This window comes from Accipiter gentilis, chromosome 1 (genome assembly GCF_929443795.1).
Source record: "Accipiter gentilis chromosome 1, bAccGen1.1, whole genome shotgun sequence".
In the NCBI taxonomy this organism is placed as follows: domain Eukaryota; kingdom Metazoa; phylum Chordata; class Aves; order Accipitriformes; family Accipitridae; genus Astur; species Astur gentilis.
Window position 1 is genome coordinate 35882855 of NC_064880.1, and position 286221 is coordinate 36169075.

At 38.1% G+C, this 286221-nt stretch overlaps 3 protein-coding genes across 8 annotated transcripts; all 3 read right to left on the minus strand.

Moving 5' to 3' along the window:
• Positions 1–823: 823 nt before the first annotated feature.
• SLC4A10 (solute carrier family 4 member 10) lies at positions 824–161250 on the minus strand. 6 transcript variants are annotated; one of them, XM_049798929.1, is made up of 26 exons: positions 123764–124087; positions 99748–99829; positions 86929–87075; positions 77079–77217; positions 69029–69189; positions 57247–57435; positions 45875–45966; positions 41215–41372; positions 39331–39418; positions 38672–38818; positions 37962–38062; positions 36417–36591; positions 36104–36237; positions 34671–34916; positions 22899–23004; positions 19858–20019; positions 19511–19624; positions 18838–18999; positions 15795–16046; positions 14432–14500; positions 11888–12061; positions 11115–11237; positions 7620–7687; positions 5831–5947; positions 2210–2235; positions 824–1287 (listed from the first exon to the last, which is right to left on the minus strand). In XM_049798929.1, exons 1-25 carry the CDS (start codon positions 123842–123844, stop codon positions 2232–2234), a joined length of 3291 nt encoding a protein of 1096 aa, XP_049654886.1. In that variant the 5' UTR covers positions 123845–124087; the 3' UTR covers positions 824–1287; positions 2210–2231. The 6 variants fall into 6 exon arrangements, with proteins under 6 accessions (XP_049654886.1, XP_049654880.1, XP_049654875.1 ...); XM_049798923.1 differs by lacking the exon at positions 2210–2235 and adding an exon at positions 102693–102882 and having other exon boundaries at positions 123764–124086; XM_049798918.1 differs by lacking the exons at positions 2210–2235; positions 123764–124087 and adding an exon at positions 161141–161250.
• A 40378-nt stretch (positions 161251–201628) lies between these two features.
• TBR1 (T-box brain transcription factor 1) lies at positions 201629–207978 on the minus strand. Its single transcript, XM_049804890.1, has 6 exons — positions 207287–207978; positions 206711–206865; positions 206237–206358; positions 205723–205881; positions 204746–204807; positions 201629–202472 (listed from the first exon to the last, which is right to left on the minus strand). The coding sequence occupies exons 1-6, from the start codon at positions 207976–207978 to the stop codon at positions 201629–201631; spliced, it is 2034 nt and encodes a 677-aa protein (XP_049660847.1).
• Positions 207979–212043: 4065 nt separating this feature from the next.
• PSMD14 (proteasome 26S subunit, non-ATPase 14) lies at positions 212044–260628 on the minus strand. Its single transcript, XM_049834598.1, has 12 exons — positions 260396–260628; positions 255109–255196; positions 252580–252631; positions 237485–237556; positions 237036–237155; positions 235831–235901; positions 234712–234862; positions 222113–222220; positions 218696–218770; positions 216235–216360; positions 214864–214926; positions 212044–212664 (listed from the first exon to the last, which is right to left on the minus strand). Exons 3-12 carry the CDS (start codon positions 252625–252627, stop codon positions 212566–212568), a joined length of 933 nt encoding a protein of 310 aa, XP_049690555.1. The 5' UTR covers positions 252628–252631; positions 255109–255196; positions 260396–260628; the 3' UTR covers positions 212044–212565.
• Between the last annotated feature and the right edge of the window lie 25593 nt (positions 260629–286221).

The window sequence follows — 286221 nt, forward strand, 5'->3', positions numbered from 1 at the left end:
TGAAGGATCAGGCAGTAACAAAATCCATTATGAAAAATGTCTCTGTAATGGCTTTAAAGCCCCATTTTACTTTGCAATGTTGTTTTTATCTTTCAGTCAATATGTATGTGATGGAATAATGAAGAGCTGTAACTAAACCAACAGCAAGATACCCATTCAAGTATTATACACAACTAATCTCTGAAATTAAGAGGTTGATAGTTGCTATTAGAGAGAAGACAATACAAATATGCCCTTTATGTGGCTGTATTTTAGCTAATAAAGAGGAAAATCATTGGGCAGGTGATATAACTGCATGTGGGGTAGTTTGTATCTACAAAATTTTCCCCTATTATAAAATAATGGATTGATTAATGACATAATGCAGTTGTTTGGCCTACCATGGCAACATTCATACAATACAAGATAAAATACTGTAATCACAGATTGCATTTTAAGAAATACTGTACCCCTGTTTCACATCAAAGGATGTGGTGGTGTTTTTCAACTAAGGTAAGAGAATGTTTTAATATATATTTTTAATATATATGTATATATATATATGACTATGTTCCAGTTACATACAAATTTGAATATTAAATACACTGTATTAAATCAAGGAAAACTTCACAAATACAGAATCTGACCCTGCAATCCTCATTGCAAGAGTAATCCATAACTGCAAAAGGACAGCTTGAGGAAGAAAGGATTATCCTTGTTAGTTTGTTCACAGGGTCAGATCAGTTGTTGCCTTAAAAACTTCTTTAATGTTTGCTTGTCAGTTTGGGTCTCCTGAAATCATTTACTCAAGTTCGGTGATTTTTTTTTTTAAAAAAAAAAAAAAAAAAAAGAAAAGAAAAAAAAAAAAGAAATTGGAACAAGTGGTTTCAAGTTCATCTTGAATGAAGATTATTAAGTATTCTCACACAGAAAAAGTAGCAAAATACAGTACAAACCTATTAACAGGAAATTTGAAATAAACTTTGCTTGTTGAATTTATGATACGAATACTAATAAATGGCGAATATCAGCAAAGAACATGAAGATTTTTTGCATTGGCTACTGCAGACTTTTACACAGGTACTAGACAATGTAGACAAGGTGAAATGAGACAAATATTGCACTACATTACCTGTGCTAGTTTGAGATGAAAGACAAAAAGTTACAAGGTCAAATCATTTATATTTAGTCATTGTGGCACTCCTTTCATTTGTTTGTAAAAAAATTAATTGAAGAACAAGTCATAGACAAGTCTCCCGGTCAACACCTTTCCCTGAGTCAGCTTTCTTCTCTTTTCTGATTTCAGCACTAGGAAAAGAAGGAAAAAAAAGTGTTACAGCAGCACTATCATACATATTAATCATCTGCCCGAAAACCAACATTGCACTGGTATTTTAATTAATTTTTCATGCTGCGTAGCACAAACTGGGAAGCAAGTGAAAGTTGCTGTGCTGAATGGTGCAGAGGACATCAGCCAGCATTTTAGTAACAAGGTAGGTACAGAACTTAAGATGTACAGACAGACAAGTCAGCCAGCATGCAAGCAAAGATAGCCACTTTTTTTTTTTTTCTTGTTTTTTGGCAAATACAACTGTTAATTGATTAAATAATGGTAATGGTACAGTTCTCAGACAATACCAGCATTTTCTTAAATGGCGCAAACAAGAGGTCACAATAAGTATTTCTTGTCTTTAAAATGTACATTTAGAAGGAATGTTTCTGAACTAGAGCAGTGCAAGCCAATTTCCAACTGTAATATTTGGCTTTCAGTCTTGACTGGGGAGAGCAGGAGAAGGCCACGGTGGTGAGGAATGACAATATTCCCCATTTGGAGCTTGATATATACTTCTTCATGTATACGTTATAAGGAAATAACTTTTTTTTTTTTTTTTTTAAAGCCTGAAAGATCATAAAAAAGCCGTATCACTAAGAACTCTGAAGCAGAGTTCAAATTTGGATTCAGCATTTTTCCACTTAAAACACTGTTGATTTGCCTACAGAAAGCAATATATGTGCAAAGCAGATGATTTTTTTTATTTTAGTGAAGAGGGTCCTAATTTACAACAGCGTAAATAAATAAAAAGTCATGTTCTTGCAATGAATTTCAATCACACTAGGAAAATGCAGAGGCTTCCACAACACAGGCAAATCAAGCCTTCAACAAAGAGTGGCAGGGTATCTAAAAAAAAGATGGTTCTGAAAACAAACCTGTATCAAGCACATAACCTACCAGGTTTCATGGGAATAATTCCTTAACTAGAATGAATGAGAAATAGGCTGTTACACAAGGCTTAAAGAAAGCAAGAGCAATTCTCAAATTCTTAAGGTGATTCATGCACAATTTTACAATCATCTGACATTTTTCTTCACATAAAAATTGCTTTAAGGATACAATTCAGTTCAGCCAAAGCTTACTTCTAACCCTGTGGCAGCTTCCAGAGGTGTTAATGGAAATAGCTAAAGAATACCAACTTCTGCCACTTCAACTGCCAAATCTGTCACCTGCTGTAGAACAGTGATAGAATTGGGTATGTTACACTTTTTGCACACAAAGGGTATGCAAACAAATTCCTGGGGGGTGAATTTAAAGTGCAGCAGTACAGCAGGCAGTTACCTGTGCTTAATAAAAGCAAACACTGAGGATGTGTTGTGTGCCTTACAGTCTATAATATTTCCACATTTCACATGCCTCTGTGATACCAGGCAAGTCTTCCTTCTATTTAGGATTCACATCTCTGAGCATCTCCTGTGGATGTGGGCTTTAATGCCTCAAGAAATTTGAAAAAAAAGAGGACAAGTCCAGTCTTCTACCAGTAAAACACACATAACTGGTGGATCTGTAAGGGACTTAGAGCCCTCTTCCTCCCTGCCACGGGAGCAGTCTAATAAGCCTGAGAAGGAGGGTTTGGGATGTGGGATTTGCATATCTTCAGGTAGAAAGGGGAACCCATACCATCTACAAAGTGACAGATGCCTCTTTCTCCAACATTTTAAAAGACCAGCTAGGACTACCTTCTACACATCGTCAGATCTTCCGCATATGTTTTGGAATTGCTATCTGAAGGGCTTAATATTATAAGCAAAGACAGAGGAATACTGAATTACATGTACCAAAGAGGGCTATGTTTCAGATAGGTGCCTTGGTGTTCAATTCTACGAAAGCAGACCTTTAGGTAGGTCCCTAGGACTTTTAATAATGAAAAATTAAGGTTGGAAAATTGTAAAGTTCACGTGCCTCTATGGTTAGACAACAGCTCACTAAAATTAAGTCCCCTCTTCGGACCCTTAAATCCTGTTAAGAGTCTGGGATGTAAGAACTGTCACACGCTACACTACTACACAGAGCCAGGGCAGGGCAGAGCTTACGATAGATACTATCCATGCATCAGGCTAAGAAGGCGTTTGTATAACTGGTTAGCCTTTCATTGGCCAAGTCAACTCAGTATTTAATTAGTACGAAGAACTTCCAGATTTTATGTATTCCAAAATCACTCTATGTATGTTGTTAATCGATCAGTGCCTTACATAAACGGCATTACATGAAATCATAGTACAGTATCATTTAATTATCCCCATTAAATAATATTTTGAGATATTTGTATATGAGAAGAGATGTGACAACAGGAAAAGGAGTACTAAACACGGCTGTAGTTGAACTTGAAAAGGCATCAGTAAAATTAATTTCAAAACAACGTGATTTTTTTTTCCCCCTATGGTAAGATACCCTTCACTGCAGGCAATTGTGTAATGTGATACTGGTGATCTTGATCATTTGGGAAAATTATCCTTATGACTGCTACCATTCCAAGCTTTCCTTTTTCTTAGTACTTACTTAGGATTGAATTATATCTTCATGTAATGATACATGCATTTAGGAATATAATGTTTCTTTAGCTCTGTCTCTAATATGATTTAAGATTAGTATTGTCTATGGTTTTGCTTATCAGAAAGCAAGCCTTCCAGGTTTAAAGTTCTTTGAATCTACTTCTATCTGGCAATCTGAGACAAGTTATACCACACGAAAAAGCAGGATTTCAGATTCTTTAAGAGCTTGTTTCCTTTACAACTCACACCTAAAACCATAAACCTGTGATCCCGTAGTTCCTTTTCACCCGAGTCTTTGTTTTCATGAGCAAAGATACAAGAACAGATTGAAAATGAGTTCATTAGAGAATAAGTTTCTATTTTACTGCAGTGGAAATGCCAAATCACCTTTTACCAATGTTGTCTGAACCAGAGTCTATGAGGATGCTCTTTGCTCAAAGCATCTTTGAAAATTTCAGGGAACACCAGTACATGTTTACATAATCTATCATAAAATCAAAGCATGCAACATCCCCCGAAGAACTACAACTACTGCACAGCCAGTGGCTGTGAATGTACTGCATCAGTTTCTTCTCTTTGTCCAGGCTGTGAAAGCCCGGACAACAGAGGCACAGAAGGTAAGAAAACCCTACTGTACATCCTTCTCCCATGCCCCACACTGATTTCACTGTGACAGGATCCTTTTCAGCCCATGTTTAGGGTGGAACACCAATCAGAACTACACTGCTATTTTGATCGTCGGTGGAATAGCATTAACATGATCACATAAGTGGGCTGCTCCATGGGTGTCTGAAATGAAGATTCTCTGGTCATCAACTGTTCCATCTCATTTACGCTGTTTCGGGAAAGGAACAACACTGACGGGCAGCATGCCATTTTAGGGTAACAAAATTAAAAAAATGTATTTCACTACAAAATTTTTTCTCTTACTCTATCTTTTCACCATAAAACAATGACTAGCTGTTTCAAACATGGAGCTTGTTTTGAAAACTAGATTTAGAAATGGGCAGAATATAATTTTATATTTTTAAAAAGTCAAAGAATTCATGAAAAAGGATTCTAGGAATAAATTCAATTTAACATTTAAATGCACTACATCTACAGTTTCTATTTTTAATACACAATAAAATACAAATTTCATATTAAGGACTTTAATGAAGACATTTTACATTCCTATTTGAAATTTCTTTTCATTCTATCCCCCCAAACTACACAAGGTCAAGTCATTTGGGTTGCTAGGTGACACCATTTCGAATTGCAAGATACAATCAAGGAAAAGGTTGGGGGACAGCGTCTTACCTTTGGGCAATCAGCTTCTAGAGTGATTAGGAAGGGGGAGCTTATGACAAAAATGTGATATGAAACAGTTTAGGTAGAAAATAGTTAAATTTAAAATTTATGGGAACAGAGGAAATTTCTCTGACAATCACACTTGTGCTTATATATAATATTTTCTTATTCCCACAATAATTCTGTAGCACAGATAAAACGTCGTTGCTTCATTTTACATTTGTCTAGACGAAATTTTAAAAGTATTTAACTGTTTTGAGGACAAGTGAAGTAGGCAGAAAAATGAAAAGTGATGCAATCTTAAAATTATTTTCATTCCAAATATTAGTAGATTGCACTCAGAGTACTGGGTTCTTCATACAGATATTTCCAGGGCAGTGATGACCACTTCTTTTTCAGGAGGAAAGAACAAAAGCAAGCAGATCAAACACAACAGCTGTTGTGCAATATCCAGGTGTAGGCTGGTGCTTCATTACACAAACATCAGGCATGCCCAACTTCATTTTCCACTGTAGCATAACTAAGTAGCATGCAAATATTTGTGATTTTTTTTTGCCCCCATAAATAGTGCGTTTGTGTTTTGAGCTCAGAATATTATGACTGGACATAAATAAAAGGAAACCTCAAGAAATAAAACTGCAAGATGCTAAAAATCTTTCTAATCCCTAGCAAAATATTCTAATGCTGGTTTGACACCAATATATAAAGTATAATGCAATAAAAAAAAAATTAAAACCTTTTAGAAGGAAAGCTTGACTCCTTATCTTTTGCATTCTCTGAGGATATCAACAATGTCTTCCACACAGCAGTTTTTGCCATTTCATCAGAAATGTTTATCACAGATGGGTCATCTCTAAGCAAGAATAAAAGTAAATACACAAGAAAACAATGAGAAATCAGTCTTTGTTACTTATTAACTCTATAAAAGTCCTTGAAAACTGATAGTGATGACAATAAATAAGTGCAATATAAGTTAAGAAATTGTTAAACCTCAAAAATCCTGAACAATGACTTAAATATTCTCTTAAAACATCTTAGCACTTTAGTATTTTCCTCATCCAACAGCAATTCATTACAGTAACATCAATAAAATATATCGTGTCACTTCCAACTAACAGACAGAGAAAAATGAAGAACTGTGAAATTAAATATTGCCCAAGATCTCACAGCATGCCAGTGGCGTAGTTGGATTAAACAAGAATCGTAAGAGCTCCTAACAGTTCTTAAAATACTTACGCTCTGAAACTCCACCTGCTTTTAAAACAACTGTAAAAGCAATCAAAAAACCTTGACAAAGTCAAAGATTTCAGAGATCTAATAAAAATGCCCAAATAAACAAGCTAATAAGTAGCTTTAAGCAGCACTTTGTAGCCATTATGCCCTTAGCTTTACCTAGACTGCTCCAAATATGTATTCATACACTTAAGAATGATAAAGTCTTAAATGTTTTAAGGGCCTGCCTGTACATTGTTCCTGACTTCATGGTTTACATATGGCTTGACATTCAGTAAGCCGCCAGTAAACTTGTTTTCACAATGTTTTGGGGAACCTCTTTATCAACCAATGTCCTGACTCTTCTTTTTAGCTGTAGGACTGTGACCCTTACAGTACAGAAAGCCAGATATTATCCGGGCAACTGTACCTAAGTAAACACACTATAGATCAATATAAGATAAACGAAGCTAAGTATTGCTAATATAAAACAGAACAAAAGCTGTGGACAAAAGGAGAAAAAAACCGAGACCATTAGAAGTGTGATGAATCAAAAGTAAGAAATAGGCTGGGATTTTTCAGAGACACAGTTAGTTGTTTGCCTTAGGAGACATTAGGGTAACTTCATGTTCAAATGTAAGAAAGGAGGCCACTCTGAGACAGTGTTCCTATGAACTCACATTAATGCAGAGGTTACTATTACCAGATATTTCAAATCTTTATTAAGAACTTTATTTCTGAAAACTGTAAATGACAGTAAGTGCTTACGGGCTGGCTACATGTTACTACTATCTATAACATAGGTTTTCAGGCTTTTTAAGTTTTGTCAACCCTGCATTATGCCTTATCTGCCCTGGACAGCTCTTGATTCACTTACTATCTCACATAGATAGGATCTTAATTAGAATGTTTTAAAATGTTACACTGTAAGAACCTAGTTTTTCTGTTGTGTCTTCAAAACCTTTCCTGGCTCCCCGTTAGCATCAGGGTGAAGGGTTTGACCTGCTCTACATCTTTGTTTCATACTGTGCATGTCAGGGGCCAAGGTTCATTATGAACAACCTGATCCTGCAGTCCTGCCCAAGGGAAAACCTCAACTAGTAGGTCCTTTTCCTAGGCACTGTGAGAGCACGTGGAAACACTAGAAAAGGGCTGAGCTTATTAAATGCTGCAGTATATGGTTCAGTTCACCTATCTGTACTCTACTACCAGACAAACATCCTCCTGACATGCAGTAAGCATTAAGAATAAATATTGTGGCATGTTTATTTGTTTAATTGCAACTCACCTAAAAGAGGAAAGGTATATTTTACCTGTAATGTCCTTCTAGTGGTAACTGAACAGTCCCTTCCTCTTCCATTGCTAACATACTTTGCTCTTCCTAGAAGGAAGAAATTTAGACGTGAGACAGGATATGATGTTGTGAAAAGTGAAATTTATGTACTTTAATCCTCTTCCCCCTTCTCTTTAAGTATTTATCTGAAGTTCTTAAAGTAAGGTACTTCTCAACTCTTAATTTAAATATTTGACATTTAAAACCCTGTATTTTAAAAGACATATCTTCACTTAATGTTATTTTTCAATGTCAAATAGAGGTGACACTTGTAACAATAAAGAAAGAGAAAAATTAGTAACACTGAGTGAGCAACTGTATGGTGAATTTTAAATATCATGCATAACAGCATATATACATTACAATGTTAACACGCAAAATTAGGGAAGTCAAGTTTGCACACACACAGTTTTAATACTGATAAAAGTTTTATTGCGACAAAAGGTAGTGAAACAAGACACCAAAAATAGTTTTCACTTGAACAGGGGAAAAACTTCTGTGAGCAACAGGAAGTGAAGAGAACTAGGAGACGTATCTACCAAAAATCTTTTTGTTAAATAATTACAACTTTAGAAAATCTATTTTAGTGGGAGGGGAGAACAAAACAATACCCCTCAAGCACCACATCCTGCCTGCAAGAACAAAGGAAAACAAGTCTCTGTCTTTCAGACATCAACTCAAGGCTCCACAGGAGGATTCTTAAAGCTTACACCCCTGTTAGGTCACAAAAACCACAGACAGGAGGTTAAAGTGCCTTCACATGAATGTAACCATCAAATCCTGCCCTAAACTGTTGCACTGTGTGTGTGTCTGAGCGTTAGCAGACACCCAGAGACCTCCACATCTTTCTTCCCTTTATTAGATGGCTTTGTAACAGTTTACCCTGATGCCTGTTTGAAAGTGTGAGTTGGCTCTCCCAAAAAGAGAGCTCACCATTTTTCTGGTAGACCACCCAAAACCCTACATGCATCACACACACTGGTAAGTTGGTATTAGCTGGAAGAGCCAGTACAATTTTCCAAAATAGTAGAATTTAAGTCCTCTCTGCACAGAAATTTGTTTCTTCTATGTTTTCCTATTATAACTATTTCAAAAGTCACAACATTTTTTTCTCCAAATGGGAGAAGCCACTTCGTTCATTCCTGTCTCAGGAAAACTTAATTGATTAACATCAAAGTGGCTTCCAAAGGAGGTCTGCGAGGAGAAGGCATGTATAAGATCCACTAGAAATGTACAAAGCCTTGCAAAAACATGGCCTAAAAATATAAAACAACTTAAGTGATGAAATTAGGATCCAATCAAGTAAGTTCCAGATCTTGTCAACTATATTTCTGAATATTCTTGTGGGTAGCAAAACTTCTATTTTTAAAAGCCGTGTGATAGCAACTCTCCAATTAATTCCCTAGGCTACATGTCAGAAGTTTTATTACTAGTTAATTTTGTCATTTCCAGGCTTCACAGCTTCATAAGTTTTTGACAGTTGAACAGTTTTAATAATAGCTCCAAATATTTAGAAATGCCAAAATATGTAAAAATACCCTCTCAAAATAGACAGTGAATGAAATAAAGTAACACGAGTACATTTTCCCAGTTTTGTTTTCTGATGCCATCCTATCAAGCATGGGAAGGAAAGTGACATATAACCAAAACATAAGGATAACAAGGAATCTTTCCAATAACCAGACCCACAAGAAGAGAGCTACCTTGGTTACTTTTGGTTACTCTGAATTGAGATGACAACAGACAGTGTGCTGAAACAACTCTCTGGTCTGCTTCAATTCAAGGGAGAAAACAATGAGTCATGTATTTTAATTTCAGCCTGATAGTTTTAAAGGCACATACTAAATAGTAAATAATCATCATGATGTTTATGACCTAGGTAAAACCTTTTCCCCAAAACATATTCTATGAAAGTATGTTGAATGTGTCAAGGAAAGCGCAGTTGTAGTTCTCCAGGTTTCAGATGAGGCAGTGAGTTGTCAAAGGTCACAGAAGAATCCTAAAGGCAGAGATCTAGTTTTCCTAGTTACCTGTTCAAATTATTGGCTCATGTTCTCTTTCTGCAAATAGACTTACCAGTGGGAATCCTTACACACACCATTTCACTGGTCTCAGATCACATCTCAGGGCATCCCTAAGGATGAATTACTGATTTATCCATTCACATTGTCTAGTTTCTGCAGTACCCTTGTACTACCCAAAGGTTATGTCTTACAAGTCCTGGACTTTTGCAGAGGTCTGCAGGGCATCTTAGAGGTCCTATGCACAACTGTCCCCAGAGCACGCCCACCTACAAGTGACCACAGCCTGCCAAGACCATGTGGCTTCACCTCCCACTGCCACCACAGCCTCACACCATGCTACTATTCAAAAGTGCTGACACAGGACACATGACTCTTATTTAAAATAACCTGGCACCAACATATTCTGCCTGCTGCTCCTGCAGTTAGTGTTTCCCCATCGATACTTGTCCCTCATTCATTTGGGCCCAGTACTGAGGTTCCCTAACAGGTGACATTGATCAGGTGGGTAATAACAGGGACAAAGGACAGAGACGTCCGTCCCTTACCCATACAGTTACTTTATGTTCCAACAGTTTTACATCATATGCAAACAAGCAATTCATGAAGCAGCAGCTAGATGAAAATACTATCAAATAGATGCAAAACTGTTAGAAAGCTACAATCAGGAAAAAATAAGTGTTTCACTGTCAAAATATAGGAACATTCTGAGTAGAAATGTGTAAGAATCTGTCCTGTATCAAGTTTATAAGAAATGACCTGAAATGCATATTCTTTGAAAGGAGATGAGGAGTCCAGATCTGAAACAGTCAACTGGGAGGTAATGCCACAGGCTGTACGTAAAAGTCAGGATTTGGTTAACAGGGGGTAAGCAGCGTCACTGACCTTTTCTTTAGGAAGTGGAAGTAAATTGTTTCTGCAGCAGCAGAAGGAAAATGCTGGCCCACAGTGTAACAGGGATACTGCAGAGGATTACGACACTGCTGAGCAGAGAGGGCACAGGGTGATGGTGTGTGACCTATGCATGGCTCAGATGTAGCTGGACATGCCATGCCCCTCAAATTCTGCAGTGCTCTCCTCAGCATCTCCAGCTGGGACGAGACCAGTCCCAACACAGCATCAAAGTGTCCCAGGCATCTGAGGGCTTTCCTACAGACACAGGTTCATCCCTGCACATCATCTGAGTGGGTCTCAGGAGCAATCCCCAGGAGCTCTGTAGATACTATGTAATATGACAGTATGGCAGCATAAGAATCTACATCTCATAGACATCCCCACCTAAGCCTATTAGATTTGTAACCTTAAAAGGACTTATGTAAAATATGACAATATTACACTTTGGATACTGTTAACAAGTCTGCCTGTTGGCCTTATTTACAGAATTTTCTCTAACTGTCTGAAGGAGAAATTGATAAAGTGCTACACAGCAAAAAAAACCTGAAACCATGACCCACCTCTTTCTCAGCATCTTCCAGTTTCTTTTTCTTGCTCTCAGGCATCAAATCATCTAACCAACTGAGCTCCCGCTTAGTAAAAAAAAAATCCATGAGTTTTCGGACAAATACCAAAGCTAGGACCTGTAAAGATGTTAATTCCAAGAATTAGGAAATTAAGTAAGTAAAACTGACAAATATGCTTGTAGAGGAATACTTTCAAAAGTGACCACAGGTTACAGCTAGAATTTTATTCTTTAATTTGGATATGCCAACAACTGGTCTTCCTTTGTTCAGATGAAATATGGCTTTAAGCATTTAACAGTCACTGAGATCAGTAGATATCTTTTATTTTCAACGAGTGAAATGATCAGAGAGAGATCACTTAAGAAGCAGAACAGATTTGTCTTTTATTTCCAGCAAGACACAGAACTATCAGTAAAAAGTTCCTCAGTGCATTGAACGATCTTCCTTAATGAATGAATGTTATTTCTATAAAATGATTAAGCACTACTCCTTAAATAAAAACATCAAATAATTTTTTAAGAGAAGAATTTTCCCTAAGAGAATATACAGTTGGGCTATCCACACATATAAACAGTGCAACCTAGACTACATGTTATAAGACTATAGGTTATATGTAGAATTTTTCCTTACTTAATCAATTGTCCTTAAACATTGAATCAAAGCAATACTGTAATTACCTGCCCACATTTAATTTTTTTCTTCAATAATAATGATCCACAAGTGCAAAGAAAATGGATTTTTAGAGGAAATAAAAAAATATTTCATACCATCATAGGAAAGACAATGGCAGCTCTTGAAACCTTTATAATCCACAGAAGCACAAGACAACTCAGCTGAATTACAGTGAAGAGATGGACCTTTCTAAGAGGAACATGCCTCAGATAAATAAAATCTGGCTGATGCTTTGCAGGCATCCAGAATAACTTTATCCTGTCAAAAAGCTGAAAGAGAAATTTTTAAAAGTTTGCATCAAAATGAGCTGTAGGATCATCTATGCTGACATTCACACACTGCCTAAGAGATCCTGAATATCTAAGAATTTGGCTTGTTATTCCAAAGGCAAAAACTATGTGGAACTTCAGGAGCACAGAAAAAGACTACCTCAGTTACAATCATAAGCCATGAATCTATACTAGTCCAATGGTGTTAAAGGACTCATCTCTCTGGCTGAGCCACCAGAGTAAGAATGAGAATTGTATTATTTAAGTAAAGTTTAATTATTTGGTTAGTCATACTTCTTAAGTTCCTTTCAACTTTAATACACATTTGTCTCCCTAGGTATTTCTATAGCAGATGTGCTGAGATATTGGATTCTGCTGAATTACATTCTGTATACTCATACTCCAGGAAACATCCTGCTCATAACTGCATAATATGTTATACACAAAGGAAATAGTTACTTTAAAATAGTACTGCTAAGATTTCAAGTCAAGAACCCTTAAAGTTAGGCAAAGTCAGACTTCAAAGTATACGTGAATCAATCGTGAATCAAACTGAATCGAAGCTGGTTGATCCTGTTGGTCATATGCACTATTACACCGCCTTTCCAATAGATTCTAAACTTCTGTTTTTTCAACAACTGAGCTCTGCTTCCTTTAGCACACAAAAAGCTGATCATGGAGGGATCTCATCAGTCTTTTATCTCCTGTGGATGAAACTTTTTCTTTCCCCCCAGCTTACTTCACCAGACACTTTATCCCAGGCTGTTTTCTTTTCCCTATTGCACTTTCTTCACACAACCAGGAACAAAACCAAGAGAAAAAAAAAAGGAAGGAATGCCAGAAAGCCAAGTGCCATGCCATCAGGAACGTACATGAGAGGTTCTTGTTTTTCAGACCTATTTGGCACACTGACCCGAGGCTTTGTGTCAGCTGCTATGGCACAGTGATGATGGTGATGCACCATTTCTCCCTGCATGGATGAGCCATGCTATATTCACACAATCTTCAGGAATTTCAAGTTTCAGGAATTTTTATTGAGCATGTGCAAACTGCATTTTTTTAAAGGCTTATAATTTGGCCAGATTTGAGCAGATTTCATTTTCACAGAAACAGCAAAAAGCACATCCTCCCACAAAAGCCATCTTATCAAATCTCCATTCCTTGTCCCAGCCTGGGGGAGGGAAAAACGGAGGGGGATGCTATCACTTTTCCAAGTAAAGATAGCCAAATTTTAGCATGCCTTAAAAACACTCCTCAATAGTGTACTTTCTCATAGCCTTGTTCTGAGAAACTGCTGAACCATATTAAGTTGAAATTATCTAAACCTCAGTAAAAGCCAAACTATCAACCCAAATGATAAGAGCTAGGTAAAGTTACAAAAGAAGTCTCTGAATAGAAAACAGCAGTCAAAAACCAAGAGATGTTGCCAGCTTTGCCTATAAATAATACAAGAGGTAAAAAAAAAAGCAAGACATTTTTAACTTGCAATCAAAAATTTAAATACAATGAAGGAAACAATCAGGCATTTTCTTTGCTCTTTGTACTTAACAACCTTTTGCACGGTGAAATTCATGTTTTCATCATGTGACTGTTCTTTCTCAATTGTCTTGGAAGATGTTTCAATACCTCAACTTTCAATAACAAAGGCACACTTGAAAATTTGAGTCTTTGTGTCAGATGGGCTAAAAGATTTGACACCATGACATTTAATGCTGCAGTCATCCAGGAGAAATGGTACACAGGATACCATAACCAACCCTGACCTGAATGCTGGAGCACCTGGCTTCTGCCAGGGGCTCCTACTTAAGGCCACTGCAGGAATGCTGCCCTTCCACTAGACTTGCCTTTCGTCCTTGAGGCCAGAAATTAAGTAGCATGGGACTTGCAACAGTTCCCCCCTGCCTGGGGCATTTATTTTCACAGGAAAAACTTTCAAAGTCTTGCCTATGTTCGTTTTAGGGCAAGTTAGCCAAAAGCCTCATATAGGCAAAGTTCAAGATCAAGTGTACCCCTACAAAGGCACTTACTTAGAAGCTGAAAAGGCAGCAGGCAAGCAAGTGAACGGCGAGGCAGGGGAGAGGTAAGATAGTTGCTGCTCAGCTTTTAGGCTCAGCCAAAATTCCCTTGATAAGAAGGGAGAACAGAAAAATCGGCACATAAAAAATAAAAAATTGGAGCACACTACCTAAGGGGAATAGTCTATTTAGAGAGAATTCATTTTCCTTTTTAAGTGAGTCACTTTCAAGAATTTAAGGTTGGCAACATTCTTTTAAGATTATACACAAAAGACAATAAAATAATATCATAAGAATAGCTACAGATTTTATAGAAAGCATCATCAGTAACACATTCTTCATAAACCCATTTTACCTGAATTCCCTTTAGAGATGAAGCACCCATGTAAAGAAATACTCCATAAAGTACTGGCATAGGAATAAACTGCACAAACAAACAGAGAAAGGGAAGAGCATATTAAATACCATTTAACAATTTTAAATGCTTCTAGAAAGACATTCTACACAGTTGAAATTCAACGTGCCATATGCCTGCATTAATCAGACAAGTTGTAAATTCAGAGTCACTCAATTACAAATTAATAATGTTTCTCAGAGTATAAAGCAAAATAAGAATCTGGCTCTATAGTTTTATTTTCCTCTCACAGCCAGTTACCACAATATACTTTATTCACTATTAATAAAATTAACAGAACTACACAAAAAAAATAGAAGTGTTTGATACATACTTAAATTCTTTACTTAAAAAACGCGCAGGAGAGCATCTGAATAGTAAAGCTATAATCCTCAGAAAAATATTCAAGACACACACAAAATACTTCATACTGCTAAAGAAATGTTCTGTGCTGCAAGCATTCAAAAATGGGTGAATGACTTTTATAGAATGACTTTGTAAGAGCCTATTTTAAATGTTCAGACTCTCAGTATACAGTGTGTAGGTAAAGGAATATTTCCACAGATAAGTATCTATTTTAAATACTAAATACACAAAACACATGTTCTGTGTGTTTTCAAAGTGAAGGTTTTTGATATACTTAATAAAATACTGCTGGGAAGTACAAGTTCTAAGGGCTTATTGCCTTCATTGCAACAACGTGCAAGTCTAAATTCTGGTCTTACTGAAGCCAGTGGCAAAACTCTCACTGATTTCACAGAGGCCAGATAATTCTTAAAACCAGTAAGTATTATGTATATAGATTGTATTATACATGCATATAACTAGACACCCAGTTTCAGGACACTGGTGAGCTGTGTTGAGTATACAGGGAGCATGAGACAATTTTCATGTTCATTTCCAAGAAATGAACACAGAAGTTCTCTTGTAACTGTGAAAATATTTTTAAGTTATCCAGAAATCACAAAATGTTTTTAAATTTTCTAAATAGATTCACTTACTGGTATAACTTAGCAAGACTGTTTCATGATAATTTGCCACAGGCCCAAAATATAGACAAAGGGTGAATCTTCATATACAGGTCAATGGCAGAATTCCCTTTGACTTCAGTCAGGCCAGATTTTCATTACAAGGTTTTTGTTTTAAACATGTTAGATGTCCCATTTTATTACGCAAAATCAGAATTCCACTTTAGATTATCATTGTGTAACATTATGCTAGTTAGTAACGTGCCTGGAAAGGGCACTCATTAACCAATACCGTAACAGTGAAATGTTCAGTGCAGTGTGGTATTTATTAACTTTTCCTTACTTCCCCAAATTACCTTCAGGATACTTGTCAAAAAGACAGATGAGCCCATAAGGATAAAAATCATGAGCCCTGTGACTCTTTGCTCCCGGATTCCAAGAAACTTTGGCTGCTCCCCTGGAGCGGAGCACTCTGATTCCAGTTTTAAGCTATTCACATGGGAAATAGAGAGGACAGTGGCTGCAACAAACCATGGCAATCCCATAATAGAGCACACTCCAAGCATGACTGCCACCATGAGTAGGTCGAGATGGTATCCACATCCTTTCTGTTAAAAAAAGTAAGGACAGCAAGAAGATATAAAATGACATCTGAATTAAGAACACTCCTGGCAAGCATTCCTAATGAACACTTAGAGACAATTATAAAAATTGTGACTTGTAGGAAAAAATAGCTTTCTTCTATGTGTTATCCAGGTTGGGTCAGTAATGATGGTAAACTGGTTATCTAAGGGGAATTCCTACTAGTTCACAAGAAATGCTTAATGTTATTAGACTCATTCCAGTTATGAGTTAAGTGTACATATCATAAATCCACTTTACAGTAGGCAGCAAATACCCTTCCTGCTAATAAAAGAGATACTAGTAAGACAATGGAAAATACATAAGTTTTCTGTTTTAACTAACTCTCTCCTGTGGATAACAGGAAGCAAACATCCAGCTGCACTGCCAACTTTCCACTGCACTAATCTTAATAGGCCCTATAATCCATCCTTACAGAGGAGGCAGAAAATTTTGATTCTTTCCTACACAAAAAATCTTAAGTTAATATTTGCAGTCAGTTTATGCTATAAAAGACCATAAACCCACAATGATCCTTTTAAAGTTTTTATAGATGGTAAGCACGGGATAGTAGTAAGTTTTCACTAATGTACTTGCATCTTATCTAAGAACAGATAGCTAGAAATGAAGAGAAATTAAACTATAATTAAGCTATACATGAAATTAAATTATAAAATAATATTCATTATCAGGTATTGTTTTACTGGTTTCCTTATGCAATACTTAAAAAGTAGCACCATAAACACTCATATGAGAAGTCGGTACAAAACCGTTAGTGTTGGAACATCTCTGTAGTAGTCAAATACTCTGTAAATTTACCCACAGGAGGATGTTGTTTTGCTTTTGTAGTAGTGGATAAAACTCTTTGGTCAAATCTCAGATGCATTTAAAAACCTGCAAATACAACCTGCACTTGAAAATGACCAATGATCTGCATCAAGCTTGGTTGCATACATATCTGTTACCATAGCTGAGAGGGATACTTCTTTTCAATTTTAGTAAGTATCCAGGACCACCAGACAGCTGCAAGCATGAGCTCAAGCTATTTTCCTTTAAAAAGTCAGGTATTTAGTTATCTCCATAAAATTGTGCAATATGGCAACAAATCCAGCATCATGGTCTGATGAAACAGTGATGTTCATGCAAACAATGTGAATATGTTGAACCATAATTTTGCCTGTAAACCCATGCAAATGCCTTTTGACATAAAAAAAGTAACTAAACTAAACTTGGAAAGGTTTGCTACAGAGACTGCCAAAAGCTGAAATGTGCACTATTCAGAATTTGCTATGGGAAGTATAAAAAAAGAGGGGAAAACGAGTTGGAAGCAAACAAATCATTTCTTTCTGAAGACAACTTTTACTTCTAAAATGGGAAGCGTCTGGGTTTATGAAAATGTAATCCACATATCGAAATGAAAATGCCATCTTATTTGCTTACATTCTTTAAAAAGGGGAATTCATATAAAGTAAAGAAAATGAAAAGAATCAACTCTAGCAACCTTCCCTCACTCCCCAAAAGTGTTTATGAGTCTTATCTCCAAGACACATCTTGACAAACTCAGAGATGTGTCAAACACAGATATTAGTTAGATGCACAATGCACTCAAAGAAAGAGTTTCATTCTAAATCCTAACAGAGACACCTTTTTTTACCTTCTGACACATTTATGAGGAATGTATCTGCTAATGCATACAGAATCCGAGAGCATTTCCTCACATTCATACATGATCTGAGGAACCTGACATATGGGAAGAAAAGGAAGCATAGCAACAGGTGATGCTACACCAGACCCCAGCAAAACTAAAACGCAGCAAGACAAGGGGGCAGCCAGGAGGACCATCTGACTCCCAGATGCCAGTGCTGAAAAAACACATTCCAAAGCTTGGCAGCAAATTCCTGCATCTGTCAAGTTAACCACATGCAATGCTATGGATTGACATGAAGAGCCAGGCTGACAAAGAGGGCAAAAAAAGAACATATCAAATGTCACAATCATCCAAGAAGAGGCAGTGCAAAGTGAAGGTTGCAAATGCATTTGCTAAAGCAACTTGGGATTGGATTGCTGCTTATTAAAAGTATGTCAAAAAAAGCCTAAGCTCGCTGCATATACATGTACAGAAACCTGCTGCTAGATTTTGCCCAACAGTTTTTCAGAGGGGTGATGTCCCTTTTTCTCTCTCCATCTGTAGGCAACTAAAGTGTTAGAGAACAGAGCAGGAAGTTGTCCTATGTTGTTTTAAGAACCCATTGTGCCTCTAAAGCTCAGTTTTATTCTTCTCCCTTCTTTAAGATAGGAAGGCCATTAAAAAAAAAAATAAATAAAAAAAGATGGGTAGAACCACACAGAAGGATAAAGAGGGGGGGGGGGGGGGGGCGGAAATCTTCTATTACAAAATAGCCCCTGAATAGTTTTTCAAAATCCAATCCAGTAGAACAACACTGTCAATATCTGATGAGGCAATTAATATTATGGTACCTCAGGAAATTATTAAATTCCAGATCTTTTTCTTTAGGTGAATGGGTATCATACTTCCAATACAGCACAGAGGATAGCACTTTTTTGATTCAGAATCTCTGTTCCAAATTACATTCATAAAGTCTTCTGTAAGGCAGCAAATCACTGACACAGGGCACAGTGTCCAACAGAGAAAAAGTATAACAATTTAAAGGGGTGCTATATAACATATAATAAACTAGCATACTCAAGTAGATGAAGGTACATTACATAACCTGAAGCAGAAAACAACAGTGAAAATACAACTATTTGACTGAATACCTTTAGTTTGTGTTCTTTTCTATTGATAATGACAGCTGTGATCTGCTGGTCCATAAAGATAAGGATAGTGCAAAGCAGGGCTGGAATTACAGCAGCTATCACTGTCCACCAAGGATTTGGCCCCAAAGGAGTAATAAACCAGCCACGATCATCTCTGGTGGGCTATAAAAAGAGAGTCATGCATGACCAGTCAGAACTCTAAGGATTCCTTACATTTTAACTTCATAAGAATACACACAAAAACATTACTAGGATATGATTTCCTTTAAAATCAATCTATGTATGTAAGAGCACAGAAAAATGCTAAGCTTCCTGTGATACCAAAAAGAGAAATTACATATAATAAAATCATCTGGTATATTACAGACTTGGTTGTATTTGATACAATGAGCCCAGAATTTGGAAGGCACCCCAGAACATTTCAGTAGTCTAGGATTTGGGTAATTTGAGCCATGTTGGTCCTCACACAGAAGACATTAGGAAGCATGGAGGGGCCTGATGGGAAAGGCTCACTTACACGGGCCACTAATCAGAGAGGTTGCATAGTACTTGGTGAACATGAAAAATTCAGAGTAGCATCACTACTCCCTGATGAGAAAAAAAATATAATAAACCCACGATAGCACACTACTTTGTGAAAATAATAAGGCAGTGCAATTTATCAACAAATTACCTTGAAAGCGTTTGGAACCTGAAGTTTTGGTGATGGAATCCCAATGGCATAGTCAATTAAAACCATGGACAAAATAGTGAGAAAGACAGCAAAATCGCTGACAACAGATCGTACCTAAGATTATTGAAAGAAACGACAATTCATGTATGGGTTAGGATTTATTTTTCTTCCCTGTTTTAAGCCAATTTGTGCTTACAGCTAAAACTGTGCTTATTCTGATACAATTTTCTAACAGAGAAAAGATGCAGTGTCCATTTCACCAGCAGTTAATTGAATTTGCAATGCAGATAGCATTCATGCTTACGCCTGACTAATGACAACTTTTGAATTAAAAAAAAGGCACATACCTTTGTTGGGAAGTATCGGCTAGTTTTGAACTGCTTCAGTGTGGATGACAGTGTTACCGTAGAAAAGAATAAGATGACAGACCAAAAGAGGACATCTGGAACATAAGGGCCATGATGACCACAGGCTCGTCCAACAAACTCTCCATGAAACTTTTTACATTCCTATCAGGGAGAGCAAAGTAGTGCTGTTCTGAAAAATATCCATGCTTACACTGATATTTTCTTTCCAATTACCTTCCAAAATTGCAAGCAGATTGTATTACTAGAAATAGTAAAATAACTTTTAGACATTTATTCTTTTTAAAATTAAAACTCGTAATGTTTGTGTCTAGTCTGCATGGAAAACTCTCAAACCTTCAAAAGAATCTCTTTTTTAACCAGTATTAAATGATGAAGTCACTAAGAGATACCATAAATAAAGTCATTAATATAAAACCAGATTTATTTCAAATTGAACAAGTATACTTATTTATTTTCTGTTTACAAACGCAGATTTGCACTTCTTAATTCCTTCCAAGAGAGGAAAGTGAAGGTCAAAAGCTACTATGAGGAAGGCTGCTCGTGGTGCATTCTCAAGAACTGATTTTTTGTTTTAACTTCACAGGCCAAGCAATTCAATAAAAACTTACTTAGAATGTACAGTTTAGCCTAAAATGAGATCAATAAATTTAATACCACATGGGGGCAGCACATTCCACAAATTATCTTTCTTAAAAAACCTGATCTGCTAAAATGCAGCAAAACCCAAAATCTGTAACATTACTTCTATCCAATATATGATCAAATATGCAGATACAGTAAAAAACATGTCTAGTAATTCTCCAATACCATCCTTAGTTGTCTAAAATGATACTTGTTCCAAGTTAACAAGCACAGAATTAAAGAGTAGTTCTAAAAATGTGAGTTACAAGCTCTAGACTCACAATCCTTTCCTTCTCCTTCCCAAATCCCTCCACACTTACTAAGCAAAAAGAAACACAGCACCCAGAATCAGAGATTTCAGGCAGCAATATTCTGCCAGATCAGGATCTTTTAGTATCAAATGAACTGGGTCATTGACTCATCAGATTCACGTCACAATACTGTGGTTTGACATGTTATGAGAAACCTTGGCTTTGAACAAAGGCTGGCAAAAAAACCCAAAACAAAAACGACAGTTGCTATTTGATGACTGCGAGACAAAGGAGCAGAAAACTTTTTATACTTTTAGAGCAGTAAACCTGGCATAAATATAATGTACTTCTGACTGATGAAATAAAGGTTTCAGGTGGGGAAAAAATTTTTCAGGAAATCCAGAAGAAATTCTCAAGATTCTGGGACATCAAATAGAAAACTTGTCCTGGCCTGAGCTAGACCTTGATGTTGGCACAGCAAAGGGATGAATTTCATCACATACCTACTGAAAAGGATTTTGTCACAATCAGAATAAACATTTTGCTCACTCTCATTTTGTCCTAGATAGCAAAAAAAATTGTTGGTCCTACTGTTGTTTTTAAAAGAGCCAATCTAGATCTTCAGAAACCTGAAACTTAAATCAGACACAAGAAACAACAGGAAGAAATAAGCAGTAAGAAAGACAGTGGGGTGAGACTGACCAAATATTTATAGACAACTAGGTCTAATCTTTTACCGCAATTCTCTAGAACAGGAGAACTGAAGTTTCCTGATGATGCTTGCAAGAAATAAATACATGAAAGTATGAAAAATATCAATCTCTTTGACAACTATAGGGACTCATGGGGAAAGTCGGTCAGTTATACTGCTACCCGTGTAAATTCAAGTTTCAGTAATAAGCTTTTACAGAAGTTTTAAAGGGTTTTATATAATGCAGCCGGTCTTTTACATTTATAGTTAAAACAAAATCTGTTATTTTAAATCTCCTCAGCTGCAAATGTACTCTGAAAAACACTGTCAGAGATCTGAGAAAGTGAGAGGAGGAGTCTGCCCCTGCACAGATGCTCTTAAGAGTGTGCTGCAATTTTGAGAATATTCATTCTGGATTGCTGGAATCCCTCAGGCCAGCAGTTCTCAACTTTCTCTCTGCTGTTGCCACACCAACAGAGTTGAGGAGCAGTCCTTGCTACCAAGACAGGGCAGCCATGGAAGGCAGCTCTTGCTTAACTCATGATAGGAGGACACCAGTTCTTCTGCTTTCCTGCCTTTAGAAGAAAAAACAATATCTGCAGGAGACAATCCACTAGATTGGCTTTTAAGCATTTCATTTGGTTATGCCTACAGAGGTTAATTCAGTTACATTTTTGAGAGAACCCTCCAGCTTTGTGTCTTTTGCACTCAATTCTCTTTGACTGTGTAATGAAATGATCTATTTGTGAGAAAAAGTGGTGGCCTGGTCTCAATATGACATTTTAATCAAGTTGTAAATGCTGCTTTGAAGAAGGCAAACCTGAAGTAATAAATCTTTTAAACCTAGAGAAGTATACCATTTAGAAACAAGTTACATATATATCCATGCAAGCTCCCCAAACTGCTTGTAGCTTGTTCCCCCACTCTGGAAAAAAAAAATTACACAACCAAGATATAATTAACACTTAAGGCCTATATAAAGAGAGAAATTTGGTCACTGAACAGAAAAGGTTACAAAATTTCTCCCCTTCCTCTCCTTTATAGCCTGAAAAGCTCTAAGAATGTTTTAGGAGAAATAAATGCTTTTGAGTCTTTCCACACAAGGGAACTTTGGTTTTGCCATCTGGCAGAATTTAGGACAAATCCGTTGTCATTTGACATGTTTAGACTTAATCTCAGTCAAACTCTTGTGCTAGTGTATCAAGAAGTTTCCAAAGCAGGGCACAAAATGCACATACTTGCTTTAATGTGTACCACCAAAGGCTACAAAATGCTTACAAAAGGAGATAATGCTACACAGTCTATGTTAATCTTTGTTCAGTTAAATATATTTTATGCTTTATCTAAACAAATATCAGAAGAAACATGGCATTTTTTCCAATATATTTGCTGCAGTAGGAGAGACAAAATTATTTATGCTTATGCCTTTATTTATTAAGTTCCAATATTTCACTTACTGACACAGTTAGATTCCCCCATGGCACATCAGATGCAGATATATTGTAGTCCTGCCAGTATTGTAAGGTTTTATTGCTAGGATGTTCTGGTTCCACACAATTGCATCTGAAAAGACAAAGTAATTTTTTTTTCCTTAATAATAAAAATTTGGATTAATATCTGATACATCTATCAACTTTATGACATATTGAAATTATGCTCTACTCTGCCAGATAATTTTAGTTCAAATTAATTCAGTAAACGCATGCTTTGAAGCAGTCTGTAGCTCAGTAGCTAGTGCTATTACTAGAGTATAAATTGCCGTGAGGTGCGTGTGCATATATAGTACGTAACGTGACATATTTAAACCACTGTCCACAGCAAGTTTTTCCACCTATTTTCTTCCTATTTTATTGATACTTCAAGCACAGTTTGTAACACTGAGAATGTGCCAGTCCTGTTCCACCCCCTTATACCTAACACTTCCCTACATGGGGATTAGATGCTATGCACAGTTCCAGGCTGATCCGTTTCTCAAATGCAAACTGTATGTATCCTCTTTCTTTCTCTTTACCAGAACGCCTTTGCATGCAAAACTGCCAAACTGCCCGGTCAACCATCAGGGCTCTGCAAGACTGCCAGCGCCAAAGGCTCTGTGAACTTCTGTGTCCGTTGTTTTTCCTTTCCCCGCAGCAGCTTTAACAGCATGCTTTTCATTTTAAATGGTGTATTTTAAGATACAAAACATGATTAGGTAGTGTAGGCAATTTAAAATCAAAATTAAGTTCTTAAAGCCTCTGAAGCAACCGTGGGAGGCTACTCCTTTGACAAAGGCTTCAAAATACGCAGGATACTCTGTAGGTTCCAAGATGTCAAGTGTGCTTTGCAGTTCCCTTTAAATTAATCCTACTTTTAAAATGTATAGTACTATCTATCCTGATAGTATTTTAATGTACTTATGATGGCTGTAAATAAATTCTGTACTCTCCTTTATGATGAAGTTTTCACGAGTAGCTGGGGACAGGGTAACATCTGACTTATAGAGTGGAGAGCCATTAAGCATACATTTGCATTCCAGTTCTAGAAAAGTATCGGTTTATTCACTTACCTACACCATGTATTTTCTCTGTGGCTGTTTGTTTCCACAAAATGACAATTCTCATCCAGATTTGTAATATTTTCTAAATAAGAAATTCTACCACCTACACTATGAGTACAGAATAGTGCCACTGTATTTCAATTACAATACTATACATGTGACAACAGCTGCATTTTATATATACACAGAGAGAGATGCAGGTTGTCTTTGTGCAATTCCTTGCTTTTATTTTAAATGCAGCTATTTATAAAAGAAAAAATACCAACCCTTACAGCCCATGAACAAAAAAGAAAAGAAAGAAAAAAAAATAGCAACAGCATTCAGAGAAATAGAGGGCCTGAGCCAAAAGTCCTTGATGTAGACTGGACCTTTCAAACATATCCGATATGCTTTTGATCAGGCCCCAAGTGCAGAATGAATGCGTGTTCAATGAGTAGTTTAAAATACTACAAAATGGGTTAAATGAAGCACATCACTACTAGTGAGCTACGGTAGCATAAAAAAGTCAACAAACGGTATGTCTATGTTATCGCAAGGGAGTATTTGATGTTCATGCAACAATACAGAGGTGGCTATTTCAGGTTACTACTGTTTCCTGTGAGCACAGGAGCTCCCTGCCCCCCGATGTCCATCGCCGATCGCAGACTGGCCAGATGCTGGGCGATGGCCCACTGGGGTTTGATTACAGTAGGCCAAGGTGACGTGGGCTGTTCAATCACAGTCACTTTCTCACTAGAAGGGAAGACTGTGCATGTCACCAACACTACATGGTACAGTTACACTTGCTGCAAACTGCAAAATCAGATTTAAAAGTTAGAGAAGCCAAAATGTCTATTCGTTAGTCAGAAACGTGACAATTGAAGCTATAGTTTAATACAGCTCAAGTAGTTCACCTTCAGATGAGATCATCACCTTGTTTATTTCTATATCAATACCACCTTCCTCCTTCACAGCATTCCAGTATGGCCTTTACCAAGTTTCACAGGCATTTACCAATGGCAGATACTTCATCAGCAAGTAAGCAACTTGTGCAAACTCCACCCATGCAGACCAAAATCACGCTGCACCCAGCTTTTGTCACTCAACAGGTGCAGAATTAGGCCCTAACTGTAAAGATCAGATCCTGCTTTCTACCAGAACATCATTCAAACAACAATCTCAGTGTTTCGATATATATAACATTACATTGTTTTCAATATTATACGTCTTTTGGCAACACTGACGTTTTGATGTGAGGCTGTATCATAGTAAAACTGTCTTCCAGCATCACACTAATTGCTTAACATTATAGAAACAAGAGATAGTAAGACACTCCCTGTCCAGCCCAGAAAACACAACTGGAGGTACTGTTCAGTGCCAGAACATAGAAGATTATCTACTAAAATGTGACATTTCATGACAGATGTAATTGCTTCAATGATGACTATTTCCCAACACAACTGACCTGCAAGGAGAAACTCACGTTAGTGAAATAAGGCTTTCTACTTTAATCTTTTAAAACTTTTAGTCTCTTTCACTGTCATTTTTTACTCTGAGAAGTCAGGTCTCAGAAGAAAAAGTAAAATACACTGAATCGTTAACAACTAACACATCTTTCTATTTTCTTGATAAAATATTACTCAGAAGGTTGGAATAAGTAAAAATGTATTGCCTCTTGGAGGTTCAAATGCTCTTAAATTCTCGTAAAGTTGTTTAAAGTGCTGAGCACTTGCCCACTACAAGAGATCTATATGGAGTTTATGCTATTACCAATGAGCAAGAGACTCTACATACACCTGTAAGTATATTTTCTAAGCAACATATTCAGCTCCAAATACAGTACCAACTTAGCAACGTACTCCCATGCTTTTTAGTGATAAGGAGTCAGCAATCATCTTCATTATGCTAAAAGATACAGAATGATTCATTTGATTCTCTTTCATCATGGCTAGCAAGAAACAGCTGTTTTTCATGACTAGAATACAGGCAGGGAAGAATCTGACATTGGTTGTAGTGGCAAAAGTATAGGTGTCACTATAGTGGAAAAAAAAAAAATCTCTGCTGCCAATCTCACAATATACCCATGTCATCACACTGATGACAGAACAATTCTTATTGCATCTTTACACTTTTGGCTACTGCAAGATGTTCTGATCTCCTGGGAGCAATTCAGATGTCAAAACATGGGTGCCTACACACCCCATGGTATCTGTGACATCCATGATGGGGTTGGCACTTATGTGAGAGGGTCTATAGTGACTCATGCCTTTGTTTTCACAGCAGCTGGAGGCTGAGAGATCTAAAATGGCACTAGATACCCAGTCACAGGTCACGCCCTTCTGTATTTAAAATGTCCATATTTTGCGACTAGGCAGAAAACAGTGGAGCTTGCTTTCTCCTAGGGTATTTAAACATCTAATACAGCCTATTACAAAATGGCTTATAAATCTGAGGTAGACTAATAAGCCATTTCGGATGAGACAGTCTTCAGGAAATTGCTGCAGAACTGTCGTAAGATTAGAACTGACAAAAGGGGAAAGTAACAGAAAAACAATGGCCTGAAGCTGCTAGCTAGAAAAATAACCAGAGCGAGGAGTCCTTATTGTCTTCACATCTTCCAAGGTACTCAAGAAATCTCCGGCAAATCAGGATGGGGAACAAAGGTAGATTAGAAATAATGAATTTTAGAACTGGCTAACAAACTGGTATCCTCTAGAGCTTGTACCTCTCTCCCTTTTACAGGAGGATCAAGACTTCAGCTAAGTCTTCAGCACCAATCCAACTGTAACAATATAGGCACTATAGGTCACTGATGGCACCTCCCTTCCCTTCCTTGTCCTCCCAACCTCCTCACATTTTTCCTAGCTCTTTTTGCTTTTCTTTTGTAAGTCTCAATTTCATAAATCTTTCTTTGGACAATGGGAAAGGGAACATGGGTTAGTAAATTAGAAATGTGTTATTTTATATGTAAAGCTGGGGAATAGTTTTCCCCTCCTTTGTAGATCAGCAATAAAAGATAAACATCATTGTTGCTCAACTATCAGTCAGGTGAAAGGTTCTGTACTAAAAAAACTTTCATCCTGACTGTAACTTTCTGTTTACTGCAAAACAAGAAACATGTTTCCTAGGCCTATTTGTTCAACTGAAATTAACCTGGGTCTGCCGGAAGAATTCCTCTGATCTCCACTTCTTACCCTCCATTCTTCAGGCCTGTTCTTCACCATTTTCTTCTCTTTAACCTGTCTTGCACGCTCTCCTCTTTACACAGACTTCAAACATGCAGCATGGTGCTAGCCCATTCTGCTGCCATTACAGCCAGAATAAAAGCTTCGAACAAGAGCTTTGCACAGTGTTTTTGTTAGTAAATAAAACACACCTAAATGGTGCAGCTCCTTTGAAAGCCTCATGGTCATTCATCCCTAGGCAGTTGCCATTTTTCAGTATGTGCTTTCAAGAATAGGAGGCACTTACTATTGATGATTTTATCCAGTTCACAAGGCACCGTTTTGGAGCTCCTGTTTTTCCAGCATGTACATGTTGCAAGCTACACCTATTTATACTAGGTAAGGATCTGATCTATAAAAGATGCAACTGCAGCTTCTTCATGATTAGCCAACATACCATTTCCCCTTCCTAGAAAGGAAAAATCTCTTTCTGGCTCATTTAAGGTAGAGAATGAGATTTGCTCTATATGAATATTTATATTATTTAAAAAACAACAGACAAGTATGACAAATAAGTTACAAAATGTGCTTGTTTAAACAATGTGTCTCACGGAATATCAGAGAACATATTTGGTAATATGAGTAGGAAGTTTTTCCCCTAAGACACAGAGTATGCTCTATGAGAGTGCTGTACACTGATCACATAACAGAGACAGAATAAGAAGATGGTAAGAAATGGAAGGCAACATCACCAATTTTCTTTTGAAAGTAAGGTATTAGAATATATGCATAAGTATTCTTTATGTTGCATTTACAAGGTTGAAGGAAAGTACATCAATAGCAGAATGCTATGCATGTTTAGGTTGTCTCCAAATACACCATCTTCATGTGAATTATGGACACTCGCAGAGTCTTTCATTTTGTCTAACCACTTGTATGGGAAGGGGATGAAAAAATATCATAGATGACTTTTCTCTGCTGTCCCATACCTACAACACCTGTATATCCCTGGCATTATATTTACCATATTCCTTGTCATGTCAACATTCATAATGATGAAATCAAAGTCTCAGTGGAGAAGAAACTGGAAACAAAATAATTAATCCTGATGGGAAATGGACTTGTCAGATAAGTTCTATTCTCAGTATCACAAAACCCTTTCAAAGCACAGCTGTCATGGCAAGACAAGATTTTTTATTCATTTATTCATGAGATCTGCCACCCTGAATTAGACCATTGAGTCAAGTAGCCCATCTCTGACAATCACAAACATCAGTAGGCATCCATGTATATTCTCTTAAGTTGGAAGTCTATGCAGATTAGTTGGTGAAGTTGAGGAGGAAAACAGAAAAGCCTATAAAAGTATCTAAGCAGCACAACAATTTCACACACACATAGAGAGATATAAATCTGAGAGGGGGAAACTGATATTAGAATGAAGACATCTCAAAGAATCAGGTTTCTTTGGATAGCACATCAGGAGGAGAATGTTGTTCTGTCAAGGGGAAAGTCTAGAAAACAGATTTATAATCCCATCGTACTTTTGTTAACCTTGCCTGTCACTCATAAAGGTTGGTTTTTATTAGCTGCCTGGTGCAATATGCAGTCCATGCATTCTTAGCAGCATTATGGTATGCAACTGCCATAAACAGAAGTTAAAGTGCAGAAAAGTAGTGTAATTACGTGGGATATTGACAATTCATCTGAAAGCTTTCACTGAGAAATTGTCTAGGATGTCACTTTACCCTGCTTCCAAAGTTAAAAAATCATGCACCTGAAGAGAAGAGATTCGGTATATGCTGGTTCAGAAATAATATATTGTAATATACTATAATGCTATATACGGTCAGCTTAAGTTTCTTTTGTTCAGGTGTAGTGTATCAATACACATAAATGTCCTGTAACAAAACCACCCAAGGATTTTATCTAGGTCTTTCTGGATTTTGAAGGCATTGTGTAGACCAGCAATCAACTACAGACTGAATGCTGTGGAGAATTGCTTAACGAGAAGATCTCTTTCTAAAGTGGAGGGGAGGAGTAGTAGGAAAGAATGGAGCAAGGTGGGCACTCCCTGGCCTCAAAAGAGAGAGAAAGAGAAAAATGAGTCAATTGGGTTGGGCAGACAATAGGATAAATGGAATAAAGAAAAATAATTTTTGGATTCCAGGGTTTATCAAGAAGCAAAAGGGAACCAGCAGTTAAACTCAATAATGGCAGTTGCATAATTCTCGGAAGAGGGACAGTCTTAGGGAAAAACACACACGATACAGCACAGTTACTTAACTGCTAAAAAAAACCCAACACCCTATGGAGAAGGGAAAAGAAAAACTATATTCATATCTAAGTTCAAAGAAATCATTACAGGAATTGGAATTCAATTGTATGCCTGGGATCCTAATGAGAAATTCTGTGCTTATCATCACTGACTCTTCTCATTCCACCTGCAGCTTTATACAGGGTATAAACCAACATAATTTGCATCCAGTAATAATGTATTTAGATTAAGTTATATAGATAATTAAAGATTTAAAACTTGCTTGTGTAAACAGTGGTATGCACAAAACAATCTTCACAGTGGCTTCTAGAAGCAATGCTTTCTATACCCTGCAAAAGATACTGAGATTGACATGAACTTGGCTCCTTAATTACATCAGAGTGGGATTTTCTACTTCTAATGCTTAAGTGCATGTCAATACCAAGACAGATTGCAATATGCATATTACTATGCCAAGAAATCACTTTAAAATTATTCAATGTAATCTGTTAATAATTGAGTAACTTCTGGTAAAGAATTATTAAAAACAACATGAATTCATCACTCTGAAAAAAGAATTAATAAAAAACAAAATATAAAGTCCCAAGATCTAAGCAACCTCACACTGAGAAAGAATTGATCTTCTGTATTCTAGGATAACTATCTTAAAATGCTTGTTTTTTTAAAGAATACTGGATTGCTTTCTAAATCATGTTCCTTTCATCCACAATGCTTATTTTGGTTTCCTTTTGAGAACCTCTGTTTCTAATCCATCCAGTTGTAGGGGTCTCCTTTCCTAGCAAAAATGGTATCCTAATGTTTTATATACACATTAAAACTGATATGTATCAGTGTTCCAGACAGGATTCACTAACTGAAGATATATTTGCTACAGAGTAGGAAAAAGCAGGAGGAGGAGAGTACAGAAATAAGAGAGTTGCTATGCCAACCTACAAATGCTAATGGCATGACAAATACAAAAAGGTCACAGTAAAAAAAAAAAAAATAAATAAAAAATCAAAAAGTATGTGTATTTTATGTAATAAACAATGCAGCTACTGTATTTAAATTCCTTCAAAACAGTGCAGTTTAAAAAGAAAAAAACTGCAGCACAGTAGCACACTGAAAATCAGGTTGTCTTTTTCCTTCTTTTGATTTAGCTCTTAAAAGCCTTATTCTTTACTGTCCATATCATAAAGTTGGTGTTTTAAGAAAAAGTTACATATGAACACTGAACGGGTTTGCCTGCAGGTAGATCACCTGATGATTAGGGCCAATATTTCAAGAGAGTAACAAACAAGTATAATAAAGAAAATGAGTAAAAAGTGCATCAGGACTAGTTCTACATTAATTAGATCATGCAACAAAAGATATTTTTGTCTTTTTGAGATACATTTCTGTAACAAACTCAAACTCTTATATTCTACCTAAAATGGTAAATACAAATTTTTAAGAAATCTTTTAGGAGGACTTTCAGGTGATTTTCAAATATTTGGGTCTGCTTGATTTAAACAAAAAATAATCATCCCAACTGTTCTGAATGTTCTTTCTATAGTCTTCTAAGGTTTGTTATGGCAGATACTAGTAATGATTTGTATACTCTTAAATATAAGAGGAGATGCATGCAGTACAGCCTTTTACATCAAACTCCTGCAACAGAGACTGTTTATGACAGAATTCAAACCCACCCAAAATACAGAATGGGTTTTCTTTCTCACTTGGAATATGGTTCCAATCTGGTTGAAATACCAACCATTTTAAATTACTATTTTCTTTGTCTCTCAAGTACTCCAAAGGACAGTACTAACAGCATGCCAATGACTTTTCCTGAGTCAAACTCAAGTCTTCACCAGGGCAAAGGCAACAGTACTGGGATGCAGACGCAGCTGTGGACATCAGAGCATCCTCGGAAAGCCCATGGCAGAAGAGATGAGGGCTGGGCCACAGCATACACTGGAAGCTTCAAATATATACAGCGTCCTGACCTATTTATCATCAACTTTTCAAGTGAGCAACAGACGGAAAACAGAAAACACAGAAATTTTACAGTATAACCTGAGTTTTCTAGCATAGAATTGCAGATCCAAGATAAAGTTTTCCATAAGCTTCGGCTGAGCATTCAAAGAGAAATGAGTTGCTCAACCTTTTGAAGTTCACCCATTGCTAATTAAAGAACTGCCAAGGCTTTACTAACAATTAAAAACTTGTCTTTAAAATCCCCAAAGAGGAAAATGCAAACAGCTGTTTTAATTAGCAAAACAGCAGATACTAATTAGCTTCTGTAACAGAGTATGCTGGTCCTTTAAGGACAGGACCATTTTCAGCCCAAGTTTGTTACCGATTTAAACTGGAAGTAGAAGGACTGGAGTCAGATGCTGCAGAAAAAGCTTCTTATTCCTTGTGAAAGGAATATTCCCTAACTTCAAGTACAAAAACAAACAAGATTTTTTTTTTTTTTCAAGTGAGCTTTTATGCTTATTTGTCTTCTAGTTTCTGATTTTTCTGGTACTGAGATATGTGCAGACATTTGAGCAGGGACCAAGGGTTATTTGAAATGTCTTGTCTTGTGGTGATCCCATGGGGATGATAATTGTGATACCTTCATGTTCTGGGCAAATAGTTACTGTGTCTAGACAGAGTAGTATGTGCATATCTGCACAGCACACCTATGGAGTTCAGGCTTCACCAAGCCTGCTGTGAAAGCATTGGTCATTTGGGCAGCTGATGTAGAGCTGCTCCAACAGAGCACATCTTTCCATTCTCCCAACTGTTGGGGCGGTCTTGAAGAACTAAGAAAAACTCAGATGAAGGAGAAGGGAAGGGAGAGAACAGAAGAGGCTGGAATTACTGCTTTGCTGTGTTCAGAGCACAAATCCTTGGAATCAGCAGATGTACTCTTACAAGATAATCGGTACGCATAGTGGTGTTTCCAACAATCAGTTTTAAGGTTAAAAAAATATAAGCCACATCCCATAAGAGCTATGCTGCCTATAACTATGTCTACAGCTAGTCAGTTTGGTATTAGTGGGGTCAGTTCCCATGGACATGATTTCGATAATAAACAGGATATTGCTGAAAGTAGAAGATATAACATAAATGTCAAAAGTGAAATGTAATGCAAGAGTTTAAAAGTCAATTTATTTGTACTATCTACACAGAGTGAAAGAATAACTGAGAATATAGGTATGAAATGATGACCCCATAAATAACTACAAAACTATTATATCAAATAATTTTGATAGCTATATATGTGTTTGAAACCACCAGGCAGTGGTCAATCTTTCTTCCGAAGACACTTGTCCTTCAGGAATTGTGTTTGGAAAATCTAACTCATGTGCTGGTATTCCAACACTGTAGGACAGGACAGGTCAATAGCTGTAACTGGAGGACAACAATTGCTGCTCTTATACCATTCTGTGTGCTCTGCACATTCTACATTCAATGAAGACAATTACGAAGGGCACGCAGCAAGTAAACAACACCCTTCAAAAATCAATTTGGGATTCTGATTAATGAATGGAATTTTAAATAAAACCAAAACCATTTATTTGCAAACATAAGGACTATGATAAAACACTTCCATAAAATACAGAGATACCTATCACTGTACCCCTGTACAATTAAGACTGTTAATCTTATTTCTCCAAAATCTCAAGCAATATCACAGGATTCAGCTAACCATGAATAAAGCTAACTACCCAGGAATCAGTATTTCTATTTGTGTTTATGCTTTTCATTACATATTGTAACATCTCAGCTCTACCTGCTAAATGGTTTCTGAATATTTTTTTGTCTTTGTATAGTATTTCAACATCTGTTTTTCAAAATCATATGAGAACACTGCATTCCCTTTCCCTTTGAGACAACTACTTTGAAGTGGCAAAGGAAACAAAAATAATCCACAAACACTGTGCTATACGAGGCTCTTTAGGGTAAAATAATGACTTTATAGAAGTTAAGTGAAGTTAAATAAGACCAGAATATAACTTCAACAGCATGCATGGTCTATTCTTGATGTTTATTGCTCTCTCTTCAAATTAATAGTCCTTTGTCTACTGATTAAACTATTAGAGAGAAATAGTATTTTTTTTCAGCATGATGAGAGAGTATGTCATAGCAGAACTATAGTTTCTATAATTTAACTTGTTCTGTATATTAAGGTATATAATGTGCATTCACATTCAGGATTTGCTAACTATTTTCCTAGTGATAACATATACAAAGCTCAAATGTTTTCTCTGTTGCTGCATTTTGTTTTTCCCAGCTTAAAATGCAAATGAGACATTTGGTTGAGACACTCCTGTTTTTCCAGTGAACAGAAGATGTGGCACTGTTCAGGCATTGTTCCTTTTGGGGCCCACCCTGCTCATGCAGAGGGTTCAAACGGGTTCAATGAAATAAAAAAGACATTTCTGGAGGGGGTTCTTCTCTGAAAATGCTTTTTAATGACATTTGAGTTGCTGAGGTGATCAGGCTTAACTGGCCTCAGGACAGACTAGGATCTTGTCCTTTACTAGAAGAACATTTTTGTTCTCATATCAGAGAAACAAGTCTATGAGTTTTTATTTCTAAATGAAACTATACTGATTAAATCCATTCATGTTTTTATTCCCCAGGTAGAATACTACCTGTCAAAACTCCACAATAAAGTAAAGCTGCTTAAAAGGAGTCATATTAAAAAATCTTGTTATTATGAACAAATTGATTATGACAAAATCAATCACTGCTGGGAAGCACCTAACAATTCCAAATCCACTTCAGTTCTTGGAGCTTGAACTTTAACTGCCAGAGAGGTTAAAATAAAGGAGGTACATCAAATTATATCCTTTTTAGACAGGTCAATATTTCAATTTGGGAAAAAAAACCAACAGATAAATATGATATAAAAGTGTTGCCTGAACACCCAATAAAATATTATAAATCATCAGTACAAGGTTATAGTAAGAGATCACCGAGTTACACTTCACTAAATAAATATGTGAATAAAGACCTAAAGCTGAGGTCCCTCCAAGTCCTATGTTTTATTCTAGGACTTCCAAGTTGCATGTGTGTAAGCTTTTCCAAACTCCAAGTCAAGATATTTTTACTTATCTTAAGTAAATGTGTACTGCTTGTACACATACCTCCAGCAACTACTGTGTCCATATGCCAGCATCATGCCTAACTCAATAGCTTCCACATGTTAAGTTTGCAACTACTGCAAACCTTTCCTGCTGTGCACTGGTTTGCATCCCTCCCAGAGAAAACATAACCTATGAAAAAAAACCCCAGTGTTAACAGAAGAAATCTTACTTACGAGTACTTAGTCAGCAGATCCAAATCATTATGCATGTTGATTGGATATGTCTCACTGAGATGAAATAGCTTCTCTAAGGCCTCATAAATGAAAATGATGCAGATAAGAGAAGCAAAAGCTTCTTCAGTAAACCGGGTAATGTAGCAGACTAGGGAGCTTGCATCAGTTGCAACAAGGATGATGCACAGGATTGCAGTCCACAGTCCAATGCTAGCTCTCAGAGAAAGGTACGACAACCCATATTCTCTAAAAAAAAAAAAAAAGAAAACAAATTAAACACACTTTATCTTTTGTCCAGCCACAGTAAATGGAGAAGAGGCAGCTCCAAAATTTCCTTTGCCTAGGGATGGGAGATTCTGGGGACAGTCTGAATCAGAAATTATTTACCTATTGTGAACTGAAGATACGGTCAAGTCACCTCTTGACCTGAGCTCTCCTCCCAATTAACAGGACACAAAGAGCTTGCTCTCTCTCCTAGAGTGAGCAAGCGGCTTTGAGAGTAGTCACACACATGAAGGGTACAAGCACCACTCATTTTTTATCCCATATCCTGCCTTATGAAGAGGCAACACCTGCCAATTTCTTCTTAAGCTGCAAGAACAGCTAAAACAACAACTTTCATCAAAATCCTGTATGCTTATTGCATATGATAATAGAGCTCCAAACACAATGGGTGACATTATCACAGAGAACTGAAAGGTCTACCTGAAGGTGATAAAATAGCTTTTGGAGTGCTAAGCAAGATCTCCTACTCTATGTTGTTCAGGAGATCTTGGTGCAGAAGTCCCCATCACAGCAATAAGGCAGAAAAGCAGAAAGGATCAGAGAAGCATGATGGTTGCCAAGATGCAGACATAATTTTTACCCACACTGTGGTAGAGGTATGTCACGTACAGCACATTAATATAAATGTGGGAATATGCTGTTCTGGCATGACTCTTCACCCCTTCTCTGTTCAGGTGGAAGAAGGGCAGGGTCTATATTAGTGACTATTGAAAGATGGCACCACTGCCACTGCACTTGCTTCCTGGGTGCGAGGTAACACCTTCTGCATGAGTTAGGGATGAGATAAACCACAGATTTAAATGTATTGTTTCAGAGTAGAAAATGATACAATTAAAAAATTAAAACAACCAAACCACCATTCTGAAGCTTGCATTCCCTTCAAAACAGGTTAGGGTTTGTTTTTTTTAAAAAACAAACAAAAAAACAACAATTAAAAAAAACCCCACAACCCAAACATCAACCTTTCTGCATTACCACCAATTCACTTGTCTCAGTCACTGCATAATTTTCAGACTCTGAAAGCTTAAGCAATGCACTCCAAAACAAACTGCTGATCTTACTCTGCAGATGTTGGAACTTTGGGATCACTGTCTCTACTTTTACCTAACAACACCCGAGGGATGATGCATATCATGATCTTCACTTACTTGCAAAATTTGAATAAGATCTTCTCAAATACTAAAACTGGTCCTGTGCTGCCAAGTATAGTGAGAGGCTGTCCACCAAAGAGAGAGTAGGCAATTCCAGTCATGGATGCTCCAAACAGCGATTCTATTGCACTCTGAATATGATACAAAGAGAAGTGTCCATAAATTTTCAAACAGGTTATTTTTGCAATGTCTGTAGCGTTCTAAACATTGAAACACCAATATTTAAAGGTGATTCATGCAACAGTAAGAAAATACTAACCACAAACGTAGGAATTTAAGTTTGTTTTAAAAGTTCAGATTTAACACATACTATACGACCTTCAGTTGCTTCTCCAAGCAGACCACCAAATGTGATGACAGGAGACATGCAAGCACAGTAGAGAAACAAAAATGATGCCAGACACTGCAGACTGAGAGCATCCCTGAAGTCACTCCAGAAGAAGGGAGCTTTTCTCTTTATATCTAAAATCAATCCTCCAAAAAATCTAAAAAACATAGAACAGATCAAATTAATGAAAAAGGCATACTAAACTTTGTTCCACAGTACTGCCTTAAATATACTGCAGAGAAGCTATCATTCCTCGATCAAATGATACATACTCTTATAATTCACCCTTCCCAGCAAGAGTTTCTGGGAACCCTTTCTTGATAACTTTCATCAGGAAATTGTGCTTTTAAAACAAACTAATTTGCATATTTCTTTTATAAAATCTCCATCTAATCATCCAGACCCAAAACTTCTGAACAGTTGTTAGCTCCCACACATAAAACCCTATTATTTATTATGTGAAGTGATTCTTTACATTTGTTTAATCAGAGAGCTACCACAGTGCCCATTTGCCGACACGTCTACATATGGAGCTTCACATTCTTTATTTGAGAACCTGTTCCTAAATACACTTGAGGATAGAATTGAATATAGGCCACAATTTTCTAAGAACAAGAAATGTCACCTTTTGTCATTTACACTGTGCTAACTACAATCAAGTATTTAGGAACAGACTCTCCCTTACACTATACCATACAGTTAAAGTAAATATCCCCACAATGCTCTTTTTCTCACAGGCACCCAATATATCAGATGTTGCTGAGGTAAAGAGGAAGATGAAGAGCCACCACCTTCTAAATATTAGCACAATCATTTGAGCTGTCAATCACCAGGTTCACCACTGAGGGAACGGCTTACAGCCAGACTGGCCATCATCTCTTCTGCCCCACTGTGTACACTAACACTGCACCTCAATCTTTAGCCTTATGCAGGTAGGAACGATATTTTAATATCAAGAGGCAGAAAGGTAAAAGAAAAGTCTGTCACACAACTACACTGCACTAAAGCAACCACTAACAGCTGAAGCACTTACAGCACACCACATTAGACCAGAGAACAAAGAATTCCTTGGGGCAGATTTTTCCTTCCAATGTATGTATACTGCAGCCACCATCGTAATCATAGCCTCGTGTACTGGGACACATCATGGCTTACTGAGGTAAAAAAGAAATGCTAGAGCTGCACAACCCTTACAAAACAGTTGTAAGCATTCATAATATATGGCATAAGACTATTCTCAACTTTTCCTTCATGCTGTACAAAAATAAGAAATGTTGAAGTTTAACAGAGGTCTGACCTTTATAAATAATAGAGAAAGGAGCTTGCAATAAATACAATGTGAAAACTCAAATCCTCTTGCCCTCTCCTCCTCTCTGCATATTAGCATGTATGTGGTATGCAAATCAGCAAAAATGCCTGAAAAAATTCATATGCCAAGGCAGTCACTTGAGAGAGAACCAGACCATCATGGTTCCTTTGGAAGTGCATCACTAGAACAATTGAGATTTTGCACATGTTTTCACTAACTTTCCAGTGCGTTGCAGTTCTGGTCCAGAGTGTCCTCCAGGTTGTTCTGCATCCCCATGGGCTGCAGTTCCATTTGGCACTCCCGGGATCTTACGTTTCTCCTACCAGAAGGAAAAGATACTTCTCATGTGTCTTAGTAATTAAAACATAGTTTTAGCAGAGGAAACAGGCTTTGAGAGTTGAAAGGCTAAACATGTAAATTTTATTGTAAGATTCATCAACATAACCTCTTCATAAGCTGTAGAGGAGTTCTGCAAAAAGGAAATAGTAGAAGGAATTGTGGTCTAAGAAATTTAAAGAATGGATCACAGAAAATCTTGTATCAGAAAACATTTTAAAGAGTAGCAAGCCAGGTTGCTTTGACCAATTCTTGCAATAAGCTTAGAACAAAAGCAAACCATAGCTGTTCAGAATAATCAAAGATGTTTATGACCAACTACCCCTGAATTTAAGATCTTTAGATGCAACTGTCTATGTTTATTCAGGAGAGAACTAGTATTGAGCTACACAAAATGTCACCACTATACCGTATGCTTGCAAGACAAGGGTTCTCTTAAAGCAAATTAACAAAAAAAAAAAAAAAAAAAAAAAAAGGCACGCAAAATGTCTATATAGTGACTCTGCTAAATGCTAAATTAATGAGACTTAATTCTACCTAGCAAAAATTCATCACAACATTTAAAAGTGTCTGAATTTTGCAGCGTACAAACCTGAGAGGGAACATTTTTAGGTGGTTCTATTCGAATTGTTGGGTCCCACTCTCCAGGAGGGAGAACAGTAACCTGATCAAGAAACTCATCAATTCCAGACACCAAGTCATTGCGGTCCTTTGCTTTGTAAGCAACATCATGGAACACCTGTGAAAAATGGAGAAGTGTACGTTGGAGGAAAAAGAGATGGAGAAAGGAATACTTTCATAACATTTTTTTACAATGACCCCTTTTCTCTGAAATAGAACACACTTCCTGCAGTACCCACCAAACAAACAAACTCAGCTTCAAATGACTAGAGTTTCTGGTACGTAGTTTTCAAAGAAGCTCAAGCTGCTATGGAAAAAAATGCTTATGGGTGCTAAATGTTCCAGAGATTTTACAGTTTAAAACACAATTAATTCCACTGGGAAGTAACTGTGTAAAATGGAATCTTCTCTGTGAAGATATCCTTGCATGTGAATATTGTTTCTCATTTTGTTAACTCCTTATGGCAGCATAATCTGGGCTGTTACAGGATCATGAAAAGAACTAGAATGCTATTTGTGCATCATCAGAATGATTAGCCACATTTAATCTGGATGATTCCACACTGGAGATTCCCTATTACACACCTCTTCAGTCAGTACAAAATGAATAAAAGCCATTAATAAAAATACCTCATCTGTCATTAGTGTTGCAATTGACCTTCCAATCTCATGGTATTGTTGCCCTTTACCCAGTGGTCCAAGAAGAATAAACAAAAATCTACAAATAAAAGATAAATTAAAAAAAAAGTGAAAGATAGATGGTTGAAAGTAACTATACATACTACAGAAATACTTATTTAAAAATTGGACTAGAAGAACCTCCAAGACAAATATTATATATAATCTCTTTCAAGATCCTCACACATGCATTTAAACATGAAGATCTGGTTAGAAAAAATGTGAAAATAACTTCCAAAAATATATTGTAAGCTTCAGTCAGACTTGATTGAGACTATCAAAACCTTGTTATATAACAAACCTTATCTTACATAATAAATATATGCAATTATAATCTACGTACAGAACACATTATTTAATTCTGTTAATTCAGCAAAATCAACTATTTTATCATAATAGTATTATTGCAATATTGGGGAAGTTAAATTACCCCGAACAAAAATCATTTAAAAATCATTCTTATTCCCATTAAGGCTCTAGACAGCCTCTATCTAGGCTTGGGGCTAGAAGGGTTCTATAAAATGCAGAGGACAGGTTCAAATGAAATAACTGAAGTTCTCAGTTTTGCTAAAATGCAAAAGACAATTTTTTGACTAACATTATTACCTTTTTTTTTAAATAAACATTTTTGCAGAAATTCTTAATTATCCTAATTTTTAATTATTTAATTTTCTTTTGGCCAAAAATCAAGAAATCTGTTGTATTCCTTTTGGTGGGAGGTTTTTTGTGGAAAGTTGGGAAATGTTACAAGGAAAGGCTTCAGAAGATTTTTTCAAAGCCAGCTCAGCCCCTCAATGTTCCTTATACACAGGCAAAAATTATAGAAGACCAAAAAAGTCATATCCAAAGTAACTACAACTTAAAGCAAATTTTGTACTGTTTATCTGACTGGGAGCAAAGATCTGAGTCTCAGCATTGCATTTCATAGCATAACACTCCTTCCTGAGTGTCACAAACAACTGGAATACACTACTGCCTTCTGTCGGAATTCTACTTTTACAGAAACTAAAAGAGGGAAGGTGAAAGAGAGACAGAATAGGTGTACAAACATATGCACAAATACAAAAAAAGTGAGAGACTGCAATAATAGTTAAAGCAGTGAATTCAGATATGGGAGAATCACTTCGGAGTTTTGATCGGAATCAACCCCCGCAGGAAACCATGTATCTGCAGATCTATTTAAATGCTTTCTATCTGACTACAAAGTCTATTTTAGATATTGTTTAAAAATTCCTCATAATTTGTTCTCAGAACCAAAGTACTTCATCAGAAAAAGTTTCAACTTAGAAAAAAATTAATCTAATAAAAATGTATGGTTAAAAGTCACATTCACTACCATGCAAGCATCTACAAAGTAACTTTTAGAGGAGCATGATATTTACAGCATGTTCTTCATCCATTCACTGTCCTTAGTGAATCAAATCACAGTTTGTTTCTTCCCTTTACTCAATTCCTTCTTCATTTTTTTCTTCTGGATATACTTATGCAGTATCACACAAGTAGCTTCAGCAGATGAAATATTCTAAGAAGCTGAATATTTCACTTCAGTATTTCATCTGCAGTATTACCAGTTTGTATAGGATAAACTGTGTATTGTAACCTAACAAGCTATCAATTCTAATTCTGCAAAGAATGATTATCTGCACACACAAATGGCATGTCTCTGAATATACCCATACATAATTTAAAGGGTAAGTGGAAAGATGTCTCTAAGAGATATCTTTGTTAAAGAATGAACCAAATTCATAACTCAATAAATGACAAAGTTGAAGGTCACATCACCCTGTCTCCACAAGTTACTCAGAAAAGCATGAAGAGAAATAAATCCAACTGTACCTTGTTGGAATCGGAACTTCAGCTAGTCCTGTAAGCAGCACTGCAGGAGATAACCTAACAAAAGCAACAACCGCACGGTCCAGGAACTCTAGTTCACCAACTAAGATGTTTGATGCTTCAGCTCCAGGTGGTATCTTTTTCATGAAGTGTAGGTCAACCTGGGAAAGTATATTAAATAACAACCTGAAAGTTATTCACAGGGATTTTTTTCCACCTGATTTGTTGACAGAAACTTTCTGGTCACTGCACTATAATCTTAGTTATTTCAATTACACGGTTTCTACTATTTTTGTCTGTTGAGTAACCTTTTTTAAATAAAAATGTTTCTCAAAACCAAGTAACTGCTCTTTCTAATTTTTCTTGTAAACATAGTTAAAGTACTGCAAAATTAATTTATGAGGACAAAAAATCACATTCAAAGTCTTGTTAAGAATATAGTATTAATTTCCTAGTAATACTTTTTATCAATAATCGTAACAGCATCAATAATTTGTAACAGAATCAGTAAGTCATAACAGTAGAAGAAACGAAGACACTTTATTTTTCCATAATTAACAATTCTGGTGATCATAAATCCATAGTTGCTGTATCATAATTTCAATGAGAAGAACAGGTTCCACTACATGTAATTTTCCTTCTACTACACTAAGTGGGATGTATTTTGGGCTTTGGATTTAATGGAAGACAGTCGCCCATCTGCTGAAAATAACAGAAAATAAGCTACGACCGTGACCGTCTCAAGAGTAAACTGAAAGAACAAAGCAGAATAAAAACCTTAGAGTTTTAAGGCAGTGATGTTGACTTTTGCAGGGACAGTAGGAAAAAAACAGAGAAACAGCTTCATCATGACATTGCTATACAAGCTCCAGGTATTTGCCTAGGAATGTGTTAATTTGTATTTATTTCCTCAGTAGCAGTCTAGAGCTTACTCTGTAACAAAGATCGACATGGAGCAATAGAGTATATAATGTATGTTTGATTTCATTATGCACGAGTATTGTCTACATTTCAAAATGCATGAATTTTGTCATTTGCTTTCCTTTTATTAATCTAAACACAACAACAGCAACCAAATCCAATATAAACTGTTAAAGTGGACCATTTTAATGTCTATCTTACAGCCATCTGTCAGTACTAGTTTGCATAGTTTTTGGTAATATTTAGAAAATTGTTTTCTTGCAAATGGCTCTGGCACTAAATCAGAATTCAGATATAACACAGTTGCCTGTGTAATGAAATCTTATTTCGCTGAGATCACAAAGAGATGTCTAATGCTACCCTAAGCTAATCTAGAACAATGACCAAACACCTCACAAAGTTAAACAAGCATCAAATCAACCTGGAAGATTGGAGACCAAGTACCTTTTCAAGGTAAAGTATCAGCGAGATAAATTCTATCCCCCATTCAAATCACAAAATAACTCGTCAGGGTTCAGTACAAAACCCAAACAGATTCACTTCGCACCTATTTTGGTGTCATAGGTCATTTATAGTTGAGAGAAAGGAAATAGTCTTTCAGGCACATAGCAATGTGCATTCTGTGCCGATTTTACCTTGTGAATGGATTTAACATTTAATAACTAGTGTCTCACGTACGTGCTACATTTGTCACCTTAATGTCCCACTAACATACCAATCACAGGATCAAGATTCAGATCTGAAAGAAATATTCAGTCTCCTGCCTACCAGAAAGTATTTCCAGATATGTTTCCTGTACTATTTATCAGCTTGAGATTCCAAAATCTTTTAGGTAGTGAACAGAGCCCCAGTTAAAAGAAAAATAGCTGGCAGAGAAGCATCAAACTGGGCAAATACACCCGAACCCTGGGTGTTGCTTCCACTGCACAGTGAGAGCAGAGGTGGCCCTGGAGTGAATCTGGGGCAATGGCAGAAGCTACATCCTTCAAATGCTTCATCTAACCTATCCATCATACGTATCTTATCCCAAGAGGTCTTTAGCTGGAGAGAGCTCACATGCATCTTAATCTGCACCCTAACCTGAGCCACATTCATGACCTGGCACTAAATAGTCCCAGTAAGCTCCGATTAAACATAAATTAAATAACTAATGTGGAGGTCATTCCCCTCCAGGGCAACTCAAGGACTGAAAAGAGTAGTGGAGACCTCCCCCAGAAGCAAACAAATTGACATGAGGACAGACAGAAGATACCCAACATCACTTCTTAAGAAAGCCGTGACATACATTAATCAAATTTATTTATAAGCAGGGCCAACCAGTATTCAAAAACAAGTCAATTATTTCACATGGTATTTGAAAGACCAAACTCTGTCAGTATGGAACCAGGGTTTGATTCAGAAATACTGTTTCCACGTGGAGCATAGGAACGTTGCCATGAGAACGGATGCGGGTGCAGTCTCTTTATAAATTTCGTATTTCAAGACAACTAGGGTTCCCTTCAGCCTCTGGCATAAGAAGCAGAGACCAGGCAGATGCAGGTGTTAAACTGCCATGCCCATCCTGCTCAGACATGGGATGAAGTGGTGCTGCGACAGATCATATCCGTATCACCCCCCAAATACAAAGTCCTCACCGTGTCCCCAGAGACAGAGGAGTGACACATTTACAAGTACAAGCATCAGAAATGATGTCTCCCTCTCTGTGCTACTGAAGTAATATTCAAGACAGCTTTTAGTGCCATGTCTCACATTATTCATAAACAGATACCAATACAATCAACACAGTCTCAGTGCTGTACTCAGATTAAGTCAGCTTTTTGAATCAACTCCAAAATTTGGAGTATTAGAAGTAGCCCATGGGAGACAGATTAGCAAGAAGATAATATGTGAGGTAGTCAAAGGTGCTTTTTTGTAGAAGATAAATGAAATTAATATGTGGAACAAAATTGGAGCAAGAAATCACAATACTCAAGAGAAAATTAGTGCACTGCTCTACTTTTCTCTCAATCTGTGCCCATAATTCCAATTATAACCATTGGGAGTTACTGCAATAGCACATTTCAAGGGGAAAGTACTTTACTTAAGCATCTTCAAAAGGATAAATGGATCTTTTTAAAGGCAGTCAAAGAAGGTATTTAGATTACAATCCTTTACTGTTATTTCATTCCTGCAACCAAAAGTTGTTCCCTTCATGTTCATGACAATCTTGTTGGTATCTAACACTGCCAAGCTAGCCAAAAGAAGACATGTTGATCTCTGCTCAGGCCAGTTTAATTAGAAGAGCTCTTTTGATCAGCAAAGCTGCAGCACTACAAAAATAGTGAGTGAAAGATCAAATGATGCAGCCCTCATTCTTGTTTAATACAAACATCATGCAGCTAGATAACAGACTGGGATTTTAATCCTACAACACTCAAAGCAATTGGGGAAAAGTCCAAGAAAAGCACTACCGAAAATCATGTCATTCCCTTTGGGTTGTTATGAGCTTCACCTCTGCACAGCTTAATTTTGAATAGATAGCTTTATTTATATTTGATATCCTTTACAAAATTTTACATCTTGATATTAGAACACTTGCCAAAACAATCAGTTTTAGTTAACACTTTTAATATAAATATCAGGAAACCAAAATCATACTTGACTTTTTAAAAGCATTATAATCTTAGTTTTAAATATTATTAAAGTATTAGCATTAAATTTTTAACAACTTGTCACTGTTTATGTATCTCCTTCCTACCTCTGCAGAACTGTGGTCCATAACACATCCCCAGCCAGCCTCCTTTCTTCTCACTCTCTTTGACAAAAAGATCTGTTTCCCATCTTTATTTCAGCCATATACCATTCCTAGTCTAGCATGTTCAGTCAAGAATTCAAATGGTGCAAATAGCTACTGCTGCTAGGAAATAAGTCTGGCACCAGATGGAGCAATCGCATAACTCTACTTTTAGCTCAGTTGCACTAACATTAAGATTTAACAGACTCAAAGTGCTGTTCTTCAGAATTTTGGTTTAAATCACCTTTCTTCACTTACTCAACCTTTGTTGTATTAATGTGTCAGCTGAAGTCATCTATTCCTGTCAGGTCTGTCATCTGTATCTAATGTGACAGTTTGTTTTAGGTACATACAGACTCCTTAAACAAATTAGGATTCTCCTTTACATTAAAGCTGAGAAGCTGTTTGCTTTTCTTTGCTATCTAACATTGAACTGTCATTGCAATCTCCACTACTGAACAGTTAACATCTTTTGTGAAGTGTACTGAAATATCTTGGCTTGCCAGAAGAATTAAGTTATAGGTTTACAGAAACACATTCTGTTTGAGACATCTGGAATCCACGAGTTCAGGTTATAAAAAGCGTAGTTTGCATTCATGCATTACTTCTACAAAAAGTAAAAATCTGAGAGGTAAATCTGAATTATAAGAATTCTGAATTACTTTCCTACTTAGATAATTTTCTGTTAATTTGTAAAAATTCCCCCTACAAATATACACCTATGACATTGTCATGCAATAAATTCATCTATGTTCCTAAACTGTGATTTCCTGTTACCAGTAATTTATCAAGAAAAAGAAGAATTCTTTTTTGTTATATACAAACTGTGTTGCAGTGCACACAAAACTTTAATGCTGAAGTAAAATTTGCACTTCACAGCTTTTCCTGATACACATGGATTCATTTTATTTAATTTTGAAAATCTATTTGGTAGTCAGGAAGCTCTCTTTACCATTAGTGAACACTTACCTTGCTAAAGTCAACAGTGCTGTTTTCTCTGCTCACATCATTTTTGTTTTCAATACAGGCTGGAGCAGACTGTGGGGAAACAATCTGACCTGCTAAAAAAAGTACCGTTATTACAGAATACTAACAACTACTTCTATAAATAAAGCAACATCTAATGAAATAGCTGTTAAAGAACTACATACATTTCATATCATATGTGTATGAAGCATCTATACATGGCATTTTAATTAAGGACTTATTTAGAATAACACATTCTCAAAAGACAGAACATTTATCACATGCAGTTAGGAATGGGAGAACATAATTTAGAAAATGAGAAAGATACTCTTGAATACTGGAAGACAAACCTTCTATGCCAACCAAACCTTACAATTTTTAAGATACTACATTTGAGGAAAGTCCTGCATTCATATAGTTTTTCCAAGTGGAAAGTCCTGCATTCATATAGTTTTTCTAAGTAATTTGAGGAGCTGCCAATTTTGGGCAACACCTGTCTACAAGAATACTCCTCACTGAGTAAAACAGGATTACTAATTTTCATAAATTTACTCATAAGAATGTCCTGATTATAACAACAGCTATAAACCCGAGCATGAAAGTGGGCTGCTATAAAAATAAGATGTGTTTGAAATTAAAATGATTTAAAAATTCAGTATTAAACAATGTGATTATTGACACCTGTAAAACAAATGTTTCACCAGACACATTTTCAAAGAATTCCAGTGAGGATTTAGTATTTTATAGAAGTTTTAAAAATATCTCAAGATGAGAAGAAGTGTTTAAACATGCCTCAGTCTTGTGTAAGCAAACAGTAAGCCTTGTGACCAACAAAATTTTGCCAACAAAAGCTCAAAAAGAAAAACAGGATTAAGTAACAAGTATATGTCACATAAAGCACATTTTTACTTAATGCGAACATTGTCCCTGTGCACGGCCAGAGGCTGCCACGCACACACCGAGGCTGTGGGGCTGGCAGTAGGGCAGCACACAAACCCCACAGGGTGTCAAGCCATTCCCTGCTTGCCTTCACTCTTCCACCCTCCCTGGCATGGCAGGAGCTGTGCACAGCTCTGAGCACCACAACAAAGTACAGGAAAAAGTACCAAACATATGAGCCAACTATCTCTGACTGCCCTAACACATACCCAGGAATAACTACAGAGTCCAACTGGCCCAGAGTCAGCATCTTGTGCCCAGCATATATTTGTTTCCATAGCAAATAAAGTCTCTCATATGACTGAGAAATGATGATGTGAAAACATTGGTTCTGGTGAAAATCAACCTAAACTTGCACAGTAACAAAGACCATATGTTCACGGTACTTGAAGATGAAGACAGTCAGAAAGTCCTAAGCTAGGCACATCGTCTGGGCAAGTCAAAGAGCCACGGTGTGTCCCCTTCACACCGCTGTCACACACACTTGCAGTCCAAGCATGTCCTCAGCCACAGCCAGGAAACAGAGCGCTTCACGGGATCCAGTCTGGACAGGACAGGGGACTTGCAAGAGTATCTCAACCATTGCCAAAATACTGAAGTATCCAGCTTCTGTCGCAGCTGAGCACTACAGTATCCCCAGTTGAAACACTTGCTCAAGGAAAAGGTTGGTTTTCATGAAAATCAACATCTCATTTTCCACTAGACAAATCTCCCATGACACAAAACAATTTTTAGACTCTTGTGCTGCATCCTGGTAGCATAGCCAGAGAGATTTCACTTTGATTAGGAAGTACAGGAACAGAATGTTTTGAATGTATTGCTAGAAATCTTATTATTAAATGTATCACTTAAAAATGTAAATGTTTCCATTTTCTATTGACAGATCAAAACAAGAATAGAAATTAGGGCTTTTGTTCAGCACTACAGTGAAATAAACAGAGAATGGCAAAAAAACAGACATGACAAGCATGTTCACCCAACGAAGTAGATAAAAATAAATCAGGATTAGAATTTACATATGACAAGAATAAAGGCTTGATTTCAGAAAGCAACATATTAATGTAACATAAAGGAATTCACATTAAAAAAGACTTAATTCCTAAATGTCACAGGAGAGAACTTTTGCAAACTGGAAGCCAGAAATTACTAAGTATGCGAGATGCTTATAAATGGTCATTCAATTTGTCTGTTTTAATTAGAATCTAAAGGAAAAACAGAGTTCCATCATTGTTACACCACCACCTTTACACTATGTATCCCCATACACTACTTCGCACTGTAATTTTTCTCTGTATTGTTTATTTAGCAGTCTTAGATTATTTTACAAGAATCATCCTGTAGTATTAGAACTATTAAAAATAATATATACATTTTATTTCTGTACTATAAGGGGAATTACTTGTAATAATTACTCATACTAATATACATATGTTATGAAGATGTTACAGGAAAGCAACAGAAGTAGTAGTTCATTATCTTTCTGTTGCTAATTAGGGATTTAGGTTTTTTTTTTTTTCCTGGACCCAAAAATTCAAGAAAATGAGAGCAGGGATATCTGCCAGGGAGATAAAAATATTGACCAACAAAGGAGTTGGAGCATGGACCACCTGTTATAAATACTGAAGTTTTAACATCATAATCAGAGGTGTCAAATCCTCTAAACAATTAGCATAACAGTCCAAAGGCTAACTTTTAAACATTGTGTCCACTTTTCTTTTAGGAGAAAAATATGTAAAAATATACATAGTAAGAAATAAAAGCCACAACCAGTAAGTATGTGAAGTTTATAAGAATAGCATATGTTCTTTTTCTGTGCCAACAGAAGACCTCAAACTTTGATATACCCATATGCTGGAGTAATCTGAAAGAACACAAGTTTTACCTTGAGGCAGTAAGAGATGTTTAAATAGCTCTGCAACTTAAGACAGCTTTCTGGATCTTGGAACAAGAAGTTTGCTTTTTTACTGTATCAAATAACAATCAAAAATACAAGGTAGGGAAGACAGGTAATTTCACTTTTCACATGGCAGTCATGGGGAAAGTTTTTTAAAGAGCATCTTAAACACACTGCAGGAATGCATGTTTCTTACGCACCAATACAGTCAGTAAAATGCAAATCTGGAACTTGGTCCCTGTGTGGCCCTTCAGCAGAAACATAAGACAAGGAGTACCGGGTTGGAGAGATTTTTGCTCCTATATACATTTAGTTTGTAAAATGCCTGTATATTTTGCACTAGATAGTAGGCAGATGCAGTGCTATGGTGGCCCTCTCCATAGGAGCAGGACTACAATGCTACATGGTTATTTTTGTATTTGGTAGCTTCCTCTACTTCTGAGCTATGAAGCCACAAAAATTCATAAATTAATTTACTTTTGTGTATAATTTCATGCTGACTTAAAGGACATGTCTTTGGGGTGAATACTGTTAAGTACATGAGCAATTCCCAATGGGGTAGGACCAAAAGCATACTGATGGCAACACCTAGTGAACACTGGCATCGCCACGCTACGCTGGTTTTCCAACGTCATTAAAAATACTCAGTTTGCTAAAGCATGTTGGCAACTATACACATGCTTTATCCTCAAGCCACTTTTGATTTCAGCAACTGATTGTTTCCTCTGAGTGAAGGATGCAGTTATTGGCACAATGATGATCCCATGAAGCAATAATCAATTAAAGAGCTACGTGAATGAAGAGGGGAGCTGTCACATCATACCTAAACTAAAACAAAAAAACCAAACCAAACCAAACCAAAAAAAAACCAAAACCAAACAAAAAAAAACATTTCCTTTCTGATTTCCACCAAAACGTCAACAGTCACCAATGCATCAAACTGCCTCTGGGATACAGGTAGATTAAATCCAAGTTTTCTCCAAATTTTACCTTTATGATATGGGAGCCTTCATAGCATTATGAGCAAAAGAAAAAAAAAACAAAACACAACCACCACCAAACAAACAAAAACTAACACCAAACAAAAACTAACACCAAACCCTAGCTAGGCTTTAAACATTTGGTCTGAGAAAAAACACTTGCGATGGTTTATTACTCTTTGAGTTGGCAATATGGGGTTTAGGCTGGTAGGAATGGTGAAGGCATAAACCACCAACTGCCTATAAGAGGGAATAAGAGCAGCAACAGCCTTGTCACTTATTCAGCTCTTCCATGCCCTGTCCTTGACAGTTCCATTTCAGCGCTCTCAAGCAAAATGTTTATTTACACATTGTATGGGGTAAATACAGCATTTTATTTTTTAAGAGTGCAATGTATTACTTTGAGTCTTTATAAATCTAAAGTTTAAAAGCCTTGATTTATCCTGCAGTCCATCTACATTAAGCATCTGAAGAGCTACATTCTTGGAGAATTTATCACAGAGCCATTCAGATTTTTTAAAGTATCAAACAAATGCACAATGTAGTGTCATTGAAATACCCAGCCCACATACAAAGGAACTTACACCTAAGAGATAAAACCACACTAAAATGGGTGTTAAGGCTTATCTATCTATGTATTAAAACACCAGTATCAGCACACTTTTTAAAATCTTATTTTAAATTGTTGTACATAAAAAAATAGTGGGTTTTTGAGATAATGTGAAATTTCCAGAGCTTTGAATAGAGCAAGAATTCACACCAAAATTATTATGTCATGCAAAGCCAAGCCATTTAAAAATCAAAATCCATCAAAATAAGGTCCGTATTTGTTACACTAATAGAAGTTTGCATTTGAAGATAGAGCTCAGCATTTTGAGACTATTAGTCCTGCCAAATTAAAAAAAAATTAATCCCAGTAAATTAATGTCACATGCAACATACTCTTACTCTGTAAAATTTAAAGCTCAAGACCTTTAACTATGTGTATTGTACTTATTAATCAAAAATCCAAGAGGTCTCCAGAATGCCAATGACAAAAACCAAGAACAATGTATTCAGGTACAAATCACAGTTAATGGAAACAAATGGATGCAAATGACACATCAAACGAAATTCAATCAGAAAAGAATTTGCTTATATTTCTAGACCATATAGGTTTCTTCTCATTCAGAAAAAAAAAAAAAAATCTGATTTGCAAGCCAGCTATAACAATCTCCAGAATTTTCACTGCAACTAATCACCAATTTTCCAAATCTAAATGAATACACTGTCCAGATCAAAAATCAAGGACTGAAAACCAGTAAGTCTTCCTAACTATATGGTAAAATTCTAATATAACAGAGCAGTGATACCATCTTTGCAGGCTGAACTGTATATGCACCTTTAGGCCTCTTGGTGCATAACATTTTAAAACGGTAGAGAACCATGTCACACCCATTGTACCTGTGTAACTGCAAGCAGATTTGGTGCTTACTAATGATACATAATTTAAGAGAATGAGGAAGAAGTCACTTTACCTGTTTTTCTAATGCTACGCCTGAATCTCAAGCATAATTCACATGAAGTCATGCAGTTTTAACTAAAATGCTATGATATGCAGTTTTACAAACTGATGTAAGAAAATGAACTTATAAAGAAATTGCGCTTTTTTTTCCCCAAAACCAATATAATTCCACACAAGCTTCTCTTAAGTGTGCCACAGCTGCTGACAAAGGCCTGAGGTATTTTTTAATCATTATAGCAAGAAGTTGCATGCTGTCAAGAAACTGAGATGAAGACATGGGTGTACATTTGAAATGATCTGAAGCCCAAGCAAGAATAGGTATTTATACTACCTCTGAACCTTCAGGGAGTTTACAGAACCCAAAGGATAGGAGATGAGGAAGATACAGAGATGAGATGAGCCTGTTAGAGACAGACACAACAAAGAGCAAAATAAAGAAATACAAAGATGAATGATACAGTTTTATACATATAGATTACACATTTTATCATGGGTACAAGGAAGTGTGGAGAAAGAAAGAATAAATATCAGATGAAAATGTTCATAAATACAAGTTATATTTCAGTAATATAAAAACCTGGGGATAATACAAGTTGATTAAAATATATACATTTGAGAAGAACACAAAACAAGAAATACAGCATTAGCTAATCTAAGCTAGAATTAACTATCTTTGAGTTTGCCTTCTCTTCAATGAAAGCTGGAGCAATCCACCTGATCCAGATCCAATACTGCCAGAAAACTTGGGTATATATATGGCATTCACTGTGACTTATTCCCAAAATGAAGGAACACGGTCATGCACCTAGGAATGCCTCCCTACCCTTTTCGTATGGCTCCAAGTACTGTCAGTCTCTCTCCACGTTGTAGCATTGACGTCAGAGTTTCACATGCTGTAAGCTAGCTCTGACTTATGGCATAAATGCTTGAACTGATGTTTAGGAGAGATTGGGAAAATGAGGAAAGTAACGAACAACGTCACATAACTGGTAATTTAGACTTACTGGGATACTAAAGCATACTGTCCTAAATTAGACACCCAAGCATAGTCTTAAACCCCTCTGTGTGTGGTCATACTAGCATAAAACAATCAAGAAGTCCAAACCAGCCCATCATACTAACTGAAATAACTGGAAAAAGGCTTGAAAAAGAACATGTCAAAATGAACTGCTCCAGCAACTCATGCTGTTAACTCTGAAGATCCCCAATTTAATATGCCATTGCTTTTCTTCAAGCTCTTTGGCATATTGATAAACTTCTCCTTGGAATTTCAGAATTTCTCAAAATCAGACATGATGTATAGCATAATGCAATTTTTACACTAAAAACATGTCTGCTCTGACATCAAGGGAGAAGAAGCGGTTATAAATGGCATACGTATGGCACAGAAAACAGGCACAAGATCATGTTATTATGGATAAAGAACACTTCAGGAAGGTGCATGGAAATACAATTTACAAGTCACTCAACCGGCCATGCTCCCTTACTTCCTTCCTCTTCAACTTTTATCAGTAAAAGGTCTATTAGATCTCATTACCTATATATATATATATATATATACACACACACACATGTGCTCATACTCTGAAGCCTAGATTAAAAGTGAAACAGCCAGTCAAAAAACTTAAAATGTTTACATGATGAAAACTTCTTTTCTGAACTACATTTTCAACAGATCAGCTACTTTTCCATGCCACAGTTGCTTAAATTCTGAATTGCAGAACCCTTTATAAAAGGGGAGAGGCTTATGTAATTATTTCAGCATTCCTCTAACAATAGAAAGGTATTATGTATTTGCAACTGTCATTAGCTTTTTAGACCATGTCATAGGAATTTACAGGCACAGCTCTCAGGCGTCAGAGTGAAAAACCTATTGATCTCAATAAAAATAAGTTAAATTGCTTTACAAACCAAACTTTCTAAAGATGATTTACTAAGGACAAAGATTCATATTTTTACCTGCCTTTTACAGTATTTATACTATAATTACTTGCCACCCTCTACTTTGGGTATTTGGTGTCAAATTAGATTTTAAAAAAAAAAAATCATTTTTCCTGCTCTTATGCCAAATTTGACTGTCGGTTTTTATTGGAACATCAAAAGCAGGCTTTTAATTCTCACAGTTTTGATGCTTAATGAAAAGTGAAAGTTAAACACAGCATGGCAGCATAAAAAATGCATGGTAAATCCATAGCACCCTGACATCTTAGCCCTGCAGAGGATGTGAAGAAAAGCCATTGTAAACAAAAGATAATACTACTAAATACAAAGCAAATTAATTAGATGGTCTGACGGACTCTTAAACAAAGAAAAGATGGAGGGAGAACATATGTACAACTATCTTCCAGCAAAGATATCGCAGTGGTCTGTCAGCAGCACAGCCATATATTGAATTTAAGTTTTTGTCTTCATTTTCAGACTTTGCTCCTGAATATCTGGAAATTGATACATTAATAAGCTAGCATAGTCAAGAACTTGGACAAAGAAGGGGGTTTGCAACCTCAGCTGTACCACACAACCCAGATGGCAAGGACTTACTGCTCTGAACCACCTATTTTACTTTAAACTACAGACTGCTGAGGATTGTTATCAGTTAAACTATCTACACTAAACCCCAATTTAACCAAACTAAGAATTTCCTTTTGTGCAGAAAAAGTGTCCATGTTCCCCTGCCTCATTTCAACAGGGGCAAATAAGTGGCCCTTCTAAAGCTCTGGCACTTGCAGTTTCTGAAAACTGATCTCTGACAGGGGTGAACTGAGCTGTATGCTCATCAGTAGTACCTGACACGATTTGGTTTTCTCCCTGCAGTTTTCTAGGAATTAAGCTTCTCATCCAGAAAGTAAAAGCAATAACAAAATATTTTACTATTTTAATGTGGTTTTTTGTATTAAAAAGAGAGAACAATATTGCTACTGTTGGCAATATACAGCACATTTTATGCTTATACATTCTACACAATGTTTGTGCACAAATGAGAATAAGCAGACTAAAATGATGTCTTGATTGCATTTTACTAGTTTGTCCTCGGGAAACAAATATGTGTCTCACAGCACATTCTTGACAATAATATAAGGTATTTACATCCCTTAATTTTACTTTCTTTTACACATATTCAGCTGATTTTTCTTTCTAACCTGATCCAGTTATTTTTTAACAACTCATTTTTGTATTGTTATGAGAAGCTTGTACAGACGCTCCATGGCAATCGAAAAAGAAATATATAGCTGCACTGAGCATAACACTGTAACTGAACCCTAGCATTTGGGTCATAAGGCAACGGCAGAAGAAAATGATCAGAAACCCCACTGCTACACCTGGTCAAGCTTCTAAGGACAGCAGAGTTCCTGAAAGCTGAGCATTTCAGTGTAGATTCCTGCATAATTTACACACCATGTACTATGCCAACTAAGAGTATGCCAGAAGAGGTAGCAGTCAGTGTGCCTGAAATTTGGCAGCTCTCCAGAATCATCTCTTTCCCCATTCCTTTAATCCTGGAGTATTGGGGCAATAGTTGCCACTCAAGCCCATGAGCTGCTTATTTGCTGTTGTCTTGAAAAGGGAAAAAATTGTGATTCCTTTTAAAACCAAAAACTTCAGACTAATTTTTCCTCTTCTAAAGCTAATACTAATTTTAGTACAGTTCAGGCAATAAAATAAGATTCAGACTTTTTAATGTAACAGGGTAATGGATGGTAAGAGAGAAACTTAGAATAAACAAATACCTCTTTGCTTTATCACAGCACCATCATCTATTTGAAGAGGTCAATGCAGGAGACTGCCAAATGTGCATTAGCACTTAAAGGATGCAAGTAGAAGAGCAATGCTTCAAACTGATTAAAAGACATCTGTGTCCAAAAAGATTGAGTTTGGAACTCTTCACTGTAATTTAGATAAAAAGCTGATTTACTTTTGTATAAATGGTCCTAAAATTATTTAGATTTGTATTGCTTATGGTGCATTTAACTTAATTAAATTACCATAGTGAAAGTGACTAAGTGTTTTTTTCAACCAGGGCTTAGAGTGCTCTGAGGCATCTCTACATACGCATGTGAACTGGAATTCAGTAGTTTTTCATCTTGCAAAGTAAGCACGGACAAATGAAAACCTTTAAGAATGTGTCTCCCTACTTACAGAATCGCTTAACCACTGAGTATATAAAATTAGTGTGTTTAATATGGACTTAGACGCTGTGCTGATCAGAATCTGTTTGGCGGGGGGATTAGATAGAGAAACTTAGGCAAAAGTGAGATGTTTCTGGAGTGTATTACTGCATCAGTTCTACTAACAGACACAGAAAGTTACTGAAATTGAGCTTATGACACTTTCACAGCTTGCCCTGAGGGGTCTTTTTAAGGACACCTACTGCTTATTTGTTACATAAGATCTAGAGCAAAAAGCTTACAGAATGCAAGCTGACATCTTGCATCCTGTGGAAACTGAGGAATAGAAACATTATAGCATTAACTTTCTTAAGTGTCTCCTTAATATTTGTTTGAAGTCATCAGCAAGAGTTGCACAAATCAACAGGAAAGTTGCCTTAAAAAGGATGGACAATCATCCTACTTACTTTTACTCTTGTGCATCCATATGCATAATCACACACATCTTAATAAATATTATTTTTTCCTTACTCTTAAAATGATATTTTGGCATAATTAATATGCTTCTATTTAATATCCTTTTCAGATGAAATCATATGTTGCCTTGTAGGTCTAAGAGTCTTCCCCAGTGAAGCGGCTAGATTTAGAACTACCTATTAAAACTACAGAGCAAACAGTGAAACAAAAGGTCCTTCTTTGAAACCAAAGTTAATCTTTATACCAACAGCCCCATCTTTCCAGATCAGCTGCACTACTACTCTTTCCCCCTCTGCTCTATGCCTCACAGCACGCAGGTGCCTCTTGCACCCTGCACCTTCCCTGTGCTATGGCTGTTTCTTCACTCCCCACCTCTCCGGGAGCTTCCCAGGGGAGCTCGGTAGGGCCCTGAACCAGAGAGACAGCAGAAGGGACTAAGATTTCACTAAAACTAAGGTGATTTCTGGAATAAGAGCCACTATAGTCCAACGGTGTTAGGACAAAAACATTGTGGGTATCGTGATGATATGGGATACAGAGGCTCAGTAACTCTGCAATGTATAACTAGTGAATTAATTGTAAATATTTGCAAAATTTGGCTGCAAGTTTCATAACACAGGCCTGTGTTTATGTAAATAAGGAAGGGGCAACAAGAAATATCTTTCATTATGATTAACCTATAACAACAGCACAACTTATAAAGGCTTCTGTAAAAGCAAAAAAGAAAAAAGTTAAGCTAATATTTTACTGTAGAACCGCTCTGCAAACGTGCTCTCTCATTTTCATGAACATGATTTTCCAAAAAGTGATTTTCTGAAAAAACAAGGTACAGTTCTTGCAGCATCTCTCCAACAGTGCCATCTTGAAAATGTTTTTCTCATTTTCCAACCCCTCAAACTCAACTCTGAAGTCTGAAGCACCAGCGGAACAATAGTTAATGCATACACTGTCATAGACTTCGAAACTATTCCAACAATCCATGACATTTTAACTAAATAGGTCCTGGGTAGTCAACAGAAGTCAAAAATAGACGTATCACATTTCTGACACTCATGGAGCATGTCCGCAGTTCAGAGCCATACTGTGCGAAGACGTTCGAGCTCCGTCCAAAGGATCGCACAGAGTGCCTAAAGGACAAGTGTTCTCGCGCTGTGCTGCACAGGGATAATGTGCCATGGCAATTACCCAGGACAGAATGGCACTCTAACACAGCTAGCCTGCTTCCAACACCTGAGCCAGTTCCCTTGAATAGCTCTGCACAGCCCTGAATTGTGCAGCATACCTGAATTTCAAATTTAAACAGGTATGTTACTGAATGCATAAGAGGAACCACTCTCATGTAAAAGGTACCACTTTTACACAGTAGCTTTTCAGAGCAGAATCACACTGAGTTCTAGCTGTGGGGTACAAAGCACATGCAGTACTGAACAGGCAGATGTTATTGAAAACTCAAAATGCAAAATAAAGCAACGCATTACCATTTTTATCCATGGAATGGGGCTCAGACTGCTTCTTTCCAATATCAGCAAAGGATCTCACAATTGGGATCCTGTTGCTCAGCTTCTTCTGGTTCTGATGGTGATGCTGTTTCAGTAATGCCTCATGCACTCTGTGACGAACATCCTCACTGAGCTGCCCAGAACCCACCTGCTGGTCCAGAATCATATCTGAAAATATATACAGAAAAATAATAGAAGAGGGGAAAGAGGAAATACTTCATTTTTTTTAATTGCAATAATAAGAATTAGTACCCTACAGGATTACAAATGAAAGGTATCAGTTCCTTTAACACAACAGAATTAAATTGTGAGTTTTATCTAGAAGTGTTTCACCCTTGGGAAAAAAAAAAAAATCAAAAAGGATGCTATTAATGCAAAAAAGTCAATCCCTCAAAAGATATGCAGTTCCCAAATTAAGGTCACCTATGTAACTTTGCAGTCAGTTCCTAAGCACTCACATACATAATGTATTTAAACCCAGTATTATGATGTGTATAAGCTGTCTTCTTCTTTCCAAATAACCCCTACCCCATTTGCTACAAAGGACTGGCATGCTGTGAGGGAACAACTTTTTTATTCCCTTTATACTTACCACAGGAGATCACAGCCTAGCTCTTTATTTCTCATAACTATAATTACAATACTTTCAGTACAATATAAAGAAATCTCAGTTAAGACAATACAGGAAAATTTGCTGCATTATTTGCAAATACTTAATAGGATCTCATTCTACTGCCAGATGTACATGTTCCTGCAAGAGAATCATTACATGGAGGTGTCAGTGAAACTGATCCCCCTGCCAAGAAATTACAACAATTTTTGCAGTCCACTGGCAGAAAATATTCTTACATATTCATACTCAAAACTATTTGTAAATACGTGCATTATATATGTTTCAAATGGGAAAGAATTGTTGAGAATTTTGTGGGATTTTTTAAATTATTATTTTTTTAAATCCTGCTAGCAACAGTAATAAAACTTTAGAGAAAAAGAAAGGAAAAAAAGAAATTCTGCATCAAAGCAAGTAAAACAGCATTTAAGTACACATTGTCCTTATATAGCCATCGGAAGAAACTGTACTGCACAAAAATAGTGATATAATAAGCTGAGTCAAAAACTCTTTGTACTGAAAATTCAGACAGCTAATGATTCTGTGCTGCAGTCAGATTCATGTCTACCAGTAAACTCAGTGGCAAAGCAAGCAGATGAGAAAAAACTAAAAAGCAGATGCATCATCAGTAGAGACGTAATTTGTCAGGTCTTTGATTATTGCCAAGAGCAAGAGAAAAGAAGAGAGATAATAAAAGGCATTAAATAGTTATGCTGGTTAAAAGCAGAGTTTAATTGCTAACAGTCAACTGTGCACTGTATATACATTTAAAAAACACAACAGTTTTTCTGAAGTTCCCAATATCCACCTAACAAGCCAATGTATCGTATACATAATGGCTTTAAGAGCTGAACAACAAATTACCTGCATGTTTCTCTTACTATGAAGAGGCTACCAACAAATCTACATCTCTATGACAGCACACACACAAAGAGACAAGGCTCAGTCCACATATAAATGCAGCTGCCAACAGATGCAAACATGAGCAGTATATCTGCATCTCACAACCGAGTGATGCAGAGGTTTTCGACGTTGCCTTTGACCCTCTCCAGCAATTACATTCTGCACAGTATTAACAACAGTGTTGACCGAACGGCCCATACCAAAGAGTAATACTGCCTGGTGGTGTGCCTAATCTAATAAAATCTGTCTTTGGGGTGTTTCGCCTGACTCTGAAGGGAACTTTTATCTCCAGGGTTAACTCAAACGCCACCAGGTCAGTTATCTCTGCACTCCCAGTCTAGACAAACACAGTTTTTCTATTACTCTCAATTCTGATAGAAGAGAGAGAGAGAGGCATAGCAGCAGGGTGAGTGACAAAAAGGCAAAAAAGAAAGTAACACAAGTTCAAGAGAAAGTCTTCAGTAGAATTTTTCAGAAGGAGCTAAAAATTTGTAACACATGAGAAAAAGAAAAGAAAGCTCCAGCTCGAATAAAAATTTCCTACTGAACTCTACTGCCTTTTGAGGAACTGCCTCTGCCCTGAGGATAAGATTATCTTCTTTCTAGATAGCCTTAGTACATGAATTCACATGTCACAGTTCCCAAAACAGGCCAGTACTTTCTGTAATGTGACAGGGTTCTTTAGAGGAAAAAAACAAATAATAAATATATAACTTAGGGCATCTGTGCTAAAGCAGAATTGAAATTATCCTCTCCCCACTCCTTTATAATTCTGCCAACCAAAAGAAAAATTGTAGAAGATGCAAAAACAAAGATTACCTTCTTTGAGTTGCTCTAAGACAGAAATCAAAAGGAAGAGCTGAAAAAAAAAGTACTCCTCTAGAACAGGCAAATTTAGGGTTGTGGTCATCACCTTGCTTACAGATTAGTGGAACTCCACTTGTATGGTGTCATTCCTGGAATTACATTATTTTCCATATTAAATATTAAAATATATTAACTGCTGAGGATATTAATATTTAAGATGATCCACATGATGAGACAAAATGCCAGGAAAAAGAAAATCATATCCTTATCCTCTTCCTTGTGTAAATGCTCCACTAGACTAGTTAACAGTCACACAAGCCATGGTAGCACCAGCGTGGTGACTAATGATTTTTATTTCCTGCCAAACTGAGAAGAAAGTGGCTTGAGTTTTCTTTTTTTTACAACAACTTCCCCTTTACTGTAGCACCTCTGCCACATGTAAAAAGGGAAGATGCATTCAGATTTGGGAAGAGTGAAGACGTGTTTTCTTGCCTTGATACTCCCCCTCCAGTTGTCGTTCTTTTAATACAGACCCACTTGCAGTAGCAGCTACAGGAGTTTAAATGCAGTCGAACTACTGCCATATTGCTGTACTTTGACCTCTTTTTCCAAGACCTGAACAGATTTGAACAGTAGTAAGAAAGACTGTCTCCATCAGCACCTATCATTATGGGATCCCACTTCAGTTTCTTCCCAAGTTTTTCAATTATCTTTTAAAAGCAAACAGGAGCATTTTAAACATCTCATTTTCAAAAGACTTTATCTCCTTAATTCTGTGAGAAGATGATCCTACATGTTCCCACCCGTTGAAGCTGCACCTACTTTTCTCTGCTGGTTTTGGCTGGGATAGAGTTAGTCTTCTTCATAGTAGCTGGCACGAGGCTATGTTTTGGATTTGTGCTGGAAACAGTGCTGATAATGCCAAGATGCTGTCATTATTGCTGAGCAGTGCTTACCCAGACTCAAGGCCCTTTCTGCTCCTCACCCCAGCCCACCAGCGAGCAGGCTGGGGGGGCACAAGGAGTTGGGAGGGGACCCAGCTGGGACAGCTGACCCCAACTGACCAGAGGGATATTCCAGACCGTCCGATGTCATGCTCAGCATGTAAAGCTGGGGGAAGAAGGGTGGGGGTGACGTTGGGACTGATGCCGTTTGTCTCCCCAAGGAACCGTTATGTGTGATGCAGCCCTGATTTCCTGGAGATGGCCTGCCAACGGGAAGTAGTGAATGAACTCCTTGTTTTTCTTTCCTTGCGTGCATAGCTTATTTAAACTTTTATCTCAACCCATGAGTTTTCTCACTTTTACCCTTCTGATTCTCTCCCCCATCCCACTGTGATGGAGGCAAGCGAGCAGCTGCATGGCACTTGGTTGCCAGCTGGGGTTAAACCACAACATTTTCAAAGCCTGTTTTTCACTCTTGTATCTACAGCATATGGCCATTTCTCCAAACTCCATATGACAAAACAGAGTAAAGAATATGGACCTGAAACTTCACAGCACTGTATCCCAGCTACAATCCTGTGTAACAACAGAGACTCTCCAGGGTTTCTATGCTCAGCAGCAAAGGTTTCGGCATAGTTTTCATTTTTTGTTTTAAAGAATTTTCCTCTTGAACGACCTTTTAAATTCTGCAGAGCCCCCTTCTAGCCAGACACAGCTTACCATTAGATTTTTACAAGGATGCTTCACAACCATATGGAGCTTTCAGCAAGATGCAATGTGTGGAATACCCACCAGCATAGTGTTACGCATTCCATTAATTGCTCACACCATACCACTTCTGCTGACATCAGGAACACTGAAGTAGGATGTGTCTTCTGTAAGGAATCTTGAGTTATACTGGAACCATGAAATCATTTTTTCAAGACAGACATTCTTCCTGCCCTGGTCATTTAAAAAGATTCAAAGAAACTTGGCATTTCATATAATTTCAAGAATGTTTTCTCCATTCAGAGTCAAGTTACAATACATCATTTACATAAAATTGATTATGTGAGTAAATGTGAGCAATGCGAGTACTCAAACAAGCTACTGTAGTAACTCACATGTAACTCCTGATCACCTGTGAATAATTTACCCAGGCTGTGAATTAGAACATCAGGGGTGCAGACACTTCAAATCAGTTCAAATGCAGTGTGGCTCATGCGTTGCCCAACACAGCAAACTGCATCTGTCCCACCTTTAGGGTCAGCAAGGATGCAAAAGCAGGTTGGCTGCTTCCACTCACTCTGGAGACATCTATTACATACTGCAGCTTTGTACAGGGACATGCAGCCAGATCCACTTGGAGTCATCCCAGGTCCAAGCAAATGAGCAATAAGGAGACACTCAAGTGTGGCCACAGCTCATTCCCCATTGCTCCAGCTTCACAGTGTGCCCATCACCTCACATGCAATACTACATGAAACTCCCAGGTGAAACACTGCATAAATTTACAGAAGGCATACTGCATTTGCATCAAAATACCTGTGAAGTCCAAAAAAATATTTTTAACAGATAAACAGGCCAAACTGGGCCTGGCGTTTGCAGTGGTGAGTAAAGAAACAAGATCCAGAGCGCTTTTTTTGTTTTGTTTTGGTTTGGTTTTTAGCTGTGCACCAGATGAAATATAAGTTTTGAATTGCTGGGCTCACATTCTCCTGATATAGATTGACATTGACAGTTTACAGCAGAAGAAACTGAGCCCAGCATATACCAGCAAAGTTGCCAGTATTTACACCTCTCAATCTTCCAAATTTTGTAACTGTGCAGTTGCAGGACAAAATGAGAGATTAATGACAAAAAATATAACACACGGGCTTTTGTGTGCATCATAATTGCAGTGACAGCTGACTACAAAACCTAATTTAAAAGCCAAGGTTTGTTTGGTTTGTGGTGGTTTTCTTTCCCTTAAAGACACAGAAGAAGAAAACACAAGCAACCCTAAAACAGTGCTTTATGGAAGACATTCAGTTGAAACGCTGTCCTTCATCTTAACCTGTCTCTAATAGGAACCTGAATATACACTTCCCTAGTGAGTTAGGCACTAGAAGCAATAGAAAACTAACAATTAGGATTCTTGGGCTGCGTTTGTGAACCAAGACCCGTTTACAGTGTTTACAAGGGTGATTATAAACAAGCTATCTAAGCCAGCAGATTTAGCCCGCTCATCCAAGGAGGCAGAGTGTTCCAGTGCACTGAGAGACAGATTCTATTTCCAGCTCCACCTGAAATTACTTTGTTCAACTCCTCAGCTGAATGACTTGAAAAGGAAAGACGGAGAGTGAAAGAGGTCTGCTTTTTAAAGAGCAAGTATTTCACAAAACTGTCAATACTAGAGACGAGGCTAAAATTCCCAACTTAACAGCTTAGAGAGCAACCACAGTTGCCACAGTGAATGCTACCAAAAGAAGAACAGAGACCTCATAAAACAATATATTTTGCACCTCTAAACAGAACAAGAGCCATGAGTGACATTGGTTTTGTCTCTAGACACAGAATGAAAGCTGAAGTTGGCTTGTGCAATCTAAAAAATTCCCAGATTTGTGGTTAACATGGGAAGATACCAAAAAAACCCACCATGCTACTTAGAAGTTGGTATGAGATTTACAATTTACCCACAGACAAAGGCACAAAACCTCAAAGAGATTTCTCTGTAGAGGTAATCACCACATGGTAAGCTGTAAATAAAGAAAACAAATGCAAAAACCTGGGTAAGTAAGAAGGTGAAAGCTGAACAAAAGACAGGTGTTGGGTCAAACAGAGAAACAGACTGCTCACAGGCAACCCCACGCTTTGTTACAGTGTTTGTAATAAAAGTTAAATTTACCATAAAAGCACTGTCATAAACATAACACAACATGGGTGTTGCAGCTGAAACAAAAGGCTCCAGTGAAATAAAATCTAAACTGGAGCCAGTTTAAATATATCATTATTATGGAGTAATATAGCTTAAAGCAAACAAAGGCTTGTTCAGATTGAAAGCTTAACATGATATTACCGAAATCAATAAAATTGCACACTTGGGATGTAATGCCCTGAGTTGTTGAGCACAGACTCCAGTGACCTCAATCACAAGATTAAGCTGTTACACAGATTGAAAATTCAATCGTGAGGAACATACGAAAAACTGACTGCTTGGGAAAAAACAGTCAGCTCTCTGGATTGGAAAGCATGGGAATATTTAAAATTTAATTTAAAAAATAAACTATTACTACATTTAAGCTATTTAAAATAAATGGGACTATCTAATATTTCAAATGTGCAAGTTGCCAAAGCACCACTGTGCAACACTGAGGCCACATTTTGTATCTGACAAGGTTTGACATTTGTTCACAGTACACTCTGCACAACTACAAGAAAATGCGAGATCTGTGATTCATGTTGTAAAGAAAGTATTGCCATTAAAGGCTGGACCGAACAGTTTTTGAACCAAACAACAGAAAATGGCATCATATGTTAAGTAGAAGAACCTTTTGGGTTCATTCAGTGGTTACAATCAAAAAACCAGATGGTAATCTGAGAAACTACATGGCTTCAAAGGAACTAAATGAAAATATCAAAAGAGAACATTTTCATCTGCCAACTTGAACAACACAGTGAAGCTGCTCTCTAATGGTGCAGCCAGATTCTGGCAAATACCTCCTCGAGAGACAAGTTCCAAAATAAATTGTTTTGATTACATAGATTTTTCAGACTTCCTTTTAGCATATGTTCTATACAGAAGTGATCGATAAAAATATTACTACATCAAATGTTCAAAGGAATTCCTTGTGCATGGAGTGCTAGCTTACCGATATAGGAGCCTCTGCAAAGACATACGAAAAAAGAATGTCACATACTAAAAATAGCAATAAAAAACCCTAAAATATGTTTAATTAAAAAAAAAAAAATTAAACAGGATAAAGTACAGCAGAGGAATTGAGCTCTTTTCAAGAGAAAAGTAAAAGCCATCTTGCAAAAATTTAAGAACAACTTGAGAAACTTCAGGAATAAACATGCTGTTTTGCTGCATGATGACAACATTGGAAATTAATTTCAGAAGTCTCTATTATGGTAAGATATTGTCTGTGAATTCAGCATCACGGCTACCAATAAGCTTTTTATCAACAAAGAAAACTGGGTGGCTGTCCAAAGAAATTTACAGTCTTTTAGATCAAGTCATGTTTTAATAAGACAGTTGGAATGAAAAAGAAACTAATAAAGAATGGACATGCTGGAAGGTAGGATGATTTAAAAATTCTCACCACATCACTGGTGCCAAAATATTTTTACAGCGAACCGTCAGAGTTTCCAGGGATGGAATATAAAATGTTCTGAAAGCCATGCAAGCAGTATAAAAGACGTTTTTCATCTGTAGATTTTACCACAAGCCCATTCAGGTCTAAAACATAGACTTTAATAACAGAAATTTTCAAGGGCTAAGTGCTAAGAGTTTAATGCCCTAGTGAATAAGTGTTTATAGATTAAAAGCCTTGACTAAAACAAATAGGAAGTCTTTGTCTCAATTTAGCAACAAAGATTAAGTATACCTCTTTCAAGGATATGAAATCACTGCATTTACAGAAATACAATTTGATATTGGATTATAGCCCAGATAGCAACACATTACCAACAAATACACACAATACATTTCTCCCTAACAAAGTGTTAGGGCAAGTAAAAAGAAAGTAGGTGTGCACATTTAGTTTACTTGTTCTCAAAAGATATGATGCACTATAGTAATGCAGTAAAATTATCAACAGATTGCATTAAAAACCAAAACTCATAGTAATAATCTACGAATCAGAAGTACAAGAACCAAAGTTAATTTAAGACCACAGGGTATAATCTATCTTTGCAAATTCTCCAACATAGGATACACACAGTAGCATTGAAAAGAACAACCAAAAGTGACCATCAGGATCACTGGACCAGCCTAGCATGAGAATGGCTAGCAAGCAAAATAAGATGACAGTTAAATATTGAAAAAAATTGAAGCCAACAGGTGAGAGCAACCATTTCTTTAAATTCTAAAGTGTCAGGACTGTGAGATACAACTGGAATACATACCAATTCCAGGGTGAAAGCAATGTTTGCATTGTATAGCACACAACAGTAGTATTGTAACTACTGACTGTGAAGAGCAACTGAGCAGAACAGACAAGAAAGGATTTTCCTGAGAGACACAAGTTCTGCCTAATCTTCAAGTCCAGCAGCCATTTATATGGAAAAAAGAGCAGCCTGTCATATTATTTGGAATTATCAAATTTCTAAGATACTTAGCACACCTATCTTGGTGGCGTGCTTGTCACCACTACTATTAGCCTCTCCTCCTCCCAGTGCTGCCCAATGTGTGGCACATTCTTTGTAACATTTTGTAAGCACTGGAGAACACGAACTACATATGTAGCATCAGAGTAACAAATTACAAAGGAACTCGATTGAGGAAGAGGAAAACAGCACTACTACAACACAAATAATAGTAATAGAGAAAAGCAAATGGAATAGGAACTTTATTGGAGGGGGGGGGGGGGGGGGGGGGGGGGCAGAATAATCTCTTCAAAGAAACCTGACACAGAACGTGGGTAATTTACAGAATGATTCACCTGCCAGAAAAACCTGCTGCAAAGTTGTTCAAAAATACCAAACACCCTCTCCCCCTCACGCCCTTCCCCCCCCCCCAAAAAAAGCTCATTGCTTATTGAATCTGCAGGTGGAGAAAAAAAATCCTCTCGCAAAGCAAGACCCATGCAAACCTTATCATGTGTCAGATCACTTTATCAGAAAGGGATGCCTGCCAGTTCAGACAAATAAAACAACAAATGAAATACACCCAAATCTGCTACAACAGATACTTTTGAAGTTAAAATGGTACATGCCAATTCATGAAAGTCATCCTAAAGCCCCTTCTCAGAAGAAACAAGTTGTCCTAATCAAAAAATCAAGATATCCCAGAAGTAAGACTGATTCAAAATAGCATTACAGTAACTCATCAAATACCTCCACTGAAGGACAACTTATATTTGTGATGAGTTTCAAAACAAAATTAGTATTGTGAATGCTCAAATCCTTGGACACACTAACTAAACAAACAAACAAGATGACTACAACTAACTAGGGATTAAGACATTATAAACATGAATTCATTGTGGTCTCACTATACAGTATCTTCCAAGAACAGAAAAAAAGGAAGTTTGCTGAAGTTATTTTTATTGCATTAATCCTTACTTTTTTACCTACTTAAACAAAAACAATTCTGGAAGGGATCTCTTCGCTGTCTACAGAAGTTGAGTGATTTCTGGATTAAAAATGTAAAGCTCAAGCTTGAAAATCCTAGTGTACTATTTAAACGAAAAAGCAATAAAAGAACATCAAGTTGCTGATCTAAGTACTTCTTGCTTATTTTTTAAAAATCAATAAATAATAAAGCAGCATACTGATAAACATCTTTGTTCTTTCAAATCAGCTGCTAATTCTTCATGTTTATCTTTTATCACTATCAAGGCAAATTTTGAAGCTCTGATTCAGACCATGATTCACAGGAGAATCAGATCTCGGCACAGCAGAAACCCACGCAAGTTTCTGCAGATTTGGATTAATAATATCTTGCGTCAGTTTGACATAAACAATTTGGGAAAGGTAAATGCAAAAAGCAGCTACCACTATCTGAGCCGATTTTAAGTCCACTGTTAAATACAGCCCACTGGACAATATCTCGCTTACCTGATACTGTAAATAACCAAAACAAATTTTATGTGGCCCTTATGCTGACCTATATATCATGCATAAAGCAGTTTTCTTGATAATCCTGAATGTTAGAAAATTTTCTTGCTCCGCCTTTTGTACCTTCACATAGACAAAAGTTTTCTATTTTCATTTCTGTATGTTACATTTTCTGTTAATACGCTACCTTGTGCCTGTGACAAGCCAACAAGGCAGCCCCAACAACCACTCATGCACCATCTCTCTGTGCATGTGCTCTTTTCCTAAATTTACATCTGTTAATCATGTTTGATCTTCAAGCAAAGTTTGCAGTATGGAGAATACCATAAATCTAATATAATATTTGTATAAAATAGCAATATTAGTATAATTTGTATAAAATATCAAATCTATGATTTACAGATACAGCACCATTTTCAGAAACATTGTGAAATACAATAAGGTAGAAGCTACATAAAACTTTTAAGTAGATGTGAGATATGCAAGGATACCACTCCAATAACCATCATGAGCACGAGACTAGCTCTTACTACGGGTAGCTAAACAGAAAATTAGAGACCTCACATTACAAAATAGTACAGCTCTTTGCTCTGTGCCTTTTCTGCTAGAAGGGACAGATATTTTTAAACAGCAGCAGCAAGGACACAACACTAGAAAATTGCTAAAGCACATGAGCCCTTGGAGAGCGTGTTATTTTAATGATGAGTTTTGAACTCTAATGTAAATATATTTATAATACATACATTATCCCTGCCTTGATAGACGAGAGAAAATTACTTTATCTTCAGTTCTTGTCTACTAACAAATTTATTTATAAATTATCTAATTCAAATTAGCTGCTGTATTTGGGAAGGGAAATAAACATATCAGACTGTACTGCACAATTCTAGCACAGCCATGCAACCTTTCTAGTTTTAGGACTCCTTGAGGGCGTGTATTACAGGTCTGTACTATACAGCTCCTAACAACCTGTTTTATTACAGTAATAAATGCACTACCAAAACAAAAAGTGCCCTGCAGTAATTAGTTATAGCCTTTACGGGAAACACCAGGAATGCAGAAAATGGTATTCAGTCGCAATCTCACTTATACTTTTGGAAGACAAGACTCATCCATTATGTTCTCTCTTGCTTTCTGCATCTGTTGTTCTCAAAAGCTCTAGAACTGCAACTGCCAAATACACCTTTACTGGAAAAAAATGCAGTCAACTTTAATTAAAGACATTTACGTACCTTAAAATTTTTAAAAACATACACTTAATACTACTGTTCCTGATTTCATTGTCAACTCAGAGACATGTTTTTTAAACTGGTCTGTCTTCATGTTACATAATTATGATGAATACTTCCCTGTAATTTAATTTTTTTTAAGCTAGATTGTCTGCAATTAGCATAGCAGTAGATTCAGTTTGTGGAAGTTAGCACACACATCATTCACAATGTGAGGTGGCACAGTAGAAGCAGAGAACATGCCAGTTCTAATGAAATGTATCCAAACTGTCCTCTCTGCTCCATTTTAATTTTCTCCTTTACTTAAAAACTGATTCTGAAAATAGCAAAGTCTATACAAAAAACAAAAATATTTAGCAGTTGTGTCAGACATTAGATTATTTTCTAACATAAACTGAGTAAAGTATTTCCTAAGAGTTTCTAAACTGAAGTGATTATTATGCAATAGCTTTCTTGTAAGCAGTCTTGTAAGCACTTGATTTTTATGATTAATTTTCATAACTAATAAATGCAACATCAATACATACCTGCAATTTCTTCTATGGAGTTAGCTCTCATGTCCAAAAGAACTGTGCCATTCAGGATACAGCTTCTCAGCTCAAACAAGCTGTGAAGTGACAGTGTGGCAACATATGGTTTGCTCCACCTCTCTCCACCATCCTCTACATCTTCCTCAAACTTCAACCACCTGTACAAACAACCAATTTTATAACTCCATTGTGCATAAGAAATGAAAAATAAATTAATTCCATGGATATTGAAAGATCACTGTTAAACTTTATTCTTTCTTTGTAGGAAATACGAAAAAATTCCCTTGCCTGCTTCTTCCCACATAATGCTGTATTATGCCATCTTTTAAGATAAATTCCAACCACAGAGATGAAGAGAAGTGTATTAAGTAATCATTATTGTACTTTACAAAAAACTTTGAGTAGTTCTTTGGCATACAGTGATATTTCTATGATAGAACTAGTATGAAAAGGATAGAAGAGAAGAATTTGCGGTAGAGAAAAAGAAAAGCTATATGTAATAAGAAGACTAGAGACAACTTTCTCCATTTAGTCTTCACTTTGGACTAAACACAACAGAGAAGAGACATTTTTCTTTTAAATTAACTATATTGACATATTCACACTTCACAGAATCTGCAACCATTATCACCACCATAATGTTTTCACAAAAGACACTGTTACAATCTTTCTTGGTTTAAGTTAGTTACTGCACTAAGCTACTCATAAAGGCAGTAAAACACTATGCAAAATTTAGGCTATTTTTCATTTAAAAGTTCAGTCAATCAAAATGAAAAACCTCACAGGCACATACATGCACACACAAGCAATGTGCAAACACTTGTGAACAGTCTTTCAAGCCCCAGAATATGGGCCTTATTCAGACAAAACAGCCATGTGAATGACATGAAATAGCACTTCAGACTCTAGTAACCACATCGTATCTCACTATTTTGAGTGTCATTTGCCTGTTCTCAGGTTCAGTGTAAAACTGGACAGATTTCAATAAAGGAAAAGGGTACATGAAACTGGCATGAGAGGATCAAGTCTTTTCTTACTAGCCAGATGGATGAACTTTCTTGCGTGACTTAATTGTTTACTGATAAAAATTACACTAAAAATATTAAAAGAATACTAAACAAACAAACAAACAAAAAAAACCACAGAAAAGCCTGTTGACATATGCAAAAGTGTTTTAAATTAAAGTTATTAAGTCTTTCAAGCATACGCAGATGTTGCTGCGTGAAGCCATCCAGCCTGCCAGCTTGGCAAGGTTTGAACAGCTGCGGCCACTGCACAAGCCTCTATCACTTGACTCAACAGCACTCAGCTATTTTATATGGACCAGAGATAGCAGAGAAGTCAAGCAGGGCCTCATACCTTGACAGCACCTTCACACTTCTTTCCAGACAGCAGGGAAGCACAGAGCCTTAACACCTCTAAAGCTGAGCAATTTCCAGTTTTACCAAGCCTCGCAGCCCAGTAACACAGCAAACACAGCTGTCCTGGCTCACCTGCCTAGCTCTGCTCCTACTTGTAAAATAGCCTGTGTACCCATATTTTAGATACTTTCCTCCCTTCAGTCCCTGTGTACCAGATACTTCCCCTCCTAATGCAATCCTGCAAGCAGCCACCACTTCAGTGACCCACTCATCACCAGCATATCTGCTCCCTTCCCAATACATTCCATTTCTTCTAACTGTACCAGCTGCCTCCTGATCACTCTCCCATTATTTGCATAGACAATTTGCCCCTAACTCCTCGTCTCCTCCAAAATCTCCAGTCTCCTGTCTCTAGCCCTCTGCTCTTCTTTGCATTGAAACATTTTTCCCCTCCATTTCCTCTGTGCTGGCCAGTTCCTGTATCTCAGCTCTGCACATGAGAGAGACCTCCTTCTCCTCCGTCAGACTTCTGTTCTCCACTCCCTTCATTGCAACCTCTCTTCTCTTCCCAGCCTAGCCACGCTATCTCCTTTACCTTTTCATTCTTCCAGAGAAGCAGCAAGAGGGACACAGCACAAATAAAAATTTGCTTCCACAGAGTTGAACCGTGAAATTGAATTTGCATATGCAAATGAGGTTTTCCAAATAGATTTTCAAAGCAATATCCAAATGGACATCAAACACAAATTAGCAGACCCCACCAAATTCAAAGCCATGGTTTGAAAGGGATGAGCTACAACAACTGAGGAAAGTTACCAAGAAGCATGTGCGAAGGAAAAAAAGTCCTTCATTTTTTCCATTTTGCAGTTGCACTTGAACTCTGTAAGAAAATGCTGCTCCTAGCTTACTCATGGTGCTCATGTTTCCAAGCTAAAAATATGCTAGACTTATTTGTGGCCATAACATCACAAACATCGTGCATTAATTGTCTTGCGTAAACTATTGCCTCCTAAGACACTGCGAAATATCTACATTTTTATCTTCTCATACCTCTGGTTTTGTGTATGTTTCTAATCTCATGAGGAGTTTTATAAGATTATGACCTTTGCGCTTGGGCATTCCCAATTATTTCTGATGTACCATCATCTTGTTTTATGCTGATTCAAAAAAAGTTTAAAAATCATGCTACGTATAGCCTAAAAACAATGATCCAAGCACAGATTCTTACAGAATATCATCAGAAACCCCATACTGTCATTAGCTTCTGTTCATGTTAATAGGCTTCAACATCGCTTATCTGATTATACTGCTGCAGTCTGTCCTTGATATTACCTATTTTGAATATACTGACCAATTCTAAACAGATTTTAAATGACAGATAAAAGACAAACATGTTCTTAAGAGTTTCATTAAGACAGGTGACTGCACAGAGGCAGGCTCATAACCAGAGCTCGTAACTTACTAGGGACATATGGACAAGAAAAGTCTAAATCATAAAAACAGCTTTAATTAGAGTTTATGGTGTCAATCAGATATCAAAGCTTACGCACAACATAAAAATCCATAGGAAACTATTGCTACTGCTCAAATAATCATACTTGCCATCGTGATCATCTTCATCTGAGTTTCAATCAATCTGAATAGTATAATTCTATGGGTTGCGTCCAATTTCCTACTGTTACTAAAATTTATGTGTTTAAACACATTATTATACATTCTTACTTAATGAGCCAACAGGCTAGTACATAAACGTAAATCATACCCAGCTGAGAGAATTCTACATTTGGAATAAACTTTTGGTTTGATTTAATAAGCATTACATGAGTTTACTCATCAAGGGAAAGCCATGTTTATCACCTTTCACCTTTTCAGAAATATTCCTCTGTTATGTCAGATAATCCTTATTTAACATATCAAATGAGAAACAGCAGCAGAAAACAAACAAATCTCTAATCTTACACATAGTCATTCAATTCTAAGTGTTCAAGTGGTTTTAAAACTCATAATACCTTTTTAACAACCCTCTGAATTCATGTACAAGATTCTAGAAATGGAATCCAGATTCAAGTATGGATCCCAAGGTTTTTCTATTCTTTTTAGTTTCTCAGAGAAAAAGACAATTTAAAATATATTTACTTTTGCAGTTTAACACCTTAAACTGATATGGTTGATAAATATAAGTCTTTCATAATTTCCCAGAAAACAACACCAACCCCATTTGTATATTGAGCTCACATGTCGCATGTATCCCATGTGCCAGTAATACATTTAGAGCTATTTTAGTTGTGTCTGATCACACAGAAGAGGAGCTTCACTCATGATTTTCTTTGACTGGTAAATACTACCACAGGTATATCGATCATACCATGTTAGTTCTTCTCATAGCATACTTGCTGGAACAAAACGTGCCAACAAGAGTTTCAGCAAGGTATGTTACTATAGGAAAAATATTACTCAGATGTGTGCGTGTACACATATACACACATCCATGTGTTACATCTTCTAAAGTCATCTCCATCAATTTTTCAAGAGTCAATAAAAGAGTGTGCACACTTCACTGTACACTCAGTTACAACATTTTGGTGCACAATACAAAGTGCTGAGTTGAACATAATCTATTTTACAGTCTGTTATGTCTGCAGCAGCGAGCTGGAGTATGTACTTACTCACAGCCTGCTCAAGAGTCAATGTTATTAACGTAATCTTACAATCTGTATAAATTTCCACGAGCTTTTGCCTGCCTATGCTGATTAGAAAATGAACCCAAGTAAACAAGCATGTCAGAAACAAAGCAGAAGTGACAAACCTAAGTTTTTTGTGACCTAGTTTCTTTGGAAGAAAGTTTTGACCCAAGGGAGATGCATTTTCGCTTCATATTCGTAATTTTTCCCTAGTACATCCATTTTCTAGTCACTATTAACAATTTACTTTCTAAACTACGGACAGAGGTTTGTTTTCATAACTGTACTGTTTCATTAAAATTCAAGCCTAAACACTTTCCTGTTGGTTCCAAAGTGTCTATTTCTCCCTTACTACATATTCTTTTCTGTTCCAGAAATGTAGTGATATTCTCCCAAAATATTCATTTGATATTAGCAGATTAAGAAGTCCTAACAGCTTGAGTAACACTTGCTACTAATCAGGCACTACTTTCCAGCCATGACCACAAGAGGCTATTAGGATAGATTTGAACATGAATTGCTTTCCTAATAGCTGCAATTTGCACTATTGTGTGTATAAAATAAGCCCAACTGTTACGCCTCAGTGTGTTTCTTCACAAACTTACTGGAAACATTTTTCTTGGAAGAGAAACTATAAGTTATGCATTCTCTACACAATTGTACAGCTGGGCCACATAAAAAAAATGATTATAAGACTTACTATCGATTTTAAAAGGTATGTATTTCTTCCAGCTTGAAATCAATTACTGGGGAAAAAATAATTAATTTTATCACTACATCAACATAACTAAGCTATTCCATTCTGCTCACTAACTAATTCCATGGATGGGACAGCCTAAATCAGATTCTGGAATGGAACAGGTGGTAACAGCAGTGCACTTCCTTGCTCCTACTAATTAATCTGCAGGAAAGTTTTTGCTCAGTGTTATGGGAACTGGAGATTGGCAAACCTTGGAGTCCAACTGGAAACTACTGAGCGCAAAAAACCCCAAACAAATAAACAAACAAAAAAAACTAGAAAAGGACTTACTCTTCCACACAAATGAAACAGGAGTAGAGATTTACCTAAATAACACCAAGCGTCAGTCAAATCTTATCCATGGCTCCCTTTGATATGTAACTCTTTTGATAAACCAAGAACAAAATGTCTCACAGTTTCATGCAGTTTGCTCAAGATATTTTTAAAAAATTTAAGGTTCAACTGTGCATGCACTTTCAATCAAACTGAAAATAAGAAGATACAGATTTACTGCATCAGAGTCAACCCAACCTTTCAGTCCATGCAGAGCTTGGTGAAATAATACAGAACCACTTAGTGCCATCACTCACATTAAATACAATTAATGACCAAGTCTTCCTCTGTATTGTTTGCATTTAAATTCATCTACCTGGAACTATGTCCAAAGCCAGACAGTAAGATTTACAAATACTTCCAGTGGCATTATCCACACAGATGGAAAACATATAATAAGGCTGGAACAGCAACAAACTCGGGGTGTATCCTCTCCATACCATGCTTTTAATCAAATCAGTATTTCTTAAGTCCTGGATCAACCCCCAGTATTGAAAGTGATGCTCTGTATTAGTTTTTAAGTATATGATCTTGCATATTAAACACCATCCCATTTCTATTACCCAAAGTCACCGTGTTCTTTGTGTATGGTATCTTTATCTAATTCTACAGTAACAATACCTAATTTCTTATCATCAGCAAGTTTCATTACTACAAACCTATTTTTTGTCATTAAATAATAAAGCTATTTACCAAGACTAATTCTTCAGAAGTTAGTTGTCACTACCTTCCACACTAATAGTTTAATCTTTCAACACGACCTGCTGTACCTCTTCAATTTTCCTTACCCACTAATAAATTTTTTACACCAGAACACAGTTTCATTGCTGTATCATATCAAATGCTTTACATTAAAAAAATTAGATTCACTGGTTTTTCTTTGTCAGAAAAACAAAAATCAATTATCTGATTAAATAGCACTATTAAGTTAGTCTGACATTCTACACCATTGTATTGCATTTTATCCAATTTTCCACTTAGCTCCAAGTCTACAATTATCCTTTCCTTCAAATGTTGTTCTAAGCCATGCATAGCTCTGAAATCTGACTATCAAGCCTGTTTGTTCCAACCATTTTTATCCTTTCTTGAATAGTGTTTCTGTGTTTGCTATAGTACCACCACCCAGCTGATAGATTCACAGTAGACGTGATTTACCATAATCATGAAATACATGTTCTTTCAGCTTTCTAGGACGGAAATTATTGCACCCTCTTATTTGCACAGATAAAGCACTTTGACTCTTGCCTCTATTTTGAATTTGGTTATTTCACTGCCATCTTCTCCTTTTCTAACAGCCAGCCACCTCATATCAAATGCTGTCTGAAATTTTTTGATCCAAACTGAAAAAGATCATTTATTTTGACCAGTTCTTTCTGCATGGCAGCCCCAATCTTCGTTTTTACCTTATTTCTAAAGCTAAAGAAATTTTTACTATTAGCTATTATACTTCACTCTTCTATTTTCTGAGCTCAAAAAATACAGTTTTCTTGGCTGTTTTTCCTGTCCTTTTTCAAGAATTTCATCTCCTTTCTGTTAAACATTTTTGATTCTTTTGTTCCCAAATGACAATTGGAAAGGCTGTACATTACAAACAGATCAATCTAAATAAAAATTCCTTTATTTCACCTATTCCTTTCAAACTCTAACTTGATTAAATATTTATGCTAAAATTGTTATAATTTTTCAGAAACACAATTCTTCAATGATTTGCAAAGGGATTTTTTTTTTAGTTGAACTAAAGAAGCTGCTATTTCCCTGCTTAAAAATAACATAAGCCACAGTGATTTTTATTTTTAATCACAATAGAAGCTGATACCCTTCCTAGCAGAGGTTCTATATATTCCTCATCAGTATGAGAACACTGCAGACGATTAACTTGATTAGATTTTTCTCTCTCTGAATATTAATAAGATTATTTAGGAACACTACTACATTCATTTTAGAGCACAATCTCCATATAAGAATTTTCTACGTGTAAAGATCTGTATTTAGCATCTGTCTGTGCCTCCTATGGACACATAAGGGAAGGGAAGGTCAGAAAATTCTGTGGCCCTCTCAGACAGCAGGAATTTGCAGTAAAATTACAGGGAAAGCTAACAGCCATATTCATGCCAAACAGCCCACATATGTAGTTCCCCACAAAATCCATTCAGAAATTCCACAGTTTTTATCCTACTGACACCAAAGATGTTGTCCACAGACTTCTGGACACCACTGAGGAGCACTGTCCACAAATACTGGCAGGGAAAGAGAGAATTAAGGTTCTAAGAAGAAAAATGAAGAAAGGATTGCTGGGAAAGGTAAAGTCTTAATGACACTAAGCAAGTCATCTCCCATTTAGGTGCTCAAGGAAACAAATAGTAACAAAAAAAAAGTTCTGTTCCAATATTAATTTTTTTCAGCAGAAATGCAATCTAAACAGTCTTATCACACTAATTCTGCAGAAACAAAATTACCCAGCATTGAATACTCAAAAGTCTCAAAATCAACTGTTCATTGATAGTTAGAATATGTAAAAGTTTTATTGCTCCAAAAGTAATCGCATTCCTTGCTTTAATCATTTTATAATGGTAATTTTATCAGTTTCTTGAGGATTCAAACAGAATATGAAGTTTGAAAGTTTCTTAAAATGATCAGCTAAAATATGAATAAAACCAGTAATTTTTAATTCATATATATGATATGTTTATTTTGATTTGTTTCCCTTGATATTCATTCTGACCTATATTTCATAAATCCAGATGAAAACATTTGGCTCTGGGAAACAACAAATGCTGTTGTAATACTAGCAGTCCAAGGATTAAAATTATGGTTTTATTTAAGCTTTATATCCAAAATCTGTTCCTGAGCTTGCCACAGCTTTGAAATCATTCCTCAATACAGCGGCAACCAATAGCTACAGATAATTTTTAAAAACTCATGAAAACACTCACCTTGCTGTCTCCCTCCACTCTGCGTCCTCTCCTTCACGCCAACAAATTTCATCAAGCTCAGTAAAGAGATCATGAGGAATGTGTTCCTCATCATCATCTTCTGTTCCAAGAATAAACTGCACCCTTTGTGATGGGGTATCTGGGGAAAAATAAAAATATCAAATCCAGAACACCAATATTTTTGCCCTGAGCAAGCAAATACCTAAAATTTCATTAATTATCCAGTCCAGACTCTTTCATCTGTATCACTTACTGCCACACAGAAAACGTGACTATAGTTATGCTGTAAGAACATTCATACACAAACACCTTCAGACTGAGACCTCTTTATTTACTGTAGTTGTCTAGTCTGCTTAATTAAACAAACTCATCTAAAGATAGAACATGATGTACAGAAGTAGTGACTATTGGAAGCTGGAATGGTATCTCACAGAAAAAAGGCAGCACAGATAGAAGCATAGATAGAGCTGATAAAAGTCTTTTACTCCAGTGTTATAAAAACTACTTTGCCACATCATAAGTCTAAATCTACAAATCTAGGTCAGCTCAGAAAGCTGGTATACTAAATTCTTTGTTTTACCTAGCAGAAGAAAGACACCATAAGAAACCTCTCTAATGCCAATATACAACAGGGAACTTCAAAAAGAATACATCTCTTTCTACACCTACCATCCCCTGCCCCTTCATAAACTGTTCCTACATGGTTAGGCTGTTCCAGATGAACACGGTGTTTATCTGTCCCAACTTCCCCATTTTATTCTTCCTGTCTCTCTCTTCCCTTTACATTCCTCTTACCAGTTATTTTTCTTCATAACTTTTCAGTGCAGACCACTAAATATATTTTGGAGACATAGTATTCTTTTTTTGTATCACTCAGAAAATTTCCAGAACTCACAGAGCACCTTAACCTATGTGTATATTCAGTGTTCATAACTCAATGTTGTTAAGTCTTAAAAAAGAAAAAAAACAAAACTATTTGCTTATTTAAATGCAAATCTCAAATGAACAAACTCTAGATGAAATCCAGTGTCTCTAGAAATACATAGTTATTTCTTCTGCTAATGTATTTTAGATTTCTGAGAGAAACCAAAAGTCTTTGTGAGAGCTGATAGGGGCCAGTCAACTGAACAATTGATTATCCAGCAGAACAGTTCAGCGATTCCTTAACATTCTCTAAATGAAGGTCTGTTCTACAACCTTATTTGTAAAACAAGGTACAGTATTTTCCATCTAGCAGTGTACAGCATCACTGCATAGGATCCTCAAGCTCTCTGAATTTTGGAAAAACTGAGATTATAGTACTCATTGAATGCTAGTTAAAGAGCAAATACAGCACTGATCAAAAATAATTAAATGGGCCACTGATACAGGAGATTAAATTCAGCAGTAAATATACCTTTTTGGTAGTAAACTTGCCAGAGCAATGAAACACAAACAATACATGACAGTTTTCACCTGAGGTCTATTTGCTTAAACAGAGTGTAAAGATGTAGTATGGTCAAGCCTACTTACTCCTTCACAAAGCAAGGAAATGAAACCCAGGAAGAAATACAGGGGTGGAGGGAGGAAGACATGGGCTCAGGTACTGCTAAGCTCTAGAGAATGGAACTGCAAGGGGACAGAAATTACTTTTGGTAAATCATTAAAAAACCTCAACAACCTCTTCCACTTCACCCTTTCTTTTATTATTCTTCTCACTGTTCAGTCCTCTTTTTTAAGACCATTTCAACCTCTATTCTAGACCCCCTTCCAGCCTCTCTCTAACTTTTTTTTTTTTTTAATTCTTTATGTTCCTCATATCCACATGTTGGTACATTCTAGAGAAGGATGGAGTAAATACAAACATCAAGATTTAATCTGAGATTAGAAAGTACATTCCAGTCAAGAAGCGTGCAACTTGTGAAGACTATTTCCCAGAAGGACAAAATTCAGCAAGATATGAACTTGCAAACGACAAGTGCACATGTCTAGTGACAGAACATGGAAAACAAGCTACTTCGGTAGAGAGTTGGACTGCAGTAAGGATCTGAGAATAAGCATTGCCAGGAACATCCTGTACCCTTGATAAAATCAGCACTAGAACTGATTTATAGCAACAGCTACTGTTAAGTAATAAATGAGTATCTTTGCACAGCAGAGCTGCAGTTTTATGACAGTTATGATACTCATGCAAATGCACGCTTTCAGTGTTGGAAGGAAAACAGAGGATCAGAAATCTCTTGAAGTCAGGTGAGTAGTAAAAAGGAAACACCTTACTGCTGTGATTTGCTCTTACTGGGTCGTCCGTGTAACATACAGCTACTTTACTGACAACAGTGAAGAATCTATATAAAAGACAAAATATGCACTAAATTTTCTTCTTCCTTGTTAACACACCAGTAAAACTAGCTGCTAGATTCTGGCTATCTTTCTTTGCTGCTGTAATTTGTATTGGTGTCTGAAACCTGCAAACCACAGATTGATTTTCAGATACCAAGCTGGAAACCGGGGGAAAAAAAAAAAAAGTTATTGTTTGCTTTACAGTACAATAATTTTATTTCAAGGACGAAACTCTAGGAGAATTAAACAATAGGAACACAATAAAATAAAAAAAAAATCAGATCTGTTGTTTCTACTTATAAAAACTGAGTTAACAGGATTACTCATATGAGCAATGCCAGATGGATTTGGCTCTTATTCATAGGAGTAATAAATACCAAATATGTCATCAATGTGTTATATGGAAAATGAGTAATATGCGATTCAAAAACAGTATGAAAGAATACTTCAATTGCTGACTGTCAAACTGTAGGAACTTAATCCTCAGTGTAGAAGCATATTTGCAAACTAGGACACACAATGGTTTTTGAAGTATAGGAAAACAGAAATTGGCTTGAATATTATCTCTGTCTATCCCTATTTCAAGTAGTACAGCCAGCGTAAAAAAAAAAAATCCTTCATATTATTATTGCTATTTTTAAAAAGTAATGAAAGTAATCTAGATTAAGCTAAAAAAAATAAATGAATGGGACTAATTGGTTACATTAGTATTTCTATCACTGCTGTTATTTTATATCAGAGCACAGAGATATCAGAAGCAATGTGAATTTAAAGTTCCAAAATAAGCAGCTGATGATTCTCCCAAGAAAATGGCTCATCACCAGTTCAGGGAATCCTCCAGGACCAGCTGGGACTGGGAAGAAAGTCTGGTACAGGAAAGGAGCAGGAGTACCATCCACAACCACCCATGCTTGGCTAATGAGTCATCTCAGTCAGGAAAAGTTGAAGCAGCTTTCTGTTTGCTGTGGCTCCACCAGCCCATGGAGCCTCCTGCCAGACTTTGTGTTATACCTGGGTTTCTCTGGGCTTCTGCTCACATCATCTGTGCAGCCCTCACACAGACATCCAAACTACCTCTGATACCTCAAATTCATTGCATGCAGGGAAAACCTGAGTATTCCAAGTTTAAAAATCTGTAGAACTCCACTGCACTGTTAAAAGGGTAAAAATTAAGACCTGGTGGATACACTATTGTTGAAAGCACAAATTCACACTGGGATTCAGTGTTGCAGAAAGTAACCCTGCAGCAACCCAACATACTGCTCACTACTATAACTCTTTGTAAAGTCATTAACATCCCTAAAACAAAAGCAAGATACGGGCATAGACATGCCAAAACAGCAGTACTGAAAGCCAGAACTGCTAATAACCTAATTCCCAGAGGGCAACCTGAGGAGCTGCCCCCTTGGACAGCGCTGAGTGCAGGCAGGTGGGAATGGTGGCCTACATCACCATCCCACCTTGCAAAACACAGGTAGGAAAGAACCGTAACTGGCACTTCCCCCATTAAGATGTCCCTAAGTGCAACCACAATTCTGGGTCAGGACTGCTCCCTCTTGCCTACGGGAACGAGGTGAAATCAAGACTTGGGCTGGGGTAAGAAAGCAGGATCATTCAGTCCCTCCACATAAATTCAGCCCAGCAGACAACCTGCTCCACTGCATATTCAGAGTGATCCACATCTCCTCAGTGCGTGCCAGGATTTCTCCTGAAACAAACTGCCCTGCCATCAGGCAGAACAGCAGGCAATCTGTCCAAGCCACACCTCAAGCAAAAACACAGCCCTGGGTAGGTATAAAATGTATCCAGATTCTGTCCTCTGCTCTTGATAAACTCTAGAAAGACTGCAAAGATGTATTTCTGGTAACACTCTATTAGCTCAATCGTCAGAACAGGTTTCTGTATTTCTAAGCCTGTTGAGAACCTGCATTTAAGGGTAGTAAGAGTAGGCTAATACTTCTTATTGGGGTCAGTAGATGTAGGGGTGAAAAATTACTTTTTCTACATTGGAAAACATGCTAAATGTTAAAATAAAATTTACATTACAGAAGTTCACATAAGATTGCAAACATCATAGACAAGATTTAATCCATGCCTCATGCTCTTGTACATTCACATTAAAGTAATAATAAATATACAAACTTTTTTTTTTTATTGCTCACTGCACAGGACAGGCTGCAGACAGGGTGTGAAGTGGCGTAACACAGTTTATATCTGTAATAACTCCTTTCAAAGAAAGGGGAAATGGCGTGAAATCACAGGATCACAGAAAAGAAAGGATCATTTCACACAGAGACAAACATTCATCAGCCTCTTGCTTGCACTCACCAAGAAGGAGTGGATGGGGGCTCCCCCGACACCTCCTTCCTGTGCAGATTGGACTTTGCCCTTCAGCTCAGCAACCAGTAAAGGTAGGGATCATAAATTACTTTTTTTTTTTTAATTAGAAAACATGGTAAAAATTAAAACAAATTTAAATTACTGAAGTCCACATAAAACAGTAAATGGCCATACAGCACACTTCTGAAAATCTCTCCACAGACCTTAGAAACCATGTGTTACGTTGGGAGAAAGTATTCCCTCGCTAGCTCCTCTGGCAGTTTATCCCTATATGTATAATCTTGTTTTCAGGAAGTTCTCTCCGCGTTTTCTTCACATGAATTGTTTTCATCACCTCAGGGCTATGACAAATAATGTTATCTTTTGGATCTGACAACATAGACAATTCCCAAGCTTCAATTCTCTTCTTTTTGTTAGACTCTTAAAACTGCAGTTATGATACATTATTTTAATCCAGATTTGCTGCAATCTGTTCCACAGCTGCCCAGAGATTCAAATTTCCAAGTTCATCCTTCAGCAGACAAAGTCTATAGTTAAGGGTAGAATTCTCTTAACAGCCATACTCTTCACAAAAAATTAGAATTGCCCCTTTAATACCCCTTCAAGGTTTGAGGTTAGCTACCAAATAGTCAGCTGAATCCTTTCATTATACTTTCTTCAAGCCCCTCTAGTAACCAAGAAAAGTCCCCCTTTGCAATTCACTTTTTCGCTTGCGTTACCTTTGGAAAGCCTTTCCCGAACCGTGCATACAGTCCTTTGTTAGGCTCACCTCCACGACTGCTCAGCTTCCCTTGCCACATCCAATATCATGAATTACAAATTTAAGCCTCTTTTAAAAGTAGAGATTATTAAAGCCAGATTTCTTAAAAGAACCAACCAAACCTTGCACAAGCCCACAGTGTCTAGTCCTAGAAGACACCACAGGAGGCTGAAATCAAACCCCAGTCCTCACAGCTGTATTCACTTCACCCTCACAAAACCTGGCCTTAAAGACACCCTGCTGAGAGCTAAAGTCTTCCTATTCCACCCCATTTTAAAACAGAAACATAAATATCTTTAAATCGTTAATGGCAAGTACAAGAGAGTTGTTTCACTGGTTACAGGCAAAAAACAGACATCAAAAAACCACTGAAAATCGCCACTAAAATCCACGTGCACACCAAGCCAGCGCAACCCTCCCAGCCAAAGGGAAATGTGCACCAGACTTGCAGTGCCACCATGACCCACAGTGCTGATGGAGCAGTCCCGGCCAGCTTGTGGCCCTGCAGCCCACCAGGGCTGGCACCCATCGCCCCCCCAGTAAACAGCACCAAGGAGCTGCTCTAGGCTAGAAACAGGGGAGCTTTGTCAAACGAGGTTTAATTTGCATCAATTCCCTAATTTAACTCACAGAGCAGCCACAATACTTGCCCCACAAGAAGAGCTGGGGAGGAGAGGAGCTTAAAGCAGGCATGAAACTGGAGCCTACATTACAACAGCAGCATTTCAGCTGGGAACGGTAAATCTCTTCAATAAAGCAAACAGCATTACTGCATTTTTAATTAAAGTGGATAATTTCACTGGATTTCTCCTTTTCTTCCAAAAAATTATGAGGCAAGGTGGTGGAAATCTAGATCTTAAAATCACTTCATTTACAATTTTTACTACCCAAAAAGCCTCTCCATGAGCAAGCCATGTAATCTGCAAATTATGCAGTTCAAAGGCACATCATCACAGCAAAATGGAAACATCTTGTACAACCTCATCTCATCAAGAGACAACAGACAGACAGTGAGAATCAGGTGTGAGGAAAACAAAAATAAAACTTGAGTAACTGATCTGTGCCCCCAAAGGACAGGACTCCTTTTTATTCCACTAACTACATATTCGACATATTATTTGCCTACAAGCGCTGAATCTGCACACTGAGAATACTCGGGTTATTTTTGAAAAGTGACAGTAGGAGATAAAAAAAAAAAAAAAAAAAAAAAGCTTATGAGCTGCCGTCAGAACGTTCTAAAGAATCTATTCTCTGCAAAAACTTTCCCTCAGAAAGCAGCTGGTACAGCTTTCCCAGCCAGGATTCAAAGGGATTACCAGGAAGCTTCCAGCCATGGGTATTACATTGAATACAGGTGTTTTCTAGTAAAGTTGATATAAAGAAGACTGTTTAAGAAATTGTTTTTCACCAGTGGCACCTGTCCACTCTGAGTGGGGCCTGCACACCACCACAGCACTACGTGCACCATGCAGCTCCCTCAAGCAGCGATAGCAGAGCAAGATCTGTGCCTAATGGCACTTCAGAGATGAAATAATAAATTGTACAGTTACAAATTATGACAAAAAAATAATACTTCATCCCATGCTTGGTTAACTGAGCAGTCTGGAGCACTTCATGTCTGAATATTTCAGGCCTTTACTTGTTCCAGCCTCTCTATTACTCAGTTGTTGCATCTTTGGCTTTTATTATACCTCCTTTTACTGCAATGCTTCAAAACAGTGCTAATTTATTCTCTTGTATCATAAAAATCCTAATGCATTTTTCTGACTTACTTCAAAGCATTGGTTTCTATCAGCTGGTCTCGCAGTGCTTATTTTCTCTTTCTTCTTGCACCTGCTAGTTGAAATGTTTTTTCTTTCCTCTCCTCCCTCCCAGTTCCTAAGAATACATCCTCCTACTATTCAGCAGAAATGGGTTAAAAGGTGTCTATAGAGAGAGGGAGTAACGCATTTCTGCATGTTCAATTCAATCAGAATGGATTCATAAATTAAGGGACTATTTTGGATCTGCTCTCTTAGGTAGCACAGTCCCTCATATTGAGTTATGCATGAAGAGTGGGAAGTGCATTTGTCTTCCTTGCAACTTCCTTCAGCCTCTGGGTACTGTTACAACCTTGTGGTCATGGGGAATAAGAGCTATTGATGTTTAGTGGATTCAGATTTATTGCGGGAAGTATCTGTTGCTCCCTCTGTGTAAATAAAGCATAGAAAAACTATGCTTATATTCTCTCTAAAGGCAATGCTTCTCCCCAGGCAGCACAACAACCTGTCTGAAACTCCTGTAAGGAAAATCCATAGTAAAAGCAAGGATATGGATATAGACTACAATTAATCCCTGCACAATTTTGTCTGCTTGCTCTGACTGTGCTTAACCCCTCCATCACTGTACAATTTTCAGATTTGCCTTCATAAGCAAATCCCTTTCACTGTTGCCTACGGGATGCCAGATTTCTGCCTGGATGGACAGATGTCAAGGCTCAGTCAAAGTCTGGTTCTCTGACCAAACTTCCAGAAGTCAGCTAGCCAAGGGGAAAAATCCTCAAATTTTATAACTTAGATATTATTTCAGGGTGGAAAAATTGGATATTTCCAGACTTTTCTGAATGTTTGGTAGTTCTGTCTTTGGCTCCTTTCAATCGTTATCACCCAGGCATTCTGAAGAGTATCTTTAGCATTCTGGATCCAGAGAAGACTTGCATGTTTCTGGCCTATATCTTGTCTGTCCTGGGCTTTATAAAAGTAATAGTTTATGTGACATGACCTACACACCCTTTAATTGGTAGTTATAATACCTTTACAAGTGAAAACGTGACTTACAAAAGTGCAGTCCTGCACTTATGTCAAACAAGTACGCCTGCAGACAAGTGCTGGGTACGCCAAATGCAGTTCAAAACTCTCTTTTTCACATTGCTGCTATTCTACTCTTGGAGCTCTCTTAAACATAGGCTGATTTTCACTTAACACAGAATTGTGTTGAACAGTGCATTTTATTTTATGTACAACTGTCAAAGGCTATTAAGGACAGCTTCAGCCAATTAATTTCTTTTTTTTTTTTCACTTGTGACATCAGGAAGGACACAAGCCTAGGTCTCCAGAAGTTGAAAGAACAGAGCTAAGTTCTCAGCCAAAATGTGTCACATACTGGCACTTAAATAAAACCAGATGACTCAACAGAAGACACTGCTTCATAGTTTAAGATAACTCACTTCTTGGCTAATGTAACTTTCAATTGTTTCTTTTTAATCTGACATTATATGTATATATGCATATTCTTTTCAAAAACTACTTTAATAATTTATGAACTTTGTTGTTTTCCAAGAAACCGGTTTCAATATAGTATTGGGTCTTCATACATTTGAAATACATTCCAGACAGAACCACCACAGCCAATTTTTTCTTCACTGTTCAGTCTTCAAAACATAACTCATATCTACTAAGTTTGAAAAAGTCTTGACTTTGTTTCATTCTCAGTATAATTCAATGTGAAAGATTTGAGTATTTCAAGCTCTTTACAATATACTTAAACATCAGCACTTATAATCTACTTGCTCCAAAGCTTTTTACGTACATAATACAAACCTTGGATTAAAAGAAAGTCTTATAATTACTATTCTGTAACCTGAAATTACATTGGCACATTTCCCTCATGATTTAAATACATTCTTCTACTGCATACTGACAAATTGTTTTCTGTACATGCTTCCATTGTATTTCAATACTTACTACAGCCTTGGACATTTCAGCACATGTGCTTTTTATTTTTGAACAGCAAATAATAGTCTTGTGTTTTGAGACAAAGCTTGACTAATTTATTCATAGCTACCTTTTTCTGTTCTCTATAATATTTTTTTAATTTAAAATTTTGAGAATTTAAGAGTTCTGTATCAGGTTTGTTTATTGAAAGGTATTTTTTTGTGTTTGCTCTCAAGTCCTCAGTTAGCTGACTCATCTCACAATGGCACACTACAGGGTCATGTAAGGAAAAAGGCAAACGTGATCTGGACCACAGTTCATATCTGATAAAACACTACAGCTTCAGTAACATCAACATTATTACAAAACTAATTGCAAAGAACTACAACTCCTCTATGCTACGTTTTGGGGGCAAACACTCCAGAGACTTCACTGAGGGTAGCTGGTGCCATAAAGCACTTGGCACCTCTCAGTGGTGGTGGCAGTCTACCTTTACGAGAACGCTTATGGACAGTCACCTACAGTGGTAGAAATTACAGAGACTTCTCCTGTATTGACTACCACTGGCTGCTGCCCTTCATCAGAGGAACAAATCTTGGCTCTCCAGCAGAGACTGGAGAGGGTCTGGAGGGTTCTCCAAAACCCCACCGCTAGTTGTGTCCAAGCCGTAACAGGACAGAATATGCATAATCATAGTGATGATTATTATTAAAATATCTATGCCAAAAAATTATCTTACCAAAAGGAGGAGACTCTCTCCCATCTTCTAATCCTGAATCTCGCTCTCTGTCTCTCTTTCTATGTTTATGTCCACGGTGCCTATGGCGTCGGTGACTTTTTCTTCCACCCAGTGGCACGTGAACTCCAATGAACAATGTCCGATGGCCTATAGGCAAAAAAAGTTACCTTTTAAAAAGGAGCTGTGGCAACATAGTAACTATATTAATAACCATAACAGCATTAATGATATAATAATTATTATAAGTGTGTAATTGTATAATATTGATTAGTCTAAATGTTAATAGTTGTAACATTATTGATTACAATAACAATGATATAACATCACAGATATACAACCCCTTCATACAGGACAAAATCCCATTATTGAAGTCTTTATGACAGAGTGCCAGATTTTTTTTTTCCTTCAAATTTGCATCTCTGTGTGTGAACTTTCATTAATGCCAGACAGGCGCTCTGTAAAATGTCTTCCAAAAAAGTAACACGAAGAGACACATGGATCTCTCTGCATTGAACATTTGGTAAGTTGCTGTTTGCTTTGTGTGTACAGGAACTTTACAAAACTCATTGCTGTTTATGAGACAAACCTTGACAGAATTCTTGTGGGAAATTCACTGAAGGGAAAAGAAAAAAAAAAAGGAGACCGAAAAAACAATAAACACTATGGAAGCTAGACTGCAAAATCCCTGTACAACTTTATGTGTTCACATCATAAATACACTGCTGGTAGCTTAGGGTGCTTTCATTTCTTCTATTTATTTTTTAAAATATGTAAGAAGGTACACATTGCCATGCCTACCACCATCTTTGAGCCTGAGGAATTTTATGTTGCTGATCAAGCGCAAAAGATTTAGCTCTCTTAGCTATGTGGGCTAACAGGATCAGAGCACAGTAAAGCATTTAGAAGAGGGAGAGCACGGGGGGAAATATGCAGAAAGTACCACAAAACACAACAAATGGAAAGTAATCATGACTCACTACAGGCAGGTCTCCTACATTTATTCAGCGGAAAGGCACAGGCTAGATTACTCATCTCAAATAACATTTATTTTCTCCTTGAAATGAGCATAACACAGCTAGTGGATAATTGCTGCTTTGCTGTAATCATTCAGCAGTGTCAATCATCTGAAAAAGGTCAAGAACACTAAGCTAAGGTAGCACGTGATCTCTAATCCCATGGAGACTCCAGTGGGGGCAGAAAACACAGCAAGGCAGCATTTGTCACAATACATCAAAGAAATTCAAGGTTGACAGGAATTCTCTGTAGAGGCAGAGCTAAAAAAGCTGGAGAAAAGGCTCTGGACACCATGCTAGTTACTTCCTCAACTTTGATTCATGTAGAGGAGACTAGAAAGCCGAGGCATCAATTCTGGGGAGACTATTCTCCCCAAAAGTCAGGAGTCAGGAGATTTTTCTGAAGCAAACGCCACAAGTTGAAAATTTTATTTATCTATTTATTAGCTACCTCTTTCTTCTTGCTTATTACATTTAATCCAAGAAATTATTTAAAGAGAACTGCTGCCTTTGGTGTATTTCAAATGTATTGCAATCAGTGGTGTGTAAAACAAGGAAAAATGTATTCCATAGAAAGAACCCAGTAAAAGATACTGAAGGAACAGCTGTAATGTAGTACTCAACACTCCCCTTCCCCCTTCCTTGGGTAGAAAAAAACCCAAAACAACATTTTGAAAGGAATGGAGTTACCCTTCCTAAGACTTTAATAATTTCCAGAGGTGCAAATAGATGGCTTTTTTAATTTAGTAATTTAATTCATTCCTGCTGCTTTGTGATAGAAGTGGGTATGCTTATCCTAGTTTTCTGCCACTTCAATGCTCAGGTTGTACCTGCGTCAGGAAATGGAGATTCAGGTTCACACTTCAATTAATTTCCAGGGCTGAATGCAGGACTTAAGTCCAGACTGTTCTTTATTCAGTAAACCAGGAAATGGGCCCTAAAATGCCAGAACATTCATGTGTGTCTGAATACCACAATTCTCCCTATACAGACAGAATCAGTTCACACTGAAAAGAAAACAGGAACCTGGAAACTGAAATGGATAAGCAAGAAAAAGCAAAATGGATTTCATTCCTTCTGTGTGAACCTACTGAGGCCAACAGAGTTCTACCAAGGCATAATTTCAATAAACAGAGAGTAACCTAGGTCCTTGTAACAAGGTTCAGGCAAATAAGAGGAAAGAAGAGAAATTGACAGGGGAAAAGGAATAGATTTCTATAGAAAAATGATAGAGCAAAATGCAAAAGTAAAAAATCTGAAAGAGTTAAGAAGTTCTGATTTATTAAAAGACCACAACTGTAGAGCAAAAAAAGACCAGCTGGGAACAAAAGAAAAATTAATGAATTTTAAATTGCTGGCAAAATGACAGTGAATGATAGAAACAGTGAAAAAAAAATAGGTAAGACAAAAGAAATCCAATGACTAAAATGACCTTACTTCAAGTAACCTTTTGATGGTGAAGATTATAAACTAGTGCCTGGAATGTAAGGTCCTTTTTCCTGTACAAGTCGACTGAGACATTACTAAAGAAGAGTTTCCAGTGAGCTCCATAAACTTCCCAAGCCCAGAATGCCAAGCAGGAGGCTCCCCTGCAGTCTCCAGGACAGAGCAGGGCAGAAACACCATGCTTTCTCTGATGGACAATTTCTTGCTGCCTTACTCTGGAGAGGAGCATCCATGCCTGCTCCAATGAAGCTCTTCAACAGATTTTTCTTCCCCTACAGACCTGCATTATTTGAATGTGAGAATAATTTGAAGATGAGAATAAACAAGAACTCTGCTTAATATAAAACTTCTAACAGAAATACCAAATGAACCTTTAAGCCACAATTCTAAAACAAGGTTTTTTCCAAAACAACTTTTTTTCCAAAAATTCTACATTTCAAGAGGATCTAAAGAGGATTTGCTTTTATTCCCATTGCCATAAGCAAGTCCCAAGAATCAGCTAGGCTCTGTCATTTTAATGTTGTGCACAAAAGCAGTTACTAGAAGATTTCTGTCCCAGCATAACATGAATCCAGGTTGCGGATAGCTCCTGAACATCACTGACACCAGTTCCAAGTCACACCAATGGAAGCATATTTCCTCCCCAAAAATGCAAAATTGGGTAAAGAAGACCTTTTCTTCTAACAGCCATTTTTATACCTTCAGCACCTATATTTACTATATGGGTTAAACTGACTAAATTCTCCAAAGAAAGATCATCTATAATTTCAATTTGGCTGAAGTCAATTGCAGGACATCCAATAGGATTCAGATTTGTTCCTTATCATTTATAACTAATTGTATAAGGGCATTTCTTTCATTTAAGAGCTTTTTGTGTGTGTTTTATTATTTACTTCATCAGGATGCCATCTAAAAATGCCTAAATATTGCTTAAATGTTGTAAAATAATCCTGTTCTGCTGTACATTTGCACAGCACCTAGTTTAATTAGTTCATAATTTCTCATTCTTTTGGCAAGGTTACAAAGGCACTGCAGTGTGGGAGATAGTAATAACTGTAAGTTACATCAGGTAGAACCTAAGAACCATTCTCACACAGAATTTATACACAGTTTTAAGAGGTGAGCATAACAAACAATGGATTTATAAGTCTTTAAAGCCAAGTCTTCAAAAATACTATGCTGGGCATCACTTTTGGACAATTTTATCACCTACGCTGCGCACCATGTGCTGTAGAGTCCCATAACCCGAGAAAGGGCTAAAGCTGTTAGCCAAAAATCTACAAATGGATTAATGTTTTGCATTTCATTGCATGTTTACAAAACAGGTTTTTTCAGTTGTATTTTTCCAATGCTTGTGTTTTCTTCCAAAAAATGTTAACAGCTGAAGAGGTCAATTACAGTTTATTTTATTATTACTGTATTCAGTCAGTTTGGTTTGCTTCTCCCCTCTTCCAAGGAACTGTCCTATAATGGGAAAAATCATACTTGAAACATTTCTTTATTCTGTACCTCTCAGCCAAGGACTATGGTGGGTATGTTGTAAGGTATTTTGCACATGCACGCACAGTGAGCCACACGTAATCAGGTCCCTAGAAACATATACAGATGAAATGCACTCAGGTACACACATGCAGATCTGTAGTTCTAGACACCCTTAAGAGATTGGCCTATTGTCCATTCTCAGAAAAAAATTTACATCTAATACATCAAAAAGGATTTCTTCTGCTGATTCTTACTTCAAAACAAATGAAAATTTCTATGCTGAGAAAGGTTTATTCCTCTCCAAGGTTTATGTTATGTTTAATTTATGTTATACTTTTAAAAATAGGAATTAATTTAGATATCAGTGAGCCATAGGACTTATGTGATCTTCCTGAGCTTTTTCAACTAAACTTACATTAACATCAATAGAGTTTTATCACAGAAAGACTATGATTTTGTTCCTGCAAAAATACACTCTGAACTAAAATGTTGATTTATTCAAGATGTGCCGCTAGGAAAGCTAAACGTAAGTGCATGCATAAATATTTTCAGTATTAGGATTTAGGAGTGAATCATTTTTAAAAACTGAACCTCTGAAAAAATACATTCATATACTATGATTATTTATAATCTGAAAGCTTATTAAAGAAATGCAATACACTGAATTGATCTGCTCTGCAATGTCATCTTTATACAATGCTACACATCCACTATTAAATTGTATAAATATTGTTTTGAAAAGAAGACTATTCTTAATCAAATTGCACATAGCTGAGGAACAAAACCCAGAATATACAGTTAGTTCAAATCTATGCATTTATAGTGTAAGAAAGAGGCTTTGGCCCCTTGTGGTTTACCTTTGAAGTGTTAAAACACTCTTTAAGTAAAAATATTTGAAGGATTAAAGAAATAATGACCTTTGTTATACAGTGTTCTTTTTAATTTTTACAGGATTACATTAATAAATCCAAATTATATTATAAAATATTTTAAAGGCATCCTGTTAATTATATTTAATTATACTATTTTATATATAAATAAAATATATTTGATTTTCAGACACATGAAAGCACATACAAGCAGATGTAAAAATCAGGATTTCCCCCAAACTTTTGAAGAAAAAGTGTATTGTGCTGTAAATATATCCACTTTGTGGAGGTATGAATTCTTTGCCCTAGAAAAGACAGATATGAAACATACATTATTCATATGAATACCTTTTGCAGACACATTTCTTAGAATAAAATCTAAGTAGAAGGACTGTTTGGGGTTACTGTATTCTAAAGAAGAAATCCTTCCTTATACCTAAATTGTATTTTAAGAACCCAATAGCAAACTAACCATCTAAAAAGACAACCTCAGAAATACAAGTATTTTCTACATAGCCCTTGAAAATGACAGATGTAACATCTAAAAGTGGTTTTCAGAACCTGGCATTCTGGGTCTTTAAAACAGAAGTTTGTTCTAGCTACCTACCTTATTCATTAAATAAATGGAAAGGAAAAGAAATGTAGTGGGACTTCTCAAGCTTTGAAAACATATATCCCATCATAATTTATGGTGCTTGACAACTTAACTTAGAAACCTCTGGAAATCCCATTATAGTTGTCTGAATGGATGTGACATTGCAAGGGAAAATGGAGATGGAGAGAAAGGAACTGTAAATGTTGCCCTTCATTTAGAAGAATTAAGATCTTTTTAACGGAACAGTAAGAGTACAGATATTTTTGGCCCCAGTGCCTCCCATTCTCCTTCCAATGAAAATTTTAACACAGAAAACACACACCCGTTTGGTAGGAAGAACACACATATGAAGCATGTTCACCTTCCCACTTCCCCATCAGCAGAGGTTCCACGGGCCTCCGTGCTACACCAGGCACGTGGGACTCAAGTGGGTACTTTGAGAGTCCCTTAATGAACCAGCGAAGTCGGGGCCTATCACATAAAAAGTGACTGTCCCAGATCTGAACATCCATGAGCACCAGGTGCCTGCGGTACACCTGCCTGTGCCGCCTTCCACCTGGAACGATCCACATCTGCCTTAGGCACCCGCTGAGACCAAGGCCTTCAGATCCCTGCTCACAGGCGTGACGGACGGGGGACAGATGGGTCTTGAAACATCTCCAGAAAGAGCAAAGGCAGGCTTCTGTGACCTACTAAGGAAACACTGCAAAGTCAAGATGCCTGGAGAGAGAATATTTTGCCAGTGGTTCGAGCCAAGTCTCAAATGACTGCTGACCTCAGCAGGACTGGAGGGGTTTCGCCCTTCTCTGGAAAACACTCAGTGCCTTGAAGCCTCTTTTATGTATTACGAGCTACAGCTGAAACAAATGCAATTTTCCATCCTCTCAAAAATGAACAGTGTGGTAGAGACAGAAAACCAGCAGTCCATGTAGAGTTAAAAGAATTGCCTTTTTGCTCATAGGAGAAAAAGTGATTATGGTGAATTGTGTAGGAGTAGAGAGTACATGACTCATGATCCGTTACTGTAGTGCAGAAGGGAGGCAGAGCTAAAAAGAAAGCAGAAAGGACAAAGGCAATGCTTCCTAAACCAACAGTTTACGTTGCTGTTTGTGGTGATGGCTTGCTCAAGGGACATTTTTCACCTTTATGCCATGCTATAATTTGGAGGAACTGACCTTGAGAAAGCCTTCACAAATTTTTTAGATCATACATGTACCTTATGTTTTAGGTTAAAGTACAACAGAAATTATATAGAAAAAAAAAAAAATTATATCCGTGGCCTAAGAAAGCATTAAGGAATATTGAATATGGAAGATAAGAGCATGTCACTGAAATCACTAAAGTTAAGGACCTTTTAAAGAGCCCTGACAACTGCCCTCCCAACAAATCTCTCCTTTTAACAAAACATTTTTCCAGGTTGTGGCTGGGCTAAAAAGTCTTTTTAACTGCACTTAGGTTCATTCCCTATTTCCCTACGTTGCTTCAGAGGAGTCCAGAGGTGTTGCATGCATGGTTCTATCACCAGATCAGGTCTCAGACCTTGCCACACAATAGATAAAAAAAAAAAAAAGAAAGTCAGCAGACACAGAATGTAAAAGAGAGACACACACACACACTTTCCACTGATGGAAAGCGAAGCTGTAGTTATCGGAGGGAAGAATTTGACCTATATTTCTAAATTAGCAACAAGCAAAGAAAAAAAAAATGCAAGCTCAGTACCAGCACAGCTGTATGTTAAAAACGGAATGATACTGTCTTCTGATGCTACAATTTTGCAGCTTTCACCAATAATGGCAAGTTGGTTTATACCAATTTCATTTATCAAAATTTCACAAGGTGAAATATTTGGAAATACTAGTCCCCACAAATATTGAAAAGGTTTCTTGTCAGTGAAGCTCAGAGCAAAGTCAAACTTCAAAACCCTAGGCTCATGATCAACAAAAGAACGTGGCACTGAGCCAACACTACGTGGTAACTTGTTTGCTTTCATTATTTCATTATTCTTCATGTGAGCTTTCAAAGAGATTTTTGTGAAAATGCCCTGCACAGTTATTCATGAATCTTCAAGGTGAACCCCCTTCCCACAAATAGGGGAACAGCCGGGAAGGGACAAGACACCCATGCAAAGGGACCAAACCAGGCAACTGCCAAGGCAAGAGGGCAAGCACAGCTCAGGAGAAAAGTAAGTGAGATCTCAAGGAATATTCAGACATAGGAAAAAGGTGACAAAACAAGATGAGAGGCACTACAGAAAAATGTGCCTTAGAAATGACAAATGAAACCAGCTAGAGCATGTAATACCTGGTAGACAACAAAATGAAAGAATTCTGTGCCTGTAAAGCCAAAATGGTTCTTTTTAAGAGACCTTTTTGTAGAGACCTACAGCTAAACAACCACATCCGACATTGCAGGCGTAGACTAACCCAAATCTCTGTCCAACTGTTTATATTGGAGCTCTTCCACATCTTCTATTCTACCCCTCTAAGTCTAATGAACATTGCCGCAAGGGGCATGAGATAGGTCAAAGAGAACATCAGGATGAATGGGGCACCCAAGTGAAGCAGAGGCAAGGATGCTTGGAGCAGGCGACCTGTACTGACAGAGTAACAAATTATTTGCAGTAGGCTGTAGCGTCCTGGCAGCCAAAGGGAGGGGAGACCTTGGTCGATGTTCCTGTCTGGCCAAGCAGAATTAGTAGCTGACTTGCTTCTACATGGGGGCAAGGCTGAATCAAGGCCAGCAGGTTAATAACATTTATGTTCTTTCAGTCCTGTGAGCTGCTAGGTCCTACTAATTTTCAGGTAAACAATGCCAGTGGCAGACAGGTCCACTATTATGTTACTTCTATAAAAAGTGTCCAGTCTCTGAGAATAAAAGCTCACTTCAATATCTGGAGCCGCTCAGATTTTCACTAAATAATATATGGAGATTAGAATTCAATCACAAAGAGCTTTTCATATATTAACCCTAACTGTATATAATCAAAATTTCATGAAAATAATTTTTAAATTACTGTCACACACTAACAAATCTAAAAAGAAATAATAACTAAAATAACCATTTTTAAAAGAGAATAATTAAATACTCTGGGATTTCTCTTTTTTTAGTCAGCAGGACATCTACTATCAAAATTAACCTTTGTGCAGGTTTTTAAATACAAAACATCTCTACAAGCACACTAACATTTCAAATTAATTTTTGGTTTATTAAATTTAAATCCTCAGCTTCTGTATCATATTCAGTGTTGCACTAGTGATGTTTATTTCCTAAATTAGCTTGAAGTCCTCTGTGACTTTCAGTAATCACTCCATGTAATCTAAATTTTGTCAAAAGTGTCAGAATGCATATTCTGATGTACAGTGATTTATATACTGGATATGGTGTTTTATGTATCCTGAGAGATGTGAAAGATACAAACAATTTCCCATGAGAGAAATTTTTCCCACACCACTTAGGCAGATAAAAATGTATGAAACATGAAAAGCTTAAGCAAAATCTTGACTTCTCTGAACCAAGGATCATTTTGCGATTTCCTCCAACAGAGCCAGAATTCATCCCTGATTCATGCCTGGACCTCCACCTAACAATTCTATCTCCAGCCATCTCCCTATCAAAGCTGTTTCTCAAACCAGGCCACAGCAACACCCACAGCAATACCCACAGCAGTTCTGAAATCCTGCCACAAAAATCCAGTATCTGAAGCTGACCACCTCTAGCAAGGACAGCCATGGAACAGTCATTTTCACTCTCAGCTGGTACAGAGGGCATAAGCAAAAGACCTTAGTCAGAGTGCACTTAGTGCCAATCGTATTGCATATCTACATAGTCCAAAAGTCTCAGCGTGGGATCTGAGAGACTCTGAGATCTCCAGACACGTACAGATCAATCCAAATATTTCTAACTTATGAGAGAAAAAGTAGGTATATCCATTTTGTTAGAAAACTGTTACTACTGAACATGCATTCAAGCAATGGCAGATAGTCAGAGACAACAACATGGAGTAAGCAAGCTGTCTGAGTGCAACTGGTTGTTGATGTGCACATCTGTTTATGAAAACTTGCCCACCTGCTTCCAGTACAGGTACATGTACAACCTGTCCTTTTGCAATTAAGTACTTTAGCATCCCGAATCAGTGCCCAGTTCTCATTTAGGAATTCCACCACTGATGAAAATAAGAGCATATTTATTTCAGTAGGAATTTTGTCTATACACGCATTGAAAAATAACGTGCAAAATATGTGATTATAACCAGGGGAGATGGGCTTCTTGTTTTGCTTTTAGAAATGCTTTCTCTGTCCCTTCATTAATGCAACAGTCAGACAAATGACCTGTTTGGTATTAGTGCCTGATCTTGACCTTACAACTTGGGAAAAATGAATTACTTGGAAAAATCATTCATGCTGAAAATATGAATGCCAAACTCTGCAAACAATCCACCTCTGAAGCACTACAAAGCTTAAGTAGAAAGATACTATTTGAAGTACACATTGCAAGTATCATTACTGGCACTAAAACGAGCACCACATCTCTTCTCTTCCCAGAAGTACTGCAGTTCCTGTCCTATGTCCCCAGATTTTTACTACATTGCTCAGGGAAAAAAAACACTGATCTAGAGAGACTGAGGCAAAATTCTGGTCTTGTGGATGTTCTTCCAGGCAGCATTAATCACCAAGATATTTTCATGCTTTCAGCAAGATATGTACTTGTAATATATTTGCACAATGGCTGCCCCAAAATATGCAAATACAAGTATTTGCTCAGCCAAGAAATTTCAGATGGAAATTTTAGTACACATTTAAATCAGTATCTCTGACATTTGAATGTTGATGATCTAAAATTAAAAAATAGCAAAATACTTACAATTTTAAGATTTAATCAGAAGAAATTAATACTGATTTTCAGATTTAAACAACCTTTAGTTCTTCCTATGAATTGCAGGTTTTGAAATGTTGCTGATATGGTGCTATTGAAACTTAAACCCTGTCAAAACTAGTCTTTGCTAGAATATTCAGTAACTAGCTATTTACATTTTTAAAACATAAACTCAATTAAATGTCTGTCAAAGAGCTAATTACATAATACATATTAATTATCTAATTATATGATTTTTACTAAGCTATGCAATTAGCACCTGATTATATAATTTCCTATTTTACAGTTGTTATGTCATTAGGAAAAAGGTAAGTTTTCAGCAAAACCCAACACAATGTTCACTGGACAAGAATAAGACAGTGACGTTTATGAGTCACATCCACTGTTTTCAGATGGAAAAGTGCCTAGATGTGCTGTAAAACAAATGGACATGCTATTAACAGCAATTGGATATTAAAATGTACAATCTCTTAAAATCTTTTTATGTCACTTGGTATTTCTGGATGCAGTGATTATATATTTAAAGACACTGATCTGATCTTGGAGTGGACATGAAATTTATCTGAGAAAGCTAACTGCATTATGAAGGATTCTACATTGAGTAATTATTTTGTTAGAACATTATGAAGCACTGTGATTTTACTTTAAAGGAAAGCAGACTCACTAGCTAACTACAGAATTTTTCAGTGTTCTAAACAATTTAAATTGATGGAAAAATTGGGGGGGTGGTCATTGTCATATTCCAATTTCTATTGATAACATCCTAGGAGCAGATTTTTGAAAGAATATTTTCACTGTTATTTCACAGGAACAACTCTATACATATAGGATAGTGGGGAAAAATAGTAATTAAATAGTTTTCAAATTACGTGCTTGTTCAAATTTTGAGATGAGGCTTTAGGTTCCATGTAGTCACATGTGGAATATCATAGTAATCCTGATTGCCTTAATACTTGAGTCTACCCATGTGACTGAGCTTAAAGTTGTCATTCTCCAGAAAGTTGTCCATTTTTGAAATGCCACCTTACCATCATCAGCAATATGACTCACCAAAAGGCTATTTTTGAGGGTAGGCTCACCCCATAAAAAAATCTGTGAGTCAGTATCATGGAGAAGGGAAGGCAGGGAGCATCCATTCTTCTATCAGGTATTTCTCCAAGGACAACAGATACAATAGTTTCACTTTGTCCGAGGATGTGATCAAGGAACTGAAGACTACAGGAGACTAAGTGCAAGATTCAAAAAAGGGGGTTATGTGCCCAAGTCCAAAATTGTCACTGTCAGCCTGATCCACTGACAGCCACTTACCCCTGGAGACACCAAAACCCTAAATGACACCCTAGATCTTCCCCTGCATGTACTCAGACTTGCCTCAGACTGAGCAGAGAGCCACCTACCTCATATATGCTACACTGCGTGACATTTTACATCCTTCTGTGCGAGACTACCTCATACAGACTAACACAGCCAGGCCGCCTTTCAAAATGCAGCCGTGTCTGCTTTTTGAGGCACGGCTGAGGGAAGCATTAACAGGGAGTTGCTGTGCATCATGTTGACATTCACATGAAATCATCAATATGGCCATCATGCAGCAGAGAAAGCAAAATTCATACAGCCAGATAGAAAAGGGGAAAAAAAATGAAGTAATGAAGGGTAGGCATTTAGAAAGCTCAGGTTCATGCACAGATGGAGAAACCTCTCTTTAGACCTGAGGAAGGTAACTTTTCAGATGTAGGATGTTGAAATACATCCCAGATCTTAGTATTTCTTTTTGGCTAGTTCCCGTGGCTCTGTATGACAAAGACAAGAACCTTCCATGTCCCACCACAAGAAGCTAACAATTAAAATCAGCAAGTTCCAGTCTCAGGGATGGGACATCATATGTGAAACAGAAATCCAGTTTCATCCAATAATTATGACTTGGGGGGTCACAAAACTCAATACAAGAGTGCAAGTACAGTAGTAACCAGAGTAAGTTTGGGATCCACTAAACAAACTGAAATGCAACTCTTTCAGAGATTATCTGAATTATTAGGCCAATATCGTAAGACAGTTCTCAACTTCCCACTTTCTTACCCACGGTGATGTTAGGTGGTTTCTGCAGTGTATATTATCAAGTATCTGTCTGATCTGTGACACTCCAGATGTTTTTGTTCAGCTGAAAATGTGGCTAGGCAGCTACGTGAGGATTGTAAAGGAAGTATAGAAGCCATTATAAGTACTAAATCATCAGTCCTGCTTGCATTTACATATTTGGAAAATTAAAGGTAGAAAGACTTATCTAAAGTCATACATGCATGTTTTACAGGACTTGATTATAGATCACTGAAAACTAGCAAACTCCTTCTACCTTCATCTGTATCTGAGCACTGCTGTGAGAAAAAAGTAGTATTTCTATTTCTAAAATAAATTATGAGATTCTACTCTCTTGTCCACTCCCTTTGCATCCCTGCTCAAAATCAGTAAGTTTACACATTAGAATTGCATTTCAGTTCTTTCAGAAGAAAGAGACAATGCAATGCACAGAAAAATAATCTCTCACCTTCCAGATCTTCCTTTTCAAAATGTGTTTTGAGAATGGAGCGAGTTCCGCCTCTATCCACAACAGCCTCTTCATCATTTCTCTGCAAAACAGAAAAAAGAACAGATAAGCTGCTTCACATTTGGAACCTATTGGCAAGATTGTATAGCACTAAGAAACAAAGATGCTTTTAATATTTATTTATTTACTCTTCCTACTCAGAAACAAAGAAGGTTTTAAGAATTTAATTTTCCTTATTAAAATCTATTCCTTTTTGCATCAGTTTTTATTGAGGTATGATTACAGCTAACTTTGACATGAAGAAGTTCTCCTGTTAAAACCTGCAAAATGATGAGTAAACACTGGTTACTGGGAACTAAGAACATGAGTCAACAGGACAACGAAAGAGATGAGAGAAGAAATGTCTGGTTGAGGCAGCTTTATTCTTGTACTCTTGAAGAAAGGGATTGCACATGTATTTTTGTCTTTAGACCAGGAATCTGAGCTACATGCAGAATTCCCAAATTATTAGCACTAACACTCCTTATACTCTGGCAAAGCTAGAGAATGATACTCAGTGACAAGATAAGAAAGAAAACTTTAATACCATGAAAACAACTGGCTTCACTTACTGGTGATTGCAAAGCTTTTGCTTTTCTTTACAAACACCAAGCTGTAATTACAATAAAGGCAGACAGCACACACTAATAGCAGAAAACAGAAAAGCAATTCTTCCTCAGCAACATACATTTCATGTTTAATTTTACACTATAGTCATACATGCATTTTAACTGTATTCTCCACTGCACTATACACATATTATGTGATGAATTAGTGTACTGTGCTCAGGCTAAAAAAGCTACAGAAATTAGTGATTCTGGTCACTTCTGACATGAAAAAAAAAAAAAAAAATCACATTTCCCTAAGTAGAGAAATCTTTTGGGAGTTCAGCAACAAGGCACTGGATGCTAAGCTAAAATGAACATTGGCTTCACTATGAGTTTGACATCACCAACTGCAACAAAAAGAAGTTGCTAAATACAGCCTGTATTTTACAACATGGTTTAGAGTAGTTTCCAGTAAATGATGATCAAGAAAAAACGATGCATTATACAAAACCATCAATTAATATATCATGAATATATATTTACTTGTCATTAGTGGAAGGGTTTTAGTAAGTTATATCAGAACTAGAACTGCTTGATTTCAATATATAAAATCGGTATATTAATGGAAGTCTGAAGCAAGGGGATTTGAATACCAACATTATATGCTAAATATATATCTGTATATAGAATGCAATAGAATATAACAAGAAATTAAACTACAGGAGCACTTATCCTTAAAGAGCAGATGCCCCAGGTAAAAAAATTCGCATCTAGAGCTGGATGTCGTGCATTCTGCATATAAGTTTTTGTTTCAGGCTCCTCTCTTTTTTTAAAAATAGCTGTCATGCTGTAGCTCTCTTATATAGAAAAATCCTAGGAACGTGTCAGCGCCAAGCATCTGGGCTGTTAAAGAAAGGGAGACTGAGAGTGTTACAGTGTCTTTATTAGAGCTTTCCAGCAGATAATAGTACGTAACTAAAATCTGACAATGAGGAAAGGCCTTCTGTTGAAACTGTTTTGTCTTTTAATAATTTAAATTAGGTAATAATCTATTAAAATGTACCAGGGCAGTACAATTTCACGCAAACCATTTGACCATCCTAGGTAAAATGAATCCATTATGTTAAGCAGTTAGATATAACTGGGCATATTTGTCATGCTGGCATGATGCCATGCCCCTGGGTGAATGGTTAGGCAGGATGCCAAAGGCCAAGTATTACAGCCACATCAGAAGTAGTGCTATTCCAGCATAAGGAATAGCCATCGGTATTTTACTGATCCTGAAAGGGCCTTTATGGAAGCAATATTAGGGGAAATTTACAATGGGGAAAATATTAAATTGCTGGACAGTTTATAAAGCCTTTACAGATCATCTAAGTAAACTAAATACAGATTAATTCATTAATATTTATCAAAATATGCTCATACACTTTGACTTCTTCTTTCCCATGTGTTCAGCTTCTGGCAATCTTTTTCTTCCCTGCTTCCTCTTCCTGTAATGTCACAGCAAGTCTCAGCCTAACCTCATTCTCAGAAGTGGGTTTATTCCATTAATATTACAGGGAAAAACAGCTTAACTGGGAGTATTGTGTTGTTGCAAATTCACATGTCAAACTCTGAGCAAAGTCCAATTAAACAGGCCTTGCACTGTACACTCTCACTTCCCAGGGAGCAGTATGAAAGCCACCTTGCATTCACCAGTACAAGAGTCACACTGCATTTAAGCTAGAAGTAATTTCTGTGATTCCTGTACTGCCTCCTTGGAGAAGGAGAGAAGGGAGGGAAGGGCTTGCAAGTAGTTCAGTGCAATTAGGTCTTAATCTCACTTGTAGGTAAGCACTATCACAATACAAGAAACAATAGTGGCAGATGCGCTCTACTTTCCCATGATGACTAGAGACTAGAAACTTAATTTCAGTTGGTAATGCTCTGCTTTTTATTAGCATGTCAGGAAAACTATGAAATAATTATTTTTAAGTGTTGTAATAAATGAGAGTTTGAAACTGAAAGTATAGGCAAGACTAACCATAGGACAGTCATGGAAGATAGAATTAATGCTCTGGATGACTTCTAACATACCAAGCAGCCACAAACCTCCACATTAACATCCTCAAAGCCATGAATCCACTGCAGTTTTGCCCATCAGTTTCAGCAAGATCAGAATAAGGCATGAAAACTAAATGTTTTTCACAGCCGTGCCACGTTTACAAGAGAATTCTACCACTTCTTCCTTTTACCCCATCGGAAGATGATGAAGGTCAGAAATTTTTCATAGTGCACAAATCTGCTACGACTGAGGTATTCAAACCATACTGACATATTGCAGTAGTGTGCAAACAAATGTGTGGACACACTGACCAGGTATGAGTCCTTGGAACTGTCCATTATTGCAATGAGTTGCTTGCTGAGTCCAGTGAACACTGTGGTCTACTGCTTAAAGCATGGGAGAGGGATCCAGGAAGTCCCCAAGCGCTAATCCTGGATCTGCCACTGACTTGCTGTGTGGCCTTGGGAAAGTCACTTAATCTCTGTGCCTCAGCTTCCCCATCTGTAAAATAGGGATAATAATACTTACTTATCTACCTTCCTCACTGGGCTGCTCTGTGCTGTAATATTCACACAGCATGTCAGAACCGTAAAGCACTACAGAAGTGCTAAGTCATTCGATTTAGGAAAGTGCGCGCTTTACCCATGTGAAGAAATGATGATATGAAACAACAGATTGATAAAAATCAACATTTAGGCATAAAATGGTTTTTTTTACATCAAACTAACGTATATTAATACCTTGTAATAGTTTTACAGTGCACAGCTTTGACAACTTAACTGGACAAAGTTTACATAAAAATAAATATACTGGGCTTGCTTTCTGTTGGCCTAATAAGAGCAATGCTACAGAAGCCAGTGGAATTTTACTTCTGTGAAGCTCTTTGTAATTATATTTGTTAATATTCTATGGTTTTATATAGTTATCACACAATGGTTTACCTAAAACACAGGCACAAAACTATTTCCCTAAAGCAGTAAAATATAAGCAAACACACAGCAGAAGAAATAATGTACCTGGGATAAGAGAGTAAGAAAAAGCTGAGGCTTTCATACGGAAACCACAAGCTCCTTAGACACCAGGGCTCAGCAACTCTACTCAGTCCATGATTTCACCTCTTACATTTTCCAAATGAATGCTGAAATGACCTTCACCACACAGCAGCATCTGCTGCCTAGATTTCATAGGAAAAATCTATTTTAATGAAAGAGTCTTATAAATACAGTTGTTACTATTTTTGTCTCTTCATACTAGAAGTTTAAACACACTAGTAAGTATAGAAAAGCAGACAGTAGAGTTGTCCTCTGCATCCTTTACAGTGCAACCGCACATTATAACATTGAAACATGTATTTGAAGTTGAACAAAATTAAAAGGAAATAAACTGCCTTCAAAGATACTTGGCTTCTACTTTTTGGTACGCCATCAGGAAGGAAGAAGGTCACCACGAGTGCTAGGAGTACTGACTTTCAACCCTTAAGTCAACAGCCTGCTTATCAGAGTATAAAGTGAGGCTGCACTTGTTGCCAGGACTTGTAAGTGTATTGGTTAGAAGGAATAAAAAGGCCCATGGTTCCGAAGCCAAAAGCAAATGTCTGAAATGCCCTTTCCACCGATGTACTGATAAAGCTCACTACCCAGGATATTCCAAAGCTAGATAAATGACCTCCTGGAAAGCTACCCAAATTGACGCTGTTTAGCTATGATACAGCCATAACTGCAATTCATGATGTGTTGCAAAGAGGCTTATCCTTAAACCTGTCACTTCCCAGAACTGTGCACTGCCCTTCCACACCTCAGATCAATTTAATTAATGGAGAAACTACACATTTTAAAAAGCTGAGAAATATCATTTTATGACAGATGTTTTCAGGTGGTTTTAGTTATAGCTCATATAAACAGTCTATGCTTTCATCATGTGGTAGATGATCGTGTGGAAAGAAGAGGAAAGTACCATAGAAAGGCATATGACACATTTTTAAACACATGTGCTAATGCAGACACATACACTTGTAGAACTTCAGTATATTTCTAGATGATGGAATTAAGGCATACTCCTTACATGCTGGATGACAAGAAGGTAGGCTAAAGTCTAGGTGATGATACACAGATTTGAAATTATCTATACATAAAAGACACTTGCATATATCATAAAAGCTATCTGAATATTGCACAAAAATTTACTGAAGATCATCTGTGCTGATCGCTACAGTAAATGAAATAATAGTATAACAATACATATACATTAGGAAATGGGAAATTGTTAGGACAATAGGAAATTATTAAATAGTTGCAATGAATATGTCTCACTGTCCTTCCCTTGGTAGGTACTTTGCTCCACTGGAGTGACCTTTGGTGCTAATGTATTTTGAACAGACAAGTCAAAATGGATAACACTAAAATTTTCATTTTACATGGAAAACTAGAAATTATTTCTTTTCTTAATCCTTCTTTCTACCTAATTTTCTTCATTTTCTACTTTTATTTTCTGTCTGTGATATTTGGTCAGTGTTTTCAATAAACTGGATGATTGCTTTTCTTTAAAATACAATGCAAAATCAGCCTCAAAGAGTATTAATATTCCAGAAAATTTTTCAGGGTTTTTAAATCTTTAGGTAAAATCCTTTCCCTTTTTAATTACATTTTTAACACACCCACAGCACAAATCACAACATAACCAAAAAGAATCCTTTTTCAGCATCTTTCTCTCTGTAAAACATATATCACAGCAGAAGCCATTTTGATTTTTTCCACACTAGAAATTATGCATATGACACACCTGCTGACTCATAAGGAAAATAATCATGGAATTAATTACTTCTCCATATAAGCCACTTATTGATGATTAGACAACCTACATAATTCTCAAATGCCATCTGGAACTCAGGAATGCCTGTCAGCATAAAACATTAAATACTGCATTCCTATAAACAATAGAAAGCTGTAATATAAAATTATTTTAGTTATTTTATATTATCAATAATTACATTTACTTAAAAATAGAACTCTAATATATTCATTTCAGTTTATATATTTTATCATAAAGGTAGTGGTATAAACCTTGTGTATTCACCTTTCAAATAGTTTGTTATGAAATTCTAAACATTTATCCAGACATGGCATACACACCATGATTGCCTTCTCAGTCTAAAGATATTCCAGCGTTATCACTTTGTGTTGTTATTTATTTCATGGACCCATTAAACAATATTTGTATTTTTAAGATCATTTTGGTTAAGTTCAGCTTAGCATTTCATAAAGATGGCATTATTAAAGAAATAGAGAAGTGAATTACTTGAACTCAGGAGCTGCCAAGAGCACGTTGGATATATCTTGTAAAGACAATTAACCTAAATGGCTAAAAAACTGTTATATGTAGATGGATGCCTCCCTGTTGCAGAAGGCAAATCACTGATGACTGCCATGTTCAGCCTTGTCCTTTAAACTGTCCTTGAACAGACACAGTCACACAAAACTGATTTAGTGCACAATGTGTACGCCCACAATTTAGATGCTACAATTCTTTTCTCTTTCTGAAGACAAGGGGGGGGGACCTTAATATAATTGCTTTTCCATTCCACTAGCTACACTGTATCATCCTTTTCCCGTCTATCCACCTGTCAAGGAAGACCCATCAAAACACACTTATAATGCAATAAGGTCTGTTCCATAAGGTCTGAAGAATTATTTTTTAAAGTGTCCCTTTAATTGTACTATTTTTGTGGCAGCTTTCTGCAGTAATCACTACTAGTTAGCATAAACCACATATTCCTTTTGGTCAGCTCTACTCCACATAGTTCAGGCTATGCAACAAAGTAGAAAGCAATTAGTTTTCATTCCAGATTTGCATCTTCCCCAGGGCTGCATGTCATATGCATAAAAGCATTCTTCTCTGTCTCTTTTTCCCTCTTTTCTCTTTTTATAGCAAAAGCCAAAATAGTGTTTAGCATGGCTCAATAAAGAAATACCATCTTCTGCAATGCTGCTAAAAATTGCACTAATCAGCACTGGCTCCAAAGAGCTGATTTGTTACTGACTTGAGACTGAGCACACGTTTAATACAATAATGCAATTCCTGTAACATATAAACATGATCCTTACAATATAAACATGACTTTACAAGATAATCATTGCAGACATTAAATCTAAGCACATACTATTGTTGTAAAGTTAATGAGATGAAACACAAGCAGAAAATGCACACACAAATAAAACAAAGCAGTTTTACAAACAAGTAAATGCTCACTAATACATGTAATTCCTGTGTTTATCTACATTGAAGCATCCTGTCCTGGTTATATACCATTATGTACAATATAGCCACTATGACTGCATTTATGATGCATAAATGAATGCATAATCACTAAAATATTTCCTTGTCATTTGATAAGAAATCTTCTTTCTCAGAAAAGCCATTTTAGGTAGAAACAACACATTTCTTACATTTGCAAGGCAAATATTTATCTATTCTTTACACACCTATCCAACTGAAGACAAGATTTCTATTTAAAGAAGATAAAACAGAAATCAAGGCAAAATAGTAACTTAATTTGTTGCAGTAGCTAGATGCCCCACTTTGTGCTCTCCCACCAGAAAAGGACTCTGTTGTACTCACAGCTACAGCACGAAAACAGGGCAGGGGGGGAACATTCCCACTCAAAAGGCTCGATAAACCTGTTGGGGCATCAGTTACATTGATGAAATAATGAACTGTTAAATTCTTTCTGGATTCTGGTACCTATTTTAAGCACCTGCATTTAATTGCAGCTGTGCTTGCCATGTTTTGTATGCCTTGGAGTAAAATTATCAGGAACGCCTAAATGACGTGAGTGCCTTACAAAACCTGAACAAGGCACTTGGGTAATTGTGTTCCTTTGAACATTTTCAGTCGTGGCAAGATTCTCATAACTGCTCCCCTTCCTTCCTATCATATCATATAATATCTGCTGGATTTGTAAGCTAATCTTTATTCAATCACTAGTCTTAGCCAGACCTCTGAATAAGTAAAAGACAGTGTTCCTTGCTGCTATTTAAGGGACGTAGAAGCTGGGTCACATCTGTATGACTAAGATTTTATTCCCTTTGCTTCATATTCTTCTTTGCTACACTGTCAAATACTTAGAAGTTATGGAGGCAAGAACAGCACAGATTTGAAGCTGAGGCGTCGTTATTTTTTCCTCTGTGGTTATTACTTATGTCATCCTAGCGCAGTCCCATTAGCTGAAATCCTCTTTTCTCACTTCATAGCAATGGTTTTGTTAACTACTACAGAGAAAGTCGAACAGCATGAAGATGGATGTGAAGAGTTTATCCAAAGCCCAAATGAGATTTACTTTTAGCTTGTCTGGGCTCTCTCTTGGCCCAATGCCAGGTGAGGATAGGTCCAGGATAACAGCATTATTTAGGTGTAGTTAGAAGTTAAACATGTCGAGTTTAGCCCACTATGCAATAGGATATTACCTGCTGGGCAGCAAATGGAAAGAAGTAAATTATGTTGGTTGCTGGTTTCCTAATCAGCCGTAAGATATATTGGGGTTTAAGTTCGATACACTTCCCATCTCAAAGGATCTGCTTAAAGCCTCAAAAAAGATGACATGTTTTCAGATTTCTTTACCTAGAAATAGGGTCAGGGAGAAGAATCATAGAAAGCAGTCTTCTTGCAGCAGCTACTGATGTGGAAGTAGAAAGTGCATAGAAGAAAAGAGGTCATGACCAAGTTATCAGAACCTGTTTTAACAGCAGCTACAACACAGAAGAGAGGACTTTTTCTCTTCCTTTACAGCCACAAAAATGATGTAGTCTGGAGTCTGCACCTTTTATACAAAAATGTATGCCAACCATAGTTCAAAGCGTCACCTTTTTTTTGATATTGCAACCCAGCATGACCAATAATAAATTAACTCCCTCCCTCAGAAAGACCAATCAGTGTGTTCAGTGATTCTTCTGTTTCTCAGACCTACCCACAATTTTCATTTGTATTTGACAAACACCCTCTACAGCACAGTCCAAGGATTAATCAAGGCAGCAAGGAGGACATCCCAGGACAGAGATATTCTAAACTCAGATTAATTCCATAAAACTTTTGGCACTTAACTGAAGCTGCTGTAACTACAGATGACATCATCATCAACTTTTCCAATAGCCAATGCACAGGATCAGCAAGACCTTAGGTAGACTGACTGTCACTGAAGATTGGCTGAAAATTGTTGAGACTTACAAGAGTCCAATTAGGACTATCTGGAGAGACAGGATAGTAAACTAGATGGACTGTTAGTTTGATTGAGTGTGATCATTCCTACGTAGCCAAACTCATCGCTAACCTTCCAAATAAGTTTGCCAACACTAGTAATATTGTTGCTCTACTAGCAGTGAAGGTAGCCTGACTGACCAAATCTAACTGAAGTGTTAAAAAATAGTATGGCCTTATTGTCAGCCATTGTCAGGAAAAAAATAACTTAGAATACCATACAATTTTCTGTTGCATGCCCAAAGATTAAATTGGATTCCTTGTGGTCCTTCAGAGTTGTCTTCTATATGATCTATTATCCCCCAGAAGAGAAAAGACAATTGTGTTGGGTTTGCTTGGTTTTTTTAAACTGAAACTTGTAAATAACTTCCTTGAAGACAGCTGACAAGTCTTTCTTGGCCAAAATGTATAAATTTAAATATAGAGTTCTCTGAAGAGTTCCCAAATCATCTCTATCTTCAGAGAGTAACTTCAGCAGAAAACGGATGACCCAGTACTTCTCATCTCCAAAGAATTAGGTTGATCTATATGATTTTGTTGTCATCAGTGATTTTGTTATCAAGGCAACTGCAATTGATGTGACTGAAAAACACAGATTTGTATCACGCAAAAATGTTCTGCTGCATGCAAATGAACAGTTACCCAAATGGAAATTGAGACCTTTTGCACTGTCTATATAGTCACAGCGCAAGACAAGAAAAACTCTCCATCTCATAATTAGACAATGACATTCTGATTATCTTTGCTCTCACTCTTTATCTGTCTCGGGTCATCAGTAAGCCATGGTGACCAGGGAGGGCAATGCCAGCGAAAACAGTTAGGACCCACACTATTCACAAAGAAGATAAAAAATAATTATGACCTCCAAGCCACTGATGATATGATCTCCTGACTGGAAGTTCAGGTAGTCTAATTAATTCATACAGGATTAAGAAAGCGGGGTGGGAAAAGAAGAAAAACAGAAAAGAAATCAGTGAGACAATGAAATTGATAATGTGTTCTGGGAAGTAACAGAGCAAATAAACAGATTTCAGATACTAAGTCTGAAGTTACTTGTGCATCACTTCTTCCCAGAGAATGAAATACTACACTGTAAAGAGAATTTTCATATCAAACACTCACTCAAAATATATTGGGAAAGTGATCATGACAGTGGACTAGATAACGAGGGATTTGTATAGTTTAAAAGCCTAGACAGCACAAGCACACAAGATATACAATCAGGAATGTGAAATGTGCTGCCAAAGAATCAAAAGTAAATATGAATTATAAATAGTAGTTGAACTGGTCTTCCTACCTCTGAGAGATCTAAGAATTAGACTTGTACAAATTGCTCGTCTGCTGGAAGCTTTAAACATCATCATTTCCATGACCACCTTGTTCTAGACTAGTCAAGATGTTTCACAATAAAAACAAGCTGAAAGTTAGAAACAACTGATATGACTTTAAGTGTGCTTTATGTTGAAATTACAGAGCATAACTTTTGGAAAGGAAAAGGGACAAGTATTACTATAGAGTAGAAAGTAAAGGTGAACACAGCATTACCACTTTATTACATGTTTTGTCAGCGCTTCTATATGAAAGGATTTTATTGTTAGAAAAGAGCGTTATTATTTTCATTGTCAATTTTCTTGCAATGCCACTAAACTGATAGACCCACATGCAGCTGTAGAGAAGAGCAAGGGAGGATACAACTATGTCCATCAAGGCTTTGAAGGATATTAGCTATCCTTTAACTGTTGTCTACTTCAGGAATTTGGGAGTCTTTTTGGTGGTGGGAGCTATGATATTTGAAATAGAAAGGCTGTCAGGATTGCATTCCTGTTTTGGTAGGGAAGCTTTTCCAAGGCAAAATTTTTTTTCAACACTTCTTGCAGGTATAGTATTTACCTGTTTGTTTATGTATTTACTAGATAACTAGCCTCACACTAAATATCACCATTCAAACTCCAGCTCTTTGATCTAAATGTCCCCAGTGTTCAGTATCTTGAGAAAATGGCAGAAATTACTATATATCAAGTTTTACTGGCACAACACAAGTAATGAAATTTTTGAATTACATATCATTACTTGTATTTCACTATACTGCTCTAAAAGTAAAAACAATTACAAGCACAGTGGTGAAAAACAATATCCAGCAGATGCTCTTCATACCCTTCCTTGCCAAGACAACGCTATTTCCTTTTATTAAAGAATGGATTTTTTTGTGAACACAAAAAAAAATTCTTATCATTTAAGCATTATGCCCCAAGCTACTTGGATCAGTCTTTTATTTATTACAAGTTTGTACCAGGCTTAGTACAATAGGCTCCTCCTCTTCTGGCATGATCTCAATGTAGGTATTAAACAAATAATAATAATCTGCTGATCTGTATTTGTCTTATAAGCATCCTTCTTTATACCTGCAAATTCTGCCTACCTTTTCTTTAACTAGCATTGTTATTAAATATGTATGTGTATGCATGGGTGGAGAAAGAACAATAGTGTCTGTGGGTTCCATTGACATACACACTGCAAATATATGCATGATGTGATAGTCAATAATTCAAATAAATGACTTTATTTATAACTATTTCAGTAGTCATACAATTTAAAAGACATGTTATACCTTGTAGGAATACAAACAATAAACAGCCTCCGGTTAAGAATACTTGGTAACCTAAGTATAGTAAGATATGCACAACTAACAAACCTGCCCAGTCATTAACAGGTTATATTTAATTTTATAGACTACAGAATGAGTTTTGTGGAGGAGCTTCAACAAAGACTGGGCACAGTAAGAGAAAGTGCACTAATGACTGTAAGATGAATAGCAATTCAGAAATCAAAACCGATACTGCCAGTAAAGCAAACAAAAAATTCAACTTTGTGGTAAAATCTCTCTCTTGGAAGGAAAAGGAGAAGGCAAATTTCAAAGCTTTTAAAAGAAAGACTAGAAGTTTGTATTTGAGAAGATGAGTAAATAGACTTTAAAAAGCAAGTGATGTAAGGCAGAGGGCTAAGTGAGGATTATATTAACACCAGTAATCAAGAGACACAAAGCTGTAACTATTAACGTCAGACAGGCAGATGAGATCATAACAGTCACAGTGCTGAGATGAGCAGGGCTTCAACTGATTTACGGCTACATGGACAAACAGGAACTGTCAGACCTCAGAGCTGCATAGAGCAAGGGCACATCAGGAAAGAAAAGAAAACCCAGGAATTGTTTCTGACATGATTATATTCAGGTGACTGCTGAAGACCAAGAAAATTTTCTGAGATAGGTAGAGTTTAACTGGAGTGGGGGAAGACCACTAAAAAATAAAGTAGTGATGCCTTCATAAAGGTTATGCTTATGGCTATATTATCTGAAGTAAGGTGTGGAGGAGGATGCAAAGGCTGAGGATGGATTCCCGAGATATCTAAACACACACCTACATACAGAAAGAGGAGGAGGAGATGGAGGAGAGGAAGACCCACCCCATAAGAAACTGAGTCTGAAAAGAGAGAGAATCAACACGGACGAAATGACAAATGTCCAAGAACAAAAAAATTTAGTGAAGACTATAACATAGCATCACAGAGAGATGACAGATGGAGTGGAGGAGAATAAAGGACAAGCCTGGAATTCCTCCAGGAAGAAGTGGAAGATTAGTGAGATCAACTTCAGTGCACAAGATAGAAACCAGAAGTGTGCAGTTCTAGAAAGGCATTAGAAGACAAGAGATGAAGACAATTGTACAAAGCATACTAAGAGGGTGGGGAAATGAAGGAAGTCTAGAGATAGAGAGCTGGTGAATAGAAGCTTCTGAAGTTGAGGGTTCTTTTGTGTCATTTTTTTTTTTAATATGACAAGACTCAGACATATTTCTTGTGTATGGGAAGGAATTCAAGGAGAGAAACAGAAATGAAAGAAAAGAACAGCAGAAGGTCAGAAGGTGAATAGGGACAGGTTCAAAGACTACCAAACAAAATCTTAATGTCTGTTTCAGTAAACAAGGAGAAAGCTTGAATTTTGACCTTGGTTGGTTACTTAGTTTTAAGAAGTTCACATGGAGAGAGGGAGGAATAGATAAGCTGAATTAATAAAAAATACAGATCAGGCAAAACTGCAAGCAAAGATACTCATAACAGATGACAAAAATCCCAGAGATTAAGAAATACAGAAAATCAGCAGAATCAAAAGATTTGCACCAGACATAGTCAGCAGTATCTCTAAAGCATGGCAGATGGCATTAGGAACTGAGAAACTGGATACTGGGAGTCAGCCAGGACAATGAATTGTCAGAAGGGTTTGGAAGTGTATGAGAAGAACAAAAAAATAGAGCCTAAAGGGAACACTGATAAGCTGACAGGGGAAAGGAAAGTACAGAAGAATACAGGAAATAATATCTGAAATGAAGTCATCAAGATCAACAAAACAGAAGTTTTATAAAGTCCCATTCTTGGAGAGAAAGAGAGAAAATATTGTAAAAGTTCAAATAGTTACAGAAAAGGAACTCAAGAGAACACAGTGCATAGAGAAGACCAACTCAAGTGTGTAGCTGATTGGCACATGGTATACAATTCAAATGAGAAACAGCAGCACCAGGGCAGCTACAAAGTTGGATGGTTATTCATATGGGAACTGAAGGCTGAGAAATTATGAATGGAAGAAAGTTGCAAGTCAAAATCAGACAGAGAGATGGGAATAGGTAGAGCTGTGTGCATGCAGACCATAAAAACATTAGAAAGTAAGGCAGAAGGAAATTTTATTGTTTAAAAAAAAAAAAAAACAAACACAGGAAAAAAAAGATAAACAGCTAGGAGCAGGCAGAGCTTAAGAACAACAGCACAGATGTACCACCTTCTTTGACCCAAATTCAGAGTGGATGTTGTTGGAGGTAACAGTCTCCACAAAAAGGACCATAGATGAGGCCGCGTTAATAATGGGAAGAAAGTTCTGTCGGCTGGAGGAAACAGCAGGAGGTAAAAAGACAACCTCCAGGTTCTTTGAGACCAGTAATATTCCAAAAACATCAAGAAAAAACAAAGAGCAGATAATGGAGGAGATGAGTTTTGCCCCTGAAGGAAAAAAGGAAGCGACAGGAATGGCAGAGAGGAGGCTGAACTGGAGGCAGAGGTAATTTAAGGGAAGAAGGAGAGGACAGAGAATACCAAAAGAAGTGTAATCTGGACATGAGTTGATGTAAGAGCATGAAAATCATCAGAAAGCACAGAGAGAAACAAGCACCAATAAAGCAATCAAAAATAGCATGAGAAAGGATACAGCACCATCCTGATTGTTGCTCTTTCATATATCCTGAAACCTTCTGTTATCTGAACCCATTATTTATACCCTCTCTGAAATACATTAGTTGTTTTAACAAATTACACGGTGATTTAAAATGCTAGTTGATAAGGATGATTTGTTATGACATAGTTATACTAGGAAAAGATTTAATCCACTGAAGCTTACATTGCATACCAAGTCCATATAAGCAGTATTGGTCCGGGCATTTTATACTTGTACACTCTGTAACTATATTAGAATTTCATGCCAACACACGCTAATAAATTTTTTGTAATGTAGAACTGGACTAATCTGAGCCCTATTCTCCCAGGAATTTTAATCGTATTTATGGATCGTTTGCCAGAACAGCGTACTGATTGCTTAATTCTTCTCGAGATATAGTACACAAGAGAGTAAATAACATCACTGGTCAAATGTTCTTTTGCATTCCTGGATGTACAGATGCCTGGGTTCTTGGGGAGGGAGTGTTTGGAGTTTTTTTAAGGAGCTTGTTTTGTTATTTTAAGCCTACTTGTTCTTTTCCAAGCCCAACATCACAGTAATGTGTCTGATATTTTACCAACAGTTGTTTTCAAGTACAAGATTTCTGAAGGCAAAGGACTGTAAACAGAACGAGGCCAGCTAATGTATTTTAAACCATACCTATCTCAGGAAGTTACACAGGACTTTTGGTCCCCAAATAAGGGTGCAGTGAGGCCTGCTATATGTGGGAACCACAGATTACAGCTAACACATTAAAGCTCTAGTAGTTAATCTGCCTGAGAATTAAAAAAAAAAAAAAAAAAGTGAATTGAAATCCATTCCATCCCTGTCACTCTGATACGCTATCAGTCACAAATACGCACACTTAAAGAAAAAGGGGGGGGGGGGGACGGGACCAACACTTAGAAAAGGATTAAGAGTTATGTGTAATAATTTTATTTTCTTTGAGACATTTATGCTCTAGTATAATTTCATCTCCTGATGTATACATAGCAGAATTCAAAACTCAAGGAAGCAGGTTTGTAAACCATCAGAATTACAAATCCATTTCCAAGTGATGGAATTCTCAGTAGACTGGATCATGGCAAGCAAAGATGTCACTCCCCAAAAGGTATGTGAAATCCTACATTAACTTGTACCTTGCACAACTCCTACATAGTCAATTGGAATGAGCAGGATGGAAGCTAAATAAGATTCCAGATAATTTTTTTTAAACTATAGCATTGCCGTGGACTCAACGGAACACTTTAAAAAGTGCATATCGTAAGAGCTTTCCTCTGCCTAGACACAGAATGAGCATACTTTAAACTGGGACAAAGCATAGAAAAAGTCAACAAGAGACTAGAAGCAATAACAGGAAGTTAGAAGAACAGAACTGAAATCTCCCTTGAACCTTTATCTATCCTTCAAACAAAAAAGTCCCAAAGCTTTTATAAGACCACTAAAGACTGAAACTGTGTCTCCCTGTACAGCTTACATTTAAACTGAAGAATTTTTCATAGAGGAAAAAAGAAGAGAGAACCAAAAAAAGCAAATGTCCCCACTTCTCCCTTTAGCAATGGATCTGACTTGCAAAGGGCAGTCAGGAAGCCTGCCATTCACCTCACAATCACTGGAACAGCTAGTTTAGCTTAACTAGCACTCTATCTATGCCCGTTTATTATTTATGTGCTAAAAAAATAAGGGGGGGGGGGGGGGGAAGGGAGTAGCAAGTGACATTTAATTACTAAGGTAAGAAATGTCTCCTTCTCAATAGCATAAAGATAATGCCATTAATAGATACCACTATTATTCCCTTGAAAATTTTATTCATGATTATTCTCATTCTTGTTCATTTTTCGTCACCCTGAATTACAAAAGTAATGCTTATGCCAAAGAATGATAAAAGATTAGCAAAGGTGTGATGACATTTTTAATCTGTCCATGAACAAATGGAAACTCTATGTGACATTATTATCTTGTATTTGTCTATCTTGTGCTTTAAACACTTTCTGAATGTTCCTCAGTTTTCTTGTTACTGTTATGCTGCATTACATTTCTGTGGCGATCCAGCCAGCCTAGAGGTAAAGAGGTATTAAATTTCCATATCGTTCCAACAGAATTACTCTCAAGATTTTTTAGTCAACAAAACCCAGTTTATAATCCCACGTTCTACAGGTGAGACACTGAATGTGTATGTAACATCCTTACTTGAAATTAACTCTGGTACCTTTGAACTGGAAGACCACACATATGATGTCAAGGTCTAAAAAGATTTCCAAACAGCGTTTGTAAACAATCAACCAATAAGCCTGTTGCTGGCCATGGGCAGATTTAGGGAATCTATTATAAAGAACAAAATTACAAGGCACGTAAGTATGATATACTGGAAAACAACTGATCCTGTGGAATGTTCCAGGGAAAGACGTGGCAACTGAGATATCTGAAGGAGATCTGCAGTCCTGTGCTGAGACTGATCAAGAGGTCCTCTGACAAGAGACTAGGAAGTTATAAATACACGTAAATTCAAATTCAGCAGAATTACACTAAGAACCTGATGAAGCAAAGAAAACCCTGCCTTCATGAACACAGACATCTCCCAAAGTGAGGGCTACTGAGCAAAAAGTGCTTCTTGTCTTGGAAATGATGTAACTCCCTGCCATTTTCTGAGAAGAGCAGTGTTGTTCCACAATTGTCTGCTATGTCAGTGTACATCACTATGCCTATCCCAAATAAGTAAAGTGTAAACCAAGAGAGGAAGATATATGGTGATGAACATGCTGAGAAGGCAGGAGCATCCATTATGGGAACAGCATCAGCTCCAGGGCTTAACCAATTTACTTTATAGGATCCCTGCAGCCCAGCTCTGTATAGAAGCAGGTGACAAAAGCGTCCAAAGCCAAAGAGCCTGAATCTTGTTTGCTATGACTGAATAAACAGCGTAAGAGATTCTTCAGTTCACCTGAAGAAATTTTATGCTGTGCATAGTGGAAGATAAAGGTACTATTCTTTACATTCCTATATTAAATTAGAGATCTACAGGTGTGTACAGTGTAGCCAAGCAAAGACAGGAAAATTAATAGGAAATTAAACTAGAAATTGATAATGACAATTTTATGGACATAAAAGGAGGCCCAAGATGGAAACAAAGTCTAAGCGATTACCAGGGAAATCTGTTTATAGCTGATGATACAGCCATTGCTAAAAATGTAAATTTAATCCCTGTCTCAGCAACTGCAAAGGATACTAAAAAGGAAACAATCTAACACTTCTTATCTGTTGAAGCAGGCAAGAAAAGGACCCAGCGCATGTCTCAGATCTGTGCTGAGGTTGCTGCTGCTGTAGATGTTCAGGACACAAGGCAGTGCTAGTAACTACTTCTGACAGCACAGATTACATCTCTCACTGACATCCACAGCAAATAGGCATCTTTGCATTAGAAGTTAGATGGCTGAGAAATTTCAGCACATCTGCACCCTACAAAATAGAAAACCACTCAGGAAAGAGGAGGAGAAGAGCAGAAGGCAGACTGGGCAATAACCAAGCCCAGTGAGTCACTGCAAGACGCTCACTAGCAGCAATGAGAAATTCACTCACAACTACGCGCTGAAGAACTGGCGACAGTACACTGAGATCTAACAGAGGGGACAAGTCTGGCGAAGGCAACGAGGCAACCAAGTGCCTGGAGAAAGAGGTCATCGCTTCCTCCCGGAACAACTGAAGAATGCCAAGACAGCTTTTCGTTTTCGTATGTTTCGCATTTCATATGTTAGGTACACTTAACTGGCAATATCCAGCCACCTCCATTAAATCCTGTGCCCTGGTCGTCTAAGAAGTCTTATTTTTGACATGTATTAGCACAACTACCTCAATGGATATTCTAAAGATAAGATCCAGTCACAGTTAGCAGACACTGAGCTTCATCCTTAATAGTGCTCACAGAACTAGGTCTACGCTTGCCATGTGCAATCTAAGCACCCAGGAATAATCTTCGGCAGAAGATACAATGCTATACGAAATCACTATATTACTGGCATTGTTATGAAATGATAATTTTGTATTTTCCATATGTATTCAATTTTTCTAATGATCATTCACTGTACTCCATTAAACATGTTACGTGCCAGTCAACGTTGAGCTAACACCAACCAACCTCCACTTTCTTATATGCTAGGAGTTGCCTAAATTTAAATTTTAAGTTGTGGTATGTGTAATCACTGTTTAAGACACACATAAATGCATGCAATCTAAAATTTTATGTTCACCAAAATTTATACCTGGAACAGGACTACAAAAGTTAAGACAAACAATGGGGAGAAGAAAAGGGGAAATGGAAGTCTGATTTTATTTTTTTCCCCCAAATTTAAAGTATTTCAGATAACCTTAGCAGGAAAATAGAAAATAAACACTTAAATATCTTTAAAAATTGAATTCAAGAGTGACATCAGCTGGTATAACTGACCTGCATGGCTAACTCTCAGACAGAAACCCCACTAAAGCATAATTATCCGCCTCACATAATAAGCTTGACATAAGGTCTCCACGATGCAAATTCCTATCTCCAGACTCCACACCCGAATAGAATTGCTCAATTGCAGCTCCCCTTACTAATGCAAGGACAAGGTATTTTTCTGCTGTTCTACCTGCAGGATTCAGGCATAAAAGTGACACTGCTTTTCCTGGAAAATTTTAATCGCAGGATTGGGACATTAAACTGATATTGCTTTTGTTAGAATAGTTTTAATTGCCTTAAATGTGGATGCAAACCATATGGGTATGATTTCTTGCACATATTTTAATGACTTTGTATGTCTGCATAAAATCTTTAATAAAGAGAATTTAAACAAGTGAACTCATTATGTTATCAGGAGAGCAACAGATGAATCTTGAATCACTGAAGGCTTCTATATACATTTTTGTTTTATTTAAGCAGCCTGGGGGGGAAAGGGAGAAGCTATTACAAAAATGAGCAAATTTTTACAATACCTTGACACTCCCTCATGTCACTTAATGCCTATTTTACATTTTCATTCAATGCACCAAGCTGAATATTTTTTATCAGTTGATGGTTGCTGCATCAGTTGAGAACATTTGAGAGCTCTGTGCATGCTCTGAGTTTCCACTAGAAATTAACAAATCATTTTTGGTGAGTTGACTAAAAACACAACTTATGAATCCCTGGAGTTCATGTTCCCCATAGTTTACCTTTTTTTTTTTTTTTTTTTTTTAATTAGCGATATCATACTAGATGATACCTTTTTATTCAGTTACTTTAAAATTTGCTTAACTCAAAATATTAAAGCTTAACCTTTCCCTTTAGGAGTTATTCCCTGCTTGTATCAATTGGCATTGGGGAACATAGATTCCATATAAGACATTCCAAAACAACAGGAGGTTTCATCACTAAGACAACTGCTATAAATTAAGCAAAGCTATTTTCAAAGCTTTTCTTTTCCATAAGATTACCAACAAGTATTAGTATCTATAATTATCAGTGCATTCAGTCCTCATTTTTTAAGGATTCCTGTCCAAAGTTTCCCATATTTGACTGACTAGTTAACAGACAATCCAAATTTCCTTACCAGATAATGTGATTCTGCCCCTCTACTCAGCCTTGTTGAGACGTAACTGGAGCACTCTGCCCAGTTCTGGGCTCCCTTCTTACAAGAGACATGGGCATACTGGAGTAAGGCCAGTAAAGGGCCACAAAGGTCACAGAAGGAGAGTGTGAGAGCACTGGGACTGTTTCAGCCCAGAGAATAGGCTCAGAGGAGTCTTATCAGAGCGTACAAATATCTGACTGGGGAGGAAGTAGCAAAGGCTTGGCCAGACTCTTCTCAGTGGTGCCCAGTGACAAGGCAAGAGGAAATGGGCACAAATTAAAATATGAGAAGTATCACTTCAACATAAGAAAAAACTTGATCCCCTTAATAAAACGGAAATAGCAGTATTTCTCCACCTTATCATCAGTCACATCTTGTTATCTCTTACTGGTATATACATTTTTTTTAATTTTTCAGAAAAGCGATGCTCTCCTTTTTAGGGTCACACTGAAATCAGTATGGCATAATGGAAAGCATTATGTAGCTTACTCTGTAGTTTATATTGATTTTACTAATTAATCTATTGGAACTTACCAGAATTATGGATCAGCTTCTACTTACACTTAGCTTCTACTGCAAGAAATTATCATGAGACCAAAGACCCTGACCACAGTAGTGTAACAGCACTCATGTTAATGTTTTTTTATTAATAACTTTTATTGAAAATTCAAGTAAAATAAACATGGTCTTGCAAGGAAACAAGAAACAATATGAACAAGTTGTATTATTTACAAGAGAGAGAGGAGGAGAGAGAATGAACCATAGCTGGGACTGCTTCTTCTCTCCAAAATGCCATTGTAAGTAATGCATAACCATTCTCTTTCACTGCATTAATATGATCACCTTCCCTTCTACTCCCTCTTAGGTGGTCCCACCTCTATAGGAATCAGCTGGGCTAACTATGACTCTATTTTAATTCTTTTTTTAACAGATTACTGTGGCGTTATTGTTGCGATTTATTCACATTTTCATATTGTACCCCAGCAAAACTCATTCAAATAGTCCTTATTCAGAATGATCACGTGGTGATATACTTGGAACACTAAATGGAATAGAGCATCCTTGGAACACTCATCATTTAGCTATATATTTTGTGACCCTGCAGTTAGCTATATTTATGCTATGTTACTTTATGTTTTAGACCTTTCTGATATGCTTATACTAAGACTTCCCTAATTCAGGTCATTAGGCCAAATGACTTGGTATATAAATTAAAGTACTAAACGAGGAAAATTTGACCAGAGAATAGGATCATCTCTCTGGAGGGATACTAATGTAGGGCAAAAGGACTTTAGTTCCTTCAACTCACTCTGAAAGTACTTTTTGCTTCTAGTGTTGTTTTGCCATCTGTGAATGTTTGGCCATGATCTCCTATTTGTCCGAGTGTTGCCATTTCCTTAAAAACTGGCACTATAACATATGAAAAAAGTCAGTAGTGTAGAATCAGGACAGCAATCAGTAATAAGTAAAAGCACTACAAAACTGAGTATGTGCATGAGTGTGAGCATTCATGTTTAGAATTGGTAAATGACACAAATACTGGGCTTCTTGCCCAACCTGCTAGTTAACACTGTTCCTAAAACATCCACACAGAGCTTCGTTTCTTTCTAAGACCTTTATCATCAAGTTCTGCAAATAGGAACGCTTAAAGATAGGGAAATACATACTCACGGATGTGTATTCATTATGCACAATCAAGGGGAAAGAATTCTTTAGTTAGATCCTTCTTTATGCAGCATTCTTCAAATACTGACAGTTGCAATCAACTTGGTTTGAAGAGGGATGGTATAGTTTTAAAGAAGGCATAAAAAAAATTCTTGTTGACACCAGCACACTGCCACTGGATTCAATGACTCCAAATTTGTGCAACATGTCCAAATATCAGCAAGTATATCTTAAACCTGTCTTTTTTGGGTGACGGGGGGGGGAGAGGGTTAAACAAGCAAAATGGTTTGTAGTTTTAAGTTTTCAGATCACTTCAGTCCGATTGCCTGCTCTCGTGTACATCTCTACCTTGCTGCAATTCCTCCTCTTAGAAAAGAACTTCATTTCCTTAATATATTCCTCTGGGGTATTATTCTCTAGTCCCTGCAAGTGAAGAAGGACCTGTAACAGGACTATGTCCTTTGAGTGAAAAACATACTCAAACTCACTTGCAATAGTAATAACGTAATAACATTGTTTCAAAATGGAATGACCTATACACACACTTCCTCAAGCAAGCATTCTTCACCAATTTATTTTCCTCAGTAGATACAGTTTCCACTCTAAACAGGCCGCAATAGAAGTCTATTGCACTATTTGCAGACAATAATCAATGATACCTCTCAAAAACATCTACAGAATGCAGTTTGTAGAATTAATATAAATGATGAAACACAGTGCAAGATAAGCACATGACATACTGCTACAGCTTCCAGTTACACAAAATTCCATGGGGATCTAATTATTTTAAATGAGCAAAGGAGACTTCAGGAACAACAACAAAATACAGGTAAGTCAAGATTTTAAATTATACTTGAATAAGTAAAACAAAGAAGCTGGGGGGAGGATTGGTCCTATTAAAAAGTCCATAAATATCCTGCAAAGCACCAAAACACCATGAAACCAATACTTTCAGGAATTTCATTCCAATGCCAAGAAACAGAATGTACTCATTGTGACTAATACATTAAAATACTGAAAATAAATTCTAACAGATTAAAAAGATCTTGTAGCAAGTGAAAGGTATAGTCAAACCATTCCAAACCTAATCAAGCTTAAGAGTAGGGCAGTCTTTCCCCATTATTAATAAGAATGTAAGCTGGATAAGTAGACTGGGAAACCGTAAATTATGGCCAGTAAAAGTAACAAAACATTTTTTTACAAATAAGTTTTTAATTAAAAATGAAGAGACAACCATTTTTACTGAAGCAATTTGCTGCATATTCTTAAGTTTGGTCTTCTGTGATCTCCCACACACGTTTCCAACAAAATGTTATTAAATGGGGGTGAAACCAGAATACAGTTCTAAATGCAAAATCAAATCCATGTTTCACATGTTTACATTTCTAGGCAGAAATATGAAAATATTTTTAAATCTTGACCACTTAATGCTGTGCTTTAGGGTCAGGAAATATCTCTCACTCCTGCCAATCTGCAGTCCAGTTACATGTGAAAACTGTTGTTCCACAAGGGAAAAAAGCAAGCAACAGAAAAATTGCACACTACTTTCAGGCTTCAGCTGAGCTTTTAAAACACATGGCCAAACACGTTGCCATGGAAATGTTCTGCAAATACATCCAGAATTTCTTAAGATGGAACTGAATATAATTTTTAAAAATAAACTTCTACCATTTCAAATATAATTGCTCTATGATGTATTTAAGGGAAACAATGGCTATTATCTAGCATTTATAACACCTAGGTGATAACAGTGTCTCCAATTCCATTTTGTGCTCGATACATGAAATTAGGCCACTATCTTCCTATGTAAAATACCCATACACTTGGGGTTTATGTACTCTGACTTTCCTATCCATCACCACAATACATTAGCAGATACAAAAGTATCAGCCTTGCAATAAAGTTGGCAACAGTTAAAAACAAAAAGGATGATGCATGCTTCAGTAAAACGAACTTGGTTTTAAAGAACATTCTAAATATTTAAGTTATTAACCTTCTCTTTTACAACCCATTAGTATTTGTATGTGTCAGTGAGTGTAATAATTAAAAAGGGGAGAGTTATCTTGCCAAACTTTCACTGTTATGATCAGTGAGCTATTTTTAAAACTGATTTGAAATGAAGAAAAAAAAAAAAATCTACTACTGCAAAATGAAGCAAGATCTGTGCCTGCAGAATAGCTCAGTCCTGTTACACAACGTGATACGTTGTTTTAAATAACCTGCCACTGTAGGTAAACAGTTGCCTTATACTGCGTTTCATACCACAAACACACACATTCACAATAGCTTTGCATGCCGTGTAAAGATAAAGCAAAATAAAAATGCAATACAATCTTGTCATTTTACTTTACAGCAAAGGTATAACCTTTTACCATGAATTAGTCAAAAGAAATCATATTCACAATAAAAACAGGTTGAAAATATATATGGAATAAGCTTACATTGTTCAAATAGCAGTTAACAACACGTTAGATTTCCAAGATATACATTGCTCTGCTTATGTAAACAGTCTACCCCATAAATCCTGTAGCAAATGCAACATGAGGCAATTAGACAAAGAGATTGTAAATGACCTAAAACTGTAAAACAAACCCTTACCTTAGAAATACTAGTATAAACTATGAGGTCATACCTGATGACTTAGACACTGTAATGTCTCACCGGTTCCGAGCTGCATGACCTTTCTATTTCCAGAGACCCCCAAAAATTGCATTTCCTGTCTTACAAAAGTACATCACAGACCCATCTATCTTTCAAAATCTTCTGGGCTAGTGAAGAAAGCATTAACAGCCATTCTGTCCGTCAGTAAGTGCTGGAGTCATTACCCTCAAGATATCAGATCTTAAATATAGTTTCCTCTGCGCGATTACAGACATCCAGTAGTCAAGGAGGCTGACACAGCTATATCACTGATGCTGCTAATGCCATCTGAAAACAGTAAGCTTACTGCTTAAAGCAATCCTGCATCATCCAAACAGAACAAGCCACATCCTTCAACTCCTCACTTGCGTTTTTTTATAAAACCTAGCGCTGCCATTATAGATTTTGTTTTCATCTGTGGTCAGCTAAAGGAGAAATTAGATATTATGCAACCAGCTTTGCATTAACAAAAGAAAAACAACAGATGAAGTGACATATCGAGGTTATCAAATTTTGCTTGCATGACCACTCCTCGACGAGCACTATCACCGTTCAGGAGAAGCATCACAATCTGATTCAAAGGAAAATTACCAGAAAGAAATTACAAACAATTCACAGGCAGCAAGGCATTTAAATACCTCTGATACTGAAACAGGTATTTTATGCAGTCTTATGAATCTTAGTCCCTATTAAATTAAAAACATTGCTTGCCTATGTATCTTTAGTGTTTATTTTCAATAAATTGCATGATCACTGCATTGTTTCCATTACTCCCTGCTAGCAGCCAGAAAACAGCATGCCTTGAAAATGTGCCAGTATTATGACAGCAAAAATGTGTTTTGATATCAAACAAAACAATCATGCATGAATTTCTTCTGATACAAGAGACCTTTCAAGCTAACAAATGTACAGTATCTTCCTTAGTAATTTTTAAATTATTAAGACTACAACATAATAACTGGACTTTTTATTAAAACACATACTTGATACAAGTGAAATTGATTATTACAAATCATTATTTATATTTATTGTTGCTATTATTATGGCAATAAACTTACACAAACAAAAAAATCACTTCACAGAACTAAGACAAAACAGTGCCATCAATAAACTGAAAAAAGTTACCATTGAACAGTTCCTCTGAATTCTAGACCCACAGAAAAATTACTCATGTTCACACAGTGAGAAAGCCCTGTTGAGGCACTCAGTCCATATGCTTAAACACACAGGAACATCCCCTCAACACATATTGAAATATATTGCTACTGGTCGAATTTTACAGGCAAATAAAACTTGAAGGAAAAAAATCTTCCCTAATTTAACTACAGCTGCATGTTATTCAAATGAATTTGGATGTCCTTCTTTTCTTTGAAATATAAGCAGAAGCTGCAGCTAGAAGTAAATGGTTCTAAATTAATTCACCCAGATCCTATTCTGTTAGTTTAGCATTATTATTATTATTATACTGTTGTAGTAATTGCTTTTTTGAGTAACTTAATCAAATTTAGCTTATAGTCATTCACATTATAGCACTGATAAAAGCAAACTGGTCTCATCCATGAATATCAAATATTTCCCTTTAGAGACAGAAACTGTCTGCTATCAATTTTTAATTGATTCACTTTATACAGTGTGCAACTGCCTCAACGTAAAGACGCTACACCTACAGGGAAAGGAACTTAGCCACACATTTGCACAGGGTCTCCAGTGATGTGTCCTGTAGCCTAGCAGAGGCCAGTCAGTGAAGCCCTAGGAGGCTTTAAAGCGCAGTAGGGAACCAGTTCAGGCCAGACTTGACACTGCTTTTTATATTCTCCAAAAGAGTTAGTCTTGAGGCCCAACAACCTGCCACTGTCTTTTTACTGCTGATGATAGCAGCAGTCTGGGTGCCACTTTGAACATTGTGAATGTTCTCAAAAGCTGCCACTCTTAAAAGTTTTTCCAGAGTAATTCATTAATTCACTTTCAACCTAGTAAATATTATTAAATCTATGTGCACAGGATATAAATACATACACACAAGGATACAAAAGTCCTTTCAAAAAATAGAAATGGGTGATTCAGCAGTAAAAGAAGGGGAAAATAGCCTTCCCTGCATCAGTATGAAATGGGAGTATCTCCCAAGTTAATATTTTTATTTCCAATGGTAATTTAAAAAAAAAAAAAAAAATATATATATATACCAGCACCAAACACTAAGTTATTCACTCCTATGCAAACATTCAGTTCTGCAATACTATATTCCTATCAGTAGCTACTTAAAACTACGTAAGGGAGTACAACCTTGCATCTGTAAGTTGCTGGCAACCACTTCCAAGTCCCCACAAGCCACCTAGGTAGGATACGAAGGCCAGCAGGATGGTAAGAAGTAACCAAATAAAAAACATATGTTGCCAAGGCACCTTTCATAAACATTATGTAGGCTCTCTCTGTGCAAATCTTGTACTACATTATGATGTCCACTCAAAGAGCGAAAAACACAAAGCTAGGAGCTATAACCACAGCTGTCAGAAACATCACTTAAGATTTTCTGCTCACAGACAGTACATAATCTCTCCCCCAGCTGGACATTCGAAGAATTCAAGAGCTAGCAAAAGACAAGACAGAATACTATTTTCCTGAGTTAGGTTAAGATCTCAGTACAAATTATAACTGCACTCAGAAATATACAGTTATTTTTTCATGCATATTATCCCAGCTAGTGGAATCTTTTACCAGAAGTTATTCCATGTTTTTCCTCATGGCAATACAATTACTATTTTGCAAAAGTGAAAATTTTAACATTTCATTAGCAATGTTAAAACAGAGAGATATAAATCTCTCTGAGGGTATAAATACAATACTGTTTTATAAAGTATAGAGATTTATTCTGAGAGATGTTAAAGCAAAAATCTGGTATTCCATTCCCTTTAGAATATCAGCAGGTATCACTTTATACCATACAAAACTCAAAAATATAGTTTGCTTCCATTTCATTTTTCTTTACAGAAAACAAAGAAAGAATAAAAAAAGAAAAAAGCCCATTCAGAATTCCTACGGATTATGCAAGGTGAAATAATGGTCACTTTGAATCTATCAAAATCAGCTTCATATCAAAAAGACCTGACCTAAGCAGTGAGTGAGCAAACAACAGAAGCTCTGTCACTCCACTTTTTAAATTAAATTTAAGTCATGTTTGCTAATACTAATGAATACATAGAGAATGTTTGAGATTAGTGAAAGGTACTGTAGATTGTAAAAGTAAGGTGAGATGATATAGTGCTGTTCCAAAAGAGCTAGAAGAACAAAACTAATGCATATACCTCAGCAGCATTTTGGGGGATCAATTTTACTGTATATTTTTATTAATGACCAGAGCACCATTTGGGTTTGTTCAAAGATTTCTGATACTGGAAGGTGCCGATAATATATTAGGAATAGAACATCACCAGGAAGACATGGATTACCTTTAGGACCACAAGAATAAAATTGGTGTAAAACTTAATAAAGCAAAATGCAAAAGATGTGAACTTAGAAATTATTAAGTTTCTGCTAAGAATTGAGAGCTCAGCAGTTGAAAATTACAGTGGATGAAACTGTGGGGACAAAGCTGATCACAGAGTAATTATGAGCTACCAACAAGATGTCCCTATGGAAATGAAATCTTAGAATTATCAAGGAAGATATTTCTAGTACATCAACATCAACATTAATGCAGTAACTTGAAGCTCTATTAAAATCTTGATTCTGAACATCTATGCCTAAAAAAATGAATTCAAACTGCAAGAGATAAAGGCTTCTAAAATGGTCAAGAAAATTTTGAGAAGAAACTGAAAACATTTCCTTTGTTTAGCTTAACAATCAAAAGACTAAGGGGGAGATCTGTCTAGGTGCCAAGACAGAAGTGCCAAGGAAGAAGAAAAAACATTCAAATAAAAGAACCATTTTGGAACAAGCACAAATCCATACAAAGTTGTCATTAATGTTTGGGGGTTTTTTAACTATAAGAGGTTGAAGGTCTGCAAGAGTGGAAAATCAAACTCAAAGATCAAGAGCATGCCTTTCACTCCTATATTTCTACAAGAGACGATCACGAAAACGCAGACAAGAGAAGAAGAAAAGCAGAAACTTAAGGTACAGCAGAACTGGTACCAAGAGCAGCACCTAAGGAAAAAACAGAGATTGCCCTGGAGCTCAACGCTGATTGGAAATAAATTTAGAATCCTGAATCAAAAAAAGTAAACAAAAAAAACCCCAACTCTATTACCGTTGGTTTCTCCTGTACTGAAAACACCAAGCTTTCATCTCAATATGTAGAATGGTATTAACACTGTAAATAGCTCAGCAATTTCTCTTAACCAAAATAATTCATCAGTTCTTAAGTTTCAGCTGATTGCTCACATCAACACAGATTAAAAAAATATCTTCGTACTTGAGTGGAATAAGCTCAAAAGTAATTAATGATAGCCCATTCCCCTTTAATCCTAACGACAGGACTGTTTCAATTACCTTTCTCTAGTCTACGTATGTATCTAGTTCTCCCGTGAAATTATTGGGACGTTTTTGTTATAAAGTGTAAATACCCTTCCTCTAGACAAAAAGGAATACCATTTAAAAGATACAAGTTTAAATTTAATTAACTGAGTCAAAACTTGTTATATTTTATGGACATACTTACTATGTTCTCTCAAATGAGATACTGTTCAAAGACTCTCCTTTTGTGATTATTTCAACAGGCGTTACATAAGTCTAATCAGCTCATCTGTGGATAACCATGACTGTGTTCAAAGGATACTCAAAACATTTATAAAACAAAACAGGAAACGAGCAGAGGCAGACCTGAACCATGGCTACATAGTCAAAATTTGCATATGAACTGCTTGGTTCCAATTCTGCCTAAAAGTCAATGTAGCTGTATCAAAACCTGCCTTTCCAAATACCCCACTGTCAGTGTTGCTGTATCGTAGCACTAAAACTCAAGCTTGTACCTCAGACCAGTCCCTGATGATCTAGATCACTGCACTACAGGTTGCCAAAAAAGTGGAATAAATGTATAATACACAGTTTTAAAACAATGAAAAGAAAGGAAGATTTCTATACATTATTTTACCTTTAAAAACAACTTTAAAATGTCCGTGTAGAGAAAACAGACATTTCCTTTCTCTCAGACTGCTGAGGAGCAATCCTATACTTACAGTGTAAGTAAGACATTAGTTACTTATATTTGTTCTTGGAAAAATACAGAAAATAAAAGAGTACAAAATCTCCTCAAAGTTTGCAATTGCACATTTATTTTCTTAGCAAAATTATATTTACGTAAATCATGTGTTCTAGAAAATTATTTGCAAAACTAGATTGAAATTATAACTTTTAAACGTGTGTCTAGAAGGTGAATAGGTTATATTTAAAATGACCATGCCTTCCTTTTCCGACCTCAAAGAAAGCAAAGCTTTCTATCTTTTTAAGCATCTCAGCAGTACTGTAACTTGTGACATGGCCTGGGAAAACCTTTCTCCTTTTTCTAACTAAGGACACAGCTGACCAAGGGCTTAACTTGCAACCATTGGGGATGCTACAATCGATTACAGGAAAACACTTTCCTCAAAAAGGTGATGATGGAATTTGGACTCCATGTTGTACAGCACAACAGAAATTTCTTTTCCTGATATACAAAGAAATAACAATTTAATAAAAAATGCTGGAATCTGTTAGCAAAGCAAGTGCTACCAGCCTTCCCACAGAAGGAAGAGCAGGACAGGTGATGCTGCTCTGGGTATCTCCCAAATATTATACAATACTGAAGCTGCAGCTTAGTTATATTGCACACCTCTTACCTTCCTTTCTTTTGATCCTTTTAATCTCTCCCTTGTCCCTGAAGAGGAAGAAAAGCTTCTTTTTCTTAAGAAAAATTTGTCAGTTCACTAATCCTAGCTTCTTATCCGCCTCAGAATAGATCTGACTTTTCTAAATATTTTGCATTAAAAAGTTCTCTTTCAAAGAAGAGAAATGTTAAATTTTGACATATAATTACCATTATCCTCTCTGCTAGCAGAAAATGATGGCAAAATGCCAACTTGCTTGTCTGCTACAGATAAGACATTTCCAAGCTTCCATCCTTCCCTTTAGAGAAAACAGAAGGGGAAGACCAGCCAGGAGAAAGCCTACCCTGTCAGCTGATCCTGTAAGAAATAAAATTAATATTCTCCTAGCAGAAATCATTTTCCTCCGAGCCTGAGGTAAATGATATGCCTTACCATATGTTATGATGGTCCTTTCAAGAATGACAAATTTGATGAATTTTTCCTGGATGGTCTTTCTCTCATCCAATCTCTTCTCATCACCTCCAGCTTCTGCTGCAGGCAAACTCTCAAGAGGCATAAATCAGCATAGCATCACCAAATTATATAACTCCTACCCACTGGGGATTAAGCCTTTTCTATTTCAGACTTAGCACAAAAAAGTGTCTGTACATTCTTCAATAATCTTTTCGATCTGTGTAAAGCTTCAGAGAATTACCCTGACACATTGCTGAGCTTCGACACCTACATAGCCATTGTGTGCACTGGATTAAATTATAAAATTAGAGATATTAACTATATAAACTAGACAAATTCATAGATACTGATGGATAAAAATGGGGAAGAATATAATTTCTTAGAACAATTCAAAACACTTTAAAAATTTAATTGCCCATATACTTTTTTAAAATATTTAAAACACAAACTGAAATTTTGCTTCAGTTCAAACAAGGGCAAAAAAAGGCAAAAGACAGGTTCAGGCAAGTCTCTTGACTGTATATAAAAATATCAGCATATTTTTACTTTGATTACAAACTCAGCCATGCACTTCTCTTTAGTTCACCTATATTTCTAAGCAATCAAAATGTTTGAATACCTTTGCAAATCCCCAGATACCAGCTTACTTGCACATCATTTGTGCATCACGGTCCTTTTGAAAGTTTTACTTTTATCAGTAAAATATAGACAGGCAGAATAGATAGATATAAATACAGATGTTTTAAAAATCCATCTACCCACACTTAAAATTTTCTCATTTGCTATAAAATATACTGATTCCAAATGAGAATGAGAATAAATAAAGATCAATTTTAGCCAATATTACTGTCAAAACTCATCCAAAAATAAAACTGCTGGACACGTCAGTTAACCCAAAATTTTCCAGGCTGGTTTAAACGCTTATTTCAGTCATGTAAAACAAGTGGTTTTGTATGCTTAAATATGAGAAGACAAACCTAACTTTGGTTATGCAAAATACCCTTTGGAGTCTTAGAAGATTATAATGTGGGATGAGAATTTCAAAGGTTGGGAGGGAAGGTCACTGCTTTGAAGGGAGGCAACGGGGGAAAAGAGCTGTTACAAGAGTATAACTTAGGATTAGGTTAGTAGTCTTGACAAAACCATGACAGGAACAAAGCAAGACAGTAAAAAGCACTTTATAAATGCAATTTATCACATAAATATGTAACATATCAGACAGATTACTACCTTATTTTATCACTTCTACAGCTAAAAAAATAAATAATAAATAAAATTATCAACAGCTAAATTCCAAAATCAATTCTGAAAAGTGAGCTCTGAAACAAACATTTGCTTCCTTGTGAAGTTAACAAAATGGTGCACATGGAGAGCAAACAGGCGAAGATTAACTGCACCAGCTCTGTCTTGCCACCCTTCCTCTAGGAGGGGACACAGAAAAGCTATTCAAGCAGCACACACTTCACTATAAGCTAACTGTCTTATTTATGACTGTCCAAGGCCAGGCATCCACAGCCTAAACAGGCACTGGGTTGGGGGTAGCCCCCCTCTGGTAGATGTAGGAAGAACACAGGAAAGGGAGAAGAAAGAAAAGTCCCCCCAAACTAGAGGCAGGCCCCAAAGCTGATGTTGGGATGCTCTGGATTAAATTATAAAATTAGAGATACTAACTATATAAACTAGACAAATTCATAGATACTTATGGATAAAAATGGGGAAGAATATATAATTTCTTAAAACAATTCAAAATGCTTTAAAAATTTTATTTCCCATATTTTTTTAAAAAATATTTAAAACACAATTTTACACTCAATAATGCAAGGACATAGATAAAAATGTTAAGATCTCAAGGAAGAAAAAAAAAAAAAGCCAATGATTGCTTCAAAGTTAGAAAACTGGGACAAAATGCCCATTGGAACATACAGAGTCTCCCGCAGGAGCTTCAAAAGTCAGACTGTGCCTGCTTTTATATTTAAACTGCCTTTCAGCTAACTACTTCAGTACAAGACACTTGCAAAAGAGTAAAAGTGTAAAGGACAAAGAAAGATAAAAGAACACTGAAATGAATAAAGTGTAATACTTAGACACATTCCAGTCATCGGGACTTTCCTGGTTTTGAAGGGGGTTTGCTGATTTTTCTATATGCTTGTCTTAGAGTAACAAGCAACAGTAAAAAAAAAAAAAAAAACAAACAAAAACAAAAAAACCCCTTATCAATTCTTGTGAATACTAGTTCTATTAAACACTGTTTCCCGCTTTAAGTAAAGGGAATATTGCAAACACCAGAGTGAAATTGTAATACCTGGAGTGCAATAGCAGGTCTCTTGGAATAGCCCCATTGTAAAGACTCTTTACGCTTAAATAAAAATATTAACTGTGGTGCCATGTAAATGTTAACTTTTTTTCTTTTTGCCAAAGGTGCAAAGTCTTTTATTTCCATGATTCTTCATAGTCATTCTCTCTTCATATACATAAACAAGTAAAGTGTATCATTTCTCATCCTAAACTATTGCATGAACTTGGACTGCCTGATGGATTTTTTGCACATTACACACAAAACATAGTTACTGTTTGACAGTTTAAAACCTAACTGACCACATCTATTGTGGCTAAATATACCCAGGATAATAAACCTCTCCATTTGTCCTGAAAAAGAAATTCAGCATCAGCCAATTTCACCTTTTCTTTTTCCATCCCCCTCAGAGAGGGAGAAAAACAGTGGTGGGACTGCCTCCCCAGATAGTGACATGGCAGGCACAAGATTCCTGAATTAGACAATTCCTTTCCTACTCTCATCTCCCTCCAGTGATCATCAGTGGAACCACCATACATCCACCACAGCCCTCTTTCAGGCCTTCCTGCTCTCTTAGAGACTTAGTGTTTTCCAAGTTCGGGATTAAAAAAAAAAGCAGATGAGTTTGGAAAGAAATCCAAGGCTAAGTGAGAAAGAAAACATGTCAGTCTGCTTCTGCAAGCAAGCAGTCATTACATCCCTTCATAATCTCCCCTGCTCAAAACCCCTTTTCAAACTTCCTCTTAGGTTACAGCTGTGAGCCAATTTCCATACAAATTTCAGAGAAAAGGGTAACGACAAAGCAAGGGAACTGTCACCACAAGACAGTTGTCTAGCAGTCTCATTGTACTCCTCAGAGGGTATGTGGCTTCAGCCTGTGCTATCTCCAATGTTTCAAAAGACATTACCATACATACTTGGACTAAAACCTCATCACTGAGTTCTCAGACCAGACTCAGGAACTAAATGAAGGCCCATACCAACACTAAATTTGTATTGATAAAAAGATGTGACATCAATCCATCAGAAAAATATTCAGTGACAGGATTTCCATTCTTCCCCTCATTCTCCAACATCCTCTCTAAAATACATGTCACTGAGGCATAAATGCTCTCAATGAAAAAATGTTCCCAAATTTGATACAAAAATGTTATGCTGTTTTCTCTTTGTTAGAAGGAAATATTGACATTTAATACTGTGCAATTCATGAAAGTACATGGTTAAAAACTGACTTCAAACTATGTCACCTGTAGAACAGTCTCACATTGGGAAATGGTGCTAGCTCTACTATCTGGGACTTTCAAAGCTCAGCTGGATAAAACGCTGTAAATCTCCTGCACAAAGCAACCTTTTGTTATCAATGCACTAAAAAATTGTACTTAGTGTCACACTTCATTACTTGTTTAGCCATATCATGCGATACACTGAAGTCTCAAATATCAGGTAACTTAAATAACTTACATGGATGTAAGTTATTTAATTACTTAAATAACTTACATGGGATCACATCACTGTAACACCACCAACCAATATAACTCCTTAAATTATTTCGGTTCTTGGATTGGCTTAAGGTAAAAAAAAAAAATAAATGCAGTTTACTATGAAAAAACTTTTAGGAAACAAATGCAAATTTTAACACTGCCTGCTGTTTGCAATTTTGTAATGAGATAACATCATGAAGACAGTCACATAGCATTGAATATTGTAACTATCAAGCTTGTTTTATATAAATTATTTGAATTCTAACAGATAACCTCTAAGTTTTGGATTTATTTCTACTTTTATTACTGAAAAACAAAAGGTAATGAAATGTTTAAGGACATTAATTAGTTAATTCATTATCTCATTAATTTGAAGAGTTTTCAGATAAATTTCTAAAAGCTAGGGTTTTCAGAAGTGAAGCAGAAGATACGAAAAAACACATAAAGATTTGAGTTAGTTTTAAATAACTGGAATTCTAACTTCATTAAGTACATCTAAGGAATAATATTTTTGTTAGTTCCTCCCAAATCTATTTTTCAAGAAGTTCTTGACTGCCTTGACACCACAAATTTCACCTCAGATATAATCCCAAGAACACCTGTGTTATTTCAATAGTCTGATTATTCTCAGATCCCTATATAATACTTCTACATATTGATTCTTCATCAAGTCACAAACCCAATTTCTGTTTTTAAGGATAAGTTCTACAGTTTAACATGCTCCATGTTGTGTGCAAACTCAAAGGAGAATAGTATGTAAACGGAGAATCATGAAAAGAATCACATGACACACACTATTAGTAAAAGTTTTGAAGACTTCAACTATCTACAGCATTTTCCAATTGCTGGCCAGAGACAACATAAATCTTAATTGCAGCCTTGTCCCTACCCTACAAAGAAAATAAGTTTATTTTGAAAAGAAATATATGGCAGCCAGCACCCACTTGGTAGCAAGCTGATGAGAGACCTCTATCTATTATTTCATAAGTTCTTCCTCATTATTAAAGTTTTTACTTGCACAACTCATGCAAAAGCCAGTTTACCATAAATCATTTTAAATACCACAGCTATATGAATCCCTATAAATAACTCATTCAAGAAAGTAATTAGCAAAAAAAGATTACAAAATTCACTCAATAGCAGAAGTATTTGGAATAAACACAATAGAAATAATTCATGCTAATGTAAAAGATAGTACTTTGCATTATGAGCCAAGAAAAGCAGTTCAAACCATATCATAAAAAGAAAATTCTCATAAATGTTTCATTTTTTTTAAATTACTTTCTTACTTCACTTAGCCTCCAGCAGCCAATAGACCATAGTCTTATATATAGTCAGAATATTCTAAGTCATCAGAAACCACTCGTTCACTCAACAAGGAAGAGAGAAAGGTGGCTAGGGAAACCAAATCAGAGCTTCAATTCAAGGTAGTGTTTTATCTGGGCCTGTTGCCTCTTTCTCACCTTGAAAACCAAAAAATGTCTTTCACCATGAGGAGAAACAGAATGAGTCTGACTAGAAAACATGAGTTCTCTATTCAAATAGATGCTCCATGTACTCACCTCATTATCTCTCCCAAGAATAAAATGCCTAAAAATGCATTTTAAGTGAAAACCTGAATCTCTCATTCCTAGCACCGTCATAATCTAGTTCAAGAAAAATGCATTGCTCTCACTTGCTCATGTTCTCAAGCCCCTCTACCAACTTGACATTCCTAACTCTAAGCCTATTTTCCAGGTCATCAGTATGACATTTGCACAAAGCCTTACAGCCACTGGTGTTTATAGCTAGGCAGCATTATGCCCACGTGGAAACTTACACTATCTCTTGCTTTTGCTACCAGTAAGGTAAGCAAAGCCTTTGGGTCTTCTAAAAAGAAGTTCCAGACAATTTCAAGCTTTACAGAGACATCTTCATGTGTATTAATCATACAGGATATTTTGGAGCACTGGGCACTCCACCTAGATGGTGCACAAGGCAATGCCAAAGACTGACCACCAGCCTCTCAGATGATCAGGAAGCCAAAGATCCTCATAAGGTACCAAGCACAACAGGCCATTCTGGTTAGAGAAAACAGAAAACACATTGACATGACAAGAGAAATGTCTATTTCCACTCAGCTCAACCTTTTTTGCAGTTCCATAGTTTTTCTTGTACATGATTTCCTTTCTCATAACCCAAGACATACTGAACTTCAGGCAGCTATCAGAAGTATTAAAATAGCAGGTTCTTTTTAAAATTCATTTTTCAAGCAGCTTAAAAAATTAGTATTCAACAGTTACCTTCCTGATTTTAATAGCTCAAGTGCGGGGGGGGGGGGGGGGGGGGGTGTTAAAGAAATACATGTATGGCGTTTTATTATTATTACAATAATAAATAATAAAGGACTTCCAGTTTGAACCAGTGCTACCAGCAAAGCAATGAAAGGAGGTGAAAGGCACAAAAAGCAGAAGACAGAGCCAAGGATTTCTTTTGCTTCTTCCCAGTGGGGGACCCTGGACAGGCTCTGGGACACCTGGCATCAGCAGGGTCCCAATGTCTGTTCAGGTTCATGCACTCATTTTCCCCCAGGCAGAGCCCTCCCAGGGTGCTCCTCCTGCTCCTTTCCCAGCAGACTGCTGCTTGACCTTCCACATTGAGCACTACCCCTCTACCCAGTCTGTCAAGCTAGTCCATATACTAAATTAGTAAATATAGACTACTAATTATTCATACAGTCCAGTCTGACACATTAGATTGAATGTCATGGCTATCCTGAAGGTAGAAAATGTTGAGTTTTACATAACATGTTCATTAAATGCAGTGAACTAATTAAAGTATGTTAATTAGGTAATAGACAAAAAGAACTTAGTATTTGGTAGAGACTGGTCACTGTTAATACCTTGTATTGTGTTAATACCTTGGCCGTATTTTTATGCTTAATGAGCAAAAGGAAAAGCTGATTATTCAGAAAAAGAAAAAAAAAAAAAATCACATGTGTTACGTGTTGGAAAAATAGCCTCAGGTGACAGAGGAAATACATACCAAAGGAACTGGCACTCTAACAAAGAAAGTATCATTTCAAACCCCATAAACAACCTGCTGTCGCTGGGAATTTTACATATTCAGATTCTAGGAAGCAATACTTAATACTTAAAAAAGATGTTAATAAAATCACAAAAATCTGATTTTATTTGCACAAGTAATCTGTTCTCTCTGTACTATGTAAACATTTTTCCCAGTTTTTTACTTTACATTATAAAAATTGAGATCAAGGCTTTCCTATCAAATGCTTTAGTTAGAAAAACTCAGAATCAAGAAATTATTAATTAAACTCCTACTCACACAGGGCAAATGTTGGTGGGAAATATACATACATAGCCTGGCACTGGGAATAAAGCCCATGTAATGCTCTATATGCATTTAAAACATACGCCAGGCTTATGTTAAAACTTTTTTTTTTTTCATTCCATATCTTATCACCCCGCTTTTCACTTGATTTGAAAGGGCATGACCAAACCTAGAAAGCATTTTGATGTACATGTTAGAAAGAAAAAAAATCTAGTTAGCACACTCAATAAAACAAAGACCTGTACTTTCTTCAGAAGACAACTGGAATAATTACACTAACAAAGATGACAGACATGGTGATAGTAAACCACTCCGGACAAAAGCAAACTACTCGATTTCTCTCTTAAGTTCAGCAGCATACATTCTGGATATTATTACTCAGTCATGAAAAAGTGAATCCTAGTACAAAAGACTAAAAGACAGATTCAGAAAGGGAACCTCATACTCGCAATGAAATTTGTACAGACTTTAGATAAATTCAAAGCAAGTCTTAAAGCTTAAAAAAATAAAAAAAAACAAACCACACACACACAAACATACAAACAGAAACAAAACAATCCAGACAGATCGGCAGCCACACAGGCCTAGGGCCCCCCCGCCCCCCTTTTTTTTAATTTTAATATTAAAGTTCCATTTGTAGCTAAAATTCTGCTGTGAGACATCTCAGTCTCAACAGAGCAAAGAAACTTGATGCCTAACCAGACCCTAAAACCAGCGACGGCCTGGGCTCAAGGTGTTGCTCTCACCTCAGTGTGTCTGCTCACCTTTCTCTGTTGTTCCCTGAAAAACATATATCCAATGCCACCTAGAATACAGAGGTGACTACTGCTTTGTTTTCTAGCAATACTGTCACGCCATCCACCCTTGTTTGTTCCACTTTACTACTGGAGAAAATAGGTCTGCTTCTCTTCTCTGCTTGAAAGGATTCGGGCACTTTCTTCCCACACCTCTAGAAAATGGCCCCAATGGGAGGGGGGGATAAGATCTGCTTCACAGTTGCAACACTTTTCAGGGACAACAGAAACCGGGTTTTATCATTTTAAAAAAGGGAAAGGAGTTGAACTCAGGTCTCCCCACGTCCTGCATTATTACATTAACTACTGAACCACTGATAGAAGGAAAGCCATGAGCACGGCCACCATTTTCCCAGAGGAGAGAGAGGGTCAGGGAGCTGTGGGAGGAGGCCGACCCTCAGGCACCCTGCCGAGCCACCTAACCCAGACCCTCGCACTAGGCACCAACACCTGCACTGAGTTCAGGAGTCTGCACTGAAAATGAAGCCCAAAACCTTCATAAATGCCCAGGAAACTTAGAAGCTTTAGCCCTGTCAAATGTCAGACACCTAGGTGATTTCAGGTGAGCTGTCACACCAGCACAACGCCGCCGCGGCTGCCAGCTTGGCGTACTCGGGCTAACAGGATACTCCCCTGAGTAGACATAGTTAGCAGAGGCACAGTGTCATGCTGCTGCATGCCTCCAGTTCTGGGTTTATTTTATCCACACACAGTCAAAAACACACGAATCACATTTGCAAATTTTGCCCTAGCACGTTTTTCCACGCCAAGACGGCAGCCACCCTTCAGGCAAGGCCTGAAGAGAACTACTGGAACCGGCTCAAACTCACAACAGGCTGCAAGGTTCACAAACATTATTATCCCTAATGCTCACTGCTTAAGTGTAAGCTTATTAACACCAACTTCTGAGTACTCGATTGCAAGGTCTTTCACCTCTCCCTAGTTATGACCTTTCTGAGAAAATTTAGTCTTAAGTAAACTTCCTTCAAGAACATACCACGCCACTGCCCAGCACTAACAAATACCTACTTAGGGAGGATAACATACTAAGTATGCAGGACAGACCATATTAACGTGAGTTACACTCAAATTCACAAGAACCACAACCGTTGTGTAAAGTTTCTTACCCTAAAAATTAACTGAGGTGTCTAATGGAACAGCTTTTTTTGGTTACGGTTTGTCCTCCAGAAGAATTCACAGAATTGGAACTGTAGAGCTTTTGTCAGGAGAAAGCTGCAACACTTCCTGTAACACATTTCTGTAACACATTAATAGCTTCAAATGCAATTAACTGCTCTACCAAGAGTTCATGTATCTCTATGGGCCAAATATTTCCCTCAGCACATGCACCCTTTCCAGTCCCTTCTCTCTGCACTTCACATAGTTACCTGCAAAGGATTTATTATAAGTGAGTCCAATTATGCATATAGTTATTATCAAACAAGGGTGTTGAATTAATGAAGCCCTGTGGATACACAAAAAGCAGAATGTGAACCAATTCCATGGGATGTACTTCCCTGGTGCATTTTCCACGATACATAAACTGAAATGCAATGAATGACTGTTTCACTGCTCAGCTGTGCAAAATAACTGCAAGAGATTTTTGTTTTAATTTTCAAAAATCACCTTAACAATAAGAACCCAGGAAATCCAACAAGGAGTCTCCCATCATCGTTACATAGCATACTTTCTGGAATAAGTTAAATAGATGAAAGAACAATGATGGTTCTGGTTTTGAGAGACAATGATGTAACATCATCCTCACAAGGAGCTCAGGTACTAAGATGATAAGCATTACAATACTTCTTAAAAAAATTAAAAATGTAGCAAATAATCTGTTAGGAAAAGCATGGTTCATTCCCACTTCCATTTCTGTTCATATTTTACCAATACCTGTGCCTTGACAGCTGATTTTAAGTGTCCTAAAGGCATTTTACAAATCTTAATAATTTAGGCTGTAGGCCAGGATTTAATTTCTTAAAATTCACCTTTTAAATTTGGCTTAAAGACCCTAAGCTGGTGAAGAGAGGTATATTCAAATGCTCCCCCAAAGTTTAATGAAAACCAGACAATTAAGTGGTCAACAAATATGTTCATTTAAAAAAGAAGAGATGATGAACAAAAGGCTTAAATGGTTTAAGGAAAGATGATAACAAAGTACTATTTAAACTGAGGGTTAAGGAGAATGATTTAGGATGGTTTAAGCAGGCATAATTCAAAACAACATTTGTAAGTTTTCCATTGTAAAATTAAACTTCCGCAAGAACTGTCAAACAACGAGATTATTAAAGGCTGTGGAACTCAACAAACTGAACAAAACTGAAAACCCAACTTTCCAGACATCCAGAAGTGCTAGACTGAACTAAGTACAAAGTAAAAGCTGACTCTTTCCTAATACAACTGCTAGAAACAATAAAGAAATCCTCTGCATTGTCAGAAAGTAAATATCCTCACTAATCTTATCCATTTCCCAGATAATGGCTCACAGCTAAATTAACTTTTAATTGTAAAGGGTAAGAACATTTCTGGCCTAAAGGAATCAGGTAAAGAGACTCAATCAAATAATAATCAAGTGAACATTTATTTGTGCATTCCTTAGCAGGAGATAACCACATAAGGGGAGAAAAATCTTCCTTGATAGGTGACACGACTTAGAAAACCAACCTAATCTTGTCAGCAAGACAAGAAAATGGAAATAAAAGAAAATTGCTGCAAGGATTTATATGAGGTTCTACAACTTCAGAAAGAAAATTAAATTTGGAAGTACTTTTGAATGGTAATAAATAAAATAAGGGGATAATGTAACACATTCAGGAGATTTTCAGATGTCATTAAAAATTAATAAGCATCAACATCACATATGCAACATTAAAAAACCCTCAATCTTCATATTTCATCATCTAAATTTTGTAACGAGGTGCTGGGGAATATGCCAAAATCTCTGTTACTAGTATATCAGAACAATTACTGCTGTGATTCTTCTACCAAAAAATTACTACTGTGATATTTATAACACGTAGACTAAATATAAGTAAGCCTCCAAGCCAAAGTAAATTATTCAGATGATAAATGTCTTTCAGTGCATTTTTTGTCATTTATTCTAACAACAGTTGCCCTATTTTCAGAAACTTTATATCATTCAGCCTTAACAAGTCTTTTCCAGAGGGACAAAGACTATTAAATCCATTTTCCAATCATACCTAGCTGGAGAAAATTCTGGCTCCTTAAGTGAACATAATCCTTTGATATGTGAAGATTTTTTTCTTTTAAAGCCTTGGTATTTATGCTAGGAAAATTACCATATTTTCCCTATGTAAATAATAATAAAGCCAATGTTTTATTCCTATTTTGAAACTACAGTCAATAAACTGGCGTCAAATTACGAACTGCAAAAAACCTGTATCAGTTAAAAAAAATAAACCTGGGAACATGATAAACATGTACACAGTATATACTAGTAACTTGGAAATGCTGTCCCTTCCTTCCATTTCAAAATTTCACTATAGTCAAAGTATTAAATTTTCTCCATCTAGATAGATTACTGTAATTTAATGCATGTAATGTAATGCAACTGATGATGCATGGGTGCAATCCCCTTTTTTTTGCCAGCCGTCTCTGATTATCCTCATTTATGCCATCCTGAGCATCCCCAGCCCATGATCAATTTCTTCAAAATATTTACAGTCAAATCTAACTGAAGACTGTGATCCTAATCAAATCAAGTATATGTAGATCAAAGACTGAATGGCAGCCTATGAACAGCGCAAAGACTTCAGCATGCTCTCTTAATGCCAATCACTAAGAATTTTAGGAAGGAGTAGAAAAATAATTGTGGCTGCAAATAATCTGGTGCTAGAATGAACTCCCACAGTAGGTCAGCCAAATCATGCACCATTACAAAATTCTGCAAACAGGTCTAGTTTAACTAAAGCCTCTCTACTCTAAAAATGATAGTTATAACACTGTACCTTCCTTATGTAATAAAAACCTATCAACAAGAAACATACCAAAATAAATTTTAAAAACACAACACAAAAAAAATCCAAAACAAAGGAAAAAAAGAAAAAAAACCACAACACAAAACAACCTTACAGGTTGATATGTACAGAAAGCACTCAATTAGGCTGTAATACTTCAGTGAAGGAAGATTCCATCAATTACTATAGTAACTGGATGAAGTTCCATGAATTAAAAAGAAACTAATTAGGAAAATTAACAAGAAAAGAATCTCAACTCTCGTGTAATCTATTATGCAACTTTTTCAATACATTATGCAACAACATCAAACCTCTGCAATGTGCCAGTAATCCCCATCCTGTGCATGGTACCATAAATGTCCACTAGCAGGTCCAGCCACGATTCACTGGGGTGGATCAGTTATTCACCTTGGAAGTGGGGGATACCTGTTCAAGTGCTCTCACAGCTCCTGGAGAGAAACTGCAGCTAGATCACCCATGCTTTAAGGGAATACTCTGAGGTAAAAAATAGAGTCCCTCTACTTTTTTTCCTGTTTGTTTTAGAAGTCACCAAAATAAGACATTTTGGAAACACCAGTACAAATTATAGCAGCAATTCAGATATTATATTTCAGCAATGTGACCTGAAATTTCCCTACACTCTGTAAAGAGTAAGAATTATGAAATACAGATGCTAATCACTTAGAATTTTATGTCTTGTCATAGTGATCCATTCTGGTTATAGTGATCCAGAAGATGTTTTCAAGCCACAAATGGACCATTGAGAGTGTACTCCTATTTTAGTCTATGCTCATCTTTGTTACCTCTGACTTACACGTTTTAATGTACAAAGAAGTAAATGACAGAACAGTAATTTTTTTTTTCCCCAAATGAAAACCAGTAGCAGAAAGTATCCCATTAGAGGGATCACAAAGAAAATACAGTTTGAGAACAGACTCATCATTGCTGAAGGGGATGAAAGCTAAAAGGTACCTAGAGAAACAAGCATCTTTAAGCATTTGACTAACCACATGTACAGGAAACTCTGCCACAGGCACCTTGCCTACATAGCTCTCTCTCCACATTCTGCCCTTTTCTGCCCTAGGCAAAGCAGATCAATTTAAAACAAAATTGATACAAACATTATTTAAATGAGCTTGTAGGTCATTTTAGTTAAACAGACTATTTTAACCTTGTTCTGCAGTTAGATTTTTAGATATTTTCAAAAAAAGAGATCTATTCTCATTCATGAGTATAACACTGCAAGTATACTGAAGTGGAAACCAAGATATATTAGGTCTGGTCAGTTTTTAAAAGCCAGGAGGATTCAATTTATGTTTATATAGTTCCTTAGGTGACTGTACATTTCTTAATACATTATTTGTTCAGTGTTAATTTTGCACTATTTTGTCAGAAAATTACAGCATTTAATTGCTAGTTGGTTTGATGTTGTTGCTTTTTTTAATCAGAGAAGTTGCCCAACAGTCTAGTTCAGTGAAAATACTATGCCAAACCTAGTTACACTTTTTTTTGAAATCTCAGTAGGAACTTCCATGTATTTTTGATGTCTAAATGTCTTTGAAAATTTGTGTGCATATCCTTTAAATTTCAAGAGTTAGATCTCATTTTCTCCAGTATATTCCATATATATATATATGTGTGGAAGAAAGGCTTTCTTGCTTTTTCAATTCCCAGCTGGGTTCTCAACTTTGAATGAATCCTGAATTGACCCATCAATCAGCTCTATCACACTTACACATCTGCAAGTAATACAGTCTTGGTTTAGCTGGCTGAAAGTGCAGACAGCTGAAGCAGCACAAAACCCAATGATTAGGATCCTGAGTTTCTAAGTTAATTTCAGACTGCTGCCATTGTAGCTCTCAGCTGTCAGGATTAGAAAACCAATATTGTAAAGAACCATATGCACAATCATGCCAAGTGATAAACTACTTCTGATGGTGGGGACAATGGACAAAGAGAGAACCAACGAAGAGGAGAAAAACAGAAAACAAAATGCAAAGGATGAAGATGCTAGCATATGAAAACAGGATGCTATTGCATGTTTGACTAAACAGTAAAACTACTATGGAAATACCCTGAGAGAGAGAGAAATCCCATTTTCAGCTTTTAATATTAATTTTTGGCAACTCCATTCATTTCAATCAAGTTACACTGCATTGCACCTTCCCGAATAAAATTTGGCCAAGTCTTACAAGCCAAATAAACCAAAAATATGTATGGAAAAAACTTCTGTATCTGGACATTTCACTATTATAGATCAGATTCAAACCTAGAGACTGTGACTGAAATATTGGTAAAAAAATTGGAGATTTTTTTAAGCCCAAACTTCTAAACCTGAGCATTAACCTTTAAAATAGAATTCAAGCTTTGTTTCTCAGCAAAACACAATAAAAATCTGAGAACTTAATTCTTTAATCCTGACACAGAGAATATTTTCTTAGATTTTCTTCTTATGAATGTTTCAAAACAGCATCTAGTCTCACCCAGTCCTGCAAGGAAAATGTTTCATAAACATCTCTTTTCTACAGATCTTTGCATTCAATTTTTATTCTAGCATCCCTGCACACTGTTTTAAATGTTATTTTTAAATATTTGCAGTGGTGTATATTAGAAGCCTGGTTTTGTGCCTCTCCTGATCCATCTGAAGATGTACGTGAAACAACGACCATGAATTTTGCATGCAGTGGTACTGTCAAAATGATCGGAAAAAAAATTGATTTTCCAACATATTGAGTGTTTACGCATCTGAAAAATAGATCTTACTAAGAGTGTGCATGACTATATTGCTTGATTCTAGAGACCAGGATTCTCTTAGGTGAAATTGCAGAGTAAATGGAGACCAAAATCTTATCTCAATTTTGGTATCCAAAGACTGAAGCACCAAAACTAGTGGGGACCTTTGAAAGCAACAAATTTTTTAACTCCCAGAAACGCTACAATGTTGTTTTCTGATTACAACAGCCACCTGTTGTCATCATCCCGGCAATAAGCTCTCTTTGCTTGCCAAAGTAAAGCACACAATGAAGATGCAAAGAAAGTGTGCAGAGCAGCAGCAAAGCGAAAAACTACATGCCATCTAGGGCCCCTCAGTTGAATAACACAGCTGGTACCCGAATGAATCAACCAAGCAAAATCCAATACAATAGTCTGTCATTACTACAATTGAAGTGAAAGCACCTGGCATCCCTCATCAGCTCCTTCAATGACTCTCCCTGGCTCAGTGGCAGCCTTGTGCCCTCCTTTGAAGTTCATAATTGAATCTGCAAAAGAATATACAACTATTTGCCCATTGTAAAAAGCAAGTACTCGGCATGTCCTGCCAAGCTGTAGCCTATAAATCGCTGGGCAACACACCCACAGTGATTGCTGAAACTGCTTGAAAGCAATCTGCATTAAAAAAAAAAAATGAGATCTGTAACAACAACCAGAGCTACGACGTTAACAAAACTCCTAAAATTCAGCAAAGGGAGGTGCTTTGGGAAGAAGGACAGCAGTTAGCAAGCCTGTGAAGGTGTCCACATATGCTTGCAAGAAAACAAGAATGTGTGGGCAGAGCAGAACAAGGTTCCTCTTCCTTTACTACTGAATTAAGCAAGAACATAGTCTGACAGACCTCTCCCAGCTCATTGTTGCCCACTGCTGAAACAGCAAACATTTGACAAGTGCTACATTTTCCTACGTTTGGGACCCCTCGGTCAGGAACATCCTTCTCCTGAAATATCCAATCCAACAAAAAGATTTAACTGATCAGAAAGAAAATGAACTCTCTGGCACAAGAAAGTAAAGACAGTGCATGGGCAACCTCAACTCACTTTGAACCACCTGCTATTTTAAAATGATCTCATCCACAGATGAACAAATCATTAGTAAGACCAAAGAGAGTTATTCTCTTTCCACAGAAACATCTCAGATGTAGACCATCACTGCCAAGCTAACAATGACAAACCCAATTTCATGGGCCCTAGGAAGGAAAGCAAAAACAGAACTGCAGAAATCTTTGAAATGCAGTATCTTGTCTCAGGCTGCCTCACTACTTGGTTCTTACAGGACAAGAAAAAAAGGGAACTAGCAAACGGTCTTTCCTCTGGTATTCAGTCCCAGTTTCTAGTAATCAGCAGTTTAAAGTTTTCCTAAGCTGGTGATTGCATCTGTTGAATTAGCATCATTGTGTTTAATTACCTAATTCCTTTCTAACCTATTTACCCTTATAGCCTCCACAATATCCCACATCACTAAGTTTTGCACTTGAAAGCTGTACTTCTGGAAAAATTGTTTCTCTCATTTTTAACTTAGTGATTGATCATTTCATTGAAATTCACTATTTCTGCTATAATGAAATAGTTAGGCTTTATTCTGTATTCACTTTTTCTTTATTTTTCACGGTATCACAGCCTGTCTCCTGAATTGCCTCATCGCGTTCCTCAGGTGTCAGTATTGGGACCAGCGCTGTTTAACATCTTTGTCGAACAGTGGGATGGAGTGCACCCTCAGCAAGTTTGCCGACAACACCAAGTTGTGTGGTGCAATCAACAAGCTGGAGGGAAGGGATGCCATCCAGAGGGACCTTGACAGGCTTGAGAGGTGGACCTGTGTGAACCTCATGAAGTTCAACAAGGCCAAGTGCAAGGTCGTGCACATGGGTCGAGACAATCCCAGTCACAAATACAGGCTGGGCAACGAGTGGATTAAGGGCAGCCCTGAGGAGGAGGACTTGGAGGTATTGCTTGATGAGAAGCTCAACATGACCTGGCAATGTGCACTTGCAGCCCAGAAAGCCAACCATATCCTGGGCTGCATCAAAAGAAGCGTAACCAGCAGGTTGAGCAAAGTGGTTCTCCCCCTCTACTCCGCTCTCATGAGACCCCACCTGGAGCACTGCATTCACCTCCGGGGCCCCCAACATAAGAAGGACATGGACCTGTTGGAGTGAGTCCCGATGAACAGAGGGCTGGAGCACCTCTCCTATGAAGGCAGGCTGAGAGTTGAGGTTGTTCAGCCTAGAAAAAAAAAGGCAAGGCTCTGGGGAGACCTTAATAGCATCCTTCCAGTACCTAAAGGGGGCCTACAAGAAAGCTGGAGAGGGACTTTTTACAAGGTCATGTAGTGATAGGACAAGGCATGATACCTTTAAACTGAAAGAGAACAGATTTAGATTAGATATAAGGAAGAAAGTCTTCACTGCAAGCGTGGTGAGGCACTGGAAGAGGTTGCCCAGAGAGGTTGTGGATGCCCCGTCCCTGGAAGTGTTCAAGGCCAGGTTGGATGGGGCTTTGAGCAACCTGGTCTAGTGGAAGGTGTCCCTGCCCACGGCAGGGGGGTTGGAATTGATGATCTTTAAGGTCCCTTCCAACCCAAAATACTTTGTGATTCTACAATTTCCAGAACAACTCCTAAACTATGTAGCTTCAATTTGAAGCTATTTCCTCACTGGTCAAGAAATGCTGAATGACACAACCTCAAAATATGATCCAGAGTTTACAGTCCTGAAATTAAAAGCTCAGGGAAAGCCCAGTCTGAGGTTGCCAGCACTGAGGGCTATCATCAATGACATTAGCTGAGACCATTCCAGAAGGTGACTGTCACTACCACATGAAAGCTGTGGATAGATTAGATAACATTTAGTATTCCTCATTTTCTCTTGAGGAAAGACAAAAGATATGCAGAAGGTACTCCGAAAGGTTTTTCTATATTGTGTCCGTATCAGCAGCTGCGTAACTCTCACCTGCCCTTAAAGATAGGTGTACACTTGTGTGAAGCACAGGCAACAGAAGTGCAGGAGGAAACGCCCGAGTAGAGCACAGCACTGAAAAGGAGCACAACCTGGACAACAATCATCCTAGACAGCACAAAGAAAACCATTCTAGGGAGAGATGGAATTTGTTACAGAAAAAGGATACTAAGAGCCAGCAGTAGCACCTAAAACTCAAGAGACTGGCTCAAAAGATGAGATTTAAAAAGAAGCACGCTAGGATGATTTTTGCCTTCTAGATTATCAAGACTGACATTTTCACATTTCCATCTCTACTATGAAAGCTAAAATCTTGCCTATTTTATTTTTACCTTTTAAATAAAAATCTAGAATATAGGTGTTTTCTTGGCATTGGTGTTACAAGATTGCAGGATTATAGCAAAAACACAAAAGTTAACAATAATGATTCGATACTGAATTTTCTTTTTAATTTCTTGCTCTTTTCATTAGACTCGCAATTCATATCCATGTCTTGCATCACTCATGTTCATAATATGTCTGTCATCTTAGCACTTCTAAACGATAGGAACTTTCCTATCACTTGTATTCCTATCCCCATCAATCAAGATACATAAAATGAAACACTTGAAATTGAGACTTTGTGAAGGAATCCCATTGCTGACTGTGGATTGAGTGGCTCTCCCATTCCAAATAAGAAAAGGAAAAAAAATTTTTATTTTTTTTTTTTTAATACTACAACCAATTTTAAAGGCACTTGTTGGAAGCTGCTTTAAGGCTTAGAATATTGTAATAACTCTCAGTGTGATTTTCGTGCCTTGAAAAAGTTTGATCATTAGGAAATGCTGAGCACCTGCCATCTCAAAACAAAGCCTGGGTTTAGATCATTCAAATGAAGTACTACTAGTACTATAACACAGTATTAATAACAAACCAAAGGAAAATTTATTTAGTCTTGTATTTCTTGGAAGATGAAAACATTCATTTGAATTGAATATTTGCCACCAGGCAGAAATTTTAAAAAAGATTCCCATTAGAATGAAAAATATTTTCATATTTGCATATATACAGACACAAAAAACACACCTTTCTTAACAGACAAGAAAAGCCTGCTGGAAATATACTAAATGTTAGCAGGAAAATAATCAGTTACATTGTAGACTAAACTAACTAAATCACTCATAATAATTACAAATCAGTATTATTTTCCTTTACAAAATCTATCAGTAGCAGAAATAAACCCACTCTTAGTAAAAAAATGAGTTTTTAAAACCTGTACTGTAACTGTAAAGCATTAACAGTACTGTATTACAGTTTGCACAGACCATTTTTCAACTGTTTTGTTTTTGCTCAAGACAATCTTGCCAGACTTATTTTAATGACATTTTTTACTTTTAAATGAATATTCATAATGGAAGTACTATGTAAACAGTTATTTCTGCAATCACTGTGAAATTAAAAATTTGACGTTCAAAGATCAAAGTATAGCAGGTAGCAGAAGAACAGTCTCTGGGTTACAGTATTTGAATTAGATTAATCATAATCCTCTAGAATTTTTAAATTTCATATCCATAAAACAGCACTTCCTGAATGCATAAAATTTGCTATTTGTTGTGTCAAGAAAATTAAAAGTTTTATTAGCCTGAAAAAAAAAAACAAATTTGGAAATAAAAGCACAAACTAAGACGTATTTTTAATTCTGTCCATTCACAATTTATAACTATTATTATTTACACTCTTACAACAAGCATTTTATGTGATTACAGTCATAAGGGTTATGCTGCAATAGCTCAGTCATTTCCATGAGCAAACAGGAGAATAACAAACTAGAGAAAAAGTAGATTCTATTATTTTTGCACTCCCAGAATCCTATTTGTTTGCGATCAAGCCAATAAACAAGTTTATTATTCATGTGTGTACTGTCCTAGCTCCTGAATTGGCTAGTCATGGACCAGGACCCCTTCATGACAGACCCTGCACACACCCAGAAGAAAAATAGGGTCCTCATCCCAAAAGGTTCACACAATTTTTTGCCTAAACAAATAAACAAAAAATACAACTACCTCAACTCAGTGGCTCATTTACAGCATCTTATCCATGCTGTACTGAACTACTTTGTTTATTCTTACATGATACCAAGCACAAAGCTGATTACCCTAATGTTATCAAGGGTAAACCTACCTTGCATTTATGTAAGGTCAGTGCATGCAACTAAAGAATCAGAAGAAAAGGCTCTGATGCTACCTACCTCACAGCAGGTGTTTTTTTGTACAGCCATCCTTTGTATGCAAGTCAAGGGAGAACAGATAGACACAAACAAACATGAAATAATGCATAACTTCTGAAGAGTGCCACAGTTATAATTTTAATAGCCTAAAAGTCACCGAGAATTGGTTTTGTAAAGATTACCTTTTTCTAATGTTGTCATTGAAACACTACTCAAAATTTTTGTATGACAAGTTGCTCTAAATACCAGACCACTTCTGGAATCACAATTTCCAGACTTTAAGATGAAAAAATGGTTTCAGAACAAGAACACTACTTTTCCACCAGATGTTCTCAGGTCCTACACTGGATGCTTCATCAAAACCTACATTCTTTTTGTTGAACTACCCAAGACATTTAAGTGGTATGAATGTGCACACACCTGGATTGTACAGGTCTCGAGTCATTCACACAAAAATAAACAAAAGTCAAACAAAAAAAAACATTTAGTCAAGTTTTACGCATTTACATGTTTTGGTAATAACTTTCACTACATGTCTTCACTCTTAATATTTCCATATCTATTTCTTTCAAAGATTCTTTTAAGAAGTTCAATCTGTTCTGCCTAGCTTAACTTTTTTTATAGACATACATATATTAACAAGTTTCATACTGATGGAGAAATTTGGGGGAAGAAGGCAGGGTAAGATAGCTTTGGGATTTAGGGGGTTTTGCCTGTAATGTCTTGGGATTTGCAAGCTATAATCCTGTTACCATGTACATCTCATTGTACCTGCTAATGGGAACATGGTTCCTGCAGCAGATGCTAGTCCAAGGCAAATCCCTCATCATGGGTACAGTGGAGATATCCAGTTCTCAAAACCAACCTTTTTTCCTCCACAAATCTGCTTCTGCTGGCTGCATGTCTTGTTAATACATGCGTAGTCTTTAATGACTTAATATTTTGCAAGGCAACAAAGTTTTTGCTGCTTGTTTTTTGCCCAAATTTGGCCAATGTAGAAGCACTGGACATAGACGTGGAAAAAAATCATGGTTCACAAATATTTGGTGGAGAGTTACTAGGCTTTTGCTCATTTATTTCTTAAGCTTCTCTTCAATGCATCTTCTCCACTCCAGAAGTAACTGCAGTTTTCTCTTGCTCTGGGCAATACTGGCTTGCATTTAGAAACATCTCACCTACTCTTAGTTATGGCTAGGCAAATAGAAGAAAATTTTCATGTATTTGCTGGCCAAAGTAAATCAATTCAGATACAGCAGGCGCAGACTCAAACTTCTAGGCAAGATGAAGTGAAACGAACACAGTCAAACTACACGAACTATAGATCACTGAAAAACATTTCATCTTCTCTAAAACCGAATGTGGCTTTTTCTTTAAAAGTTACTTTGAAAGTCTAACCTTTTCTTCCAATGTCATTTTAGAGGAAAGTCCTGTGAGTTACATGAGGTTTCAGTGGGTACTCCATAGAAGGGGTTTTCTCAGTCCATTTCCCTACAAGATGAAGACTGGAAGGGTTTATTCCAAAAGCAAGAGGCAAATTTGATTTTAATGAAGAAGAAAGCCAGCTAGATGGCTACAGAAAAACTCCTTTCCATGAAACTGGTGAGGATAAGCATGAAGACTTCTGCACTGCTTAATACTATTTTTGAGAGCATGTTCACCTATTCTGGATTCATCCAGATGCTTCTCTCAAAAAAATATGGAATTCACCTATTATTAGAATTTTCACATGGGAAGATTCTCGGAAGAGTATGAAACACAGCTTTGCGAGTGCTTTTACAGCTCATTGCCACATTTAATTTCAGAAACTATTATAATGTTGCAATAAAAACAAGTGGACAGTTAAGTATTTCACTATAACACACTCATTAAGAGGAAAAACAGAATAAAGTAGAAGCTTTATAAAAGATAATTATATAGTCAGTCAAGTGTTATGTTTGAGCATTTCTACCTTCTCTTCAAATAAAGGGAAAGGATGACAGTAATCAAAGGAGATAGATAATACGGGTTACAACCTAAATTATGACATTTTCTGCAAAAATGTAAAGTCTCAGAATACATCAGACTTGCAGAGACTGCATGAACATTTGTACTGGTGATCGGCATTGATTGGGCATGCAGTGATAGGACAAGGGGTAATGGTTTTAAACTGAAAGAGCATAGATTTAGATTAGATGTAAGGAAGAAGTTCTTCACTGTGAGGGTGGTGAGACACTGGAAGAGGTTGCCCGGAGAGGTTGTGGATGCCCCATCCCTGGAAGTGTTCAAGGCCAGGTTGGATGGGCCTTTGAGCAACCTGGTCTAGTGGAAGGTGTCCCTCAGGGGTTTGGAACTAGATGATCTTTAAGGTCCCTTCCAACCCAAACTGTCCTACGATTCTGTGATACTTTCAGAACCTATATGAGTCCCAAACAAGGTAGCAGTAACCTCAAAAGAACTGGGAACTGTGGGTTGTTTCCAAGATCATCATTAAGATGGCTGGCAACAACTGCTGCATAGATTTGTGGGTAAGGGAGTAGAAGGGAACACTACTTTTATTCTATAAATTCATTTCAAACACCAATAGATATAATATCTCTTCTGTTAGCACAATAATGTACTGTTCTGGGACACTCTGGTTCTATTTTGGTACTTGCCTAAATAGGTCACAAAAATGATTAAAAGAAATTCTTAAAGCATGCTGATTTTTCTGAAAAAGGATACAGGTTATCCACATTTTCATGAACGCAAAGGTAGAAGAATGCTCACTCTTCCACAGGCAACATGAAATTACAATTTTTTTACATATTTCATACTACAGAGCATACCAGAAGAATATATCAGCTTCCTTATGAATTTTCAGATCATAAACTTGCAATCTTTTCAATTTTGCATCAATATACTCAAGATGCTGGTGGTGCAACCTCATAATTCTGCATTCTTAGGAGATGATACCAAACTTTATTGATTTCCACTCCAGCAGAACAGGTGAAAATTTTTTTTGTTATTAAGGACAATAGTGGTTCAACCACTTCTGCATGGCTATTCAGCAGTCCTTCGGAACAGTGTATCTATAAGCTCAACCTTGAATCCCAAGCTAAAGAACAAATCTCCACAGCAAATGACCTTACCGTTATCATCACTTAGCTGCAGTTCAAATGAAAAATACCAACTTCCTACATTTAACAGAGCATATAATTTATAAATTCAGCTAAAAGCTCAAGATTCACTTTTGTTTTACAGCTGTTGTAATAGGCTTTGTCTTATGAGATAAGCAGATGAAATAATTAAACAAGAACGAGAATGACATCTTCAACTCTATGAGGTGGGCCTTGAAAAAGATGCACATTTCTAGAGCTGCAGTTAGACTTTATTGATTGTTGCATGGGAATTTTTGCAACTTCCTCAAGCTGACTTTAGACATCATTATGCTGCTTAATTACAAAAAGAAAGCTTTCGTACTTTCCTGTATCTTTTCAGTATGTATGTCCAAAAAAAAAAAAAAAGTCAACACCTCAATTTGTGAAGAAACAGATCGATATTTTTCTTAGTTGAATTTTAACAATATGATTGATAGGGTTCCTGTTTGGCTATTGGGAAACTGTCAAAGATACAGATAGATATATTGATGGATAGATGGGTGTTGAAAGCAAAATCCTCTTTCTAGAAATACACTCTAGCACAAATTTATTGATTGCATCTTTGGTCCAACCAGAACTAGGAAAGACTGCAGGATCTTATCCTGGAATTACTTTTTTTTTTTTTTTGTGCTTCATTTTACAACAGAAATATAACTTTACTGAATGAAATAGTTCCATCTTAGTATTCAGAAATTTGATGTTTCAGTCCACTAACAAAACACAAAATTGAAAATTTTACTGAATTGTAATTACAAATACTGAGCACATCAATATAATGCAGCCCTTTTTTATTTCTGATTTGCATTCTACAATCACAAATAAAATTATTCAAATTTACCAGTAGCATTTTCCCGTACCCCAAAATTAAAATGCTTGAGAAGAAAAAACAAACCTGCAATCCTGAAGTTATTTTTTATTCCCCTGTGTATTCTATTCTTTGATTCTATAAAGAAAAACTATGAAAACTACTAGTCAGTACCAATAAAAAATCTAAAGCACTTATGATCTGATACACAATCTCCCAGATTGTACCTTTATTTCCTGTTGATGTTTACAACACTATAAACATCCTTAACACCACACAATCACCACAGAGTTTTCCCTGGGAAAGATCTGACATGAAATCACATTCTTGCTGATGGCTGCTTACTTCTAAAATAAAACCCTTGTACACATTCATATCTTGAAAAGGAAGTTTACATGTACATACAATCTTCCTCTCCAGAAATGACATGGTATTTCGCTATTGAATTTAATGACATATTTGCCAGACTAATTACAGTTTAAGTATCTATTTGCTATTTTTGCCAGAATCTAATAGCAGGGTTTGGGTTTTTTTCCATCCTTACATAGTTTCAGTGACTATGAATGCTTCTACAGAGAATTTAGCGCAATTGTTAGTGACTGATATCTGGAACAATTCCTCAGAACAGTGGCTTTGGACCAGTTTTTCTTGATTTATAGCATTTTGAGTACTTTTAATATAGGTTTCCAGAAAAAGGTGCAAAACCATCTAAATCTCTCTCCAAAAAGCAACACAAACATGCAATACTTTCTGGAATTTGAGTGTGATAGCTACAAATTGATTTGCTCCCAGTGAAACTTGTCCTGGAACTTCTTGCAGCCCCACTGTTGCAGACAGACTCCTATGCTCTTTAAAAACTCAACAGGACTCAAAGAAGGCTTAAAAATCTACATTTAAGATTAGCATTTTGCAGAGACAAATTCATAAATAATGTTACATTTTATATTTTTGTATGGTTTTAAAACCTGCCTGCAGTCACAAAACTGGATGAATGGTAGGCATTTTTCTTTTTAATGTACTCTTTGAATGTGTTTATAGCAAACGTAAATACTTATAGTACATTCAAGATTCAAGTGGACTTAACTGAAGGTATCAACATTTATAATCCAGGTAAACTGCTCCTTTCTCCTCAGTTTGCACATAATATATCATCCATCTATAAAACAGTCTTTACGAAAAGACAAGAGTGAGCCCTTGTCACAGAATGATAGGATTGGAAGAGATCTCCTGAGGTCTAGTCCATCACTCAGCCCTAAAGCAGCAATAACTGTATATGCATCTTTCCTGTCAGATATTTGTCTTACTTGTTTTTACAGATGGATAACGGAGATTCGAAAAACAGACTAGACAATTTGTTCCACTGCTTCATTATCCTTAGCACTAGATAGCTTTCCTTAACATCCTTTTAATACTGTCCCATAACCTGTTCTTCTTTTCCTATTTAGTAGGGATATAAGAAAGAAACCAGTCTTTTTTGCAGCAGCAACCTTTTACATACTGAATGTGCGTGTCTCCATGGTCAGGCTAAGGAATCCTAGCTTTTTCAAATCTTCTTTCATATTTTTTGGGCCCCTGCTGATTTTTGGTTTTGTTCTTGAATTGCTCTATAATTGCTATTCTTTTCTCAAAACAAAGCACGTAGTACTGTACTAATCAGCTAATACCTTACAAATGCCAAATATTACCTCACATACCTTGAAGTCTTCATCTCTCCTAAATATCCTACTGTGCCTGTTTCTTTGCAGCAAGATCCTGCTCTGTTTGATTAAAACTGAGACCCTGCAAATCTTGACATATCTTTCACATCTCCACTGAATTCCAAAATCTACTTATAATCAACTTCACAATGTCTCATAAATAGCTAATTAAACAAAGTGAAAAGGCTCCAGTAGGTGGGCAGGGAAAACAGTGAAGATATGGAAGAATCAGGATTCAAGATCCTGTTTTGCCCCAGCTGCACAAAGGCATGAGCTGGCTTTCCTGCTTCTGTTCCTCCATTTCTTTCCCTGTGCCATAACCAAATCAATTCTTCCCCATGCAACTTAATCAGCTCCCTCTTTCCTTTTCATACCAGTCAGCCATAACATCTTCAATTCTCCAAGTTTGCACAAATCTCTCCACACTCTCAATTTTACCCTCATTTCACCCTGCAGCTTCCCCCCCCCCCACCCCCCCAAGACATTTCTTTCCTTCTATTTTTAGCAATTGCCTTTATCATCTATTCCAACTTTCACCTTGCCTATCCTAACCAACAACCTTGTAGAAGCGGGGTGGATTTTAATCATCTTTAAATATGCTAAGCTTATTTTTTCATTTCATGAGAATAACTTTTAAACTTCACCAACACTGAAAATTGTGCTGAACGCATTAAGTCCTCCATTAAGTTGGACAACATAAAAATGGCATTATTATTACAAAGGGAGTCACAGTGGCATGAGTCTTCAAAAGGTTGGGTTTTTTACAATGCAGACCTGAACATACATGTTACAGCGTATTACAGAAGTGAAAGTAACGTGCTATGCATATGGCTTTCTCTTCTCATATCAGATACACAGCTAATTATTCAAGACGACTTACAGTGGATTAAGTTTTCCCTCACCTGCTTAAATACTCTCATCTACTGAGGCTGTAAACATTACTTATTTAAGAGGCATTAAAGGATATCAGTGGAAGTATTTTGATTTAGAATTGATTCTATATTTTTTTCCCCAAAGAAAAAAGTAAAAAGGGAAGATGCAATTATTAGCAGAAGAAATTGAAAGCATATATTTAACAAGTAGAAATTGTGGGAAGAACTCAAACCATAGATGCATTGAAGTGGGAAGATTTCCACACAGTATTCATAGTTTTTCTTATTTTTGCACAAATATGTATCAGGCTGCCAATTACTCTTAAACTGTGACACCACAGTATACCATATGATCCAGAGCAATCTTTTTTAATCATGAAATTGGCAAATATGGGGCAGGGGGGAAGTTAAATAAATACGTGTCCCTGATTCTTATTTAATTGCATTCTAGCATTTTCCTGGAAAAATTTTTTTTTTTTTTCTTTTCACTTAGAACTTGGAATCAGGCAATAGAAAAGAAAATACCCAAAGCAGCAATTCAATCCTAAATTTATACTTGTAATTAGGTTTTGGGGTTTTATTTTCGATGGGGCCATTATCTCAGTACTCTTGTCTTGAAAATGTAATACTGCCTCTGTATTTTTCCAAAAGAATCACAACATTCCTGTAGTCTCTATAAACTTGCCTTAACTGTTGCTATAATGCTAAATTTTGGTGAAGTGAACTGGGAATTAGCTCCGTTATACAAACTGTGGGGTCAGGCTCTGCCATCCATTCTCATAATGAGCAATACATTTCATCTGCAAGTCTCGTCGGAGGTCCCACTCAGCATCAACAAAAGCAAAAGAATTTGGCCTGTTAGTGTGAGCAGCTTCCCACACTCACCTGCTACATTAAAAATAGTTACTACCCAAGATCTCGCTATACCATTCTCCCACATACAGAAGCCTAAGCAGTAATAACTGCATGCCATTTGCAGCAGCAACAACAGTGCTTGATACAAACAGTATCTTACCTAGTGCATACACATCATGTCAAACCATAGTGCATGCATATGCGTTATATATATCTGTGGACATATATCAGCAATGCCATGCTTTAAGGTCTTGTATCTACCAGATTTTAAAAATAAATAGACAAATAAATAAAACAAAGCAGCTTTTGAATTTTAAGGCTGAATGAAGAAGGCGAGAGAATATGAACTTTGAAAGGAAGAGTCCATTTGGCTTTACATATATGGGTTTTACTGTTACCTTCAGAAAACACAGGAAAGCAACACGCCAAGCATAAACATAGTTACCAAAAATATATGCACTCTGTCTATACATGCTCTTTATATCCAAAACATCAAACCTCTGTCAGATGACAACCCTGTTTTGAAAGCCAATTTTGACTTGCATACAAGAGAGATCCAGAACGGGCAGAAACAAATACACTACAAATAACTTTTGCTATGAATACACTTAAGTGTATTAAGTGCCTTAAGTGACAATTTGCAAAATAATTTACATGCAATGAGATTATACATGTATACAGACAAACTAACAATATCTGGTCCTTTGATTAGAAATCAATACAAGATCTTTGTAGAGAAGATCTGCAGATTGTTTCTCCCATTCTGTAAACAAATGATGACTCCTCAGCAATCTTTCAATTACTCACAGCTATTTTAAAGCACTCTGAATAATCATACTGAAAAAAAGATACTCGATGACTGATAAATAAAACATTAGATGATACAGAAAGCATACAAGTCTGTATTTTGTTACCATGTTAGTATATGCATTGAACAATAAAAACAAGACTATATTTATGTTTTCAACAGCAGTTTGAACAAACTGTTTCCAGGTGAACAATTCCCTTTTTCATTTATTTCTACAATATTGCACTTATAGACAATTTGCAATAGATTTCTAATAATTTTCACAGAAATTTGCCCACACTGCAAAAAAATTGAGATGCAGTAGCCTAACCACTAACAAAGGTGCTGTTGTTGTGCAAGAACTGTTTCTAAAAGGAGTTCGTGAAAAGAGACTGATAAGGAAATAATTTAACTCCTCAGAACCACAGACAACAACGTATTTTATCATTTTTCAAATTGCTAGGGATTGGGCGTTTTAATTAGAAGCTTGTGTAATAAATCAACAACAATATATGACTAACTACAATAAAAATAGGTTCCACTTTGTAGACTATTGGATTTTGGTGGGAAATTACATTGAGGCTTCAAAATCTTTGAGCACCTTTAGAAGATAAAATTAATCAAGAACTATATTCATTATCTTTAAAACATATCATGTGTTACAGTTTCACAAAACAAACAAACAAACAAAAAAAATTAACTCTGTTGCATACACCAAACCCATTAGACTAAGCTCTTGAAGAAACAAGCTCAGCTGGGAGCCTTTTCCTTCGTACCCAGAGTCCACCTAACTGGGATGATGCTTGGGAACAGAACTATATCTGTTTTACAGCCTGCATTCCTGTTCCATTTGTTTCCAGTCAAGATGAGGACTGATCCCTAAAACAGAGGTACTCTAAAGGTACTGCTACATCACAGTGTTACCTCCCAGGCTAACAGTGCTGAAGCTAGCACCGATTCCTGCTCCTTAAGCTCTGCCATGACTCCAGGTACAAGACTCCCACCATGCAAAAGCCATTTCTCTGCAGGGCTCTGGACATTAGACAGGCTGAGACTGCCAGAACACATACAAACACTTTACTGCTTGACGCACAGAGAAAACGCCACGAGGACAGAGAAATCTCGAAGACTGAAGAAGCTGCACCTTTACCATCCCTGTGGCAGGAAAGCAACGTTGCCTTGTTGACCTGCAGAGGCCCTCTCAGAAACAGCAAGAGAGGACTGAGGAAGAGGATGCACCACAATATATACCACATGGAGTATAGCGGTCTCCCTTCCCTACCTGAAACAAACACAACAGCTGCTGAACTAGTTAGCTGTAGTTAACAGGGGTGGAAACCAGGCCACAAACTCAACGAGCAACAGCACTGATGGGGACCTGCAGCTCAGCAGACAGGTACTGCACCAGGGCAGGGCTCTGCCAGTCAGGGCTGCAAAGGGAACCGGAGACAATTCTCCCCTTACCAGCACACAAGAAATACTATCTTCTTTGGTCCTCTCAACCACAGCAACGGCCTTTTTTTTCTGCGCACAGCCCTGGAGGAACAAAACTTAAAGCCAGACAGCACAAGGCAACCCTGTACGTCGCACCTCCTGAAAGCTGACTCCTCTGACTCCCTGCACAGTGGCCGTCGCACAACCAGAGACAACACATATTGACAAAGCGAGACCAGCACGTAGACTAGCAAGGTGTGAGTGAGAGCGAGACTGCTACCGCCTACAGACTACCGCACTGGTGTGAAACACGGAGGACTAAGCCCTCCACAGAATCAGTGCCCGTGAACTGCAGATGGAAACGGGGTTTACACTGAGTTGTCTCTCTAAGGAAAGGAACTGGGCAGCCAGTCTGTCAGGGAAAAAGACAGGAGCTTCTTCTACTCCAGTGTCAGAAACTGCAAGAGCAGCAAGTAACAAGAATTAGGAATCATAAAGGGTATCCAGAGAGCAACAGGAAAAACTGTCCCTGCCACAAGCAGAAAGGAAAGGCCAAAGGTAAACTCACACGCTGTAGCAACCTGCCACCTGACTGCAAAATGGACCACATCGACAGATGACGGGAACAGACCCTAGGAAAAACGGGCTTGCCACAAGTGCATCTCATCAACCTGCAGCAGCTGAGACTTGTCTCTTTCAAGCTTTGTCAATGTTGTGCAGCTCATCCTGCTAACACAGAGCCATTTCAGGAGCCAGCAAAGCCTCTGCAGACCTCTGCGGTGCATTCACAGGGATGTGTACGCACAGTCAGACGCTCCATATATGCACGAGAGACTTCTCCCTGCCCCAGACAGGCTGATTTCCAGTGCGAGACAGGAACCACCATTCACAAACAGAATCTCTGTGTGAGATTCAAGATCGACGCCCACGCTTACACCTTGTGCGAGTCTGCAAACCCTGCGTTTGGGGGAGGCCAGGCAGGAAAGAGGGTCCCCACCGACCCAACGGCGTAAAAAGTCCCCCACCAACTGAGCCCCTTCCTACTTGCCCAGGAAACGCTGCCCAGCCGTAGCTGTGCAACCGCACTGTGCTCAGAGGCAAAGGTACTCCGCGTACCCCCCCCCCCCCCCCCCCCGGCGACAGTAACGCCACAGATTACCCTCGCAGACGAGCACAAGAAACTGCGACACCACGGCACGAAGCGGAGACCGGGATCCGGAGGGAGACAGACCCTGCCGTGCAGCTGGCAGACCTCAGCAGATTTCTCTGCGGTCTGGAAGCGAGGGAGGGCCAGGGACCTGCAGAGGCAGCCCCGGCCCCGGAGCGGGATCCCCACGGAGCAGCCCACAGGTGCTCGCTCCGCAGCACTGCCCCACCGCCGGCGAGCGGGGGGGACAAGGGGCAGCCGGCGAAAGGAGAAGTCGAAGGCAGGGGGACGCGGGGAGAGGGGGTACCGAGGGGATGCCTGAAGCGGGGGGAGCCGGACGGCAGGGCGCTCGGCCCGGCGGGACACACGCAAACAAGCACACGCCGCTCCATCCCCGAGCGCCCAGACACCGCCGCCGCCGCCGCATCGCCCGGCGCCGGAGCGAGCCAACCTGTTTCCCCGCGCACCCAGAAACCGGCTCCGACCCCCAGCACAGGCGGGCAGGAAGACGCACGCCCCCCCTCCCCGGCTGCCTCCCCGCGGGGCGCGTCGCACCCCCTGCCGCGGCCGGGGCCGCGCTGCGGCAGCCGTACCGTGGGCAGCAGCGGCTCCATCTGCGCCCCTTGGTCCTGGGTCTCCATGCGGCGGCGGGGCCGCGGCGGCGCCCTCCCCGCCGCCCGCCCGGGCGCGCTCCGCGGGAGCCGCTGGGCTGCGCTGGGCTCCGCGCGCGCGCCCGCCGCCGCCGCCGCCGCCGCGCTCCCTCCGCGGACCGGGTGGCGCGGAGGCAGGAAGCGCGCGCCAGTCACATGGCTCCGCGCACCGCCGGCCCCAGCGCGGGGGGAGGCAGGAGCCGGATCCACCTGCGGGATGCGGCCGGATCCTGCCGCCGCCCCCGGCGGGGCGGCGAAGGCGGGAGGACCTCGCCCCTGCACGGCTGCGCCGGCGAACCGGAGCCGCGAGCTCCTCCGCACGGCACCGCTCCCCGCGGCCGCAGGGGGAGCGGGCTGCGTGTCCGAAGAGGAAGGCGCGGGGAGCGGGGGGAGCGGGGGGAGCGGGGGCAGCGGACCCCGCAGCCCACCCACCCCCCCACCCCGGGGACCGAGACGCCGCTCGGGAGTTTCCCACTTTGCGCCGGGCTTCGGCCACGGTCCCCCCGAGGCTGTTGCTTCGGGGCAGTCTGGGGCCAAGATTCATTTCGATTTAATTCAGCGCCACACGGGCGCTGGAACGCTGACCCTCTGCTCCGTCCTGCCAGGCTTCGACCCTCAAACACAGGCGGCACCTTCAAAACAGAGATCTGTCCCACCCTCCACTAAAATAACCCCACTCCCCCCTTCTACCCGCAAGTTACAAACACCTATCCTTCCGGATACAGGTAATTTAATAGCAGTCTTACCCCCTGCCTCGCCCGATTTTATCATTCAAGCAAGCCTGCGGGAGCATTTAGCTTCTCCTAGTGCGTCTGGCTCTACAACGCAATGGGTACGTGCAGCCATACCGAAACCCCAACAAGCTACGCAAACAATCGTCGAAGCCTAAATTTGGCTATCCCGGTGAGCAGAAGGACACTTGGGCCCCCACGGCACTTGTACTATTAAGGACACAAGCACGATGCTGCCTACCAGGACAGCTGAGCTAGAGAACTTCCCATATTCACTTCCCAGCACATCTCCCCCCCAAAAACGCACCCATGCAAATCTGTGTGCGTATGAATCAAAATGAAGAGAGATCTGACTAGGAAAATTAAGCTAACAAGTAAACTTCTGTCTCCCTCTTAACGCTGATTTCCTTGCCAAAGCAGCAGGCCATCCCCTACGTTTTGGATATCCTTTGCAGTCTAAAAGCAGATTAATAAATAGTTTCGCTAGATCCGATTTAATTCCATCTGCCATGAGGCATGTTCTTCAAGTCTCCTAAAGATCTTCCAGGTTGATTTATTTGTACATCAACGAAGCAAGACAGAGCTGGGGAGGTAGTATAAAGAAAAGGGGTGTCAAAGCTCGTTCTTACAAAGAAGGGGGCTATTTTTGTGAGACACAATTGACAATTTAGTCTTTGTACAAAGTGATACATACATGTAACACGGTACAGAAAGACGGACAACACTGTGGTCCAGATTCTGGGACAGAAGCCAGATGCATATTTTCATAACATGATTACTGATCTACAGTAATTAACATAGGAGGTCATTCAGGTCACTAGAGGTAAAGCTGTGTCAGCATTTGTGCAGTAAAACCCTGGTTGTAGGAGCTTATAATTAAGCTATAAAAGTCATGATGAAGCTGGGAAAGGAATGTGTTTAAAAGTGATTTTACTTCTTTAAAGAAAAAAGCTTTAAAGTGAATATACCACTTGTGAAAATGGGAAGCCCAAAAACCTTCTGTCTACAGGCAGCTATTTCAATAAACATTAGTATAAGCATCCTTAGTCTTCTCTACCTAAATAGCTCAAGCTTGTCCAAGAGCATTTTTTAAATAAGGTACTGGAATACATCAAGCTCAATAGCATCTACGCACCTTTCACTCCCCAAAAGATTCCCCCAAAACACGCTCGTTCACACATACACATCTGAAAGCAAAGCCCAAGAACAAATCAGATTTTACGAAGATCACGAGGAAGGGTATCAGCTTACTGTGTACATGATGCTATTCCCCAACATTTCACAGTGAGAAACAGGATCAAGACCACGAGCACGCAAATGGTGAGCTACAAAGGAGTTACTGAATGGGCCATCAAAAGAGAGTTAGGATCAATCATGTCATTGTTTTTGCAAAGGTTCTTTGTCAGAGTGCTTTACAGCCAGGAGTTTGCCATTATTGAATAATAGATTAAATATGGAAAAACTCTGTTAAATAACAAACCTCCCCAAGTCACTCTGTATCATCCTGCTCCACTCACACAAAAATATCACAGATGTCCATACCTACAAAGTCACAAATTAAAAGCCAAAGTCAAAGTGCAAGTCATTCTTTCAACAGCTGTGACGAACATGCTTCAATATGAAGATCCAAAATGTTGAATCCAGAAGCTCCAAAGCCAAAGGTTTTCCACACAAAAAAAGTGGAAGACCATAAATGACTGAGATGAAAGTTCTACTTTTAATCAAACATAACTAAGATACCAATTTTTTTTTTAGTGTCATCCTAGCCATATATCTCACCAAAGAGAGAATTAAGAGAAAGTAATATTTATTCTTTAATTGCTTTATAACTGCATTTGAATTGTTTTCCCTTTCTTCAGGTTGGCTTCTTTCACTATTGCATCTGATGTGAGCCATACTCCCAGGCATGTCCAGCAATTTTCTCTTTTGCAGTATTACTCTATTACAATAATAATGCCACTTCTCATCCCAAAAGAATTAGCTTTAAAATCATGAGGTAGAGCAGGCTTTAGCGTAAAGTTTGAACTTTCAGTACATAACTAGGTGATATTTTCAAGCTTTTGTACATGAAGGCTAAGGAAGAAAGAAGAGGTTCTCAAGTCATCAATAATTTGAGAAACTTGAACACAAAACCAGGTGTTCTGAAATCATGACATGAAGATACACTTGAGTTTTAAGTTTTTAAGAATATCTAGGATGTGCTATTGAAATAAATACTTTTGTGGCATATGTCAGACTCTAATTTTGTCTTTAATATATATTTCTAGTGCATTACATAAATGAAATGGCAAGGGCTTCTATATTTAGTTTTACAATGATAAAGCTCCTAAAGCAAACCTCAATGGGAAAAAGGGTAAATATTTTTCTTGTTCAATAATGTTCTGAATTTAGGTCAGAAACTGACCTGATCCTTGCCTGGTGTCATCTTTCAGAAGAAAATAAAGACAGCAACAGTTGATTTTTATTCTTCTCCTTCCTAAAATTGCCTCTTACCCCTTTGGCCTGCAGCAAGCCAGTAACTCAGATGTTCTCCTGAATCATGGTCAATGTTTTAAAACCTACTGAACAGAGGTTTCATCCCTTAAAATCTGCTCACAAGGGCTATGTTTTATATATAAAGGGAAATACATTCAGAGGGCTCAGCCCATTCTCAAAGTACTTTGGAGGTATATAGCATAGATTTTGGAGGCGTATGGCGTATACTTACCTACCTGGGTTTGACATAAAAATGGTCAGGGATGTAAGTAATTCCTACTGGCTTGAACATCACTGACATAGCTCTGTGTATACAAAAATAGATGCGTCTTAAGATCCAGCTCCAAAATGAAGGCCTAAAATTCGCAGAGTTCAAGCTCATGAGAGGTCTTGCAATACTTCTCTTACTATGTCTCTGTAATAAAAGTTCTGGGTTTCTACCTAAAGAGTATTCCCTAATTATCAAGTGACAGGTACTTCCTCCACCTAAGTCCCAAGAAGTTATTCTGATATAATAAGTGATGCTATTTGTAGATGTATATTTTTATATATGCAAAAAAGCTGTCACAGAAGCATAGTATCACTTATTGGCCCAGTACCGCTCACATTTTTAGTTATACCTTTCTGTCAGTTTTCATTTTGTGATCAAAATATAGCTATAATTTAGAAGAAATGCTTGATTTAAGCCATTTATCTGAACACAATTCCTGTTCTAGGAAGACATCCTGGGTGTATTGGCTCTTCTCCCAGTTTAGCCATAAAATATGTCACTCTACCAGGATGGGGGGGGGGGGGGGGGGGGGGCAGGGAATAGCTACTAGGCAAGAGTGAACCCTTGATTTCCACTGAGTTGTTAGTTACGAAACTGAACATGAGAACTACTTTAAAGTGTCCCCATAGTAGAAATATGGTTGAAACCTAATTCATTCGTTTATGTCCATGTCCAGTACTCTCAGCATGTTCTTAATTCCAAAAAGAACCTGCACTCTGTCAGACCTAACAAGGTTGCCAGTAGATTTTAGCACCATAGTGAACAATTTCACAAAATATTCAAAATCAGAAAGGGCTAGGGTTAAATCATTTTGCCCTCTCTTGACTCTTGCCTAAGCTCAAGCCTCAAATACACTGGTAAACAAAATGCACGCACAACACACATTAGTTCAAATGCTCATACTGTGCGTATTTATCGTAAAAATATTTCTTTAATGAAGGGAAAACTTTTTTAAAAATTGCAGGTTATTTTCAGCTTGTTACAGATATTTCTATTTCAAGTAAAATTGCAAATTAATTTCTAAGCTTCAGGGGGGGAAGAAATCACTACCAAGCAACCAAAATCCTTTTCATTCTATTTTTGCCTTCTTGATCATACAAGATGAAACCGTAATGGGTGGACCTCTCAAACTGCATTTCATGCTAATAAAAAAAGTGAACTACCTTTAGATATCAAAAGGAACATCCCATCACTATAACCTATTCCTAAGAAATTTTTTTTCCCTGTAATTAGAGATTCCTGACAAAAAGGTAACAAAGGGGAGGAGAAAAAAAAACATAAATTCTGGCAGCAGTTTTTCCTCTCTCCATTCTTCCTCCCCATCTGAAAATAAATAACCATCTGGATCATTGTACCGCCTTTGTGACAGGTGGTACTCAGTTATGTTTCTAATTTCATTGGAAAGTGGTAACGGCTCTTTCTTTTGCTAATACACTCTGTCTGCAATTATTTGACTCTGAGTTAATTCATTTGAAATATGATCCAAAAAGGTTCAGTGCTGATTGGGATGTATTCTTTGATTGTGACATAATCTCTTTTTTTCTATTGGCATCAGAACTGGAAAAAAATATTCTAATAATTGTCTCACTAATATAACTTCTCGCATTTCTCAGCCAAAAAAAGCAATGCCAATGAAATATGTCTGTGTCCACAAGCCCAATCCTACAACTCCTGTAAAACAGTGAGACAATCTGTGTTGGTAAAGAGCACCAAATATTTGTTACTTCCTTAATTTTCCCCAAAATGGATAATCTACCAAAGGTTATGAATTTTATGGTATTCCGATTCTAAGCTGGGCCTTTGATATTTGATATTTGCTACATTAATATTAGAGAATACTATTTTTAAATCTAAAATAAAATTAAGCAGTGTTAAAGACTCTTTACCTAATAAAATAAAATAATACATAAAATGAATTAATACATAAGCTTGCTAATTATTAAGATAGCTACCCTTTCTAGGCTTATTTTTCAAGTGGAAGAAATTCCTCAGACATATCATCCATTTAATCTTTCTAAATAAAATATGTTGAATCAGGCTCTAATTAATCACTGACCTAAATAATCCTTCAGAAAGATTAAGCTATCTTAATTTAAAACCTGCAAGGGAGGGATAATATACTGTTTCTTGCTCAGTTATTCTAACAGAAAACTATAACTAAACATGTAGCTTAACAGACGTAAGACAACGCTTGTCTAGATTGAGCTTCAAGTCATTGGATCTTGCTACACCTCTTATTTCTAGGCCAAGAAGTCCTCTAACATCAGGAACATTTTCTTTATATAGGCAGGTACTGTGTTAATACTTCTCTTCCTTTATAGTGCTTCTAATTCCTTACTGCAAGAGAAGACTTCGCACCTTTGTCATGGCTCCTCTGACCTATTCCAATTTGCACAGGAACACCACAATATTCCAAAACTTGGCTTAACAACGTAGCATTCAGAAGCTAGACTATATATGCCTCTGACCTCTGGATCATCCCCGGTTTTCCACATCATGAAACATGATCGTTTCCTTATGTATTGCACCACAAGGAGAGTTCTAACGGGGCCATCTACAGGGTCAGATGATGGTTATTGGGAAAGATGGATGAGGCTGGTTGTGGTTTTATTTGTTTGCAGTATTTCAAATTTGCAAATACATACTAAAGTAAAGATTATGAAGCGCGTGTACCTACTTTTACCTTTTAAATCCTAATCATATCCTTTGTCTGTCACTTGCCTTCGACTATAAGCACTTCAGCAGGGGGTCTACCAGGCTCTGTAACAGACCACACTGATCGAGCGGCCTTACTGTGATCGAGCAAACAGCACAGAACTTCAGCCAGGAGCTTTTGCACAGGGATTGATGTAACTGTAAAAAACAATCTATGCCTCGAGATGTGTACAATTTATGAACAGTAATATTTTGTGCGTGTATCTAAGCCACCAAAGCTATCTGTGTTAATCCCAGAAACAGAAGCACTAAGCTGTGAGAACTAGACTCACCTGCACCCAAGCCACGTGGGTCGTTGAAGCAGTGCGGGGTTTGCATGGCGACATGCCTGAGCAGTTAGCTTTGGACAGGGAATTTACACAGATATTCAGCTGTGTCTCACCCAGCTAGAAAGTTAAGATTGCATATGAAAGGAATACCAGAACAGTATTAATGTGGTGTCATAGCCATCACCCCCTCAGGGAGCCTCAAATATGGGCTCTTCTCACCCTTCCTAATACATACACCTAGGATGACTTGCTTCCTTTAACTTAGCACAGTCCCAGGCCAGGGTCTCCGCTATTTGCTCCGAAATCAGATTAGCATGGAATTAACAACAAGATTCACACCAAAGGCACAGTTAATAGCTTCTGTACACAGGAGTAAACTCTAGACTTCCACACAGTTTCAGCAAAAAAGGTACCCAAATTAACTCTTGTGGTTCAGATTCGATTCTCAAAAATTCATCAGCTATTCAAACTTTCTTAGTTACAAAACTGAATAAAAGAACTGCCTACATATTTTAAAGTGTCCCCATAGTAGAAATGTTTGAAGCCTACCTAATTCAGTCATTTATGTCTCTCTGATGCTCCCTCCACCTTCATAATTCAAAAAACAAAATGCACTCAAAAGGTTGCCAGCAGATTTAGTAGGAGAGTAAACAATTTCATACAATACTCAAAACTGGAAAATGGGAGGACTAGGATTAGTGCAAATTTATCAGAAAAATATTCCTTTAATAAAGAGAAACCTTTAAAAGATGGTTTATTTCTCACCTTTTACTGGTATTTGCATTTGAAGTAAAACCACAAATTAATTTCCAAGCTTCAGTAACCAGAAAACAATTAAAGAAAATATTTCTGTAAAATGTACATACATTGATGTAAACCCAGACAAGCTTAACAATACCAAACAAAAGATGAAGTCTTGACTCTATGGAGTCCACAGAAATTCTGCCATCAACTTTTGTGGCAGTAAGATCTCACCTCAAAATTTTATCTTTTTAAGTTTGTACTGATTACATTTTTCCTGTTATATTTTAAAAAATACAGCATGATACGTGCTTTGGTACAGAAAACAAGTAAGGGCTGAATTATTTTGTCTCCTTGCAATGTTGATGGTCCAACTAAACTCACATTTAATCAAAGGCCTGCTGGCATGAAGCTTTTGTAGCCTAGTCATATACTAAGGAATATATGTATATATATTTTTTCACCCAGGTGCAGAAGATTAGACTGAAACTCAGGAAACTTGTGGTTTATTTCTGATTATGCCACTGACAAGCTTAGAACCTCATGTACTAATATGTATTTCCCCAAATCATTAAGTAATTTTCCAACACATTCCCCTTGTCAGATACTGAACAGTCCCCACCAGAAGAGGGGAAAATACCATATCCATTTTTCTCCTTACAGCTTGGGTAAGAAGCATTATCCCAACTGCTGGGATTCTCAACCTTGTCTTGATTTGCAGGCAAGCCAGGGGCGTTTTTTTGCAACACCACTTGGGCTAAATCAATTACTCCTAGCAGAAAAAGCACCCACCTCCTCCTCAAGTTTTCAGAATATGAAGTTTATTCAACACAAGTCAAATCTAAAGGGGGTGTGGAGGGGAGCCAAACCCACAGAAAGTAATTTCTTCATTAAAATTTTGAAAACAAAGCTACTAAAGTTTCAAATATTCCAATAAAAACCCCACTCTGGATTGTAAGTAACACTGAAGTTCCTCAGTAATTAAACCAGTGCTACAGGTAATTTATAGAGCTGGCAATCCAGCTCCCTCTCTACCCATCACCTTTGGTAGGAACCTGGCCCTCACAGAGTTCTTCTAGCGGACACGATTATTTTCTCCTCCTCTGGGAGCATACTCTCAGATACCAAATAAAAATGAACGGACAATAATTCTTACTGTATTTTCTAATCACCCATTCCTTCCAGCCTGAGCAGCCTTCTTGCCATACAGAAAGATTTTTATAACAAATACTTTAGAAATCATATAATATGAGAAGTGTTCATTGTAAGCATGTTTTACTAGTTTCATAATTTCTAGCTCTCTACTGGCTTTTCACAAAAAATATATCCACGTGTAACACATTACTGACAAAGATGACAGCATTGGCTTTAAAAGTGCTCCCTATGCCTACAGGAAAAACATTTGCTAATACTGACCTACCAGTGAAATAGAAATACAGGTCCTTTTTATTTTTCCACATGCTACATTTCCAGAAAAAATATCTTACCTGAAATCCAGAATCCAGGATCCTGACTGGCTTGCGATTTCACAAGACGAGCAGCTGGTATAAACTGGCACAGCTCCAATACAGTCAAATGGGCTTTAAGAGATGAAAGCGCGTTCCTTACTGAAGTAGCCAAACCAAAAATAGGGATTTGAAAAGAATTTCCACTGAATTGCAATTGCTTTCTTTCATACATACTGCAATAGTTACTACAAAGTAGTACAAAATATTTACAAAGTAGTAACTATTCTCTTCAAAGAAAAATACTTTTCACTTGAGCTTTTAAATTCTGCAGAGAAAAAGTTCATCCACATTCCCCAATAGGCGGGTAATGAGGACACAAAGTGAAATCTTTACTGAATTACTGGCCTCACTGAAGTCAATGATAACAATTCCTTGGCTTTGTAAGAATTTCACTGCACTAGATTTCCATCAGGAAAACTACACAGTACTTGATAGACCCCTGCTTCATTATATTTGATAATAGTGACAGTAATAAAAAAATACATTGGGGATCCCAATGCACCACTGTTAGAGATACATATTCTGTAAACTGCAACATACTTCAAAGTATTTGTCCTAAAGCTCAGAACTAAACCAAGCATATTGGGCCTAGCCAACCTGATTGCCTACCATAATAAAATGGCTGTATTTGTGGGCAAGGGAATGACAAGCACTGTCATCTACCTTGACATTAGCAAGGCTTTCAATGCAGTCCCCCCCCATAGTATCCTTGCAGAGAAACTGAGGAGGTATGAACTGGATGGGTGAACCACAAAGTCTGTGAGAAGCTGGATGGGCCTTCTGGCCTGAAGGCTGGTGGTCAATGGTTCAAAATCTCACTGCAGCCAGCTACAAGTGGTGCCCATCTCCAGTCAGTCAATTCTGGGGATGATCCTGCCTAATGCCTCAAGTATTTAACATCGATGACCCACATGATGGGACAGAACGAGCCCTCCTGAAGCCCATGGAGAGGCACCCAGCTGGGTGAAGTGGTTGATACACTGGAGGACCAGGCAGCCATTCATGAAGATCTCGCCAAACTGGGAGAGTCAGCTGACAGAAACCTCATGAAGTTTAACAAGAAGTGCAGAGTCCTGTACCTGGGATGGGTCAACTGTATGGGCTGAATTAGAAAGATCACAGCCAGCAGGTACAAAGATGTGATTATTCCCCTCTGCTTGGCACACACAAAGCCACATCTGAAATAACATGCCTCTGGGTTTGGGCCCCCATTACACAGAGGAAGATCAACAAACTAGACTCTGTTCAAAGTCCATACTTATAGCATTGACAACCTAAACTTCCGTGAGCAATCTAGACTCATTGGATAGTTTATAGAGAGAAAAAGGCATTTCTCAGCTATAATTCATCTCACCCTAAGGTAAACATTTAAGGTACATCATAATCTAGGAGTACCTGTTCCTCTCCAATGACTTCAAAAGGATTTCATACAAATTGCTCAGATGCCAATAGCCACATTTGACACATCTAACACTGTCAGAGTAACCCCCCAAGCTGTCTTGCATTAGACCTGAAAAAAGAAAGGTAATTTACAGAGTAAATATCAGCATAAAGTCTGAACGCCACTTTTTATCCAATTTTTACCAAAGTTAAACACACTACCCACATAACTGAGCTCAAAACTTTTGCTTGGGAAAAGAAGGGAAAATTATGCTCAAATACAATTGTACTTTCCTTCTTGAGCTGAAAAAAACATAAGATTAAAATTCCAGGTATAAAGAGAAAAATGAGAAGTACTAATATGGCAATATTACAGGAATTATTTTTATAACATTAAACACATAGATTAAATGGTTTGTACAAATTATTACCAGAGCAGTAGAGAACTCTGGTAAGAGTTCTCAAAAAATCTTATCTGCATGTCTGTGGATCTCTAAGACAGGGAGTGTGGGGTTTCTGTATCTCATCTATTTATAGGGTCTTTAAGCCCATTAAGAGATTAAAAAAAAGGCACGCAAGCCATGTAGTACATGTAATCTCTTTGCCATTTCTGCAAATACATTATTTGTAGATTTGTAAGTCTAAAGACACAGATGTAAATCCACTGCCTAGCCATTGCATTACACCCAGCAATGCCCATAGTAGTGCTCTAGTCTGAGGAATTGTTGACTGTTCCTAAAAAACACAGACAACACACTGACACAGGTAAAATATGTTACCACCTGCCAGCAGGTCCAGAAGCTGCCAAAGCTTCCAGAATTCCTCTAGTACTCTCACTGCACACGTGAAAACACATCAGAGTTAAAGTGTGAGGTTATCAGGATCACCTGAAGCATCAACCATAAATATGCTGACTGAACTACACTGCTGGAAACCTACCTTGGGGCACTGCTGCATAATTTGACATTGATATCAGGTTGTGTGTCCTGAAAACAGTGATGGACTGATTAAAACCTTGACCAAAATTATGTCATAAACTGTGCTCAACATCTAGAACAACTTAGACTGTGGGACACTGATGTCTAAACTGTCTAAAGGACCAAAGACTGCTTCTCATCTCCCACATTTCCCCCTCTGACATATACATATCAAAACAAGACCATTGTACCGTTTCTCCCCCAGTGCCCTGGTTGCCACAAAGAGGAAACTATGACATAAGAAAGCTGTAGTGTGCTGCAGCCGAGACAAGCGGGACACTAAGAGCACAGGGCTTGTCCCAGGTATACCATGAAGCACTCAGAGAGACTGGGAAGTGCGTAGAAGCCAGAGCCTTTTCATGAGAACAAATCATTCTGCACTACCCCAAGAACCAATGGTCATCAAGATAATGCTACAGGTCACAACGACAAGAAATTCACATCTCAAATGGCTGGCATCATACCTGGACCACTTTTGTAAAACCCACATTTTGCTTGAATTTTGCTACCTCTTGCTAGATCTAGTGAAAAGATTACAAGTTCAGAAGTATATCCATTCTTTTCCCACCACACTAAGAGACATGTTTCGTCTCCATACAGACGTTGGTTTCTCTCACATCCTCAGGCCAAGCTGCAACTACACAACTGGAATATATTAAGTCACTTGAATTGTATTCAGGGTTGGCAGGAAGTTAACCTGTTTAGGGGTAAGAGCACTTTTATGCATGTCAATGCTCCTAGCACTGGAGATAATTTATATTTTATTATATTTCTTGGTGTTATTTCAGAGAATGTAACTATATTTTTATTGTAGCAGCATGCACATTCATACCTCAGCCATGCCTAAATTACTAAGCTATCATAATGCTGGCAGTGGAACTGTGGTAGCACCAAGTATGCTACAAGTTTAATCGCTGTTTCCTCTGGTGGAATTGGTAGTATTGAAAGTCTAACCTCCATTTGCCTAATAATGACTATGACAGGCTAACAGATGTAAGATATGCTGACCATAACTGAGGAGCACGTCCCTGTAAGATCTTTCAGGATGCTTTATGTTTTGAGATCATTCAAAAGGAGCAAACAAAATGATCACACCAGCGCATTTCCATATGATTCTGTAGGTCATCTTCAGAAACTTCAAAAATTACTGAAAAGGGGTTTAACAAATTCAGCATGGAAACTTTGCCATTTCCCCATGACAAGAAAAACTGTAAGGATGTGATGATACGTGATTATTAATATTGTATTTAATACTGAATTTTTATAACAAAATTTAAACAAATTTTCTAATAACAAAAATGGAAAAAAAGCCTGTATCTCAAAGGGAAATCTAGCCCAAGATACCCTTGTGAGTATTATTTTCTCAAGTTCTGCCATTTCTTTTTAGCTCATGAACAAACCCTCAGGTGAGAGGAGCACATTTTCACCTCAGCTGATTGCTGCTGTTTGTCCAAATCACAAGGCTACCATAAATCAGAAAAAGAATATAATTTAATGCCTAGAGGTAGTGAAAAACAATTTAATGGAAGACATTTTTCTCTTCCTTGTGAAATGTCTGTAATAAATTACCCGTTTTCCAGGCAGAACTATTCAGGAATGACAATGTATCACCAGGCTGGCTTAAATACAAGAAAACCATTCACGCTGTGGAACAGTAAATACCTGTTTGGGGATATTAAATAGAAGGAAGGTAAAGAAAATTCTCCAACTACTAATGAATTTGCAGAATTTACTGTCAGGAAAGAAAGAATTCAATATCCAAATTTCGTCTGTAGAAAGAGAATGAAGAACCTCTGAGACACGAGGGATACTGCCAACCATCTATAGTAAATTAAAGCAATTGTGATTACATCTCGGGTACAGCTTGTCCAAATTTGCAAAACATATTTTGCACAGCTTTTGGTAACTGTGCATAGCCACAAGCCTTAGAGCATAGAGCCTTAGAGTCATGTGAAAAGGCAATTCCACATTTGTCTGAAACTCCATACACTGGTGAATTACCTGAAGCATGACACGCAGAGCTACAAGAATATGTTAGTTGTGTAACCACAGATGGAGGCCTGACAAGTTCATCAGCACACTTGACATAAGGGTCCTTGCAGTAACTCTCATCTGCCACTGCAGAAGCAGCAAATATGAAAAATATTCCCCATTTTGAATAGGAACTCAAAAACTGTCATGCAATAAGAATATATTAATTACTTTTTCCATCATATATAACTGATCCTGAAACTTTATCTAGAGAGTAATATTAAAATAGGAACCTTGTCTGGTATCTCTCTAAGATCCAGACTCCCCGTTTAACAGGGACCATCATCATACAAGATGATTTTTATATTTATTTATTTATTTATATAGTTCTCTCTTCCATCCCAGCAAAATGCAACAAAAACAGACAATCTTTGTGGTGTATGAATGCAAGGCATCAAGTTATTAACTGTTCTTCCATGGCACTATTATGGGATGTTTTCAACAGAAAATATATTGGTCACTGGTTGTGCTTATGACACTTGCTAGCTAGTGGCCAGACACTGCAAAAGAAGTGGTCAACTTGCAGAAGGCCCTTTCCATACTGCTGAACAAGGTTCAGATATGGGAAACAAGCACAAGTCTTATCAAAATTCTGAAGTGGCACCCTCCCATATCTCAAATACAGAGCCAGTGAGAAAGTTAATGCAAACCACAGAGTTGAAAGACCCTGTGGCAGATTAAAGTTGATTTACCTTCCTCTGATAAAAATCACCTCAGAACACAGCAGCCTTTTATAATTACAATTCCACCTTAAGCTATGCTTGGACATGAAGTTAAGGTTTTTCCTCCTCTAAGTGCAGATAGATCATTATGGAAACTGTTAACTTTTCCAAGTGATGCCAGCTTGAGCTGGCTCAGTTTCATTTAACTGGAAGCTCTTACCTGCCTCAAAGTGATGTGAAGAAGCAAAGCAGTGCCGCAGTGCACAGATGAAAGGTGGCAAAAAGTAATGCATGCCACTGAACTCCCCCCCACCCACTTAAAGCAACCCACCTAACAAACATATGCCAGCTGTGAAGAGAAATAAGGTACTACTCTGTTTAGTAATGCACAACCTGATTAGTGACTAAAGAAATAAGGCATGCCACTTTTATACACAATTCAACGATTGAAGTAAATGTGAACAAGTAAGAAAAACAGTAAGATACTGATATTACCATATGCCCTGTCACTCTCCAGAAAGGATTAAAAGCTAAAGTTGATTCTATGGGAACTCAGAAATTGTCTTAGTGCACTGACATTAAGTTTCAATGGCTGCAGTGTCATAGGGAAAGATGGAAAATAAGTGGAGAGAGGACTGGAAGTGATTTTTATAGTTAACTTCATTTGCCTGACATGTTTGCTGTGTCTAAGTCACACTTTGAAACAAGACCACCACGCTATGCCTGAAATTGGTGGGTTTCCCCAGAGGTTCACTTTTAAGCACATACTAAAGCTACACCTCCAGCATTTCAGATCAGAGCCAGGAGTACAGTCTTGTCCTCAGCACAATGAAAGAGGGCAATGTGCCAAATCTGGCCCAGACTTGAACTCCAGTAAAAATTGTTAAACACAAAGTGCAACTGTCTAAGGTCAAGTCCCAGGTGTTTTGTTCAAGTGAAGCACGGATGATCTCGAACTCTTAAGAAAACTGAATGTAACATTCATGTCACGAGCTAGTCACAAAAACAGTGTTCCTATGATAAAAGTAGGAGCTATTTTTTTCAGCTTTCATCAAGCTGTACCTTTTGAATAAGTAGGAGCTGGGTCTCAACTAACTTTAAAGTGTACAAAATTTCACCAGAACAATGGGATATTGCAAAATATTAATCACTGCCCACAAATAATTTTTAGAAACGACATCAAGGTTGTTCAATAGCACTTACAGCACTGGGCATTTCTCCACACCTTTTCTGAGCTAAACAAACTGAGAAAATTTTTTGAACTTCACATTGAAATAGGACTTCTAGAAGAATGGCTTGCTTTTAATATAGTGAACCTGCCTGAAGCTAAGAATTAAAGTAAATTACTTAAAAAAAAAAAAAAGTCAGTATCATGGTCAGAAGAATTCTTCAACCATTTCAGAATGATCCCTTGCAAAACTTAAGATAAATTCCTCCTCAAAAATAACTGGAAAGGCAACATGTCCAAGATATGTAATGCCTGTTACAGGTCTGCATCTATAAAACCTCTTCCCAGCCACACAAAAACCCTCTCATATGTTACCTAGTCGTTTGCTTTCTCTTGAGTTAAAAGACCCTATTTTGGAATGCCTTCTGTTGTCAGTGACATGGGCTTTAGTGCCACTCAGTGTTCAAATGACACAACTGCAGGGAGTTGTTGTACCAGAGCACCCAGTAGCATGATACGCAGTGGAATGATACTTTATTAATTTGTAGAAAACAGCTGAATTTTAGAAGAGAGGATGATGTTGATCCTTCACTTGATCTCATCGTCAGCCTCAATAACTCTGTTTTGGAAAAGCATAAAAGTCACAGTGGGGTTTTCAGAGGAATTTGACGTTCAGCATGAAATGATACATGAACTAGTAAACTGTCACAGCCGTTAAGAAGTAAAAAAATCAACAGCAGAGAAGAAGGTACAGTGAAAGAAGCTTGCAGGGCACAGGAGATGAGACAAAGTGAGAGGGAGCTAGAAGAAACGTTTAGCAAGTACATGCAAGTGAGAGAAGGACAAAGTGAACACAAAGAGAATGGGACAACAAAACAAGCCATTAGGAAAAGTCAGGTAGGCTATTGCTGTCTTTTGGGTAACCTGGGGAAAAATTCGTCTTCATCAAAATGCAGATCTTGAATTCAGAAACATTACAGCCTAAGGGATGAGAAGCAATCCCATATACTATATTCCTTTTTTCTCCCTCTTTTTCCTTCCTGATTCCCATTAATTATTTTTGTTATTTTGGGGTGGGTTTTTTTTGTTTTAACCTAAAAACCCACTCAGAGAATACACTTTTGAAACACATTGCCAAAATAAGGGTTCTGCTATCAACATCCTTTGTAAGTGAAAGGCAAACAACTTGCAGGGGAAGAGAAAAACCAAAACAAACAAACAAAAAAAACATTATCTGTTCTACTGACAGTAATTCCCACAAAGAGAAATATCTTACAAGAGCTTTCCATAATATGAATAGGAGCTGCAGTCAGACCAGGAAAGATATCCTCCCAGGCCAGTAAATGTCAGAAAATTTAAAAATGTAAATGAAAACAAAAATTGAGTAGGAGATACTGCTTATTGTGAAAGAAAATTCTATTTGCCCAACCAGAATAAGATGAAGCTAAGAAATACACTGAGAAGCAAGCTAGCCAAGAAGATCATCAAATACCAGAAACAGAGACCACATTTTGCACAGGGATGTTAAGACTGTCCATAGCTGGATACTGTCACTCCCTGTCCTGCCAGCCTCACCTGACCTACACAAACACCAATTCTGATGAGCAGAGAAACACCAAAGGGCTGTATTGTTATTTATAATACATCAGGGTATCATTATCACACACAACAACTAGCATGCAACCTTGCAATAAAGACAATTTCTTCAACAGATTAAGCCCTCAAAAAATTACCAGTCTCAGAAATACAGAAGAGCACAGAGAGCCCCCCTCAGCTGGCCTGAGGGCAACGCATGTCTACCAGAGGAGACGGGTTGCTGCAGTATGGCATCACAAAAGGGTGCTGAAGGAACACAAACTGTTTGGGGCTTGTATTCTCTTTTCTGCTTGAATTTATGTAAAATTCCTAATGAATAGAAGTTAATTAGCTACACTTAAGACTGATACACAACTACAGCCATAGGGAATAAACAGGTTCACCAGCTGCTGTATTACTCCAACTACGCTGTAAATTGCTGCATGCTATTAACATACTCTCCTGGCTTCAATAAAGAAAATCTTATTGAAATCAGTAGCACACATTTCCTATTTCAGTGAGACATTGCAAAATTAAAATGATATGTAGTAAAAACAATATGTGTGAGCCACCTGCTTACTGTATGATAGAATAGATTGGCATAGAATGACAGCTGCTGCACAGCCAACATTTCAGATACTGTACTACCTTGCCAACTGGACTTAAATTCACACATGATTTCCTTGACTAGCACTGAATGAATTTTTGCTGCTATAAATATGCATTGGCAATTGTGATGAATCAACCTGGATACTAAGGGTCACTTAATTCAAATACATCAAGAACTGTATCCAGTGCAAAAAGCCACCAGAGCAAATATTGGTGAGTCAGGACTGTTTTGATGACCTACATGTAAAGAATACACCTTGACCCATGATAAAGGGCTGCCAATAATGAAGATAGCCCCTGCAGAGCTTGCCAGATACTTATAGCACAAAAAGCTATATGTTAAAACCAAAGAACTAATTAATCATTGCATGCTTCCTCATGCTAGCCTGGAGTCTGTGAGAGTTACCATAACCAAGAGCCTTATATAGGCACCTAGAGCCAGATTCAGATAGCCTAAACTCCACTAAGTTCTTACACCTATCCTAGGCCTATTCTACACCTGCATTTAGTTTTTAGCAGACTCAAGGCAGGTCACAGCTCTACCTGTTGGTTGGGCTTTCTCAATCCCTCTTCAGCCTCATGTGGTTCTCAGCGCTGCTCACTCACAGTGGTTTAGTGAAAGGCAGGCTATTTGATATTGCTTCCAATTCCCACTGATTTCAATTAGAGCCATGTGTCTAATTATGTTTGCAGATCTGTTTTTGCTGGTTTTGTATTAAGGGGATATCTAGAAACAGTAAATGTTTCTTTTAATCTAACTTTCTATGCTAGCAGTTTATGTCTAAAGTCAGTGCTGACAGGAGCTCTAACAAGGAACCGCTGCTTTAGATTTCCCCGATAATAAAATACTCTTTGCATATGTAATAATAAATAGTCTGGGTCTGCAACAGGAAATAATTTTATAAGTATGAATACTATTTACAGTTCTTGAACAAGCGACAATACTGTAGCGTTCATAAAAGTGCAGGTTTGGGGTAAAAATCAGTAATCTATTTTAACCAATACAAATGCCAATATCCCATCTGCTAAGTCTCTTTATTTTATATCAGTCTGCCATTTTCTCTTAGTGGTAGCATCAATAAACATTGTTGGTAATCATCTGCTTGTGCTCTAATGTGGCATATTCAGTTTCATTGAACAAAGCCAGGCTGAAGATCCCTGAAGATATTAAAAAAAAAAAAAAAAAAAAAAAGTGACTTGTTTAGCTGGGATTCAGACCCACGTCTCTGATTTAAGAATGACTCAAAGTTGCATCATCACCAAACCTGAACACAAGTAGTTTTTATCCTATACAAAGCTAAATGCTAATAGTGTTATTTATCCCAACGAAATGTTCAATTACATGGGTTTTTTCCTCATTTTGCCAAGTGCAGTGCAACATTGTAAAAAAAAAAAAAGCCATCAATTTGAGGAGTTCACCAAAACAGTATTTGTATCTGATGATGTGTAACAGGATTCCAGCTGGAGAATACCACTTAGATTTAAGAAAGGGTTTGTTTTGCTTTCTCTCCTTTCAGATAGATTTGGAATTCACAGACATGAAAGGCTGGCTAACAAAGCCTAGATTCAGGCTTTCCTTAGCCAGTATTTGCCATAAAATTCTCAAACATATCTAGCACTAAAACACTATTACAAAGGCATGTTTTGCTTCTCTGGCATTGTAAAACTACAGTTACATTAATTAAATTAATCACAGCCATTCATAGTTAAAACAGGCCTGATAATCAGTGGTGAATTGTAATAGGCCACTTACTCTGAAAAACTAGATGATAAGCCCTGGCTTGCACGGTAACTTCAAACCCTCACAGATTTTGAGTTCCCATCAGGCTTCTTGGGCTTCTAACAGGAGCAAGGGAACAAGAAACTTGCATCCTTCAGCCTTAGGAGGCTTATCAGTAAAACGGGGAGGATCTGAAACTGTCCAGTTGTGAGATCAAGCTGATACACAGGTTACCAAAAAGGTGGAAGCTGGAATAGCAGACTGGCAAGGAACCCTCTGGCAATCAGCTAAGTTTCTTGACTTTCCTTGCTTCTTCAAACAAACCATCTCCATTAAAAATGCCACTTAAAAAAAAAAAAAAAAAAAAAAAAAAAGCATTCTCTGATGTGAAAATGTTCCATTGCAGATTATTGTCAGGACAGGCAGCTTGTCTCATGGGTCACCAGTCCCTGAACAGCCCATGCTCCTGGAGGTCCTCTACATAGAGAAGTGGAGGGGACAGAGCTCAGCACCACCAAGGACCAGGAGCTCCAGGTTAGGCTCCAGAATTAGGCTAGTTCTGCCATCAGGACATACCCTGTAAAATGAAAGATTCTCATGCCTGTCAACTAATACTGTACCCTGCCCTGTGCTTTCTGAAGGCATCATTTTTGACATGAGACGTAAAACCACAGATTTGTTGTTTCTAAATTTGACATACCGATCTTGAGTTTGGGGAGGAAACAGTAGCTTCTGCTAACAGGAATCAGAAACGTCTTTTGGGAGGTGGCGTGTAAAACTATGTCCTCAGAAAAGAAGTTTAGCTTTTAGCGAAAACTCCAATGTTAACAGCACTGCTCTCCCAAGTGACTAGGACCCACTTTTCAAAGGAAAGACTGCAAAAGTACAAATATACTAAGTTCACAAATTATATTCTTGTACGTTTGAGTCATCTGTATAGTCACTGATGACAAAAAAGGTATGACCTCAGCAGAGAACTGCTGTCAAGGTATCAAAATCACCTAAACAATGTACTACCTTTATTCTTCAAATAATATTATTTTCTATAACATTTATACTGTGAGTGAGGCTTATATTTTACACAACAGCACTCATAAAAGGCAAAACAAATACCAACCGTTGGGGGGGGGAAAAATATTTAAAATTTATAAGTTAAAATGTTCGAATATTGATATTATGTAATTAATTCTGTAGATGTGGCTTGACAGTATACAACATAACAGATTATTTAGAGCACAGGCACTGGCAGGCCCACTGTGGTCCCAGCTGGCCTGCTGCCTGCATCCTGGGCTATACACTTTCTGTGCAAGGAATAAATCCTGCTTTAAAATATTACACGGGTCTGAGATTTACTATTCGGCAGCGTCGCCTACGCCAATGTTCAGGCAGAGCGGCGCAGCCCTACCCTACCAAACAGGGTGGCAGCGGGAGCAGGGCCGGGCAGCAGGCCCGGCCGGAGGGCCCACTGCCGCCCGGGCAGGCCCCGGGAGCCGCGACGGGGAATGGCCGCTCCTGCCTCAATGACGGCGGTAGCACGTTGTCCCCATCCTCTCCCCGGCGAAACGAATGTATCATTAGAAGCCGAGAAAGAAATCTATATTAAGATACTGCTAATGTTCTAACAAAGTGACACAAACGAGTTACACTGCTAACAACTCACCTTCTTCCTACTCTAGGTATTTATAGCAATCTCTGAAATTCTACTGATACACCACAGTCTATTAATTCTGCTGGTCCCCCCCCAAAAGAGTAGCATAAACAAGGGACAAAGTGAAATCTCTAAAATAGAATTTCCTCCCCACAGTTTATTTAAGTTAGATATTTAGGACTGAGCTTATCAAGCCAACTGGTAGGCATCCTGCACATGGCATAGCACCTCGCACCAGCTCTCTGCGTGTGCTGAATCATGGCGACTGATTTTACAGAAGCCACTGGTACATTCACATGTTACAGAGCAGGAGCAAGCCTTTCATTATGACAGTCTCTTAAATACAAAGTTGTTAATAAAAAAAGTTAAAAACCAATTGACCAATTATTAAATGACCTTAGAATGAAATATGCTGTTACTGTACTTGAGCTAGCGCAGCACCAGTAAATATCTCTCAAAGAAAAAGCAAAGTCTTCTATGACAGAAACCAATTTGATATGGAAATGGGTCAACAGTTGCTTAAGATGTAGCACAGTTTTGATTTGATCTGCTATATTTGGACTCTGTATGAGGCGCTTCCAGTAACATCGGTATTGCTTATACATGAGACTTTTGCATAATCACTGTATGAAGCATTAGAATTCTTCAAACCAAGAATGATTTTCAAAACGACTATACATCTATGTTAATAACGTGGATACAACAGTATTTGCTGAAGAAAAAGAACAACTGTTTTCTAAAACAATCAGGATTCACGATAGATTGCTTGGCAGACTATTGTTCAAAAGCCCACACAGTCCTTATCGAAGAGAAGCCCAAACACACCCATGGGCACCAACTTATGCATAACACTGAGCTCAGAGTACATGCTGGTCAAACAAGGAAAAAATATTTTAAAAAATTGGACATACATTTATTTTACAAATTAACTCCTGTATTTGCAGCAAACTGTTTTTTATATTGTTACTTTTCAGATATGATCACAGTTTGAGTTGTTCTTGTCTTAAGAAAACAACCAGATTTCATTTTCAGATTTTTCTTTCAAGGGTATTGTATAACCTTATACTTCCACATACCTCAGCTGTCAGCTTTCCAGCCCACCTTGTTATTCCCATGCAGTCCCTAGTAATCCTTGTTATCACCAAAGGGATAGTGGTGATTGAAAGCCAGTTTCACTCCTGAAAACTATAAAAGATCATTTCACCATACTTACCACCATGTTAGGGAACCTTACCCAGCCAGCAATGAATTCTCGTTCTTTTTACTTGCTTGGCCTCTACTCACATATGCTCCCAATACAACCTCATTGGTTCTTCTTTGCCCTTGTGTTCTGCTGTCTGGCCTTGGGAGGAACAACACACGTATGTAATATTTTCCTTTAAGTATGTGGTAACAATGAATATAAGCATTCACATCCTAAAAGTCAAGTACACGCATTGAAAATCAGCTATTGACTCCTGCAGAGCAATCATACAAAGGAACGTGACCTTGGTCACGGATGAGGTCCTGGCAGCCCTCACTGCACAGAGCTGCTGCGCATGGGCAATGTTAGAAAACAAAAAACTGTAGTGACCATTTTCAATCAACCTCTGTATGCTCTTTGACATCAAAAGAGGACACATTCAGATTATATTAGCATAGGTCGTAACATTAGCATATTATCTTTGCAGAGACCTAAATATGTTATTGTAGCCATAGTAAGCCAGAGGTTTGCTGAAATCTAGGGAAGTAGGAATGCTAAGTCTTCACACAGAAAACAAAATGAGACAAAAATGCACCAAGCTATTTGTGATTAATAATAATGACTCTAAAGACAGTCTATTTCCAATTAATAATAATGACTCTAAAGCCAACGTGAATTATAATTACAGGGGTTACTAACCTTTACAGAGTCGACATGAATATCCATTGGATTCCACTGTGCGTACTGTGTCTTATATACCAATAAAGGTGATATTCTGAGAACAAAAGTCTCTACAATACATATCTCTACAAGGGTGCAGCCCATTCAGTCAAAGCATATTTTAACCTAATAATTCCTATAGCATATTGCAATTATTAGACTAACTGCTATTAGTGAAAACCAAACTACTCAGTCCTGTGTCTGGCTCTCTAACAGATGTCATACATAATGTTTAACAAGTAGTTCATGTCTCTTGACACCATTTTACCACTTGTAAAATAAGAATGCTTTGAGATCGTTGAATGGTAGACATTATAGAAGTAGAAAGCACTGACTATTATTTGTTGTATTATTATTATTATTATTTAATGTAACATATGGATGCAAAATTCTGGCTTGTTTGACCAGAAAGACAGCCATATATGTTTAAAATTAAATTAGCATAGAAAAAAATTAAGCAAACAGACTATCTCAAATAGGAAATGAAATAAACAGTATGGAGCTCTTTAAATACATAACAAGTAATCAGCGAAAGGGCTATGAACGGAACCTGAGTGGGAAGCTTGTGACCAGTGAGCCTGATATTGCTGGAAGCCTGAATGAAAGTTAAAAGGCTCCATGACTAGGCCAGACTATACAGGCAATTAGAAGTGCTGAATGTTGCCAAGGCATCAGGCCAACAAGAATTACAACTCAACAAACTGAATGAAGGAGAGTAGGGGGAGAAAAAAAAGAAAAACTAAAAAAAAAAGGAAAGGCTTTAATTAAATATTTGAGATCTCACAAGGGATGGGGAAAGTGCCAGGTAACTGGAAGATGGTTAACTAAATGGAGGGGGTCTGTTCGCTCATTAATGCGTGGGGGAATTTACAAGTGTAACTTCTACTACCATTAATTGGAGCTACAGTAAATGAGTGATGCCAATATATACTGGTGGGGAAAGGCTCTTGTTACCTTGATGGGTCTTACCTGGTAAGTGTTTATTAAAGAGTTTATGCATTGATTTTTGGATCTGAATGAAAAAGGTCACCAAGATGGAACTTCTTGAAATAAAAGTCTGTACTACTTTAAATGCAGGATGATCCTAGAATAAAGCAATATTTTTGTAAGAACTTTTCTTAGCAGCATCTTTTCAGAATTGTGCAAACATTTACTTCTCTCTGCCCTACACCTCAGAAATCCTAAAATAACCCCGCGGGACACGCATCAGATTCAAAGTGGATAAAGTAACTTCATTTCTGCAGTTCCTTGTCAGAAGGGTCACCAGTTGGGATGATTTAATTGTGCCTGTGCCGAAATGAGACAGGGAAATCAAGCCAGCAGGTCACTCACCCGCAAAGAAACAGTAGGAAAGAGGAGAACAGAAGTACTTGTGAAAGGACCTAACGTTGGCAAGGGTAGGGGAAGAATTGCAAGTGTACTTTGTCACTGGACCCAATTAGAAACTCTATAGATGTAATTACTTCAGATAAGCATATATACATTTTTATGCAGCTCCAAATTCCACGGTTTTCACAACATCTATCACATGCCAAATTTTAAATGCATGTTAGTTATAATACACCACTCTGCTATCCACCGTTCCTCCATTAAATCCAAAGTTTGCTTCAAAACAAAATTTTAAGCTTCATTGTTCCCACAGCAGTACAATGAAGTCAGAAATTATTCACAGACTAAAAAGATTTGTGGTTTTTTCAGCTGCAATCAGAGAAGTTTTGGAATATGTAAAGTATACTGTATTTTCAGAGCCCATGAATGTAAACCAGAAAAGATAGCTTTAGTAACTCATGCAGGTACATAAGTGGAGAAGTAAGGGCCAGGAAGCTTATATCAGGGTCCCATGCTGATTATTTTATCAGTATTTCTAACTGAAAAGGAGAAACCATCAGAGTTTCAGAGCATGGTATTAAAAAAAGGGCAGAATTCAGCATCTGTTCTCCACATGAGTATATATCATAGGATGGTTCAGAATACAGAATCTATTTAAAAAAAAAAAATCCACAACAAAAAAAGGCTATAAGCCTTCACAGTCCTGAGGCCACATAAAATCTTTTTAAAAAAACTCAAACTGCCCTCAGATGTTCAAGATGTTCACTTGGTCTCTCAAGTGAAATGTGTCTATACAAATATATTTTAAAAGACTTCGTATTCTCAACTTTTATTAACGCTTTACCAGAAAAGTGGTCAGGTAGCCACCTCAATAAGTCCAACGATTTTGAAACTTATAGACCAATTTGAACTTGGACTCTTACTTCATTACAGGAATAATACCATATACCTTAAAGAGTAAAGGAAAGCTTTAGCACAATAAATTAAGACTACAACTAACAGTAAATGACAGAGATATCAGTTAAAGTATTTACTGTTCTTAAAGACACAAATCATTTCATATCATCACAGGGTTACCTTATAAAAAGCAACTGCCAAGAACGATTAATTTTCTTCTCTTGCCTATCCTCATGAAAATAGGGACATCTGTAAAGGACAGAACAGATCCACATCTACAATTGCTATGAAAGAGTTTATTTCAAAAGGACATCTTTTATGGCCATAACAGAATTGAATATTAGACAACAATCAGTTCACCCATTATTTTTATATAGAACATAAATGCTGACACAAAAGCCAAAGTCAATATTACTAGCCAAATCTGTTAAATTTCTCAAGATTAAGATGGGAAAAAATGGAGAATTTTCACATTAAGGTGGTGGGCTATACTGTAGCTTAATTTATAATTTCCAGGCGTATAAGGCAAGCATAGACAGACCATATGTCTTTTCTTGGCCTTTAAATGCTCCTATTTTCCACTAGACTTGCCTTTTTCTCCATCTATTGGCAGCCATACCATTTGCTATTCAGGTGATTGGCTGTAATGAGCCAACTCCTGTTTCCGTATGAATAACCACTTTTTTTCCCCAATTACTTAAGCTGCCAGCAAGTCACTGGTGTCATGTTCTTTGATGCAAATCTGACTGTCAATAGAGAACAGGACTACATAAAGAGAGAATTTATGATGATACCCTTAGCTTAATATTTTTCGTAAATGCTATTCAGTTTAGCTTCCAGGGAATATGGGGAAGGCAGCAATGGTCCACAGCAAGAATATCTTTAATTGGCTTTGTGCTCCACATGCCCTTGTAATCAGCCTTCCCATATGGCAGTCTGAAATAAATTTATCAATCTCCATTTATGTATTTATGTCACTTTAAAAGGTCCATTTTAGTCAATATCAAAATCTATAAAAATGTCACATTTAATTTTAAAACTGTATTTTAAAAGTTAGAACACTGAATACACAGTTTGATATTTACAATTTTTTGAAATAAGCAGACACACAGAAAAGCATGGGGAGAGAGGAAAGCTTCTGAGGCCAACGAGCACCAGTTATTAACAATACGAGAACTAAATATATCATTTTAACTCACTTTTTTGAAAGGTCATTTTTTATTAATCTTCCTTAAATGGGCTTGGATATTTTTCACTTAAAGGGAAACAGCTTACATTTTGCAAGCCAAGAGACCTTCTTGGAATCCACCACAATAAGTATGATCATGGGGCAAGGGGCAGACTCCTTCCTGGTGTTAGCACTCCTGATTGCGAGCACCATGTTTGACAGTAAATAGCTACAGAACAAAATTCTTTTCCATCGAAAAATTGCTATCTTAAAATTCTAATACAGAACAATAAAAGCAATGCTACCCAGTATTCAAGGCCTAGTCTATTTACTACCTACCTTCAAACCTGTATCATTTCAGGAAGCCTCCTCAGATCTCCATCAAGTAGATTTTCCAAGTGTTGCCCATTTTTTTCCAGGTGATTCCAATTAAACACCATTTTAAGCCTCTGAGCAATTTCTTGAACATCTGCTTCCACAATATAGATACCAGCAGCCAATCTAAGGAGAAAGACATTTTCAGTACATATTAAAAACTGCTATTGACCCTACAAAACTCAGATTCAGTTCTGCATGTTCCCAGGTGCTCTCAGTCAGGACTTTACCTATGAACTAATTAGCTCCTGTAGGAGGATCTTTTATAACAGCAGGTGTCCTAAACAACTACTACTCTTCTGCTGACAGGATTTCTGGGTTGGGTTTTTTATCATTAAAAACAAAATAATAAATTATTGTTTACATTAGGTTACAGCACTTTTCAGAGCTGAGACAAAATAAGAACGCAGCAAAGGGAAGACAGGTAAAAAGCAAAATTATTTCTTTAATAGTCTGATAAGAATTATATCATCTTTGATTGTGCTGATTTACAAACAGGAAAGGTCCTGTCTAATCTCTGTAAAGGAAGAGGAAGAGAAAATAGCTGCTAAACCTGAAATTCATTAGTGAAATGCATTTAATATCTAAATGAAACATGCAAAAATACAGAATTTTTTTAAGTTTAAAGTTGCTGTTTAATGACAGCCTGGTTTTATTAGTATTACTGGGCTAAAACTTGTTTTTAGATGCACACATAAAATCAGAGCAGCTCACAGGTTTCTCCAATTACTCAAAATCAGTACTGGATTTGTCTCAGTACTAAGCAAGGGGTTTTTTGCCCACATGCTGGAATAGCACATAAATAAAAATAAATGTGTGTTGTCATTTATTAACTTTGACACAGGAGCTAACTAGAATTTGTACAAATAATTTTATAGAGGTTTTTTTCACCAATGCATTTTAAAAGGTGTTTTAAGACCATTGCCCATTATATACTCAAGCAAAACTGGCTGCCACAAACTCTAAAGGAGCATTACTGATCAGGTAGCAGGTCAAAGGCATTTAGACACTGGAAGGGACAACTAGGTGCTTCATTGGATTTCCAAAAGTCAAGGTACCTACCTGCTCTCTAGTTGCCTAAATGCTTTCAAATCTCTTAATAAATACTAATGGACTAATACAAGGCACAGAATAGCTGGAGCCTACATTTGAAATCTGCTCTCAAACCTCATTTGCAGATTGGCCAGATGGTAATTAGTGTGGAGGTGTTCTCCAGGCAGACTTGCTTTCAGGGCAGGGTTTTTTAAATCTTATTGGGGTTGGGGGAGGAGGAAAGGAAGTCTTTTTTTTTTTTTTCCCAGTTAATATTAGAAACAGCTAGGAAAGGGTGAATAAAAGCTGAGCTACAACAGAATATTCTCTAGTTTGTTATATTTAAGAAAGTGCTTGCAATTTAATCCAGAGAGACCAATAAACAGAAGACTAAAATAAAAAGGCAGAAGGCTGCAGTGTCAAAGTGCTGTTAAAGTACATGAGAAAAGCAATCCACTTGGGGTTCATTGTAACACTTCTAATAATGAGCTTCCCATATTTAGACACAAGAGATAGCAAATTCAAACCCCCTGGAAAGGATACAATACAGTTATACAACAACATAGCAAACTGTATTTGTTTTGTTATTACTACCTCTGCACCCTATGGTTTCTTTAGGGAAGATGATATGATATCTTTATACTGTGGTGTGTAAAATAGTCTGAAATCTCTTTCTGACACCACTAACTTACCAAAATCCTTCCCAAATTGTGAAAGACCTCCAACTTGATGATAAGCTTGATCTTAAGCGTCACTAAAAAAATAATATGTTTTGTTACTGCATTTCTCTCTGAGAGGTTTTCAAAATCCTTCCAGTCAGTACATGAGATAGGATACATATTGTCGGGGATAAGTTGTTAAAGTGAATTTGAAATGTGCTTCTCAAAATATCGTTTACACATTTACCAGATGGTAAAATAAACATGTAAATTGTTATCGAGTATACACCAACTTTATACTACAATTTTACCCACTGTAGAAATGGTGTAAAAATGTTGAATATAGTGTTACTTGTTCATTTAATAGTTTATTAACATTTTAAATACATTTGGAGAATTACTTCCAAAGAAAAAAATTACTTACAAAAGCCTCATTTTAAGCCATTGTTCAAGCCAAATTAACCTACTTGCTTCTACATTTATCATTTACCTTATCAATAATATGATTAGCACAATTATAGTTGGTTTCTAAGTATTTGCCTATGCATCAACATTATGCATGTTTAATGAAATTCATTTTAAAAGATAAATTTAAGTTGAACAAAGTGCTAAAAATGTAAGTAATTTCAAGAAGTATAGTCACCAACATCTTAGTTAAAGTAGCTGTTATTAGACCAACAGGTCATTTTGCCACTGGAATTTACTCCTTCATGAGCCACCACACACATTCAGAAATATAAGGATGTGAATACTTTATGTATGACAAAATAAAGGGTGTGTGCTAACAAACCCCTGTATCCAAAGAGCCTAATATATGCACTATTTAGCGATATGCAGGAATTAAAATCTTCCAGCTCAAAGAGTAACCCTTGGCCTTCTCTAAAATAAAAGATCCCATACATGTAATCACTTGTTAATGATCCTGGTAGAAGACAACAGACGAAGGATTTTGATGGAAGACTGTTGCTTGTACTACCTATGATTGTTCTCTCCTTTTGGTGTTCTACCAACCCAGCACACTGTGCTATAGGATTTTCTTTCCCACCTTTCAGATTATGCCAGCTCCTTTTTTAAAAAAATAACTTCATTATTTTGCTGTATTAGATTTAATAACTTTCCTTATCTATGAGGACATATATTCACTCAGCATATTTTATTTTTTGTCATGCACCCAGCAGACTCTGACCTAATTACTCCTTAGAAATGAGCATACCAACTAGTCTTTAAAATATCCAAGGACTTTTTTGGTCAACCCACAATAGGGTCTTGGATTCTCACCTGAGTTTTGTCTGAATTATTTTTTTCAGAGGCTTTTCACAGCTTCTAAATTCAATCTCATGGCAGCCATTAAGCTCCTCTTTGCTATTACACTGTGGTTTTACTATCATATGCCCTCGGCAGTTAAGGTGTTATCACATAGGTACAAATAGTACATGATTCTCAAAAGTAACAGCACAGAGTTAACTTAAGAGATAAGTTAACTTCATTAGTGAATTCTGGAGAAGCTTGCATATCCAACCAATATCCAGTATTGGTAGGTGCCACAACATAAAAAACTCCCAACCAAAATTATCTTTAAAGAATGTCTGCCCTGTACAGGGAGCTAGCACAAAAGTGATAAATAATAAGCTTTAACAAACCTGCCTGGTTTCTCTGACTCAGACTATGGAAGCTTGTGATTTAAGATTCAGAAGTCCTGCTGAAAAACAAAGTGCCAAAAGCTGCTCCACACTGGGTGCCTGATGAGGGCTCCAGCAGGATCTTCTAGGAAAAGGTGAAAAACAAACCAATTTGCCTGTGAGCACTTTTAAAACACCACTTGGAATTTGCTGCTTCACCAATTTACCTTTTGGATTATGCTCTGCAGCTGAAGTGTTTTGCAAAAAGACACAGAAATATTTGATGATATTGAAGACATTGCAGTAGTAAGTTTTTCATATGGGAATAAATAATAACATAACTATATACCCCCAACATCTCTGGAAAGGGCTGGTTTAGAAATCATTAGGCAGAAAGACAAGTTCAAACTTAAAAAAAATAACCCAAGTGGGGCAGGGAGAAGATGGACTGATGTATGCAGACAGGAGGTGTCCAACGGCACACCTGCAATTACCAGTATACCTCTATATACAAATCAAGAAAAATGTGAGGAAGCTTAAAAGTCTGACTAACAAAATCCCTAGTGCATTCAAGTCATGTCTTGCCTTTGGTGTACAAACATGTACTATAGACTAAAACACTAAACACGAGAGGGAACTGATGAAGAAAGCATTGTCTTCAGAGCCTGAGCCACAGAGCACCAAACACCTCTGCCAACTAACTTTGAAGCAGAGCCTGAGCCAACACTTCTATAAAAGCAGGGTGAGGACTGGAAACTTGTAGCATATGCTGCTATTTACATAACTAATTGTAGCATGCACAGTCAAAAAACAGCCTCTAGCTTTAGCATATACACGCAAAATAATTGATTTTATGTACAGAAAATTAGAAACTGTCAGAAACAAAGCCACTAGTAACAGCCATGAGGAAGAATTTAGATGCATCTCCTAGATTGCAGAGGCTAATCTTCACATAGTTGTGTGGTTTACAGCTAGAATATAAATCTAGACAAGATTCAATGACAGCTGATACCCTATCCAAGCTTTCTGTAAAACTGACATGCACCATAGTCTGATGGTGGAGATGCACGAGAAAAATTTTCCCAGTCTCAGACGAGATGTGGTTTGTCATTGCAGATACTGTAATACAAGATGAAACTTTGCAAGGGATATTGCAAATATAATAATAATCTAATCTTACACAAAAAAAATGGAGGAAAAATGTGATGGCATAGAATAAAAGCACTAGCCAAGTTGCTCCTAGATATCTGATGAAAAATAGAAGGACACCAAGATGTGGAAAAATACAGAAGATGGATGAAAGCCGCATTATATTAGCTACTTTTCTGTAAAAAAACAAAACAAACAAACAAAAATGCATAAAACTCAGGATTTCTCAGGCAAAAATGTGTTTGTGTAACCCAGAAAAAAATGCGTATTGGTTCTAGAATCTTCTCCTATTATTCAGAAATAACATTATTTGAGACAACATTTAACCCTATAGATTAAATCTGTATTGGCTAGACATGACATACTTACTCTTGCAATTACAGAATAGACTAGAATTTGTTACAAGTTTAAATATTTTTATAAAAGAATAAATTTTAAGCAGGTTATTTTACAATATCCTCTGGCCAGTAGTCTTTTGGAAAATGGTGTTAAAATTGTAAAAAAAAAAAATAAGAATAAATTAAAAAAAAATAAAAAAAGCTATGAAGAATCAAGCTTAGATCAGCAGAGGCCCCATAAATTATAATGCAACACCCATAAAACTAGGAGTCCACCTGTTACATGCTACTTAAGAAAAAAAAAAAAACAGAAACAGACACCCTGGTTATGCAACTACTAATGCAAAAAATATTTACATTGCAGATTCTTACAAAATGTGTCACGTTAAATGTTTTATATGAGTTAAACCCTTTAGAATCACAAGAAACTATATGTAAATGTAAATTTAAGTTTGGGTACAAAAGAGAGCATGAATCTCATCCTCTTCATTAATCCTGAGCAAGGCTTTCCTTGTTTAAGTATCCACCACAGGAGGAGTTGAAGGATAGAGCACTCGTCTACATGCCCAAGCTCTAAACAGAACAAGCCACGGAGCAGCCAGTGAAGTGCCCCCCCCCCCCCCCCAGTAAGGAAAAGGATGGAAAAGAGCAAGGCAGAGGCTGGAGCTCATGGGAAGCTTGGAGATCTACCAGCAGAAGAGACCAGAGGCTACTTGGGGACTACTGGTGGATTTGCATCAGCTTGGCGCTCTGCTGTTTCATCACCCAGGTCTACAGCGATGCATGCATTACCCTAAACAACTCTCTGAGGGCAGGTTTCAGGTTATAGCTAAGCTCGTCTCATACCTACCTGTGACAGGTATCACCAGCTTCCTGCTGTCCTGCCTTTGCACCCACCAGCCTGGCAGCCTTTCCCATGCAATAGCACCACCACCATCCAAGTGACTTCAGAGAGCTGAACTGACAGCAAACCAACCCCCGTGAAAAGGGTTGGATACACAGAACTACACTTAAAATCTCCTAGATCCTTATCCTGAGGCAGCTGTAGATATCAAAATAAAGTCAAAATTAAATATAATTACCACTCAGCACAGTGTGTATTTAGCACAAGCATTACCCTTGTCCCTCTATAGCTGGGAAATGTGACCACAGTGACAGAACTGCATTTTAATTACCAAGGGAAAAAAAACACCCCAAACCCCACAACAGATAACACTGCTAAAGCAAAACATACTTAGGCCCTGATCCTGCAAAGGCTTACATGCACGTATATGCTAAACTTTACACTGTCACGGGATGATTATTTGTGCTGTTTCTCCAGTTATAATGTATTTGGAAAATAAGCATATACTGATAATGAACTACCATGGGGTTTGGCCTTTTAGGTTACATCTGTCTAAATGGCGTACAGGGAAATATATTCTTGAAGCAATCTTACATCCACATGTTGTTACAGTAAATTTTTATGTTAATTTTTAAAGGCCCATTTTTCATTTCTGTCATTGCACTTCACGTTACTTTATTTTACGTCTACTTATACAAATGAATCAGTTTGCAAATAAAGATCAATTTTAAAATAATTTTCATTTATATCAATGATCAGAGAGAAGTTATAAGTGAACAATATATGGAAACACAACTGAAACTGAAATGTTTAAAAATACAATACTAAATGTTAACATCTGAGGGGGTTTATAGGATTTTTTTAAAGGAAAAAAAAAAAATAGAGCCACACTAGATAAGACTGCAAGTAACGTGAAAAAGATTTGGGCATTAGAAAATCCCAGACACATATAAGAAGGACTGGAAATATCTCATTAATTTCCTTCCAATCTATTTCTGAACATTTCTCATATATTAAAAGAATAGAGTTGGCCTAAATATTGCCCCTTGAAAGGGACAAATTCTTGTTTAACCCACACCAAGCAAACTGGTTTTGATTCAATTATGAAGACAATTAAAGCATCAAAATCAACCTTGACAATAAGCAGAAGTGAAGCTTCAATTATTCTTATAATCTAAACACAGGGAAATAAAAATGTAAGTACAGTAAGATATTAGTTGATGCTTTTATAATTAACACAGGAAAAACAAATATGTATAACAGATTAATACTTGGCCCTATTCATTCCATCAAACAGCACCTGCTTTGGATAGTATCTAAACCACAAGAGGAAACAATCCAACGATACAAATCAGTATTGAACCACTGAAGCCAATGAAACAACGTAATTGTACACCAGCTGAGGATTTAATCCACAGTGTTCTGACCCCAACTCCACGACAAATACCAGTCCTCAATGAATATCTGAAATAACAGCTCGATAATGAACCCAAGAATAAAATTATAAAAAGTGTGGAAATCATTTAGAACAGCAAGCACTGGAGATTTTTCAGTGAGATTTTCATCATTTCTAAACGTGGGCTACTAAACCACTCGGAGACTTCTGAAAAATGCCCCTACCCCTCATCACTTACAGACGGTGCTTTCCATAGGAAATTCAGGAACTGTCAAGAGAAAGCAAAACCTTTTACCTCTTTTTCAGTACCTTGCATCTAATTCAAGTGGCATGTTCCCTTCTCCTAACGCAAGAGTAAGCTGAGCTACCAGAAGAGAGCTTACACCAAGCTTAAAGTAATACCTATGTACAAAGCCATCATGCTTTAGAAGTATAGTGGTAAGGCGGTGGCAACGCGGGGAGAGGAGAGATGCTTTAAGGGTTTGCTGAAAGGGGATGCAGCATGGGCAGCAGTTATTGCTCTACGTTATTGCACCACAGATCTAATTTAGTAAAATGTAGGCACCGATCACAGAACAACAGGCATGACGGGAGGTGCTGCTGCCAGGCCCTCGGGTGGGATCCCCAGACGATACGGGGTGAGCACCGACTCTCCCCAGGGCCAGAGAGCAACCACCATATTTCCTCAGCGTCTTCAGCAGAAGGTCTATGGAAGACAGAGATGCGACAATCTAGTTGTAGTCGACTCCCGATAAATAACGCCTCCCCTTCACCAAACATTTCCACAAAGCTAAATAAGCTTTAACCAGGGTGTTGATCAATCACCAAAAGCATTTGTTAGCTTACATTTATGATTTCAGTTTAATTCTCGGTGGGTGGGTGTCTCCGTCTAAACTAGGACACCTTTCAGCAACCTAAAATTTCTCTCAACTCAATGGTGTTGCTCTCTTACCCTTAAGTCCCAGACCAGTATTATCCGCTTGTGGATAAACAAAAGCAGTCAATGTGTAACTAAATATAATTCAAGGAAGAAGCCTACTTACAAAAATGAATTCCATTAGCACAGCCCATAGAAATTAAGATGTGACTTTCAGAAAGTTTAAATTCTGTGTCAGTGTCATCACTTAGGAAAAAAAAAAAAAAAAAAAGGAAAGAAAAAAAAAAAAATTACCCAAACAAGCCAAAAAAAAATATATTACAGATGATTGAAGTAGGAGCTTGTATGATGCGCTTTGGTAACTCATCAATGCAGTGTTTCTACTATATTAAAAAAATCAAATTATTAAGTGTATTCTAAATCAGTCAGTCACTTCAAGGTACACGACTATCACAATTATTGAAAAAGGCCTTGATCCTGAAAACATTTATGTCTGTGAATTTTTAGACAAGTGAATAGTCTTTGTAGGACTGACCTCTTACTTTACGTTATTCACACATATGAACTTGCACGCACGATCAGAGACTAAGGCAGGAATACACATTTACAAGCTATCAACATTTTACCTAAAATGTCTCTTAAAACGGATTCAAAGTCATTACCAGCTGTTTCTTATTTAAAGCTTAAGAAATAAGTGCTTGCTAATATCAAATATAGTATAGTATAGATAGTTTTACATAGAAGTAATGCAGTTTTCATCCATTCTGACTTCAGTTAAAAAAAAAAAAATTAAAATTGACCTAAAAAGTCAACTTAAGACCAACAAGATCATTCGTACTCATATCAGTCCCTTAGTGTTAGAAATACTGCAACTATGAGAAATTGCAGTGATAGCATGAATAAAACATCACAGATTTTATTGTGTAATGTATTCTATAAGGCCAAAAGTTACATCTAATCAGCAACAGCAGCCATGGATCTTTACGAATTAATGATTATTCTACATCTGTAAGAAGGAAAATATTACGTATGCTCAAAAATTCAAGAGTTATATATACATATATATTTGAACCAATTTCTTTTTCCTCAGGTATACATATTTGAACAAATGGACAGCTTTCAAGTGATCACACTCTGAAATAAGCAGTGCTTTTGTTTGTGCATTCCCAGATTAATATGCATTCTGATAAATGCATTAAATGTTATCACTAAGCTGTGCGGCTCTCTAGACCTACCACAAATATATTACATCTCTTTAGCTGGAGAGAACGGGGTACTGAACGCAAACAGTCTGCTGCCTTCCATCTACTTATCACTCCACTATTTCAATTTTTTTTCTTTGACTTTGCCCCCATATCTTAGCAAGTGACACATTCCCCACTAGAGACTACATTCATGACAAGTTTTAATACTTAAAATGAAAACTTGTGTCCATTCTGCACAGAAACAGTACCTGGAAAGCATACTTTCATGCAAAATCCTTTTTTCTGCTTTTCCCAATACACACACACATTCTTTTTTTGTATCACAGCAATTTTAAAATTGTCCTATGTAATTTAAATAAGATTTCCAAAAACAGTAACCTTTTACAGGGATAAATCAGAGCATTTCCAGTAATTTGCAAGGGACATACAAAGCACCTGAAAACACAGACTGTGAAGAAAACCATTTTAACTGTAGCAACAGCACTCACTGCATAATGTTATAAGGAAAATTATGCAATTAGGTCTCTTATCAGACTTATGAAAATTCAGATTTATGCCAGTTGGGGGGAAAAAAAAAAATAAATCATTGTTCACCACATCTCCCTTGAGCACTACCTAAGGGAGGGGAGTGATGACCAGACAGCGAAAATTAAGAAGAACGTGTCCCACCTTACGCCTATTCTGCCAATCTGTCGCGGTTGTTCTTCTAGCTCCATAGGTTTACATGATTTTTTTTTTTTTCCTAATTTTTTTCTTTTTTTTTTTTTTTTTTTTTTTTTTTTTTTTGCTGACAAGTAATACAAGACAGATTCTTGCCTTCTTAGGATCTTGCAATCTAGTTTAGACATAGCACGTCAAGTGGTGATGAAAGAAGGTTAGGGTGGGTTTGAAAAGATGAGGATTCCAACAGTAAACGATGCAGAGACATCAGTTTGGTAATGTACACATGTTTTGCATGATTCATTGGACCAAAATGGCCAAAGGAACTTAAAAAGCTGTCAAAGGCATCTTTACCTCTGACCTACCTAGTCATCCATCTGCTTCCTCATACTGTCAATCAAAACCCTCCCATCCTTATCACTATTCTATTACACACATTTTCCACAACCATTTCTCCTCCAGCTCTTAAAAAATATCTTAGCAAACATTTCAATCAGTCATTAAAAACCTTGTTAAAATATGCAATGTGTCATCAAATATGCATAGCGTACTTGTGCAAAATCTGCAGAGCGTAAATCACTGTATTACATTTGATACAGTATTAATGCGAAACATCGTAGAAAGTATTGCCAATAAGAACTTTGAATTACTTTCTACGGATCGGACCTTGATTTTGGGTTGTATCAAATAAAGCGAAGAAAGGGCAACCGAATAGATTATTTTACACAATAATTGAATTAAAAGCCCGTTCAGCATGCCTAGAATGATAATACAAATTATACTTCATGTAAAATTCATGCAATTAGTTGCTGGTCTAACAAATTCATCCACGGGGTTTTGCTTCGACTAAACCGAGCGCGCTGCAAGTACATTATCATTTCCATACACTGGGTCAAAACCTGCATGTTCGATCCTAGGTGAACGCAAACATTTTAATGTGTCGGTAAACATACGTTTAGCGGATACGCAGGTGCGCCTCTAATAATAATAATAATCTAAAAAACTGTAAGAGGAATAAAGTGACCTACCGAGAGGAAATAGCCTTTTTTACTTCTGCAGCCCTCATCGCTTCCAACCTCTCGCAGAAATAGTTACGGAATTATCCTGTCGAAATAGTTATGGAATAACATTAACCACTCACGCTCAGGGAAGGATTTTGTTCAGACCTGTCACGCGTTACGCCTTTACTCCAGACCCGCTGGAAATAACGCCCCGCACGCTCGTTTCGGACCAGCGCTCTGCCCGAGCTGACCGCCCGGCCGGGGGTCCGGCGGGAGCCCCCCGCGCCCCGCCGCCGCAGCCGGGAGGCGGGCGGCAGCGGGCTCCCCGCCTCGGAACGCCGCCGCGCCTCGGCCCGCTCCCGTTGCCCTCTCGGGGGGCAACGCGGCGGGACGGGCGGCGCCGGGAGGGGCGGCTTTTGCCGCCCGACAGCGGGCAACGAGGCCCGCCAACGTTTCATTTCTCACAGCCTCGCTCCCCCGGCTACGGAGGGCGCCGGCGCGGGCCCCTCACCCCGCCGCCGAGGGGGCAGCCGGGGACCCGCGGGCGGCGGAGGGCTGCGGGCGACGCGCGGCTGGGGGGGGGGGGGGGGGGGACACACGGGACGACGACGACGGGACGACGCGGGCGGCGCCGCGGCCTCCGCCGCTCGGTGCGAGGCGGCCGGGGAAGGGCGCGCACCCCCCGCCGCCCCGGCTGCCCGCGCTCCCCCGAGGGGTGCTCTGCCGCCTGACGGCCCGGGCCGCCCGCCCCTCACGGCGGGGCGAGGGGGGGTGTGTGGGGGGGGGAGGCGGTGGCACTGGCCCTCCACGGCCCTTCTCCTGGCGGGGGGGGTCCCGCGGCCGCGCAGCCCCCACCGCCGCCCCGGGGGCGGCACCGTGAGCCCGACGGCCGCCGCCGCGGCCGCGCGGCCCTTGCGCCCCTCCGCGCGTGTCACACCCCACACCCACACCCCCGCCCCGCGCACCGGGCGCGTGGCCCAGCGCGGGCCGCTGCAGCGGGCGGAGGCGTGGGGGCCGCAGGGGCCCGGCTCAGGTAGAGCCCCGCACCTTGCCGGGAGGGGGGGGGGGGGGGGAGTGCAATTGGGCTGCTCAGGCCCCCCCCCCCCCCCCCCCCCCGTCAATACCGCGACAGGACAAAATCGGCGTGGCGGCTCCGCACCCGCGCTTACCGCGCCGAGGAATCAAGACTAAAACCGGCCTTTTAGCCCAAGCACCTGTGCACCGCGACCCACGCAGGTGCCCGGGGATGGCGCCTTTCCTAAAGCCCCCAGAGAGGCGATTTTTAAAGGGGGGGGGGGGGGGAAGCAGCATCCCCCCACCCCCCCGCCAGAAGGTGGGCAGAGGCTGTGGCGCGGGAGTGGGGGCTCCTCCACCGCTGCTCCGCTCCCGCGCAGCGGGGACGGCGGCTCCTCCGACAGGGCAGCCGCCCCGGGAGGCCCGGCCGGGCCCCTTCGCCGGCACCGCGGGGGCTCCGCCGTCGCCCGCCCCGGCAGGGCAGGCTGCGGGCGGGCAGCGCTGCGCCCCTCGCCTCTGCTCCGCCAGCAAAGGTGTCCCCGTGTCCCGTCCCGTCCCCCCCCCCCCCCCCCACCAGGCACCTCTCCCGCCTGCAAAACGCTGTCAGGGTTTTCGAACGTCAAAGACGGGGATAATTTTAAGCCTCTCAAACCCGACGGGGTGTCATCTCCCTCTTTCTCCGACTGCAAAGCTCCACGCTTGGCCACGCGCTGTGCGGACTCCCCCCACCCCCCCAAAAAAGAAGGCGACCGACCCCTGGGCGAAGGGGCCGGCTCCGGCCGGGAGGGGAAGCGGCAGGACCCCCGCCCGGCAGCGGGGCCGGAGAGGGGCGAGCGGCCGCCAGCCGGTTCCCCTCGGCCTCGCCTCGCTTCGTACTTGCAAAACGGCGAAGCGCTCTCCGACACGACGTTAACGTTTTGCCAGGTTTATTTTACTTGTTATACACAGACGATACAAACGGGCAAAAACCGAAACATTTCTCAATGGAGCATGTACTGGTATAAATTATTCAGTTCCACAGACGTAACAGAACAAATATAAAAATCACAACATTCGATTTACAGAAGAGTCAAAAATATACACACGTTTATGACCCTGAATTTCTATTAGGAAATTTCCCCGTCGAGTGTAATCTAGACTGAATATTTAGCCTGATGCATATTTCAGTTTGTAATTTTTTTTCCATATAAAAATGCATTAATTGTATAGATTTGCTACTCAAAATTCGAAGACTTACTATTCTGCTTCGCCGGGGGGGGGGGGGGGGGAGACCTGGAGGGATACGAGTTCTCCTTCATTAATATAATAAGAGGTTTACAGGAAAGATCGCTCTTACTTTCGATGTGCATTGGATTCCCCAGGAAGTCAGATCTCGGTTAGCTACTTTATGAAAAAGTCAATTCCAAAACTAAATGCAGTAAAATATACAACTCACAATTCATCTTCACTGGACTACACTATGGTTACCAACAATTCAGTCGTCTATATCTTTTTTTTTTTTTTTTTTTTTTTTTTTTTTAGATTATTCATTACAAAGATTTACAGCAATATAAAGAAAGAGGGGGGAAACTGCAAAGAAATTTGAAAAGAGTTTGTCAGCATATTTGGCACCTGCAGGGACCAGTAATGGATTTGGCACTTGGGGGCGAGGGGGAGGGGGGGAGGAATACCACAAAAAAAAATAATATTGCTGCTGTCGAGCTATTCCTTTTAAAGAAAAATACAGAGGCAGTTAATTTTGCTTTTGGAAGGCGTCATGCTACTTTAATCGACTTTTCTACGAGACATATTTCTGTTCTTTTGAAGGGAAAGCTGAGCTATTCCTTAGCTGTGTTAGCCCAGGGCACAGCGTAATTATTTCATGCGAGGAGTTGCAGAGAAAGTGAGAAACCCATTACTCGCTGCTACAGCCATGGACCACTCTACATTTCCAGAGGCATTTAGAAAGAGTGTTTACCTGGGGAGGGGCAGGAAGAAGAGGGAGCAAAAGGGGGAGGGCGGGGGTGGTAAAGAAATTTAAACAGGATCTAAGTTTTGTGACTTAACAATGAAAACAAAATTAAAAAGTCCGAACAAATAAGGAAGAAACAGAACCCAAGAAAAGTAATCGGTTACAATGAATTAAATACTATGTACAGGCATTTCACAGGCTCTTTTTCCCCCACCATTACTGTTATCCCCTAGTATCCATCCGTGGTAAAAGGAAGGAAGCGCTGTACGGTTTGAGAGAGTCTAAGCATCCTACTTATCAGTGGGTTTCGGAGCGGCGGTGCCCCCCGCGCCCCCGGGGCGCCGCCGGGCCGGGCCGGGCCGGGCCGGGCCGGGCGGGGAGCGGCGGCAGCCGCGGCTCTGCCTCCCTGCCGGACCGGGCCGGGCCGGGCCGGGCCGGGCCGGGGGTACGGATGGGGCAGCTAGGGGCGGGGGTCAGTGCGCTAACGCGGAGGAGTTATTGTGCAAAAGGACGGCGGGGCCGGGCGGGCCGCGCCTAGCTGTGCGAGTAGAAGCCGTAGTAGCCGATGTCCTTGGCGCAGGTCTTTTCGCAGTCCCGCTGGGTGAGCACCTCGCTCTTGAGGGGCGAGGAGCTCTCGGACACCGGGGTGTCCGAGGGGGAGATCCGCCTCCTTTTGGCCTGCTCGTAAATCCCAGAATCGGTGGAGTCGATGGACTTAATGGACGACGGCGTCTCGATCCAGCTGGAATCGGACAAATCTTTGGGCTTGGAGTCCTCGGCGCCCGGCAAGGGGGACCGCTCGGGGGCCAGGCTCTCCGCCTCCTCCCCCAGGTAGGGGTTGCCGGCGGCCATGCGCGCCGCCGCCGCGCTGTTGGGCCAGCAGGAGAGCACGGAGCCCGACTTGCTGCAGTACTGCGGGGGGCTGCGGGCCCCCCAGCCCGAGGGGTCGGCGTAGTAGCCCAGCGGCCGCCCGGCGCAGCCGGCCGCCTGCAGCGGCAGCGCCTTGACGCCGGCGGCCGCGTAGGAAAGCAGCGTGGCGGCGTTGCCGGCGAAGTCGGTGGCCGTGTCGTAGGCGGAGGCGGCGAAGTCGAGGCGGTTGTTGGCGGGGGCGACGAACCAGCGCTGCGGCGAGGGGGCCCCCGGGTCCTCGGCTTGCTGTGGGGAGAGCAGCCCGTTGGTGTGGGGCACGCTGCGGTCGGCGCCGGGCCCCGGGCCGGCTCCTGCCCCGGGGTGGAAGCGGGACTTGGCGTAGTTACTCACGAACTGGTCCTGGAGGAAGGAGCCGGCCATGGCGTAGCGGGCCCCGGGCACGATCTGCGAGCGGGGCGAGTCGTTGGGGGAAGGCGTCAGCCGGTCCATGTCGCAGCCCGTGTAGATCCTGCCCAAGACAAGGGGAGAGAGCTGGGTGTCCGCCGCCGCCCGGCGCCCTCCTGGGCGCGGCACCCGGCCGGCCGCAGCCCTCGGGGGACGGACGGACGGACGGGACGGGACGGGACTGGACGGGACGGGACGGGACGGCGGCCGCCCCAGCCCTGCCCGGGGCCTAGCGCTCCTCTGCGGGCTGCGGCCTCCGGCGCCAGGAGCGCCGAGGGCCTTAACGGGGGGCCGGGAGGGGGTGGGTGGTGGGAGGCGAGGAGAGCAGGTCTTTCGGGACCGGTTGGCCGTTCATTGCCGGGGCTGAGATCTCTCGCTCCGGCCCGAGCCCGGCAGCCCAGCGGCGTCCCATCCCGCGCGGTGACGCCTGACCCGTCCTGCCATATGCGCAACAGGCAACCCGGTCATTTGCCGCGAGCAGCGTGAATGGCAGACTACGGAATCGTATCGGCTGTGTAACACTTATTATTGGGAGTCGCAGACGAACCATCAACATTTTACCGAGTTTAAATTAAGCTAATCTTTAAACACCTACTGTAGGAAACGTAAAACCAGACACATCCAGTGTTCCCTGCGTGGCCTATATATAATTCTCCCATGCTGGGCTGCAATTTGCGATTATAAAAACTTTAATGGATGAATAACTACTATCTGTATTTAATTCAGGCTAAAACTGTGCTTTAATTAACCCTCCACGCCTCCTGGAATTTCTTATCCAAAATAAACTTGGCCCTTAAACAAATCCGACGTGCTAGACAACATTGAAGCTTCCCCCTCCCCCCGTCTCCTTTCAAGTGACGCCCTATAAAGTTTTTTTTCCCATTAAAAAGAGAAAAGCGCTTGCGGTTGGGGCGAAGGCCACGCAGCCTCTCTCAAGGCCGCGCATCTTCAGAGCTCCCAGAAGAGGGGGCGGGCACGGCCGCCGCTCTCCGTGGCACCGGGGACCGCCGTTCCCCTCCCGCCGGCGGCCCGGCTCCGCCGCCGCAGCCCCCGCGACCCTCGCCCGTGGGTCGAGAGCGGCCGCACCACGAGCATCCCGCCGAGGAGAGCCGGTGCCTGGGCCCCGGGCCCCTCTCGCACTGGTTCAGGCCTCGGCGTCGTTTCCAGCCCGGGACCGAAATCCCGCTGCCGGGGGATGCTGGACGGCTGGCGGAGCTGAAGGAGGCTTAAGCCGGCGCTGAAGGTACGCGCGGGCTTGGGCGCTCCGAGGGAGGCCGCTCCCCGCCGCAGTTTAGGGAAGAAAGAGGAGGTTTCCCCTCCCAAAGCCGGAGCCCCCTCCCGCAGAGCCGGGCCCTGCAGCGGGGCGGGTGAGCTTCCAAGCCGCCCGCCCCCCCGGGCGTGCGGGCCGCCCTGTGCCCACCACCTCCCGCTGGCCCGGCCCGGGCAGGGGGGCGCCGGGTGGGCCGGACCCCCTGGCCGCCAGCGGCTGCCAGGCCGGGATGTCCCCATTCGGCTCCCGAGGGCCGGGAAAGGCGGAGGGGGGCGGGGGGCGGGGGCGAGGGCTGGTGCGGCCCCCCCCCCAGAGCAGCACTCGGGCGGCACCAGGCGCATCTTCCCGCGGGGGGCACGGCCGGGTGGGTCTCACGGCTGAGCCTGGAAACAGGCGGACCCCGGGCCGACGGGCAGAGGTAGCGCGGGGGCAAACCGCGATTAAAACTTGGGAAGATTTAGCTCCACCCAGAAGGAAGAGGGGGGGAATTAAAAAAAAAAAACAACAACAAAAAAAACCCAACGACCCAAAAAAAACCCAAACACACACACACAAAAAAAAAAGCCTCCAACCCCAGAGAAGACCAAAACGAGACCAAGAAATTTTCCTCCGGACACCGGCTCTGCGGACGCCGGGATCATGCAGAGACGGCGGGATGCTCGGGGACTGAGCCCGGGATGGTGGGGTGCTTCTTTCGGACCCCTTGCGCGCAAGTGAGAGGGGAATTTGGAGAGGGGCGCAAAGATCCGTGCCAGGAGGAAAAACCCGACCACACGACCCCGCCGCAAGTGCCAAAGCGAGATGCGGGCTCAGGTGCGGGCAGCGCGGCCCCTGGCGCGGAGGCGGCCGCGGGCTGTGCGGGGCTGCGTGGAGCCCAGCCGCAGGGACAGCCCCTCCGCGGCCCCGCCGGGGGAGCTTGCGGGTGCCTCCCTCCCGGAGGGCTCTGGAAAAGCCTGACATTACACGTTTCGGTGCGAAACGAAGCCAGCCCGCATGCTAAAGCTTCCCCCCCCCTTTGCGATGTGTGCGCAGCCGGCAGAAGGGTAATAAAAATCCGCTTTACTTACGTGTCATAATTGTCTCGGAAGCCTTTTGCGAAGGGGTTGTGGTCTATTTTCAGCTGTGTGATCTAGGGGAAGAGAAGATGAGAGCGCACGTTGTGAAAGCCTGAAAAACGTACCCTGCTGCAGCCAACACATTTTTTAAAGGATCAGGCTTTACTCTAGTCGGTCCGGTTGCCTTTAAAACGTGAAAAATAAAGCTTTGGCGGGCTTACGGGTATCACGGTGTAATGTTAAGGTTTATTTTGTTGTAAAAAGTACGGTAAATTTGAACATTTGACCCCGTGTTTTGAGACGTGTCGGTATTCCTACCGCACGGGTGCGAATACACTTAAATCCAGAAATGAGGTAAAACGTACCGCAGAACGGTAGCTAGGAGTTTACATTCGCATCGAGCAAAATAATTAAAGCAAGAATGCGGACTGAACATATGTCATTTGAAAAAGGGGTCACCAGTCTGCAGCAAAGCCAGACCACTCCGAAACGCAGCCAGGCGTTAACGAGCTTTTAATTTGAGGAAGTTGCTCCGTGTGTCCCCCCCCCCCCGTCGTCCCCCCCCGGCGCAATCAATGAGGTTGTTAATTGATCTTTGCAGACTCAAAGCTTAAGCTAACAGTTAACTGAGCCGTTTCCGACTGGGAAGATAAACGCCCAGCTCCGGCCGGAGCGGCACCGCCGCCGGCAGGATTGCTGCCCGGCCCGGCGCGGGGGGGGAGCGCAGGGCCGCGGCGGGCGGCCGGCGCGGGGCTCCCGGGGCAAACGCGGAGCGGAGAGGGCGGCCGGGACCACCCTCGGGGCTCGCCAGCCTCGGGCAGGGCGGAATGGCACAAAGCGGGGCGGTAGGCAGCCCCGTCTGCCGGCGCCGGGGCAGGGAGCGCAGCGGCCGGGCAGGGCCGGGCCGGGCCGGGCCGGGCTGGGCTCGGCGGGGTGCCGAGCGGGGAGCTCGGGCGACCGTACGCGGAATAAACCGGGGAGGTCTTTACATCGGTGTTCTGGTAGGCGGTGACTGCTATGAACTGGGTCTCGGGGAAGGTGAAGGTCTGCACTCTGCCCGGCTGGTTGGTGTCCTCCGTCCCGTCTTCGTTCACCTCCACAACGTGCAAGCGGGGCTGATACTTGTGGAGGGACTGCAAAACCACCATCTGCCAGACAGAAGGAAAGGAGGGAGGGGGCCGCGGGAAGAGGAGGACATTAGAGCGAGAAGGACGGGGAGAGCGATGCCCGCGGGCGGCGGGACACCCCTCCACCCTCCCTTCCCCGGGACGAATGCGGGCTCCCCCGGCCCCAGCGGGCAGCCGCGTCCGCCAGGGCAACGCGTTCGGGGTCGACGAGGCCCGTGGCAAAACAAACGGGAGGGCTTTTCCTCCTCTGCCCCCCCTCTTCTTTTCCCCGAGCGACGCGATCTGCGAAAAATACACGTCCTTTCGGAAACGGCAGGATTTTGCCTGAAGCGTTAAAAACGAAGCCTGGCAGAGCGTCTGCCTTTCCCCCACTGACCTGCCCGTTGTTGTTTGATGCTCCTTTATTGTTTGTAAGTTTTAGTTTCCCAAAGGAGATTTCCTGGCGCATCCAGTGGGCTCCCGTGTTGGGGGAGTCGGGGTGCATGTACACCCGGTTTCCTAAGCAAAACAACAAAAAACACAACCACATCACAGTTCTCGCGTATACCCCGCTTCTGCCGCTGCAGCGGCACACGGGGTCGAAGGACCCCGTTAAAGTTAGCGGTATTTTACTGCCGAAGCTCCCTTCATTTTGACCGCGAAGGATTAAAACAGCGTTTTCCGAACACCTTTTGCTTTCTCCTCCACCCTCCTTTTCTTTTTTTTTTTTTTTTTCCTTAAAAAAAAAAAAAAAGCATCATTGGCCCATTCATTCTCGTTTAAGAAGTCGCCAGAGCCAGTCCACAAAGGCTTTAATTAATCATTCTCACCTACATATGTGTCGGGAAAAGTGTTAATTGGAGGAACTTGCCTTGTACATTGGTGTCCGCCTTGCCGCAAGGAACCCATTTGCCTCCCTGAAATCTCCAGTGGTTGGGATCCGCCAAAATTACATCCACAAAAATATTGTAGTGAGCCGTGGGGTCGAGACCAGAAATATTAAAACTTAGGAAAGGGAACATGCGCCTATAAAAAAGGAAAGGGAAAAAAAAAAAAAAAAGGAAAGAAGGAAAGCAAGCCACCGGCAGCGACAGGCACACGCGGAGGAACCAGCCCGTTGTGCGTTATCCTCACGGCTCCCGGGAGCGGCCGGGAAATAAAAATCAAAAGAAACTCCCTCCCCGAAACGTCGAGCTTTCCGCGGGGCAGGGGCGAGGGCAGCGGGCGCGGGGACCGGCGGGGAGGCAGGGAGGGCTGCCCCGGCGGGGACCGGCACCGGCGGCACCGGCAGCGGCGCGCCCGGCGCCCGGCGCGGGGGCCCCGGCGGCGGGCGGGCGGGCGGGCGGGCGGGCGGCTCCCCCGGGGCGGCGGAGGCTCCGGGCGGCTCCCCCGGCGGAGCCCGGCGGCTCAGCCCCGACACCCGGCGAGGGTCCGCGCCGTGGCTTACCTCCCCTGCTTCGTGATGATCATCTCCGTCTGGTGCCGGTGAAATTTCAGCCAGAGTGGCCTGTTGCACAGGTAGACCTGAGCCTTGCCGGGAACTAGCCCCGGCTGGGTGGAGGAGAACTGGTAGAAAGGTGCCCCTTGGTAGGAATGGCCGTACTGCTGGGGGTAAGGGTAGCCCGCCGTGGGGTAGCCTTGCGGAGAAGAGTTGGACAGGAGGCTGTTATAAGCTCCGTTGGTGATCACAGGATGGTGAGCCATGTAGCGGCTGGGGCTGGCGATGGAGAAGGCTGGGTGAGCAGGTCCATGCTGGCTGGGGTAAGGGAACATGGTACTAGGAGCAGAGGCAGCAGACTGGGGCTGGCTGGACTGAGAGAGCAGATAGCGATCTGCAGCAGATCCATCGAAACTGTGACGAAGCTCAGAGACCCCGTCCAAGACGGGAGAGAGTTTATTTCTCTGGACGTCCCCTGGTGTGTCCTTGGAGTCAGGAAAATTGTCTGTATCTGACTGATTCGTCATCCCCCTGGTAATTTTTTTCAAAGGTGAACTTCTCTCCAGGTTGTCAGTGGTCGAGATAATGGGATGATCATGCAAGGCAAGCTCAGATCCGCCTGCATGTGGGTAACTGCTGCTCACATTGAGAAATTTCTTGGAGAGCATGATAGAGGGAGAAAGACAATGCTCCAGCTGCATAGCTCTAGCACCACAGTAATAACCCTTCAGTCCCTGGATCTGAAAGGGCTCCTTAGTATCAGAAGCTAGACATCCTGGGACCCTCACTAGACAGAAAGCACTTCATCCACCAAATGCTTCCCAAACGTTTGATTTACTTTTTTTTTTTTTTTTTTTTTTTTTTTTTTTTTTTCCTCCCTTCCCTGGGAGAAGAGATTGGCCAATTGACACTATGCAGCAATCAGGAAAGACTCACTTTTGATCTTGCTGCTTGTGGAGAGGATGAAACGGCTTCTGCCATTGGTTAACCGCTGACAGTAATTTAATTAGATAGACATTAATTAGGATAATCACCTGGCTCCTGGTCGCGACGATCATGGCAAATTGAAGGAGATGATTTTATTGTGAGATAGAAGGAAGGGGAAGGGGGAAGGGAAGAGTGTGTTTGCTGTAAGAGCTCATTATTATGTGACCTTTCCAGCAAATTTTTTTTTTTTTTTTTTTTTTTTTTTTTTTTACTACGGCTGGAAAATAAATCCAAACCCCTGCGATTCCCCAAATATTGCGCGCGTGTCCCCCCGCCTTTGTGTGCCAGGGAGGAGACGGGGTGCTGGGGGCTCCGGGGACCGGCTGCGCGGGGAGCGCCGGGCTGGGCGGCCGCTGCCCTCGGCTCACCTCCGCAATTTGCCTCCCCTTTCGGAGGGCGCAGCCCCTCTCTCCCCCAGCTCCTGCGAGCGACCCCCCCCCCCCCACCCCGCCGGCGCAACGCCCCCACCCCTTCCCACCCGTGCCTGCTTCGCGGGGGAAAAGACACCCTCCGTCGACAGCGGCCGCGTATCGCCTCTTTCGAGTCCTGAAATAATCATAAACCCCGCAGCCGAAGCGCCCTAATGTATCTGCCGCGGTGTTTACGGGTTCTTCAGTAAATAAATATTTCATCCGGGAGCCGCGATGCCGGCATCGCTTATCAGCAGAACGGCGCGGAAGGCATGCGGCTGCCCGCCCGGCTCCGGATTCCTCTCCCCTCGGTGCCTGCCTTCCCTCCGCGACGCGGTCCCGCCGGCCCCGCGGGGAGGGCAGACACCCTGCCCGGCGCATCCCTCGTCAGCCGCCGCCGCCGCCGCCGCCGCCGCGGCCCGGGCGGCAGCCTTAGGGCGGCGGCGGCGGCGGCGGGGAAACCCAAACCGGGGCGGCGCGGCGGCGGGAGGCGCCGGCCCAGCCGAGCCCCGGCCCCCGGGCGCTGCCGGAGAGCGGCCGGCGGCCCCCGGGGCGGGCGCCGAGCGCGGCCCCGCGCGCCTTCGGGGCGGGGGGGACGCGACACGGCGGCCGCCCGCCGGGGACCCCCCGCTAGCGGGAGGGACCGGCCGGCCGGCGGGTCCCGCAGCGCGTCCGTGCGCTTGAGCCTCGGGCTAACGGGAAGCGGGACCCCCCGGGGCGCGAGGAGACGCGCCCGAGGGGTCCAGGGGACGCGCTCGCCCCCCCCGGCCCGGGCAGGCACCAGCCTCACCCTCCCTCCCTAGGCCAGGTCCCGAGTTTTTTTTCAAGCGCCGGCTTTTGGCCCGGGGAGGAGCTCTCCCGGTCCGTTTTTCGTAGCGTTTTCCCCTGCGCGGTTTGGACCTCAGGTATTTTGCAAACCGCGTCTCTTTCCAGGTGACGGCAGCAGCCGGCTGCCAAGTGCGCCGATAGGTAACGCAGCCTGGACCACTGCATAACAAAACCAAGACCAGCGTATAACCGAGCATCTGAAGCCGGGCCGAAACTTTGCAGGCTCAAATCCAGAGAAGATTAGGACCGGGATGACTTGTCACACCGCGTATTTCAACGTTCTCGAAGCCCACGGCCATTTATTTTGCCGTTGCTTAACCGTGAGCTAGTTCGGTTATCGGGTGCTTCACAGAAGCCGGCATACGCTCTCTGCAAGGACGTTATTCTAATAACATAATTTGCGGAGCAGTTCACCGTTTTACTCGCCGTCAGGTGGTACAGCAAACGCGACTTTCCATACTACACCTTCTCCTTTCACTGCTAAGGAAATAGTTTTGTTACTGTAACTAATGTTTCGACACTTGTTTCACCAGCGGGCTCACCCTTCCCTTTCTCTGCTCAAAACCGACAGAGAGGTAATGGACTTATATAGGCGGGAGACGGGTCGAAATGCAGATAAACCCTGGGAAACGCTGCCCTGCATTACGGAGCTACACCCATATAGATGCAGAGCTGCAATGAATTCAGTGGTATACTGCCAATCACATGGAAGTGCTAATATATGCCAAAAATCTTCAGTGCACAACTCCTAAACTGGTATAATAGGGGGATATGCAATGGCAGGTGGTGTTATAGAATCGTCATAGAAAGAAGGAGAGAGGTTTGCTAATACAATATGCCCGTCCTTCATGCTGACAGGTGACGAGGGGTCAAGCTGCTAATGAAGGTCTGCTCCGTTGCGGCTGGAGGCTCAGAAGGTGGCTGCTTGAAAACCTCTCTCTTCCTCCAAGACGGTCTATGAGCTGCTGCCTTTCAGGTTACTGCACGCACGCATTCTTCCAAATCCTCTGTGTAGCTCCTAAAGCACTGGACAAAAATGAGGAAAGATGCCCCGAAAAACAGCCTTTTGATTATTCACGAAACAGTAAATGGAAAATTGTGCCTCCAAGTCAAAACTGAGGAGTAGCTAGAAAGCAGGGTACCACAGCACAAGCTCACGCTACAGGAGATCTGCGTCTCCAACAGACTCCCTTCAGCTACCCTCTGCAAGATGTACATTTGTCAAAATTAATTTAGAATATGCAAGACTCACTGGTTTGTCTCCCTGCTTGCACCGGCCTTCCACGCATGTATACACCGCAGCACTGCGATAGCTTCTCTCCTGCTCTGCAGTGCCATGTTACCCACGACCTGCCAAACTATGTTTCCCTCGTGGTGTTACACGTGCACGTGGGAGTAGATAGCGGCAGGGATGCAGAGCCCCACTGGCAGACGAGCCCCGGGGCAGGTCCCCCAATCTCCCTGCGGTGCGCGCATTGGACAACGGCAAGGCCCAGATACAGCCTTCCTTGATGATACGCAGGTTTTTAGTGCCAACCGCCAGAAAGCACTTCCATTTAACTATATGCAGGCAAATGTGGTTTGGTACGTCTCCATTTTCCCAGTCTGATATTCTACTCCCTACTGTGGGGGCAGAGGGAAGGCCATAAGGAGGGCAGCTGCAAAAATCTGCATGTTTCCCACTGAAGTAAGCGCATGCTAAATATACTTAGAGAGAGTTATTCTAAAATAGTAAATTAAAAGGCCTAAATAAGACATTTCAAACAAAAGAAAAACCTTTGAATGGTAAAGAATAAATAAATAGAAAAATACTGGGCACAAAGTAGAAAATAGACAATTTTATGGGCTATTTCTTTACTATGCAAGAAGCAACATAAATTTAAAAAAAAACATCTCCAACACAAAAAGATGCATCTAGTTTTAAAATATTTGCCTGCCACAATTGTTGCCATTTATTTAGAAAAAACACAACCCCAGTAAACAAAATATTGTGAGTGACACAGAAAGAGAACACTTCTGCCCAGGCAAAAGAATCAATCAGCCTAAGTACCATCCAATGCTTAAAAAACAAACAAACAAACAAAAAAGCCCAACCAGCCCCCTGCCCAAAACCCAAAGTCACTCCTCAAACCTAGTTATTTGGCTTTGCCTGCTTAAAACCAAGCAGCCAACCCACCTGCCTTCCTGTGAGCGTTTCCCTCTCTAGTCAGTGGAAACGGTTTTAAATGTCATATTCCAGTTGGGACTCTTTCCATATATTTATGTATATGGACATCTCATGTACGTTCTCTTTCACAGGAGGGAGGGTTCACGTAACCTAGAACAGCCTCTAGCACTTTAATGTTTATTCTCAGAATACTGCTATTTATGACACCACTTGTGAGAGTTGTGTGATTCAGTTATCAGCATAACTGAATTCATTTTCTTAAGGTCAATTGTCTTCTGTGGATATTAGGGTTTGAATAATATTGAAAGGGAGCTGGCAGGGGAATTTTCAGCATTTTGGTTTTTGTACATCCTCAGAATTCAGCATGACTGCAATTTATTTATTTTTTTTTAATCTCAGTGAGAGTATCTGGTAATCAACGGGAGCCAAATTGCATTAGAGAATTTTTGCTGTCCTAGAAATTAATATCTCAGTAGTTTTACAGTGGGTAGAAATAAACCTTTACCAACACTTTTCCTGCACCGTTAATTCCCACCGTCCATTCTCAAAAAAGGCCTTCCAGAACTTAAGACAGGTTTGTAAATGTATTTTTATTATGTTGCAACAATCAAAATATATATGTACTACTGATTTTCCCCCCAAATATTAAATGAAAATGTAATACATTTTTGCCCACGCTGTGTTCTTGAATGCTTTGGAATCTGTAAAGACCCTGACATAAAGAAACTGAAGCAACTGCACAATTAGAGACTGAAAGGTGTTATAGTGCTGCACTTACATTGCAAATGAAGTCAGATGTCTGTGTTTAATCAAATATAGCCTCAACAGTCTCTGTTTTGTGAGTATTAGAAACAATAAACAAATATACACAGAAAGCATCACAAACAGTAAATCGGTTATTTAAATACAACTGTATCCAACATAGCAGCTAAACACTGGACAATGTTTGAGGTCATCAGCACATCCACATGCTCTTCTAAATGACGTTTGGGGTCCTGAAATACAAAGGATGCCATGAGAGAAATGACTGAAACATGTCTGAAGGATTTCATTTACTTCAGGTCTAATTAAGGTGATTGTGAGTTAAGGAACACAGGCCAGTAATACTCCTAAATTTTCCATTCTAATGAGACCTCACAAAAGACTGAATTTCCATGAATAAGACTGTATTAGTCCATACTATCACTCAGTATCTAAGTTGAGGATAGGAAGTAAATTTCTATCCAGCATCTGAAGAGTAACCATGACAGCTATGAGTTTCAAGGACAACACACAGTATGTGGAATCTACTATACGTCTCACTAAGGCCAATATTTTAATCTTAGTTCTGGTACATTGCAATTTGTTTTCAGATCTTTGTACAAATGTGTGTTCTAATCTTGTAAAGACTCAAGCATGATCTAACACAGTCTTTGAATAGTTGTGTTGACTACAAGAAAATTAGCATATTTATACCCATAAAAAATGAAAAAATGCACAATGCTATGTTGAAATGTTCTGAAAAGTTGAATGTTAATCCTGAGCAGTGTTCTGAAAATACACATCCCCACACACTATTACTCAAATGATGTGGGCATTTGCGGGCATCTGCATAGAACAATAAGATTATTTCTGGTTGAAAACCATACTCATGCGCTTCTTCAGTTTCAGAACCGAGATTAAATAATTAATCTCCAAATACTGCAAAATTATCAGGCATATTTAAAAGACCCTCTAAACCTTATTGTAGCATTCTTGTGTGTAAAGAAACTAAAACACGGAAGACAAGCATGTGTGAGATTTTTACCTTTTTTTAATAGATTTATTGTCAAAATCTAATGAACCCATCTAAGTTTATATAAAAGTGTACCACAAAAATCTTTAAGCTGTCCTTCTTAAATAACTAGTTTTCAAAGATCATACAGTTCTCCAATATTCTCTCTGTTCCTAGCAAATTATGCAACCTAATAACATAATATCCCTATTGTGAGCAGCTGTTTGTCTACAAAGCTTTTTATACAAGTTGCATAAAAACACCACATGGAAATTACTTAACAACCATTTTGTAATTTAAAGAAAGCTTAATTTTATCAGGAAAAAATTATTTTCTTTTTAAAGAATTGTATCAAAATAGATTATTTTTCTTCACGTATGTGTAATGATTTAAACAACTAGTGAAGCTCAAGTTCCGTTTGAGATCACATCACAACCGTTAAAATACAACCCTTCTTACATGTTTTATTTTATATATGTATTTATGTATGTGTAGGTGTGCATAAACTCCATTGTTCTGAATGCTACAGAAATACACGAGTGACTGAACAATGGTGCAGATGTGTTATGACATAGCTGCTAGAAGCTGACACATAAGAGCAATCCAGAATCCTTTAAATTCTTCTACTGCTACTAGCAATACAATAAGTACTGGTTCTTTAAGGACACAGTGGTTATTTTTAAAGCTACTTCTTGTTTCCACTGCCCTTTCTGAATTTGAACACAACCTCTTACACACTTGTTTTGCTCTCCTTTCCCTCACCAAAGCACTTTTTCTCAACCTTTATGCTGAAATCAAACATAGAAATAGTTTTCCGTTAAGTCTTCTATAAAGACATTATATCCTGACATTGCAAAGGGACAGAATGAATTGAGTGGGTGTTTTCAGTTTCAGCTATGGCACTAAACTTTCTTCCTTCAACAGCAATACAAAGCAATACAACTTACTTGCATACGCATGTATTGGGGCTAAGCACTGACAGTGTGTTCATGAACTGGAGATGGGGGTGAGCTGGCTCTTTAGCCATGACAATGGATAAACAACACTCCCACATTTTTTCAATTATTACTATTTTTTAAAAGTCCTAACAGTTTTGGCCTCTCTAACAGACTTTGATATCTTTATGCCTCTTCTTGGAAAGAAATTAGAAAAGAAAAAAAACCCACAACCAAACCAAAACAAACCTACCAAGTCTCAACACTGCTCCTCAGCATGTAATACAAATGCATGTGGAACACGACTTGTGGATATTCTGCCAATTACCTATAGTCAAAAGCTTTGTTCCTTACACAACAATCTTCAACAAAAATAAATTCATTATTTGGAGCGTAGAAAATATCTTGCACATAGAACTAAAATCACCTACGCACACATACAAGAATTAATATTTAGAATGAACGAAGCATATCATTCCACCTCACTCTAATTCATCACACCTCACCTGCTTGCCAACATTTTTTATTGCCAGCTGTTCAGGTGTCATCTTATCTTCTTCTTCAACAGCCTGTGAAAGAAACACAGAAAAGGTCAGTGTTTCAGATTTCATTTACTTTTTCCCCAAGCCACAAGATCCTCAAAATATAATTCTCTTTCTCAAAAAAAAAAAAAAAAAAAAAAAAAAAAAAAAAAAAAAAAATCAAACAGCAACACATTTCAGAAAGTCAAAAGGAAAGGTACTTCAGCTTCTCAGCAGACGTGGGTTTAATTACTAAGTGTTAGTGCAAAAGATCAAGGCAAATACTCATGAATGGTTTTATTGTCAGATATTCACAAAACTGTTTTTAAGCAAAAATCTTAAATGAGCTATATCAACAGTTAAAGATAGTTGAAGATAATTAAACTAGTAAAGCAGAACCAAAAATAATGTTACCTAGATTGTTTCAACTACTGGAGGTTTGATCTCAATAAATTTGTATACTGTTTAAAGTCACTGATTTTAATACATTTTTATAATGTTCCTTTGCCTGCAAACACGGTGTCTTTATGAAGTAAATCTACTAACTTAACTAGTGAATGTAATATTGAATTTTGTTTTTAAGCACTTCTAGGAAGTTAAAAAATAGCACTCATCAAGAATGACTGACATGCTTACTACTCACTGAGTGCTTGCTGAGATCTAGTACTTATAAAAAATATTTCTAAGTGTCAGTATTAAAACAGTACAAATAACTGATTTCTCTTTCTTACAACACCAATAATAATTTTTTTATCTAAAAAGAACATTGAACTGGGCTCCAGAAGGTGTTCTAAATACTTACTATCTATCTACTGGAATGATACAGGTAAATAACCTTTATTCTGCTATACTGGTCAAGTAGTCCTTGACTGAAGGAATGAAGAATACAGTCAACTGCTTATTTTGATCTACAGGAATCTTATATTCTCTTCACTAAGTAAAAATACAAAATTAATGCTATTACTCACATTTCAAAGCAAAAGGTGTAATTAAACACTTTGCTACTTTAGGGCAAAAAGTCAGGTGGCAAAGCCTGAAAAGCTAATGGACAACTTCACATAGAAATGATACATAGTTGACTAAGAAGAAACACAGTCTCCACAAGGCTATTAAAGCCACACTTGTACCTAATGTAACCAAATGCCAAGAAATTCTTTGCTGAAAACAGATTTTACAAATCAAATAACCACTAAGATCCAAAAGAGTTCCTGCAACAATTATTTTGTTCTTACAGTCTAGTCATTTACAAGTCATTCTGAATAAAGCTTGTGATAATCAACTTCTAAAATTAAGTAATAAATTTCTTCACTTCATAAACACAGCTACAGTTATACTATCATTATGGGATATGAATACCTTGTTATAATTCTTTGCTAATTCTAACATCTCCTTCACTACTGTTTCATTGAGTTTGCAATGTTCACTGTAGTCTTGAAGTGTCAAACCTTCCATCCAACTCTTCTTATGCAAATTTAGCAACATCTGCAAAACAAAACCTCTTCAGAGCATTCATCGTAAAATACATTCAAAATACTATGAAGACCTCTTTGACAGACAGAAAAACAATTTTTAATAGTAAGAATGTAATAAAAATTATTGATCTTACAATCTTTAAATACAGGAAATACAATAATCGACTATTCTGCTAGAGCAGATGACAGATTTTGCATAAATTTTTAAAGATCAAACTTCTTGAACCCTAAATATGAAAATGTGGCATGGAAGCCAGGATCGCATGTACTTTGACAGGAATACTTAGGTTTTTCTTACGTAATTTTTTATTTTTGCTGTAGGTCGAGAATGCAGAATTGCATTGTAGGAGAGCTAGCAGAAAGGTGACTATTTCAGCTGGCAAATAAGGAACGGTTGAAGCTTCTGTCCTCTGATGAAGTTGAAAAATATTTTAATGCTTGGATTAAATGTATGAAGTAGTTATTTATGCTTCACTGATTGTCCCAAACTGTATGCAAGCAGGTGCCACAGTTGTGATGTAGTGAACTTCAAAAGCAACTAAAGCATGACTTGCATGTGCATCCTCCTACAACGTAAACATAACATGATAAAGCGATGCAGAGTTTTGATGCTGATAAATGCCAGCACTACTAGAAATATCTGAAATGTTTTACTTGACACTCTGATGTCATTCTTGAAAGAGTGAAGGAATAGCTACAATGACAATTTCCTGATTTTCATGAATAAAGAAAGTGTATTTTGTGGATCTCCTGCACACTTGAGGACTGTAGGGAGGACCCTTTCAGCAGTTTCAGCTTGCCCTCAATTTGCAAACATTTGCTACAGACATCTTTGAGAACCAGTAAGCCCTGTAATTGCTATCACCTGAATAAAAGTGCCTGTTTCATCCTAAGTATAGCTTCCAAAGAAACCCAGCTTTGGAACATATGAACTGAGAGGAAAGTTTGTGTCATAATTTGTATTAGCAAGATCTTAGTTACTGACAGAAGGAGTTGTAGGCAAACTGCATATGGACAGTTTAGCTAGGCTATCTGGATTTTAAAATTATGGTTTGCTGTGATGGGCTCCTCATCTAATACATGAAGCATATACTCTTCTTACTACAGATGGAGATAACAGATCACCACCACCACGAGGGGGTTTGAGATATGTATGAACCTTCCTTCTGAAAGATGTGTGGAGGTAGTTGCTGCCTCACAGATTAAAGTTTCCCTAACTTGGTCAAGTTTATTCTCCTACTTGCAAAGGTAATAACTTACACATGTGAAGCCATTAAAGAAAATACACACTTGGAACTTCAGAAAAGGCTGGATTGGCCACACTGTTGTATTTGAATGCAAACAATAACCTCCGGAAGCTTCGTGGACACTTCCTGAGAGCTGGTTTTGTTGAATCAGTTACTCTTTTCAGTAACAGTGAGGTCTTGAAAGTCTGATGCCATCCTAAAAAGGGTTGTGCATTTCACAAATTCTTTTCAACTCCCTGATTTGCATGCATTTTCTTCTGTTACTCAGAACTGGGCTTTTTTATTACTTCTAGCCCTGTAAGAAGTCAAAATTAAGCGAGAAAACTATTCTGACCATTTAGTCATGAATTCCAACTACGACATCAATTTATAACCCTAACAAGGCCATGAACATACATAGGCATAACTGACGACAAAATTTGTCTTTTTCAACTTCTGTAGCTGATAAATGAGCTTGCTTGGTTTTTTTTCTGTTTGTTTCTCTGGTTGAGACTGTCAAGCGAGATTTTACTTGTAACTGAGGAAGTCTGATACAAAAGTAACTGACAATATTTGGTGTCAGTAACTGAACAATATTTTTTCTGTAAATGCAAGACATCACTACTTCCTGATACTCAGTCAAGTTTTGGGGAGCTCCATTCATACTAACTGGAAGCACCTTCTGTCAATGTGATTATAGCCAATAAAACCCCTGAGATTCCTTGGTTACATATTTTCCAAAATGGAATTATAGTCTTCTAGCTTCAGAAATTCCAGCCTGTGAAAACCTAAGGCAGCCAGTATATCTTTCAGCTTCATCACTGAAAACTTGAAACTTTGCACAAACCTGTTAAGTGTAGAGAACAGCACGAGGACTTTCCATAAAGCGTGTGGACTGAAATATTGTCAAACTATTTATATGAATATTAGAATGTGGTTTCGGAAGGTTTCATCATCATGACTACACATCTAAGTGCCTTCTGGAAGAGAAGTTGTCTACTCCAGAAGAGCTAAAACAACTACTGAAAGTATCAGCAGTTGCAATCAGAATATTGTCACAAATGTTAAATAGTTTGTATCGTGTTTTTTTGTCCTCTGAATAAAAGCTAAAACAATTACCTTTTGTTCTAGTTCATTCTTTCTGTAGTTGATGGTGATGGAATAGTAATGTCTGTTTAGTCCATGAATTAGTGCCTGTAAAATTCAGGGAAAAGTTTGCATAAAAATTACCCACCATTGAAATGAAGAAATATTAGAAGGGAAGAGTTCATTTAAATAGTCATCTTCAAACATCACTTAAATAAAAGAAAAAAACACGAAGAAACAATACACAGAGACTGTAACTAGGTATCAAGTAAATATACCTGTTCCTATTTCTCTTTCAGCATTCGTTAACTGACAGTTATACTTTCTATTTCTAAACCACGGATTTTTTCACACAATAACAACTATCATAGGAAAAAGTGGTAACTGCCTGCAAACATTTGACCAATACATATGCACAAACATATTCCTCTCAAATCCTTCCTCTCTCAATAAATTTGGTTATCACTTCTCTTAAAATATAAGGCTCTTAGTAAAAAAAAAAAGCAAGTTGGCTATCTATTTATTTGCAACCACTGCCAACATTCCCAAGTTCATTCTCTAAGGTACAATACAAAGAGAGAGTAGCTGAAGCAGTGATTAAACACATCAAGTATCAGTTAGACAATGTGCATCAAATTAACCTTGGATATGAAAGCTAATTTTCTTTTTTAACTTTAAATTTAAAAAAGCCTCTCTCTCATTTATAATTATGTCCTTTGCAAATTTGTCCTTAAACATATATATCACAATCTGATCAACTGAGATTACGTTAAGTGACACCTATATGCATGTATCTTCTATTTTGCTTATGTGCATTACAGAATTAATATTTTTTTTTTTTTTACATTTATGACTTAAGGGTGAGTTGGATTAATATTTGGCAGGTGGGGGGGGTTAAGAAAATCTTGTGATAAATCCTTATCGCAACTAAAATAATCTCTTTTTCAAATAAAATTTTACATATGAAGTATACATTTAGAAATGAGATATGATAAATCATACATAAAATATGCAGAATTAGTGGTAAATATTTCTTGTGTTTCAATCATTCCACCTATTTATGTTTAAATATATTCTTTACTGCTGTGTAGAATGAATGTGTATTTGCATCTTATGCAACTTAATATTTCAGCATTCCAAAATTATCTGTATGAAAGCTGAAAATGTTCTCACACATACATTTTAAACAGATTTCTTTTGCAAACACATATACAAAGATACAAAACTACTTGAATGATTACATTTATAAGAACCAGCAGTTACAGATAACCGTTGCTTATACCACTTACTATAATTAAAATCACAAAATACAGGTTTTATCATCAATAAAGTAATTCATGGTTGAAACTATTAGCAATAAGTAGTTTCCGCTGCTATTTTCTTATCCTACTCAAAATGACTACATAGGAGGTTTTGGGGTTTCTGTTTAAACTCAGTGGTAGATATTTAGGGAGTTTTCTAATGCTCCTGAAATTTGACAAACAACTTTGCCTTCCCCCACTACCCTCTCTCTTTCCTCTCCCCTTCCAAAACCACTCTTTAGAAGAGTAGACAAATGTGAAAGGAAAACAACTGTTCCAATTCAAACCTGAACAGTAGTTGTAGTTTAGCCACTGCAACAGGTTAAATTAAAACCCATAAAACACTTTAAAGCAAAGCTTGTTCTTTGTGTGTTTTGTTTGAAATGGAAACCACCATTCCGACAAGGCTTACAAATTAGATGCACTAAGAGCAAGTAAAAAAGCTGTTGATAAGGGAACACAAGAAAAAAAAACACAAAAAAAGGAACGAAGTCAAGCCACACACTATTCTTATTCCTGAGATTTTAAGGAATGTCTTAAAATCCCTGCTTCTAGCCCAGCTGAAATCAATATTTAAGTTTGCTGCTGAGCTCAACTGGGCCAGAATTTTATTCATGAACTTAGAATAAAAGCTGAACAACACTGCAAGAGCCCTTCCAGTTTTAAGAACAGAGTATCATTTTAAACTATGATTTTTAGCTTAATGGTGACATTTGTAACAGCTCACTGTCAACTTGCAAAGAACCAACACAAATGAAAAATACCCGCTCTAGCAACAGAAACCCAGAACTCCCATGGCCAAAATACACCATGCTGTACTGACAGTGACCTTAAAATAATGAAGTTGAACAATACTACCAGGGTTTACAGGGGAGATCATTACACACGGTCCAGAAAAGCCAGTTAGAAAAGCCCTGAAACATGCAAGCACGGGCTCGCCTATATCCAATCAAGAGTATTAGCTGCTTATTTCATACTCATTATAGTTCGCAGTTTTTACCAATTCAAAAATCAGAAGTAAAACACAACCACCTCCTGAAGCAGACACTCTTTCACGGTCTGATTTTTTTTTTTTGGCTAGCATTTTTATAAATAGTAAAGAATTTCAACACATTAGTAATAAAAAACAACTGATCTTTTGAAAGACAGGGGCATGGTGATCTAGTAACTCCCAAAGGACAGCTCCCTTACAGCAGAAGTTTATCTAGCAAATATTACTTTTATTGTTCAAGTAACAGATCAAAAGAGCAGGAAGTAGGCTTCATAGTTGCAAGTACAGATGCCTTTTAGAATGCATAGTAATGGAAAAAAGTTTTCTAGAGAGAAAAAAGGCAAAAACACTGAGGCAGAAGAACGACACAGATAAAAGCATTAATCACTCCAGAGGATACTTGTTTCAGGACAGAAGCTATTTCTCAAAATAAAGGTTTGTTTCATTGAAGACCAACATTTTTGTCTTACTAGTGAAAGCCAACTTCAGAAATCCAACTCTGAACATTTAAGTTTCACAAATGCTTGCAACGAAATATAAGACAACATACTCAAAAGAAACATTACATTTGAAGCGAAGCAAACATCCTATTTATCCACTGAATCTCCTACTCCACCATGCTTCAGAAAATTACTGCATTACATAAAAATCAGAGATTAATTATTTAAGACACAATACAAGGTTAAATCTAGATTACATATTAGGTAAGAACCTGTATAAGCATACAGTAGAAAGACAAGATTATTAAGGAAGAGGGAACTTTTTCCACAATTTGCTTCAGAATAATTTATCTTTAGGAAAGGTGAGAGGTTAATAAGCAGCAGTTTTTAAGTTGCAGTACTGAAAACAGTACCTATCTTGCATCACATGGTATGTCATCAATTGTCACTTTTAAAAGTTTGCATTTCCATAAATCTGTACTTCAACCTTCGCAGTACATACTTCACATGCATTCATGCTTAGGTAGTTAATTTAGGGCTCAATTTTAAACCCTTCACATATATAACTCCACTGATGAATCACATCAATTATAAATGAATGCAGAAAAATTCTATAGAGAGAACAATAAACAATTTGTAGCTTATTGGTTTTAGGTACCTTTCCCCAAAATTGCTGAATAAATCTTGCAATTTACAGGACTATCAACACTGGGTTTACCTGGATAGATGGCTTGTTTAAGTGACCCAGATTCGAAGTTGTTTGTCTTGGTTCATGTCCCAAGACCATCATATTAGCATTGATCAACCTGAAGGCATCAATAACAACCTGTAAAAACAAGATGTCAAGTCAATTCTTTTTAGAAAATGCAACTAATAGTGCCAAGCAACAGTGGACAAGGCACAATCAACTCTCATCTGTTTTTGGCCTTTATCCAGAAAATCATTTAATTATAATATTAATAAAAAAGAGCCTCCTGCTGGCTATGCTATCAGCACACCACACTACCTTGTATTGTAAGGTGACACCAATTATTACCTTTTGCATGGAGCTGTAAGTTTTATATACGTGATATCATCATATAACATTGAATTTTTTATGTATGCTTACTCTAAGCTTCAAAGGCATGCATATGTTTGTCACCTAAATCTTATCCAATCAAAATGAATGACAGAGAGAGACTAAAACTGAAAGTGAGCACAAGCTAAGGGACTAAGTCTAAAGCCCAGTCCTGTCACATCAATTATACTACCACAATACTTGAAATGACAACAAAATTATAGCCAGCAAGGAACTTGCCCCATGTATTCCCTTCTAGTCAGATGCTTTTTGCTTCTTGTGACTACGAAAGGGTCTATAAACTGCCTGATGGATTAGAAAGTCCTTGTCAGTGTCATACTCAGGAGTACAAAATAGAGTAAAAGAAAACCAAGGTCATTTATGATTTAAAGGTACACGGTAGGTAGTATTCAGTGCTATTTCATTGCAAATAAAGTAAACCCATCACTGATTTTTATTCTGTCCTGTGCTGAATTTGTCTATGAAAAATCTTTGGAAATACGACTTCATGGCCCCATACAATAAAACCCTCACCCCTACCCAATGCCTCTGTGAGGTGAAACAGAACTGAGAACATAGCAACAATACACTCAAACTCAGTCTTACTGGGTACTCTCCATTACAGATTTGTAACTGCAAGACGAGACTTCTCGTTTAGGCCCCAGTCTTAACTGGGCCAGTGCACGTACAGCCTTGTACATCCACAGAAGCAGTACCAGGCATACTTTACAGGCATCGTGTCTGCATATGTTTGAAGAGTTATTGTAGCTCATTGAACTAAAGAGTTTAAGTCTCCTTTTAACAGCTTTTCTACAACGTTTTTTATTCCATTCCTCTCCATACTATGGGTTGGACAACAGATGCATTTATATGGCTGCTTTGATATTTTGAGGCATTAGACCTGAACCAAATCTTTTATGTTGAATAAAAAAGAAATCAACCACTGTCACTGCAAGTCTGCAGAGAAAGCAGCATCGAGTCTCCCACCTTGTTCTAGTACTTTCCATTTACACAAATATTAATAACTAACTACATGTGCAATTTATTAGGAGCACTTTATAAATATCGAGGTTATTCATATGGAGATAAAATTAATTGGCAACTATTTATAACAAAGAAAAATTATCAAAGTGTAAACGGAAAAAGCTTAATAACTTATCACCTGCTGCATTTACTTTTGAGACCCAACTATTTCAGTTGTGTTGAGTGACTCAGTGCCACTAAGGGCTATTGCCTGGACTCCCCTGACAGGCCAGATCCTATGTCAAGTCTCAAAACTGCATGCAGAAAACGTACAAAAAAAATCTTCTTTATTAAAAATGTTAGGTTGTGACCCAATTAAAGTCAGTTAACAGTGACAATTTTTTCTGAACAATAATAAAACCAAAACATATTTCAGATTTACTATGCATCAGAAGCATGCCATCTGATACTAATGCTACAAAAAAAGGAATTAAATTTTAAAAAGCGTAATTCTCAAAAAGATCTGAAACAGTTTCCATATATACATTCTTTATAGTAACAAACAAAATAATTTTATTTTTTCGGTTTTTATCACTATTAGATTTTTTCTTTATCTCAAAACACTTGACAAGCTTTTGTATATATATCTGTGTTCCATTTCAACCAGATGCTCTAATTTATGCACACCTGGAAATACCCAACCATAACAAACAGGCAGTATAAATTTAAAACTCAAGCAAAGCAAAAAAATTCCACACCACAGGTTCTTCAGAGACTAGCTAGATAAGGGGAAAAAAAATCCAAGCAAGTAAAAATTTACCCTGAGGAGCAAGAAACATGAACTTGGCAGTATACTATAATCACAAGGAGCTGCTTTATAACTTACTAACAGTCATGCTTCTAGATTTGAATTTAACTGAGAACTTCGCTAGACAAGGTCGAGCTTATCCAAGAACAAATGGCATTGTCCAGCATGGATTTGTTTTGGGACTTGAGTCACGTAAAATGAAAAGAAAACCCAATATAAAAAAAAATGATTAAATGTGGTTTTGATAATAAATTCAACATTTCAGTTGGTGTTCTCAAGGTTATGTTTGGATAAATTTCACATTAAAATATGAGAACTAGCTGCTAAAATATTTGGGTGAATCTGAATATTACTCTAGCATCTTAATTCTGACCAGAAGTAATTTTTCTTATGTTTCAGGTACTACCTGTGTGGGAAAGGATTGCCCGCTCTATCTGTCCTCCTGAAGGAATGAAATGCATGTATTTCCTAAGTAGAACAAATATCAATCTAACAGAAAGTGGTATGAAATATTAAATCACAAATCACAAATATTAAGCTTTAGAAAGGAATAAAAGCGCAATTTCTACCATCTCAGAGGGCTACAAAAAGTACACATGTGAATGATATTTCTCGTCTCAGTTGCACTGTGACAACCAACGGTAACTAAATACTTTAACTACACTAAGATTAAAGGAATTTGCTGCTATCACTATAGCAACCATCTTAAAGAAACTAACATGCTCAACAACCTGGAGGCTAAATTTAGACCTAATACGCAATAAAAACATAAATACAACAATAAATCCTACATATTCATTTCTATGAAATGTAATAGCTTTTTTTCACAGTAAGCGCAAATCAGTCCCTCCTTTAGACGATTATATCAAAATAGACTCATTAATGTCCAGTGTATTAATGAGCAATGGGTGAAGTAGGTGTTAATTATGCCACAGTAAGATTCAAGAAAAAAACCCCAGTGAGCACTTGAAGGTGTGTACAAGCTGAAGTCTCCCCTCTAAATTTGTATATTTTGAAGTACAGCATGATGCAATCAGATGACAGCAACATGGTCACCCCGTATTCTACAATGGAAACTTTAGACACAGTATTTTGAATAAATAACCTCTAAGGATTAATTAAAAGCAGTACAAAAACCTGCGCAGTTATTTTTCTTGTAAGAAGTCAGTATTTCTCATCCAAAAATTTTAAGCTTTCATTGTACTTAGATTACCTAATGCAGCGCAGCGTGCACTGTTTTAGTGAAAACTATCGTTTCCAAGCTTCAGGCTAAATTCCCTTTCTGTAAAGACACAAAAAGTTAAACAAAAGTCTGTGCCATTGGGATATTTTCCAGATATGTGAAGGTAAATATATTTTTTTAAATGCACTTCCATAGTGCAACTCTTTCACCACTCTGACCATTTAATTCTTCCTAGTATAAGTGTCTTCAGACTTTTCAGAGGTCATTTCAACAGCAGACAGCTTATAACAAAACCATTAGCAGTTTGGCTAGCTTAAGGAAACCTCTTACTTTCCTTTTTTGTTTATTATCACTGCATGAATCTGCAGCATATGAGAGTTTATAATTTCTCAGGCTTGTTAAATTCATGTTAAAGGTCTGTTTTCTTGTTGAATAAATTTTGTTCATATAATGCTGCCTATTTCATATACTGAGTCTTTAATAGCACCTTTGGTCTATGCGCAACTCACAGATCAAAACAGAGGACTAAAATAGGGGTTGATGATGCTATTTACATGTGTGATTCCTGCTGTCTTCTTGTTAGTAGCTTTAATATAATAGAAGACCTTGTCTGTTTTGTAATTAACACATCTTTACTGGAGAGATATTTGGAAGTGATTGCTGTGAATATACTGGTTAGTAAAATAAACACAATCACACACCACTTTCTGTTATCAGACAAATTTGTGAATTGTACACATTATACTCCAGATCAACAAACTGTGATATAACAGCCAAGTAGAAGACACATTTATATAACCCTTTATTTTTCTGAAAATATGTATTCAATCTGACCTTGCAAATATAATTAGCTTGTGGGATGTGTGGATTTCAGTACCATGGATGCTTTACTAATTGCAGCTCTTGGAAAAAGATACTAAATATTTGGAAGCTGCCAATACAAAATAAAAACTGCATCTTTTTGTACATCTGTCTTAGCTTCAAAAAGCATAATAATCTAAAAAACAATAACTATAAAGCATTTTTTAAGCATTTCTCTAGTGTCAACAACCCACAGTCCAGCCCACGTAATATATTTTTAGAAAAAAATTTACAATTATCTTCAGTGTACTTTAATAAATTTGAGAATAGCTACAATTAATATGATTCATAGTTATTCATAATCTGAAGACAAGCGCTGGACTCCTCAATTGCTAACTAGAAAAAATCTGGCCTTTATAGCCTGCACATAGTTATTAAAAATAATGGCTTGATTAAAATTTAGGATGCTTAGTAGCCAGACTTATTTCAGCTGCTTCTGAGAGGGTGAATGCCATATATATATATTACCACTTTTTCTAAAACAGGCTTAATAACTTTGTGGGATATTTTTTACAAAAAAAAAATAAATTTATAAATTCAAGAGTACTTTACACACTTGATTCTTAAATCCCTCCAATATCGAATGTACAAACAATACTGAAACAAAAATAGTCCTGTTTTGCAAGACCCACTATATTTTAATGGTAAACTTCAGTTAGAAATAAGTCAGCCTTTTATGTTTAAATTAAAAAAAATTCTAACATCAGTATTCTTTCCAGTGAAGAATCTATGACATATGGTGACTATCTTTAAAAATGTATTGTGTCCTTGGAATTCAAATAGCAATGTATTGCTTATGCCATATATTTATGAACAAACATACCAGTGCTTAAAGACAACTCTGTGAAGGGTATAATGTGGTTATGCCAGGTGTGGAAAAAGAAGTAATGTCCCATCTAAAATCTCTTTTATCACCTGCAACTGACCTGTTATCAACTGCTTAGTTTGTTTCTAGATTCTTTAAAAATGAAATGGAACATGTGACCTGAGAAGTGCAGCTCGGGTTTATGACCATTTCGTTATTTATGCTGCCATGCACTGTTAGACAACTACAAGTGAAGAACATCTTCTGTCCCCTGTAAGCCCACAACATAAAAAATTCAAAGAAATCTTACTTTTTATGCCATTTCCAATGAAAAGCACTAAGAACTGAAACTGACTCATGCCAAATGCATATCACTGAATTGCTGTGATTGTGAGTTTGAAGTTTGCAACATGGAAATTATTTATAAAATGTCAATTTTAGCTCTGGAAAATATATTCCTAGGAGTATGTGCATTTTCCTTCTCTGTCCTTAGAGAATTGCTTACTTGTGGTCAAATCCGCAGTACAACTTGAATATCCATACTGGGAGGGGAGAGAACTACAGTATAATACATTTATCTTGACAAGTGAGGGCATGCATCCATAACTCCCAAGTAGCAAAGCCACAAGTTTTAAAGCTATATGCCTTAATGAAGATAAATGGACTATTCTACATCCACCATGCCAAAAGGAAATTAAACATTTAATACTTTTCAACAAAAAGTCTTCTTGGAACTTTTTTTGTTTTAAGGACAGACATGAACTGAAGTAACCTATGTAAATGGTTTAGTAGGTAAACACACATCACTTAATTAAATCACAAGAAGTCCAAAGGACATTGCATAACAAATTTTTAAAACACCAGCATTGATATTAACAGTTTTGGCATCCCATTTAAAAAAATTAGGAAGTAAAATATGCAAAATGTTATTCTGAATATGTGCAACTACCATAAAAAACGTTGGTTTTCAAACAAAATGGTAACAAAACAGTGGTATACTGGCAGTAATGAAACAGTTCAATACTTTGTAGTTTATGGCCAGGTTTAGAAAAACACACTGTGAACTGAAAACACTGAGTGGCCTACGCTATAGTGCAGATACAATTAATCTCTTATAAATGTGATTCTTCAGGGAAAAGAGCATCAATCTTTACTGAATCAACAGGAATCAAACCAACACAAATGTATCTACTTCCTTATTCTCCAAATCAGGCTCCTATAGACACTCGGTTCTTGCCTAGATCAATTTAAGATGTTTGCATCTCTGATATGCAGGCTACTGCACCAAATGCTCTGTTCAGTCAATGTTAAGAAATACCGCAGTACTATACGAGTATCTAAATGCACTAGACATGGTACGAAATGTACTGAAATGTACCCTTGAAATTTCAACCAAAATTACACATTGTAAAGTTATCTTCTCTATTTTAGAATTTTTCCCTTTACAATAGAAAAGTGTTAGCAAGTCCAGTTCTAGCAATGGAAGTTGTTCCGGGTATAAAAGATTCTGACATAAAGTTTTAGGTATCACATGTTTTAAAATATATTTTCTTGTAAAATATTATCTGCATAATAATTCACAATAAACAGACGTCTCCAAAGCAGTAGTGACAATATAGTCAATTTACTGTTTTGTTTAGTTGTTTTTAATTAATACATTCAAGCTGTACCCTAATGACTGTTGAATTCACATGTGCCTAGGGAAGACTTATTAAGGTAAAGGTTATTAAGACAAATGCACCAAGTAGGGAGGGGGAGTTGGGTATATAAAGAAAATCTTGTTAGGTGGCTCCAAGCTACTTAGCATGCTCACAAACTTAGTGGGCTATTTTAAATTTCAAATTTCAGGCATTATAATAGTCTCCCCACACATCTCATTTTAAGGATTGCTTTTTTTCTGCCGCCTTAAAAAAACAGTCACCATCTCCAATCCTGTGGTTAATTCAAACAAACAAGGGAAAAGGAAAAGGTCAAAGGAAAAATGATAGCACTCTGATAAAAGAGCGGAGGTCTGAAAACATGGAATCTTTCAGAAAACTAGTGTAACACTTGTTCAGCTGAAGAAAATTGTTTAGGCTAGATGATAATTCTAACATTCAGAAGAGTAATTGTTAAATCTCTGTCTGCTTTTGTTTCACTCTTTCAGACTATCAAGTAATTACCAAGTTATAAAACCATTCACATACATATTTGTCTTGGTAAGTTGGGAGGATTTGCAACACAAAAAAATGTCTCAGGAAAGGAGTTCAGCTGCCTTTCCCTACATAAGTCACCAAGCTGAAATAGTGTAGTGCATAGAATATTTAATCTAAACTGGAAAGTAAAAGTAACAGGAGAGATCAAAACTATTTGCAAATTGCTATTCTTATGGTTGGCACTCAGCAAAATAACCATCTCTTACTCCAAAGAGTTAAAAACTGAAATCAGCAATTAACAAAACCATACTGCTCATATACATAAGTAATCACGCAAAGGTTGCCACCTAGATTTAGAAATACCAATGGGCAAAAAAAGAGGAAGAGGAGTGTTTTAAGGAAGAGGTTGCCAGAACAGGTCATCCAGCAAATGAAAAGCAAAGCTCTGTTCAACCATATGATCTGTTGGTTTCATGGTGGCATTTTATCCTACGCCTACATAAATTTTGTCCATTCTGAAAAATGGACAAAATCTTATTAGCACAATAAGAATTAAAAACATGTTGGAATACTACAAAATTTCCAAGTACAGTATTTGAGCCACCAACCTTTTACAATAGGCATAGAGTGCTTTATCGTTCTAAATACAAATCTGAATATTTAAAGATACCATTTTTCTTTGTTAACAGCTCAAAAGGACTTTGAGACCTGCACCTTGCTCAAGATGACCTTGGCTTTGGACAGACGCAACTTCATTATGGACCTCTAGGAGCACCTCAGCTAAGTTCTCTTCCCCTCAGCTCTTCATTTGTACAAGGAGGATAAATCCAGCACCTCTCTCTCTCTGCCCAGAGAATAGCTATTGTAGGACAAATAATACTTTTTTTTTTTTTTTTAAAACCCATACAGTATAACTGTCCCTTTTGGGGCCTTCCAGGAGCATGATAAGAAAAGAACAAATGATATACAGTTCATCACATTTGTTGCTCCTGTTAAAATAAAATTCTAAAGATCTCATAAATTGAACAAAATGAAGCAATTTATGACTTCCACTGAAAAGAAACTGCTTTAACAAAATGGTTTTAGACTACAGCCCACATTCTGGCTACTCTTTGAAGTATCAAACCTTCCAATTCCAGAAGACGTTACTTGAACCACAGAACAAGATTCTTCAATGATGTATGTGGCAGGAGACAGTCGTAATAAACTGAAATGAGGAGCTGCTAACTGTACACAAGGGAAAAAATATAACTGCAAGAATAATAAAGTACTGGAACAGGTATTCCCGTGAAGCTGTTGCATCTCAAGACTCAAGTGGACAAAACCCTAAGCGAGCTGGTCTGAACTCAATATTGACAGTGTGCTCCGCACAAAGTTGGACTAGATGACCTCCTGGAATTATTTTGATTTACCCGGCTACCCAAATGTACATGTTTTTTTCTTCTTGTACCCTCTAAATGAGATTAAGATAAGGGTAAATTACCAGAGCAAAAACCTCTTTTATGAAAGTGGCAGGATATGGTTTAAGCACAAGATTAAGATGCGTAGCATATTTGTTTTTATCTGTCAGGTGTTTAACATGCAAAGTAGAATTTATAAAACATTATTGCAAAGACAAGTCTTTTCCTCAGCAAACAATTTAAAAAAGCATTTTTGCCATAAATCAAGAGATCTTCCTGCAAATACCTCTGACAGTGACTTGCTAGGAAAAACTATGGTATAACGGACATGAAATTTTGCTGTATGAACAAGAAATTTTGCTACATATCCTACTAAACACCACAAGTGCCAACAAACTTCTCAGATGTACAAAATGGACTTCTGGAAATTTTGAATTTTACCGATCCTTATGCCAGCAATTATTAGGGAAGGGAAACCAATGAACTTCCTCAGAACACCAAACCATTTTAAATGGTGACTTTTATAATAAAGATTTAAAGTTTAAAACAGTTCAAAAAAGAAAATACCACTTTTTTCTTAATTTAACATATATGTGTGCAACACAGTAAGTTAATGCTTTTGGAGTTAAAGACACTATGTTACAGTGGGTTTAGTGTAGTTATATTTTCCTTAAGAGGTGAGGAACAGCTGCTAAGTTAAGGTCCAAAAAAAAATTATTTTTAACATTTGGCAAAGGTATATAGTTCTCTCTACAGACATTTCAAAATGTATGTTGGAAATAAATATGAAATGTCAATATTTAGCTTTATTCCAGATCTTTAATGAAATTACTGCTTCTGTGGAATATTCTAAATATGTATTACAACTTCCATTGCACAGACTGGAAAACTGGAGGGGGTAAAATAAAGGTTTATTGGATGAAGCAACAGCTAGCCAGGCTGCTCCACTGGCCATATTTCACCATGTTTACTTTGACTTCACTCATAGAAATCAAATTAAAAAAAAGCCAAAACACAAAGCTTTTTTCTCTCTGGGTTCTGATAACATCGACCTTCAGTTAAAATTCACTGATCTGTTCTGAGTTTATTTTAGAGACAGCTAGAACATTATTAGCCCAAAAATGGCAATATACGGTACAGAGTCATGAAAAAGCATACTGTGTGTGCAAGAATACGTATGTAAAGTAATAAGATCACTATTTAGAATTACTTGTCCTTCATGTGTCCTATTATATTTATGTAATAATATCCCAGTCCTAAAATGGTCATTAAAGCAGTTGGCATTTAATCCACACATCTATATGAGGGTTTTATTTTTATATAAGGCATTTATATTACTTTTTATTTTTGCTCATTGGCTTTAAGACAACTTTTGTTTTTTTTTTTAACTGATGAGTATTACATGTATTCTTATCTTTAAACTGCAATCATACTCACCCGTCCTACTAGGTGTTTGGAACACATGTATCCAGACAAGGACAGCTAACAAAAGTTAACAAGTTTTTGCTTGCTACAAGTGACAGGGCAAACTGCTTTTTAATGCTTTAGCTAGTCAAGGTGAACCCGAGGCTCCTCATCAGAATTCATTTCAACTTCCCAACACATGAAAATAACCTCAGCCCCGGTTATTCTTCACTAGCACAACCATGACTGCTTCACTGACTATAAGCCATAGCAATTTATATGGGCATGGACCTGCCCTGAGGCAGGTTTAAAATTAGCTAATGTGTTATTTTGGACTTTGTTTTTAAATACATCTAATCTCAGTCAAAACAACACCATATTAAAATCATCTATGCCACATGTTCACTATAATTTTTTGCCAGACAGTTATGCTAGGAAAAGGTATAATGAGTGACGGTCTTGGACTCACATAGCTACATATACGAGCAAAAGCCCACCTGTATAGTGGCTACTACACCAGCAAAATTACCTCTGCAAGCAGTTCTTCTTTGGCTGGCACTGAGAAAAACTGGGTACTTCCCTGAAATAGGCTTAGCTTCAGTTGTTTAACACACAAAGAGGCACTGGACACCATAGTAAGGCAGCCATGCACATGAAGCAGTCAAACCTCACCTAAGAAATCCCCTTGAGCTCTAATATATCTGTTCTTCTCTCAGTTCATCTAAAATCAAAATACATTTTAATATAAGCGATCTTGCCGACCAGGATCATAAAAATCATACACATTCCATAGCCCAATCTCACCCCCAAACCCAAAAAATTAATTAGAAGAAGTACTCATAATTTGGGGGATTCTCTTTATTTCTAAGCTTTTAAGGATGCACTTGTCAGAAATGTGACAGATGTAAACCTTTTTTTAATGTGAAACCTGAGAATGTAATTTAATCTGACTGTAGCAGCTAGACACGTATGAAAAACAAACATTACAAGACTTCCAGTGATCTCAAATACTGGCAGCAATGCTGTAAGAAGAGCTGTAATTGAGAAACATATAGATGGACAAAAATTTATTCATATTCAAAATAAATATGCCAAAGATTATTTTCTTGAAGAGAACAAAGATGCTTAAAGATGGCATCTGTGTCAGAGTGGCAAAAAAATATTTTCCTTTTTTTAAAAAAAAAAAAAAAAAACAAACCAAAAAACCCCCCAAAACTAAGCACTTAGTGAGCAAGTGTGATACAACAGTAGTGTGACTTACTGGGAGGCTTTTCTCCTTAATGTATTTAATACCTAGTGAGGTCTAAATTAATTACTAGTCTAGTCCTGAAAATTATATTTTGACAAAATAAAAAGAATCCTATTTCAACATTTCTATTGGAGTGGAAAAATAAGAAAAAGCAAAAGGAAAAAGTTCTAGAAAAAATAAGTCTGGAGTAATTAAATATTCTACTGCATCTTCCCCCCCCCCCCCCCCCCCCCGCAAAACTACCTAAATTTTCTTCTACTCTTTATGCAATTTAAAAGGGAGCAAAATAGTTTCAGATGTCTAATAGCTTCCAAACAACCAGAAGCTATTAATTTTTCAATTGCCTGTTACATAAACGAATTTGCTATAAAAAACAGAATTGAAAAAACCCAACTGAAAATGCAACTGTAGCTTCAGAATATTCTATTATGAAATTAAGGGAACCTGTAGTGGAATTGTTTGGTAGCTTCAATATGATCTGTCTCACAGGAAATATTATACTACAGCTTTACAGACGATGAACACTTACTTTTTAAATATTTATAAATTTACATTAATATCATCTATATATACCATGACGCATTTCAATAATTATTCTACAATACAATGGGAGTGCATGCTCAAACAAAACACCTCAGCAGTATTTTAAAGCAGTAAACCACCTAGCCAATTTCTGTATGTTCTGTAGTTTTTCTAATCCATTCTCCCTGTGGTTGAGCAAAATCGAATTGCCTCTCACATTTGCAGACAGCTCTGTGAAGGTGATAATAGAGCTGCTCCCTGCTGTCATGAGGCAGGAAATAGGAAAATGGCATATGGGGCTAGAAAGAAATAAAAAGAGAACTAAACAAGAACAAAAGAGATTTCAACAAAGGACAACTATAGCCCAATATGCTTTGCAAGTTAATCTCTTTTCATAATCATTTAACATACTTAATCATTTATCTGAACACTTCTCAAACTCAAATGCTTGATACCAAGTCTTCTGTAAAGTTTTATTGCCCAAAACATTTGGAATAGAAAGGATACTAAAAGCCATCATATGCAATGCCTATAAATCAATGCCTTCTTAGTACCCACATTAAGGGGCTGAACCTATTCCAATCTGTTAGTAATTGATCTTAGATTTTCTGGCTAAAATGTAATATCTGTAACAATGTATAGTTGAATTATTAGTTGCAAACATGTTGAGTGACACCTAAATAGCAAAATATTAAGGGAGGATTATGACTGGTTATGTGTACTGACAATATCAAAGACTTTCAGCCTGTTTAAGGACTACTGATGCAAGATGCAGAATAAACTAAAAATGATCTTTTCATTTGCAATGAGAATTTTTTTTTTTAATGCAGAATGGGCCTCCAAAAAATCAAGAACTTACACATATTTACAGTGCTTCTATATTAAATCTTACTGAAGTACTTAAAAAAAAAAAAAGCAAGCCTACAATACCTTTCCTTTTACACTCTGAATGGGATCCACCACCACAGCAACAGCTCTTTCTGATAAGGCTTCAAAGCTCTGCTGAGTATTGATATCTACACCAGACAACCAACAGCCAAAGCCAGGGTGACTATGATACCAACCAACTACCATCTCAGGTCTGAAATAAAGAGGACATTGAGATTCTTAAATATAAAAACATGTAACACAAGAAGAAATAGTAATGTATAAGGGCATAAATTAGGATGAGCTGTGGAAAAAACACCATTAGAAATATTTAAATTACTCACCATAGCATGGTGAAAACATGGACATGAATAAACGCGACAAAAGAAGGCTATCATTAAGGGATGCACATTAGCAATGGTAGATCATGCTTTCAGTTTTTCACCCTGTTACCACACCTTCCCTGAACCAGTTTTTACCCTTTCAGCACTTGAGTAAATATCTACTCTTTAACTCCTTGGCGTCGAGGGTTGAATTTTCACGGCAGAAAGTCCATTTCAGACATGGGCAACGGGAACCAACGGTGGGAAAGGATTAAATATCAATTAAACCAGCAGTAGAACTAGGAACTCAGTCAAAAAGCAATTTGCACTGTTCTGTTCAGCTGCTGAGCCTTTTGCTAACATTAATTTTGAAGTTTTTCCCACAGTAAAAGAATTTGAGCAAGGAAACGACAACTGTTCAGAGGTAGGAGTGAAATAAAAATTTGTTTAAATACTAGGATCTTTTACAAAATTATTTTCCCTTTCTTTTCATTAAAATTGTTCATAAATAAGCTAAAACTTGGTAATTTTGTATCTTAATCAGAAAAAAATAAAAAAAAATAATCTCTTAAGCAGGTACTGTCTAGTAACTGCCTATACTAAATTGAGCAGCATTCTAATCTTTCTGTGCAATAATCAAAGCTGTAGGTTTAACATGAGTGACAACCTCCTGACAACTGAAATGCAGGAGGTGGACTGAATTACATGCTCTGCTACTCACCCGATTTCTGGGCCAATTACTTCTTTTTAAACATTATTAATACCCCCTATATCACTACTTTTGCAGAAAGCCAGCTGTTTCTTTTAAACAACATGCAGGGAGTATTTGTTACTGTCAGCCCTATTTAGGGTGACTTACCTTCCTGTCTGTTTCAGCATATCCAACATTTTTGCTTGAAATACAGGATCAACTGCCTCCACACTGACACCCTGATGTAGAAGACAGACAAAAGTCATAGTAGTTGTACATAAAGCAATATTGTCTTTTAACATGTTACTTTCCACAGACAAAAATTCAAACACCGTTCATAAGCATCTGTTTAAAAGGGGAACCTCACTCCTTTAGAACTACTTGATAGAACACCCTTAAATGTAAAATATAATTTTTATAAATACATTTCAATGTGATTTTTAAGATGCTGAAAGAAGATTTTGAATTGCTATTTAAGTCATCTCTACTATGAGTAAACATGATTGAATAGGCATAGGAATTCATCTTTTCCTCTTTTTGTTCTGCAAACTCTGGCCCATTGTTTCTCACAAGTTTAGCCCTACAGGTTTTATTCAAGATAAATATCACATACCAGCTTTTTGCAGATTCTACTTATACTATAACATGCATGGAATAAACTCAGGACAAAAGAATCTGAAAATTTCATTGATGTGCAGCTCTGAATTACAAAGGGGTCCATGCTTCTTTTAAGAATAATATTTCATTCAAGTTACACAAAAAAAAGCATCATAAATTCCAATTATACCCACTGGCTCATCTTCTCTTTAAAATATCTCTTCATAACATGAATATTCTTATTTAAAATTAAAATACGTAATTTTTTTCACGTCACAAAAATATCATTTAAGAGACATGCCACTGTAAGAGCTGTTGAAGAGAGCAAGTTTGAAGTATATCTTATAGCACTATCACACTTCAGGGCATGATACACTTCTAATCAAGCTTTTTACATTTTGAATTCTTCCCCTGGCTCATAGTATATGAGTTCTTGAAGTTACCAATTTATAAGTCTTATAAGTGATATTATACCAATATATGTATACATACGTAAAGACCAACATCTCCATATATTGATACACACACTACACACTTACATACTAGTCTTTGCTAAAGAACCAAACCAAAACAAAAAAACCTGAAAATTTGTTTTAACTAATTGTTTTTTCCTGAAACCCTTAAATCCATTAGACACGTTTGCATTGTACCTAGTAGGTTATACCTTAAGATTGTATAAATGACATAAAGCAGGAAAAGCTTTTTTAAAAATATTTACCATAAGGAAAAGCAAACAAGCAAACAAAATTATCAAGGTCTAGTTGCAAAGAACTCACCGTTCCTGACTGTGGCATTGCAAAAACATCAATCACTCTCACAGTGTAATCATCAACAAATTCCCCGAGCATCAGACCCATAACTTCCATAGGGACACCAGCACGACCATGCTTCAACATCTGGAATTAAGACCAAATGACACTGTATGTTTAACAGGAGGTTCAAGTTTGACTTGGGATAGTTCTTTCAGCCTTTGTTGATCTATAGATAAGTTGCAACTTGTAGCACTTTTGGAAACTGTAAGGAACTACAGAATAGTAAAAATGAAGTCAACAAAAAAGAAGTAATTAAAATAAGTTTCTTACTCTGAGTGTTCCAAACAGTATTAATTTATTTTAAAAATTAGTCTGACTAGCACCTAAGGAGCACAAGTCCATAAACTTTGGATAGCTGCCAGGTGCTTTATCTCCAGCACTACACACAGATGCAGTACACACAGAACACTTACTTTCAGCAGTGCAAGGGAAGAGATATAAACCTGTTCGGCTGTATCGACCGCAGGAGCATCTGTTGGTGGCCCCTATGAAAAGAATAAATAATTATTTTCTCCACCATTGTTATTCTGAAGTTTCTAAACATTTTCTTTTGTTTTCCATATTACAAAACTTACAGAAAAATGCATATATAATTGTGACTTTGTGTTAGATGAAGTTCTTACAAACAAAACCAAGAAAAAGCACACCCAAACCCCAAACACTTCTTTACAGTGCCTTCTTCATTAGCCTATTTTATAATACAAGTCACCTAGCCATCATCCCATCTCCCCCGCGCCCCAAAACAATACCAGTCTAAAGAGCAACCTAATAGGAATCATTCAAATAAACTGGCAAGTATTGCACTGGCTACAAACCTGTTACAAGACATACAGACTAAGAGTCAGATAAGTTTCCATTAGTCAGCCTTACCGCAATGCTAACCTTCATCAGCTGTAAAATACGGCCAGTTCTCCAATTAACTACGCGTTTCTTACAGTGGTGTGAATGTAAATGCTGCTGGGCTAGCATGATTAACTGGCACCAACACAAACAGCAATTTCCCTTTGCTTCATCAGCTTTCAGCTAAAGAGGACTTGCAGATAAAGGCTATGGGAGTACTTTGCAGATACACTGGTACAGTGAGAGAAAAAACGGACCTCCGATCCCTAGGTGGAAAAGCTGTGAACAAAATACTTTGCTCTTTGCCTTATGAGTAGTTATTCAAAAATTAGCACAACTGTCCCAGGTGTGAATGATTGGTTGAAACAGGTTCTGTGTACTGTTGAAAATGAAAAACACAGGAGGCAGCAGTTTAAAATGCCCCTTTCTCGAGGAGCAAGAGACATATTGCTCTTATATACAGAATTCCATATCAGCGTACCTCGTTACAGCCAATTAACAGTACATTCATTACTTTATTACCAAATTGTGTACAACAAATTTCCACTGAAAATACAAAAGGTTACTTCTGCACTAAGTGATGTAAACTTAGAAGGGCAACAAAGAAACTATGAAGTACAGTTAAAAAAAAAGATACTCCCTGTTAAGTTAAAGGAGGAAAACAATGGTGCCTTTAGACAAACATTTTGTAGATTTAGAATTTTGAGTCCACAGTTATAAGCAAAAATGGGGAAAAAAAGGGGGAATTTTTGAGTAAATTCTTCATTTTTCACTTAAAGTGGAAAAATTCAGTACAACACGTGTCCACTGCACATCAAACAGAAGACATAGCGATTGACACAAGCCATCACCTCCTGAAGATAAAACCAGGAACTTAAGTAATCAGCATATTAAGTTTGTATAGTAATTGTCCTTTCTGCATACTTTCACTTTTACACACACAGAAAAACCATCACCTGGCCTTCGGAACACTTTAAAGTCAGCAAGAAAAGTCAGTTGTGTTCCCCCCTTCCCCTCCCCTGTCAACAAATTCCTTCTCTATTAGCCCCAGATCCAATCTTTATATTTTGAAACTCACATACATGCATGGATCTGTCAACCACAACTGTTTCCTAACACCTTCAAACCTTTATTTCCAACTTTGATACTGCTGACCATCACCTCTTGATATTTGCTCTCCCTCACTTCTTACTACTCATTGCTAATTCTGTCACTTTGCCCTTTCCATCAGCAATCTTCCAGCAGGTTTAACTTTTCACCTTTTCAAAGGTCCACTTTTAAGCAATTTCACTTCATCAAGTATTTCCCTGACTAGCCATAGACCAACAGTGACTTGCTCCAGTCGAGGTGTCCCTCTACACTTATGATGAAAAACTCTATGAGCAGTTCTTCAGAATGTTTCACAGAACTAGATTCACAGGGCTCCTGAATCACTTATTCCAAATTTACTACAACTAAATTGTTTGACTTACGAAGTTTCAAATGCCCAATCATTTTCTGATACTGTTACTATGGGGTTTTTTCCTCCATAAATATGTACGTTTACTTTCTTAACTGTATCTCTCCTGCTTTAAGTCTATTCCAGACGATCTTCTTTTCACTCAGAAGTCTTAATACTTCAGAAAACACACAGACTCATATTTCCACTTAATCACTGCTAAGAATACAGCACAGATGAGTTGGGTTTAACTTAAAAAAACCAAACAAACCAACAAAAAAACAACAAACAATTTATTAGTTTGATAACAACCCCTTTCTTCATACATAAAGCTCTTTTCCATTCTTCTACCAGTTCTAGATCAGAGAGGGTCTGAAGTGATGGTAAAAGTACAAACACAGTAACTCTCTGCTTTAGGAAGAACCATAACATCCATGCTGTGATCACCATAGTATTCTACATTTGTCCCAGATTTTGTTTAACATTTCACTGTAAGCAAGCATCCCATTACACTATTCAGTATTCTTTAAAATAAGGAATAGCATAAAAAAGTAATCTCCCCTGAACTAGCATAAGTAGTTCTGAGATTTCTGGAAGGCTAATGTTGATGTTTGATTGAAACTAGCTTCTCAAAAATCTGGGACTTGAACTGAAGTTTATTCCACAGACCATGGCTCTTGAATAGGCTCTCCTTGTGTGGAATCTCTAATGTCTGTTAAGATGTCAGATCACACTGACACCCTTCCTGCATCTGAGGCATTAATCACATCTCTGTCCCCTATGTAGACACCTGTGTTCACAACTCATAAGAGTTTAATTATTCCTCATAACTTTTCCCATTTTAAAATCAGTCAGCAGATTCAACACTTAGAGAGGAGGCAACGACAAACATTATTACATTTTGTTTCCATAACAAGGCAACTAAATTACCTTTAGTTTAAGCAAAGCTAGGAACTAAAGCAAGGTGTTACCCTACTGTACTCATTCCTAATATTTCCTTTTATTATTTCTATACTCCTTGGAGGTTTCAAATGCTTGTTTACCTTGGTGATGGTCCAGAAGAGGGGATATTTAACATTATCAATCCTTTAGGCATTCTATGAGATAAAGTAGTTTCTGTTTTCAAAACTTATATTAAAAGTTCTCCTGCCAGCTGCCAGCACCCATAGCCAACAATTCATTTTCAGCACAGGAAACATTGCTAATTCATAAAGGAATGCATCACTTGTGTAAGTCAACTAGCTTAGCACCTTTTTTCTTTTTAAAGCCATAGTATTCACTGTGAATGATTCTGCACACTAAATGTGAGTTTAAATATATAAATGACTACAGTAAGTGTTAGGAGATATTAACTGCAAACTTCACTGTTTCACTTTAAGCACATGCCTGAGCTAGCAAAAATATTAAAGATTAGCTTCCACTCTTACCATGCAGTTCAACCAATTTACCTGAACTCTTAAAAAATTAACTAGTGGTAGTATACAATGCAAATATAATGTCGATTTATTAACTCTCAGTCTTCTTATAAACTACAGCACATATTAAGTATTTCCTTGGTCACAAATGCTTCTTTTGTGAAGACCTCACTATCTCCTTTCAGTCTGCTCTGTTCTCCTTAGAGATTATAATTACTCGCTAAATTATGAGAAAAGGAAACAGTTCATTGCACTGTATGAATTATGTTTAAATTCCATGTTAATATTCCTTCGTTTTGAATATAGATTAGAATGAACTGCTCAAAAGAGTTCTGAGATTATTGATGTACCAATTCAGGAGTTTTGAGAAGGAAAGGATCCATAGGTCAAAACCTGTCCAGAATCCACCTTCACAACAGATTTAGTTTCGCATTATTTTTCTACCAAAGATAAACTGGCATATGACATACTTTAGGCACACACTTGTCTTTCTACAGAGAATTATAAACCCAAAGTTCACCAAATTCTTAACCTAAAACTTTTAAAGATTTAACAGATAAAAGCAACAGAGTAGATCTTGAGTCTTTAAAGTAGTTTACTTGGCTTTAGACAATGCCATTTGAAAAAAAGCAGACATTTGGAAACTGGAACCACTTTACTTCCATTTCCAACCACTTCCTTTTCCATGAACGCCTGATAATCTAACACAGCCTTGGAGTGACAGCCACAGCTTCTACGTGCTAGCTACACAGTATGTGGGAGCTAGCCATGGGTTACAAGTTTTAAGATTTCTTTGGCCTGTTTCTGCTAATCTTCCACAGAAGTTTATGCATTTCTTTCATGAAGCAAAGAGGAAGAAAGACTTTATTAGCTAATCTCTACATGGAGGCAAAGTATTCTGCACTGACCCTCCACAGCATGTGCTATTATCACTGTTCATAAACTGCACTGCCTGCCAACTTTAACAAAGGAGCACCATCTTTATCAAGCACAGTACCAAATTAAATTAACTGGTGTCAGAAATCAAAACAAGAAAGCATTTGTACCTGCAATGCAAAAGATCTGCTGGTATTTTTGGTTACATTATGGTATTCAAAGAAGGTCAGACAGTTCTCCCACTGCACAGTTTTGTAAGAGTGCCCATCTTACTGCAAAACAGCAAATACTGCCTTCGTTCTGTCTGACCACAGCTTTAATGGATAATTTCTTGGGGAAGTGGAGATAAATGGTATTTGGAAACTGCAAGGAATATTAACATTCTTTCCCAAGCATTTCTGTATAAGCTGGAGACAGTAATTATTAAAATTAAAAAACTAGTCTGAAAAAAATACTGTTATTCTGCTACTTACTGAAAAATGGATATTTCTTCTGAATCAACTATACATGCTGTCAGTCAGTGAAATGAGCTGCTTGGTGGCCAGCCATCTCATAAAACCCAACCAAACTGGTTTTGTTTTTGTTTAGAATGGCAGAATCCCAATTTCAATAACAATTGATAAAATTAAGTTACCACTATTGAAATACATATTATTTTTGCTTAGTTTTATTCAGAAAGACTTGTAATGGAAAAATAATCACATTCAAGTTACGAACAGAAGATTACATTGTAATATTAAATCATGCATGATACTATTTTTGTTTCAAACAGTTAAAGAGAATTTCCAACATAAAAAGCAGCCCCTTACTTGGACAGCCCTTGTTGACGAAGTGTTAAAGGCATTTGCCATTCTAACAGGATAAAAACTAATCCCTTGAAGTGTTATCTACTCAGGCCTTTTAGCAAATTTGTTAACGCTTTTAGGTATATTACTCCACCTTTCTCTTAGTGTGAACTGGTATCAATTATTTAGCCAATTTTATTATGTTATTAAAATACCTGCTGATTAAATGTGAAATAAAGTGTCATTTTAGAGCACTGCTCTTTATTTGTACTATTTTACATTTTTTTCAAATAGGTATAGAAAGTGGACTCAATTAATTACATGAGCAACTGAGAAATATTCCACAAATGGAGACACTTTCTATTGTTTAAATGGATCTTAAGCACTGCTCTGGTGTCACACTAATAGCACAAAAGATGATTTTGAAATACATCATAGCTGTTTCAATAAAGAAACGCAGTTTTGCAGGGGCAACTGTAATAAAATAAAGGCAGTGAACTAAAGTGCTGTAGAGAAAATCTCAGCTTTATTACACCAAACAGCATATTTCTGTGTAAAATATAAGAACCGCTACAATCATTGCTACTTTTTTTTTTTTTTTTAATTTTTGCAATTGGAACAATTTAAATGTGAACACAGGACACATAAGCAAACACTGACCACTATAGTGTTTCTTTCTTTCCCAGTAAGGTAAGAAAGAACCTTTTAATAGTTTAAATTTGTGAGTATTAAACAACTAGTGTGAAAAACAAGCTGCATGTAAAATATTTCCACTGCCTCTGCTTCAATGACTAGCTGAGGCAACCTGTTATAGGAGGTGTTAATTGGCAATAGGAGTACAAGTCAGAAGCATGTTCCCCATCGTCCTAACCCAGCAAGGCTAGGTCATTAAAGTGGAAATGAATTCTTTCATGCCGACTTAACCCTTTCAGTACGTATTTTCAGCTGTTATACCTAAAGACAATTGAGAAAGATTAACTAAAAAAAACAAGACAAAAAACTTGCATTACTTTTGAATTTTAAAAAAAGTATTCACCCCTCCATACTTCTTCCCTTTTATCTACCTCCTCCAAAACAAGTGTTTCAGAAAATCATGACATTTACTATGTAGGTGGTGGGGGGGAGAAGGGCAACTGGGGCATAAATGCAATGACAATCATTGTAAAATAATAATAAGTTATCATATTAAAGGGTGTGTGGGAAGATCAGGCACTTAAAGTGAGCTTAAAACTACCATTTTGTGAAGGTAAATCCAATGGTGGGTGCATAGCTTGGTATGAGGGCGAAAAAAACCCACCACATTAGAGAATACTACCTACAGAGAGGACACAAACTCAAGCAAGCTTGCAGAGGCAGCAGAGGTATTAGTGATAATAAAAAGACCTTAAAAGTTCACCAGAGTACCACTGCTCTTCTCTACTTACCCTTTGTCAGTAAGTGGTATGACCTGATGATATATTGAAATAAAGAATAAGAGACTTCTTATATCAGTATAGTGCTTTTTACACATTGCCAAGCCTAAAAATCTAAACAAAATTATGATTGTGGAGCAATTTTTTCTATACTGAGACAATACACTTAGAGAAAATACTAATTCGTATTCCATCAGTGGACGTGGTGAAGGGAGTAAGCTATATTCCCAGATCTCAATGGTTCTAGCAAAATTGTCATGACAAGCGCCAGAAGCCATGTATTACGTTTTCCACAGTACAGGAAGTTAACATGATCAGTCATGACAGAGAAAATGATCCAGTTCATAAAAAATTGGAAAAATCATAGAGTTCATTGAAAGGGAAAAATATATTACTTTGGACTGTGAATCACACACTAATTAGTAGCAATTTGAAATTTTATTGCAGTTTTCAAGCTAGTACACACACAATTTTACAGTTAGTTCCACATCAACAGGATTATATTTTGAAGCTAGCATTATGTCTAAACAGTTTGTATGTTTAGGCCCATTTTTATACCAATTATAATCAAGCATACATAACAGACCACAAAATACCATAAGTCTCAACAAACAGGCTAGATTTCTGAAAGGATCACATTGTCTTGTTACACCATATGTCAGATGAAACAAAAATTGTAGTAATATGTTTAGTCTCATAGACAGTCTCATAGACTCCAAAATGGAGTAGGGATACTAGGGAATTATTATGGCATCAATTGCTACTTTAAATTAAAAATATCTGCAAAAAACCCTTAACAGGCTAGGTAAAAAAAACTTGCCTCAATATGTTTTACAAAATCCTGTCTCCTGAAAAAAGTTTATCCAGGTTCACATTTATAACTGAACTCCATAAACAGCAATATAGATGGACTTGAAATCTATAATGTTTGCCATCTCCCCTCCTCTTCAAAAACCAAAATTACAGAACACAGAACTTTGTATAGCTTTGAACAGTTGGTTAAATGGGTTGGCATCACCAGTTGGCAAACACCTCTTCAGTGCAGAGCCAAAACTTTACCACTTACCTTTTGTTTGTTTGGGTTTTTTGTTTCTGTGGGTTTTGGGGTTTTTTTAACATAAGCAGAACTTAAAACAAAAATAAGCTCTAGTTCACTGGGACACTCCAGAGAACCTGGCCAGAATTTTAGTTAAAGAAAAAAAGAAAGAAAGGAAGCCACCAAAGTTTAGCTTATGTTTCTATCCTACCCATCTATCAGTAATCTCTCTTGCACTATTAACAGTTTCATGGAAGAGGTATAGTAATCCAACATGGGCATATGCAGGATTTCCCATATACCTCTAGAATGTAGTGTGTTTTGCTTATTTAATTGCCCCAAACTGTCAAAATTTTAAAAGGTCTTTTACAGAAAGCAGCACTCCTGTTTTCCAATACTACCATTGAAAATATTCTCAAAGACTGAGGCTTACAGCTTACTAAAAAAAAATAAAATACTTTCCAGGATTTGGCATCAAATTATGCTAGTCAGATTTATTTTGAGGTTAGATTACTACAATGTACTTCACAGAAAGTCAATCTACTTAGTCTAATTCTAATCAGAAATATTTATTACCCAATATTAACATGTATTCATGATATAGTTATTTAAATGTATCATCTTGATGCAATTTGCAATAGTCAGACTTTCTGCAATGTCCCCAACACAACTGTTGCATGAAATGGCCACCAAGCGTAGTTCTTCCTCATTCTAGTGTTTCCTCTCTCTTTACCCCACACAATCTAAAAATTCATCAAGACATGCAAAAAAGCAAGGGAAGGTATGCTGTGTCGCTGCAGTTAATATTCCTCATTATCAAGCATAAGGACAATTTGGACTAGATGACCTTTAAAGGTCCCTTCCAACCCAAACCATTCTATGATTCCATGACAACATTATGGTTATCAAAAAGCCATAAGATCAGGGACACAAATTCTCAGTGACATTGTATGTGTTTTTGAAAAGAACTACTATTTTTCACAACCTCAAGCTACTGGGAAAAGAGAAAATCCAGACAATACAAAGGTCAGTTTCACTCCAGAGTAAACCAGGACTAACCTGTTATCTATTCCTATCACCATTACAGAAGGTATTGGGATTTAGAAATGGGAGCCTCAAGGCAGATAACGAGTCAGCATTTGTACATTTTGTCTGCCTCCAGAAGTCTTGCTCTAATCCAGATTTTTAATTACCTTATTCTAGACACAGTTCTGCCAAGAAGGCAAGTTAGCCTTCAGCAGGTGCTGTCTGAGGTCACCCTAAAGTACACTTTGTGCAGCAGAGCAGTTAAAAGGGATTTACTCAATATGTAAAACAATGCACTGGGTTCTATATGTCTATAGACTCTCTGTTGTGAAGAGCTGGTCCTCTGGACACAAGCAGGTGAACTGGGAGACTGAGCGGCAATATGTAGGAAGGTTAGTCATTTGTAACACTTTTTAAAAACAATATAAAACCCCACACCAGTATTAATACAAAAAGAACACTTCAAACTTCCAGGAAAAACTGAAGAGGACTCTTCTACACTGCAAGAAGCCCTTGTTCAAAGGTGCTGCATAGTAGCACTGCATGGGATTTCAGAAAGAAGAAACAATTTCTAAGAGAAATAAATTAAATCAATCACTGTAAGGGGGCTGTTTCCTGCTTACAGAAAGGAACATACAGAAAGGAACAGATGTAGTGCAAAAAGGCACCAAGATGTTTGCTCTTGTTTGGTCTTTCCCCCCCCGTTCTTTCTCATTATGGCTACGTTCATTTCTTTGTCCAAGCCCCTTTGCCTCTTCTGGGGAAAAGTTGGTTGGACTACACTAGCAATTAAATTGAGGAGAGAGAAGCTAATTGCCTAATTATTAGAAATAAGGAAGTTTAAGATCTGAGGCCAAGAGGTGGCAGCTAAAAATGGTCTCCAGAGTTCATAGGAAAATAGAAGATCAGAGGAAACTGATAATCCTCAGGTACAACCCACTAGCTTTATTATTTTCAGTTTTGTGTTTGTCTGTGAATAATATGTAAGGTATGACTGTAGTGCAGCCCATCATACTTTAAGGCAGCTTTTATCACACGAAGTACACACTGTGTTGTAAGTACAATCATATGACTGTTCCTGAACCAATTCTACCATGTTTCCCCTCTCCCATTAGCACTTTTGGATATAAATCATGTTACAATCACTCAACTATTTCAAGTGTAGGAAATACAGCCTTTAGCAGTCCCCACCAACTTTCAAATAAGCCTATACTACCCATGGAGCTGTCATCACCTCCAGTGTAAGCAGACCCAGGCCACACCAGTACCCTGAACTTGATATGAAGCTTTCCGTTGAACAGCCCTGTATTGAACCACTAACCAATGCAGTAAAATAATCATCCCAGTCAAAAAACCAGCACAGTTTACTATATCTATGGTGGTTTTTTTCTCCTTAAAACAAAATCATATATTTCAGTCATATAAACTGACACTGAGACTTTCTACAGGAGATAACATAGGCAATCGATTAAGACTTTTGAACTTTTTATGGGAGTTGAGGTTGGATGTTTTTAAATGGATGAAAAAACATTTATCACTGAGAAAATTTCTCTACTCTTTAAATGGGTTGATAGCTTCTGGGGAAAAAAAAGTAGAACTGGAATAACCCACCCAAATTGTATACCATCTTACTGACTGGGAGGTATATTGGAATTCTAGAAATACTACCATTCTTAGTACTTGAGAACTTTGCTGGAAAATGTCTCAAAAGCAATGGCACAGAAACAATGCACCATTTTAAGAGCTGTAATTCAGATTTATTCCCCTGGCAGAGTATTCTCAAAAGGAGTATCTGAAGCTTCAAATACATGTGAGAAGCAGACAATAGCTTATCACCACAACTCAAACCAAATAAAGCATATACACGCAGGAGACACACAAAGGAAAAAGTCATACAGGTGCAACAGATACCGAGACACCAAAACACTTTACAGCTTTCCGAAAGAAAAAGCACTTTATTACATTAAAGACAACATATTTGCACCCTTCAAACTAAACCCCAACCTGTTTCACAAATCAATTAACCAAAACAATTTTCAATAAGATACTAAGGTGTTGGGGTTTTTTTCTGGTTGGGTTTTTGGGGTTTGGGGGTTTTTTGCAGGGGATGGATGGGGGTGTGTGTTTGGGTTTGTTTTGGTTTTGAGTTTTTTTGTTGTTGGGGGAGGGAGGGTTGGTTTTTTGTTGGTTTTTTGTTGGTTTTTGTTGGTTTTTTTTGTTGGTTTGTTTTGTTTTTTTTTTTACATAGGGAATCTTAGGATGCAGATTAGCCAGCTAGAACAAATACTTTACTTCAAGAGACACATCAGCTTAATGAATTAACTCAAGGAAACTTGTATTTAATTGTTAATTGGGAATGATCTACACAGAGGCTGACCCTCCTTTGCCTGCCAGATCACCAACTCTTATTCTGAAGCCCTGCAGAATACTGAGGCAGTAGTGCTCTTTTCCAATAATGATTCTGGCTAGATCAGCAGATGAAACAGAACTTTAGATCAGTGGCAGGTCTCCCAAGTTCCCACGGTGCCATAGATTTACTAAATGGGATCAGCATGTTCTAAAAAAACATGATAATACGAGGGAAAAAGGTTCTACAGCACCAAGCAGTGCAATGCTTGAAACCTCATAATCAAAGTGACAGTTTTCAAGTGCCATTTACAATGCCCTAATCTGGAAACATCCCAGCTAACCCATCTGATCAACTATTTCACAGATGGAAGCACTTGATGGCTAATTGGCAAGTCCATTATTCAAATAAAATAGCTATCTGCACTTCTATTTTCTATATTCCAAGTCAAGGTGTAAACACTCCTTATAAGACACAGGTCACTTCTCTGTCTCTCCCTCCCTTCCCATTTGGATTTTTTCCCTTCCCCTCTGCCATCAAATATGTTAATTCAGAAATACAGAATCAGTTTTATTTTCCATTTATTGCACCAGAACAGTTGCCTGCACCAACAGAGCAATGTAAATTAATATTTTCAAAAATCCATCAAGTAATGAAAAATTATTTCAACAGCATTTTAAAAGTGTCATTAATTATTTCACTGCTTCCTATCACATCTGGATTCAGAAAAACAGACAGGAGGTGTTAGCATGGACAAGAACTTGTATAGCTTGGATTATTGTTCTGAAAGCATTGGGGAGAGCGCTCTGCTAAAAATGCACTTAATTTACTTACACTCTTAAACGGTATGCAGTATGATTGCCTAATAGAGGCATATGCGGAACTGATTTCACTAGCAAACAATAGTTCAGTGTACAAAATGAAGAGGAGTGTTGCTCCAAATTCCTGCCTGCTACATAAGTAGAATGCTTTCACATATCCCACAAAGCCTGTTAATTTGTCTGCAGCAAAGGTACAATGCAAAGTGAAGTATTAAATCACTAGTGAAATTCTTTGGTAGGCAGTGTTCCAGGGGGATGAACAGGGAGAGACAGAAAAGAGTCAACCAGGAAAGGGAAGATAACTAAAATAACCCAACATGACAAGGGGCAGGAGGAAGAAAAAAAGAGACCATACAAGAGAAGGAAAACAAGGGTGTTGCCAAAATCTGAACTCCCATGAACTACAGAAGGCAAATTAAATTAATAAGCATTTTGTCTGGGACATCACAACACCTTCAAACTTTAACTGTTTCCCCACAACTCTTTTAAAAAGCTTCAATCACTCCTTCTTATGCATATATAATGAGAGCAGAAATTCAAATGCCTACAATACCAGGCATGCGAAAAACAATTTCTGCATGAAGCAGTGTTGCAAAGAAGGTCTTATTTATCAAGTTCAAAACTAAACACAGGTACCTTCCCACACAAAGAACACAAAGTTAACGACCAAGTTCACTGCCAGAAAATACTGTGGATGGCTTATGTGATGCCAAAAGCTACCAGATTCTCTTCCTTCCTCTCTTGTCCACCTGCTGCCCCATTAAGACAGTCCTTTGTCCATCTAAGACTAAAAGAGAGGAAATGGCTCAAAATTTCTAAGCCACGAGTGACTGGAAGGAAAGTTGATTGTTGAAATATCACTTGAAGATCACTTCCTTAAAAGATTTGTTCATTAGCCACATGAAGACAGGCTTAGGGTCAACAGAATTTAGCACTGACCACCTCTGGACAATTTAACATTAAAGGCCAATCAGCCACTCAACAGCATGCTGAAATAGCAAGTAGTAAGAAAAGAACCACGAATTCACTGAAAGCAGTTTTCAAGTGGAATGCAAGACAAGAAAAGACTTCAAAAAAAAGTTGTAAAAACATGAATCCAAAAAGCACTTGGGACAACATATTTGAGTGTGAAACTGAAGAAACAAGCAAACAAAAACCAAACAAGATAGAGGTGGTTCTACCACAGGGGAAAGAACCCAGTAACTACTGTTGAAGAAGCTAAGGCAAGTCAATGATAAAGAAACCCTTGGCAGAGCTCAAATAGGAACTGTGCTGACCAAACATTTGCTGTTAACTTGAACATTAGTTACAAAGCAAATCAAAGGGACTGTTCCCAGACCTTATGTGATGCAGTCCTTTTGCTAAGCAAACCCCTAGCTACAAGAAAAAAAAAAAATCCCCAAGTTGTGCTATAAAATTACTTTGAAAATGCTTCTGTTTTTCTACAAGACTACACACGCAGATGATTCTTACGTTAGAAAGAATAACTCGCTCAACAGATGTTTTTACTGTGTTCAACCTTAAAAGCAAAACCTTCCGAGACAGAACTGTGACAGCAATAAGAGAAACAAAAAGCTTTGTAGAGTTGTTTAAAACACTCTAGTGCAAACAAATGGTAACAACTTTGTTTACTTTCTAGCAGGACGAAGTATGTCCAAGAAATACCCAACTCTTCACTTCCACCTCAAAGCCATCTGAATCACTCTGGATTATCTCTCAGTCTCAAATATCAATCAATCAATATTCAGAACAGAAGTGATCCTCGAACATCCATTGAAACACCTTAAAAGGACATAAAATTATTCTTTTTGAAAAGCCTTCCTGCTGATTCAATAAACCAAAAGACTACAAAAGTAGTCAAGATATACAGTGCAAGCAGCAACTTGCATAAAGAGCAATTCATTTTTCTGCCTTTTTTTTTTAATCCAACACATAGTCATCAATTCTTTTAAGAGACAATTCCATATTTAAACAAACATAGAGCAGCTTTGCAGGCCAAAGCTGCCAGAGGAGTTCAGCTAGCTTCTTCTGCATGTTATGTTCTATTGTCTGCCACAATTTTCTAGCGAGCTTTAAGTTAAAGCTGAGAAATTCAGAAAGCAGCAGAGAGAGTTAACTGTAAATTTGAAAAACAGCTTTGATATGCGTCAAGTTCAGAGAGGACTAAGAAGTGAAAGCTTGAGTGATTAGACTGCGCAGATGTTAAAAAAAAATGAAGAGTCATGAAGCAGGCTGGCAGCTCAGAGGAACAAGAGAAATAACTGTTTAAGAAAGTGAAACTAAAAATAACTGAGGGCTGCTTGAAGATTCACTAAGAGAGCGTGAATAGAATTTCAGCTATAAAAAGGAAAAAAATTATGCACCAAAAGTTACAGCTTATTTGGCAAAACACCTAGAGGCTGTAAATCAGCTCAGAATATTTCACCAAATGCTTCAGTATTAAACCACTCCTTTCCTAATTATACTGGACACAAACACACTACACACAACCAAAAGAAGCTGTGGGTTTAGCAATTTCAATCATCCCAGAAGCACACTCGCACACACATCATGAAGCCTAAGACAAACAGAACGGATTCCTCCAGAAGAACAAGAGTCTGGATTCTCAACTTAGAGCAGAGCCCCAGAGGCAGATGAGGAAAGCAGAAAAAGGCCAGCTACTGAGACCAGCCAAGACTATGAAGAAAATTACACTGGGGCCCCTTCCTTAAGGAAATAATTCTTTCTACAATCCTCAGACAAAGAAGTTCCTAATTTTATTTTTTTCCTGTATCCACAGTAGTCACTACAACGTAGTAAGATCAGCTCGATTTTATTTTTGAAGACTGCTGCCCATGCCAGCTGGCCAAGGAAAAAAGCACTAGGACTTGCTCTAGTGGTAGAAGAAGCCATACAATGTGTGTAGGTCTCCCACTGGAACAGGACAACTGCCAGGGAGGCCTTTTTGCTATGAGTAGAGTTACGGAAGTGAGGACAACAGCAAACAAGAGAAGACACAATAAAACACACATATAGGTGGCTATAACTACCTGCAAGTGATAAATTCAACTCAAATTACCTCCTGAAATTTAGATATACTTCAGTATCTTATTATGCCCATCACAATGTATTCCATGGACTGAAACATATAATTTATGAAGGGGCAAGTGGGTATCCTCAGCCATTTAGAACAATCTTCATGTTCTGAAAATCCGTATTATTAGAAATTGATTTCTTAATTTTATTCTGTGTTTCCAGTGCTTTTCAATCCAAACTTTAAAATGTTCAGACACCAAATGAAAGATTTGTAAACATTCTGTAAACTCAGTGCCAACACAAGAGTTCATACTGACAAAAAAAAACCAGTCAGGCTGTAACAATGATTTGCATACACTTACATAGCTTCTCTAGAGTTAGAGATTATTACTATGAGCTCTGTTTTATTATATTTAAAAATGGCATTAAACAAAAAAAAGGAATATTCCAGAATTGATTAATATTAAAGAGAAGATACTGACAAGCTATATACTAACCTGTCCCAGACCAGGCATACCTCCTCCAAGTCGCAGAAGTCTGTCCATATTTCTACAAAAACAGAAACAAAGAAAAATGTTCCCAAGCTCTGAAGTGTTTACTAAATTGCTATCTATATAATTCACCTTCAGTCACTCAGTATGTCAAAAATATTGGTGGTAATTACAACACAACATCAGACTTCCTGTTAATTAACACCACATATTAATTCAAGAAGCTGTCTTCCATGCTAATTAACAGACCTTGTTTTATTGCTTTGGTTTTGGGTTATCCCCATTTCTGAAGACAAGCACTCTTGTCAAACTTTTCAAAACTTTCCTATCATTCAATTAATTGAGAGATTTTTGTTGCTTAAGAACAGCACCTACATCCAGGAAGTGCCTAAAACTTATTAGATATACAATCAAGTTTACTCCAATTTGTTCAGAAAGCATCAATAAAAATGTGAAAGTAAGGATTTTAGCATCCTCATTAGTAAGTTCTGCACTAATTAACTTACAGCTTGTCAGTTATCATCAAAACTACATGTGAAAGACACTGAGCAGATTATGGATCTCTGAATTAGCATCAAAGGCTTTTTTTTAATGAACTCATTATACTAAAAGAAATACTGTAAAGTAAACATTTAGTGTGTATATAGTTAGAACACTAGTGACAGTACAGTCATTTAATACATTTCCTGTGTTGTGTGTGCCATTGCTTTAGTGCAAGATTATTCCAATCAACACAACTAACTTGTTACTTTATTAAAAAAAAACACCCAAAGCTTTTCTACCTTGCAACTTTCAAAGGAGTGATCTCCAGGAATAAGAATTGTTAAGGTGCCCAACTAAAAAAAAAAAAACAAAACCCAAAAACCACTGAAGTTTGTATCTCTGCAGTTTATTCACTTTCTATTGTTGAAAAGCAATCTAGTATTTAATTGTGGGCATCTAAGAAAGGGTTCTGTCCTAGCTGTAACGGACTTTTATCTTGCTTAGTTAGCTTTTTCAACTTCTTAGCTTTATACAACAAAACTCAGTGATAAAATAATCAAAAACTACTGAATATTACTTTTTAAACAGCTGCTCTCAACAAATCAAGCTATTTCCAAGGTTTACAGACATTAGTAAATTTTACTGGCTTATTTTATTCGTGAAATAGAAGACACAAAGTAAAGCATCAGAAACTATGATCTCAGTTGCACAAGTTTTAATACAACACAACAAAACCTGTTCAGGTGGTAAGAACAATCGAGAACAGCAAGTAATGATAGTTCCAAAATACATTCATCCTCCCAATGGATGTCACATTACACATAAGAGAATTACATACCTAATTTCAACAGACTGCATTAACAATACTGAGACAAGCATTTGAACCTACTAGTAGACAAGATTATCTAACTCCTACTTTAATCATGTATGGAATTTCACCCATTTCAAACAACAACATCTAAGACACATGGATCAATAAAACTTGCTGCATTTGCTAATTTCACTTTTCCAGTTTAATGTACTAACAAGCTATTAGCTTCATTTGATTCAATCCCTTGATTTTGTAGAATATGCAAACCCAACAACTGCAGCCTCAACTTACTCCAAGTACTTTCTTAAAGCTACCTTGGCACTACATGAATTAAAAAGGTGTTTATTAAAGGGTCAATGGTTATGCTTTTCTTTTCAGACAGTCATTGAAACCAAGCTTCTTCATTACGGGCAAAAGTTGCACACAAAGTATATATACTTTTCTATCCCGAACTACAGTAAATTCCAAATCTAGTTGTAGGATTTCCATGGAAAGGTTAAGTTGCTGTTTAAAGCTATTACGTAAAACATGGTAAATGGCTTCAATAAAACAGTCACAAGTACAAATTAACACCAACTACATTTCATTTTACCCCTCTGTGGTAGATACTCCTCCATTGAAACTCACAATGATTCATCTTTCATGACACTAATGAGGGCTGAAGAGTAGCTGAGAAGTAGATTTAAACTACTAACATTATTATTTTAATCAATCATGGTTGTATGTTTATTTTAAGAACCTCTTAGTGTCTACAACTGGTAACCATAAAACTGGTCTTCCCTACAACTACAGCAACTTTGATAAGCTGATGAGATGTATTACCTATGTTGTACATGTTCAGATTCTCAAAACAGTAGCACAGAGAAAAAATCTCTACAAATCAGTTCTAGATACACTGCAAATTATTTCACTAGCTCTGTGGCTTGACTCTGGTTAGAGTTTTGGCAACTAATACTTTTACTTACTTATTTGTAACTGAAGGTGTTTTAGTAGGTTATAGTACATTCAGACTTAAACATATTTGTTTACTCTGTATAAACATCTGAAGAATTTAGGTTAGCAATTCAAATTTAAAACAATTTTAATTTTTGTTAATCCACTGTGCCCAAATATTATTTAAGCTATTAATGCCGTTTATGAAATAATGCTTTTGTAAACCTTAAAACAGCTTGAGCAAAATTTTTAGACCTTAATTGAGATAACTTTAGCCTTTACAGATAAAGCAAGTACGCATTTCCAACCTGGTGCTCAGCAAGAGGTGATTGCAGAACAAACTCGGCAACAGCTCCCACTTTTTGACTACAAAGATGATGCCAGCAGGTCTCTTTCCTATAGAAGGTAATAGAAAGGAGGGGAAGGGCAGAAAACCAGTAAAATTTAGAAAGAGTAGCACATATAAAAAGAAATGTTACACTGATGACCTACAAAAGGACAAAGCACCATTGAATAACCAAAAGAATGTTGGTGGGGGTTTTTTTGTTTTCGTTTTTTTACTTGTACCATATAATCCCTGGAAGCAGTGCATGCCATGTCTTGCCCAAGTACCCATAACACTGAAAGAAGTTTCCAAGTTTCTCAAAATTACAAGGAAGAGTAAAGTATTTTAATAACCCATTTAAGCAATTTAAAGCTAATCAATAACTTAAAATGCTGTTAGAAACTGAAACTATGGTCCTTTATTACTATTTTAGAAGATTTTGCCATAGCCAAGATGACCTAAGCACACAGGTAAAGAGCAGTCTGCAGGTACGGACAGTTTTCTTGTTTACATCAGCAGGAGCAGTTGGTGTGACTGGGAAAGTCACAGAGGTCTTTAGGTTTGCCTGAATTCAGGTTGAGAAAGGCTGCTTCACATTCACTTTCGCAGTTAAAAGTCATGTTATCCTCCTCCCAGAGAACACTGCCCACTAATTGCATCCACTCAATCATTTGTAGTGCAGTGTTTTAAAACAGATCTGTGAAATGATCTGTGGCCATGATTTGATAGACGTTTTTTTCAATGTCAATGTTAACATAAGGAGCAGTGGGGAAGCTGCTGTTGCTGCTTACCAACTTGATGCTGCTTTCTCAGTACTGCCAGGACAGCCATTTGTGCAGCCTTGCAGTAAACTGATAGGCTAACAAAAATGCTGGTTTTAACCCTGTTCACTTCTCTGAGAGGATTCACACTGCATCCCAGAAACAGTTGTCTTGGCATAACAGAAAAAGAGGTCTTGGAAGAGCTGATTCCTTCTAACGCTAATCCAGACTCCAGAAGACATTTATGTCAAATCATTCTTTAAGCTGAAGCTGCCCAAAGAATGCCTTTGGGTTTTGGTGTTGGTTGAGGTGTTTTTGGTAGGGGTTTTGGTGTTTGTTTGGTTTTTGGGTTTTTTTTTAAAGTAACAGAGGTAATTTAACAGAGACTGTTCTGAACCTTATCTCCAAGAAGCACAAGAGCAAAGGAAGATGTGCTAATCTTCCTAGAAAGTAAGAGGAGAAAGAACAAGTCAGAGTTTCTCAGTGCTGACAGGCTGGGGTGGAACTCCACCAACAAGTAAAAGAAAAGTTGCTACATTTCTGCCAGCTTTGCATAACAAAAAATCCAGGAAAGATCAGATGAGACAGGACCACAACAGCCAACAGTTATATTTGCACAGGCTGCAACAAAACTGCAACCAATTCACAAGTGGGCTTCAGAGTTACAACCCAATTCACTTCTAACCAGCTGGCCACCCAGGCGTCTTGCATTCCCTTCCCCACTTCCTACAAGGATATTAAAGAAACAGATCTCTGTGAGCTTGGTCAGTTCCCTGGGGGAGGCACACAACATGTTAACCGATAGTTGAGAATTTCCCCTCTCTGCTGCAAAGTGCAAAAGGCTAGTTTTGATTATACACTTACCTGTTGTTTTTTCTCTATATATAGAGACACACATATATATACTTACAGATATATATATATAAAAACCACAGAAAAGTAAACAAACAGTTCACAGTAAGTCTCGCCTCCTTTCCTTCCAGAGTCAGCAAAAAGTATTTTGATAATATTTCCTTCTGTCTGCAAGGAAGAGTTAGCAGTCTCTGTTTTAAGTGAAGCTTTAAGGAAAGGAGTACACATATCAAATAGTTCCGTATCAGAAAATTGCAGAAGGCCAGTTATAATGATAATAAGCTTGCATTTTGGTGCACTGCAGGATTTAGATGACATGCACTCATCATTGAGATCAATGTGGTCACTGATGGCTTAAAATAAAAGTTAAGTAGCTTCTCTGTTTGTGTATGTCCATGATTGGAACATCTCAGCTAAAAAACCTTGATCATAGGATGGTATTTAAAAATCCCAAACCTCCACTATTGCAATTTTCTTTTAACTGTCCTGGCCTCAAAAGAGAAAAGTCTGTGGTTATTAATAATGCAGTGGAAGTATACACAGAGCATCTCAGAACTTATCTGAAAACAGAAATTTTTTAAGCCCATGTCTAATATTGTTCATAATACTACTGTTAGGTAACTGTAATAATTGGTAAGAGTTGTCCATTTGGAGGGCTCTGGTTCACCATTCAGTTGTTGGTTACTACTTTCAAGTCACTTCAATGGCGACTTAAATGCTGACTTTTAATAATGAAAATATTTTTTCCTTAGGTAACATTGGGATGAAATTATATAAATGCATTATGCACACATGTATGTATACATATAGGTATAAACCAATAGCTACTGTGCTTATACTTGGCACGTTTCAGCACATATTTTGAAATCCTACTTGAAACACAGTCTTAAGTTACTGTATCTCTTTGCATGAGACACATGAGTTTCACACTACAGCGCGCTATTTTTATCTAGCATTAACACTGCATGACACAATCCCTCAACGAAATAGGGTTCTCCCAGGTTGACAACTTTCTAGTAAAAAAAAATAAAAAAAATCAAAATTAGCTTCGACATACATGGAAGAGAAAACACTGGCTACTAAACTGCCCTATTAATGGAGAGAGTATTCAGGCTAGACTCAGGTGAGAGCAATTTACTCCACACTTTGCAATCTGTAAACTGAGTGACTTCATGCAAATAATTTAATCTTTGGTAACTCAGTTTCTCCACCTGAGACTACATACTATGCTTTGTATAAGCACTTCCAGATGTCCTGTTGAGAAGTTCCACATGGCACGTGAATTAACAATTTTATTAACAGCAACTAAAAAAGTTGTTAAAGGTTTTTGCTCCAACTGTAACAATTTCAACTTCACTAGGGATAATAAACAGCTACAACGGTAAATTAGCTGAGGAATTGCATCTTGCAGAGAAACATCATTTCACCAAGAAAAGAACAAAAACTCACAGCAGGTAAAGTCAACAAACACTGAAAAAAAGAACCTTGAACCAGAACAGAAACTTCACCTGTGACAATGGGGCCTGAAGTCTATCTTCCTATACATTTTATATGAAAGAGAAGAACAAATTACTGAAAACTGATTTTTTTTTTTTTTATTAAAGCTAAAGACAAACCATGCCATGAATGAATGCAGTCTCAGTAGCGCAAGTCCAGAGCTACATGACTATTTTGCTTCCAAAATGCTGTCAGCTCTGTAAACCTGAGGTTTCTGGACCATATAGACCTCAATCTCAATAAACCTGAGCTGGACCAGAAAGTGTGCAGATTAGCTTCTCTGACTCTGCTTCCTGATATCCAGAAGCCCAGCGAACCTAATTCTACTACATTCATTGCTGGGCTGGAGTTACTGAAGTAACCCAGACCCAAGCTGACTACTCTAAAGGCACTTAAGTACATCCCAACCAAACTTACAGGTAAGTGAAGATTCATTGACAAATCACACCACCACAAAACCTCACAAAATTAATTTTATAGTATATATAAAGTAATAAGCTTCTCTGAACTCTGCAGAAGAGGGGGGTATACACGCAAGTGTTGTGGAACTGTTTCCCGTCACCAGCACCAGCAAGTACTCATCACACTGGTGTTCTATTATTCAAGGTATCCTAACTACCTGTCCTTTCCCGTCATCCTAGATGTTAGGAGATAATTGTAGCTACTATTAGCATACACTCCATAATGCCTGTCAAGATTGAAACACTTCCAAGAAAGTCACAAACTAATTTATATTTTGGTATTATTTAATGTTAATTTTGAAGTATGGTCTAACTTATCATTGTCTTCAAATGAATACCCCTGATGTGGCATGTTATAACAGCTGATGGATGACAAGTTACCCATTAAGCTATGGGCAAAACCTAGTTGCTCAAAGTCAGACTAAGTGGTTCGGAAGCAATTCATCCGCAAGCCAATTTCTGGATTCCTTCACGAACACAGACCTTTTCCTTGTTTCCATAACACAAGCTCACAAACAGTGCTCTTCTCCGCAGGACCTTCTTCCAAGGGTACTCCCTACATCCGAGGCATACGGTACACCTTGGACTCACAGGGGGTGAAAGCTTTACAATTAATACAAACCTGTCAGACTTTTCAGCTTGCCTAGTACCTTTCCAGCTATACACAGCTTTCAAATACATTTGCATAAAACTTTTTTTACGAGAAGTCCACCTCGATCCTCGTCGTTTTTCTGTTTTTCAACAGCGTACCGGAAACATGCGCAACTTCAAGGGGCGGCATCAGCGCACGTTCAGATTTGTCAGCTGTTTACAAGTACCCAACTACGTCGCATAACTTTGTTCCAAAAACGACACGCAAGTCTGCTGCATACTAGAGACAGCACTGTTCCTTTTTATTATCGCTCCTTTTCTACTCACTTCGGCTTCGTCTTTCCCGACACGGATTAAAGATTTCTCCCCCTCCCCGCACCCCAGCCCGCGCTTTGCCCTGGCTCCCCCTCCCCCCTCCCCGCACCTCCAGCCCCACACCGCCGGGGACGGCCGCCGCGCTTCGCTCCAGAAGCGGCAGCGTTTCGATCCGCCGAGTCCCTCTGACGGGAAACCGCCCGCAGGATAAACTCCCGCTCGGAGGCACCCCCCGCGGCACTCGGCGCCCCGAAACACCGGCCAGCGGCTGCAAAACCGGGCGCCGCCGAGGCCAAACGCGACGGCTGCTCTCGGCCGGGAAGAGGCAGGGCCGCCCCGGGCCGGTAAGGCGCCGAGGCCCAGGCGGCCCGCCCCGGCGGCGGGGGTACCCCGCGGCCCGGCCGCCTCCTGCCGCCTGTGCGCAGGCCGGCCGCCCCAGCACTGCCGCTGCCCGAGGTCGCTCAAACGTCCTTCCGTCGGGACCGGCACAAGCGCGGCCAGGCACCGCCGGCACCGCGGGGCCCAGCGTGCTCCCCGCCCGGGCCGGTGCCCCACGGGGAGAAAACCGCCGCTGCCCCCCCCCCCCCCCCGAGGCTGCCCGCGGAGGGGACGGCGCCGCTCCCATCCCCGCGACCCGCCTCACTGCCCGGCGCTCGGGCCCACTCCCCGCGGGCCCCACTCCCGCCGCCGCCGCCACGCAGAGGCCGCCCCGCGCCGCAGCGAGGCCCCCAAGGGCCGCGCCGGGCCCCCGGGGATCCCGGTGACCGGGGCGCCCGTCCCGCCGGGCCCTCACCTCCGCGCGGAGCCCTCCCCGGCCGCGCCGCCTCGGCCCGGGCCGCCGTGAATCAGCCGGATTTCATTCAAACCGAGTCCGCCCAGGCCTCCGCAAGGACTTCCCGGTTCAAAGGGCACGCGGCGGGGGCTTCCGGTCCCGCAGCCCGGGAAGGGGAAAGGAAGGGGGGCTGGGAGCCATGGCAACGCGGCCCGCCTGGCAACGGCGCGTGCCGCCGGCGGGATCGCGCCCGGGAGCGGCTGCGGCCGTTAAACCGTCCTCTTCTCTGCGGGGCGGAGCGAGAAAGGGGCCCTCTCCCGGGTGTCGCGGGAGAGCGTGGGCCGCGGCGGTACCCCGGCGCTCCGAGAGGAGAGGGCGAGCTGTGGCCGGCCTGGGCCTGAGGCCGCCGAGAGCCTGGCGAGAGTAGCGAGTGGGGCGCCTGAGAAGCCGCTGAGGCAGCGGGATGCCGTGGTCGCACCCGCGTTGTCCGTCCGTTGCGCTGGCTGGATTGTGGGCTGACAAATCCGTAGCTGTCACAGTTACTTTTGGGAGCAGAGGCCTTCAGAGGGACGCGGTCTCTAAGTGACGCCGAGTGGGAAGTGGCACATGCTGATCTGAAGCGCTTAAACTGCTTTGCCGTAAAGTTAACTTCTGAGTTGACTTTGTCTGTAGCTCAGAATCAAATTGCAGCCGAATGGCACCTGTGCTCAAATAACTAGACGGTAGGGTGGCAGAAGAGCCAACGAATGGGTCATCAAATAAATAAAAGAAGGATTACTGTAATAGGAACAGTACCACATGTACTCCTCTCAAAAACAGTATTACAGAAGATGATTTAGAGAAGAGTGATAAGAACGGTCATCTGTATAAAAACAGCATAAGCAGAAATGGAAAAGAGTCACAATTTTTGCCATACAAAGAAGACAAGTAAGAGATAATCAGATAAAAGCATGCATGCTGATGAATGATGCAGAGAAGCAAACTGGAATTTCTATTATGTTAACACAGGAGCAAAAACTCTCTTGTAAATTAAAAGAGGAAAATACAAGGCTGAGGAAATAGTATTTTCAGACAGTATCTGAACATGTTGTAGAACTCGGTGCCTCAGGAACTCATTATGGCTAAAACAATACAATTGTTTAGAAGTTAATTTGTGTCTAGCAAACTGAAATATTACAAATATTTTAGAAAGTATTGGACAACTTAAGAACCTATAAAAGCAATTTATTAGGACTGTGTCTAAAGTTTCCACCACGAATGAACAAGAAGAGCATTATGGTTCGGTTTTGAAAGCCCCTTTAAGAATTAAGAGTGTAATATTACAAGATGGTCAGCATTTTCTGCTCACAGACAACTATATGGAAGCAGGTGGAAAGGTACTATGTTATAAATTATACTGGGATAACCTCAGACAGATATGGTCACCCCTTCCATGACACTTTAGTAAACTCGGAAGTGTTAGGTTTTTATACCATGATGTGTAAAATGAATCAAAAGAAAGAGAAAGTGTATTACCATGACACCTGCTATTCTGCTTTTCAAGAGTGGCAACCTTTTTGAAAAACAATATTCCTATAATTGTCTCTCCCATCCTTTTTCAGATCTTTACTAGGCTGAGGGAATCACAAGAGTTAAAATTTCCAAAAGATTCTTAAAAAGCTAAAGGCTTAAAATGTAGTTTGTATTGTGGGTCACTCATTTCTTTTTCACGTTACTAATGAAAAATCTATTAGTGCAGTTTATTGCTGCACCCACAGCCAAATTATTCAGAAAAACAGAGTAAAGACGGAAGTATGTCCGTCTGTGTGTGTGCTTTTATCTATGTATGTTTGTCTTATACAAAAGACAACTTGCATCCTGCTTCAAACAGGCTCTTACATTCTTTCCTGTTTTAACCTAGCAAAAACTTAGCTCCTACAGTCTTGAGACTGTATTTTGAGACTTCTGCATATTTTAATGTTCTCAAAAGTCATTACAATAATTATGTGGTCAAAGGTTCTTTCTTTTTTTGTGTGTGTGATTACATTAAAAAGGTAAAGTATTAATTCAGTGAACTGAAATGCATTATGTATTTTCCTGATTTGTACTGTGTTTTCAAGAGAAATCCTTTTATTCCTCCATGTTCACTGGAATTCTGATACCTTAATGAGAAATACTCATTGTATTTCAATTGTCACTCTGCAGTCATGTGTCTTTAAGGAACTCCACACTTCTGAAAAAAAGAAAGAAACAAAAATATTTATGAAAAGTGAGCATTCCTCTGGGTTAGTGTGTATGGTAAGGAAAAGCAAGATAGTTAGATCTTTGTAATTTACCTATACCCATTGACTTAAAAGAGGTATGTCATTTCAAACCATGTGAAGATTTGGCCCTTCTTCTTTGAAATAGAGAGTGAAACAGACTTTCATTCTTATTCCTAATTACATTTCAAGTCATAGTATTGACTTTTTTAATATATACATTTATTGAAATTTTATAAATAAATATAGTTGCAGAAGAAGAAAAAAGGAGAAAATAGGAGAAATATTTACATTAGAAAGTATAGTGAATTAATTGGATATATAGAGGCAGTATCATAGTTGGTACTTATGACAGATGGTATTTTATATTTTGATATAAAAAAGATATATTCTTAATCGTATATGTCAAAGAAAAGAGACCATATGTTGTTAAACAGTTCCAAATTGTCATTTAATCTGAAGGGCACTCTCTTGCGTGCTACTGAATCCCTCATTGTTTTGGTCTAGCCAACGCTAATCCACAGAAGTTTTTTATTTACTCTTTTGCTGTAATGCAGTGCTGAATGAAAATGTTCAAGATTTGTTCCCTTTTTTTATTACTTGGGTGGCTGTCATAGGGGATAAAAGCTTCTTTTGATTGGACCCTTACATTCTTCCAGTTTTCCCCATACTAACCTACCCTTGCTTATAGTAAAACGATCAACAGGGATCAGACTTGCTAGGAGGTCACACCGTTTTTTTCCTGACTCCTGGCTTACCTGGTATATGATTTTCCCCCAAGTCTGTTTGTGATTGGGTTAAACCAGCAATATTCCTGCAGCTCTGTAATTAATGAGTACAATTTTACAGAGCTGAGTGACAAAATTGAAGAGTTGTGTGTAGAACACAAGGAGTACACTGAGAGATTGGCCACAATTTTCCTGCAGATCAAATATATAGACAAGTAGAATGCTGTTTGTGCTAGGGCAGGAGGAAGTCTCGAGGACTTTGTTATATTAACCACCACCCCACCCCCCCGCCCCCCAACAACAGAAGATACAATTTTAGAAAGCCTGAGATTACAGTACACAATGCACTGTGGATTGGACAAAACATTAGAGTTATGGACAACTATATTTTCTATGTTTAAGCATGTAGAACAGAGCATAGGAAATTAATATGCATTGGGGAGTTCAAGAGCTGATAACATCCTTGTGAGAGGATAATAGAGTCAGAAGCAGCACGCTATTTTTTTTGTATTTGCTTAGAACTATGTTTGGTAGTCAAACACTGAAAAAGTAATAGAGGAATAGTAGTTTCTTAAACTGTAGCCTTTTACCCTGGGAATGAACTGGAGCTCTGTCTTGGCAAACCTGTGTATGGGAAAATGGTTTCTTCTGTCATACTTGGCAAGCACTCAAAACAGTTGGAAGTGCTTACGATGACCTCTGTGACATCCCCAACAGCTTGTAAAATGCCTGATCAACTCTTTGCTGCATACAAACTAATAACAGGTCTTGTCACAGACAATGCATAAAATTTTACAAGATTAGTTAAAGATAGTATGTTAGAGTGAGATTACTTTTTTTAGTCTTCTCAACAATTCTACAATCAGCTGCAGAAGGCTGTTAGAGGTTTGAAAGAGGCTTCATTAATCATGAAGCATATGATTATTGAAAACCTGCAAACAAAACTATTTTCATCTCTTCCAGAACATAGACCTGCCCATTAAAGTATGACAAGTATAAACCCAAATTAATTTGGGTGAGAAGAATGGTAACAATGTATTTGGATATAATCCATCCCAGTTTAGAAGGGAGAGAATATTAAGAAAGCAAACATTCCCTACAGTGAGCCATAATAACTATCCCCCCCCCGCCCCCCCCTCAACTGGAGCCAAAAGATCTTGTTTATATTGAAAGTTTCAGTATTTGCCAGCCAATACAAGTTTCATATACAGTCCTAAAGGAAACTGGACTTTTGTCTGTCTATTTAAAGTGATGGCTGAGTTGTGAGAACTATCTACAAACCATCTGGAGAAGATAAGGCCAAGAAAAAATCAGTCTTGCTGGAAATGCTTGTGTTGGGGGTGTCTATGGAAAATTTTTATGAGGAAACAGAGAAGTGGGTTTGTGTCCCTGGCAATTGCAAAGGTGCTACTCCGTGAGAGACAGATTATTTAAATAACTGTGTAGAAGACTGTAAATTGAAGACTGTAAATTAAGAGAAAGGTGGTATGTAAAGTGGACATACTGTGGGTTTTTTCTGGATTACTGTGGGATGGAACGATGTTCCACCTAATTCTTTTTTTTTTTTTTTTTTTTTATTTCAGTGGGAGTTTTCCCCCTTATTTGTGACACAATAAAAATAAATTTTACACTTCCTTTAGTACTTAAGATATTTCTGTTGTTGGACTGAAATATTCCTTTACAAAAGTGCTGTGTAACTGGTGTAATGCTTTTCACCAATGTCAGGTAGTGAGAGCCAGGAAATAAAGACAATGTCAATCACTTCTGTGGCTATGCCTGTGTTAGGAAGTAGTACAGAATAGTAGGAACAAATCTGCAGGGCTAGACAGGCAACCGTGCTATGTTTTTTTCAGTATTTTTTACTTTGGATAGCTCTAATTGAGTCCCATAGAGTGAATGCCCATTTGCAACTGAAGTGTATTAAGCATGTTCCTGGTCTGCAGTTTTTCCTATGAAAGAATCCACTTCCAGCACTCCCAGACAGCTTCACGGTGCAAACCAAAGCACTGAAGTGCACCAGAATAGAGAGTTTTGCTTTAAAGGCGTACTGTGGATCCAAACTTAAAGATGCATGTAGACGTCATCATTATTTTTTATTGTGGCAAGAGTTAACCCACAGTATGGAAAGAAAACATGGCAGAAAGCTGGAGAAGAGTGAAATAAAATTTAGGAAGGTGAAGTCCTCCACATTGCTACACATGGCATGCCCAAAGCACTGGATATATACAATATGTTCTATGGAGAGCCTGAGGGACCTGTAAACTGCCAGATAAAAACCATTCAGTGAGTATTTTGATCCTCACAAGAATGTCACTTGGGAAAGGCACATTTTTTACAAGAAACCAGCTGCCAGATGAGACCATTGACCATTGTTAAGATCTTTAAAATAAAGCCAAGTAATGTGAATTGGAGCAGTTAACAGATGGATGAATTACTTGTGATATAAGTGATAACCAAGTCAAAGCAAGGTGAGAAAAGGACTTGACATTGCAAAGAACAGCGGATATTTGCAGGGCTAGTAAAGACTGCTTCCCAAATAAAAGTGTTAGCTAGTGGTGAAAGAACTGGAGTGTATCTAATTAAAAATGCATACCAAAGCATAAAGAGAGAATACAAGGGTAAACAAATGGCAGAGACCAGACTTGTTTTCAATAGATGTAAAATCAATCACAACATGGTGAAAAGGTCTCACACAAGAGGTTCAGTGTCCTGTATACAATGAAAGCAGCCATTTTGCAGAAAATAGATTGCTTTCAACTCAACTTGTAAAGATATGCTAAAGAAAAGCTATCCATGACTATACTGCTGGAGGACATAACGATGGTGACAACAGCGAAAGTAATTATAATGACTTACTAAAGGGATGGTAGGGATGATACTATTCTATAAAAACAGGTTTTCTGCTCAGCCAGAACTTTTTCCTTTGAAATTTCCTCACGAATAGGGATGCAATTTGTAAGTTTTGGAAATTCTCTGATGACACAAAAGTAATGAAGAATTGCTACATAGCTTCATTCCACAGTGCTCTCCATAACAAATTAAATCTGTAGAGATTACATTACTCTAATAAGCACAGTAGTATAGCAGAGAATAAGGTATTTGCAGTCTTGGTGCCTCTACAGAACAAGGTTCTCTTCATTATTTGTGATTTACAATGTTATTAGGAAGTGAAAGAACCTGTACTTTCTATTTAAATAGAAACTGGAACTAAACACAAAACATGTATCTAACTTGAAATTTGTGACTTCCACATAGCCTTCCTCTTCAGAGTTATGCAAGCTATTGATCAGACGATGCTGACTCTTCTCTTTAGGATGGTTTCAGTTCTTGTAGTCCACCAAGATACACCCCATGGCATTTTTCCCCTTCATTGCCCTGACTCTTTCTTCCATGTCCTTCTTAGTAGAATTCTCTGCTATGATTGTAAACATTAAAGCATGCAGGATCCTTATTGTGTTTGGAACTTTTCTGAGATAATACAAATTATAAACAGCTAGCTAGATAAACTTAGATATTTCTCCTTCTAGGTTGGTTTAGAAAATAGCTATTTTATTAATTAAACATATAAATCATACTTCAGTCAGTCCAGCTTTTTGTAATATGAGGCACTGCTAGAAGGAAAAGGAAAATAATATATAGCATAATCGTTTCTTGACTATGCACAATTTGTACAGTTGTGATCATGTCTTGTTCTTTGTGTTGATCACAGTAAAAATACTAGAAGCATGTAGAAAATGTTTCTTTCATTCCTGTAGTACCTGAATTATCAGAAATATGATTTTGGGGAATTTTATTCTACTGAATAGGCAAGCTTCTTACAAACATTGATAGAAATATAATTTGGATAGGCAGAGTACTTGCAATTGGCCTATTCAGGTAAGGCAAGATCCTTATTTTAGTTATATTGGCTCTGTGCCATAAATAAATACAGTAGCAATTTATCTCATCTCACTAGCTATCTTGATTCAGTTGATTAAAGGCTATAAACTGACTTTAATTATACGTTGTAACAGTTGGTATTTGGAGACCTAAATATTTGGAACCATGTGGTGGCAGTTTGAATCTCCATTGTAGAAATGATCTGAAGAAACTCTTAATACTGCCTAGATTTCTAATTTCAGACTTTTTTTTTTTTTCATTTATGTGTCTCCAGATTTTTTTCTTCATTTAGAGAGTCCTGATTCTTTTATCTTGAACTACTAAACACTTTTTTTTTTTTTTTTCTATCTTATTCCATGTCCAGGGTTCAGTCCAAGCACCAGTTGAACCTAAGCATTTCCTCTGCAAAGGTAGGATGTGGAAAATATGATCCATTTCAGATATTTTTTGCTAAGAAAATCAAACATATTTTTATCTCTTGCAGAGACGGTAGATGCAAATATTACACTTGCACATACTACTTTTTAGAAAAATATTGGCGTATCTGTCTTTTGAGTTTCTGAGAACTGATGAGGCAACTCTCAAGTACTTAAGACATCATCGATCCCTTCTGTGAATAGTTTATGTTAATTTTAAATTAAATTTAATTAATTTAAATCAAATTTAAAATTAATTTTTTAATTTTATTTCAGATTTAGTTACTCTGCTAAAAAGAGTAAATAGGACTCCCTTGTTTATTCTTGCTGTTAAAGTGTTAGTCGTCACAGCACTGCCTAAATAATTATATTTTGTCTCACTGATAAAAATTAGTCTAAATGCAGATAGGCAGAATATCACACAGATAAGCAGAATGTTTGAGGCAAAAGTAAATACAAAAGCTTGTTGCAATTAAGTAAAAATATTGAAATGACATAATGAAAAATGGATATTCATTAAGTTTTTTTAATTATTGTATTGCTGGTATCTAAGTTGCTGGGTTGTTAAAATGTGATACAATACACAATCTATAATCATGGTTCGGAGCCGTTTTAAGATAATGGATTTGAATTAATATAGTAGAGAAACATCTTACCTTATTTTGAGACCACAGATTTTTCTATCTACCTGATTAAACCAATGTAACTGGTTTAATAGCCAAGAGTACTTCATCCGCAAATTTAAATGGCCAAGAAAAGACTACAGTATCTGCTACCTAGTTTTGTTAATATTCAAACTTTGTTGATAGTAGCCCAAACCTTAAAGTTCTTTTTGGCTCTTGTTTTATTTCAACAAACTATTTATGTCAGTATATGGCAGTATAGACTTATGCAGTCATCAAAAATTTCAGTGGACTCCTTTAGATATGTCGTACATTTTGATTATACTGACATATATAAATTTGTTTTTCTTAATTGCCTTTCACAGATTGCTTTAGAAGCAGAGTTTGAGGACTAAGAATTAGTCCACAGACACTTTTTTTCCATAGTCCGCAGATCCCAAAGTTAACACCGGTGGTTTAAAAATGCTTTAGAGTCTTTGAGTAGTTTTCATGTATAGGCCATGAAATTACAATGTTTAAAATATCTGAAATATAGTATGATGATTCATGGGGCATGTGTGCAATAGGGAATTTTGGGTGGAATAAATGCAATTGTTAGTCTCAAGGTTCTTTTTCTTACAGTAATTATACTCCCTAGAAACTACCTCATGGCATCAGAGCCTTATAAGAGTATTTTTGTGTAATTTCAGAGCTTGGGTTTTTTTACTAGTGTTTGTATACTTAAAATTCCCACTGTGTTGGCCTTTGTGTAGTACCCTTCTCAGGATTTGTCGAACAAGCTAATATAATTATTTGCTCCTTTCAGCTTAGTTTTATGCTCAGTATTGGGAAGAAGTTTCCCTTCTCCACAAAACTTGAATATAGAAATTAATTAAATTACATATTTCCAAGTTACCTGAAAAATAAGTTAAATCAAGAGTGATAATCTCATCTAGCTAACAATTACCTTTTGTTTTCAACATCCTTCACTTGCTGTTTTCAGCAACTGTGAATATCCTCTAAAAAATCATCAATCCTTTGTTGCATATTTCTTTATGAGCACAGATGCTTACAACTTCTATTGAGTGACTGTAAATAACATCATTTTTAATTAGAAATGCGCTGATTTAAAACTGCCTGCTCATCTTAGCTCCATCTTTCAGGTAACTGGAGCTGCTAATTACTTTCAAAAACCTAGGTCAAATGGTCACTATCTGAATTCATTAACCACTCAGCAAAATATGTCTCTCTCTAAAAAAAAAACAGAAAAACTTTACAAATATGTTTAAAGGTCAAATTTTGTGCTCTACTTTACCCATTGACTTGGTTCTTGGTAACAGATCTAGGATTTTGTAATGGTAGTAATACACAAATAGTTAATATTCTTTAAATGAGTAGTAGGTAAAATAGCTCTGTTCTTTTGTAATGGAAGACAACAAAATGTATTCTTAATGTTATACATAAGCAGTAACCTTAAGGATCTCCATCCCACTGAAGAACGTTCAGAAACAGTTCATTCAGATTTTCTCTATACAATCTTTTATGTTGTTGTTTCTCAAGTGAGTAAGAGAAAAATAATCCCCAGTAGCAATCATCACATGTAGACTACCAAATAATCTGTTCAAATAATCATCAAAATTGGATATAGAGCCCAGGTCTTTAAACCATGACTTCTGACCCTCTACGTGGGACATAATTTTTAAATAAATGTTTTCTAGTTTTAATTTTTGAGAAAACAATTTGAAGCTGTTGTAACTTTTTAGCTTGCTGACAGTGTGCATGTTGTTCAATCTAGATCTGTACTTCTGTGTGACTGATACTGTTATACACAGAAATACTTAAGTAACAAAGAATTTTGTAAATGCAAACCACCCTTACTGTCTTGAAGGGTAAGAATAGGCTGCCTGCTGTGTGAAAAGTAATCATGCTTCTAATTATTTGAAAATACCTTTGATAGTGCAGTTAGTTTTCAAACAGCCATTAGACTTAAAGTTGGTGAGCTATTTACAATATTAATGTGGTGTAGGCCTAATTTTATGGTACTTCTTTCAGCTCTTTTTAATTTCCTGAGTGTTTGTTACATTTTCTTCGCTGCTTACCAGTAAAATTCTAGCTAGTTTTGATACTTCCCTTGTAATTTAAAATTGCCTTCAGATATACTTTACTGATGTGGATTATATTCATGTCATGAATGAAATAGAGTAATGTTTTTCTTACTCTACTTATGTGTTGTTATAACTACATGCTGTTACAATATAGGTAAGTTTTGTTCCTTGTTGCTTCTATCATTGTGTTTTACTATACAAATAGAAAAAAAACTTAAATAATATCAAGCCTTTCTTATGACGAGAAAGCAGCTATCCCTTATATATTTTGAATGAAGTGGTATTTTTAAGGAGGAAGAATCCACTCTGCCTAAATTTGAACATACCAATCTATTGCCTCTTGAGGTCTTTGTCATTTTGCCAGTTGAATAAGCAGGGTGCTTTTTCTGTAGAAGCAGCTAAATATATGCTAAATATATGCTGTTTCATAAAGCTTACTAAAGAATGATGGCTTTATTTTATTTTACATTGACTGATGCCAGTAGGAGGGGAAGGCATGTATTATTATGTAGTATTGCACACAAATTTATTTCATGTTTGCATGGAGAATATATTTATATTTCTTTAGAAAAAATGGTTAAGAGAGATCTTCAAACACAAGGAAATACTGTGAATAATGCTGTCTTTCCCTTTTTAAGAGTTACAAATGTATTCTATATGACTCAAGCCATCCTGGCATAAAATGTTCTACAATGCCCAAGAAATAAGACCAATATCTGGTCTTATTGGTCTATATTTGGTCAATACTGGTCTTTAAAGCTCAGAAATTCCAGAGTGGCATGATCAACCTAGCTGGCAGTCCTCTTATTTTAGACCACAACTGCCATTACCTTTAAGAACAGCATATAGTAAAGGTCCTGACTACAAATGGTCATCAGAATTCTATGGTATTTTCTATAATAGCTGAATGCTAAATTCTCCTTTAGTTAATTCTTCATCTAATTCATGATATTGCAGTCAATGGGAATGCTATTACTAGTATCAATTAACAGCAAGAAGATCTTTTTGGGTACATTTTCCTTTTCCTACATGAAGCTATTGCAGATAATGGCAAAGGAACAGGTGTGCCTCAGTATAGACAAAACCATTCCTCTATAGTGCAGTATGTTCAAAAATGAAGTGAAGAACTTTATCTTTGATTTGGATGAAAAAAGTTAGATCACAAGATCATTAGTATTTATTACCATTGATATTAAATATATTAAATATCTATGCTAGCTGCATGCATTTGTTCTGCAAATGTTGGTGGAAAATAAGGCCATGCATATTCCTACAACAAAGCTGTTCATTGTATAATTTAGTTTTCAGCTGAGTCTGAACTTACTGCAGGTGAAAATAAGATGATCCAGATCTGTCAGCACTGATATACATGTAGGTGGTTCCATTATTATAATTTGTGAAATGCTCGCAAGCTGTCTTTGTGAGGGTGCTTATATAGAGTAATGTATTAAAAAGAAGCAAGATGTTCTACCTTATGATGGCATTGCAGTTGTGCAGTTTGTGTAAAGTGATCAAATGTTTCTAAAATACACATGAAAAGTTTTTGAAGAGGAAAATTGAGCATTCTTGTTATAAGATTTGTGTATAAGGTAATACTACATACTTTAAGAAGAATTTCCTGCTTTTTATGTGACAGATATGTTTCAATCAAATGAAACTGATAAGTATTTATAAACCAGATGCTCTTTTCATGAGCTGTGAGTTACTATAAGAATAACACTGCTGTTCTTCCATGGAACATTGGTATTAGTTGCAGAACTGTCCCTCTTTCTTGAATAAAGAATTGTTGCGCTAATACCAACAGAATTTCTGTACTTTTTTCACTGTTTTGAGAATATCACTCTGCTTTTTTCAATCCTTTCTTAAATTGTACTTCCAGCTGTTGTTTAAATTTGCAGTGATAAGCACATGTAGTATGTGTAATAGGTGTTGGAACTAGTCTGCAACTCTGATTAAAATAAATGATTGAAAAAAAAACCCCACCCTTATTTCAAATATCTACTTTTGATAAACTTACTAAAAAAAATAGTTTTTAACTGTAATATGATAATAGAACTGGATATAATCCAGTACTTTATAAACTGACTTTCAGTCCTCTCCCCTCCTCCCCACCATGTTCAGAATAGTAGCAAAACAATGCTTATATTAAGAGGTTTTATTAAGACTGGCTGATATATTTAGAAAAAAACAGATAAGGTTCTGGACACATGGTCTTTTCATAGAGTCATTCTGCTTCATTTACTTCCAGCAAAGCAAAAAGAAAAAAATTATTTCTGAAATGACACTGATTTAAGCTTGCACTCTTTTAACCGTATGGATATGCCATTTCAGAGGTCTGCTTGGGATGTTTGGTCCACATATGAATCCATGTTTGAGCTTGAATAAGGAAAATGGCCAGCTCCATGATCCAGTAAATTCTTTATGAAAAGAGAATTACTTCTAGTCACCTAAAATGAGCTAATCCTGCGAATGCTTAACCATATTTCCTACTTTAGTCACATGATTATGGACACCTTTGGATGAATAGAGCATTCCTTATCTGTAAAAAATTGCTCGATGGGCACCTAAACAAGCAGGGTATTCCTCATCATGTGAAATTAAGGGTAAAGTATATTTTATCTATTCATGAAAATTAAATTCCTGCACTGAAGTGTAGTTGACTATGTAAGAAATAAAGTATTGAAAAATAGCTTCCAATTGTGTAGCCCTTTTTATCTACCTGAATTGTGAATATGGGAACCATCAAATTTTCGTATAAATAGCAGCTCTGCTTTTCTCCTCTTAAGTTCTGGCCAGTGTGCCATTTTTGAAATATTCAAACAAAGAAACCACAAACCGCTAGTCACACCACAATACCAGCTTGTGTTTACATTTTCAGCTCTCCAGATCATGATCCTATTGAGTGCACATAGAGCGAGTGCGTGTACACGCGCCCATCCACCATCAGGAGGAACGAAACTGTAAACACAAGCTGGTATTTTGGTGGGGGCACACTAATATGGCGGTTGGTGGGGTCAGAAGGTGGAGGGTGAATTATGGATCCAGAATTTCCTTTTATTTTTCTCTTTAAGTCAGGCTGCTTGCACAGTAGCTGCTTTTCAAACTGAAATGTTTAGTTGTTTTAAAAGAGTAGGGCCTAGTTTGATTAATTTTAAACTGTGTATTCAGACTTGCAAGAAGATGGATGAAAGCACTAATATTTGACATACTTAAACTAGACAATGAATTATAAACTATATTACAGGGAATTCTGCTTGCATGAGTGGAGGGTGGACAAGAATGATGTCACAGTATTTACCATTTATGGAATTCTTTGCTGAACTATCTAGCAAATCATCTTGCTTAATATTAAACTAAACACTAAAGAAATTGTTAAAAATAATATGGTGAGAGAAAAGTGACTATCTTTAAATTTGGACAATCTAAGATATATATTTGAATATAAACTCTTAAGGTATAGAGCACTTGATGGGTAGACTGAAGAGATTAAATATATTTAATTAGATGTCTCTGAGAACTTCTTTATGTTATTTATTGCTTAATTTAAATATGCTTGCAAGTCTCTATTTTTTTTTATCGGCTATATTTAACTAAAGCTAGAGTGCCTGAACAAAGCTTTTATCTAGAGAAGACTTGGTTTTGCTGCTTACAGATTAGCTGTTGCCATTAATCTTTATGGAATTTTCATATTTGCGACTATCTGAAGTTGATAAGTCTTCCTTACTGGCCATTTGTAGCCATTTTATCCTGCCTTCTCCAAGAAGAAGAATAGAGGGGTATTGCTGAAAGGAGAGGTATATTGCTATTTTGAGAGAACAGAACACTGGAATGCGTGATCAAGCCATGGCTTTAAGGAACAGTACAGAGGCATGAACAAAAGGGAGGTTGTTGTCTTCAGAAGGAAAATAGTCTCCCTCTAAAATCTAACTAGTCTGATAACTTCTCCTAGGGTGAGAGCAGCATGTCCTAATTTTCGGTCCTGCTATCATATTAGCAGTATGTCGTGTTAACAACAGCATTTCTGAGCTCACTCCTTTAAATGCTATATGTTGTTCTTAGTTCCACAGCAGACATTTTAAAGCACTGTGAAATAAATCAGATTATAGATACTAAAATAGCTGCTTTATAAATTATTTTAAAAGTAAATAACCTTAATAATAAAAATGCAGACATAATCTTTTTTTCTTAAAAACTGCAAATGCATTTTATTATTTGCAAGTTTGATTACTATAGCACACAATGCCTGTATTTATCTGATCCTTTTTAAAAAAATGTTATATGTTAGAGGGAGCACAGGACTGGAAAAAACCCCACCCTATAGGCTTTGTTATGAACTGCCTACACTTTATGGAAATTGCATAACTTCTTAGTACATGTCTGGTTAAATAGAGTGAAGAAGGCTGTTGACCTGCACTTAAAGGACTTGTGAAATTTAATATGCATATATTTTGAGCATTTGGAATTACTAACTGGAAGAGACAGATAATTGCTTATCCTTATAATTATTGTGATCCTTTTGGAACAATAATATTCAGAAGACTGTAATTCAGCCTCAAAATCTGAAAAGACACCACAAAGCTTTAAAAAAGTCAAGATCAGGCTGCTTAATGTAATTAAGTAAGTCTGAAACCAAGATATTTTCATCTGCACCTTTAGGTAGTTCATAAAATACCAGAGAGAGATTAGAGAAAACACCAAAAAGGGATACAATTTCCTTCTTACGGCTGTCACATTTGTGCTATTAAATCACTGATATTTTTTACAGGTAAGCTATTTGTGTGAAAAATCATGTTTTGGTTTGATTTAATGGAAGCTGAGATTCTCAGTGTAATCCATCACACAATATTGGGATATTCTCAGTAAAATCATGAGAGTTAGCAAACTGCTGAAAGCTTAGTGAACTAAAGCTGTAGTAGAATGAGTTGGTAGTTGGTGGGAGGTCCCATCTCACACTCCCATCTAAATACATGGTTGATAATGTTTTGTTCTAACAAGTTTCTTGTCTGTCTTTTTTTTTTTAAATTTAGATCTCCTTTCTTTCATGCTGGTAGGCAACAAGATGTGCCCCATTTTAGAGGTGACTTCCCTCCACCTAGACTTGCTACTTATTTCTGTGGACCTTTCATCTCATTCTGATCTCTCTATTCATGGCCAAGGAACCCATCCAACAGCAAGAACGAACTAACCTTTCAAAGACTTCCCTAGCCTTAAGATAAAGTTTCTTCTCTGGTAGGGCAGAGCAATAGAGATCCACCAGGCAACCCATCAGTACTGTGAAGAGACGTAGTTGTAAGAGATCTGCTCAGTGTTTTTCCCAGACCTTAAGAGAAAACTAGTTAGCAGGAAGTGCTGAATGTGAATCTTGCTAATGTTTCTCCCATATGCATGTTTTCTACTAGTAACTTTACTACATTTTACTCTAAAATGTGTTTCTATGAAATCTTGTCTATCCAATTCATTATCTTCTTCTGATTTATGGCTTCATAAATTTTTCTTACAGAATTCTTACAGAATTGTTATGGTGTCATACGAATGAACATTAGACTAACCAGTAAGAATACTATAGCCGCAGTGGTTACTATAGCTATATAGCTATTAGTAATATAAAGCTACAGCCCTGGTTTTTTATATAAATTCCTTCTTTAATACAGAGCAGAAAAAAGTAAAATTGGGAAGATTGTATTTCTGAATGCCACAGCTGAGGGAATTGGCAGAGATCAGTCACTCTTTAATTCCAGCTTAAAATGCGCCAAAGATTAAAAAAACTAATACTAAACTAATAAGAAGAAATTTCCTAGAGCTGGTATGCAGTTGAATGATTGGCGTGAATAGGAACTACATAGCCAAATCCCTCCTGTATACACTTTTGCCTTCTGCCAACACGCTGCGATGACAATTTCACTTAATTTATTAATAGAAATAATTATTAGCATAATTTTTAGCTGTCAAACTGTGGATTGTCTTTCATATTTACTATGTATATATTGCATATGTTTTAATGCAGTACATAGAAGAAAACTTCTGAAGTTATATCTCTTTACATAATTTCAGATTTTGTATTCAGATTTAGAAGTAGTACTGAAAATATTCACCAAGTATATAAATATTATATAGTAAATAGTTTCATAACGTATAAACTGATTTTGACAACACAGCCCCCAATAGAGGATTACTTTCAAAATTATTTAACTGGAAAATTTCTTCTGCAAGAACTATTCTTTTAAAAGACTTTTACTGACATTTCAGAGTAATGTAATATATATTTCCATATAGTAAAGAGTAAAACACTTTTAAAAATGCATTGCATTACATTTACAATTAAATGTTTTTAAAATGTTCTTTGAAGGGTCAGATTAAATCTTGCATAGCTAAAACTCAGGTCAGCATCGAGTATAATCAACTGGTGGACTCACATGTGATATGCCAAATGGCTGAAAATACATTAGATGAAGTAAGTTCCTATTACTATTACTATCACTGTAATTGATGTGCCTGTTGGTTTTTTTTCTTGGGGGAGGAGTATGGAATGACTTGCCTTATGTTTGTTTTGAGGAAGTTCCTTCAGAATTAGATCTTATTTACAGTAAATCCAAGGCTGTGGTTCCACTGAAGCTGAAGCCAATCTAAATGTTGATTGCTGCAAACCCTACTTTTGGCCATATGTTACCACTGCTTTCCCTTGAGCTCTCTTTGCTGTGCTCTTCTCCAGCATTTTCACTGGCACCTTCATTCATTTGACTTTAAACTGAATCTCTTGTAGCTCAATGGCCTGCTACTAACCCAGAGAAGTATACTTTATAAGATCGGTTTTCTATCTCTTTGGCTTCACTGTGGGGTCAGATCAATACCTATGCCAGGGAGGCATGCAACCAGGTTCAGGAACAAAAAAGAAGCAGGATAATCTCTTTTGATAGGGGCTTGCGTTTAGACCAGCCTAGTTGTATTGTCAGGCTGCACCCTGAATAATATTCTGCCATGGAACAACTCACCTCTGTGGGAAGGCGGTGGGGGGACAGCATCATCCAAACACTACTGCTGATGCAAGGAGTAGGCAGAAACACTTGGCAGAAAGCACACAAGCAGCTCTGATGTAGAGCAGCTCAAAGTGTCATGAAACTACAGCTTTAACTAATGAAATTGGATAGTTGGCTATGTGTTGCTTAGGAATTGTCAGAATACGTTAGCCTGTAATTTAAAACAATGTCATGTTTATATTGAAACAGAAATAGTGTAGTAATGGGTTAAATGTGTTGGTTTAGGATGACACATTGGAGCAGTTTGAAATTAGTCTTGTAACATTCAGTTATTAAATTACTGTTCAATAATTGTTGTATGATTATTATAATTAATATTTTGTAAATATTTAAGAATGGGAATCTGAACCCAATTTCTTTTACATCCATGGAAGTTCTGTTTCTCAGTGCAGGATTAGACATACTCTCAAATTCCCTAAAACTCATGAGTGACAGGATCTTGTTACAAAACTGGTCACTCAGCTATGTGTTATAGCAGTAGACCCCAGCAAATTTTAAACATTTAGATCTGTCTGCTGTCAAGTCTTTCTTCTTATGAAAGAATGTCCTGTTATTGCATTAATTGTTCCAGGACTACCAGTACTTCTAAAGTGATACACAGGGCCTTTTTAAAATATAATAAATAAAGACTTATTTCCAAAGTATTTACAAAAAGAAACTCAGTAGCTTAAATTGTGTTATATTAGATGTGCAGTATTGCATAATTTTAATTATCTTGAAGCTTTGTATCTAAATCGTATTAATGAGGTTAATATCCATAAGAAGACAGATTTAGAATCTCATTGCTAAAACTGGTCAAATAATTCATAATGAATTATTCACCTTGTTTTTTTCATGAACTCTTGGTGAACAGATTGTGATTTTCTCAGAAGGATTAATTATTCAAAGTTATTCACCAAAAAACTTAATAATTCTTGGGCTCAGAGCAATACTTGGTGAGCAATATACTGTGAACATCTGACCAGCCCCAGTATTGCAGATCATACAAAAGTGGATTTTTTTCCCATTGTGACCTTTCCCGATCAGTTCAGGACTCCCTGAGATGAAATGTTTGTAAGAATTTTTTTCTCATACTGTCTAGGGAACTGTCCCTTTAATTCTGACAGAGACATACAGTAGCAGTCCTAAAACTAATATAATATTGTCTCTGCCTTTCAGTTACTAAATATTGTACGCTGTATTATGCCTTTACCTAGTTTTCCATTTCTTACTCTTCAAGAGATGATTCATTGTCAGTTACATATGGATGGTGTGGGTTTATATATTGAATTACACATTCAAAATTTTCTTAGAATTATTGCTGAAAATGTTCTGTGTAAGTGAATAATATTTTAAATTGCTTATCTAAGCCAAATTAATTAATATGTTTTAATACTACCTAATTTGTGTATTATTCAGAACAAGACTTTTTTTGTAGTAGTAGTAGTAGTAGTTTATATCCATAGGCTCATTGCTTTCTCCAGCTCTCAAATATGGAAGTTACCAATCTCCACTGTGATCTCTTCACTTTCTGCAAAAGCATCTCCAGTGGAATGACTACAGTGGCTGGAATAGTCATGGATTAGCCAGGGTTATTCAGGTTTTGCAAATATCTAGAAATGTTGGTTCAGTCCCATCTTATACTATTTTCCTGTATAGTTCTTCCTTTCTTTCTCAAGAAAAATCCAATTCTGAAGTTGGTACTGGAGGCAGTATTCTAGAGAATCTTCTTGTGGCTCTTCTTTTCCGGAATTCTCCATTCTTTTATTTTTAACTTTCATAAGCAATTTGGTCTACAATGTTCAAATCAGATCCTTCAAATGCAACAATGTAGCATCACCTTTTAATGTTGGAAGACTCCGTATCACTGAAATGCTTAAATACTGTAAAGAAAACAAAAGGAAGAAAACAAAGCCTTTTGCATTGTTCTGATGAATCAAATGGAAATAGCCAACATAGGTAGCTTACTGGCACTGTGACTCTGCTATTACCATCACATTTAATGGACTTGTTTTCTTCTTCAACCTTTGCTGTTCACAGCTTCTCTTTAGTAATGTCAGGAGAATGTACTTGTAAGACTACATCCAATTATCTTCTGCCCCAATGTATGGCTGTAAAAGTTGAAGGATTGCTTTCTACAGCACAAAAATTGGTACTGTATTGGTGGACAAAGTTTTGAAACTCCCTGTGAGTGATTTGTCATTCTTATCTGTTGTCTCAGGACCATGGAGAAGAGTCCAATAATGAAATATTAGAATACTTGAAAGTGTAAAGCTGTTCAATTAACATGAAAATTGATTTATTATAGTTCTGTTTCCTATATCCCCGTATATCCTTAACTTGTCTTTACTGCCATCCCCTCAGTATCCCAAGTAATCCTTAGATTACCTCTATATCTTAAAAACCTCCAAGACATCCTCTGTGTCTTTAATGGAACATCCCCAGAATATTTCTGGCTTTTCCCATAACCTCTAGTTTTGAGTTCTGGCCTGCCAGCTAGGTAAGAGACATCACGTGGTTGAGACTGGTCCAATAGCTCATGTAGGTTTTGTCATCAACCAGCTGCTGCCAAATAGAGCAAATAATGGTTGGCTGCTTTGAGCCTTTTCCCTAGTATTAACAGGGTTATTCTTATTCATAACAATTTATAAAAAAAATCAGTATCTTAATGCATATTACTCAGTCAAACTTGGTTGAACTTTGCCAACAGATTTAAAAATTATTAGGACATAGGCCGTAAATCCCTAAACCCCCCTTTTTTCTTATTTTCTCTGAAGACCAGAACTTTAAAAAACAGCACCACATTATCTCCTAAAGCAGGATAAATGAACACATAAAAGTGTCTGAGTAGCATAGTACTCAGAAAAAAAGAAAAAAAAAGAAAGAATAATTATGCTCTTTGCACAATTGTATTTATACCTATATCTGATACAAAGGTTCCTAGATAAGAGTTATATGGAAACCATACCCAAAGTTGAGAGAGAGATTATGATCTACAACTCCAGATGTCACACAACTCTCCAAGCACTGCATGCAGTTATATAGCACCACATGTTTTCCAGTACACAGTTTTAATTAAGTGAACTGAGGATGGAGGCCCAAATCCTGTTTTCCTTAATAATGAAAATAATCCCACTATTTTTGTTCTGAATTTCCTGGATATAGTTGATTTTCATGAAAGTGTAAACATCAGAATTATTTTTATTAGGTTGTGCCTTACATTGTTCGAGATTGTATTTTGAGTGTTATCTAAGCCTGTTCTTTAAACTTAGCTGATTAAGGACATTTATGTCATCATTAGAACAGAAGCAGCAAAGGATTTGTGTGAATGCAGAATGGTTTTTATATATATATATATACATATATATATATATTCACGAGAAGGCTTGAAGGCCATTCTTTGTCCAAATTAAAACTTGAAAAGCAAATTCTTTAACGGGAGAAATTATCAGATCCTGTGATATTTAATATAAACATTGGGATACTGATGTGGGTAAATAATATGAAACTTTAAAATATACTAAAACTAAAGCACTTTTAAAGAACGGTTATGTTCTATGTGTTTATGAGACACTGAAAAAAAATAAAGAAGTGGATCAACAAAGGTGTTGAAGAAGTATTTGCAATCTGGAAAAAGTAATCCCAAATAACAATCCAGACAAGCACGGAGATGGGAAACCCATTTCAATGTAAATACTGCTGTTGAATATCCTACAAACAGATTTTCCTGTGTGTGTCCGGTCGAATTATTGTTTTAGTCAAGCTAGTCTTCCTTTTGCTGTAGTCGACTTTAGGTGAGGATTTATATCATTCTGCCTTTGGGACCCTAGGATTTCAAGAAAAATTATCCCTCTGAGAGATCTGACTCTTTAAGGATCCCTGAAGATAAATGTGTATATATTCCAGGTCCGGCTGAAAACCGGAACGTATGGATCTGTTTATATCCCCACTTTTCTCTAACTTGTGTGGGGTATCGATTTGATGATGGAACAGACTAGCGAAGGATTATATTCTAAATCTAAATATATTTTCTTTGTCTGACTGAATTATCGGGTGCTGTTTAGAAAGCCGCCCTTGGGCTTGGGTAGGGAGAGCCTGTTTTGAAGGCAGAGGGGAGGGGGCAGTCAGATTTAAGGCTATTGCGTGACTGAGGAAGTAGTAGCGCAGAAAAACCCTTGGCTTGCGCGGTAGCAGACGCTGTTCAGAAACGCGGGGCTGGTTCGCCTGCCGTGCCTGCCCGCCGGTGCGGCGGGAGGCTGCGCTGCTCCGCTGTCCCCTGCGCTGAGCTGCGCCGAGCCGAGCCGAGCCGAGCCGAGCCGAGCCGGGCCGGGCCGGACCGGGCCGAGCCGAGCCGGGCCGGGCCGAGCCGAGCCGAGCCGGGCCGAGCCGGGCCGAGCCGGGCCGAGCCGAGCCGAGCCGCTGCGCGTTGCCGGCCGGCTCGAGCGGCGCCTGGGAGCGACATCTCGCTCCTCGCCTGCATCACGTTCCGAAACAGCGTCTGTTTGCAACCGAAATACAACTGAAGTATGGGAACACAGAGATGTTTCAACTAAAAATGTCATTAATGCCTAATAAAATGGAAAAGGATTAGTGTGGGAGTGTAAGTGGCAGCGGGAAAAGACGGCAGAAGTGGCGGTGGTCCGAGGCAGGCTCCCGCCGCACGGCAGGCTGCAGCACAAGCAGTGCCACGCAAGTCCCTTCCTGAGGCACCTGCCCCTGGAGAAGAGCAAACTTCCTGGCCTGCCTTCGGGGAGAATCCGCATTGGCTTCCTAATCCTGAACGCGCCGAGATCGTTATTCGTGAAAATGAGAGTGTTGAGAATCCACAGATTATCGAAAACATTAGCTAATCGCCCCACGCCTGTCCTGGAAGAGAGAAACAGACATTGGGGAAAGCGCTGGGGACGGGCTGGTGTGAAATGCAGCAGCCTTGCAAAGCCTTTCCAGCTCCAGCCTGCTATTACAAGAAAAGGATCATGTGAGGATCCTTTGAAAGGCAATGCTCTGACTAAAGCAAGCAACTGCATTAATTGGGAGTCTTGTATTCATACATGCTGGGCTAAATAAAGCAAGCTGGTTTGCTGCGGCAGGCTGGGGAAAATATATAAAGCTAATCCCTTCAATTACTTTGTCGTTGATTAGAGTATCCGTAACAAATGCACAGTCCTAAGAGTTCCATGTAGCACGGAACATCTTTTCAGGGAACAGGATAAGCATCCTAAACTAAAACAAAATGACCAAACTTTTTTTTTTTTTTTTTTTTTTTTTTTTTTTTTTTGGTCATTTGAGGGGGCGGAAGCGGAGGGAAGCGCGAATTGCCACGATTCCCTACTTTCGAGAGCTGAAGCTACAAGGTATCCCCCCTTTTTTTTATCGCCTGAAGTTAACTTTCATGATGGAGAAAAGCCCGGCAGGACAACAAAGCTTTGATCTTTGTGTGAAGGAAGAAAGTAATAGAGTGAAAGTCTCTCCAGAGGGTAATTATTCTTTGGCCGCTCAGGCAAGAAGTTCCCTGTCACTGTTAAGGTTAATATTAAGGTAGCTCCGCTATACTTTCTCATATTAAAAAAAAAAAAATCCTCCCCAGAATGTTATACTATTAATTGCCAATTTGCATATGTGTGCAGCTGCTGTTTTGGCTCCGATCTTCCATCCGATAAGCTTGCTGGAGGTATCACAGAGCACTTGGCAGCTTTCCTATTTGAAAAGAAAGCCTTCCTAACTACAGAACAGCTGATAGTCTATCAGTGATAGACCCTGATGGCGTGAATTACAATTACACTACTTTTCACACTAAATCTGGGTGATAGCTACTTGGAAAGAAGTTTCATCATTTTTTACCACAAACTGGAAAAAGAATTACATGGTCATGCTGTGCTTTTAAAGGCAGTTTGGTTCGCTTTTGTCTATTTAACACCTAATTCCGAGGAGTCCATAGGCATCTGGAGATCTGAACGTCGCGTAATGAATTCACTGTTTAGATGGGAGATTTTTTAAATCTACCTCAAATTACATTTATTAACAAGGCGAGCAGGAAGTGTTAGAGTTGTTAGACGCTTCATTTATTAAATAATTTGTGGGTATTTTCAGTTGTCATATCCAGAGTCATGGGGGTTTACTTATTTTTTAATTAGCAATTCCAAAACAATGCTACTGCAATTTAACAATTCATCACGTAATCTGGGGCTGTTCAGTTCAGCCACTAATGCTAGATAATTCAGATTGTTATTTTGATCTGTTTATAACTCATTTTGTTGTGATAGGAGAACTGCTGCCATGAAATTAAATGGCATGATTTCCTATAGACCTTGTTGCGACCTAGAAGCTATCTATATTGTCTTTGCCTACCTATATCCTTAACGTTATCCTTAACATTATACCTGGTATAGCAAAGCAATAGTAATTTAAAAATTTCACTTGTTTGTTCTCTCACTGCATGATTGGTCCCTATTTCGCCTTAGTGTGTTTTTGTATACCACTGCGGAGGAGGAGGTGGAGAGAAATGCAAGTGTCAAAGTAAATTTAATTGTAAGAGTAAGTCACCCACATTGCTGCCAAGGTCACGAAGTCTAAACTTTTTCCTTTATATGCCAGCAAGTTAATTTAGCGAGGTGCTGCCCTGATAGTTAAATGTAGCTGTTTAAGTGTCTTACAAAGACACGGTGGAAAGCCTGACTCCTGACGTAGCTAACCTAACAGAAAATAGACTTTGTTTTCCTTTTTTAGTTGCTTGCTTTATTAGATTTCTCACTCTCGCAGATTATCCAAAAACTACCCATTGATTGATCGCCCGTAGAGCTGCATTTGGTGTAAAGAAAAACTTCACAGCTTTATTGGCTCCCAGGAGACAAAACAAACATAACAAGATATTCGTATTAATACAAACAATGCAACAAATGAGAAAATCATCACATTTAAATAAGACGGTAAAGTCAGTCCAGTGTACATCTCAGCCTCTGATATACTAGACATGGCAGCTCAACTAATCACCAGCGCTCTCAGGCACGGGTCCCTATGGGACTTGCGTTATTGCTCACAGCATCTCATCGCGAACACAGTTAACCTAAGAAAATGCCACCAAATAAAACTTTAAGAACCCGGTTTAACGGTATTTTACTGCAGCTTTACAACTCTAAAGATAAAGGTTGAGATTAATCTGTTTCTTTAAAAAGATTTTGAATGGGTTTTTTTGTGAGTGCTTGGACCGGGAAGTTGTTGCTCATTTTTTAGGGCACCACACACCTAATCGTAACAAGGCGTTTACTTTGGGAAGAGAAAGCAAGAAGATTCGAACTTTCTGCCATTTCTTCTGAAGACAAAGAAGGGGACGTGTCCCCTTAGCCTTGGTAAAAAACAAGTCCAAGGAACAGTTTTGTTTTTAAGCTTTTAAATATCCCCTCCCAATGCAAACACACCCACACACGCCACGAACTTTTTTTGTTTAAAAGAAAGCTAATGCCCTCTTAGCTTCATCTCGGGAACATCACAAAAGGAAAGGGACCGATTTTGAAGGATGGCAAGCCAGTAAGCCCACTCTCTGTGTTATTTCCTCCAAACTCTTTATCAAACGACGCAACCAGGCTGCTATATAGTAACATTTTCTTGACCGGCATTTTCTTATAATAGCCATTTTCTTCACCCTTTAATGGAAAAGTCACTTAGGCCCAGTGGGAAACACGGACCTTCTGAAATGCTGTGGGAGTCTTATCGTCCTTATCATCTTGTTACCCTCACGCAAAGGGCTAGGTAATTGCTGTTCTGCCATTCTGCTAGTCTCTTCTCTTTGATAGAAGGACTAAAATCAAAGTGAAGCTGGATTTGTTGGCCATAGGATTCCCTCGAAGCCCATAAGAGGTTTGACAGCTCTGAGAATCGCATCACGTTCCAGGTCTTGCATCCATTTTCCACCGGATGGTGGGGTCGAAAAAGGCTGAAGGGACTGCCTTTTCGTTCTGTGTTTGTAGCGTCTTCGAGCCGGACGGGCATTTCTTGGCATTCCTGAGCTTCTACATGAAATAAAGAGCTTATAAATGCTCACTGCATTTACGCCCATTGAGTTTTAATGGACTTGTGATCTTGAATGCATGGCTACAGGCTCTCTGCTAATAACATCAACATTGGTCTTTTTTCACACTTGACCGTCGATCCCCGTACACGCCCGCCGCGACAGAGCTTTGCGTAAAACTTCGGGCGCACAAGGTGTACGGTATCGAGTCCTCTCTGCGGGTATCGCTTGTATTGCCTCTTTCGTGAGTAGGTCGGTACGACTTATATGAAGGAGCAACACGCACGCGTTTAAATAATTAAAAAACCCCATGTAAAACTAAGCTAAGTTTAAAAGAATTTGTAAAGCATACGGCATTTTGTTCTCTTAGAAGAAGCATTCACAGGTTACTACACGTGTCTTCAAATAGTTGCAATTGCAGTCGTGGCATATAATGTCAAGTTATCATTACGCAAAGTAAATTTAAAAATGACAACTCTTAAAACCTTGCTAAGGTGTAGGAAGCGATTTCATGACCAACTGATACAATATTTCGTATTACTTTCCAGCTATGTATTCCTCTCAGATTTATCCTGCCTGAAATGTACGCGTGTGTGTATATACACAAAATTATATGAAATAAAAACTTCGGAGAAAGGCAGGGAGTAGTATGCTGACGGAGATTTCAGAAATTATACAAAAGAGTGAAAGGAAGTCTTAATGGTAGAAGGAAACCTGCTGTTCCTGTTCCCTGGGTGGAAGGAGGGCTAAACCTGGCGGCTTTATGCTAGAAGACTTGTATCGTTCTTTGAATACTTAGGGACACTAAACTCCCTGAATAAAGAAATCAGATGAATGTGTTCTAATTAGGGATATTCCT

Coding starts and splice junctions, on each gene's coding strand:
- SLC4A10 (XM_049798938.1), bottom strand. CDS start 123,844: ATGCAATTTTTGGGGGTCTCTGGAAATAGAAAGGTCATGCAGCTCGGA. Junction 38,063..38,671: donor CTAAAAATGTTCCCTCTCAG/GTTTGTACGCTG, acceptor TCCTTCTGGTAG/GAGAAACGTAAGATCCCGGG. Junction 36,238..36,416: donor AAGCAACTGAAGGTCGTATA/GTATGTGTTAAA, acceptor TATCATATTCAG/AGTGCAATAGAATCGCTGTT.
- TBR1 (XM_049804890.1), bottom strand. CDS start 207,978: ATGCAGCTGGAGCATTGTCTTTCTCCCTCTATCATGCTCTCCAAGAAA. Junction 205,882..206,236: donor CATCAAACAACAACGGGCAG/GTCAGTGGGGGA, acceptor TCTGTCTGGCAG/ATGGTGGTTTTGCAGTCCCT. Junction 202,473..204,745: donor TTCCGAGACAATTATGACAC/GTAAGTAAAGCG, acceptor TGTCTTGGGCAG/GATCTACACGGGCTGCGACA.
- PSMD14 (XM_049834598.1), bottom strand. CDS start 252,627: ATGGACAGACTTCTGCGACTTGGAGGAGGTATGCCTGGTCTGGGACAG. Junction 237,557..252,579: donor GTATGCCTGGTCTGGGACAG/GTTAGTATATAG, acceptor TTCTTTTCATAG/GGGCCACCAACAGATGCTCC. Junction 214,927..216,234: donor TAGCAAAGAATTATAACAAG/GTATTCATATCC, acceptor TTTCTTTCACAG/GCTGTTGAAGAAGAAGATAA.